The sequence below is a fragment of the Telopea speciosissima genome, chromosome 7, assembly GCF_018873765.1.
Source record: "Telopea speciosissima isolate NSW1024214 ecotype Mountain lineage chromosome 7, Tspe_v1, whole genome shotgun sequence".
Lineage (NCBI taxonomy): Eukaryota > Viridiplantae > Streptophyta > Magnoliopsida > Proteales > Proteaceae > Telopea > Telopea speciosissima.
The window spans coordinates 14,713,325-14,997,063 of NC_057922.1; the positions used below are offsets into that span (position 1 = coordinate 14,713,325).

At 37.3% G+C, this 283,739-nt stretch overlaps 24 protein-coding genes, 1 non-coding gene and 3 pseudogenes across 44 annotated transcripts in view; 16 read left to right on the top strand and 12 right to left on the bottom strand.

The window, feature by feature from the left end:
• The first annotated feature begins 2,304 nt into the window (after positions 1–2,304).
• LOC122668890 (B3 domain-containing protein Os11g0197600-like) lies at positions 2,305–23,143 on the top strand. Its single transcript, XM_043865454.1, has 5 exons — positions 2,305–2,347; positions 4,936–5,275; positions 17,363–18,464; positions 18,558–18,715; positions 22,264–23,143. Exons 2-5 carry the CDS (start codon positions 5,192–5,194, stop codon positions 22,534–22,536), a joined length of 1,617 nt encoding a protein of 538 aa, XP_043721389.1. The 5' UTR covers positions 2,305–2,347; positions 4,936–5,191; the 3' UTR covers positions 22,537–23,143.
• A 2,905-nt stretch (positions 23,144–26,048) lies between these two features.
• On the bottom strand, positions 26,049–30,372 carry LOC122669093 (elongation factor 1-gamma-like). 2 transcript variants are annotated; one of them, XM_043865748.1, is made up of 8 exons: positions 30,268–30,372; positions 29,543–29,692; positions 29,384–29,444; positions 29,253–29,305; positions 29,016–29,117; positions 28,549–28,908; positions 28,401–28,473; positions 26,049–26,472 (listed from the first exon to the last, which is right to left on the bottom strand). In XM_043865748.1, exons 1-8 carry the CDS (start codon positions 30,274–30,276, stop codon positions 26,093–26,095), a joined length of 1,188 nt encoding a protein of 395 aa, XP_043721683.1. In that variant the 5' UTR covers positions 30,277–30,372; the 3' UTR covers positions 26,049–26,092. The 2 variants fall into 2 exon arrangements, with proteins under 2 accessions (XP_043721683.1, XP_043721682.1); XM_043865747.1 differs by having other exon boundaries at positions 28,401–28,908.
• A 922-nt stretch (positions 30,373–31,294) lies between these two features.
• Positions 31,295–46,887, top strand: LOC122669095 (putative 12-oxophytodienoate reductase 11). Of its 2 annotated transcripts, XM_043865765.1 has the most exons (6): positions 31,295–31,553; positions 32,440–32,580; positions 32,677–32,807; positions 33,462–33,638; positions 35,890–36,525; positions 46,846–46,887. In XM_043865765.1, the coding sequence occupies exons 1-5, from the start codon at positions 31,459–31,461 to the stop codon at positions 36,498–36,500; spliced, it is 1,155 nt and encodes a 384-aa protein (XP_043721700.1). In that variant the 5' UTR covers positions 31,295–31,458; the 3' UTR covers positions 36,501–36,525; positions 46,846–46,887. The 2 variants fall into 2 exon arrangements, with proteins under 2 accessions (XP_043721700.1, XP_043721699.1); XM_043865764.1 differs by lacking the exon at positions 46,846–46,887 and having other exon boundaries at positions 35,890–36,558.
• LOC122669094 (putative 12-oxophytodienoate reductase 11) lies at positions 38,822–107,899 on the top strand. Of its 14 annotated transcripts, XM_043865761.1 has the most exons (7): positions 69,455–69,607; positions 71,099–71,239; positions 71,349–71,479; positions 77,955–78,104; positions 78,926–79,540; positions 86,904–86,906; positions 87,821–87,868. In XM_043865761.1, exons 1-5 carry the CDS (start codon positions 69,534–69,536, stop codon positions 79,516–79,518), a joined length of 1,089 nt encoding a protein of 362 aa, XP_043721696.1. In that variant the 5' UTR covers positions 69,455–69,533; the 3' UTR covers positions 79,519–79,540; positions 86,904–86,906; positions 87,821–87,868. The 14 variants fall into 14 exon arrangements, with proteins under 14 accessions (XP_043721686.1, XP_043721685.1, XP_043721698.1 ...); XM_043865751.1 differs by lacking the exons at positions 69,455–69,607; positions 71,099–71,239; positions 71,349–71,479; ... (2 more) ...; positions 86,904–86,906; positions 87,821–87,868 and adding exons at positions 38,822–39,116; positions 40,118–40,258; positions 63,214–63,344; positions 65,298–65,474; positions 66,076–66,729; XM_043865750.1 differs by lacking the exons at positions 69,455–69,607; positions 71,099–71,239; positions 71,349–71,479; ... (2 more) ...; positions 86,904–86,906; positions 87,821–87,868 and adding exons at positions 38,822–39,116; positions 62,980–63,120; positions 63,214–63,344; positions 65,298–65,474; positions 66,076–66,729.
• On the top strand, positions 58,546–59,065 carry LOC122669096 (annotated as a pseudogene).
• Positions 107,900–117,295: 9,396 nt separating the features above from the next.
• Positions 117,296–123,188, top strand: LOC122669675 (agamous-like MADS-box protein AGL12). The gene is made up of 7 exons (XM_043866498.1): positions 117,296–117,490; positions 117,652–117,733; positions 121,113–121,174; positions 121,260–121,359; positions 121,486–121,527; positions 122,734–122,775; positions 123,056–123,188. Exons 1-7 carry the CDS (start codon positions 117,309–117,311, stop codon positions 123,146–123,148), a joined length of 603 nt encoding a protein of 200 aa, XP_043722433.1. The 5' UTR covers positions 117,296–117,308; the 3' UTR covers positions 123,149–123,188.
• Positions 123,189–129,277: 6,089 nt separating this feature from the next.
• LOC122666973 (GDSL esterase/lipase At1g71691-like) lies at positions 129,278–131,175 on the top strand. Its single transcript, XM_043863114.1, has 5 exons — positions 129,278–129,561; positions 129,642–129,763; positions 129,997–130,236; positions 130,477–130,726; positions 130,889–131,175. The coding sequence occupies exons 1-5, from the start codon at positions 129,297–129,299 to the stop codon at positions 131,125–131,127; spliced, it is 1,116 nt and encodes a 371-aa protein (XP_043719049.1). The 5' UTR covers positions 129,278–129,296; the 3' UTR covers positions 131,128–131,175.
• A 544-nt stretch (positions 131,176–131,719) lies between these two features.
• On the bottom strand, positions 131,720–133,601 carry LOC122666972 (GDSL esterase/lipase At1g33811). The gene is made up of 5 exons (XM_043863113.1): positions 133,352–133,601; positions 133,059–133,183; positions 132,704–132,952; positions 132,232–132,505; positions 131,720–132,013 (listed from the first exon to the last, which is right to left on the bottom strand). The coding sequence occupies exons 1-5, from the start codon at positions 133,599–133,601 to the stop codon at positions 131,790–131,792; spliced, it is 1,122 nt and encodes a 373-aa protein (XP_043719048.1). The 3' UTR covers positions 131,720–131,789.
• A 7,111-nt stretch (positions 133,602–140,712) lies between these two features.
• On the top strand, positions 140,713–141,252 carry LOC122668266. Its single transcript, XM_043864854.1, has one exon. The coding sequence runs from the start codon at positions 140,713–140,715 to the stop codon at positions 141,250–141,252; it is 540 nt and encodes a 179-aa protein (XP_043720789.1).
• A 1,790-nt stretch (positions 141,253–143,042) lies between these two features.
• On the top strand, positions 143,043–149,351 carry LOC122667922 (ras-related protein RABA2a). Its single transcript, XM_043864404.1, has 2 exons — positions 143,043–143,301; positions 148,569–149,351. Exons 1-2 carry the CDS (start codon positions 143,137–143,139, stop codon positions 149,052–149,054), a joined length of 651 nt encoding a protein of 216 aa, XP_043720339.1. The 5' UTR covers positions 143,043–143,136; the 3' UTR covers positions 149,055–149,351.
• Positions 149,352–152,763: 3,412 nt separating this feature from the next.
• LOC122667923 (ras-related protein RABD1-like) lies at positions 152,764–163,219 on the bottom strand. Its single transcript, XM_043864405.1, has 8 exons — positions 163,101–163,219; positions 162,931–163,003; positions 162,754–162,801; positions 162,604–162,651; positions 160,531–160,602; positions 159,070–159,225; positions 157,522–157,625; positions 152,764–153,018 (listed from the first exon to the last, which is right to left on the bottom strand). Exons 1-8 carry the CDS (start codon positions 163,112–163,114, stop codon positions 152,925–152,927), a joined length of 609 nt encoding a protein of 202 aa, XP_043720340.1. The 5' UTR covers positions 163,115–163,219; the 3' UTR covers positions 152,764–152,924.
• A 2,752-nt stretch (positions 163,220–165,971) lies between these two features.
• On the top strand, positions 165,972–166,045 carry TRNAI-UAU. The gene has a single exon. It is a non-coding gene; the product is annotated as a tRNA-Ile (tRNA).
• Positions 166,046–166,143: 98 nt separating this feature from the next.
• Positions 166,144–172,853, top strand: LOC122666849. Of its 2 annotated transcripts, none has more exons than XM_043862942.1 (7): positions 166,144–166,263; positions 166,394–166,460; positions 166,609–166,691; positions 166,798–166,945; positions 169,106–169,234; positions 169,392–169,616; positions 172,448–172,853. In XM_043862942.1, the coding sequence occupies exons 1-7, from the start codon at positions 166,172–166,174 to the stop codon at positions 172,586–172,588; spliced, it is 885 nt and encodes a 294-aa protein (XP_043718877.1). In that variant the 5' UTR covers positions 166,144–166,171; the 3' UTR covers positions 172,589–172,853. The 2 variants fall into 2 exon arrangements, with proteins under 2 accessions (XP_043718877.1, XP_043718878.1); XM_043862943.1 differs by having other exon boundaries at positions 166,615–166,691.
• A 1,068-nt stretch (positions 172,854–173,921) lies between these two features.
• On the bottom strand, positions 173,922–181,259 carry LOC122666656. Its single transcript, XM_043862695.1, has 4 exons — positions 181,236–181,259; positions 177,556–177,809; positions 175,423–175,537; positions 173,922–174,317 (listed from the first exon to the last, which is right to left on the bottom strand). The coding sequence occupies exons 2-4, from the start codon at positions 177,775–177,777 to the stop codon at positions 174,244–174,246; spliced, it is 411 nt and encodes a 136-aa protein (XP_043718630.1). The 5' UTR covers positions 177,778–177,809; positions 181,236–181,259; the 3' UTR covers positions 173,922–174,243.
• On the top strand, positions 178,344–179,314 carry LOC122668267 (annotated as a pseudogene).
• A 2,776-nt stretch (positions 181,260–184,035) lies between the features above and the next one.
• Positions 184,036–185,322, bottom strand: LOC122666738 (glucuronoxylan 4-O-methyltransferase 1-like). Its single transcript, XM_043862802.1, has one exon. The coding sequence runs from the start codon at positions 185,266–185,268 to the stop codon at positions 184,423–184,425; it is 846 nt and encodes a 281-aa protein (XP_043718737.1). The 5' UTR covers positions 185,269–185,322; the 3' UTR covers positions 184,036–184,422.
• Positions 185,323–190,957: 5,635 nt separating this feature from the next.
• LOC122666908 (glucuronoxylan 4-O-methyltransferase 1-like) lies at positions 190,958–191,939 on the bottom strand. Its single transcript, XM_043863017.1, has one exon. The coding sequence runs from the start codon at positions 191,878–191,880 to the stop codon at positions 191,008–191,010; it is 873 nt and encodes a 290-aa protein (XP_043718952.1). The 5' UTR covers positions 191,881–191,939; the 3' UTR covers positions 190,958–191,007.
• A 2,410-nt stretch (positions 191,940–194,349) lies between these two features.
• Positions 194,350–209,778, top strand: LOC122666679 (queuine tRNA-ribosyltransferase accessory subunit 2-like). 2 transcript variants are annotated; one of them, XM_043862723.1, is made up of 10 exons: positions 194,351–194,615; positions 195,397–195,571; positions 195,739–195,897; positions 203,202–203,298; positions 203,677–203,747; positions 205,532–205,583; positions 206,693–206,741; positions 206,836–206,973; positions 209,339–209,458; positions 209,546–209,778. In XM_043862723.1, the coding sequence occupies exons 1-10, from the start codon at positions 194,416–194,418 to the stop codon at positions 209,679–209,681; spliced, it is 1,197 nt and encodes a 398-aa protein (XP_043718658.1). In that variant the 5' UTR covers positions 194,351–194,415; the 3' UTR covers positions 209,682–209,778. The 2 variants fall into 2 exon arrangements, with proteins under 2 accessions (XP_043718659.1, XP_043718658.1); XM_043862724.1 differs by lacking the exons at positions 209,339–209,458; positions 209,546–209,778 and adding an exon at positions 208,436–208,516 and having other exon boundaries at positions 194,350–194,615.
• Positions 209,779–215,397: 5,619 nt separating this feature from the next.
• On the bottom strand, positions 215,398–218,811 carry LOC122668268 (lysine histidine transporter-like 5). The gene is made up of 8 exons (XM_043864855.1): positions 218,782–218,811; positions 217,779–217,939; positions 217,246–217,629; positions 216,690–217,089; positions 216,447–216,552; positions 216,133–216,224; positions 215,794–215,862; positions 215,398–215,504 (listed from the first exon to the last, which is right to left on the bottom strand). The coding sequence occupies exons 1-8, from the start codon at positions 218,809–218,811 to the stop codon at positions 215,406–215,408; spliced, it is 1,341 nt and encodes a 446-aa protein (XP_043720790.1). The 3' UTR covers positions 215,398–215,405.
• Positions 218,812–223,838: 5,027 nt separating this feature from the next.
• LOC122669751 (lysine histidine transporter-like 5) lies at positions 223,839–226,381 on the bottom strand. The gene is made up of 7 exons (XM_043866599.1): positions 226,375–226,381; positions 225,841–226,001; positions 224,943–225,726; positions 224,740–224,845; positions 224,345–224,436; positions 224,192–224,260; positions 223,839–223,950 (listed from the first exon to the last, which is right to left on the bottom strand). Exons 2-7 carry the CDS (start codon positions 225,891–225,893, stop codon positions 223,852–223,854), a joined length of 1,203 nt encoding a protein of 400 aa, XP_043722534.1. The 5' UTR covers positions 225,894–226,001; positions 226,375–226,381; the 3' UTR covers positions 223,839–223,851.
• A 5,572-nt stretch (positions 226,382–231,953) lies between these two features.
• LOC122669750 (lysine histidine transporter-like 5) lies at positions 231,954–244,151 on the bottom strand. The gene is made up of 8 exons (XM_043866597.1): positions 244,146–244,151; positions 234,121–234,125; positions 233,825–233,985; positions 232,885–233,668; positions 232,665–232,770; positions 232,452–232,543; positions 232,293–232,361; positions 231,954–232,128 (listed from the first exon to the last, which is right to left on the bottom strand). The coding sequence occupies exons 3-8, from the start codon at positions 233,875–233,877 to the stop codon at positions 232,030–232,032; spliced, it is 1,203 nt and encodes a 400-aa protein (XP_043722532.1). The 5' UTR covers positions 233,878–233,985; positions 234,121–234,125; positions 244,146–244,151; the 3' UTR covers positions 231,954–232,029.
• On the top strand, positions 236,211–237,804 carry LOC122668270 (annotated as a pseudogene).
• LOC122669749 (UPF0301 protein Plut_0637) lies at positions 239,911–245,546 on the top strand. Of its 2 annotated transcripts, none has more exons than XM_043866595.1 (3): positions 239,911–240,285; positions 243,646–243,761; positions 244,718–245,546. In XM_043866595.1, the coding sequence occupies exons 1-3, from the start codon at positions 240,036–240,038 to the stop codon at positions 245,399–245,401; spliced, it is 1,050 nt and encodes a 349-aa protein (XP_043722530.1). In that variant the 5' UTR covers positions 239,911–240,035; the 3' UTR covers positions 245,402–245,546. The 2 variants fall into 2 exon arrangements, with proteins under 2 accessions (XP_043722530.1, XP_043722531.1); XM_043866596.1 differs by lacking the exon at positions 239,911–240,285 and adding an exon at positions 243,437–243,541 and having other exon boundaries at positions 243,623–243,761.
• A 2,167-nt stretch (positions 245,547–247,713) lies between these two features.
• LOC122669747 (probable serine/threonine-protein kinase At1g09600) lies at positions 247,714–259,926 on the bottom strand. Of its 2 annotated transcripts, XM_043866593.1 has the most exons (8): positions 259,333–259,926; positions 257,362–257,646; positions 256,068–256,385; positions 255,116–255,343; positions 252,465–252,565; positions 249,507–249,618; positions 248,934–249,428; positions 247,714–248,547 (listed from the first exon to the last, which is right to left on the bottom strand). In XM_043866593.1, exons 1-8 carry the CDS (start codon positions 259,795–259,797, stop codon positions 248,344–248,346), a joined length of 2,208 nt encoding a protein of 735 aa, XP_043722528.1. In that variant the 5' UTR covers positions 259,798–259,926; the 3' UTR covers positions 247,714–248,343. The 2 variants fall into 2 exon arrangements, with proteins under 2 accessions (XP_043722528.1, XP_043722529.1); XM_043866594.1 differs by lacking the exon at positions 257,362–257,646.
• A 5,938-nt stretch (positions 259,927–265,864) lies between these two features.
• On the top strand, positions 265,865–270,002 carry LOC122668271 (11-beta-hydroxysteroid dehydrogenase B-like). The gene is made up of 6 exons (XM_043864856.1): positions 265,865–266,058; positions 267,675–267,867; positions 268,142–268,227; positions 268,451–268,582; positions 269,131–269,295; positions 269,676–270,002. The coding sequence occupies exons 1-6, from the start codon at positions 265,876–265,878 to the stop codon at positions 270,000–270,002; spliced, it is 1,086 nt and encodes a 361-aa protein (XP_043720791.1). The 5' UTR covers positions 265,865–265,875.
• Positions 270,003–270,291: 289 nt separating this feature from the next.
• Positions 270,292–270,924, bottom strand: LOC122669734 (ethylene-responsive transcription factor ERF020-like). The gene has a single exon (XM_043866575.1). It carries the CDS (start codon positions 270,906–270,908, stop codon positions 270,411–270,413), a length of 498 nt encoding a protein of 165 aa, XP_043722510.1. The 5' UTR covers positions 270,909–270,924; the 3' UTR covers positions 270,292–270,410.
• Positions 270,925–274,935: 4,011 nt separating this feature from the next.
• The window catches only part of LOC122667957 (probable disease resistance protein At5g66900), a 25,387-nt gene continuing 16,583 nt past the window's right edge, over positions 274,936–283,739 (bottom strand). The window contains exon 6 of the mRNA XM_043864453.1: positions 274,936–274,954. The gene's annotated coding sequence lies outside the window, so the exon portion shown is untranslated. The remainder of the gene's footprint in view (positions 274,955–283,739) is intronic.
• Positions 277,903–279,301, top strand: LOC122667963. Its single transcript, XM_043864467.1, has 3 exons — positions 277,903–278,129; positions 278,436–278,658; positions 278,869–279,301. The coding sequence occupies exons 1-3, from the start codon at positions 277,920–277,922 to the stop codon at positions 279,291–279,293; spliced, it is 858 nt and encodes a 285-aa protein (XP_043720402.1). The 5' UTR covers positions 277,903–277,919; the 3' UTR covers positions 279,294–279,301.

A 283,739-nucleotide genomic window follows, 5' to 3' on the forward strand; every position in this document is an offset into this window, starting at 1 on the left:
ATAACACTTCCAAAAAACAAAAAAATATATATATGGGAAAAGAATGTCATCAGATTGTGCAGCACACAATGCCCTGTGCCAAGACACAGGGGTAAGCGGGTGTTGTGGTCATTACACATGCCCCTGTGTAGGTTCGTGTGCATTGCGCATGGTGTTCTCTCCTAAGAGTAGATCATGTGAACTACATTGATGAATGTGAATGCTAAATTTTGTTTTTTTGTTTTTTAACAAATGAATAAAATTTCAACTTAAAAGTTAAGAAAAGCAAGAAACTTTTTTCTTTATAGGTGGCACTCGAACATTACTTCCATCTCACAACTTAAATTTTCAAAATTTTTAATAAATAAATAATTTAAATTATGACAAGCGAAGAGCCAAAGGAAATTTTTGTCGGAAATATGCATGATTTCTTTTACCTGGCACTCGTACATTACTTCCATCTCACAACTTAAATTTTTGATTTTTTTTTAATAAATAAATAAACAATTCAAATTATAATAAGCAAAGAACAAAAAAGGAAATTTTTGTCGGAAATATACATGAGAAATAGATAAAGGGAAAAGTCTTTCTATACATGAGGCGTTTAAAAATAAATGTTCATGTGTGTAGGTGTAGTAAACGCCTCATGTTCTGAGTTTATATTCATCCACACGATTTTGTATTTTTATTACGATTGGATTGGACTCTAAGGGCAATGTCAGAAGGAAAGAATTATGACCGTCTAATCTTTCTCCAATAAATTATGTTTGAAAATTAAAGATAATAAATTATAAGAATACTGTTTCATTCAAGAGGAATACAGTGACATTCATGTAATTCTTTCACTTTGAATGGATTAAGCTTCAATAATAAAATAATTTTGAAATCCACCCATGGCGGCCAAATGGAAGAAAAAGAAATGTGACAACTTTTGGTAGGGAGAGAAATGCTACTTGATCGCATGGCCCCTACGCCAGTGCAGGGACCAATGGGAGTGCATGCCCTAGCATCCAATATAGGGCGCGTAGGGGGCGCTATCAAGCAGCCTCTTTTTCCCATTTTGTTTTTAGGACAAGGATTGGATCAATCCATAGTTCACTCAATCATATCAAATTATAGAAAAAAAAAGCATTTAAGGAATTTTACCTTATAAAGCAAAGTTGAACAACCAACTCTTACATGGTATGTCTGAGGGGCCATGGACACATAGAACCCATTGTCCTTTATTCATATTTTTTGTGGCTTTGTCTTAAGTTGAGTTATTTATCCAAAGCTAAGCTTGAGCCGAGTCAAAATGGAAATTACGGACCTTATCCTCTTCAATTCCAAATTGCTCAAAAGAGGAAGAAAAGGTAAGGGTGTCAATTTAGAATTGAAATTGAAAGCGACAACCCAAACAAAGAAAAAGGTCCAATTCTAAAGGTAAAATTGCTAGTTTGAATTGAACCGAATAAAATCCAACACAAACCAAATATGAACAGTATATACCAAATACAAACAAAAAGAATATAAAACCAAATGCAAACTTTATAAGTTGAACCGGAATGTTAAAACTGTATAAGAACCAAATTAAGCCAAATATATGAAAACCGAATAAAAGTCAAATTGATTCGGTTTTGATTTTACTTTTCCACAAAAAACTAAAAACAGCGTTTACCAAAAAAACAAACAAACCAAAAACAGCTTATAAAAGCAGTGATATATTTGTTACGGGGGCATTTTACAAATTTGACCTCAAAATTGATCCGTTGCAACTTAAATATTAAAGTTCAGCGGAAAAGTAACGAAAAACCATTTTTATGAAAAATCATAAATGATTTTAGATCTGGTTTTTGTTTTTATCTTTTTGTGAATTTTTTAAATAGAAACAGATTCCATAAACGAAACCAAATGCAATTAAAAATGTTTTTTTTAGCAAAAATAAAAAAGAAAAAAATTTTCTGTCTGAAAGTATGATCTACGGTAACACTTCCATGTGAAAAGACATCTCTACCCCCTTGTTTTGAGGAGGAGAGAGATAGACACATGAAAATTACTTTACCCTTTTACCTATTAAGGGTTAGAGATCTTACAAAATTCATTGTAAACACCTCGGTTGCAAAAGCAGATTTACTTTACCCTTTATTATGGAGTAGGCACGTACTAGTAACGTTCAGAGCTTACTGAAGAGCAGCAGCTTAAAGTAAAATCTGTTGATCTTGGGTTCTCAACGTTATCGATCAAGAAGATTGAAGAATTTGAGCTCAGGCCTCTGGAACGAGTTGATTCGATAAGAAATGAAGTGGGCACAGATAGAACAGTAGCAATCTCTTCAATTGCTTCAGAGTTATATTCGTTGGGTGCAGATTGAGGATGACCCAGTGAAAGGGTACGGATTTAAGCTCTTTCTCTCTCTTTCTTTTATTCTTTCTCATTGTCTTGCTTAGTCTTCCATGTGGCAGCAGTCCTCAGCCCTTTCAGGAATGATACCTCTCTCAATGTTGTTTGTCTTGTGTTATTCTCTTTAATTGTATTTCACTTGTTGTATGTTCAAGCTTCTGTGGAAGCATTTGCGTTCAACATGGTTTAATTTTTGATATTTCAAGAAGAAGGGTTTAAGCCTGCATTTTCCATTTTATTTATGTGAACTGTTTTTATTTAATTATTTTAAATAAGAAGTTCACAAGAAGTAGGGTTTTAGAGAATTATTCTAATCTTGTTTTGGATAAATGCTTTTCTTCAATTGTTTGCAATTAAATTTGCCTGGAAGAATGCCTTTAATTCTAATTTTAGTTTCTTTTCCTCGTTGGTGGATAACCCCCACTTTATTGGTCTAGAAAATGAATGAAAATCCTTACTAAAATTTTGTCCATAGTTTTGGAGAGGGAAATTATGGGTTTGTGGGCTTATTTTCTCAGTAATAGTGGAGGCATATGAAGCATTGTTATCATGGATGGGGTTTTGTCTTTTTAAACAGTTACTTGAGCTTGTCAACTTTAAGATACTGATTGTTATGTTTGATGTAGGGATAAAGACTGCACATTATCATACTCTGAATTTCTATAGTTAATGAATCATTTCAACTCTCAGTTTGTTTTTATGAAGGTTAATGTAATTAATGCCATTGCCAAAAGATTCATAGGTTGTCAGTACTCAGTATTTGGTTATGGAATTGGGGTTACAGGAATGGATTGGTTAATGGTTGTTAATGGTGGTTGCTCCTCTCTAAGTTTTGTTCGGATTATATCTTAGTTGATTTTCCTGTCATTTTTTCAGAGTAAAAACATCCGAAAAACCTAGCACATGGTTCATAGTTATAATATTTCCATTTCTTTTTATTTTCTCCTTTTATTTTAGGAATTAGTTTTCTAGATGTGTGTGTGTGTGTCTGTGTTTAGAGTGGTAGAAGGAGAATGATATTGATTTGACTTTGACTATGTGAGGTTGACATTTTTATGTCGGAGCAAAAAGAATTATCTGCCTGATTTTCACTTAGTTCCCCAACAAAAACCATAATTTCTCTAACTTATAGTTCTCTTTAATTTAAATATGAACATCATTTGAACCGAGTGAAATATATTGATTCATGCTCTAAAATCATCAGAAATATGGCTAGTGTCACATACTGCTATTGACTGTTGGAGGTGTTCTTATAGTCCTGATGCAAACTCTGATCAATTCCTGGCAGATTTTGCAGTTAGCCCTCATAGGGGAAATAAACAATTTGAGGCCTGTATTTTCCACAGATTTAAACACGTCCAACTTGGTACAGTATTGGATTGAATTGGGCTTTTCTCCAAATGTCCAGGCCAACTAGAGTCCAAGTTACATGCAAGATATCCAAAAAGAAAAAGCAAGATGTAATGACAACGAGTAATCTTTTTATTAGGATTAAAAAAAAAAACTTAACAATTCACTAAAATGTTTGAGATTTTGCCTGGTGGGCTGATTTCAATCTCTGCAGAAACAGAAATATTTCACCAAATTTTGACGCGTATCGCTCAGAATTTTGGCGATTTTACCAATTTTACCAGATTTCAACTCTCAGAGAAAGAAATATTTCATCAATTTCGATAGTTCTTACTTGAAATTTCAAACATTGAAGTAAGTGGAGTTAGATGTAAAATCCTGCCCACATGACCTTAATTATCTAATGGCTGTAAAATCAGCAAATGAGGTAAAGGTTCCAGGTTTGTTCTTGAACCACAATAAAATTTTTGGCATTCAGAGTCAGTTCCTGAATCATAAGAGAATCTGGTAACGAATAATGATTTATAGCAATACAAAACCCATATGGTTTTGCCTTACCTGTATATAACTTTGAGGCCTTAGAAAAAATTGGTTTGGGCCTCTAGGAACTAAGATCAAGTAGTTCTCTCATGGAAATCTTCCTACGATGTGGGTTTTCCAAGCCAGTATATTTTCCTAGATTAGAAGAAATGTTGGGGTTCACCAATTAATGTATTCCCAGCTAAATGCAGGCAAGTGTTACCACTGTGGAAGAATTCCTGAGATAGGCACTAAGGTCTACTGGATCCTCTGCTGAGGCCCATGATTTCTGGTCCCAACCGTAACTTTGCTATGGTACCTCTTCCATTTACACCCATTGGGGCCACTGGGGGTTTCTATCAGCTAAATCTAAGACTCATTTCCTTACCGATGTAGAGGCAAAGCTGCAAAACATTAAATGGACCAATTTATGCTTTGACCAAACAAAGAAAACATAATCGATTCCTGACTTTCCAGAGAGATGAAAACCAGGTACCTGAGTGTATCAGCTAAATCCTTAGCTTCCTTAGAGATGGGGGAGGCAAAGCACTAATAAACCGCAGAAGATGTCACTATCTTGAGAGATTACAGAGCATTTGGTTGGCTTCCATAATGCTTAAGCTCTTTAAACTTTTCTTATCTTTGCATTAAGTAAAAAGTTTGTATGCTAGGTAGAACTCTGGATGACCCCCAGAAATAATTTTGCAGAGATACTGTGCCGACAAAAAGTTAGAAGCCTAAATTTGCAAGGATTCAAATTTCATTGTCAAAAATCGGAAAGTCAGAAAAGCAGGATTTTCTTCCCAAGGTATCTCATTTGAATTTGACAAACCGAGCCAATTTTTGTTGGAATACGTGCATGTATTTGTGAGAAGCTTTCTTGCCGAAAGTCAGCTCGAAGGCGGAGGGTTTCATGAGAAAAGAGTAGAATATTGAGTTTGTTGTTGTTTGCAGGAAACAAATAATGGTGAGAAGTTGCTGGAGCCGTTTGGAGAAGCGGCCTCACTTCTTTAAGGTTTTCCTTCCTGGTTTCAGCTCAGAATGCCTGGTAAATACTTGGTCCTTCTGATCTTTTCTTATCTCTGTCTTCATTTATGGTGAAAAGAAAATATAATCACAATCCTGGGTTCCGAAACCTTTAAACTTGGATCATTATGGGCCCACAAGTGACAAATAACTCAAATTGAATGAGTAGTGGCAATTTCATAAATATACAGAATAGTTTAGGACCCTTTTGGGAAGCCAACAGGACTTACGAGTTACAACTGAATTGTAAATACATTTAAAGAAGGACCAATCTGACATTTCAAATGGTCTGAGGATAAATTAGAACAGAACTTAAGAATGAGTGACCTTAATTAAATAACAAGAATCATCTGTGTTGAGATTTGTTAGTGTTGGGGCGTAACAGTCTTTAGCTTTATATTTATTTCTGTTCTTTAGTAGGATCGATTATGTAAGGGCATACTTGTCCTTTTGTCCTTTTGTAAGTGTTAGCATTCTAATATATATATAATATTAGGGAGTTGACCTGCGGTAGATTAATTAATCAGATCCGCAGGTTCTCTCCTCTTTTGGTCTTGCGGAAATCCTTTCTTTCTTCTCCTTCTCCTTCTTCTCTTCCTCCTTCTCTCCATGCTCTGATCTGGTTATAAGGTTCTGTTTACTAACATGGTATCAGAGAACTATTAGTCAGATCAGATTCCCCCCCCCCCCCCCCGATTCTCTGCTGGTCTCTTTTGTGTGATTCCCTCTTGTGGTGTGCAGCTTTTCCCCCCCCCCCCCCCCCCGGGGGGGTTCCCCCCCCATTCTCCCCCTCCCCCCCCCCCCCCCCCCCCCCCCCCCCCCCCCCCCCCCCTTTTTTTTTTTTTTTTTTTTTTTTTTTTTTTTTTTTTTTTTTTTTTCTTCTTTTTTTTTTTTTTCCTTTCTTTCTTTTTTTTTTTTTTTTTTTTTAATTTTAAAAAAAAAAAAAAAAAAAAAAAAAAAAAAAAAAAAAAAAAAAAAAAAAAAAAAAAAAAAAAAAAAAAAAAAAAAAAAAAAAAAAAAAAAAAAAAAAAAAAAAAAAAAAAAAAAAAAAAAAAAAAAAAAAAAAAAAAAAACCCCCCCCCCCCCCCCCCCCCCCCCCCCCCCCCCCCCCCCCCCCCCCCCCCCCCAGCCACCCAAAGCTGTATCTCTTATGGCTTAAAACCACTCCTTTCCAAATATTTATGGAGTGATTTCTACTACTTTCTACCTTCGATTCATGGCTTATTGGAGTACTACAGCTCTGGTGTGTGGAGATTATCAAATCGATGCCAGGATGGGAAAACCCTGACAAATCGATTTTTTTTTATTGAAGGTCTTCGATTGAGTTTTGTTTCCCAGTCATGTTTACTTCTTCTGATGGCCATTACAACCTAGAGTGACTGTGTTTAATGCTTCCTCAAGGGCCTTCTATTGTTCTACAAATACCCTGATATCGATTTCTCAAAAAACCCTAAGATCGATTTTTTTTGCTGGCTGCCCTAGTCTTGATATTGCTGCTGTTTGGTTCCTCTACTTGCTACCGAGTACTTTGTTTGGTCAGTTGCTGCTGTCCTCTTGCTTCTTACCTCTTGGTTGCTGCTCTGAGTGGTTGTTCTCCTCACTTATTGAAGTGTCTCCATAATGGCTGATTCGAAATCTCAGGACAATATCAATGTTCAGATTACCTCCATCAAGTTGAAGGGGAATGCTAATTACCTACTGTGGGCACAAGCTGTCCGTGTTTACATCATAGCTAAGGACAAGCTTAGCTACATTACCTCTTCCCCTCTAGAACCTGATTCCAAGGAATACAGTACCTGGAATAAGAAGAATGCTATCATACTTATTTGGTTATGGAACAACATGGAGCCGAATATTGCTGCCAATGTAATGTTCCACACCACGGCTAAGGGAGTGTGGAATGATCTCAAGGAAACATATTCTCAAAAGAAGAATATGACCAGAATTTTTGTGCTCTATGAGAAGTTATTTCAGTTTCAGCAGTTAGACAAATCCCTCCAGGATTATTACAGTGCCTTTAAAGGCATGGTTGAAGAACTCAATGTCTTCCAGCCACTTACCATTGATATTGAAGTTGAAGGCCCAAAAGGAATGAGTTTTTTGTATCTAAATTTCTGGTTGGGTTGAATCCTAGCCTCAAAGCTGTCAAGGGGCATCTTCTTGCTGGTGAATCTGTCCCCACATTGAATGACACCTCTCGACTCCAACGCATCGTATCACCTAGTTCCAAGCCTGAAACTAATTCAAAGGAGAATTCAGCTTTTACTACTAGTCTACTACTACTAGAGGCCTTGGTTCAGGGGGAGGACGTGGTTTTGGTGGTCGAAATTCTGGTGGGCAGCAAGGTGATAAAGCAGCTCGGTTATGCTCTTATTGTGGGAAGACAAATCACACTGTTGATACTTGTTGGTCTAAGCATGGGAAACCTGAATGGGCTCAAAACTTGGCCAATCATGCAGCTCCAGAAGATGGTTCTGATTTTGTTACTCCTAATGATGCTAAGGCTGGTTCGACCGTGGGAGATTCTTCTACCAGCCTCTGTGATGAGATGCAACACCTCATGCGTCGTATCAAGAGTCTAGAGACATCCACTTCCACTACTGGGGCATCCATTACCGATGCCACTCTGGCTCATGCAGTACACCTGCTGCTTTCTTTTCCACTTCCACACCCTGGATCACTGATTCAGGGGCTTCCACTCATGACTGGTAAGTCATCAATTTTTAGTTCTATTTCATCTGATTCCCATACTCCTCTTGTTATTGTGGCCAACGGTACTTCTACACCTGTTACTGGTCATGGTACTGTTTGTCTTAGTTCTACTATTTCCCTTTCCTCTGTGTTACATGTTCCTCAATTTCCTTTAAGTCTTCTTTCTGTGAGTCAACTTACAAAAAATTTGAATTGTTCTGTGACATTTTTCCCTTCTTACTGTGTTTTTTAGGATCTTCACACGAGGAAGACGATTGGTGGAGGGTGTGAACGAGATGGGCTATATTATCTGAGTGGTGCTGACCCTTCTGCTTCGGCTGCGGCTACTACTGTTGGTGGAGAGTCTCCTTTTAGATGGCATTGTAGGCTAGGCCATTTATCCATGTCTAGGTTAAAACTAGTCTTTCCTAAGTTTAAGACCTTGAATACATTAGAGTGTGAGGGCTGCGAGTTGGGTAAGCATCATCGTGCTACTTATCCCTCTCGTTCTTTGCCCCGTAGTACTTCTTTATTTTCTTTAGTATATTTAGATGTTTGGGGTCCTTGTCGGGCAAGTAATAGACATGGTTTTTGATATTTTGTGACTTTTGTGGATGATTATTCCAGAACTACTTGGCTGTACCTTTTAACGGATAGATCAGAATTTTTAACTGTGTTTCCAAATTTTTGCAATGAAATAAAAAATCAGTTTAATACTTCTATCAAGGCTTTTCAGTCTGATAATGCTTTGGAATTTGTTCAATTTGAGATATCCTCTTTTTGTGCTACTAATGGCATAAGTCATCAAACTAGTTGCTCCTATACTCCCCAATAAAATGGGGTAGCAGAGCGAAAAAATAGGCACTTACTTGAAGTTGCCCGGGCCCTCATGTTGCATATGCAGGTGCCCAAATATTTTTGGTGTGATGCAGTTCTTATAGCTTGTTTTCTGATTAACCGAATACCATTGTCTGTTTTTGGAGACAAGTCCCCTTTCTCTATTTTGTTTTCGGATGTTTCGATTTTTACCTTACCACCTCGTGTCTTTGGATGTGTTTGCTTTGTCCATAATTACCATCTTCATGGTGATAAATTGGACCCTCGGTCAACCAAGTGTATATTCTTGGGTTACTCGAGGACCCAGAAGGGATATAGGTGTTATTATGACCCTCTTACTAGGAAACAATTTGTCAGTACTGATGTAACCTTCTTTGAGGGTACATCCTATTTTTCGGATCAGCCTACCGTATCTAGTGACCTATTAGCTATGTCTGACCCTCCTCCTATTCCTACCATTGTTCCTTTGTCTCCTTTTCCACCACAGGTGTACCGGCGCTAGAGGCACTTTGGGCAGCTCCATTCAGATTAGACTGGCCCTTCTGCATTGCTTCCTTTACCTTCTTCAACCTTTGGTGGAGATCCAATCTTACCCACTTCTCCTGCAATTCCAGTTGATCCGGATCCTGATGACTTTCCAATTGCTACTCGGAAAGGTAAACGTTCATGTACCCAGAACTCTTTAGTTGCCTATCCAATTGAGAAATTTGTCTCCTTATCCCATCTTCCAGCATGTCCTCATAGCCTTGCTACTTCCTTATCTTCTTATACTGTGCCTCGCACTCATACTGAGGCCCTTACTATCCCTGCTTGGAAGAATGCCATGGATGTGGAAATGGATGCCTTGCTGACTCGACATATATGGGAGTTGGTAGATTTACCTCCTGGTAAAGATCTGGTTAAGTGTCGGTGGGTGTACACTATAAAGTATCATTCTGATGGGTCTGTTGAGCGGCTTAAAGCCCGTCTAGTTGCTAAGGGGTACACCCAGACCTATAGTGTTGACTACTTTGAGACCTTCTCTCCTGTGGCTAGACTGAACTCTGTTCGTCTTATTGTATCTCTTGTTGTGAATTTTGATTGGCCTTTGTACCAGTTAGACATAAAAAATGCTTTCCTTTATGGTGATCTGCTTGAAGAAGTCTATATGGAGCAACCTCCGGGGTATGTTGCTCAGGGGGAGAATAGTAGACGTGTGTGTAGGTTACACAAGGCTATTTATGGGTTGAAATAGTCCCCCAAAACATGGTTCGAAAAGTTTGGTTCTGTTGTGACTGGTTTTGGTTTTACTCAGTGTTTTTCAGATCATTCTGTCTTTGTTCGCCGCCAAGGAGAGAAGTTGGTGGTTCTGGTGGTTTATGTTGATGATATCATTGTGTCAGGAAATGATGAGAGTGGGCTCAAGGAGGTGAAAAGTTACTTACAACAACACTTTCAAACTAAAGATTTGGGTCAACTTCACTACTTCCTTGGGATTGAGGTTATCCGAAGTAAAAAAGGAATTAGCCTGTCCCAAAGGAAATATGTTTTAGATCTCCTGACCGAAACTGGTATGCTTGCTACAAAGCCAGTAGACATTCCTATGGATCCTAATCACAAGTTTGGCTCTGATGATGGTGAGGGCCTTAAGGACATACATGCTTATAGAAGTCTGATTGGAAAGTTGCTATATTTGATAGTTACTAGGCCAGATATAACCTATGATGTTGGAGTTCTCAGCCAGTTTATGCAATTCCCGTGTAAGTCACATTAGGATGCAGCAGTTCGGGTTCTTCGGTACTTGAAGGGAGCACCTGGAAAGGGTTTGATTTATCATCCAAATAGACATATGGAGCTTGTTGCCTATTCTAATGCAGATTGGGCAGGTTTAGCTAGTGACCGTCGGTCTACTACAGGGTATTGTACCTTTGTTAGAGGAAACTTGGTTACGTGGCGAAGCAAGAAATAGACCACTGTAGCCAGATCTAGTGCTGAAGCGGAGTATAGGGCCATGGCTCACACTACTGCAGAGTTGATGTGGATTAGGTCTCTCCTTCTTGAGATGGGGTTTCCTGTTCCCACCCCTATGAAGATGTTTTGTGACAACCAGGCAGCTATCTATATTGCTAGTAATCCGGTCTTTCATGAAAGGACCAAGCATATAGAGGTGGATTGTCACTTTGTTCGGAGCGCCGTCTTAAAGAAGCTTGTTGAGACTCCTTTTGTCTCTTCGTCTGATCAAGTTGCTGATGTGTTCACCAAGTCCTTGTTTGCTCCTGGTTTTCGGTCATGTTGTGACAAGCTGAGCATGGGTGATATATTTGCTCCAACTTGAGGGGGAGTGTTGAGATTTGTTAGTGTAGGGGCATAACAGTCTTTAGCTTTATATTTATTTCTGTTCTTTAGTAGGATCGACTATGTAAGGGCATACTTGTCCTTTTGTAATTGTTAGCATTCTAATATATATATATATATATTAGGGAGTTGACCTGCGGTAGATTAATTAATCAGATCCGCAGGTTCTCTCCTCTTTTGGTCTTGCGGAAATCCTTTCTTTCTTCTCCATCTCCTTCTTCTCTTCCTTCTCCTCTCCATGCTCTGATCTGGTTATAAGGTTCTGTTTACTAACAATCTGGTCTTGATTGTGAATAAGAGAAATAGAGCTTCTTCAACCTTATGATGGAAGCAAGCTAGCGGTAAAACCAGACTCTGCTTTTGAATGGAAAATCTGTGTCATAAGACCACGGTTTGGCCTGCAATTTCAGGCTAAGAATCCTCACCACCAGCTCTTTTGAATCCAACTAATGGACACCCAAAATAATATTAAATGTCTGAACTTGTTTCAGGTGGAAACCCCAATGCAGATCTGAACTGGACTGAAGATCTCATAGACCATCTAAAGCATTAACTCCATATGTTGCAGGCAGAATCGCCTTTAGGTAAGGAACCCACATGCACAGTTTCAGGAGGAAAGAAGAGTAATTGATAGGGGTAAACCCAATCCTGATGCAGATAAGTTACCTAGAGGGTTTATTTTATTGGAAATATGCCTTGAGTTGGGTTGTGTATATGTTGGGCCTTTGATCCCATGGGTTTTCAATGTAATAGGTCACTTTTATGGACCTAAAGTATAGGTAATTAGGTTGCATACGGGATTAGTCTCTATACTTAGTTTATTTTCATGTTTTAGTGTTTTAAATTGAACCGGTCCGAAACTGATTTGAACCAGTGGTTCAGTTTAAGTGATTTTAGTAGTTTTTTTTAAGTATTTAGTTGGGCTGGATTGAGACTCTGTTTTTAGTCTATTTTAGTTTCCTAGTCAGTTTAAGTTACCTAATAGGTTAAGGATTGGGTAGGCCTTTCCTTTTAATGTTGGAGTCTATTTTTTAGTCTTTTATATAAGGTTGTAAGGGGGCGAAGTTGTAACGCCTCCAAAACCACCCTAGCGGTGTAGGGACATTAACGGTCCACAAGATCGTTTATGTCAAGGAGATATGAACCGGAGTAGAACCAAAACACAAACACATGTCTAAATGTATATATTAAGACTTCAAATAAAGTAGGATAGTTAAACTAAGCTATTATAGCTTCCAAATAAAACTTAAAATTCTTAAATAAAGGTTACAATCTCTAAAATTAAATTAACTTAAATAAATAATAAGTTCTTCTAAAATTTAAAGAAAGTGTAAAATTTCTAATAGTAGTTGTCATCTTTTACTCCAAATGCTTTGTCCTCTTGGACCTCCTCCTCTAGTATATCCTCATATCCAGGTTCGCATTCATAAAGTTGTTCATCTGAAAAGTGGTGAGGGTAAGCTTTGGGAAAAGCTTAGCAAGTAAATCCACAACAACCATACAGGTGTGAAAACGTGCACAAATAATACAAAATGTAAAGACATACAATAATATGTATATATAAATCCAAAAAAAAAAAACAAAATGATCATAACCATATTTGCTTATCACCACTACTGTAATGAAAAGTATATATGACAACAATCAACGAAAGATATATCGAAGGAACATTAAATAGCAAACACATCACTCTCTAATGGACTAGTGTGAGCTAGTAACCATACACTGGTCAAGGCCCTCATGATAGCGGCGTATGAACTCCAGCTATGATCAACTACAACACCACTATCCCCTCTCAGCATAAAGAAACTAATGGAGAAACTAGTGACCAAACTTGCCTCAGCCCTCCTGGAGAGTTTTTTATCATCACTCCTCTTTCTAGTAGCCCATATAGCTCCAATAAGGGTAAGCCCGTAGCTCAAAAACCCGTCGACTTATCCTTACCCCAACACTTTAACCCATGTCGGTAAGGTAACAGAAAAGAACATTCATGCTTATACATAAAGCTATACAACAAGTCCAGAACTTAGGGTTTGTAACTACCTATGTTCCAAACACTAAAACGTTTAATCAAAAATTGTAAAAAAAGAAATTAGAAATAAATCGAGTTTCATCAACATATCATGGCATAGATTGCAATACATAAATCGAGAAGATTTAAAAAATCTTCGCACAAAGTTGCCATCAAGCATCTTCAATTCCAATAGAATATAAATCGATAAATCAAATAAAAATCAGATTTAAATGCATCATCCAAAAAATATCATGCATTAGGTTATAATCATGAAGAATCATTCATAGACCTTCCTCATACTATCAACAATCAAGCATTGGATTCATTAGTCTATAAACATGACCTTATTAAAATTCTGCTCACACATATGTAAATTAAATCATAAGAAAATCACCATTCCTTGCAAGCAATCATGTGTGACACTTTAATTGAGTAGAAAACATGAATGAAATATATTTTTGATATGATAAATCTCAATCTAAAATTAAATTCCAGATTTAAACACTGTTTTAAAACAAATTTTATATGAAGAGAAAATATCAGGTATAATGGTTGAAGATCTGCTCACCTTATGTGAAGCAATTAGGGTTTCTATAAGTGACCTCAAATCAATGCTTCAATAATGTTGATATATATCTTCCTAATTCAGAATCACTTTAATGGAGTCCTATGATTAAGGTAATGATGAAATCAACATCAATATATTGCATAAACTCGGATTTGGAAAACATAGATTTTTGACAGAATGACCTACCTTCAGTAAATCAGTGATATCTCTCTGCTCAGAACTCTGTTTGGGCTGATTCAAGTTGGGTTGTGAAGATAAGAGATGAGGCTACGTTTTATTGTGAAATAAGATTTTTCCAATTCGACTCCAAAAAGGGTCAAAAGTGGACGACAAGTTGTTGGTTTTGCACAGTCCGAATTTCCTTCTTCTCCTTCCTTCTTTTTCTTCTCTCTTCTTCTTCTTCTCTTCCTCTCTATAGTCCACGAATTTTCCTCTCTCCCTCTCTCTATCTCTCTCAAATTTATGATAAAAGGAGTGAGGATTGGGATTTAGTTATGGAGATTTAATCCTAACAAGAAAGAAGGTGGGAAGAATCCAATTTTGTCTCTAACTATTCTATTTACTTGTCCTCCAATGAAAATATTTTAAAAGGAATCTTGACTTAAGATTTTTAATTTAAGACTTTAGATTAGGTAATTTAATTTTAGCTAAAATTCCTTTTTTGTTAGGATTTTATTTTATGAAGACTCTCTTTCTCAAAGTTTGAGTTTCCAACCAATTGGAGATTGCCACCTCACCTTTCCTTATCAACCCATAATTCTTCCCTAGTTAAAATCTAAGACCTCCCAAGTTAGAATCATGGAAGCCCATTCTAAGCCCTATAAATTATAAAAAAATAAAATATTATATTGCTCCTCTAAGGAATAGAACCTTAGAGCTCTCACCAATTGAATTAATTGTCTAAGCACTAGGCTAGGTTACTAACTATGAATTATTTTCCAAATCAAATTATATATGTTATAAATAAAACCCTAATTCTATACTTAGGCAAGGAATAAACTCAAAATGAGGGTGTTATACTAGGGCACACTACTTACCATGAGTGCATGTGTGCACCTCCCGCTAGTCCAAGTTCTTACACCTCAGTTTGCCCTAATCCTGCATTAGGTAAAAGATCAAATTACCCCTAGTCCAAAATCAGGGTATTACACAAGTATTGTACACAAATTTTGATATTAATGAAAAGGTTTTTGCTGCTCTTCTTCTCCATTAAAGATTTTTGTCTTGTGTTTGATCAAGGCTGGTGGGATTGGTGTTTGATCCAATTGGCACCTTGCGGTGTGAAGCCCGGGTGGATTGTTTGAAGGAATCGGTGTTTGATCCGATTGACACCTTGCGGTGGGAAGCCTAGGTGGTTCTTTTGAAGCTCCCCTTCAAGTTCTAGTTAATGATTCAATTTTTATTCAAGTTTCTCAATCAAACAAGCTGCTGCCAAGGGAATTTTGCAACTACAGTGAGTTTGATTCATCCCAACTCTAACCTTTCTTCTTTTAATCCTCTAAACCTCCAAACCCTTCATCCCCTCCATCTCTGAACATCATTCCATAACCCAAATTCTGCCCAGACCAAACCAGCCATCAAAATACCCCCATATTTAGATCGAATTTTCTTCTCACCCCAAGGAGAACTTGATCCAAACCCCTGCCCTAATTTCCCATTCGAAACCCTAGATTCCATCATTATTCCCTTTTCAAAAACCTAAAATACTAACCCTTGGTTGTTGCAATTCCATTCCAGCTCACTTCCAACCATTAAAACTTAACAGGACCTTCACTGATAGACTCCCCTACTTCAACTTGACCTAACTCTACCATCAAACCTTAACCGTAATTTCACAATGTTCACCTGCCAATCTAGAACTACATTAAATCTGTTTGGTCTGTAAGTACCACCCAGATTGGACGGTAGAACCAAAAAAGTGCAAGGAGTTTTAACAGATAGAGAAAAAAAGAACAGGAAGGAAGAAGGAAATAGCATAACAGAAACTTAAGAAGGGAAAGAAGGATGGATGCACCTGTGATTATGTATTGTGAGCAGAGAAGGGGGAAGAAAAGCAATCGGCTAACCTGATTATCATGACAGTAGCTCTCAGCAACATACTAGACCATAAAACTTCATTCAATTAATTCCATCTTCTCCCATCGTGGGTTACATTCTTATATAATGAGGGAAAAAAAAATCCTAAACAAACTCTGAAACTGAACATAGAATTTAAAGCTAGCTGGACTCTATCTCCATGACTCTTGCTAACAAGCATAATAAAAAATAAATTCAAATTGCAAAAGTGTCCCATAAAAATATCCTAAATACCCCTATTGAGGTCGCCCAACCTTGCAACTACAAGTCCAATATTGCTTAAATTTGATTTATATTGAAGGAGTTATGTATCGGTCAAACTTAATTTGGTGTGCGCAAATGCTATCAAATCACTCTGAATGAAAATATTTTTTAGACATCAAAACAAATGAATATTTTACGGCACTTTTGGTTTTTAGTAATGTTTTACCATATTAAGATTTATGGAGTTTTTAGATTTGAGAAATACCCCAGCATTAGAAAGTTGAAAATTGCATCTACCACCGAATATCCAGTTTTTGTTCTTGAACTAGGAGGTCGACTTTTTATCCTTTTGGAATTTGATTTTTAAAATATTTTTATTGGATTCAAATTGGAGGTAGTTGCTTATTTATGAATAATATCTTAAGTGAATGAATAAGTGTCTGGCCTGGTTTCTGGCATAAATAACTGTCTATCCTGGTTTCGAGTCGGGTTTCCTCAAATTTCGATGGGCATGCATGTTGAAACTGGTCGAAACTAGTGACTTTTTAAACTCCACCCACTTCTCGTCTCGGTTTCTTGCGAAACCGAGATATCTCGGTGGTTTTGGTTGGTTTTGACTGACTTCTCTTTCCATGTTAGATATTACAGGTTCCTAGTTACTCATTGTCGAAGCAGCTTGGGTCATCGTGGCCACTTTTTGGTGCGACTGAGCAACTCAGGAATGAAATACCATTTTAACAGTGTTTCTGTAAATTGTAAACCCACAGTTTCATTTGTATTTACGCCTTTACAGTGCTTTCCTAGGCTTGTCAGTGGCAATCTTTTCCACAGATAATCTACTTTCCATATGAGGGACCTTTGTTTTAGGGTTAAGAAATCATAGGGCCATGAATCTTGACAGACAGTTTCTTTGATGAGATCTCACAGCCTAATTCTGAGACACCATGTGCAGGTGGATACAGTCTCCTAACCCGAGACTATCTAAACTAAATTAGAAAGAAGGGAAGAAAAGGTGAAGAGTTGGTTCTCGTTACAAAATAGGAAAAAGGGGCTTTTAATGATTTGACCAAAAATCTAAAAAACTGTGAAGTTGTGAGGTGCTGCATTTTAGGTTCAGAAAAGGATGAAATTTGATCCTCCAATTTGGCCATGAAGCACAAATAAGAAAATTTAGTTGTTTCCTTGATGGTGTTGGCACAAAATAAAGAATCTGGGCTCAGCTCATTTTTGTATGGCATAGAGATGATCATTGGTTGGCCACTTGGCCCAGACCATTATGATCCTAACATCTATCTTGTACACAATGGTGGCTGGTTTATTTTTGTTAGTTTTTCTTTTTCAGTTTACATGGTTATGGTCACTGAAACTAAATCATTCCATTGCAGAAAATTCCAATAGCTTTCTTCAAACATCTAAAGGAAAGAGCCTCTTGTGTAGTCTCCTTAACAGGTCCAAGTGGGAATACTTGGCAAGTAAGATTGGTTTGGAACATTGACGGCTGGTTTTTCCAAGATGGTTGGCCAATGTTCGTGAGAGACCACTCAATACAAGTGGGTGATTTTATTGTCTTCAAATATGATGGTGAGTCACAGTTTAGTGTTAGAATATTTGATAAAAGTGGATGTGAGAAGCAGGCTGCATTTTCTGTTAGTTGTAGTCAAGATACTGGCTTTATTATAAAGAATAATGGAAAGAAGAGGGGGAGAGATGTGATGGAAACATGTCTTCAAGGTGTGGCAAAGAAAAATAGAAGCAAATATCCTCAAGTTTGTTTAGAGAGAACAACCCAGGAAAGGGCAGTGAAAGCAGAAATTTTTTATGAGAACAATTCTGAGAAAAAGGCTGTGGTTTCTGGAAAATGCTGTCAAGACACCAATTCTGTAAGAGATGACTCAAAACATAAACAGAACAATACAGTGGCAACACCTTTCTCATTATTGCCTTGTGCGGTAAAGAAAGAGAGAAGGAACTTCTCACCTGCCACTCATTTAGAGAATGAAACCAATAAAACTGTAGTCATAGTGGAGGATTCTGATGAAAGTGCTGATGACAGAAAAAAGAAACAGAGCAAGACAGTGACAAAATCTTTTTCATTTTTGCCTTACGTCACAAATAACAAGAGAAGGGACTCATCTGTTATTCATTTAGAGAATGAAACCAAGAAAACTGTTGTCAAAGCCGAAGATTCTGATGAAAGTTGTGATGAGAGTGGTTCTAAGAGGCATAATGTATTTGCTTCTAAAAGACATAATGAGTCTGACTTCCTTGGTGACGGAAAGAAACAGGGAAGACCACCAAAGAAGAAAAAAGCTAAGGGAATGCATTCTTCTTCAAATAAAGCCGTTGAAGGTACGCCAAGTTGGAATGGTGGGGTGAATACGAAGCATTATACAAAAAGTGCAGAAAATTTACTAAGGGAGTTTAGAGTTTCTGGCCAATCACCTCATTTAAATTGTTCGGATTTTGTGCCTAGAAAGACTGTACCAGGTGATTTCTTGCTCTTGATGCTGTACTTTGTGTTCCTTTTAGTTGTACAACTATTTATTAATTTTGCTTAAATTTGGATTTATAACCCTGCAGCTAAATATTCTTGTAGACGGTCTTTGATTTCTCAAAGACCCAAAGTCACAATTGAAGAAGTACAGAAAACATTTGATGCAGCTCATGCTTTTCAGTCAAAAAATCCTTCTGCTGTAGTAGTTATGAAGCGTGGCTACGTTTATGTTGGGTTTTACCTTGTAAGTCGTCTGTCTTCAAGTTTTCTTAATGTGCACCTATTTTGTTTGCCTCTTTGTGTTCTCGCTTTGTTGAATCCTGTTGATGATTTTTATTCTCAAAGTTGGGCCACTTGCTATCATGTTATTTTGAAAGAAAAGAAATCGGTAAACGGAAAATACTAGCACCAATTTATAAGATGTTATCTCCTACGTCCTGACACAGTTGCATTAGGGGCATTAATCCCGAATGTAGGCCTATATCCAAGCTTGGAGGCCCATAAAGTGCTGGTGGCACTACAGTGGGATGAAATTGATCTTTGGGTAGTTATATTATAGGTTGGGCCTTTTACTTTCTTGGGTTTCATTGTAATGGGCCTAATTTTAAAGTCCATAAAGTGGGGTAAAGTTAGTACACTGGATTAGTGGTTAAATTAAGTGTTTAAGTTAGATTAGGATACTTAGAGTCATAGTACTCACGGCGTCTAGGCGAGCTGAGGCAGTGGGGAGGGTCCAAAACCAAGGCGACACCAATTAGGCGACCAAGGTGTCCAAGGCGCCCGCCTAGGCGACGCCTTGACAACTATGCTTAGAGTTACAGTTCTGTTGGGAGTTTATTTATTTTATTGAGTGTGAGAGTTGCTGCAGTTGCATGGTTTCCCATAAATACCAAATGGTTTTACTGGTCATGTTTTTGGCCAGCTGGTTGTATGAATCTTCTGTTGGACTCAAGTGTCAGTATATGGCTTTACTGCTTGTTTTTCATCAGTCACTGGGATCTGTTCCTTAAGTTTGACCTGTGATTGAAATATTGTCTGATTCAAGTTAAACTTCAATTCAGAAAAGTGGAAGTAATGGAGACTGCTCTAACCTTATAATAAGCTTCAGAACTAGTCCAAGATAACAGGATCTCAACACCCAAAAGTGATCAGACTTAATAGAAACTTCAGATTTTAATAATAGATGATACTCAACAATGAATATCTTCTACTAACCTTTAAATAAATGATAGAACAACTGAATAACTTCAAAACTTACTTGATATTGCTTGGACAGAATAGAGGAAATAAGATAGAAGAAAGACAGATATGACTTGAAGAGTCTCACCCCAAGCCTAGGCTAGAATCTAACTAACCACCCTGGCATCTTACTAGGAACAACCTCACTGCAGTTTGTCTCTCACTGAAGAACGGTTAAAACCAAATTTCATTCACATTCTTAACTTCAAAATGCTTACATGCAGCCCTTCTATAAGAGAGGTTGGGGGAGGGTTCTAGGCCCTCGTTGGAACTTCCTCCTAGCCTTAATGGTCTGTACATTTCCAAGGACTTACATTGGGATTCTTTTCAAGATATTTGATGAACTTTACATTTTTGAGGTGTCTCACAACTAACAATGAAACTAACCTATTGACATGCCCAAGAACCTATTGATTTCCCCAAGACTTCACGACTTTATACAATTAACTAGTTAAATTCGTATGGGCCACTTATCCCTCATATATGGGTTTTCAAAATAGGCCCATTACAATAGAAAACATAAAATTCCCAGTCCATGACCCATATAACCTATTAAGCTACTTATTTCACCCATTAGACGAGGATGTTGGCTTGTTCTGGCATGAATAATTGTGTTAATGTTCTGAAAAATTCCATTAATGAGGTCATCCCTTTGCTCATAGATAACTCAAGGATCGAACCCCACTCTCAACTTCGTTGTAGAAATAATGAAATATAGAGTAAAACCTTTTTTTTTTTTTGAGTCTCCTCTATCTCAACTAACAGGTCATCTTTTATACTTTTATTTGTCTCTTGTGCTAAATTGTCTGGTACTATAAATACTTTTCACACTCCTTTATCACTCTTTGTAACAGATAATTTTACAAGGGGTTGTTTTCAACAGAGTAGCATCTCTTGACTGTTTAGAGTTCTCTGATTAAGATGAGAATATTGGTTATTATTTTTTACTTGTTGCCGTTTCTTGTCTCTTTAGTTTCAGTCAGCTATTGTTTTATTGAAGGTTAGGGGTCTTTGCCATTTGGCCAATGGGGGTGTAGGTATTGATTTATGACCCTGGCGTTCGTTGTGGGATACTGTGTGTTGTAAACTTTACAGTTGACTAATTCTTGAATCAATGACTGGTGTTGTGAATGATGGAAGCTTCCTGATGGTACTGGGACCATGAGAAGATGGTTATCACTTGGTCTGTTACAATGTTTGTGTGGGTGTTTGTGACCTGTGGTTTTTGAGTGGTCACTGAATCAATGGTAGTGATGTGAATAATGTCCTTGTTTTTTTGGATAAGATAGTAAAATTGCAAAAACTCTATAGAGGAGGGCCTTTTCTCTTTTCTTCAATTTTGTTCCTCCCTGCTGTCTGTCCTGTGATCAAAGCTGTGCGTTCTCCTTTTAAAGTGAGGGAGAGAGATGAATCATTTTTATTGTTTCAAAAGCTACATTGGGTGTGGACTGTTATGGCATGCTGCTTGGCAGTTTTTCAGCCCGACTCTCTGAACTGTCTGAATGGTCTGAATCTAAACGAATTAAGTTACACATTATATTTAAAATTTGGGAAAAGTAATGCTAACCGTTGCTGTGCCTGGTTGTGTACCTGCACCCAGACACAGCCCAGCACGAAAAGACCGGTGCTGCCCTTGGTCCTTTCCACCTTTCCAGGGGGCAGCACGCACTGGGCTGTGTCTGGGCGCAGGTACACGCCCAAGCATAGCACCAGTTAGTGTTCTTTCTCCCTTAAACGGTGAATAAAGCAAATCAGAGCACATGTGATGGTTGAATCATTAGTTTGCACGAGTGTTGTACTGTTGTTAAAAGTGATGATGCACGAAACAGCTGGGTTGACCTGCCGGGCGCTTTTGGCATATCAGATGCCATTTGGCATCTGATATAACATCAAACGTTTGGTGCTGCCAACCAACATACTGGGCGTCCTGGACAGCATCAACAATTCCTTGGGAACATGATTTCGGACTATCAAATTATTCATACCACACAATGCTGCATCTTTCCTTGGATATTATGATTATTTTGTATACATGTAACATACCCCATGGCCTGGTGTCAAACCCATGGGTTTAGGGAGCAGGATCTCAGGCGTATCAGCTGGGTCAACTGAGATCGCCTGTCACATATCTGAGTTTTAAGGATGTACAGGGATGCAACATTACCTTGTTTACACCTGTTTTGACATAACTTGGTCGATCTGGGCCAACACTTGCTTAAGTTGACTGGGAATCGGATCTGGATCAGCAGTGGCCTATCCGATCCCCAAATCCAAGCATCCTTTGTCGGAATCTGGTTTAGAAATTTGGATGATCTCTTTCTTTTTGATCTGGCTCTCTATTGACCAGTCAGCATTCCCGAGAGGATCTCCAGTCCTCAGAGTGTTAGGTGAACACTGATGGTGCAGACTGCAGTTGGACCACTCACTCCAAGAGTCCATTAGAATATTTTGTATGTTTCTTGTGATTTTGTTTCCTGCAACGTCACTTGTTTTTTTCAGTTTGATCGCCTACAGACATGTATTTTTCTGACCATTTCTTTCTTGTGCTTGTAGGCATTACCAAGTACTTTTATCAAGGAATTCCTTCCCAAAAAAAATCAGGAAATGATTTTGTGGGACTTAGATGATAAGGCATGGCCTGTGAAATATGTTTATGCCGATAAACCATACTTGAGAGGTGGATTTAGTGCTGGTTGGGCCAAATTTTCGATGGCTAACAATCTCGAACTGTCCGATGTTTGTGTGTTTGAGCTTATCAAGGCAAAAGAAATGAGAGTTCATATTTTCAGGGTGGTAGAAGAGGTCACTCCACCAATCAAGGCTTAAAATGACAAAGGCTGTCGAACTTCTTGGTTTTATATTTTGATGCAAGAAAATCAGTCAAGTGAATCAGGGGAAGAAAACTGTCTCAATTTACTATCAGGAATTCCAATCTTAGGCAGCCCAGAAGAATCTATCTTCGGCACTGTGCAACAAAATTGGCCTCTACTCTTTTATTTTGTTGTACTGGCATCAACGTTAATCTGAGACTGGAGGGACATCACTGTATCTTCACTCTTAAAGCTCAATTTTGATAATGTTCCTTGGAAACCCAGCTTCTTCAGGCACAGAGGTGCGTTTATATACTGCAATTCGCATGTGGTTACATTTGTCGGTGTTACTTGGTTTTATCAGAACCGTTACCTTTGAGGCAGGGTTATGATTTTTCTCTGACATACTGCGTATAAAATGTGAAAGGTTTTTACTGACTATACCTGGAGATTATCTGACATAGTGAAGGTAGAGCTTTGGCATTTCCAATAACTAGATGCTCCGTAAGATTAACACCTGGTAATCTATAGCCAATGGAGCTTCACTAAGTGTGGTGTGCTAGAGGATTTCTTTGTATACTGTACCCTTGAGATTTTTTCTCTGTTCTCTGTTACTCTTTAATGTTGTTGTGTGTTGTTGTTGATGATAGTGATAATGATCGTACAATTATCTAGTGTTCTTTGTATGATGTTTTTGTTTATTAAATAAAAATGAACTAACAAATTTAACATGAGGTTAGTACCAAATAGATTGGAGCTACTTTATTCCACAAACACAACCCCCCCCCCCCCACCCCACCCCAAAAAAAAAAAAGAAAAAAGAAAAAAGATGATAATTATCATGCTACAGTTATTTGTCAGCACCCGAATTTTGTAGACTTCTCCACATGGATTATCTAATCATGAATTGATTCTCAGCGAAGTGAGTATTTTCTGCTCAGTTCCTAGAATGTGTACAGGAGGAAGCTACATAAATATGCTGCCTAAGTCACCCACTTTTGCTTTTAGCACAAAATCTAGAATTAGGAGTTTATCCAAATGTTCCCAAAAGATACAGACATTTCATGAAGTTAGAAGTAGATGTGTCCATGAAACTACCTTTAAAAAGTTGATTCAACAATGGGGTTTCTCACCTTGGAATTACATGAAAAAACTTTTCAAGGGGATAGTGTCGAGAGGGGCCTGTTTGCAACATGTTTGTTGATATTGTTCTTAATTTTTAAGTGCTCTACCATTATGATGCTGAGAACGATCTTCCTAACTTGATCAAATAACTCTAGCTCTTCTTGGCCTCTTGCCATTCCCCGGAAGAGTTGAAAGAGTAAATCCAACCTTTATTCTAGGGCTACCTCAAATACAAAATCTTTGTTCCTGTGCTGATTATCAAAACCATCTAGAGCCTGAATGCTTGTTGGAGGCGGAACAACACCTTTCTTCCTTGCAATTCTATTTTAAAAAAAAAAACAAAATTTAAACTTCTTTGAGGGATTTTCTTATTGATATTTGCTAAATAATTTGTAATCTAATTTTTTTACTCTTCTAGAGTCACACTTTTTTTTTCTTCTAACGAGGGTAAATATTAGCATTTCACATGTGTATTAAAAAAATATGCAAGACAATGATAACTTTTGATAGTGACAGAATAATAAATCACTTCTCAAATTATTTTTGTACTTATCTTAAAAAACTTTTGGGAATAAGAAAAGTAGAAATTAAAAGGAGACCGACTCATGGCCAGACAGACTAGGTGCCTAACACCTTCCCAATTCCACAACCTTGAACTTACCTAGAGATTTGGGCTGAGGGGACATTTATGGGACATAGACCCTTCTCCCGGTGATGACTCCTTAATCCCTTTTACCCCTCAGGCTGCATAGTTAGAAACCTTCTCACTCATGTGGCACACATTTAACCCTGTGTACCTGCACCAGCATGGAAATCGTTTATCCTTAAAATAAAGAAGGATTTCACATAAAAAAAAAAAGGATTTAATTGTTAGAGAGATTTTCTTATTGACACTCCTTAAGGTGTCAAATAATTTTGTAACCTTATTTTTTTTACCCTTTTAGTATAATATACAAATCTTCAATGAGGACAATATTGTCATTTTAAATGTGCATTCGAAAAGTGTGCATGAAAATGACACCTTTTAATAATAACATATCACTTTCAACTTATTTGTAAAAAATCTTTTATACATCTTAATGAACTTTTAAAAGTAAGATTAGAAACAATTAAAAGAAAGTGTCATGTTCTAAACATACCAATGAAGGTGTCATTTAGACACTCCCACGGTTAAATCATTTGATGTTTTAGCCGTTTCTAATATAAAGATGGGGCACTGTTCTCTGTGCCGCAGCGCAGGCTGTGCCCATGCACATGGGGGTGGGCGCAATGACCACCCTGTCCCCCTGAGTGGCAAGCCCATGTGCCTGGACATAGCCTCCGCTGCGGCACAAAGAACATTCTCCCTATAAAGATAAGAATAATAATTCTATTCTAACTAAGAGGATATGTATAAAGTCAATGCCCGACTATACCCTATGCGTATATTGTCAACGGCCTTAAATGATGACGTTTGCATGACCATACCCACTTGTCTTGTAGATCCACATCCTCCAATGAGAGGATCACCCAATGAGTGTCCAATGAGGCATCCAACAGCTGAGGTGCTGCCATGCACACATTCGGATGCACACAAAGGCAGCATTCATGACAGCCCAACCGTTGAATGCCTCACTGGGCACTCGTTAGATAGGATGCTCATTGGAGAGGATACAAATTACTTGCTATAGCCTTAAATGATGGTTTTAAAACATGGTATCGATATCTGTATCCACCAATATAAATAGTGATAAATGGTTTTAGGTATCAGAAAATTAGTGGGGGAGACAGTAGAGTACCCTGCTCAGAAAACTCCTTTTTAAAATATTACTCTCCAAATGAGTATTTTGGACCTCAAATCTACTATTGAGGATATTTTCTGAAAGCAAATCGAACTTTAAAATTTGATCTTCCGCATCAAATAAACATGAGCAGTCCATCAAAAGTATTCACAATGATGTTGGTGACTTATCAGAGGAAAAGAATGTCCTCGAGAATGCCACATGGATTCCTAGGTCCAGAGATGATCGCAAATGGAATCTTTTTTTCTTCTGTTAGTTCTTCACCACATCTAATAGAGGTCCATAAAAGACTTCAATTGAGGCACATCTTGTCTATCCACCTGGGGCACACACACACCCTTTAATCAAAATTCAAAATTGCCTTCTCAGAAAAAAAAAATTCTCCAAAGTGAAATGCAAACATGAAGATTTCTAAAGGAAATTAGAAAAACAAAAACAGGCAATAGGCATACACTGCCACTCAGCCACAATACTACATAGAAGCTCCGCAGAAGGAAAACTGTCAAAAATGTCTCAAGGCTACACCCAAAATACAAAATCATGTTCTGTCCTAACATCAAGAGCATAGAGGGCAAGCTCAAATCTTTTAAGTCCCAAAAAACTATGAATAAGAAGAAAAAACATGTACCATCAAGCAAAAATGGGTTAATGGAACCAGTTTTCTCATCACTTGAAACACTTTGCATCCAATAGAGCCTCCCCCTCAAAAGGTTCCTGATCTTCAATCATCTGATTAACACGCTCCTTCTGGGCCTTGTCTGAGATGTCAACTTTCACCCACTCATAGAGCTCCATGTCGTAGCACTCGTCAAGAACAAATTGAGGTATGTCTTGTCCACGGAAGAGCCACAACCCCTTCACCTTGAATGGTGACTCTGAGCCAATAACCAGCATCTTGCCGAAAGCATATTTACGAGCCAGATCCATCCGTTGGAGGAAACCACCGACCTTGTTAAGGGTGACAAATGATACAGTGTTTTCATCATTGTATTTGTAATCACAAAACCAGAGAGAGTATCCCTCAGGGTCATACATGTCCCAGAAACCTGCAACAAACAGCAGGCAATATTAAATGAACTATTCAATGTTGAGGAAATATGGGCTCGGTTGGTGGAGAATGTGCATGCAAAGGATGTAAAGACCAAACAATTCTCAAATATCCCCACAGATTCCTTATATACCATCAAAACCAGCATGGGTTGACCAGTTGAACATCACCCTACCATGAATCCTAGCCGACTGACACATCCATCAAGGATCACAAGCCATGTATACATTTCAATCAGACCAAAAAAAAGCACTTAAAAGGAGTGGGCTAGTAGAACACGAGACCTCTTACAAAACATGGCTAAGTTACCACTTCAAAACTGACCCACAAGCTGTTTTAATGTTTACATTCAATTCTACATAGAGGAACCGCTCAGGAATGCATATACATAAGCACACCGACATGCACATGCACACAGAGAAGTAAAAAAATCAGGGTTTGGACCCTGTTCTAATGGGACTGGCACATCTGAGACCCAGACACCAAGACAGGTCAATGCCAGGTCACTTCTGATGACTATGAACACAACCTAGATATTGACTTTCCCAATGCCACAAAGAAACTAGACATCATTCAATACAAATACACCAGTTCTAGTACAAGAAGTGCAATTTTCATCAAAGTATTTGTCTATCTTGACGGAAATTCTTTTTGTGATTTATTTCCTACTAGCCTAGCTTCAATTTCCTAAGATACTACAGGTCATTTTATAGAACACAGGATGAAACTGAGGAAGTAGGAATTCTCAAAACAGAAAGCATTTGGCATGAAGAACTAATTTATAGCTATAATTTCTTTTAGGGAAAAAGAATTTTAGCTGGTCGCATGGTTCCTGCGCCCAGACACAGGAACAGGTGAAATTACTGCCCCACCCCATGTGAAATAAAAAATCCCATCCATGTTTATGCCCCTTCATGCAATCTCATTGGCCCCCGTGCTGGTGCAGGGGCTACACGACCAGGCAGCAATCTCTTGCCCTTTTTTTATATGTCAATTGTAGACTAGAACTGGAATTCAATTTCGACTTGGATGGGTTTTCAGCAATAAAATGATAACATTAATATCTGCTAAATAAATTGAAACACTCTTGGCTATAAAATATTTAATTTTGAGACGGCAACTAAAATGTTTTTGAGCAGGTTTCACCAAACACCAAATCCAACACTCGCTAAATATTACTCAACACTAACCCATTACACCCCATTAAACAAATGCTTAAATTTTTTTTGCAAGGTAGCAAAGGCATGGTGGGGAAGAACAGGACAGGACAGGGTGGAGCAAAGTGAGTACTCGAGGATTTTCAAAATACCACACCAAACCCTACCCTTTAAAAGTTCATACCACCAGTTCAACAATCACATTGCCAAACCCTAAGAACATGTGTGTTTTGGTAATTATTAAAAATTGTACCATGAATCCAATAATCTTTATATAAGCCGGATGTTTTATTATTAGGGTCATGAGTATATAAGACTACCAGTTGTTACAAGTCAGGTTGCATTATGGGATGGTGGAAAAGATAAAATTTGTAATACCTTCTTACTTCCTAATAATGATAAACTCTTTATTGTTCTAATGCAATGCTCATCCCGAACTACTGAAAATCCAGTGAGAGATAAGGTTGCGAAAGGATCGCAGGAAAAGGACAAAACCAGATTTTGAGAAAACTTGCCAATGCAGTTAAACTGATTTCCAGTGGCCTGATATTCATATCAACTAGTCTATTAGGCAAGTAGAATAACTCATCAAAGTTTGACAAAAATCCGACAGTTGGATTTAAAGATATTGAAGTATCCTACTGTTAGTATAAAACTGAAAACCCAGAAAATAGTATATTTGATGGGCAGGATCTAGGCACAATCATCAGGCTTGTCATGCCATTTCATGAAGAGATTAATTAAAGCTAAACACATTCACAGGGACTACCTTTAATGGCAACCTCACGGAAATTGGTCTTGGTGTTCGAGTAGAGCCTTTTCCAATCATCCAATATCATCTTACTGGGCGGCAAGAGATCAAGAGGATTCTTTGGTTTGGGTTTTGGTGCCTCTTCCTCCTTGGCATCATCAGGCTTTGCAGGTTCTTCCTTCACCTCTTTTTTAATTTCATTTTTGAGCTTAGGTTTTGCAGGCTCTTTCGGCTGAGAAGGCTTCTTTGCTGACTGAATTGGTGGAACAGCTTCTGTCTGCTTTACCTCACCCAATATCTTGTGGAAATTTGGCTGGTTAACCATTGTCCAGAAGTACCTCTCAACATGTGGAAACTCTGAGGTAAAGCTTTTAGTCATGGCAAAGAAGAATCCAAACCACAAGTTGCAGACCATGATGATGTCAGCAAGAGTTACAGAATGTCCAACTAAGTATGTGTTCGAAGCAAGGTGCATGTTCAAAGCACCTAGAGCTCTCTTCAAAGCAGAAATGGCAGTTTCCTCAACCTTTTTCAAGGAAACACATATGTCAGCAATTTACGCTTTTGAGAATGTGTACTTAAAGTTACAAGCCAACCAACACCTCTGAAAGAAAACTAAAGAGTAAAACTGACCGGGGGAAGATATGGCATAAGTCCAAATCGTGGGTATAACCAACGCCGAATATTGGAGTCAATTTCAGTTGTTGAAAAATCAATCCACTGCTCAATTTGAGCCTGGCAGAAACAGGTTAATGAGTTAAACATAAAATCTTTTACATTGGCAGGTAAAATGCACAGAAAACTTGAAACCCAATGAAGAAAATGTAAAATCATTAACTAGAACAAAGGCTTCAAAACAAAATTTCTCACATAGTCAATCAGGGAAGAGCCATAAAGTGGGTTGTCACTCTTCAAACGAGTAACTGAATAAAAAAAAAATCAGAATTGAGTTTCTCTAAAAATTAATGATTCAGAAAAAAGATGTGGCGATAGACTCTCACCATAGCGAGCTATGGCATTGCTCTCGAATACAGGACCATCAGGAGTTTCCAACACAGGAATCTGCACAACCACAAACATTTCCATTTAAACCACATCAAACACTACCCAAATAGATAATGACCTGTACATTTCCCAAAACTTGAACAGTGCAACTGTACCTTCCCCAGAGGGTTCATCTTAAGAAATTCAGGAGTTTTGTTGGAGACACCCATCTCAAAATTCTTGACCAGTTCAACCTGGATACCACTGTATTCTGCGGCAATGAGCGTCTTGAAGGCATTACTATTAGTGTTTCCAGAATGCAAGACCTGCAAGGAACATAAAACGTATTAGTTATCAATGGAAGTCCGTGAATGGGTAAAAATTTTTGAATTATGATTCTGAAATATGTTTCAAATTCGATAAGCGGTTCAAATCAATCATTGTAGATGCCCATCAAATATAATCTACTCTGCTCGCAGAGGTACTAAACTACTACACTCCTATTAGAACTTCTGAGACAGATCACATACAAAGTACATGAAATTCAGATGCTTGCAGAAGTACTACACTACTACACTCCTATTAGAACTTCGGAGACAGATCTCATACAAAGTACAAGAAATTCAGATGTTAGCCCGTGAATCCATGGAACTAAATGGGCCAATCAATCTAGCATGAAAGGCTTGAATCAAGGAATCATAAGACTGTAAAGAACAAAAATTCTGTGTCTCGCAAAGCAAAATACTAAATGTAAACCAGAACTAACAACATTAACCTGCAAAATCATTCGAAAATTCAGAGTTTAAGGGAGGAAATGGACAAAATCGGAGTACCCATTCCAGAAGAAGCCAAATAGACATTTCAAGTAAAGGGTATATAAGAAGAAATCTGAAACACTCACCAGAGCCATGGTTACCCTGCCGAAGGTAATCTAGAGCAGATCTGATGAGACAGAGACTCCGAATTAATTCGCAAAGCAGCACAAGTATAACATGAAATGAAGGAGAAGAGAAAACAAGAAGCAGAGAGAGAGAGAGACGGTAAGAGCGAGGAAGGAAAACAACAAAAGAAGCCACTTACCTCGAGAAGAACAATCCCGTTCTTCACAGAACTCTAGTCTTGCAGAGTCGAACCAGAACGAGTAAGAGAGAGAGAGCTAACGTGTGCTTATGGGCGATTTGGGAAAAGAAAAAATTGATTGTGTTTTAGGGTTGACGAGAAAGAGGGTGTGTTTTTGGGTGCTAAGAAAAGGAAAAACATAATGACACAAAATATGATAATGCCATGATTTATTTACGTGCCTTTTATTTATTTAATACAATTTTTTTTGAATTTTTTCTTTTCTTGACTTCGAAACATTGTCTTACCAAAAGAGAGATAGAGAGAAAGAGAGAGTTAGTACGGTGTCAAAAATGAAATTAGAGTACCATCCCTGTGGTTTTAAATTATTACGTCTATCATTCTTGAAATTTCATTATTTCATACCTCTTTTTCGTATTTTGAAAGATTCTTACAAATATAACCTTACCGTTAGATAATAACAGTTAAGTGATGATATCATCATGCAAATATAATCTAAATATCCAAACTACCCCTGGATCCATGGAACATGTTCGTTAAGGCCTCGGTGGATGTTGGACGGTTGGAGTCAGCTACCCTCTTTAATGAAAGATAACAGTCATTGAATAGAATGATAACGTGGCTATCTTTTATTGGACCAGCTTATCTTTTTGATGCATTCGTCATGGGTGACTCCATCCATCAGTCATCCTCCAGCAAACATTCCCTCTTTCTGTTCTTAAATATCAGGAGTTTCTCGGGTGGCTATAAGACTTATGCAGCTCAGAAATTGCAATCCCAATCAGTCGGTATTAAAGACGAATCTGGCCCATTTTCTCAGGAGGATGCATTCGAATTAAAATAAGTGATGATGGGTTTGAGTATGGTTGATCAATTTGTTCCTTTGATCAAATTGAAGTCGAGTGGATTCTGCTCGGCTTAGAAAAGCTTAGCTCTTGGCTATATAAATGCCTATTCTGCTGTCCGTAAGGAGCAGAAGCAAAAATTTCTAGCTTACCAAAAAGAACAGAAAATGGGTGCAAGCAAAACAGAGATGGATGGTAGTGAAGTAGCTCCTATACCTCTTCTCACTCCATACAAGATGGGAAAGTTTCAATTTTCTCACAGGTTTGTCACATTATCCATTCTGTCTTGTTTTACTTGGACTGCTTGAGCTTGGTTTTGCTTGAAATTTGAAGTTAGTGTTGTTTTTGTTTTCTAATTACCCAATTAAAGAAAATGAGGAAATTTCCATTCAAAGTCCTTTAAATCTTCTTTCTCTATAGCTCTCTGCCCTGGCCCCCCTTTTTTTTTTTTTTCTTCCCCTTTCTTTGCTTATGAAGAACTAAGGTTATCCTCTGTTCTTACGTAGAGAAACTTGGGCTTTCCTTTACCAGATTAGAAAATTTAGGATATTTGTGTACTTTATGGCTTCAGACCTGTTAATTGAGTAGGTAGAAGATTCTTCCTTACCCCTCTCTCTCTCCTTACCAACTATTCTAGATGGATCATACATTCTTAACAGAATCCTGCCTGAAGCAGTCAACTTTCAGCTTAATTCTAAACATGAACTGTTTAAATTTCATTCATTTGCTAGAAAATGGCTCAGATCATATATATCAGACTTTTGCTGGAGCAAGGGTTTTCTTAAAAATCTGAGTTCCTGGAATATAAATCTTTGACACTTGATGCTATGTGTTTCAGTTTTTCATTATTGAGTTGAGATATATAGAGATCCTTCCAAGAAAAAAATTCCTGCAGTAAAAAATTCTACTCGAGATATTTTGGAGATATGGTTGCTCATGCTTCCTAGTATCAGTTTAGTAGTGAGCCATGCTCAAATATTTCCAAATGTTGAACTGTATTATTTGATTTATTCTTATTTCGAAAGTGACATTTTCTGTTCATCTATGTTACTTCTTTTTATTCATACTTTGTTGATTCAATCTTGTAAGCTTCAAAATGAAATCCACCATCTTAAATGCCTGCTGATTTATTATTATGAACTTTTCAGAGTGGTTTTGGCACCATTGACAAGACAGAGGTCTTTCAACAATGTCCCTCAACCACATGCTATTCTATATTATTCTCAAAGAACCACCAAAGGGGGGTTGCTCATATGTGAAGCCACAGGTGTTTCTGACACTGCTCAAGGGTAAAACTAAAACTTCCTGTTGTTCAATTTCTCATTCTAAAGGTTTAAAAAGTAATTATTGTATTTATTTATTTACTTTGTTTCTCCTTAATGTAGATACCCGCATACTCCCGGTATTTGGACAAAAGAGCAGGTAGAAGCCTGGAAACCCATAGTCAATGCTGTTCATGCAAAGGGTGGTGTCTTCTTTTGCCAGATTTGGCATGTGGGAAGGGTGTCTAACTCTGGTATGTTCTTGATCATATATATATTTTCTTCTTCTGTCAATATGCCATGATATTAAATTTACTGTCTTTCAGATCATGATATGAGGCCAAAAGTATATATTGCAAGAAATCAACTGTACCTAGTAGTCCTAGACATGGCAGAAAGTTTCTACCATTCACTGCATATTGTCTTGCGCCACATGTGAAATCTCAGCATCAGATTTTCACTCAACAGTAGCAGAAATTGCTGAAATTCGGGACTATGGCAAGCCAAGACTGATGGGAACCTACTCTAACTAAAATTTGCCAAAGAATATGTGGCACCTTATTGGTCTAAAGGTGTGACTTTTTCCACCAGGAAGGCCTGTTCAGAATCTAGGGTTTAGACAGAGGAATAAGCTAAGCCATTTTGGCTTCCAACTGGACAGAGTTGGAGAGTAGTTGTCCTAGTTTAATTGATCAAAGGAAGCCAATATATTTCCTTAACTAGCAATGAGTGTGGTAGCTGAATGCAAATGGTGTTTTCTACTATTAAAGATGCTTGTTCTGTTATTGTTTGAATTAGACCATTACACAGAAATTCATTTGTTGGTTGATCCAGTTGATTATTTTGAAAGTTTATGTCCTTTAATGATTGTCCATTTCCAATTTTTCTGACCCAATCCCTCTATACAGATTTTCAACCAAATGGGCAGGCTCCCATCTCATCCACAGACAAACCACCAGAGTCGCTTGTTCGCCCCAGTGGTGCTGATGTAACAGAGTTCACACCTCCAAGACGGTTAAAGACGCAAGAAATCCCTCAAATCGTTAATGATTTCAGAATTGCTGCTATAAATGCTATAGAAGCTGGTAAGGTTTCAAAACAAATTTAATTTTCAGAAAAATATTAAAATGTTATTAAAGCTTAGTTTAGAAGTTTATACCTTATCGAAAGCTAATTGGTGAAATTTAGATAATCAAACTCTCTTTAAGAGGAAGCATTGTGTGAAAATTATAAGCATTTCTTCCAATATGTTTTGATAAAGGAAATTTTAAACTTCTTCCATTGACATTTGGGGAACCAGAAGAGAAACTGGAGAGGGTTATTGCAAACCACCTAAGAAGAGAAACTACTATTTTGGTGAACCAATTTGGTTTTATGTCAGGTAGATACACGACAGAGGCCCTAGAAAGTTAATCTGGCGGGTACTTGAGAAAAGAAGTGTTACAAGTAAGTATTTGGACATAATTAGATATATGTTAATGGCGTGGTGACTAGTGTGAGAACCGTGAGAGTCCAAGGTAGTGAATTCCCAATTACAATTGCATTACATTAAGGATAAGCTTTAAGCCCTTATTTGTTTGCACTTATCATGGATGATTTAACCAGAGACATTCAAGATGAGGTGCCTTGGTGTATGCTTTTTACTGATGATATTGTTTTGGTGGATAGGACAAAAGCAGGGATTAGATGGATGGAATGGAGAGGTTTGTTCGGAGCGTTGTGTGATCGATGTATTCCTTTAATGCTTAAAGGAAAATTTTATAGGATAGTCATACGACCCGACTATGAAGTACGCTACGGAATATTTGGCAGTTAAGAAGTATCATATAGATAAACTAAGTGTAGCAGAGATGAGGATGTTGAGATGAATGTGTGGGAAAACTAGGAAGGGTAAAGGAAGGACTGACCATATTAAAGCTGATTTGGGAGTTGACCTGATACATGATAAGCTACGGGTAGGGCTGTAAACGGATCAGATTCGGCTCGGATAGTGCTATATCAGCATCTGCATCCGATTAGCTATCGGACGGATTCGGATAGTGCTAAACGAATACGGATACGGATACGGATACGGATCAGATATTTTATCCGTTTACATGTAAATATAGCTTTTCGGATAGCTATAGCCTATTCATATCCACATCCGTTTATCTTTCAGACGGATTCGAATAATGCTAAACAGATACGGACACGGATACGGAAACGAATTTCGGCTATTCATTTACACCCCTAGCTACGGGAAAGTCATTTGAGGTGGTATGACCATGTTCAACAGAAGCCTTGGGATGATCTAGTATGGAGGAGTGATCTGATTCAGATTGAAGGAACTAAAATATCTAGGGGTAGGCCTAAAATGGCCATAGGAGAAGTGAGGAAAGACATGCATAATTTAGGCCTTGTATCAAGTATGATCTCAAATAGAGCTGATTGGAGAGCAAGGATCCATGTAGCCGAGCTCATTTAGTTGGGATAAGGTTGAGTTGTTGTTCCATTAGCATTTGGAAATATTTTCTTTAAGATGAAGGTTAAGATCTACTACCAGTATGGCTAACGATCTTCCATTATGTTTAAATAAAACAAATACCAGAGTGAGTTGGTGCACCTTATAAAAAGTGCCACTTCTTTCATTGGCATTTGGATATAATGTATTTTAGTGGATCTAAGTATCTAACAATATGGCTTAATATTAAGCAAAAGAAGGATTTGGCAAACAGATCTTGTTCTTGGTCCTTTCTCTATGTATTTATTTTTGTTGTATTTTATATCTTTGCAGCCTTTTCATTTGTTTAATGGAATTCTTATACATAAACGAAATTCTACAATGGGAAAGGTTTTCATTGCAGATCTGATTTTCTTTTGATGTCTATTTACTGCCACCCTATTCCTGGCATCTGAGATAGTTAAAATTAATAGTAAGAACTAAATCCACATCAGCTAAGTTATCAGACCATTTACTTGATAATGGGTCCACATATCCATTGCAGATCTGATTTTCTTTGTTGGAGTATCCACTTTAGTTTTAGATATGGGAACAATTTTGTTGTCACCAAAGCGGTGAACTAGCAAGTTGTAACCTTCTTTTAATTGCTCCTTATCTTATTCCCAAAAGTTATTTAATGCAATATTTTATGTAAGGGGAAAAAAAGGTTTTCAAAAAGTTGAAAGTCATTTAATGCAACATATAATGCTCTTTTTATGTGAAATGATAGGCTTTACCCTTGTTGAAAAAAAAAGTGCTGTAAAAAAAGGCAAAAAAATAGGGTTACATACATTCCCTTTAGATATATATATATAAATATATGTTCTTATCTTGCTTAAATTCTTCTTTGACTACAGGCTTTGATGGAGTTGAGATCCATGGGGCTCATGGATACCTACTTGATCAGTTCATGAAAGACCAAGTAAATGACCGAACAGATGAATATGGTGGGAGCTTACAAAATCGTTGTCGCTTAACTCTAGAAGTAGTCGAGGCTATTGTTAACGAGATTGGAGCTGATAAAGTTGGGATTAGGCTCTCACCATTTGCTAATTATATGAATTCTGGAGACTCAAACCCAGAAGCTCTTGGCCTTTACATGGCTGAATCCCTTAACAAATACAAGATTCTCTATTGCCACATGGTAGAGCCAAGGATGATTACTCTCGGGGAAAAGACTGAAACTCCCCCAAGTCTTCTTCTACCCATGAGAAGGGCTTTCAATGGCACTTTTATTGCAGCTGGGGGCTACGATAGGGAAGATGGTAATAGAGCAATTGATACCAACTACTCAGATCTTGTGGCTTATGGTCGCTTGTTTTTGGCCAATCCAGATTTGCCAAGGAGGTTTGAGCTTAATGCTTCTATTAACAAGCCGAACAGAGCAACATTCTACCTACTTGATCCTGTAATCGGTTACACTGACTATCCATTTCTTGATTCTAAGACTCCAAATTCAGAAACGTAAGAGAAGTTTAGCAATCATGTTACAAGCCGAGCATTTGAAGATAATTTCATAGTTTTGTTGTTCCCTTTCTCTTTTTTTTTTATCCCCTCCCCCACCCCTGTAATAGTATCTTTATGTATTGTAGAAGTGATGAAATTTGATCATGCCACAGTAGCTTGCAATTTGGATTCAAAATTCCCAACATATTTCTTCCTTTATAAAACTTTCTTGGCTATATTTTAAGGCTCTGTATGGACATGGTAGTCCAAGCAGTGAATTGGTAAGTTCTTACATTAAATTTGATATTGATTAGTAGTCAATCTTTCAGATTAGATTCCAGTTAAGGCAATTAATTCCCAGTCTCGATAGACATTAAACTCAAGAACTTGTGGAGATCTTGTTCCTGTTGGACCTGGGAATCAAAGCACTTAGGTGGAGTATGCACTTCCCCATAATGCACAGTACAATTCCCTCCTGTTTGGTCTCTCATGTCCAAACTGAGACCTTATTGTTATGTCAAGCAATTAGATCCTTTGCAGTTCATCCGTCTTAAAGGACTCTCTTTGACTGAATAACTTGCTTTATGATCTCTTACATGAATAATAGGATAAAACCCATTCAAGCCCACGAGCAGCAAGCAGCAAACACTTGGGCGGAGTAAAGCGGATCTACAAGCACCGTTGCGCACTGTAGTTTTTCAGCAGGCTTCAAAGTGCTATTTCTATTACTAGTTGTAGCTAGCTAGCGTGTTAGCCTTTTTCCGCAGGCTGCTAGTTGTAGATCTATAATAATTATTTTTTTGGATAAGAGAATGCAACTTGTTCGCATGGCACAGGGGCCAATGGGAGCATGCCCAATCATGGGGGGATTTTCAGCTTTACATGGGGACGGGGTGGTCATTTTATGCCCATCTCTAGACGTAGGGGTCATGCAATGACAACTCTACAATAATTATTTTGAAAACACTTTAGTACTTATGTGGAATTGGAAACCCAATTCCGTAGGGTGACTGAATCAATCTAGGAGTATCCCATTCAAAAATCATGATAGATTTAAACGCCTTTGAAACCTGTTTAAGGTTTGGGTCCAATTTAAGTAAATTCTCAAGCTTTAATCCTGGTCAAAATTATTGATGTTTTGTGGGTCTAGTTCAAGTACAACAATCATGATTATAATTTTAAAAATTTTCCTTTACCCTTAATTGAAAGAATTTTTTGGGAAGAAAACGAAGGGCAATCGAAAGAATATAATATGTTCTAAATACACCTATAGATGATCATTTAATTAAAAAGCACACATATAGAGAATACAGAATGAATCAATTTATGAGTATCTCATTAAAAAATACACCTATAGGAGTATCCTTTCCTATCCGTCGATACTAATCGATACATATCATATCTTTAACGTATTGTTACGATACCTAAAAAAAATTGGTATTAGTACATGTAAGAAACCTCATCCTTTATACATAATCAATTGAATCCATTTATCTCATCGTATTTTGTTCTCCTTTTTATACATTATATATTTTACATATCAATTATTTATAGTATTTTATGTTTCAAAACTGTATTTTGCTTATATCACAAACATTTCCATATGTTTCTTGACTATTTCCATTCGCATCTAGTGCATTTTGTGTTTCTCCAATGGAATACCTGATACCGATACTTTAAAATTTGGTTGAAACTATTAATCAAAATGGAGGGCAAATAATATATTTGTGAAAGTTCAAGAAAAAACCAAGATAAAATTTGGGTTTTGCATGAAGGAATGGATTAATCAGTGTTTAATACATGTGTCACAGGTGAGGTGCAATACAGGGCCGCGAGTGCAATGACCCGGTCATTGCACTCGCGGCCCTGTCACGTCGCCCAGGCTGCTACGGGCAGCTGGGCCGTAGGAGATCTGGCTCCGGTGAGGTGAACCTTTGATGCATTCGTCACGGGTGATTCCATCCATCGGCCATCCTCCTATCACGAAGTTGCTCGTGGAAGTAACATTTTCTTCACTCCAGAAAATGGAAACGATCCCATCAGTCAGAATTTGGCCGATTATGTCAGGAGGATTCATTTGAATTCAAATACGTGATGGGTTTGAGTCTCGGTCTTTGATTAAATTGAAATCGTGTGATCCTGCTAGATCTCAGGAAAGCTCAGCTCTTGGTCATTAATGGGGAAAATTTCTTTCTTAACAATCACGAGTTGCTGAACTACTGGAAATAAGACTTCTTCACCCCAGAAATTGGAAACAATACCAACCTGCTTGTCGGTATTAATATGCGAGACGAATCTGGCCGCTTTTGTCAGGAGAATTCATTTGAATTCAAATACGTGATGTGTTTGAGTGTCGATCAATTTGTTCCTTTGATCAAATTGAAGTGTGGATTATGCTCTGCTCAGCAAAGCTCAGCTCTTGGCTATATAAATGTCCATTCTACTGTCCATAAAGAGCAGAAGCAAAAGTTTTATAGCTTATCAAAAAGAGAGAGAAAATGGGTGCAAGCAAAACAGAGGTGGAATCAACTGTGAGAGAAGGAGAAGCTGAGAAGAATCACCTGATGGCTGGTGGTGAAGTCGATCCTATACCTCTTCTCAGTCCATACAAGATGGGAAAGTTTCTACTTTCTCACAGGTTTGTCACATTACCCATTCTGTCTTGTTTTACTTGGACTGTTTGAGCTTGGTTTTGCTTTAAATCAGTTGAAGTTAGTGTTGTTGTTGTTATTGTGTTTTTTAAAGCAAATGAGCTCCATTAAAAGTCGTTCAATTTATTAATCTCTTTCCATCCAAAAAAATTTATCAATCTCTAAAATTGTTGATCTAAGTTTCAAAATATGTATGTCTATGTCTCTTTGTTTCTTTTTTTCCCCTTCTCTTGGTGTTTTTGTATTGTAGTTAACAAGTAAAAGAATAGTCACACATTACTCACAAACAAGAGTGAGGACTAGTTTATAAGTATTCATGGGACTTACGACTGATGTGAGTTCAGAAGGAAAATATCTCCTGTTTGAAATGTTCGGGTTAGGTCCAAGTACCTTTTCACACAGGCGCACCCTGAGCCGAGCCAAGCCAGGGTTGGGTGTGGGTCAATGACATATATATACATCTGTATTTGTAGACAGTATTGTTTGATATGATTCTGTTATGAATTTGGATCAAGAGATAAATTAGGATTATTAGTTAGCCTTGGTGGTTAGTTAGTTAGTTAGCTTAGTTGTTACAAAGGGTTGCATTGGGTTGTATTGCCCTATAAAAAGGGATCGTAGTGTATGCATTGGATATGGAATATGAAATAAGAAATTGTTAGTTTAGTTTGTCTCTCTCTCAATCCCTTTCTCAGGAGGTCTGCTTCGCCTCGAAGTAGCGTTTCTTCCTTTTGGATCATAACAGACTCAACTTCAGCTTAATTCTAAACATGAACAGTGAGCCAAACTTGAGCTTTCTAAATTGACATTTTCTACTAATCAACATTACATTTTTTATTCCCTGTATATGAAACAATGTAATTTGATGATTCAATTCTTGTAAGCTAAAAAATGAAATCCGCCATTTTAAAAGCTGGTTGATTTATTATTGTATTTTAATTGAGACACCTCTCAAAACAACCTTACTTATATTATTATGAACTTTCAGAGTGGTTTTGGCACCATTGGCAAGAATGAGGTCTTTCAACAACATCCCTCAACCACATGCTATAGTATATTACTCTCAAAGAACCACCAAAGGGGGGTTGCTCATAAGTGAAGCCACAGGTGTTTCTGATACTGCTCAAGGGTAAAACTGCCTGTTGTTCAATTTTTCATTCTAAAGGTTTAAAAAGCAATTATTGTATTTATTTATTTATTTACTTTTTCTTCTACTTGATTGTAGACACCTGCATAGTCCCGGTATTTGGACAAAAGAGCAGGTAGAAGCCTGGAAACCTATAGTGGATTCTGTTCATGCAAAGGGTGGTGTCTTCTTTTGCCAGATTTGGCATGCAGGAAGAGTGTCTACTTCTGGTATGCTCTTGATCAGTTATTTTTCTTCTTCTTTCAATATCCATGATGTTAAATTTACCGTCTTTCAGAGCATGATAAGAGGTCAAAAGAAATAATGATTTAACTCTTTGTCTTGTCTCCTGATGAAATATACTCTCCATATTTCTCCAAATTGTCAATTAATTTGGGTAAAATGGGTTAATATTAAGATTGAGAAGTACTGGTTGTGCACAATTACACTTCTAATATAAAAATCATTGTTGCAAAACTGTAAACTAGCACTCCTAGACATTAACATTGATTGGCAGAAAGTTTCTACCATTCAGTAAAATCTCAGCATCAGTTTTTCACTCAACAGTCGCAGAAATTGCTGAAATTTTGGACTGTGCCAAGCCAAGACTGATGAGAACCTACTCTAACTGAACTTTGTCAAAGAATATGTGGCATCACTTTGTTCTAAAGGTGTGACTTTTTCTACCAGGAATATCTATTCAGAATCTAGGGTTTAGAGCGAGGAATAAGCTAAGCCATTTTAGCCTCCAACTGGACAGGTAGTTGAAGAGTACTTCTGCTTATTTAATTGGTTAAAGGAATCCACTGTATTTCCCTAGGCGAGCAATGAGTGTGCTAGCTGAGTGTAAATGGTGCTTTCTCCGCTAGATTATCTTATAAAGGCCTTATTGAAAAAGTAGGGAAAACTTCTATACTTTGTATTTTGGGGGGAAGCTGATACACCCAATGGTCCAAGCTTTACTGTAATCTTAACTTTGTGTGATGTGTTTACAATAAATGAATAAAACACGGCTGTGAACAAGTGGGAACCAAATGGCATATAGGTGTGCATACTCTTTGGGGGGGGGTGTTAAGAAGAAGATGTCAACCAACAACTACTCTGCCTTATCCCAACTAAAAGGGAGTGATGGAAAATAAAAAATGAAAGTAAAAGGAAAGAGGATAGCCTAGGAAATGATTGATTTACTTTTTCCTTTCTCGGTTAGGGATTACATATGAGCATAGAGTTTGACTTTTGTGCTATTTAATGACCACTACCATGATGTCATGAATATATGCTCATACATTGGTTGTGTGCTTATGTATTGGACTAGAGTTTGTATATAGAATTTTGGATTTTGATGTTTGGGCTTCAATTCGAATGCCAGTCTGTGGGTCAAAATATTTGAATTGTACAAAATTATAGTATACTTCCAAACCTTTTTCATTTTTGTTTTTTTTTTTTTTTTTTGTCTCTGTAAATTCCTTAGGACATACCATACACGTTTTCCTCTTGGACATACTTTATAGAGTGAGTGAAAGAATCGCAAAACACCATCAATTTGTGAAGTCAGGAAGATGGGAAAAATGGTTGGGTAGTTTTGTGACACTGCAACATTTTCAGCTCCCGACAACATGCTAAAGTACCCACGGGAAGTCTTTCAAGTTTCTAACTTGCTAGGTCCATTTAGGAATCACAATTTAATTGTGGCTTAATAAACAAAAAATTATTATTGTTTCTCTATCGAACATTTAATAAACATGGGGACTTAAGGGCTTTCCCATTATGCACCTGGAACTGATTAAATAAACAAAGGAATTGAGAAAAAAGGAGAATGGATATTTGCTTCTGGGTTTTGGGCTGACAGGACAAGACTTTGTCGTGTGTAAATAATGAATCATTTTTCAAGTGAATTACACTATGTCATCTTTATTATTTATTTCTTGGATATTTCTACTATTAAAGATGCTTATTCTATTATTGTTGAATTAGACCATTATACAGACTTTCATTTTGTTGGTTGATCTAGTTGATTAATTGAAAGTTTATATCCTTTAATGATTGTCCATTTCCAATATTCTTGACCCAATTCCTCTCTACAGATCTTCAGCCAAATGGGCAGGCTCCCATCTCATCCACAGACAAACCGCCAAAGCTACTTGTTCTCTCCAGTGATGCTGATGTAACAGAGTTCACACCTCCAAGACGGTTAAAGACACATGAAATCCCTCAAATCGTCAATGATTTCAGATTTGCTGCTAGAAATGCAATAGAAGCTGGTAATGTTTCAAAACAAATTTAGTATCTCAGAGAAATGTGAAAAAGTTATTAAAGTTTAAGAAGTTTAGACTTTATCGATAGCTGATAGGCCAAATTTAGATAATCAAACTCTCTTTTAGAGGAAGCAATATTGTATGATAATTATAAGCAATTCTTCCAATATGTTTGAATAAAGTAATTTTAGACCTCTTCCATTAGGATTTGGAAATGTTATCTTTTAAATGAAAATTAAGATCAGCTAGCAACATGGCTTAATATGTTACAATATGTTTGAATAATACAAATACCAGAGTAAGGTGGTGCATCTTATAAGAAGTGCCAGACTTCTTTCATTGGCATTCAGATATATTGTCTTTTTGTGTATCTAATAGTGTGGCTTAATATTTAGCCAGATAAGGGTTGGGCAGACAGATCTTGTTCTTGTGGCATTGCTCTATGTAGTTTTCAATTGTTTTTGTGCTTGGCTCCCATGTTTTCTATTGTTGTTTTTGTTGTTATTCTAGTAGTAGTAGTTATTGTTGTTATTCTAGTAGTAGTAGCTATTGTTGTTGTTGTTGCTTATTTTTGTTGTATTTTATATCTTTGTTGCCTTTTCGTTTGTTTAATGTTTAATAGAATTCTTATACATAACAAAATTCTAGAGTGGAAAGGTTTTTATTCACCGACTAAATAGATGAAAAGTGAAAAATAGGAAATCATTAAATTGATCAAATACTTTTAAAATTCTTATTGGACATATTTTTCACGTGTGTACAAATCTTCCATTGTAATCTTTCCATATTTGTTTAGATTCATTCTTTGTTGTACATATCTTAGTTACCTTATATTGGAGAAATCTTCTGCATCCCTTCTGTATTTAATCACATATAGACAATGGAATAATTCATTTTGACTTTGGTCACAATCTCTTTTCTTACAATTCTATATAGACTTAATCCATGTTTCTTTTCTTGAATTAATTTTGGAAGTCTTAAAGTTGTTCCTTTGTTGTTTACCTTGGTCTATGCAACTCACATTTCAAAACATGGTTAATCAACAGCATAAGTACACGATAATCTTTGTTCCTCTTATTTTTTAGGAAAATTCACGAAACACCCCCTGAAAATGAGGTGATACTCAGATCACCCCCTCTACACTAACGGTGTTAGTCTGCTGTTGATTATTGTTGTAAAAGGACTATTTTAGCCTTGTACATTGAAAAGACAATTTTAACCCCAAAATCAAGTAAGATGAAGGACTGAAGCATTTCACCTTCTCTAGCACCGGCACCGGAGCCATATCTTCTCCTTCTCCATCTTCGACCAACTTGCATCTTCAATGGTTATGTTCTATCCTCTCCATCTCTCTTCTATCTCTCTCTTGTAACTCCCGGAGGTGGGTTTCTCAGGTGAAGTCATTGCGAGACGACCATTCTTCTATTCTCGTTTCTGAAATCTTTCTGTTTGATCCATCCTTCGATTAATGGATTTTGATTCGGAAATCGAAAATCGTTCACTGGATCTGTAGCCTGAGTTTACTCCAATGGTTGTTTCTGTTGTTATTAGTTAACCCATCAATCCATAATGCCCAGACGTAAAATTTTCAAGATTCGAAACCCTCTAAAAAAGTGAATCTTTAAACTTTATTAAAGAAGGGATTGGATCAATGATTTTCAAATTGCAGGAGAACCCGTCCTTTTCATCTTTATAAAAGTCTACCTTTTTCTGATTCAAAGTTTTCTATAAACCTACCAAATTGCCCATCGATTGATCCTCTTGTGTCAAATTTTTCACGTTGGGATCAACTCGAAGCCATGATTCGGCGGATTGTGTCTGCCACCAACCTCTAATTCAAATTAGAAGTCCTTCAAAAGCTGTTGAACTTTGGGAATCCAGGTACTCCCTCAACAAGCACAATTTCTTGGATTTCCATCTTCTTCAACCCTGCATCTTCCAAGGCCTTTTCGCTGGATCCATTGTCTTCCTCGAATCTTGCCCTCGTTAGTGACTCAGAAATATCAACCCCATCAAAGAGGGACTCAATCTCAACCTGAACCTAGTGTTGGCTACTCAATGCCCTCATCAATGGAGGACTAGGTTGTTAGAGTGGAAAACTTTAAAAGCATCTAATCGCCGTTACTGGAAGGATTTAATTCTACTCTCTTAACTGCATCCAACACCTTGAGGAAGAAGATGGATATTGGGGGTTTTTGATTTAAGGGTAAAATAGTAACTCTACACTAGTCAAAGGTAGTTTAGGGATTTAAATATATTTAATAGTGTAAAACTAACAGTAGGGACTAATGTGAGTATAGGTCTCTAATGCAGGGGATGATCTGAGTATTTTCAAATAAGAGGGGGTGATCCGAGTATCGATCCATTTTCAAGGGGTGTTTCATAAATTTTCCTATTTTTTATGTAGGATCCTAGAAATTCACTATTATGTAAATGGACGACAGCCTTACCAGTGCATTTTTTCCACTACGTATTCTTAAAATTCCTTGAATAAGAAGAACTAACAATGTGCTGACAGAATTTCATATTTTATATCTTGGGCTATTTCCTTTCACCTATTTCTAGAATATAAATTTGACTGCCAATTTTTTCTTCCATGAACTTCTACAGTGCAAAGCAGTTAACCTTGAGGTACGAGTGAATTTTCAATGCATTTTTCTTGTCTCTCAATTAGCAAAGCCTAATAAAACATAATTAAATTGATTTTGTGATTATTTGTCCATTTTCAATGACTATTGATCAAATATTTTGAACGTTAATGTATGACTACCAAAAATAGAAATGTTGCGAGCTCTACTTGTGATGGTTATGTCATACCTCATTAAAGAAAGAGAAAAGATATAGACTTTGTAATATACTGAACATTAATTGTATAAAATTGATGATTTTGGATTTCCTTTTGGAATTGTCCGTTAAGGAGAAGAACACTAGGTTAATAAAGAAAAAAGAGTTGCTAACATTAAGAAATTTGATGCATTCTTAACCGAGTGAAATTTAATAGTCTAAAAGAAATGCCAATTGATTGTTTATCATACTGATTATAACTCCTCAAGGAGAAAAAGCACTTCAAAGTAAAGGTCTTATACAAACCTGAGAACATTCTTGGAAGGTTTTTATTAGAAAAAAATCATTTAGTTGCAAATTAGATCATCTACCATTTCTTGAATCACTAGAGGTTGAATTATCAAATCCATAAACTTAGTCTGTTAGAGGAGCCCCAACTGGTATATGCAGTCATCGAAGGTCCCAGACTTTGTTTATGTGGCTTATTCCATAACATTAACCTTATGGGTGTCTGTACACGTGGCATGTGTGGTCCCACATAATTAGGCCATACAAGCATAAGTATTATTAGTGGTGGCTTTGATACCATGTTGAATTATCCAACCCAAATGCCTAAGCTGTTAGGTAGAGAGTAACGACAGATATATGGAGTCATCCATGGTTCCAAACTTAGTCGATGTTGAATTTTTCTCTTATGGATATATTTGTCTCAGATTTAAGCCAAACTCATTGCAGATCTTATTTTGTTTTGAGGTCCATTTACTGCCACCCTATTCCTGGCATCTGAGATAGTTAAAATTTAATAGTAAGAACTAAATCCACATCAGCTACGTTATCATCCTATTTACTTAATAATGGGTCCACATAGTATCCACTTTAGTTTTGGATATATGTTCTTAACTCGGTTAAATTCTTCTTTGACTACAGGCTTTGATGGAGTTGAGATCCATGGGGCTCATGGATTCCTACTTGATCAGTTCATGAAAGACCAAGTAAATGACCGAACAGATGAATATGGTGGGAGCTTACAAAATCGTTGTCGCTTCCCTCTAGAAGTAGTTGAGGCTATTGTCACTGAGATTGGAGCTGATAAAGTTGGGATTAGGCTCTCACCTTTTGCTGATTATAAGAGTTCTGGAGACTCAAACCCGGAAGCTCTTGGCCTTTACATGGCTGAATCCCTTAACAGATACAGGATTCTCTATTGCCACATGATAGAGCCAAGGATGATTACAGTTGGGGAAAAGTCTGAAACTCCCCATAGTCTTCTACCCATGAGAAGGGCTTTCAATGGCACTTTTATTGCAGCTGGAGGCTATGATAGGGAAGATGGGAACAGAGCAATTGCTATCAACTACTCAGATCTTGTGGCTTATGGTCGCTTGTTCTTGGCCAATCCAGATTTGCCAAGGAGGTTTGAGCTTAATGCTTCTCTTAACAAGCACAATAGAGCAACATTCTACCTACCTGATCCTGTAATAGGTTACACTGACTATCCATTTCTTGATTCCATGACTCTAAATTCAGAAACTTAAGAGAAGTTTGTTATAGGCCGAGCATTTGAAGAGAATTTGATAGTTTTGTTGTTTCCTTTCTTTCTTTTGTCCCCCCCCCTGTAATAGTATCTTTATGTATTGTAGAAGTGATGAAATTTGATCATGCCTCATTAGCATGCAATTTGGATTCAAAATTCCTAACATATTTCTTCCCTTATAATACTCTCTTGTCTATGTTATAAGGTTCTTTCTGGACATGGGAGTCCAAGCAGTCAGGACTTGGTAAGTTTTTACATTAAATTTGATATTGATTAGTAGTCAATCTTTCAGATTAGATTCCAGTTAAGGCAGTTAATTCCCAGTCTCGATAGAAACAAACTCAACAACTTGTGGAGATCTTGTTCCTGTTGGACCTGGGAATCAAAGCACTTAGATGGAGTATGCACTTCCCCTTAATGCACAGTGCAATTCCCTGCTGTTTGGTCTCTCATGTCCAACGTCGGGAAAACCCTACACTCATTGAAACAGTATCTATATGGATGATGGAATTGATATTCCTGATTTTAGGGCCTTTCCTACATTTCTATCTTAGCAGAGCTTGATTAGCACATAAATGCAGTGGACAAAGAAAGAAAAGAACCTCATGCAAATATAATGCATTGAAAATTGTCTGAAAAAATGGGATTGTTTGAATGACTGAAACCAATAAAAAACCATGAGAAAAGCCCCATAAATTATGAGTCATACTGTTCACATGGACTACCAATTCTGACTTTGGGAATTACCATAACTCCCTTTCCATGCAGTGGCCAGAATGGTCTAATCATCTTGTCCACTGGGCAAAAATAGAGAGCATGTGAGAAAGGCTTCTACATTATCAAAGAATTATTTTATGAAAAGGGGAAAGACAACATTTCTTATTTTTAGAATTTGTGCCAACTCTACAAAAAATTACTTTAGTATTGTCAGTTATCTGAAACTATTCAGTTCTTCTAAGTGTTGTTTGGTGCCCCAATGATTGATTTACTTGTTCCATTTTCAGCTAGAGAGTACGTTGGTTATGTGCTTATGTATTGGGCTAGAGGTTGTGTAACGACACAGTCCTTCTCTTGGCATGATATTGTCCGTTTTGGTCCATGAGCCTCACAATTTTAAAACGCATCATACCAAGTAGAGAAGACCACCCTTTGTCAATAACTCAAGATCTCTCTCTCTACGATCAAGGCTTTTCGGTTCAAAAGTCTATATGCCCTCGAATACTGAGAGGAGACACCCCGAATGTGTGTTAGACATAGAACTTACCAAGTTTTTTTCTTTTTAATAAGGAAAACATGCCTTATTGAAAACACAGGTCACACTGAGCTTTCAATCTTCAAGAAAGTGACTCATATCGCACACTTATTTTCAAAATGGGATAAGTTCTCTGCACCAAGCCGCAATGTGCGCCCAAACACATGGGGGTGGGCAAAATGACTTGTCTGCCCCCCTGAATGCCCACAATCCCACCCCTATCCCACCCCATGTATTTAGGCGCAACCTGCGCCCAAATGCGCTCTCGGACAGAGAACCTATGCCTTTTCAAAATTTATGACTTCTAAGGTCTAGTGTTTGGTGGAACATTGTCGTTGTTGCTTATTTATTTATTTATTTTTTGGGTGAGTGATAGTAGGACGTCCGTCTTGCAAACTTATTCTCATTGTATTTTGATGTTAATCGTCCATTTAGCATGAGAGTAGTCTAAATCATCAATTATTTTTCACCTATAGGGCTCCGTTTGTTCGATAAATTTTACACGTGGAAAAGTTTTTCAGTGGTTGTTACTTTTTATATAATTGAAATTTTTTGAAAAGTGAAAATTTTCCAGGTAAAATTTGACTCTGGCTACCCCCGTTCATCTAGGCTTGTAAACAGATCGGATTCGGCTCAGATACGGATCGGATGTAATCGGATTCGGATATTTCCTGGTCGAATACGGATACCTCTAAACGGATTCGGATGCGAATTGAATTCGGATTTTTGACCATCCGTTTACACCTCTACCTTGTGTAACCCGAACCTTCCTCCTCCTAGTGGATACAATTCACTCTCAATCCATAGTTTTAGATCATGATTCTCTTCTCCTCATATTCTAGAACCTGTTGAATCTTCAAAAATCCTAAAGATCGTTATTTACTTAATTTTTTATAATTAAATATTTGGATTCGGATTTTTATCGGAGGATTCGGATTTTTTTTCGGGAAATCTCTAATCGAATACGGATGCGGATTGAATTCGAATTTTCGGTTATCCATTTACAGCCCTCGGTTCATCCTTTGTCTCTCAGACTCTCACACACACCCATCCGCGGAGAAGAAATCTTCAATTTCTGCCCCGTCGAGAATTCGTCTTTGCTGGCCTCGCAAAGCTCACTTGATGGAGTCTTCTCTCTCCTGCAAGAAGCGAAATGTCTGTTCTGATTTAGGGCTCAAGCATCGATCTTCAGTGATAATTTGACTGAGAGTCTCCAAAGTCACAGGGGAAATCAGTTTGTCCAGTCTAATGACGGGAAGATAACAGCTTCGGAATTGAAGATACAATGAAGAGAACTGTAATTCTACAAAACCGACCTTATTTATCTTCGATGCGCCTGCGCTCACCGCTATCGCCATGGCTAGGGTTCGAGTTCTTGTTGTTACACCAATTTGCACAGGTAGAAGGCGGACGTGGGATAGTGAAGATAAAACATGATGGAAATGAAGGGAGGTCGCCGGTGAAAAAGAGGAGGCAGATACAGCGAGAAGCCGCCGTGGAGGGAAGATGATAAAATCGATTATAGGTTAATTGGAATAAAACCATTCAACGGTTGAGATTTTAATATTCCCTAAATCAACAGTTGAGTTCCCACGTCCTGCGATTTTTTAGCCTTATTTTTATTTTTTTTGTAATGCTGCTGTTGTTGCTTATTTATTTATTTGGTTATGTTGTCGTTGTTGCTTATTTATTTATTTATTTTTTGGATAATGTTACCATTGTTGTTTATTTATTTTTGATAATGCTGCTGTTGTTGTTTATTTATTTATTTATTTTTTTTGATAATGGTGCCGTTGTTGCTTATTTATTTATTTATTTTTTTGATAATGGTGCCGTTGTTGCTTATTACTATCCTTTAAATAGGGTTTTGTGGAACATTACCTTTGTTGCTGATTTATTTATTTATTTTTTGGGTAATGTTGCCGTTGATGCTTATTACTTTACTTTAAATAGGATACGTAGTTATTGTACAGCAACTCAAAATTGCACGGTTTCTGCATCTCCGTCCCAAAATATGAATCTGATGGCACTTCAGCTTCTCCTAGTTTTCATTATCCTCCTTGAGAGCTCATTGAAGCTAATAGAATCTGTCACCGATGTTAGAAGGATCTTAGTATGGAACAACGAGACAGATCGACTTGCTTTGCTGGAGATGAAGAAACAAATTGATGATCCTTATGGATCACTAAGTTCTTGGAACGATTCCATCCATTTCTGCAACTGGGTAGGGATCACATGTGGCCATCGTCATCAACAACAGGTGATCAACTTGGATTTACAAGGGAAGAGCTTGGGAGGTAACATATCTCCTTCCATTGGAAATCTCACTTTTTTGCATTACCTCAATTTTGGAAACAATAGCTTCCATGGCAAAATCCCCCAAGAAATTGGTTATTTGATTCGACTACAATTCATTGGTTTTGAAAACAACACTCTCGAAGAAGAAATTCCTACCAGCTTGGCCAACTGCACTCATCTAAGAGTAATTCGTTTCTCCCATAACAATCTTGTCGGGAAGATTCCGTTTGATCTATTTACCCCTTTGTCAAATCTGGAGCTAATTTCTATTAATTATAATGGCTTAACTGGAGAAATACCAGCTTCTTTTGGTAACATTTCCTCACTCCGTTCGATCTCTTTGGGTTATAATGGACTGCAGGGGAGCATTCCAGAATCCTTCAGTCAGCTAACAAACTTATACTTTCTAGGATTTCCTGTGAACAATCTGTCTGGTATGTTCCCTGTCTCACTATACAATCTCTCATCTCTTGAAGTTATCTCTCTTGCACAAAACCAGCTGCATGGGAGCCTTCCACGAGACATGGACCTCACTCTTCCAATTCTCAAAACAATAGCAATTGGAGTGAACCTTTTCTCAGGGAGCATTCCGAATTCCATCTCCAATATTTCGACACTCGAATTTATTGGTTTCCTTAACAACAGTTTTATTGGACCAGTTCCTAACAACTTGGGAAATCTTCAAAACCTTCAAGGATTTAGTATTGGTGGAAATCAGTGTGGAACAGGGGAAGATGATGATTTAGATTTTATCAATTCTTTAGTCAATTGTTCACAGCTAGAGGTTTTGAATCTAGGAAATAATGGCTTTAGGGGTCTCCTTCCCAACTTTAAAGCCAATCTCTCAACACAACTCTCAGAGCTTGATTTAGGAGGAAATCAAATATCTGGAACCATTCCTGCTGGGATTGAGAATCTCGTCAACTTAACCTTTTTGGGCATGAATCAAAACTTTCTTGAAGGTAATATTCCATTTGGTATAGGGAAACTTCCGAAGCTTCAAAGCTTGTTCTTGGATGAAAATAGACTTTCAGGACAGATACCTTCCTTTATAGGTAATCTCACTCTTTTGTATGAACTTCATTTAGATGCCAACAACTTTAATGCAAGCATTCCTTCCAATATTGGAAATTGTCAACATTTACAATACCTAACCCTTTCTAAAAATAGCCTCCAAGGTCCAATACCTAAACAACTCTTTCTCATTCCCTACTTATCAATAATTCTTGACTTGTCTTATAATTCTCTGGTTGGTTCCCTACCAATTGAAATTGGTAACTTCAAGGGTCTTTCTACAATAGATATCTCCAAAAACAGATTGTCTGGAGAAATCCCCTCTTCCATTGGTGACTGTAATAGTTTGCAACATCTTTATATGGGGGGTAATTTGTTTGAAGGAACCATTCCTCAATCTTTGACTCTTTTGAAGGGGCTTCAAGATTTAGATCTCTCACTCAACAACTTATCGGGAAAAATCCCAACAGATCTAGAAAACCTTTCAGCATTGCGGAGTTTGAATTTGTCCTTCAATAATCTTGAGGGGGAAGTTCCAACAAAAGGAATCTTTGGAAATGCAAGTGAAATCTCAGTGAATGGAAATGATAAGCTTTGTGGGGGAATTGTAGAGTTACAACTGCCTCCATGCACAAACCATGGATCTATAAAACGAGAAAAGTCCAATGCTTTAAGAATAGTTTTGGTGATAATCGGTGTGGTTCTTGGTTTTCTTTTGGTATCTTCCTTTTTTACTCTTTATTGGATGAGAAAATCAAAAACTCCAGAAAGTAAACCTCCATCCACACCATTAACCGATGGCTCATTCTTAAAGCTTTCTTACAAAGAGCTCTTCCAAGCTACCGGAGGATTTTCTTCAGCTAATTTCATAGGTTCTGGTAGTTTTGGCTCTGTATACAAAGACATTATTGACCAAGATGAAACAATTGTTGCAGTAAAGGTACTCAACCTTCAAAATCCAAGAGTTTACAAGAGCTTTATGGCTGAAGTCAATGCATTAAGAAACATTCGGCATCGAAATCTTGTCAAGATCTTAACTTCTTGTTCAAGTCTTGATTCAAAAGGCAAAGATTTCAAAGCCCTTGTTTATGAGTTCATGCCCAATGGGAGTCTAGATGATTGGTTGCATTTGCCGATGGAGGCACATAATCATTCAAGGAATTTAAGCCTTCTTCAAAGATTAAACATCGTAATTGATGTGGCTTCTGCATTAGATTACCTTCATTACCACTGTTATGCGGCAATTGTTCATTGTGACTTGAAGCCGAGCAATATTCTACTTGACAGTGATATGACTGCACATGTCAGTGATTTTGGTTTGGCGAGGCTACTTTTAGAACCTGACGACAATTCAACACAGGCTCAAACTAGTACCATTGGGATAAAAGGATCTATTGGCTATACTGCTCCAGGTAACAAATAAACAATACAATTTATTTTGAGTTATTTATCAATATGTTAATTTTTTATTATGTATATCTAAATGCCATTTACTAGGGAAGGGTTCAAATCTAATGATCTTGTTTATTAGGTTAGTCCTTAAATCACTATAGTTGTTTCTGTCTATTCTAATTGGAAATAGGGTCTAAATCTAAAGATCTTGTTTATTAGGTTAGTACTTCAATCCAACTATTATTAAAATATTTAGATCATGTCCTTAATAGTTTATTGAGTATATCAACACACTTTTCTATCTTAATTAGAGTGGATCATAGTTTTATCCATATTCATTTAAATTAGGAATTCATTATACTACAAACATATTGGATCTTGGAATCTAATTGGACTGAATTTAGAATGGATTCTTTTTAACATAATCAAAAGAATCATGGTTTCCTAATTGAAGAAATGATCATGTAACTCGCTACTTTTGAATAATATGTTCACAATTTCCATATTTCAGACCATAATTTCTTGTATTATGTGAAAAAAATGCAAATCTCTTATTGTTATACTAACAGCGAGAGGTTTCTAAATTTCAGAATATGGCATGGGTGGAAGGGCAACTATACAAGGGGACGTGTATAGCTATGGGATCCTTTTGTTGGAGATGTTCACAGGAAAAAGGCCAACAGATCAGATGTTTACTGATGACTTAAATCTCCATAACTTTGCAAAGGCAGCTTTACCTGTACACGTGATGCAAATGTTAGACCCAACACTCTTACCCAAGGAAGAACAAAGTAAAGAAATTGAAGAGGATGATATCAACAAAACTGAAAGTCCTTGTCGTAGGGCAGATGAATTGCAAGATTACATAACGTTAATAATTGAAATTGCACTCCAGTGCTCCATGGAATCGCCAAGAGAACGCATGAACATGAATGATGTTGTGAAGGAACTACATTTAATCAAAAGGGAAATTTTGTCAAAGCAAGAATCTATCAGTATAGATGAAAAGTTGGGGAAAAGAAAAATCTAAATCATGTAGCAGAGGTAAGCTGATCTTGGATTTAAACTTTTAATATAATTTTTTTCGCAGTATTTGTTTCCTGAATATTCACACAATCCCTCCTCCTTCCCATTACTCTCTATCTCTTCTGGGTTTGATGATTTGATGTCATTCTGTTCATGTACGTTTTTGTTTTAGTAACGTTTGGATACATCTTATTTTCTGAAGCTAACTCTGTATATGATCAATATTTAAGTTTGTATTATGGTTTTGGGTGGTCAACATTGGTAGGGATTGCTTGATCACAGGACAGCTTTCCTAGGTCTCGATTTACTGAAAAAAGCAAATCAGTATACATATTAAAAAGGTAGATATTGCACTAACTGATTAAGTATCCAGATCTGAGCAAATTAAAAAAGCAAATCAATATACAGAGGAAATGGTTTTACTTTATAATGCACTAACTGATTTGGATTCTCTTGTATCTTTACATGATTAAAAAAAAACATTGGTTTCACATCTCAATATGCCATGGCTTGGACCTGAAGTTTGGGAATTCTTATAAGTTTAAATGTATATTGTTCAGATATATAATCAGAATCTATAATCAATTGGATCAATTTGAGATGTATATTGTTCATGTCTTTATATGCTGTCCTGCAAGTCAGTGAAGATCTGATTTTTCTTTGGAACTAGAAATATACAGGAATTTATTCTTTATGTTCAAATAATGCTCTTTGGATGACATACAATAAGCCAATAATACAAAGACATGAATCCCGATATACAAATACATGTATATTGTTCAGATATATAATCAGAATCTATAATCAATTGGATCAATTTGAGTTTAAATGTATATTGTTCATGTCTTTATATGCTGTCCTGCAAGTCAGTGAAGATCTGATTTTTCTTTGGAACTAGAAATGTATAGGTATTTATTCTCTGTGTTGAAGTAATGCTCTTTGGATGACATACAATAAGCCAATAATACAAAGACATGAATTCCGATATCCACTGTCTGTATATATTTCTGAATTAATTGGATTTTTTCAATCCCTTAGATATATTCATGGAAGTAAGGGTTGTCCTAATGTAGGACCTACCATCCAAGTTGGGCTTCTTTTAGTACAAAGTGGAGAAGCAGGAGGAAGGACTGAGAAGTCGATCACATTGTGAGAAAAGAGAATCTAAAGTTGGATATAGAAATTGAGGCATTGCTGGACAAATGAGAGTAATGGAATCTTTTTTTTTGTTAAATTCTTTATAGGGGCATCAAATTTCCTTGGGGTGGGGTTCTTTACTGAAAGATTGGTCTAGAGGGATTGTTCTGCGGCATGGGAGGTGGAAGGAGTTGATGTGAAGAGCAGAGAGCTTCTCCCTGGGGAAGCAACATAGAGGACAGGATTAGACTCATTAAACGTAGTAATTCATTGAGAAGATTTCCTTTGGCTTGTTGAGGAACATGTGCATACTGTAACTATGGGTAAGGGTGTATATCGGTGTGAAGACAATTTTAGATTTGAATTCATTGAGAAGATTCCCTTGTTCATGCAAAAAGGTCTCCTCCCTTGCCAATCCCACCCCAGGGCAATTCAAGTCAACTGGATTCAAGTTGAGTTTGCAGTAAAAGTTCAACCCCTTACCTATATACAATTCAACAGTAGTGGGCCAATTATTAATGTTAAATATATTTGATATTTGCTTAGAGTCAAAACCCAGATGGCATATCACATGACAATTAGGGACTATCGACATTATCCTTCCAGTCCCAGTTTCACAACCCAAACTTCATGTCTCTTAAATCAGAAAAATATGGTGAGGAGGAAGTCTTGGAAAGCACCTTTCAGTAAGATGCGTCTAAAGAATTAACCAACAGGAGCAAAAGCTATAACATTGAATGAAAAAGACTGATTCATCATCTACTCATCACGTGATTCCGAATCAACAGATTTGTTGTACAACTCTTGAGTAAAGTAATAATAATAAGAATTGTATCATGTAACTTCATTCACAAACGCTCCTTGAATTACTTTGGAATAAAGAAAATGACTTCTATTTTGATCATTTTCCCTTTTTCAATCGCATCATGCCCATTTTTGAACGACCAACCTCCATAACACCCTTTATTTTAACTCATTAGAGGAGTAATCTCATTAATTGCACATAATATCTCAAAGGAAAGAAAAATAAAACCTTTACTTTAATTTCAGTTTCATTTCAGTGCAACTCAATTCTAAGACTAATAATTTCTATTTCATTTTTCTTTTAGATTATAAACTAAGTCTGTCTGTCCATTTGCCCTTCTGCTGATGATAAATACCATAATGCTTAGGCTTATACCACTTTGGTGCAGGATCAGGCACTAGACTTGGATTTACTTTAGTCTCAACAGACCTTTGGGAGAATTGCAGGATGGGCAGGTCAACCTGGCAAAGCGAAATTCTTCCGTCCAGCGGGAGCACCCTGGTTTCATTTTCAGACCTTGCAGCAGTTTGCTTGTCCATCTTGTAATTACAATTTACAACACCTTCAAGCCATAGAGGTTAACCAAACAAAGATGAATTTTGAGAATAAATTAATTAACTTGTACGTTGTAACCCCATGAAATCTACATTTAGAGACTAATAACATAGGATTGATAGATTTCCAATTTTTTTTTGGTTGACTACAAATTTCTACATCAAGCTTATGTTGGAGAAAGAGGTTGCCAATATAATTTGCGATTACGCACCTCAAGTAGGATTAGATTAAAGTAGTAAGTTACAATTATGGGAATACATGGATGGATTAATGCAAGGTTTGAGTCAAGGAGAAAAGATTGTTATGGGGGTGATCTGAATAGATATGTTGTGAAAGATTGTAGAGGCTATGGAGGTGTGTACATGGAAGATATGGTTTTGAAGAGAGGAATGAGGAGGGGATCTCAGTTTTAGATTTTATTGTGGCTTATGATTTATCCATTGTAAACACTTACTTTGAAAAAGAGAGAGGAGCATTTAGTTACCTTCAAAAGAGGGCATCATACAAGATTTAAAACAAGCTATAAAGTATCGGTATTGGGTATTGTATCGAGAGGGTATTTTAAGATATGTATCGTATTGTATCGGAGAGACACAAGATACGCTAGATACATATGGAAATGGTCAAGAAACATATGGAAATGCTTAGGATATATGCAAAATACAATTAAAGATATTTGTTCTGTTATTGTTGAATTAGACCATTATACAGAAATTCATTTTGTTGGTTGATCCAGTTGATTACTTTGAAATTTCACTGACCCACTCCCTCTATACAGATTTTCAGCCAAATGGGCAGGCTCCCATCTCATCCACAGACAAACCACCAAAGGCACCTGTTCGTCCAGTGGTGCTGATGTAACAGAGTTCACACCTCCAAGACGGTTAAAGACACATGAGATCCTTCTCAATGATTTCAGAATTGCTGCTAGAAATGCTATGGAAGCTGGTAAGGTTTCATAACAAATTTAATTTTCAGCAGAATGTGAAAAGGTTATTTAAAGTTTAGAAGTTTAGACCTCATCAAAAGCTGATTGGCCAAAAATAGATAATCAAGTTCTCTTTAAGAGGAAGTATTGTATGATAATTATAAGCAATTTTTCCAATATGTTTAAATAAAGTAAATTTTAGACTTCTTCCATTAGCCATTTGGAAATATTTTCTTTTAGATGAAGATTAAGATCAGTTAGCAGTATCACTGAATATCTTCCAATATGTTTGAATAAAAAAATACCAGAGTGAGGTAGGTGCATCTTATAAGAAGTGCCAGACTTATTTCATTGGCATTTGGATATAATTTCTTTTAGTGTATCTGACAGTATGGCTTAATATTAAGCAAAAGAAGGATTGGGCAGACAGATCTTGTTCTTGGAGCCTTTCTCTATGTATTTATTTTTGTTGTATTTTATATCTTTGTAGCCTTTTCGTTTGTTTAATAAAATTCTTACACGAAATTCTACAGTGGGAAAGGTTTTCATTCGCCGACTAAATAAGTAAATAGAGGAAAAGTGAAAAATAGGAAATCAATAAGTTGATCAATACTTTTAAAATTTTAAATAGACCAGATTTTAGGCCATACACTGGTATGTATTATTCATGGTGGCTTTGATACCGTATTGAATTATCCAACCCAAAAGCTTAAGCTGTTAGGTAGAGAGTTCGAACTGATATATGGAGTCATCCATGGTTCCAAACTTAATTGATGTTGAATTGTTCTCTTAGAGCTATATTCATCTCAGATTTAAGACAACCTCATTGCAGATCTTATTTTCTTTTGAGGTCCATTTACTGCCACCCAATTGCTGACATCTGAGATAGTTAAAACTTAATAGTAAGAACTAAATCCACATCAGCTAAGTTATCAGCCTATTTACTAATGGGAGAAGGTTCTCTGAGCAAGCAGGGTACTCTCCACCCTCTCACATAAACATTGTTAATTCATTTATTGAAGGAAAGAGAAAAAACAATAAAAAATAGGATGTGAGGAGGCGCAGTGTATGCCTTAGGTCAGAGAGCCTTTTCCCTTACTTAATAATGGGTCCACATATCCATGTTGGAGTTTCCACTTTTAGTTTTAGATATATGTTCTTACCTCGCTTAAATTCTTCTTTGACTACAGGCTTTGATGGAGTTGAGATCCATGGGGCTCATGGCTACCTACTTGATCAGTTCATGAAAGACCAAGTAAATGCCAAATAGATAAATATGGTGGGACCTTACAAAATCGCTGTTGCTTCCCTCTAGAAGGAAGTTGAAGCTTTTGTCAATGAGATTGGAGCTGATAAAGTTGGGATTAGGCTCACGTTTTGCTGATTATATGAGTTATGGAGACTCAAACCCAGAAGCTCTTGGCCTTTATATTGCTGAATCCGTTAACAGATGCAGGATTCTTTATTGCCACATGGTAGAGCCAAGGATGATTACTGTCGAGGAAAAGTCTGAAACTCCTCAGAGTCTTCTATCCATGAGAAGGGCTTTCAACGACGCTTTTATTGTAGCTGTGGCTATGATAGGGAAGATGGGAACAGAGCAATTGCTAGTTGCTACCAACTACTCAGATCATGTGGCTTATGGTCGCTTGTTCTTGGCCAATCAAGATTTGCCAAGGAGGTTTGAGCTTAATGCTCCTCTTAACAAGCACAATAGAGCAAGAATGTACCTACCTGATCCTGTAATCAGTTACAGACTATCCATTTCTTGATTCTACAACTCCAAATTCAGAAATGTGAGAGAAGTTTAATAATAATGTTATAAGCTGAGCATTTGATAGTTTTGCTGATCCCCTCCTCCCCCTCCCCCTTCTCATTTGGATCTTTATGCATTGTAAGAGTGATGAATTCTTCAATTTAATGATCACGCCCCAGTATCATGCAATTTGGATTCAAAGTTCCCAACATATTGCTTCCCTTAAAATATTATCTTGTGTATAGTATCCTCTAAGGCTCAGTTTGGACATGGGAGTCCAAACAGCTAGGAATCGGTAAGTTTTTGCATTTAATTTTATATTTGATTAGTTAATTCCCAGTCTTGATAGAATTCCTGCAGATAAGATTCTGGTTAGGGCAGTTACTTCCCAGTCTTGATAGAAATCTAATTGTGGAGATCTTCTTCCTTTTGGCCTAGGAATCAAAACACTTTAGATGTAGTATGCACTTACCCATAATGCACAGTGCAATTCCCTGCTGCTGGGACTCTCATGTCCAAACTGAGACGTTATTGTTATGTCAAGCAATTAGATCCTTTGCAGTTCATCCGTCTTAAACGACTCTCTTTGACTGAATAACTTGATTTATGATCTCTTATATGAATAATAGGATACAACCTATTCATGATCTTTGTCTTAACAGATGCAACGTAGGAAAAACCCTAAACTCATTGAAACAGTATCCAAGTATATAGATGATGGATTAGAAATTCCTGATTTTAGGGGTTTTCCTACATTTCTATTTTACCTGGCTTGATTACCACATAAATGCAGTGGAGGACAAAGAAAGAAAAAAGTGGGAATTGTTTGAATAATTATGAGTCATACAGTTGAGACTTGAACACTCTCTTTTAGCAGGAGAGGCTGTTCCCAAATTTTGAACAACCATGAATGAAAAATATAGACAGTCAAAGATTCTCAACAAAGTGACTATTGATCAAAATGAATGGCAAATAATATATTTGTGAAAGTTCATGAAAAAGCAAGAAAAAATAATTTTTTTTGGATTCTATAATAGGATCCACATTGACACTCTCTTGTTTGATCATGTGGCCTTGTTATTGATGAAAGTGTTCTCCGAACCATGGTTGGTGTGGCATGGCCACATGGGTGATTTTTTTCCCACATTGGCGCCATGGGAATGCTCTCTATTCTATAATGTATTCATAGCAACATCAATCACAAGTAAGGATGTAAATGAATAGCCGAAATCCGTTTTCGTTTCTGTGTCCGTGTCCATATCTGTTTAGCACTATCCGTATCTGTCCGAAAGCTAAATGGATACGGATAGGCTATAGCTATCCGAAAAGCTATATTTACATGTAAAAGGATAAAATATCCGATCCGTATCCATATTCGTATCCGTTTAGCACTAATCGAATCCATTCGAAAGCTAATCGGATGCGGATGCGGATATAACACTATCCGAGCTGAATCCGATCCATTTACATCCTTATCTGTGTCCCCTACTAAGAGAGAATATAATTACATAATTTCAATCATGTGATCTTTTTTAAATGGGAGAAGAAACGCCATCGGGTTGTGCTAGACACGCCGCCATTACACCCTGACACATGGACGTGTGAAAATGACCACTGCAACCCTAGTCATTTCTGGGTTCCAGGGGATGCAACTAGGGCTGTAAACGGATCGGATTCGGCTCGGATAGTGCTATATCCGCATCTGCATCCGATTAGCTATCGGATGGATTCGGATAGTGCTAAACGAATACGGACTCGGATACGGAAACGGATTTTAGCTATTCATTTACACCCCTGGATGCAACTATCATTTTGTATGCCTTGACAGGGCGGCGTGCGGCCGTGCACTGCGCGATCGGGGGTGGCGTTCTCTTACCCTTGTTAAATTCTAAAAAGATGTCTTAAATTTGGGTTTTGAATGAAGGAAGGAACCATACTTCATTGAATCATTTAACTAGTCAGTGATTAATTCATGGATCTTCTTTGCATTCAAGAGATATACAATTATTCCAGGTGACCCTTTGATGCATGCGTCACTGGTGAGATGACCCTTTGATGAATTCGTCACGGGTGACTCCATCCATCGGCCGTACTCCTGCGAACATTCCATTTATAGAGGGAAATTTTCTTTCTTAATTATCACGAATTGCTCAACTCGTGGAAATAAGACTTCTTCACCCCAATTTGGGTTCAAGTTATGAAAATTTCTGTCTAACAATCAGTCGGTAATAATATGCGACTCGAATCTGGCCAATTTTCTCAGGAGGATTCATTTGATTTTTCTCAGGAGCATTCATTTGAATTCAAATACGTGATGGGTTTCAAATTGAAGTGTGATTCTGCTAGAGCTCAGCAAAGCTCAGCTCTTGGCCTTATAAATGGCCATTCTCCTGTCCATAAAGAGGAGAAGCAAAAGTTTGCTAGCTTACCAAAAAACAGAAGAAAATGGGTGCAAGCAAAACAGAGGTGGAATCAACTGTGAGAGAAGAAGAAGAAGAAGCTGAGAAGAATCATACGATGGCTGGTGGTGAAGTTACTCCTATACCTCTTCTCACTCCATACAAGAAGGGAAAGTTTCTACTTTCTCACAGGTTTGTCACATTATCCATTCTGTCTTGTTTTACATGGACTGCTTCAGCTTGGTTTTGCTTGAAATCAGTTCAGTTTTCTATGGCACATAACTTGAAGTTAGTGTTGTTGTTGTTGCTGCTGCTACTGCTACTGCTTTTGTTGTTGTTGTGTTTTGTTTTCTAATTTTGGTACCCATCTAATGCAAATGAGGAAATTTCCATTAAAAGTCCTTCAATTTATCTCTCTCTTTCCATCCAAAAAAAAATTATCAATCTCTAAAACTCTGCCCTGACCTTTTTTTCTTTTTCTTCCCCATCCTTTGCTTATGAAGAACTGAGGTTAGCCTCTGTTCTTGAGTAGAGAAACTTGGACTTTTCTATACCAGATTATAAAATTTAGGATATTTGTATATTTTATGGCTTCAAATTTGTTAATTGAGTAGATAGAAGGTTATTCCTAGGTCGATGCAAATGATCTCATTCAGTTGAAGTCGCCCCTAGTTTAATGTCCTCCTCTTAAATGGAGGAGAATGACCTGACTATTTTATCCTCCTCTAGTTCTGTAAAATCGGTGTTTGGTCTTCCATGCACATGCAGATTAGATATTTCCCCTAATTCTAGATGGATCAAACATTCTTTGCAGAGTCCTGCCTGAAGCAGTCAACTTTCAGCTTAATTCTAAACATGAACTGTTTAAATCTCATTCATTTGCTAGATAATGGCTCAAATCAGAATATCAGATATATCAGACTTTTGCGGGAGCAAGGTTTTTCAAAAAATTTTGAGTTCCTGGGAATATAATCCTTTGACACTGGATGCAATGTGTTTCAGTTTTTCATTATTGAGTTGAGATATTTTGAGGTCCTTGCAAGAAAAAAGTTCCTACAGAATCTGCGAGAGGACCCAAAAGAACCCAATGCACATTCTTCAAAATGAGGTCTGACCCAATACATATGGCGTAACTAATGGATGAGCATCCATTGTCCCTGACTATTGACAACAATACCCTTGCTCGCATCTTGATTGATGCCAAACAGGAATCTTCTACAGAGAGACTACTGGATTTGGTCTGAACTCTTTTTGTTTTCTTGCCTTTTCCACCTGCTGACCTGCATGTCCTCAAACTGAGGAACTACATAGTCATCTAGATTCCTGTTCTACTTGCAATATGTTTTGGAGAAATATCTGCTTCGTAGCACTCAGTTTAGTAGTGAGCCAAACTCGAGCTTTCTAAATGTTGAACTGTATTATTTGATTTATTCTTATTTCAAAATTAACATTTTCTACTCATCTACATTACTTTTTTTCTAATTCCCTGTATATGAAACAATTTGATGATTCAAAAATGAAATCCACCATCTTAAAAGCCAGCTGATTTATTATTGTATTTTAATCTTTCATCTTGATTGAACTTTCAGAGTGGTTTTGGCACCATTGACAAGAATGAGGTCTTTCAACAACGTCCCTCAACCACAGGCTATTCTATATTACTGTCAAAGAGCCACCAAAGGGGGGTTGCTCATAAGTGAAGCCACAGGTGTTTCTGACACTGCTCAAGGGTAAAACTGCCTGTTGTTCAAATTATCGTTCTAAAGGTTTAAAAAGAAATTATTGTATTGTATTTATTTACTTTTTCTTTTCCTTAATTGTAGATTCCCACATACTCCTGGTATTTGGACAAAAGAGCAGGTAGAAGCCTGGAAACCTTTAGTGGATTCTGTTCATGCAAAGGGTGGTGTCTTCTTTTGCCAGATTTGGCATGTGGGAAGGATGTCTACTTCTGGTATGTTCTTGATCATATATTTTTCTTCTTCTGTCAATATTCCATGATGTTAAATTTACCGTCTTTCAGAGAATGATATGAGGCCAAAAGAAAAATATCGCAATTACTCTTGGTCTCGTCTCCTGATGAAATATATTCACCATATTTCTCTAAAATGTCAATTAATTTGGGTAAAATGGGCTAGTATTAAGATTTAGAACTACTGGTTGTGTACAATTGCACTTCTCATATAAAAATCATTGTTGCAAAACTGTGAACTAGCACTCCTAGACATTAACATTGAATGGCAGAAAGTTTCTACCATTCACTGCATATTGTCTTGTGCCACATGTGAAATCTAAGCATCAGATTTTCACTCTGCAGTTGCAGAAATTGCTATAATTTTGGACTATGGCATGCCAAGACTGATGGGAACCTACTCTAACTAAAATTTGCCAAAGAATATGTGGCACCTCGTTGATCTAAAGGTGTGACTTTTTCCACCAGGAATGTCTGTTCATAATCTAGGCTTTAGACAGAGGAATAAGCTAAGCCATTTTAGCATCCAACTGGACAGGTAGTTGAAGAGTACTTGTTCTTATTTGGTTACAGGAATCCATTATATTTCCCTAGGCGAGCTATGAGTGTGGTAGCTGAGCGCAAATGGTGCTTTTTCCGCTAGATTATCTTATAAAAACCTCATTGCACGAAATCATGAAGAAGCTGGAATAACTCAGAAAGAGAGTGGCACCTAGCCGTTGAGAGCATCTGTTGTCTTTGTAGAGGAACAGTACGATCTTGGACTGGCCCCCTTCGCATGACCTAGAAATTGAAAAATTATGGAAAACCTTTATACTCTGTATTCTTTGGGGAAGTTGATACACCCAATGTTCCATTCTTTACTGTAATCTTGACTTTTTATGGTGTCTTTACAATAAATGAATAAACCACGGCTTTGAACAAGTGGGAACCAAATGGCATATAGGTGTGCATACTCTTTTGGGGAGGGAGGGTTAAGAAGAAGATGTTGCACCTGGTTTAATATTGTAAGTTATCTGATACTATTCAGTTCTTCTAAGTGTTGTTTGGTGTCCAACGATTGATTTACTTGTTCCTTTCTCGGCTAGAGATTGCATATGAGCATAGAGTTTGACTTTTGTGCTATTTAATGACCACTACCGTGATATCATGAACATATGCTCATACATTGATTATATACTTATGTATTGGGCTAGAGTTTGTATTTCGGATGCCACTCTGTGGAACAAAATATTTGAATTGCACAAAATTATACTTCACTTCCAAACCTAGTTCATTTTTCTTTTTTTGTCTCTGTGAATACCTTAGGACATACAGTAAAAGTTTTCCTCTTGGACGTACTTTACAGCTTTTTTTTTTGATAAAATGAGTGAGAGAATCGCAAAACACCATCCATTTGTGAAGTCGGGAAGATGGCAAAAATTGTTGGGTAGTTCTGTGACACTGCAACATTTTCAGTTCCCGACAACATGCTAAAGTATCCATAGGAAGTTTTTCAACCTGATAACTTGCTAGGTCCATTTAGGAATCGTAATTTAATTGTGGCTTAATAAATAAAGAATTATTATTGTTGCTCTATTGAAGCATTTAATAAACATGGGGACCCAGGGGCTTTCCCATTATGCACCTGGAACTGATAAAATAAAGAAATTGGGAAGAAAAGGAGAGTGGATATTTGCTTCTGGGTTTTCGGCTGACGGGGCTTGACTTTATCGTGTGTAAATAATGAATCATTTTTCAAGTGAATTACACTATCTCCTCTTTGTTATTTATTTCTTGGGTATTTCTACTATTAAAGATGCATGTTCTGTTATTCTTGAATTAGACCATTATACAGACATTCATTTTGTTGTTTATCCAGTTGGTTAGTTTGAAAGTTTTTGTCTTTTAATGATTGTCAATTTCCAATTTTCCTGACCCAATCCCTCTATACAGATTTGCAGCCAAATGGGCAGGCTCCCATCTCATCCACAGACAAACCACCAAAGCCACTTGTTCTCGCTGGTAGTGATGAAGTAACAGAGTTAACACCTCCAAGACGGTTAAAGACGCATGAAATCCCTCAAATTGTCAATGATTTCAGAATTGCTGCTAGAAATGCAATAGAAGCTGGTAATGTTTTAAAACAAATAGAATTACTAGATTTTGAATTATCCAACCCCAAAGTTTAGGCTGTTAGAGGAGTCCCAACTGGTAAATGCAGTCATCCAAGGTCCCAGACTTTGTTGATGTGGCTTATTCCCTAACATTAACCCTCCTGTGTTGCCCCTCATGGGTGTCTGTACACGTGGTATGTGTGGTCCCACATAATTAGGTCATACATGTGTTAGTATCATTATTGGTGACTTTGATACCATGTTGAATTATCCAACCCAAATGCTTAAGCTGTTATGTAGAGAGTTCCAACTGATATATGGAGTCATCCATGGTTCCAAACTTAGTCGAAGTTGAATTGTTCTCTTATAGCTATATTTGTCTGAGATTTAAGCCAACCTCATTGCAGATCTTATTTTGTTTTGACTTTTGAGGTCCATTTGCTGCCACCATATTCCTGACATCTGAGATAGTTAAAACTTAATAGTAAGAACTAAATCCACATCAGCTAAGTTATCAACCTATTTACTTAATAATGGGTCTACATAACCATGTTGGAGTATCCACTTTAGTTTTAGATTTATGTTCTTATCTCGCTGTAATTCTTCTTTCACTACAGGCTTTGATGGAGTTGAGATCCATGGGGCTCATGGATACCTACTTGAGCAGTTCATGAAGGACCATATAAATGACCGAACAGATGAATATGGTGGGAGCTTACAAAATCGTTGTCGCTTCCCTCTGGAAGTAGTTGAGGCTATTGTCAATGTGATTGGAGCTGATAAAGTTGGGATTAGGCTCTCACCGTTTGCTGATTATCAGAGTTCTGGGGACTCAAACCCAGAAGCTCTTGGCCTTTACATGGCTGAATCCCTTAACAGATACAAGATTCTCTATTGCCACATGGTAGAGCCAAGGATGATTACAGTTGGGGAAAAGTCTGAAACTCCCCACAGTCTTCTACCCATGAGAAGGGCGTTCAATGGCACTTTTATTGCAGCTGGGGGCTACGATAGGGAAGATGGGAACAGAGCAATTGCTGCCAACTACTCAGATCTTGTGGCTTATGGTCGCTTATTCTTGGGCAATCCAGATTTGCCAAGGAGGTTTGAGCTTAATGCTCCTCTTAACAAGCACAATAGAGCAACAATGTACCTACCTGATCCCGCAATCGGTTACACTGACTATCCGTTTCTTGATTCCACGACTCCAAATTCAGAAACTTAAGAGAAGTTTAGTAATCAAGTTACAAGCCGAGCATGCATTTGAAGATAATTTGATAGTTCTATCGTTTCCTTTTGTTGTCCCCCCTGTATCAGTATCTTTATGTATTATAGAAAATGAAGTTTAGTAATCAAGTTACAAGCCGAGCATGCATTTGAAGATAATTTGATAGTTTTATCGTTTCCTTTTGTTGTCCCCCCTGTATTAGTATCTTTATGTATTATAGAAAATAAATTTTCAATCTAATGATAATGCTCTAGTAGCATGCAATTTGGATTCAAAGTTCCCTTATTTCTTCCCTTAAAATGCTCTCTTATCTACAGTATAAGGCTCAGTGCTAGGAATTTGTAAGTTTTTGAATTTAATTTGGTATTGATTAGCAGTTAATCCTGCATATTAGATTCCGGTTAAGACTCATTGTTTTTATTCTTTCTTTCGCAATGTAGGGGTAGGACCTATTTTTGCACAGATTTGGGTGTCGTAAGTGCACTACCTTTATCTATAATTTTTCTAGGGGGATCGGTGGGATAAAAATTTTTAGCACTAATGTTCTATCTCCTCGTATGTTTTTTTCGATTTAAAAATAGATTTATGTAGGGCTTAAAATTTTAAGAGGAAAAGTTCCCATGACACCAGTATCTAGACGGAAAATTATCACCTATGGTTCCCTAGTGCCTTTAATGAGAGGGGGGTGGATCCCACCCGGGTAAAGTGTTCGGTCAAAGGTGGAATAGTCATTTTGCCCCCCTTGTTAGGGAACTGTAGGAACCATACCGGGTAGAGAACCGTAGGCGATAAAGATCCGTATCTAGGCCAAGTTTGCACGTCTTCACCTATTTTACTGTCTTCCCCCCTTTGACATTTCCATATACCTCATCTATTGTTAGGGTTTTTCACTTTTTCCTTATACCCATCCCTTAATCGATACAAAATCTTGTGTTAAAATATTAATAAGGGACAAATAATGCTACCTGGTCACGTGGTTTCTACACCTAAACATAGAAACACATGCAATGACCATTCAGCCCCCAACGAAACTAAAAATATCATCTAGACAGATGCTCCAACGTGCGCTCCCTAGTCGTGTGGTTCTTTCCCTATCAACTGCTGATTGTATCTTGACAACTACCAACTGTAATTGAAGACAACCAATACTTTCATAGTGGCCCCCCACCCCCCCGGCATTGGTGCATGCGTTACATGACCTGTTTGCGTTTTTCTTGCCCTAAAACAATTCACAAAAACGGTTCAAGATTCGGCTCGTCTCGTCCCTTGCGGTTGCGAGGGCATCGCCCAGTTAGTGCCCGGTGAGCTATGTGAGGGTGACGTGGAAGATTGCGAATCCGACTTCACCCACTTCCTGGTAAGTGGTGAGCCCGGCTCTCTGCCCAAACCCGATCCACCTTGAGTATCTCTAAACACTCGGCTTTCTTTTAACGCTGCAACTTCTCCGATGGCCGTTTTCTTCGTTTCGGGGCGAGGTTTTCGTTACAATTTTTGAGTTCATTAATTGGAAAAGGAATGTGTGGAAGGAAACGTCAGGGAAGAATCCCAATCCCTCCGTGATCGAATCGAAACCAATGGAAAGAAGAAAAAGGGAAGCAGATAGAAGAATCTGATTACATTTCTCACATACCCATACATGCTTTTGTTTTTTCTTCTCATAAGAGGCTTTGGGTCTCTCGTTTTTGAGCAACTGATTCGAAGGTTTCGTCTTCGTAAGGTTCCGTTCACTTCATCGCTACGATTTCTCGAACGATCAGGAAAATCGTTTTCAGGTATTCAAACCTTAGCTTTTGATTTATGTGTTTTTGGTTGTTTTCCGTCGATTGAGAAACGAAAAATAAATTTATGGCAAAGGGCAAGGGTTTATACTCTCGAAGGAAAGCAAAAAGAGATTCTGTGTTTTTATTGAAATGGGTTCTGTTATTATTTTACAAGATTAATGTGTAATGAGTTTTTTGTGTTCGTTAATTGATCACTGTCTTTCGGTTCAATTTTTTTGATCGAATGTGTTTTAGATTGTAGGCATTCTTAATTCTGAAATCGGTAGTTGTTCGCAGAAACTAATAAACCTTTTGTTCATTACATGTTCTTAGTTGCAGGAAGCGGGAATGTTGTAATGAAGTCCAAAGGTGGCCAGAAGAAATCCAGTACTAGTTCCGTGGATTAAGAAGTTCCCCTAGGCTACGGCATTGAATATATTAGCCCTCAAGGTGGTATCGAGAAGTTCCGATCTGCTGCATACTCCAACGCAAATATAAAATATAAAAAACAAACAAACAGATCCTCTGTTCTTGATTTATTTTTATTTTGCTTCCCTGCAATCCAAACTCTAACGTCTTCTATTCTTCTTTGTGAGAAAGGGTTTTAGGTTTTATATTTGCTCCAGAGCACAGAGGGTTTACCGGAGAAGAAGATGAAGGAGGGAAGGAGGGAAATGGGAGGTAATCGGGTTTGGGTAGACCAATTGGGTAAAGTGAGAAGTGGGTTTGAGGTTTTAGAAATCTGGGTAGCTTAATTAGGGCCGTCGGATCGCAGGATTCCACGTGTCGCCCACACAAAGCTCACCAGACACTATCTGGGCGATGCCCTCGCAGGAGACGAGCCGAATCCATTCACAAATCACAACTATGACGCATCTCAAATGTCAAACATGAGACAGCTCAAGTGTCTTTTTTTATTTTTTTTATTTGGTCGAAGCTCAAGTGTCTTTTTAACGTTAGGTAGCTTAAGTGTAATTTAAAAAGAAAAAAAAGAAGAAGAAGAAGAAGAAGAAGACAGTGGAATGGAATCAAAGCAGAGGAGAAACCGTTTCTGTAAGACTGGAAAGCTGAGAAGGGTGATCATTGGATGGCTGGTGGTGAAGTCACTCCCATACCTCTCCTCACTCCATACGAGATGGGAAAGTTCCAACTTTCTCATAGGTTTGTCACATTAACCATCTTATCTGATTTTATCTTGGTTTTCTATATCTGGTTTGAGCTTGGATTTGCTTCAAGTTAGTCTCCTGTCGAGAATTTGTTGAAGTTAGTGCGGTTTTTATTTATTTTTTGGCATCTAATTTGCTACAGAAAAGAAAAGGGTATTGTATTCTGGTACGGAAGATTTCTGGAAATAGTCAGTTGCTTGTTGAAATTTAATGAAACTGAGCTTCAAATGGCCTTGGAGATAGTTGCTTTGGGTTAGGAAGATTAAGGATTTAACTGACCTTAGCATAGTAGAAACATGAGGCGGGTTTTATGACTACATTCTTCTATTATTCAGTAGCAAGAAGCTTTATCCTGTAAAGCCATTGGTAGATAATGGCTATGTCATTCATGAACAGACTTCTGCTATTCTTTAATTTCTGTGAATTTGATCCTTTGATACTGGAAGTTGGGTATGTAATCCGGTTCAGTTTTTCATTCTTGGAGAACAAGGATCCATGTGGTCGACCCCATTTAGTTGGGATAAGACTATGTTGTTGTTGTTTTTTCCTTGATAGATATCCAGCTCTTTATTATCGAATAGAGATATGTAGGTCCTTTTTAGTTTCAGGAAAATTCCAACAAAATTGTATGCAGGAAATTCCCTATAGGATTTCAATCAGAAGTCTGGCCAATATATAGAGATTAACTTGTGGAATTCCCCCATTTTGCCTGTCTGCTGATGACAGTATCTCATACGAGGAATTGTCTCGCATGTCGCATCTTTTTTTTGATTGGTACCTATTTTAGGGAGAGAGGGAGGGAAGATGGGAACCAGGAGGCTTGAAGCCTTGAACCCAAGACCTCCTGCTAGGATGGAATTTTACACTCCACAATTCTACCAGCTGCGGTAGGCAGTTGTTCTCACATGCATGTCGCATCTTAATTGGTACTGAAAGAGATCTTCTACAGATACTTCTGTATTTGATCAAAACTCTTTTTTCCTGATTGCTTAATGCTTTGGAGATATGCCTTCTTTATAGCTGAAGTTCTGACATTAGTAGTGAACCATCATTGGCCATTTCAAAATGTGGAACTGTTATTATAAGCTATATCATTTTTGTTGCCTATTCTGTGCAATATGTGATATGAAATAATTTAATTCGACGACTCAATTTTTATAAACTTATTAGAATCAATGTTTTTAAAACCCGACAAGAGGATAACTGTTCAACCAAAAAGGTCCATGGTTTGACCTGCCCAACTGTCTGCTCTGATAATCCAAACAGAATAAAACTGGTGTATTCTGGTATTTTAAGTGGACCATTCTCATAAAAGGGTCTGCAGTCCAAATGGACTGACCATGGTTGGATCACTTGGTCCAATGGTCCTTAACATTGATTAGAAACCAACCATGATTTTATAATCCTGAGCCGGTTTATTATTTTATTTTAACTGAAATGTTTTACTACTCAAAATAAGAAATTTTACTTTATTTTGAATTTTCAGAGTAGTTTTATCACCAATGACTAGAGTGAGGTCATTCAACAACCTTCCTCAACCACATGCTATCTTATATTACTCTCAAAGAACCACCAAAGGGGGATTGCTCATAAGTGAAGCCACAGGTGTTTCTGACACTTGTCAAGGGTAAAACTGGCTGTTATTCAATATTTTGATGTAAAAGTAAAAGAAAAAGATTATTCTAATTTTTTCTTTTATTTCAAAGTATATTAATGTTTCATCTGCTTACTGGAAGGGTTCCAAATATTCCCGGTATTTGGACAAAAGAGCAGTTAGAAGCCTGGAAACCTATAGTGGATGCTGTTCATGCAAAGGGTGGTGTCTTCTTTTGCCAGATTTGGCATGTGGGAAGGGCGTCTAACTCTGGTATTTTCTTTGATCTTATATACTTTCTTATTTTTCCGATATTTCTTGATGTTAATCTTATTATGATGTTGTTGTCTTTTAGACAATTGAAATTATGCCCAAAAAAAGTTAAGAAAAAAGGAAGCAATCACAATCAGTGTCCCCTTTGAAATATATTGACCATCCTCTAATGTTGACTAGTTCTGGAAAAATTACCGTGTGAAGATTGAGAAGTACTGTCTGTGCACAATTGCACCTCCCTATTTTCGCATCCAACTGGACAGGGTGCACCTCCCTATTTTAGCATCCAACTGGACAGGGAGTTTGAAGATTTGTTTTACTTATTTAGTCAGCTAAATGAAACCAATGCACTGTATGTTGGGAGGAATGAGATTGTAATAGTTGAGTGACACACTAGGATTTTTCTGGAGGAAAACACGTACACCCGAAGTCTAAACCTGAGATAGTTGAGTGATACACTCAGATTTTTTTTGGGGTGGGGAGGGGGAACTAATACACCTAAAAGTTCTAAACCTTTAATTGGCCTTTGACTTTGTGTTGCTTGTTAACAATAAACACCAGTGAACAAGAGTGATGCAGAACTGAAGGTTTATTCTAGGAAGCACAGTAATGTAGTCCTAGATAGGTAGGAGACCTACTAGGAGCCAAACAACAGGATCAAATAACAAAAGGGGCTGCTGGTTCGAATAGACAGCACTAGGATTTAGGTCAATTCCTAGGGTTTGGGTTGGATATTGGGAAAGGGGTTTATAGGGTATTAATGAGCAGGTCTAGGGGGTCAATATGGTATAAAAAGGTTAGGATTTGAATGAGTTTTGAAATTCTGTAATTTTGGGCAGAATTGAATTTTAGGGTTTTGGGTTTGGGTTTTAATGGAGCAAGGAGATGAAGGGGTTAGAGTGGGAGTTTGGGGCTGAAACTTGGATCAAGTGTCAACAATGATGTAAGGGATGTATGCTGAAAGTTTGGTTTGAAACTGATGGACAGATTTGGAGTTATGGAGGTTTCCTAGTAGAAGTAGGAGAGACGGGTAAAACTGTAATTTCAGACAATCGGCTGGGTGGATGGTGCTGAAATTTGAATCGAGTCTCTCTTAGGGTTTGAGGAAGACTTGATCAAATTTTTAGCAGATTCTAATGGTTAGATTTGGCTGGGCAGAATTCTCACGAAAATCACCTTGTATGTGACCTTCTAGAAGGAAGAAGAATAGTTGCAGAATTTCTTACTTGTTACAGGTCTTCAATGGCAACAACTTTGAAGATGAACAATGGGGTCTCCCGATCTTCACAATGCAAGGAGTCGATTGGAGATCCACCAATCCCTTCAACCTTGATATTACTCACAAGGCACACTCACGATGGAGCAAAGGCAGCAACAAATGCAGCAAGCATAAAGCTAATTTTTATTAATCAAATTCGTATTCAATGCTGGCCTCCCTTACAAACTTATATAGAAGACTCAAAAATAGACTTAGACACTAAAAAGGAATGGCCTAACCTTATCCCTAACCTATTAGGCAACTTAAACTGACTAGGAAACTCAAATAGATTCAAAATAGAGTCCTAATGACTTAAAAACAACTTAAACTACTTAAAATAAAGAAGATTCCCTAGTAGCCAATAGGATATAAGAACCTCTTAGCCAATAGGATCACTTCACTTAAATTAGACCAATTGAACCAATTGGATGCAACCAATTTAAACTGGTTCAATTAAAAACACACAATAAAAACTAAGTATTGGGCTAATCCCGTATGCAACCTATGTACCCCTATTTTAGGCCCAGAAAAGTGGCCTATTACATTAGAAACTCATGGGATCAAAGGCCCAACATGTATGTAACCCAACCCTAGACTTATTTCTAATGAAACAAGCCCTATTTGGGGATGAATCTGCATCAACTCTCCCCAACTTGAAAAAATTCGTCCTCGAATTTTGTAGTAATGAGGGGGAATCAACATGTGATCAGCAGCTTTGACCATCCCCAAACAGAATTCCGGTGAAGCAGGAACATTGGGGATAAAATCTCCAAGGCGTGGAGCTTTCTCTTCGAAGAACCATGGTGGCATAACAAACTCTATGTGTTCGTTTTTTGAATCAGCAGCAACTATGAATGTCCTGTCCATAGAGTCTTCAGTGTTAGCAACCTTTGCATCTAATACTTGAGACACAAGCTCCACCTCTTCAAAAACAGCATCTTGAATGCCAATAATTTCTTGTGGAGTGCTCTCAACCACCTCTTCATCTTCTGCTGTTTCATCTTTTTCTACTTTGGTTTCTTCAACATTGACCACTTCAGTAGGGTCTTCTACATGTCGACTTTCCATCTTTGAAGCTATAGGGGCTGTCTCTTTCTTTTCATCACAATTCACTGCCACTTCAACTTTATCTTTAACTTGTGCTCTCTCAAATTCCTTTGGTAATGAAAATTTGTATTCAGCCGCTGTTTTAATACTGGTGAAGTTAGATTTCCCACACTCTTCAACTTGCAAACGGAACCTCATTGATGGAGGCTTCAAGTTGTCTTCAGATTTGAAGGCCTTTTGGTGGTGATGTTGTCGATGGGAATTTAAGTTACCTTGTTGTAGAGCTCTAAACGTTCGTGGGAAATATTTCTTACTCAGATCTTCTTTCATCTCTGCCCATGTAACAGGTTCTCTACCACTGTAGTCAGGATAATCCATCTGGGTTCTCCACCAATTATGTGCTGGTCCCACTAGCTTGGTATGTGCTAGTCTCATTTTCCTATGCTCAGGCAAATTATAACAATTAAAATAATCATCTAAAGCAGCTAACCAATCACAAAATACCTGTGGATCTGGTCTGCCATCATAGTCTCTCAACTCATACGCCTCTGGAGGTCTATGGCGTCTCCTGTAATCTTTGTATCCTCTGTTCCTTTCTTCACTATGATCTCTGTCATGCCTACGTCGATCCCTGTAATCTCTGTCTTCTCTGTATTGATTTGTCCTTGGGGCTCTTTGTGCTACCGAATTGACTTGATATTTGTCCTTTTCTAGGGGAATGTTGTTGTTCCTTACTGGAGTAGTTTGGTGTTGCTCAATTCGTTGCAATGTTTCACTTATAGCCCTTTGACCAGCATGAAATTGCTGAAGCTTCTCCAGAATTTTGTTCAAAGAGTCGATGGAGACAGAGGTAATGGGGTGGCCATGCTCATCCATGGCTTTGATACCACTTAATGTAGTCCTAGATAGGTAGGAGACCTACTAGGAGCCAAACAACAGGATCAAATAACAAAAGGGGCTGCTGGTTCGAATAGACAGCACTAGGATTTAGGTCAATTCCTAGGGTTTGGGTTGGATATTGGGAAAGGGGTTTATAGGGTATTAATGGGCAGGTCTAGGGGGTCAATATGGTATAAAAAGGTTAGGATTTGGATGAGTTTTGAAATTCTGTAATTTTGGGCAGAATTGAATTTTAGGGTTTTGGGTTTGGGTTTTAATGGAGCAAGGAGATGAAGGGGTTAGAGTGGGAGTTTGGGGCTGAAACTTGGATCGAGTGTCAACAATGATGTAAGGGATGTATGCTGAAAGTTTGGTTTGAAACTGATGGACAGATTTGGAGTTATGGAGGTTTCCTAGTAGAAGTAGGAGAGACGGGTAAAACTGTAATTTCAGACAATCGGCTGGGTGGATGGTGCTGAAATTTGAATCGAGTCTCTCTTAGGGTTTGAGGAAGACTTGATCAAATTTTTAGCAGATTCTAATGGTTAGATTTGGCTGGGCAGAATTCTCACGAAAATCACCTTGTATGTGACCTTCTAGAAGGAAGAAGAATAGTTGCAGAATTTCTTACTTGTTACAGGTCTTCAATGGCAACAACTTTGAAGATGAACAATGGGGTCTCCCGATCTTCACAATGCAAGGAGTCGATTGGAGATCCACCAATCCCTTCAACCTTGATATTACTCACAAGGCACACTCACGATGGAGCAAAGACAGCAACAAAGGCAGCAAGCATAAAGCTAATTTTTATTAATCAAATTCGTATTCAATGCTGGCCTCCCTTACAAACTTATATAGAAGACTCAAAAATAGACTTGGACACTAAAAAGGAATGGTCTAACCTTATCCCTAACCTATTAGGCAACTTAAACTGACTAGGAAACTCAAATAGACTCAAAATAGAGTCCTAATGACTTAAAAACAACTTAAACTACTTAAAATAAAGAAGATTCCCTAGTAGCCAATAGGATATAAGAACCTCTTAGCCAATAGGATCACTTCACTTAAATTAGACCAATTGAACCAATTGGATGCAACCAATTTAAACTGGTTCAATTAAAAACACACAATAAAAACTAAGTATTGGGCTAATCCCGTATGCAACCTATGTACCCCTATTTTAGGCCCAGAAAAGTGGCCTATTACATTAGAAACTCATGGGATCAAAGGCCCAACATGTATGTAACCCAACCCTAGATTTATTTCTAATGAAACAAGCCCTATTTGGGGATGAATCTGCATCACACAGGCTTGTTAACAATTGGGTTTTCCTTGTATTACTTTCTATATTTTTTTTGGTTAATATTACTTTCCATTTCATGTAATAGCTTTTGGAATGTTATAGATAAAAGAGGAGGGGGGAGATAGCCCCATGATTTTTGACAAGAAAAAGAATGTGTCTTCTCATGAAGCCTTCCTCCTATGGTGATGCAGCTGCAGCCAAAGGCGTTGAATCCTTTGAAGAGCTTGGTGGTGAAACCTAAGCTAGGTCCTGGTGGTGAAGCCGGATCATACCCCTTCTTTTTACCTTCTTCTTTCTTTACTTTTCTCTTGCATTACATTTTTTTAAAACCATTACAGCAATATGATACCGAGACTGTTCCTTTGAGTTTTTATTTTGTTTTCCTTGGTTTAATGACCTGTGTTATCATATCTATTTGTGTTGAAGTATAGACCGGTCCTCTTACCGTTTTGGTTCTCTTGTTGGAGTGTGTACTGTAAGTAGATACATTATGGCCTCTGTCACCTTGACAAACCAATCTATTCTCCCAATTCTTCTTCTCAACTATTTGTTCTAACCATTACCGCATGTTTCGATTACTGCCTTTTTCATTCTCGGTTCTGATCTGCATAGTTATCAAGGCGTTGCCATGGCGTCCAGGCTCCTTGGTCGGCTTGGACGCCTTGGGCGCCATGGCGGTGTCGCCTTGATTTTTGACTCTCTAAAATGCCATGGTCGCCTTCCCGCCTTGATAACTATGCTGATCTGTTGACTCTGTTATCAGGCCACGCATCTGTGTGTGTCTGATCTTGTGTCCATTATTCCCTAGTGTTCTGTCCATCATATGCTCGCTGTTCTTCATTGTTATTGCAGTGTTTCTGATACTGTTACTTACCCTTGGATTGATTCTCCCTTTTAGTATATTGTTCCTCAAAGTAAATACCTTTGTGCTTTAAATTTGATTTCATCAGACCAGTCAGTCAGGAGTTAATCTTTCACAGGAAATAGCAACTTAAATAAAATTGATTAAGTTTTTATTTCTGTTTCATACCATTACAGCATATCCCACCCTTGGATCTGTTTGATTTTTGGAGGGACATCTCACCCTAGTAGAAGGAACATCTGATTCAAATTTCAGTTCCATCTGAGAGTGATGTTGTTTTATTTGATTTTTACAATTCTGCCATATTGTATCCTTTCATAGGATCATTGTGTTTCTGTCCAGTGGGAGTGTGTTCTATTAACCGTATCTTTCCTACTCTAGAACACATCAAAGAGGGATCCAAATGCTTACACATGTACATTATGTAAGGGATCAGAAGAAGATGTCGTACCTATTTTTATGTTCCAGCCTATCTAAGAAAGTTTGGTGCTTGTACATGTCAGGACCTTGACGATTGACTGAATTGTTCTTCGGCTAGATAGTCCTCATTTTCATTTTTGTCTTTTGTCTCTGTGAGTTGCTTCAAGAAATGATTCTCTTGAACGTACTTGCACGTGCTCTTTGGCTAATGCAATGGCATGTTGATACTTCTAGATAAATTGATAAGCTACTTACAGTTTTGGATTTATGTTTATATGATAGAATCACTGTACACCAGAAAAAGTAGGGAGGGTTATTTGGTCAAGAGACTATGCATAACAATTTTCTTGTAGTTTCTTACATGAAAAAATGCCATTGTTAATCTATAGAAGCATGTAATAAACATAGTAGCCCAAGTGATGCCATTTCATGCCCCTAGAACTGATTTTAATGAAAAAATGGAATAACTAAAATTTTCTTCTGGGATGGGGATTTACTTTATCCTTTCTTCACACAAATGAACCAATTTTCAGATGATCTGCGCTATCTTTTTAATTTTAATTGTCAAGTATACTTGTTCTATTATTAGTGAATTAGATCATCTCACAGAGATCCATTTTGTTTGCTGATCGGTTGATTCCTTTGAAAGTTCAAGTCCTAATCATGACTCATCCTTTCCAAGTGTCCTGACACAGTTACTTTATAGATTTTCTACCGAATGGGCAAACTCCGATCTCATCCACAGACAAAGCACTGACAGGAGCCGAATTCACACCTCCACGACGGTTAAGGACCGATGAAATCCCTCAAATTGTCAATGATTTCAGAGTTGCAGCTAGAAATGCTATAGAAGCTGGTAAGGTTTCAAAATATATATTTTTGTTGTTGTTTTGTCTCAAAATAAATTTAGTTTCACTAAATTGGGAAAATGTTGTTATAGCTTTAGAAAGTTATAGGCTTAATGGGAAAGCTGGTTGGCTAAATCTGGAGAATCGATTTCTTTCTGAAAGGAAGTATTGTATGATTCAGAAAAGGACTACTGGACTTGGAAAATCCTGCCAACATTATTCAGTTTGTAGATTACAGTATGGCTATATGTTATTCTTCGAATGGATTTAAAATAAAAATGAATTCTAGAATGGAAAAGGTTTTCCTTCACTGAGTAACACATGCAAAGAAGGAAAGTAAATACATCAATCCAAAGCCTGTTTTTTTTCACTCACGGGAGTAAGTGAGAAACTGCTTCTCCCGTGCATCATACAGAGCAATTGGCTCGATACCATGTAAATCGGGTATCACCAAGGAACCAAAATACAGAATACTTACCAAAAAGGGGTTATATTTATATGTAAACTTACAGTATACAAGTACAAAGTACCCATATACTGGAGGGTATAAGATATAAGAAGTGTACGCAAAATACATATGAAATGATAAAATTGACCCTCATCCTTACAGTTGAGCATTTGGGAACATAGTCATTCAGTATTTTGTTTTTTTGTTTGTTTTTTCCCCAAATAGAAGTCATTCACTGGGAACATAGTCATGCGTTACACTATTTTTTTCCCAGCAGAAGTCATTCACCATTTGTGGGTTTTATGTCTTTATGGCTTAGTCCGTTAAGAATTATCTTTAATACTGTTTGTTAAGTCAGTTGAAATTTTTCTTGGACTACAGGTTTTGATGGAGTTGAGATCCATGGGGCTAATGGCTACCTACTTGAGCAGTTCATGAAAGACCAAGTTAATGATCGAACAGATGAATATGGTGGGACCTTACAAAATCGTTGCCGCTTCCCTTTAGAAGTTGTTGAGGCTGTTGTCAAAGAGATTGGAGCTGATAAAGTGGGTATTAGGCTCTCACCTTTTTCTGAATATTTGGAATCTGGAGACTCAAACCCAGAAGCACTTGGCCTTTACATGGCTGAATCCCTTAACAAATACAGGATTCTCTACTGCCATATGGTTGAGCCAAGGATGAAGATGGGTTTGGAGAAGTGTGAAACTCCCCATAGTCTTCTACCCATGAGAAAGGCTTTTAATGGCACTTTTATCGCAGCTGGGGGCTATGACAGGGAAGAGGGGAACAAAGCAGTTGCTACTAATTATGCAGATCTTGTGGCTTATGGACGTATGTTCTTGGCTAATCCAGATTTGCCCAAGAGATTTGGGCTTAATGCTCTTCTTAACAAGCACAATAGAGAGACAATGTACATACCTGATCCTGATATCGGTTACACTGACTACCCTTTTCTTGAATCTGCAGCTTAAAATTTGGAAATGTAAGAGCAGGGTAGTAATTTGTTTGTTGTGATTATTTCTTTTCTTGTTTGAGGGATCTTTATGTATAATAAAAGTGAAGAATGATCGATTTGGTAATTATGCAACAATAAGATGCAATCTGATTTTGAATTTTTAAAAATATATTTGTTCCCTCAAATTGCTCTCGGGTTTGCTTCAACAATCTTAGTAGGGGTGGGGGGCAGGGCATAATTGGAAATGGGCTGAGGGGGCCTTCTTAAGAGGAATTTTTCTCCACTCAGGTTCCCTGCCCGGTCAGGTGTGCATGTTCCTCTCATAGGAGGGCGTAAATGACCACCTCACCCCACCAGAGCAGTGTGTTTGGGCAGGGGGTGAGGTTGTCATTTCTGCCCCTCCTATGAGAGGAACCTGTGCAGCTGACTGGCCAGGGAACCTGAGAGGAGAACGATCCTCTTAAGAGGCTATCCCCACCATACATTGATTGGAGATTCTCAAAATTAATTTTACCAAATAGTGATAGGAGTGATAATAGAGCTAATTTCAATGATGTGAAGATTAATTGGGAGAAACCTATACAAGTCAACGGATCGAATTTGGTCGGATGGTGACATTATCATATTCGTATCCGATTATTGGACGGATTCGAATAATATCTTATTAGTTTTTTGGACGGATTCGGATAATATTCTATCTATTGACATCTTTATTGTTTTGTTGATGAGGGTTAGGGTTGAGACTTGAGAGTTCAGTAAGTATCCTTTCTTCTACTCCTTTAGTCTTGATATTCTTACGTTTTTTATTTTTGATTTTATCTTGTATTTATTTTAATAGATATGTGATTCCATGTATCACAATGCATAAAACAATATATATAAACCAATAAAAATCTAAAAAAAAAAATCACATTATCTTAACTTATAAAATTATAAAAATAATAAAACTTAATCATGAACACAAAGATATATTTCAGATATTTTATAATCTGAGAATTCATGACTTTGGGTCCCAATTCCCAAACCCCTAAATCGAACCAACTACTTATACTTTGGTTCGATTCGATTTTTATTGGCCAGTTTTGATTTTGATTTTTTTATTCCAGTTCAGTATTGACACCCTTCCCGTCATTTCCTTACTCATGTGGAAATCCATTTCCATTTTGGTTCATTTCACCATTTTTTTATTTCCCTATAAAAAAAAATTATTAATATAATAAAAAGCCGTTGAGGAATTTTTTTCCTGTCACGTAGGGGTGTAAATGAATAGCCAAAATCCGTTTCCAAATCCGTGTCCGTATCCGTTTAGTATTATCCGAACCCGTCCGAAAACTAAATGGATGCGGATATGGATAGGCAATAAAAAAAAAATATTAATATAATAAAAAGCCGTTGAGGAATTTTTTTCCTGTCACGTAGGGGTGTAAATGAATAGCCGAAATCCGTTTCCAAATCTGTGTCCGTATCCGTTTAGTATTATCCGAACCCGTCCGTAAGCTAAATGGATGCGGATACGGATAGGCTATTGCTATCCGAAAAGTTATATTTACATGTAAACGGATAAAATATCCGATCCGTATCCGTTTAGCATTATCCGAATCCGTCCGAAAGCTAATAGGATGCAGATGCGGATATAGTACTATTCGAGCCGAATCCGATCTGTTTGCATCCCTACTGTCAAGTTCTGCTCCGTCCGATTGTCCGATTCCTCTCATAGGGGCAGAAACGACAATTTAATCACTCCCAGATAGTGTGTTCGGGCAGGGGGTTGGGTCTGTCATTTCCGCCCCTATGGAACCGGACAGAATCACAGGACAGGGAACGTGAGAGTTTTAGCAAAGCAGAGGAGAACCTGTTTCTCTCAGACTGGGAAGTTGAGAAGAGTGATCATATTAGATGGCTGGTGGTGAAGGCACTTCCAGACCTTACCTCATTCCATACAAGATGGGAAAGTTCCAACTTTCTCACAGGTTTGTCATATTAACCATTTTATCTTGGTTTTCTAGATTTAGATTGAGTTTGGATTTGCTTCAAGTTAGTCATCCGTCGAGTATTTGTTGAAGTTAGTGTGATTTTTTCTGCTTTGTCATCTAATTTGCTACAGAAAAGAAAAAGTTATTATTATGATTTCTGGAAATAGTCAGTTACTTGTTGAAATTTAATGAATGGCCTTCGAGATAGTTGCTTTGGGTTGGGAAGATTAAGGATTTACTTGACTGTTTGTTTCTTTAGCATACTAGAAACATTAGGCAGATTTTATGACTTCAGACTCTATTATTCAGTAGGAAGAAGCTTTATCCTGTAAAGCCACGTAACTGTACCCTACTGGTTCAATGCAAACGAGGTCATTCCAATTAAGATTACTTCTATTTGTCAGTCTCCCCAGTGATTGCCTCTGTCCTGACCCTTTCTTTTCCCTCGGTTCCTTTAGATATGAGTAATCTTAATTTTGCTTCCGTTCCCTTTCCCTTTTTTGTGCCCTCTTCTCTGGAAAGGATACACAAATAATTCTTGCTGGGTCAAATGTTCTTAGCAGAATCCTGGTTGAGCTGTCAACTTTCAGTTTTATTCTGAAACTGAACTAATAAAATGTCATTTATTTTGGTAGATAATGGCTCATGTCATTCATTAACAGACTTCTGCAATTCTTTAATTTCTGTGAATTTGGTCCTTTGAAACTGGAAGTTACGTATGTAATCCGGTTCAGTTTTTCATTCTTGGAGAACAAGGATCCATGTGGTCGATCCCATTTAGTTGGGATAAGGCTATTCCCCCCCCCCCCCTCCCCTTGATAGATGTCCAGCTTTTTATTATCAAATAGAGATATGTATATCCTTTTAGTTTCAGTATTTCAACAAAATTGTATGCAGTAAATTCCCTATAGGATTTCAATCAGAAGTCTGACCAATACACAGGGATTAACTAGTGGAACTCCCCCATTTTGCCTATCTGTTGACGACAGTATCTCATACAAGGACTTGTCTTGCCTGTCACATCTTAATTGGTGCTGAAAGAGATCTTCTACAGATACTTTTGTATTTGATCAAAACTCTTTTTTTCCTGATTGCTTAATGCTTTGGAGATATGCCTTCTTTGTTTCTGAAGTTCTGAACATTAGTAGTGAACCATCATTGGCCATTTCAAAATGTGGAACTTAGTACAAAAGTAATCTACAGTATTCATCTATATCACTTTGTTGCCTATTCTGAGGAATATATGATATCAAATAATTTAATTCAATGACTCAATTGTTATGAGCTTAATAGAAGCAATGTTTTTAAAACTGGACAAGAGGGTAACTGTTCAACCGAAAAGGTCTGCAGTTTGACCTGCCCAACTGCCTGCTCTGGTGGTCCAAACAGAATAAAACTGGTGTATTGTATTTTTTTAAGTGGACCATTCTCATAAAAGGGTCTACAGTCCAAATAGACTGACCACAGTTGGATCGCTCGGTCCAATGGCCCTTAACCTTGATTAGAAGCCAACCATGATTTTGTAATCATGAGCTGGTTTATTATTTTGTTTTTATGGAAATGTTTTGCTATTCAAAATAAGTAAATTTTACTTTGTTTTGAATTTTCAGAGTAGTTTTAGCACCAATGACTAGAGTGAGGTCATTCAACAACCTTCCTCAACCACATGCTATCTTATATTATTCTCAGAGAACCACCAAAGGGAGATTGCTCATAACTGAAGCCACAGGTGTTTCTGACACTGCTCAAGGGTAAAACTTGCTGTTATTCAATTTTTTGTTGTTGAAAGTAAAATTAAAAGATTATTCTAATTTTTTCTTTTATTTCAAAATAAATTAATGTTTTATTCTGCATACTGGAAGGTTCCCACATACTCCCGGTATTTGGACAAAAGAGCAGTTAGAAGCCTGGAAACCTATAGTGGATGCTGTTCATACAAAGGGTGGTGTCTTCTTTTGCCAGATTTGGCATGTGGGAAGGGTGTCTAACTCTGGTATTTTCTTGACCTTATACCCTTTTTTATTTTTTTGATATTTTTTGATGTTATCTTATTATGTTGTCTTTGAGAAAATTGAATTATGCCCCCCAAAAAGATGTAATTGCAATCAACTTGCCCTTTGAAAATATATCAACAATCCTCTAATGTTGATTAGTTCTGGTAAAATGAACTCGTGTGAAGATTGGGAAGTACTGTTTGTGCATAATTGCACCTCCCTATTTAGCATCCATCTGGACTGTGAGTCTGAAGATTCATTGTACTTATTTAGTCAGCTAAATGAAACCAATGCACTGCATGATGGGAGGAATTAGATTGTGATAGTTAAGTGATACACTGGGATTTTTTTTAGGGAAATTGAAAATACACCCAAAGTCTAAACCCGAGATAGTTGATTGATACACTTGGATTTTTTTTGGTGGGGGGAGGGGGGACTACTACTACAAAAAATTCTTGACCTCTAATTGGTTTTGACTTTGTGTTGCCTGTTGACCATAAACACCTGTGAACAAGAGGGATCCAAATGCTTACAGATGTGCATTGTGTAAGGGGGCAGAAGAAGGTGTCATACCAATTTTTATGTTCTAGGCTATCTAAGAAGGTTTGGTACTTCTGCATGTCATTCTTGAGAAGGGTTGTGTACCTTGACGATTGATTGAATTGTTCTTCGGTCAGATAGTCCTCATTTTCTTTTTTCGTCTTTTATCTCTGTGAATTGCTTCAACTATACTAGAAATGCTTTCTCTTGAATGTACTTGCACCTGATCTTTGGCTAATACAATGCCATGTTGATACTTGTAGATAAATTGATAAGCTACTTACCATTTTAGTTTCATAGTTATACGATAGAATCACTGTACTCCAGAAAAAGGGGGGAGGGTTATTTGGTCAAGTGACTCTGCAAAACAATTTTCTTGTAGTTTCTTACATGAAAAACTGTCATTGTTAATATATTTAAGCATGTAATAAATACAGAAACCCAAGTCATCCATTTCATGCCCCTAGAACTAATTTAAATAAATAAAAAAGAATAAATAAACATAGGAGAATGGTTATTTTGCTTCTGGTATGGGGATTTACTTTATCCTTTCTTCACACAAATGAACCAATTTTCTGATGATCTGTGTTATCTTTTTAATTTTTAATGTCAGGTATATTTGTTCTATTATTAATGAATTAGATAATCTAACAGAGATCCATTTTGTTGGCTGATCCAGTTGTTTCTTTTGAAAGTTAAAGTCCTAATCATGACTCATCCTCTCCAAGTTTCCTGACACAGTTCCTTTATAGGTTTTCAACCAAATGGTCAAGCTCCAGTCTCATCCACAGACAAACCACTGACAGGAGCAGAGTTCACACCTCCTTGACGGTTTAGGACTGATGAAATCCCTCAAATTGTCAATGATTTCGGGTTTGCAGCTAGAAATGCTATAGAAGCTGGTAAGGTCTCAAAATAAATTTAGTTTCACTAAATTGTGAAAATGTTGTTAAAGCTTTAGAAAGTTATGGCCTTAATGGGAAAGCTGGTTGGCTAAATCTAGAGAACCGATTTCTTTCTGAAAGGAAGTGTCGTATGATTCAGAAAAGGGCTACTGGACTTAGAAAATCCTGTCATCAATTATTCAGTTTGCGGATTACAGTATGGCTATAAGTTATTCTTCCAATGGGTTTAAAATAAAAATGAATTCTAGAATGGAAAGGGTTTTCCTTCACTGAGTAGCACGTGCAAAGTAGGAAAATAAATACATCAACCAAAGCCTCTAAACCTATGTAAATAGAAGAACTAATTAAAGTTGCTTTTTTTGTAATTGCTTTTGCAGTTCAGTATGGTCTATGCAACTTAAAGGTGAAAACCTTATAACAAACAGCATAAGTACTGTTTATTTTCTGATGCAGGAAAGAGAATGAAAAATCCCTTATTATGCCTGAGGGTAATGGGCCCAAGGGAATTCAAAGGAGAAAATCCCAAACTGAACTTAAACAAGATGATTTAATGGAGAAAATAAGAAAAAACAGTAGTAATGGAAGGGAACAGTAGAATAAATAAGTAGAAAGCTAGACAATCAAACGAGTGAAGTCAAGTTGTCAACCAGGCCTTCTACCCTGGGAAAAATGCAATAACAAAGGAAATCTCCCACGATTCTTATTCCTGACCAATACCAATACCTTAAGGCTCAAATACATTAACTTAAGACCACAGATAACTTGTTTACATCCCTAGACATAGATTATCCATCCTAGAAACGAGATTAGACTTAAGACTCTAAAACAAAATTCTAAAACAACTGGAAACTGACTCTCTTTCATAATAAGACTCCTAATATAATTCTAATTACAATATAGCAGCTCCCATGGGTGCTCAACTATTTTCCTAATTAAATTTAGACTCAATAGAAGATACTTTAACTAAACTAGACATGAAATATAAATCTTAATCTAATTAAAATAGGGCGTAACCAGTGCATGTGGCTCCCGCCACTGTGGGGTCTGGGAAGGGTCCTAATGTACGCAGCCTTACTCCTGCTTTCGCAGAGAGGCTGTTTCCAGACTCGAACCCGTGACCACTTGATCACAATGGAGCAACCTTACTGTTGCACCACTTTACTAATGGCTTGTTGATCTGTGACAGGATTTCTTATTTAGGAAGTATAATTGGATTATGATATGAAATCCTGTCACAGATCAACAAGCCATTAGTAAATTGGTCATATCTCTCCCGATACAAGTCAGAATCACAGGGTTTTGTTCATGGGATAATTAACTTAGTAACCTATCAAACAACACTAATATCTTGCAAAAGTAGAGAAGTTTCGACTGTTGAAGAGTACCCTAAAAAGTCAGTGATGGAAGTAATCCACTTTCCTGTGATGCAATATCTCAGACACCAAAGATCAATCTGATGGTAAGTGGAGCATATCCAAACCACTTGACTGGCCACTGGGATGTTCCCGCATCATTTTCTATTTTTTTATTAAATTTTTTGCAATGCTCTTTAAGTTTATATTCCCAAATGCTGTGTCAATGTTTGAGTTGGCCAATGAAGTATTTGGAGCTTCCCTTGGGAGCAATCCTAGATTAACTTTCTGGGAGCCTGTTTTGGGTCCCTAAAAAGGTAGTGAATATCATTGAGAAATAATTAGAGATTTTCTGTGGGAACCAGGGGACAGCAGGAGAGATCATTTGATTGGATTGGAGGTGGTGTAGAAGCCAGTGGAAGAGGTTGGGTTAGAAATTGACGATGTGGAGATAAGAATTTAGCATTGCTTGCAAAGTGGATCTCCTGATGTAACGACAGTACTTGTGGCATGTGGTGATTGTTTCCATCTACAGTCTGTCTGAAAATGAATGGGATTTTAGGGAGGGTGTATCTGCAACCTGAAGACCTACTTAAAAACACCCCCCCCCAAATGACTAGGTGTTTCAAATTCAAAGTGGGTAATGGAAAGAGGATTAGGTTCTGGGAGGATCTGTGATGGGGGAAACTTACCATCAAAGGTTAAATACCCTAGATTCTATGCAATGTAGACTTAGCCAATAGAGTGGTGAGTCTGTGTGGTTCATGAGGAGAATGGGGTGAGTTGGAATCTGCGATTAAGAAGGGCTTCTAGAGAAAGGGATATTCAGAGTATTCAGTGCTTGTTAGGATGTTTACAGGTTGTATTTTTCTCTTTCAAAGAAGGAACATCATTTGGCAGATTCACCTTTAAATCTTTCTTTTCTGTTTAGTTCATATGTTTTGTTTTTTCCTGAGGATCTGGCCCATACCTGGAAACCGTCCCCTTAATAAGGTTACTTTGGGAGCTGCACATCCCTTCTAAATGTAAGGCTTTGGATGGGAGATTGTCCATAAGAAAGTTATGATGGAGTTGACTCAATTAAAATTTTTCTTGGACTACAGGTTTTGATGGAGTTGAGATCCATGGAGCTCATGGCTACATACTAGAGCAGTTCATGAAAGACCAGGTTAATGACCGAACAGATGAATATGGTGGTTCCTTACAAAATCGTTGCCGCTTCCAATGACCGAACAGGTTATAGAGGCCATTGTCAATGAGATTGGAGCTGATAAATTTGGTATTAGGCTCTCACTTTTTGTTGAATATATGGAAGCTGGAGACTCAAACCCAGAAGCTCTTGACCTTTACATGGCTGAATCCCTTAACAAATACAGGATTCTCTATTGCCATATGGTTGAGCCAAGGATGAAGATGGCTTTGGAGAAGTGTGAAACTCCCCACAACCTTCTACCCATGAGAAAGGCTTTTAATGGCACTTTTAGTTATCGGTTATACTGAGTATCCTTTCCTTGAATCTGCAACTTAAAATTTGGAAATGTAAGAGCAGGGTAGTAATTTGTTAGTTGTGATTATTTCTTTTGTTGTTTGAGGGATCTTTATGTAGCGCGAGTCTTATCATCGTTCGGGAGGGATAACAGGAAATGGGCTGAGGGCCTTGTTAACAAGCTATTCCCGCCACACATTGATTGGAGATTATCAAAATTATTTTACCAGTGGTAAAGAAAGCTTATTTCAATCATACATATAATTAACCATTGGGAAAAGGTTGGGCACATTGCAGGTGTACCATAAGTTAGTGTCCGGGGACCCCTCTGCCCTTTTTGTATGATACTCCATCCCACACGCCCGCTAGCTTTCTGTACATGGGCGGTGTGTCTATCCTTCTCCTATAACCATTTTTCCCCCATTGTTGGGAGGAGAGAGATCAAGCAGGATTAACTGTGGAGCCAGTTGTTCAATTAATGGAACGGTCAAGACGGGTGTTCATTTTGCCCAATCCTGTGTCTGAATGCACGAGCCATGCTTCTTTAATAGAGTCATTTTATCCATCAAATTAATCCAAAAATATATACATAATCAAATGATAAATTTTAGGTACCATCGTTTACAACTCTCAAAAAACATATTTTAATGGAGTTCTGTTGCTCCATCGGGCCGTCCTTTCCAACGGTGGTCGCACGTGGCAAAATCTTTTATTAAAGGAATCTTTCAATTGGTCAATCGTTGATAAAAAATGTCACGTCGGAATAAGATATTTTATCCACTAAATTTGGAAATCATTAACCCGAATCTAGCCGAATTCCCATCCAAAAAAATATATATATATTTGCAAACGGTGTAAAAAGGCCAAAAAAATTTTGCTGCCACAGAATGTTCCTGCTACAAGGCTTGCAGCCAAAGAAATAGAATAATTCACATCCCTTTTGGGTTCATAAATATCCTCGTAGGTTTTAGTATTTTTTAAAATATCCTTTAAGATCTCATTTCCTTGGCTGTCAGCCTTGTAGCAGGAATGTTCCTGCTATTAGTGTAGCAGCAAAATTTCGTTCGTGTAAGGCCACGTTGGTTCTGCTTGAACCTTTGTCCATAATCGTCACCCACTAGGTCCTTGAAGAGTGTGGAAGACAAAAATGAAAGAGACGATGACAATGGGGGAACCAGAGAAGCTCAGAAGAATCGAAAGATGGCCGGTGACCGGTGTTGAAGTCACTCCTCTTCCTCTCCTCAGCCCATACAAGATGGGAAACTTCCAACTTTCTCACAGGTCTGTCATCTTAACCATTCTGTCTGATTTTATCTTGTTTAGTAGGGCTGGACGAACTTGGGTTTCCTTTAAATATCTTGAAATTGAATTCTCAAAAGCAGATTTTTGTCCCATAGTACTGAATTGCTGGATGAAATTTATAGAAACCCATGTAGCCTTGATTTTGCAAGATTAAGTCTATTGTGATATTTGATATATGAGGCAAATCATCAAGCAGATTATATTGACCCTTTTTTTTCCCCTGCCCTTTTGGTTATTTTGGCAGAAAACAAGCTTTGTCTTTTGAAGTTATCTAGGTATGCTTAATAGGGATGTAAATGGATAACCAAAAATCTGAATCTGATCCACATCCGTATCCGTTTAAGGACATCCGTATTTAGATATCTGGAAAAAAAAATCTGAATACTTAGCAATAAAAAATTAAGTAAATAATGATCTTGAGGGTTTTTTAAGATTCAACAGGTTCTAAAATGTGAGGAAAATAAAATCATGAACTAAGAAACATGGATTTAGAGTGAATTGAATCCGCTAGGGGGAGGAAGGTCTGGGTTACACAAGGTAGAGATGTAAACGGATGCTCGAAATTCCGAATTTGATCTGCATCCGAATCCATTTAGAGGGTATCCGTATTCACCTAGGGAATATCCGGATCTGATCACATCCGATCCATATCCCAGCTGAATCCAATCCGTTTACATCCCTAATGCTTAGTTCTGGGCAAATGGGTTTTTGTCAACTCAAGTTCCTTCCACTTTTCTATCTCTCAGATGATTGTTATTGTCCTGACCTTATTTAGTCCTCTGCTCTATTTAGGATGAACATAAATTTGATCCTCTGTCCTTTTGTAGATAAGGTTTGACTTTTCTTTCCTAAATTTGAAACTTCAGGATAACTAAGGAAAATCACCTGAGACAGTTTAAAAAGATTCAGCCCTTCTAGAAGGCTTATCAGAAAGGTGTTAGTTTCCGTTGTCTCTCAAACAAGCTCAAGTCATTTGGTCTCTTTTTCTTGTCTATCTCTCGAATTAGATCTCATAGACTCCAGCCCATTTTATCCTCATCTAGCTATGATGAAATGGTGCTTTATTTTATATTCCATGTGGATAAACTTGAATTTGTATTCGCGATGTTGCTTCCCAGTTCTCACCTTTTCTTTTGCTTTTCGTTGTCCCCCCCCCCCCCCCCTTCCCTCTGAGAGGGGATTCACTTTTCTTTGTCTCCCTTTCTGGGAGGAAATTCCTGAGCGATTCTAGATAGGTCAAACGTTCTTCCTGTTTTCAGGTTGTAAGACAAGAATTTTGTAGCTTGGAAGCAGAGGTTCACCTGAAGCAGTCAACTCTTAATTTACTCTGAACATGAATTCTGAAATCTTATTTATTCCATTAGATATTGTATTCAACCATTTATGTTAGATTTTTACTGGAGTTGAATTTGTAGGTGGGGTTTATTTTTTCTTTCTAAATTCTTGGGTTCCTGACAAAATAGTCAAGGTTTAAAGTATCGGTATCGGATATTGTATCAGAAGGGTGATTTTAAGAGACATATCGTATTGTATTGGAGAGACACAAGATACGTTAAAGATATGCATGGAAATGGTCAAGAAACATTTGAAATGCTTAGGATATAGGCAAAATAGAGTTTTGAAACATACAGTAATATCTAAAATATATTCTGTATAAAAGAGAACAAAGTACGAGGAGACAAAGTGCATTCAATTGATTATGTATAAAAGATGAGGTTTCTTGCATATACTAATACCAAAAAAGATGTCATTTTCAGTTTGTGGAAGATTTAGGGTTTATATGCACACATCAATGCTAAAAAAATGCAGTCATTCTGGTTGTTTTTCACTAATATAGTGATCCATTGCAAAGTCAACACTAAAAATCAATATTTGAGCAAAATATTCAAAGTTTTGATAGAGAAATATTCTTGTGCAAATTTAGTTTCGATCTTTGATTATTTAATCCTCAAATGATGATGAAATCAACACTACTAGAGTGGCTTTCGCCAGTAGAAGCAAGGAATCAAGTTGACTTTGCCAAAATAAAAAAATTATTAGAATGCTTTACAGGAGCTCTCAGTAAGTGTTTTGCAGTCATGGATCTTTTTCTGTAGTTTATAAGAGATGTATCAAGCGTATTAATAGGTAACGACCATATATCAACCATATCGGATCATGCATCGACCCAATATAGTCAATAATGTTTTTTAGGTATCGTGTCAGTACCTTAAAGAACAATACATATCGGTTATATTGGCAGATATGGTAGGATACTTAAAACCTTGAATACAATTATTTGATACTGGAAGCTATGGGTCTAATCATTTTTAGTTTTCTACCATTTAGAAGAGGGATATGTAGTTAATTGTTTTTTCATTTTAGACTTTCATCATAAGTTTCTGCATTAATTTCCTATCGGACCAATGCGGATCTGATGAATGTGATTTCTCATTGTGTATTGTGGTCAATTCCAAAAAAGGGCATACCCAGTGTACGAGGCTCCCGCTATTGCAGGGTCTGGGGAAGGGCATATGTACACAACCTTACACCCTCTTTTTATGGAGAGGCTGTTTCCTTGTTCAAACCCGTGACCACCAGGTTGCAATAGACTGTAGAGCAACCTTACCATTGCGTTGAGGCTTGCCCTTGTATTCTGGTCAATACACATGGAGTAAATAATGGTAGACCTTCCATTGTGCCTGTCAGTTGACAACAGTACCCCTTATTAGGACTTTTGTCAACTTCTAGTTAGGCTAGAAGAGATCTTCAAAGATAGTCTTCTTTTTTCATCTGTATAACTTTTTCCCATTGTGAGCAGTAGATAATATGAAACAATGGATTTGATGACTCCCTTATTATGGATTTCTTAAAAAACTTCTATCTTACTGGACTGCTGGATCATTCATTGTCTTAATTGAGAAATTACAGCACTTTTTTTTTTTTTTTTTTTTTTTCTGGTGAAAAGAAATTACAGCACTTGAAATAAGAAACCTTTCTTGTGCTATGAATTTTCAGAGTGGTTTTGGCACCTTTGACTAGGCAGAGGTCTTACAACAACATCCCTCAACCACATGCTATCTTATATTATTCTCAGAGAACCACCAATGGGGGACTTCTCATAAGTGAAGCCGCAGTTGTCTCTGACTCTGCACGAGGGTATAATTCGTTCTGCAGATTTTATCTTTCTAAAACCAGAATGTAAAACTTACTGTATGTTTTCCTTTATTTCAAAGTATATATTTTTTTTAGCTTTTCTTCTTCTCAATGGAAGGTACCCAAATACACCTGGAATTTGGACAGAAGAGCAGGTGGAAGCCTGGAAACCTATAGTGGATGTTGTTCATGCAAAGGGTGGTGTCTTCTTTTGCCAGCTGTGGCACGTGGGCAGGGTATATAGTTCTGGTAATTTCTTGATTCTGATACCTTTTCTTCTTTTTTCAATATTTCATATGATAAAATAACTTTAATTTTTTACATCACTAGGCCATTGAATTAACACCACCCCCCTCCAAAAATAAAGCTGTACATTTTTATGGAGTAGTCCCATTAGACAATATATTGACTATCCTTTCTGGTTTGACAGATTGAGTAGTGCTGAATGTGCAAAATCACACCTCTTATTGAAAATCAGTGGTGCCAAAGTGCAACTACTGATTGTACATGCTATACTTGTTTCAAAACATATTAGTCCTTTCCAAGTGAATGTCTTTCCCCATGACTGCATATTTTAATGTGCCTGTGAAACAACCTATAGGAAGGGGGGGGGGGTTGAATTAGATTGACCAGGCCTGGCTAACCCCCACTGTTATGTCCAAACCCAGCCTATCGAAGCAATGTTGGCTGAGTCAACACTTGGGATCAGATTGGATTGGCAGTTGGCGATTTGTTTGTCAAGCCCAACTCCTAAATCCTTGTGTTAGATTGGAATGGTTTCTTCCTGGATTTTCATGCACCAGTACTTTTTGCTAATTGCAATGTTATCGTGTTGCTCTTAAATTAAATATAGGGTTAGTTACTTGTACACCCCTTGTATTATGGCCCGATTGCTTGATAACCCCAACTTTTCAAACTATTACTTGAACACACACCCTGCATTTTAAGATTTCTTACGAGTAGACCCTGTCTGTTAGTCAGTCAACGTCATGGGTTAGAAAAATCTTAAATGCCCAAACTACCCTTTAAGGGTAGTGAAGTGATTTTTATCCTTTGTCGTCTTCTTCTTCTTCTTCCTCTTCCTGCAACCCCACCGCCCCTACCCCCTACTGCAACCCAATCCACCACCACTCCCTACCCACCCCTACCCCTAGTAAAAATGTTGTTTTTCTCTGGAAATCTCCAAGAGAAGAGCATGGAAACTCCCCTGTGATTCTATAAACTGTTGTACCTCCGTTAACCCCATCCAGATCACAACAGCTCAGACTGCTGAACTGAGGACTTTGCACAAATGAGGTCAGATATTCCACTACTTAGCCTGTACTGTCGAGTGTCGACAGAACACAGAGATAGGCTAAATCCCAGAATTAGAAACTATATCATATTTAGCAACTGAAAACTCCGATGGATCAGATGTTCCAGTCGAAGGTTACCCCTGTTGGTGGGAATAACTCCTAGAAAATTCAGCAACGGCTGGATGTTGAGTTCTGATAGGGACTCAAAATTAGAAAGTTAAAACCATAATGAAACTCACAGGCACATACAAATCCAATCAGTGGAATGGGCCCAAGTTACCATCGAAGGAAGGAGTAATGGTGGGTATTCTTCAGTCCAAAACGTGGGCAGGATTGGTTGGCTTGGTCAGGAGATACAGGCCCACAAAGGTATCTGCTGGAATCTTCAATCCGGGAACCGCAGGCAAGAAACTTGATCTCCAGGTCTTGCTTCTTTTGGAGCTTGATGGTGGTCCTTCAAGGTTGTGAACAGTAGCTGCGACTTCCTCAGCAAAAGGGGCGGAGGCACACAGGGGCTTGGGTGATGGCATGCGGGTGGGTTGGGGCCTGGGGTGGGTTTGGTGGTGGTCGCTGGAAGTGCAGGGCAAGTTGGTGGGGATGGTAGGGGCAGGGGTGGAGAGGAGGACGGCATTGGGGGTGGCGTGAAGTTCAGGGGGTAGGGTGGGTGGGTGGGTTGCAGCAGGAGGTGTGTTTGCAGGAAGAAGAAGAAGAAGAAAGGGTAAGTTGGTCATTTTAATTTCATAAGTTTCAGTTGAGTAACTCATAAGGGTAAAATGGATTTCCATTCAATCACTAACAACAGACTAACACTGTTAGGTTTCAGGGGGCTTCAAGCAATAGCTTGAAAAGTTGGGGTTATCAAGCAATCGAGCCATAGTACAGGGGGTGTACAAGTAATTTTCCCTTAAATATACTCATAATTTTGGTTTTGTAGACAGACTGGAAGAATGGAAACAACCTCTCAGTGAGGCGGGGGTAAGGCTGCGTACATTTGCCCCTTCCAGACCCTATAGTAGCGGGAGCCTCGTGCACTGGTACACCCTTTAGAGAGAGTCGTAGAATCGCAGAACGTCTAAACATTATAGAAGTCCAGAAAATTTTTCTTTGGCCCTGCAACACTTTTAGCTGTCCATGACACGTGAAAGTTCCTTCCCCAATTTTTCCTGATGTCTCTTGGTCTTTTGATTAAGTAGGTTGATATTGGAATATCAACTTGATTGTATCCTCTTACATGACAAATTGTGATTATTAGGCTATTGAAGAATCCAATAGCCATAAAACCCACTTATCTCATTCTACACCCACAGAACTGAGAGATAGTTGTTTGCTTCAAGGCTTTGGGATGAAGTGTCTGTACTTTCTCTGCTCTATATGATGTATGAATTTTACTCTTGTTAATTTTCTGTATCAAGGATGGATACCTGAGCTATTATTGATATAGTAGATTATTTACATAAGTACATGTTTTATTATAGATATTTTAAATATAGGTGCACCTTGTTGTCACCAAGCTGGTGAAATGAGAAGTTGTAACCTTCTTTTGATTGTCCCTTGTCTTATTCCTAAAAGAAGTGAAGGGTAAAAAAAGACTTTCAAAATAGTTTGAAAGTGACTTTTTATTATTTTCATTCTCAAAAATTGTCATTTTCCATATGAAATGATAGGATTTGCCCTCATCGCAAACAGAAGTGTGATATACTAAAAGGACAAAAAAATAAAGTTACATCTTTTTCACCAACTTTAGTTACAAGTTTACAACAAGATTTTCCTTTAAATATATATATGTTGATTGATTGACCGAAAAGACTCCATTGAAAGTTTCTGTCCTATTCATGATGCTCAACTTTCCTGACACAGTCACTTTATGCAGAATTTCAGCCAAATGGACTAGTTCCAGTTTCATCAACAGAAAAACCATTGAAGCCGTCAGTTCATGCCAACGGCATTGATGTAGTGGAGTTCCCACCTCCACGACGGTTAAAGATAGATGAAATCCGTCAAATTGTCAATGATTTTAGAATTGCTGCTAGAAATGCTATAGAAGCTGGTAAGGTTTCAAAAGAAATTTATATTTCATTTTGAAATGAGAAAAGGAATTTAAAGTATAAGAAAATTGTTGGAAAGTTGATTGGCCAAAATTGGAGTATTGAATTCTATGGAAGGAACTACAATGTGATCCTGAAAAAGGGCACATGGTTTTGAAAATCCTACCATCATTATCTTTCAAAAGCAGTATAACTATAAGCAATTCCTCCATTATGTTTGAATATAGTAACATTTTGTTAGGATAAACGTTTTCCTTCAGTGTAAATACATGAAAAAAGAAAATACTAGCATAAAAATGGGAAAAATGGTAGTGAAATACATTGATCCATTGCCTTTAAAACTTTGAATAGACAAACTGCAACATGTTACCTTTTTCAATTCCTTTCAGATCTCCTAAAGCTTTTGCTTGTATAGTGTCTTGTTCCATGCAATTCATGATTCAAAACCTGATAGGCAAACAGCATATTTCCATAGATATTGTAGTGTTTCCAAATTTTATGTGTAAGACCTATAAGCCTATTTTTCCAAATGCATAAATAGGATCCTTGAGACTCATTTTGATATAATTAACGAAGGATAATATTGCATCTCTTTTTCCTTGTTATTCTTTTAAAATTGAAATATTTAAATTAGATGAGCTAGAGAATTGCCTGACCAGAATTCCACTTTCCATAACATGGACCTAAGTTTCATTAGCATTTCTAGCATTCAAATTTGAGTACCAATTAACTCTTCCGTGAACATCTACAGTGGAAAAGGGCTAATGCTCTCTCGAATAAGCCCTTTTCGAACCAATTCCATCACTGGCTGGCTGCCTCAGCTCTTCATGCTCCTCTGGACTTGATTTCTTGAGCATGGCCCGAATTTAATGACTTTACTGACCTTAAAGAGAATTAAAAAATATGTCTGAAACTAATATTGAATATTTTACCATTTAAAATATGACTAGCAAACACAAGAAATGCGTACTTTTTGTTGGTAATCAGAAATTAATTTTTTTTTATTAGATTTCAGCTATGTACCTTTCAGTTTAGAAGAGAAAATAAACGTGGGTGATTTTAAGTGCATCCTTAACTAGCATTTAAGTAGTCTTGAAGAAAATCCAGTGGGATATTTTGGTTGTCTTATTTGTATGACTTTTAGTGTATTATCTCCTGAGTGATTGATTATAGGTAATATTGTATATAATAGAAGCTAAGAACACACGGTGATTATCCATAAGGAGAAAGGGCAGTTAAGGAACTTCAATTCTGAAAGTTTTTTGCCTACGTTGCAAGCATTAACTTACTCTTACTTTCATTGAAGTTAAAACATTTTCTTCTTCTTGAACTTCTTCATAGCTACAATTGCACCAAAACTAAGCCACCAAATTGCTGCTCTTATTTTCCTTTCAGATCCATCAATTTGCCCGCCTACTCCTGAGTCCTGACATCATCTGTGATATTTAAAAAACAATTAATTAGTTCTGTTTCAGCTAAGCCTTCTGCCAATTTACTTTGTAATGGATCATATATCCATGGTAGAGCCTCGATTTTAGGTTTGGGACTTTAGATTTTGTACTTAGTTATTCTTCATTTTAAAATCTTTCTCCAGAATTACCACTCTTGTTATGTTAAATGCCATTTACATAACCTTGTATTGCATATAATACCATATATGTCACATATATTTATCATACATGTATAATAATATATAGTAAATTTACATGGATTGGATCAGATATAGTTTTTCCGATATCTGACTCATTATTAATCGGATATGCTATAAACAGATAGGATCTTAATCGGATACTATATTAGTATATCCGTTCCAGGATAAACAGTTTGGATCTAAATACAGCTCCGCATACTATGTAGTTCATTTACAGCCTCACTTTGTGGCTAAATCCATTGATGATGTTATTATTTAACAATTGATACCTAAAAGTATTTAATAAATCTGCCAAGAGTTACTTTGTAATGGATCAAATATCCATGGCTAGAGCCTTCATTTTAGGTTTAAAAAATTTGACTGTATATCGATGTATTTTCTTGGCCTTCATATTCATCTCAGTGATATTTTGGTTAAGTTGTTGGAACATTGTCATTCACCTTCTGTGGGCAGCATATTTCTTTGTTTCTAAATTCATTTATGCTGTATTTATTATTTAATGATTTTACATAATTGTTTCACTTGACTAATTTTCTTATTGTATAGGATTTGATGGAGTTGAGATCCATGCGGCTCATGGCTACCTACTTGAGCAGTTCATGAAAGACCAAGTTAATGACCGAACAGATGAATATGGTGGGACCATGCAAAATCGTTGTCGATTCACTCTTGAAATAGTTGAGGCCGTTGTCAATGAGATTGATGCTGATAAAGTTGGGATTCGGCTCTCACCTTTTGCCAATTATAATGAGGCTGGAGACTCAAACCCAGAAGCTCTAGGCCTTTACATGGTTCAATCCCTCAACAAATATAGGATTCTCTATTGTCACATGGTTGAGCCAAGGATGGAAAATGCTTGGGAGAAGAGTGAAACTCCCCACAGTCTTCTACCCATGAAAAAAGCTTTCAATGGCACCTTTATGATTGCTGGAGGATATGGTAGGGATGATGGGAACAATGCTGTTTCTAATAATTGTACGGATCTTGTTGCATATGGTCGAGTGTTCTTGGCTAATCCAGATTTGACAAAGAGATTTGAGCTTGATGCTCCCCTTAACGAGTACAATAGAGAGACCTTTTACACATTCGATCCTGTTGTTGGTTACACAGACTATCCATTTCTTGAATCTACAGTTTGAAACTCAGAGAAGTAGAGAGGCTATTATGTGATAGTTGTGTTCTTTCTTTTCCTTGGTTGAGGGATATTTATTTAGTGTAGAAGTGGTGGAGAATAAATGTTCAAACCAATGAATTTGCAATTTGGTTTCGAAGTATATAACTTATTTATATTTTCCTCAAAATCTCACTGGTTTGCATTTGTATTCAATTCTTTATAGGTAAAAAATCGACAAAACAGGTAACTCGATAAATTGAGATGGAAAAAATCATTTACAAGGGAAAAGTGTTTTAATTGAAACATAAGAGTAACTTGTAGTTATGAGTATTACAAAGACAACATAACCTTGCATTGAATCTTTGCATGAACCACTTCTTGATGTTCAGTAACATAGAAGTGGATGCAATGAAGAATAACATGGAAGAATAAAAAAAAGGCATAGATGAAAATTTTTTCTTAGCCACTTAACATTCTGTTCCCCTTTTGTCTAATCATTACCTATATTTTAATTTCTTTCCATAGTTACCATGATCACACATAAGGATGTAAACAGATCGGATTCGGCTCGGATAGTGTTGTATCCGCATCAGTTAGTTTTTGGGCCAGATTCGAGATAATGCTAAGCGGATACGGACATGGATACGGATCGGATATTTTATCCGTTTACATGTAAATATAGCTTTTCGGATAGTCAAAACCTATCTGTATCCGTTTAGTTTTCGGACGGATTCGGATAGTATTAAACGAATATAGACATGGATACGAAAATGGATTTCTGCTATTCATTTACATCCTTAAATTCAAACATAGTGTATTCTATGCCCATTGTTTAATCCCTTCCATATTTTAATTCCTATCCATGGTAACATGAGTATAAAAAACTAACCCTAAGGCTAATCTCTATCATTTCCTATAGGCACACAACAATAAGTCTTTTCTCCTATTTTTCCCACTATCACATAACAAGGACAAGAAAAATTAGAATTACAGGGTACAAAGGTGGAATCAGATGTAAACCGGTGCTACAAATCGCATGCAAATCGATTGTTAGCCGAATAACAAAAACCGAATAGAAACAAGTAAAATCACACCACATATAAAAAAATTTCTACCCAACAAAATGTGGACCAAACCGTAAAAAATAAAAAAATATTTTAAGGGAATTCTCATACAGTATACAGGTATATTGTTCCATCGGGCCGTTCTTTCCGACGGTAGTCGCAGGCGGCAAGGGAAATAAGATATAGTATCCAGTAAATTTGGAAACCATTGACACGAATCTGAATCTGGTCGAATTCCCATCCAAATAAACAAAATTTAATTGCAAACGTGTAAGGCCACTTTGGTTCTGCTTCAATCTCTGTCCATTTGCGTCACCCATTACGTCCATGAAGAGTGTGGAATATATAAATGAAAGAGACGATCGATGACAATGTGGGAGCCAGTGAAGCTCAGAAAAATCGAAAGATGGCCGGTATCGAAGTCACTCCTCTCCCTCTCCTCACTCCGTACAAGACGGGAAACTTCCAACTTTCTCACAGGTCTGTCATCGTAACCATTCTGTCAGATTTTATCTTGTTTTCTAGGGCTGGACGAACTTGGATTTCCTTTAAATATCTTGAAATTGATTTCTAAAATGTAGATTTTCGTCCCATAGTACTGAATTGCTGGTTGAAATTTATAGAAACCCAAGTAGCCTTAATTTTGCAAGATTAAGTCTATAGTGATATTAGACATATGAGGCAAATCATCAAGCACATTATATTAACCTTTTTTATATTTTTTGGCCCTTTTGGTTATTTTGGCAGAAAACAAGCTTTATCTTTTGAAGTTATCTAGGTATGCTTAGTTCAGGGCAAATGGTTTTTTTTTTTTTTCCAATTCAAGTTCCTTCCACTTTTCAAGTTATCTAGGTATGTCCTGACCTTATTTGGTCCTCTGCTCTATTTAGGATGAATCTAAATTTGGTCCTCTGTCCTTTTGTAGATGAAGTTGGACTTTTCTTTCCTATATTTGAAACTTCAGGATAGCCTGGGGAAAATTTTCTGGGACAGTTTAAAAGAATCAGCCCTTCTGTTAAGGGATAGAAGGGTTATCACATGCAATCTATCTAGTGTTAGTTCCCTCCCTTGCCTATCAAACAAGCTCAATTCATTTGGTCTCTTTTTCTTGTCTATCTCTCAAATTAGATCTCTTAGCCTCCAACCCACTTTATCCTTATCTAGCTATGATGAAATGATGCTTTCTTTTCTATTTCCATGCGGATAAACTTGAAGTTGTATTCGCGATGTTGCTTCCCAGTTCTCACCTTTTCTTTTTCTTTTCCTTGTCTTCCCCCCCCCCCCCCCCCCCTCCCCTCTCTGAGAGGGGATTCACTCTTCTTTATCTCCCCTTCTGGGAGGGAATTCCTGAGTGATTCTAGATAGGTCAAACATTCTTCTTGTTTTCAGGTTATAAGACAAGAATTTCGTAGCCTGGAAGCAGAGGTTCACCTGAAGCAGTTAACTCTTAATTTACTCTGAACATGAATTCTGAAATCTTATTTATTCCATTAGATATTGTATTCGACCATTTATGTTAGATTTTTACTGGAATTGAATTTGTAGGAGGGGTTTATTCTTTCTTTCTAAATTCTTGGATTCCTGACAAAATAGTCAAGGTTTAAAGAATCGGTATCGGGTGTTGTATCGGAAGGTTGATTTTAAGAGACATTTCGTATTGTATCAAAGAGACACAAGATATGTTAAAGATATGCATGGAAATGGTCATGATACATTTGAAATGCTTAGGATATAGGAAAATTACAGTTTTGAAACATAAAACACCATAAATAAGTAATGGGAAAATGTTCTTGCACAGGGGGCACAGGTTGAGCCCAGACACATGGGGGGGGGGGCAAAATGACAGGCCCGCCCCCCTGAATGACCGAAATGACGCGCCCATCCCACCCCATGTGTCTGGGCACAGTCTGCACCCCCGTGCGCTCCCGGGCAGAGAACATCATCCCATAAGTAATATGTAAAATATATTGTGTATAAAAACAGAATAAAGTACAATGAGACAAAGAGCATTCAATTGATTATGTGTAAAAGATGAGGTTTCTTATATATAGTAATATACCAAAAAAAATGTCATTTTCAGTTTGGGGAAGATATAGGATTTATATGCACACATCATTGCTAAAAAACTGCAATCATTCTGGTTGTTTTTCACTAATATAGTGATCCATTGCAGAATCAACACTAAAATTCAATATTTGAGCAAAAAATTCAAAGTTTTGATAGATAAATGTTCTTGTGCAAATTTAGTTTTGATCTTTGATTGCAAGTTGTTTAATCCTGGAATGATGATGAAATCATCTCTGCTAGAGTGGCTTTAGCCAGTAGAAGCAAGGAATCAAGTTGACTTTGCCAAAAAATATATTATTAAAATGCTTTACAGGAGCTCTCAATAAGTGTTTTGCATTCATGGATCTTGTTCTGTAGTTTATAAGAGATGTATCGAGCGTATTAATAGGTAACGACCATGTATCAACTCAATACAATCAATAAAAATTTTTAGATTTCTACCTTAAAGAACATGACGTATCGGTTATATTGGCGGATACGGTAGGATACTTAAAACCTTGAATATAATTATTTGATACAGGAAGCTAAGGGTCTAATAATTTTTAGATTTCTACCATTTAGAAGAGAGATATGTAGTTAATTGTTTTTTTGTTTTAGACTTCCAACATAAGTTTCTGCATTAATTTCCTATCGGATCAATGTGGATCTGATGAGTGTGAATTCTCATTATGTATGGTGGTCAATTCCAAAAAAGGGAGTACCCACCCACTATTGCAGGGTCTGGGGAAGGGCATATGTACGCAGACTTACCCCCACTTTGTATGGAGAGGCTGTTTCCTTGTTCGAACCGCGACCACCAGGTTGCAATAGACTGTCAAGCAACCTTACCATTGCATTGAGGCTTGCCCTCGTATTCTGGTCAATACACATGGAGTAAATAATGGAAGACCTTCCATTGTGCCTGTCAGTTGACAACAGTTCCCCTTACAAGGACTTCTGTCAACTTCTAGTTAGGCTAGAAGAGATCTTCTACAGAGATTTCTTAACTTAATCTGAGCTCTTTTTCCCTTTAATTGCCCCCTACCTGCATGTGCTCTTGTGAGAAACTACTGAGTTATCTCGAAACTGTTCAGATTACTCAGTTTTTTGGAGTTATACCTGCTTCATAGCTGTCAGGTTTCACCATCCAAACATCAGGAGGGGACCATTAAGGGTATTCCAAAAATATACAGCTGTGTTGATTCATTCTCATTTCAAAGAGTCTTCTTTATTCATCAGTATTACTTTTTCCCATTGTAAGCAGTAGATAATATGAAACAATGGATTTGATGACTCCCTTATTATGAGTTTCTTAAAAAACTTCTTACTGGTCTTCTGGTTTATTACATTATCTTAATTGAGAAATTACAGCCCTCAAAATAACAAACCTTACTTGTGCTATGAACTTTCAGAGTGGTTTTGGCACCTTTGACTAGGCAGAGGTCTTTCAACAACATTCCTCAACCACATGCTATCTTATATTATTCTCAGAGAACCACCAAAGGGGGACTTCTCATAAGTGAAGCCACAGGTGTTTCTGACACTGCACAAGGGTATAATTTTTTCCACAGATTTTATTTTTCCTAAAACCGGAATGTAAAACTTACTGTATATTTTCCTTTATTTCAAAGTATATTTATTTATCTCTTCTTCATCTCAATGGAAGGTACCCAAATACACCTGGAATTTGGACAAAAGAACAGGTGGAAGCGTGGAAACCTATAGTGGATGCTGTTCATGCAAAGGGTGGTGTCTTCTTTTGCCAGATTTGGCATGTGGGCAGGGTATCTAGTTCTGGTATTTTCTTGATTCTAGTACCTTTTCTTTTTTTTTCAATATTTCATGGTGATAAAATAACTTTAATTTTTTACATCACTAGACCATTGAATTAACAACCCCCGCCTCTCCAAAAATGAAGCTTTAAATTTTTATGGAGTAGTCCCATTAGACAATGTATTGACTATTCTTTCTGGTTTGACAGATTGAGTAGTACTGAATGTGCACAATCACACCTCTTATTGAAAATCAATGTTGTCAAACTGCAACTAGGGATTGTACATGCTATAGTTGATTCAAAACATATTAGTCTTTTCCATCTGAGTGATTGTCTTTTGTTGTGACTGCATATTTTCATGTGCCACGGTTTAACAGCTATTTCTGTGACATCAACTCATGCATTTCAGAATACTTTCTCAGGAGAGTTTGAATACAATCCTACTCTGGTATTATTCTGGTATTTAAATTTTTTCCATGCTTACAAATTCAAAGATGTCTCTTTTTACACATCTCAGCAGAATATTGTCTTTTGTATCTGAAAATTTTGAAGGTTTTAGATAAGTTGTACTAAAGAGTCTCAAAATAGGAAAAAAGAGCTTCCCATGTAGCAGAAATGCTTTTTTAAGAGTTCAGGGTTTAGAACCTGTTTGGCCAAGGCGTAACCTACACAATTCAAGCATCCAACTGGAGAGGGAGTTCGAAGGGGGGGTTACACTTATTTAATCTGGCTAAATGAATAAGATTATGGCAGTAAAGTGCATTTGGCTCTTGATCAAAGAAGTCAGGAAAAACTTTATGGTGAAGGATTTATTGGCTGTCGTTTTGACAACAAATTGACTGTGAATTAGTTGGATCCGAATGGCTTATAAATGCAATTTTAGGTGCGGAAGAAGATGCCCATACCCATGTTTGCAGTTGTGAGTTATCCAATACTATGTATCGCATTTTCATGTCATTTGTTTGAGACAAGTTCAGTCCCTTGATAAGTTGACTGTTTCCTTTTCTGGCCAAAGATATCACATGAGCACTAGGGTTTGCTCCTGTAGGTTCTATGCAAATGTCCTTGGATGGATTTTGTATGAGGTTGACAGTCTGATTCTATGAGTTTCAGGGGGAATCAGATGTCACTCTGTGAGACATTTGAATTGTATCAATATAGTAATCCCAAGGGCTTCTTCATTCTTCTTTTTGTCTCTTTGGATAGCTTAGGCTATACAACGATTTTTGGAGATCAGGATCGTATTGGCCCAGTGAACTTGGGATTGCTGGATCTTGATCCCAAGTTGACTCATCAATCCCCCAAGAATTTGGTTGATCAGGCCTGGCTAACCCCCACTGTTATGTCCAAACTCAGCCTATCCAGGCAATTTTGTCTGATTCGACTTGGGATTGGATTGGATTGGCAGTTGGTGATTTTTTTGTCAAGTTCAAGTATTAAATCCTTGTGCTAGATTGGAATGGTTTCTTCCTGGATTTTCTTGCACCAGTACTGTTTGCTAAATGCAATCTTATTGTGTTGCTCTTAAACTAAATACTCTACTCATAATTTTGGTTTTATAGAGAGAGTGGCAGAATGGGAACGGCCTCTCTGTGAAGCGGGGTTAAGGCTGCGTACATTTGACCCTACCAGACCCTGTAGTAGTGAGAGCCTCGTGCACTGGTACGCTCTTTAGAGAGATTGGCAGAATCACAGAACGTCTAAACATTCTGTTGAGTCCAGAATTTTTTTTTTTTGGCCCTGCAACAGTTTTATCTGTCCATGACATATGAAAGTTCCTTCCCCACTTTTTTTTTTCCGATGTCTCTTGGCCTTTTGATTAACTAAGTTGATATTGAAGTATCAACTTGATTGTAGCCTCATACACGAAAAATTGTGATTATTAGGCTATTGAAGACTCCAATAGCCATAAAACCCAGTTATCTCGTTCTACACCCACGGAAATGTTCAAAAAAAAAAAAAAAAAAAAAAAGAGGAAGAAAAGGAGATAGTGGTTTTCTTCAAGGCTTTGGGATGAAGGGTCTTTATCTTCTGTACATGATGTTTGAATTTTACTCTTGTTAATTTTCTGTATGAAGGATACCTGTGCTATTATTGATATAGTGGATTTTTTGCATAGATACACATTTTTTATAGATATTTTAAGTATAGGTCCAAATGAAAAGTTGTAACCTTCTTTTGATTGTTCCTTGTTTTATTCCTAAAAGTTCTTTAAGGGTAAAAAAGGACTTCCAATTGAAAGTGACTTGTCATTATTGTCATTTTCCATATGAAAGGATAGGATTTACCCTCATTGAAAAAGAAGTGTGATATACTAAAAGGGGAAAAAAAGTAAATTTACATCTTTTTCACCAACTTTAGTTACAACAAGATTTTCCTTTAAATATATACAATTATACATGTTGATTGATTGACCGAAAAAATTCCATTGAAAGTTTCTGTCCTATTCATGGTTCTCAACTTTCCTGATGCAGTCACTTTATGCAGATTTTCAGCCAAATGGACAAGCTCCAGTCTCATCAACAGAAAAACCATTGAAGCCGTCAGTTCGTGCCAATGGCATTGATGTAGTGGAGTTCACACCTCCACGACGCTTAAAGATAGATGAAATCCCTCAAATTGTCAATGATTTCAGAATTGCTGCTAGAAATGCTATAGAAGCTGGTAAGGTTTCAAAAGAAATTTAAATTTCATCGAAATGAGAAAGAGGAATTTAAAGCTTAAGAAAATTGTTGGAAAGTTGATTGACCAAAATTACGGAATTGAACTCTATGGAAGGAACTACATGTGATCCTGAAAAAGGGCACATGGTTTTGAAAATCCTACCATCATTATCTTTGGAAAGCAGTATAACTATTAGAAATTCCTCCAATATGTTTGAATATAGTAAATTTTAGTTAGCATAAAGGTTTTCCTTCAGTGTAATTACATGAAAAATGAAATGGGAACATAAAAATAGGAAAATATGGTAGTGAAATACATTGATCCATTGCCTTTAAAACTTTGAATAGACAAACTTCTATATGTTAGTTTTTTCAATTCCTTTCAAATCTCCTAAAGTTTTTGCTTGTATAGTGTCTTGATCCTTGCAATTCATGATTCATAACCCGATATGCAAACAACATATTTCTATAGATATTTAGGTGTTTCCAAGTTTTATGTGTAAGAACTATAAGCATATTTTTCCAAATGCATAAATAGGATCCTCGAGACTCATTTGGTATAATTAACGAAGGACAATAACTTTATTACTGCATCTCATGTTCCTTGTTATTCTTTTAAAATTTAAATCTTTAAATAAGATTTAAAGATGGACCTAAGTTTCTCTTTCTATAACATGGATCTAAGTTTCATTAGCATTTCTAGCATTCAAATTTGAGTACCAATTTACTCTGCCATGAACATCTACAGTGGAAAAGGGCTACTGCTCTCTTGAATAAGCTCTTTTCGAACCAACTCCATCACTTGCCGCCTCAGCTCTTCATGCTCCTCTTGGCTTGATTTTTTGAACATTGCCCGAATTCAACGACTTTACTGACCGAAAAGGGAATTAAAAATATGGCTGAAACTAATATTAAATATTTTACAATTTAAAATATGACTAGCAAACACAAGAAATGCGTACTTTTTGTTGGTAATCAGAAATTAATTTTTTTTTATTAGATTTCAGCTATGTGCCTTCCAGTTTAGAAGAGAAAATAAACATGGGTGATTTTAAATGCATCCTTAACTAGCATTTAAGTAGTCTTGAAGAAAAGCCAGTGGGATATTTTGGTTGTTTGATTAATATGACTTTGTGGCTAAATCCATTGATGATGTTATTATTTAACAATTGATACCTAAAAGTATTTAGTAAATCTGCCAAAAGTTACTTTGTAATGGATCAAATATCCATGGTCAGAGCCTTCATTTTAGGTATAAAACTTTGACTGTATATCCATGTATTTTCTTCGCCTTCTTCATATTCATCTTGGTGCTATTTTGGTTAAGTTTCTGGAACATTGTCATTCACCTTCTGTGGGAAGTATATTTCTTTGTGTTTAAATTCATTTATGATGTACTTATTAATTTTACATAATTGTTTCATTTGACTACTTTTCTTATTGTGTAGGATTTGATGGAGTTGAGATCCATGGGGCTCATGGCTATCTACTTGAGCAGTTCATGAAAGACCAAGTAAATGACCGAACAGATGAATATGGTGGGACCCTGCAAAATCGTTGTCGCTTCCCTCTTGAAATAGTTGAGGCCATTGTCAATGAGATTGGTGCTGATAAAATTGGGATTCGGCTCTCACCATTTGCCAGTTATATGGAGTCTGGAGACTCAAACCCAGAAGCTCTAGGCCTTTACATGGCTCAATCCCTCAACAAATATGGGATTCTCTATTGTCACATGGTTGAACCAAGGATGAAAACTGTTGGAGAGAAGGGTGAAACTCCCCACAGTCTCCTACCCATGAGAAAAGCTTTCAATGGCACCTTTATTGTTGCTGGAGGATTTGATAGGGATGATGGGAACAAAGCTATTGCTAACAATTGTACAGATCTTGTTGCTTATGGTCGAGTGTTCTTGGCTAATCCAGATTTGCCGAAGAGATTTGAGCTTGATGCTCCCCTTAACAAGTACAATAGAGAGACCTTTTACATATCTGATTCTGTTGTTGGTTACACAGACTATCCATTTCTTGAATCTACAGTTTGAAACTCAGAGAAGTAGAGAGGCTATTATGTGATAGTTGTGTTATTTCTTTTCCTTGTTTGAGTGATCTTTATTTAGTGTAGAGGTGGAGAATAAATGTTCCAACCAATGAATATGCAAGAATAACATGCCATTTGATTCAAAGTATATAATTTATATTTTCCTTAAATTCTCAATTCTTTCCCCAAACTCGATATGTTAAAGATGGAAAAAATCATTTGCCATGAGGGAAAAATGCTTTAATTGAAACATAGAAGTAACTGGTAGTTATGAGTGTTACCAACCATGATGCCCTAAACAGAATACTATAAGACCAAAAAATAAAAAATAAAGGGAAATTTACGTTTGCCTCCCTTGTAGTTCCCTAAAATTTAATCTATTTCAAAAATCTCCCCCGTATTTTGAAATATTCTTATAATCTTACTCCTACTGTTAGATTAGCGCAGCTAAGTGATGATGAAATCGCCCAATTTTTATCTAAATGTCCATAATACTTTTTATGCCAATATTACATTTTTACCCCCATTAGGGATGAAGCATCATCTTCATGACAGGGCTGTCCCCATCTTCTTCCTCCAGCCATCGCAAAACAGCGAGGGTGACTGAACTTCAATCGCTGCCGGCAGCTTTTCCAGGCCTCCATCGACCACCATAATACTAGACAAATGAGCGAATTTTCCAATAGCCCAGAACAAGCCCTGAGATCCCTTCATCGTTCAAATGAAATGAGGAACCCTGAAAAATAAAATTGGTTTCAGAAAGCGCGGGAAACACCATGAGCATCGCAGGGGTAAGAAACGACACGGGAAGAAAGTTAGCAACGACAGGGGTGGGCGTCAGTAATTCTTCTTCATTTGATGTTTGATCTTACTCTGGTGATTTTCAGTTTCGTTTCGAAACCACTTAACCGATTAATTTTACTGTTAAAGATCCATTTTCTTTTTCTTCTAGTGATTACACTTACAGTATGTCAAAGTCTGTGAATCCAAGGCCATTCAATTGTTTAGTCCGATTCTCAGTATTGCCATATAATTTCCTTTTGAAATCGGGTAAGAAAATGGTGACTTTTCAAATTCAAATTGTTCTATAGAATAATATACAGTAGTAGAATTCTGGCAACTTCTTAGTTTTAATCTTGAAATTTCCTTTTTAATTTTGAGGGAATATTGCTCAAGAAATCTGGAGTCTGGAATGACCCTTTAACCTTACCATAAAACTAGCTACTTGTTCATGATGACCCCAAACGTTTTTTTTTTTTAGGAGACCCCAAACGATTTTATTAAGTCCTGCAGTTCAACACCAATTACAACCCTTTCTTAAATTAACCAACGAATTGCGATAAGACCAGTAGGAGGTGGCACAAAAAATAAGGGAGATGGAGCTGGGGATTGGGTCAGCGAGAGAGATGACGCATCACAGTAGCCTTGGAGAATGTCGCCCTCATCGGCGGTGAAACCCAGATTGGTAAGCATTGAGAGCCAGCACTGGCGAGTAATGATACGGATGGCTTGGCAGCATTCGAGGCGAAGATAAGCCTCACCATCCATGAAGAAGAGGATGATCTCGTCGGTGCACAACCGCAGCTCTATAGGGTTATGACAATCGGTGAGGGTTACAACGGTTTGTTAGGGTAAAACAAAAGAGGGAAACGAGTCGCACTAATGAGGCAAGATCATGGTCATCGCCGGAGCAGGAGCTGGTCGCAAGATGCAACGGTACCGGCGCAGTAGGCGCTCCCAAACCCTTCTCGCCCCAGGTACAGGTAGGGCTGTAAACGGATCGGATTCGGCTCGGATAGTGCAATATTCGCATCCGCATCCGCATCCGCATCCGATTAGCTATCGGCCAGTTCGGATAGTCTTAAATGGATACGGATCGGATCTTTTATCCGTTTACATGTAAATATTGTTTTTCGGATTGCTATAGTCTATCCATATTTTAGCTTTTGGAGATTCGGATAGTGCTAAATGGATACGGATTGATTTTGACTATTCATTTACACCCCTAGGTACAGGGTATCATGGTAACATTGTTTGGGTGGGATGAGTTTAACAAATATAAAAAGGACAAAATTGTCTTTTCAAATTAATACTATTAGCGTAAGCACTTAAGAGTACCAATGTAATTTTGAAAATTTCAAGGATGATAGATGTAATAATTTAAAACTACAGGAGTGGTAAACATAAATTTTTCTTTATTTTTATAATATAATATAAGAAACCGAAAATTTTGAAGAAATGCGATGGACTACAACAGTAGTTTTGTGCGTCTTTTTGTTCATGTATACTCTATTCTCATATATCAATTTAGGGCGTTGTCGCGGCACAGGGTGGGCCCCGAGCTGTCCCGTCAGTACAGTGCTTTAAATATGCCATTACAGTAATGGTGGTGTATGGTCTAACTTTTAATAGTTTTGTGTCTTTAGAGGAAATTTTGTGATGACAAAAATTAGGCACAAAAATTAGGCATTAGATCATAATTGTCAAGGTGTTGCTTAGGTATCGCCTCGGCACTGCCTAGGTGTCTAAGCTCTTTCTTGGGCCTAAGGCAATAACATGCATTGTTGACACTTCACGAGTTTATGTTGATTTACGGTTATTATTTTGTTTGTTGATGAATAGATGAATCCCTATTTGAGTCAGATGCGCATAAGAGCAAACAAGTCTTTTTACGTCCTGACTGAGACAATCTTTTCAATTTCAAAATTTCCCTTTTTTATAGTGAATAAGTCATAAGAATGAGAGGTATTAAGCTTTTTATCATCCTAACGTCGAATTATTTTTCCACAGGACCTCCCCTACAATTAGGCCTGTAAACAGATCGGATTCGGCTCGGATATGGATCGGATTCGGATATTTCCTGGTCGAATACGGATACCTCTAAATGGATTCGAATGCGAATCGAACTCGAATTTTCGGCCATCCATTTACACCTCGCCTTGTGTAACTCGAACCTTCCTCCCCGTAGTGGATACAATTCACTCTCAATCCATAGTTTTAGATCATGATTCTCATTTCCTCATATTCTAGAACCCGTTGAATCTTCAAAAACCCCAAAGATCGTTATTTAATTAATTTTTTATAATTAAGTATTCGGATTCGATTTCTATCGGAGTATTCAGATTTTTTCGGATATCTCTAAATAAATACGGATGCAGATCGAATTCGGATTTTCGGTTATCCATTTACAGCCCTACCTACAGTATCATCGCCATAGTGTTGATGCGTTTCCTCTTGTATGATCATAGCAAAAGCCTCATCAACATAGAGAATATCTTAGGTTGGATGGATACATTCCGATTCTATGAATGCTCACTTGCTTTGCACCTAGAAAGAGACTTTTTTGTCTGGCGTCATGGGCGATTCAATTTTAAAAAATTGAGTGTTTGGTGATAGATTATATCCTATGCTTTGTTTATTATATATGTTGGTTTTCTCATATTAGTCCAGATTGGTCCAATTGATATGCCAGGTTACGTCTTTACAAGGTTCTAAGCTTTGCCAAAAATTTATGAAATTTTGGTTTCAATGCTTTATGAGTTTGGCAATAGAGCTTTGGCATTGTTTTGGATTTCTAAACCCTGATCAAGAAATTTGACTTTTTCCCTTTTTCTTAATTTTTCTGTTACTTTACTTTATTCTAATAAAGTTTTATTTGTAATTTTTATTATGTTTGCATGATGTGTTATCTATTAATTTTTATATCTCTATTGTATAATGTGCACTACAAGATTTTAACTTCATTCTATTATTTAATTGAAAGATAAATTTAAAATGTTGTGTGCATGAATGAAAATTTTCTATGAAATTTCCCCGCCTTTTTTTTTTTTTGTTTCAGCCTAGAGAAAAATTTAATCATCCTTTTTCCAAACTACAAAAGCTTCTCTCTCTCTTTAACTTAAATATTTGAAAAAGTTGTTGTGGCACACATGCACATTGGCTACTTGATAAAAAGTGGTGACAAAAGTAATATTTCTAAGCAACCTCTATAATTAAAATAGAGATTAGCTTTCTCACATGTAAAAAGAAAGTGAAGGCATATTTTCTCTAATTATTTGATTAAAGTATGTTTAAAGAATCTTGGAGGATAGATTCGCTCCAGTTATTGGCGGCCACACGATGTTCTGAGTTATTTTAATCAGTTTCATATTAAATAAATAAATAAAATTATTCAAGACAGTTTAGGAATATAGAACATTTGTGTAAACAATACCTGATTTAATGGATATTGGGTGAGTAGTCCCACATTGATTACTTTGAGATCTTTTGTTCCCTCATATACCTGTACGTCAATCCCTCCACTCAAAAGTTTGAGCTTTTGGCTGGATATTTATTTGGTATCAATGCGGGTTTTCTCTAAGCGTCCCCATAACTTGGCTCTATTCATTTGTGCCCGTGTTTGTTGTTCCATCCTGACTATATGTGAGGGGAAGTGTTGGGAAAATAGTTCTACATCGATTACCCCTAAAACCTTTTGTCCCCTCATATACCTATGAGTTCCTCCACCCAAAAGTTCGAACTTTTGGATTAGATATTTACACCGAAAGGCTCTCCTATGTTAAATGCTTCATTTTTTGATTATGAAGATGCCAACAAATTGTTGATTAAGTAATTGAGATATGGTACCAAAGTTTTGGGATCCAGTCCCATCTTTCACAATTTATTAATGTTTGGCTTTAAGCTTGTTGCCTTTTTGTGGTGAAGGATTCTTCAATTCATGCTTTCTATCCATTTTGTGCCCTTTCTTCCTTTTCGCATGGTAGTCATACTGCTTAGATTATGCATCAAAGAAAGAGAAGAATGATCATGTTTGATGTAACATGCATTAGCACCATTATGGATTAACCAATGAAAAAACATAGAACTTAAAGTTGATTCTCTGTTGGCATTCATCTTCTTGTTTGTTTCCAATCTAATAATTTATTGCCATTGGCATGTAAAGTTCCTTCATGATCACTTGTTTAACCTTTAAAGCCATCAGTAGATAGACATAAACAAAATAGCCCATGAAGTAGCTGCTTTTGGTGGGACTCTTGATGATGTTTCTTGGGTTTCCTACTTTCGAGAAGGATTTTATGGACAAGTTTAATTAATAACATGGTCTAATCTTTGTTTTGGTTTTATGTGAAAAAAACAAAACAAAACAAAAAAAGAGAGAAGATCTCTCAATGGCCTTTGTAAACTATTCTTTTGTGTGTGTGTGTGTGGTGGGGGGGGGGGGAGGGGGGTTTTAATTGTCATTTGGAAGATGGATAAATTAGGGTTTAGACACTGGAGTCACACGGTAGTGTTGGGTTTATTTCTTCTCACATATTTTTTTAGAAAGAAGAATGTTGTCTGGTTGTGTGGCCCCTACATCAGTATGGCAGTCAATGATGGGGATAGATAGGCATCGATTAGGAGGAATTTTCATTTTATATAGGGCAAGAAGGTTATTTCAAGGGCTATGCCTGGTCGCAAGGGCTATGAGTCGATGATCAATCCGCCGTTCAATCTTTTTATAGATGATGATCAATTTGGTGTTCCACCTTTCATGCTCCAACCCTTCAAACGTCCAACATGGGAGAGAAACCCCCCCCCCAACTACTAGACCAGGCATTCATAAACAAAAGATAACAGATAACACTTTTGCCAAAAAACATATAATTTCACATCAAGTTGTTCAATTAAAAAAAAACCAAAGAAATACATCATGGTGGACAATGTTTCTTTTAACAACAGTGATGGATCGAATATGGCTTTGGGTTGTGATGGAATGAGCTATGATCTACAATTGATATTTAACTTAGAAAAACGCACTTTGAAAGGCAGTGTGGCCGCAGTGTCTAGACACAGAGAAGAGGAGGTGAAATGGCTGCTCTACTCCTATGAAAGATGGTAATGACCATCCTATTGATGCCATCATGACGCTGCCACACTATCTTTTGGAGAACCCTCTCCCATAAAACTAAGTTCTACACTTGCATGATATGAGCTAAGTAGTGTAGGTAAGAGATTCTAAGGTGACCATCTTTAACATTAAGGTATGCATCATTTGCAAAGGGCACTTAGAGATATTAATTAATTAAAATGGTTCTTGTTGGGTTCTAAAATGACCCTACACCTTTATACTTTAAAGCACAAATATTCATGTTTTTGCATGTAAATCTATGTGTCCAATGTTGAATGCTTTCATGCAGCTGCTAGCTTATAAATATATTGAGAGGATCTAAATTGAGGGTTTCTATTGAATGGACTGTGATTTGACAAGATTCTTCTTGCCTTTTGAAAGAAAGCAAAGGAAAGGGGAGTGGAGAATGTTGACTTTAAATATCTTGAGTTCACAACTAAAATGAAAGAAAGAACTAGAAAAGCTAATTGGTCCAAACTCTGAAACCCTAAAAATGTAAGGTTTTGTTGTTACAAAAGCAAACATCAAAACGTGAAGACCACCCATTTTAACATCTTGGCTTGGCTAAATTTGGGTTGCACATCAAAGAGAAGTTATAAGGTGACTAGTCCAACAAAGACCACGGATACGAGTCCGTACTCCTAAAACTCTAGGTGGATTACAAAATGTCTTTAAATTTTTTTGTACATTTTAAGAATGTTAATTCCACTTTATGCTCTATTTATTTATGCTATATATAGAAAAAATTCTTGTAAAAAAAATAAAAATTTTTATTATTTATTTTAACATAAAATAGAAAAATAAGAAAATTATACATGGAAGAAAATTTGTATGTAGAATTAATACCTTTTGCAGAGATAATTTTATATTAAAATAAGAGGGCCTTACTACAATTTAGGGCAGAGGTTGGGCACGCTGCTAGTTTTCCTAGAATTAGCGATTCAATCAATTGAGGGGGAGGGGTTGGGATGGGAGAGGCAGTATATAGGACTTTTCCAGAGGTGGAGAAGAGAGATGCAGACCTAGTCCTGGTCACAACGAAAAGCCTTTTCCCTAAAATTTAATAGCATCAATGTAATTTTCTTTCATTTTGACTTAAATTTTAAATAATTACTTGTCCTACTTAAATGGGGTCAAAACGAAAATTTTTCTTTCTTGTAAACCAAGCAACAAGAATTTTCCTGTTGCCCCGTAATCTCATTCGCCAAATGGACTAATCCCCTTCCCCTATGGTTTCACAAACAACCCCTTAGGTTTTAGTATTTTTTAAAATACCCCTTTTTAATTGAAGCAGAAAAATTCCTATGGTCTGGTTTGCAAGAAAATTTTGTCTGGTTGAAACTTAGGTTGTGTTTGGTATGCATTCTTGGAATGTATTCTAGGTCTATTTTGCATTTTCGAACGATAAAAACAACAATTTTTATCATCCGAGAATGTAATTAAAATCAATCCAGAATACATACCAAACATAGTCTTACTATATGATATGCTATGATATGGATCAGCCCATGTGTATCACATGGCAAATTGGCAATAGATGGCAAGGCTTTAAATCAACAATAAATAAGTAAGGATTTTATTTATGAGTTTGGATCAGCTCCCCATACATCAAGCTTGAAGAGTAAGAATTTCCTGATAAAATGTGTCTTTCTTTTGTGAAAGGGCATTTATGAAAAACCAAAAAGACAAGTGTTGTCATGAAACAGTACGTAAATGCTTGACCTAGGAGGAGGAACTAATCCGGTCGAGATATATATGTAGAAAGAAAGATCCATGTGAGAATAAAGAAATTCCTAAAAAAATATACAGTGACAGTGACAAGGGGTACTCATGTTTGAAGAAGAAGAAGAAGAAAAAGAAGAACTAATGATGTGTCAAGGGAGTTACCAATATAATTAGGGCAATTTACACATACCATCCCTGAGGTTTAACGAAAATATAATTTTACCTCTTAATTTTGGATAATTCTACATATCCCCCTGAGGTTTACAAATGTTAACAAATACATCCATTCCGTTAGTTCTTGACTAATAATGTTAAGATTATAATGTGATCTAATAGAATTGCCCTTGCAAAGAAAACCAAAAAATAAAAAAACCCTTGCAACTCATCATCTCCAAATCGATTGGAGAAGATAAGTTTTGCAGGTATCCCTTTCTCTCTCCTCCTTTCTCTCTCTCTCTCTCTTAAGATCTGTGAAAGTTCTGATCAGATACTTTGTATGTGATTCTGCAGACCTTGATTATATAACTTTGTTCTGCTTTTTGGGGGTTTTTTCTTCTCTCTAATAACCCTGAAATAAAATAAATCACTCATCTTCATCATAAAAAACCAAAGCTATTACATAAACAAAATAACATGGCAGCTTGAGAAATCAGAAAAGAAGGAATCAAACCCTAGTAGAGATAGGAAGCTTTTACCCATTAATCCATTACTTGCAGCACTTACTCCATATATTCCGTATTCTTGACCAGTTTTCCGAGACCCAACTTGACGAAGCGAGCCCAAAACTATATATAAACATGAGCAATCCCAAATATAAATCCCAAATCTGAGAATGAACAGGGGGAAGTTCAGTCGGTTTGCAAGGTTCAGGCAGTACGGCTAAACCAGGGTACGGTGGAATAGGGTTTCGACCCTGGGATTGCATCAGGGGGATGGAAACTTGGGGTTTGAATTGCCCTAGGGAGATGATGTAACTCTCAAATTAAGTTTCAGTCCTAATCGATTGGGTCTTAGGGAGTTCAAACTTCAATTTCAGGCTGCTTTTACCGCTAGACATAACAGGAATAGAAGAAGGAACAGGGATGGAAACAAAAAAGGAAAGGAGGAATTAGTACCTGAGTTGAGAAGAGATCAATCAAGAGCAGGAAAGAGAGAGAAGCAACAATCAAACCACTTTCGACTTTTCACAAGAACCAGTGTAAGCTCAAAATTTCATGCAATTCTCTAAAAACTGAAACTCTCGATGGACTCGCTTACATACATAACAGAGAAAGAAAAATGGATACCTGCAACTTATCTTTTCCAATCGATTTGGGGAAGATGAGTAGTAGGGTTTTTTTTGTTTTTGTTTTGTTTTCTTTGCAAGGGTAATTCTGTCAGTTCACATCATAATTTTAACACTGTTAATCATGAATTGACGTAATGGATGTATTTATTAACGTTTACATACCTCAGGGATACATAGAATATAATTATCCAAAACTATGGGGTAAAATTATACATTCCTTAAACCTCAGGATGATATGTATAAATTACCCACATAATTATTAGTGATTTTATTCCTTTGTAAGTGAGAGAGAGAGTGGAATAAGGGTGAAGTAGAGAAGGCTATATAAGGCTTTGCCTTGAACAATGGAAGAAAACAAGTGTCAAGAACTTGAATAGAGAGAGAATAGTGAAACAACAACCTCGAAGCTAGTTTAAACTAGTGGGAGGTTGGCTGCAAAGAAAGAAAGAAAGAAAGAAAGCCCCCACAACAACAACAATAACAACAACAACAAAACAGCAAGGGGGCCTGGGGAACGAACATCAATAATGGCACGAGGCAAAGTTCAGTTGAAGCGGATCGAGAATCCGGTCCATAGGCAGGTCACCTTCTGCAAACGCCGAGCTGGGTTTCTCAAGAAAGCTAAGGAGTTATCTATTTTGTGCGATGCTGAGATTGGTATTATGATCTTCTCCACCCATGGAAAGCTATATGAGCTCTCTACCAAAGGGTATCTCTCTCTCTCTCTCTCTCTCTCTCTCTCTCTCTCTCTCTCTCTCTCTCTCTCTCTCTCTTTCTCTAGATCTCTCTCTTGCTTGTTCTTTTGATGGATGGATGTCTTTAATTATCTGTGATTTTCTTACAATGTTTCTCTTGACTTGTTTAATTAAGAAGCATGGAACAGATGATTGAGAGGTACATGAAATCAACTCGAGCTGCTCAAATTGGAGAATCTGAAACAAAGTTTAATCTGGTAAGTTAGCCTTTTTGATTCCTTAATTAAAAACTTCAAATGAAAAAGAGAAAATATATTCATTTTAGAGATATATATTAGAGAGTAGTAGAAAACTTCAATTCTCCCATATTGATATTGATAAGAGCTTAACACATCTCTCTCTCTCTCTCTCTTGCATGAACACTACTAAGATGTTTGAGATATGGGGGAACTGTTTTTGTTAATTTTTTTCCTGTCCACTATTATTGAGAATAAGAGGGAATTAAGAAAGCAATAAACCAACCAGGCCAAAAGGGAACATATATTCATCAATTACAAACAGGAAACATAAATCTCAAATAGTGAACGGGTAAGCTCGAATATACAAACAGGAAACATTTCAAACATAGGCACCCCTACCCTAGGCCTACCCTATCAATTCCTTCTTTTGCCAACTCATCTGCCCAGGAATCACATGACTTTGGCTTCCATTGGAACCAACTAGCTGGTGTTCCACCATGTCCAGCTCCTATGCCTTTTGGCCACTGATGAGAAATGGGATCGTGATCTTCTACGGCGCGTTGCCCGTAGTGGTCTGAGCGGCGCACAAATAAGGCGTGGTGCAATGATGGCCTTATCTCGCTCGGACAAGGCGCTTGAGTAGGGGTAAGGCGGTCATTGCGCTGTACCCTGTATGTGTGCCGCTCAGGCCGCTACGGGCAGCACTCCATAAAAGATCTAGATATATACTGAGAAATGTTATGTTTCTTTCTTTACTTATTTTTCTGGGGAATTGAAAGTTTTCCTACACCAGGGTCAGGCACCATCCTAGGGTCATTAATGCCTGACCACCTTGGAGACGATTTTTTTTTTTTTTTTTTTTTATGAAACAAAATAAATAAAGATCAAAAGAGATTCCATAGTTCAGAAAGAAATACTTAAGTATCAATCATAAATATTTTGAGAAAAAAATAAGATCGAGTTTTCCTTCAACCATATTGGTCAACGGAGACCGAAGACTTGGATCAATGTTGAGAGAGTATCTGTGTAATGATGTATCATATATATATATGTGGGACATCATTGCACCACAAAAGAGTTTATATATACTTGAATTCTTGAGTGTTGAATGACTCAATGGGTATTGTCACTTCCTTTTCTTGAGTGTAGGGCCATGTTGGGTCCAATCCCATGTGAAGTTTGATAGGTGTTGGGCTATGTTGGGTCCAACTCATGTGAAGGCAAGTGCCATAAGAGTTGGTAAGCACTTTTCTTAGTGAGTTGTAGAAAGCGAAGAGACACTTTAGAAGAAGTGTGTAGTGGATTTTCTCCAAAGAGAGAGAGAGTGACAAGGTTAAAGAAGAGAAATAATTTAGCTTGGTTGAGAAGCTAAGATGAAGGGGTTTTTTTTTTGAGAATTAGTGACAAGGTTAGAGAAGAGAAATAGTTTAGTTTGATTGAGAAACTTGGAAGAAGGTTTTTTTGTGAGATTTTGGAGAAAAGAAATAGTTTAGTTAGATTTTCTGGAGGAGGTTTACTCTCATGCATGGTTAGCCATTCTTGAGGCCGGCCATTTCTGCTATATCTCACAGTCTTGTTCAACCGGATAATTGAAATTGCAACATGTACTTGTTGGTTGGGTTCTCCAAGATTTGAGAAAAAAAATTTGGTGGATTTTAGAGGTGATTTAGTAGCAGCATCTTGTTGATGTGCAAGGTAACCTTGTAAAGTCTTCAAGTGCTTGTTTTTTCTCAATTTTCTTATACGTAAATCCCAAGTTTTGGACATAACCATGAGAGGTGTAACATTGTAATCCTTATTATTTGATTTTAGTGGCTTAATCTCGAAATAGCACTGTGATTTTTCCCTTCACGTTGAAGAGTTTTTCATGTTATATTTAGTGTTTGATTGGCTTGTGTTTTTGCTTGTTCTATTTCTGTTTTCGTTTCTGTTTGCTTCCTGTGTGTTGCATACAATTTCATGAGCTGCTTCATTTTTTATTCACACAAGTGGAAAATTTTTGCTGCACCTTTTTCCCAACACCTTATGGTATAGTAAATGAGCACAACAACAACTCTTTTTTTTTTTTTTATCTCAATTGTATTCTTCCTTATATGTGCTGCTTTATTGTTGGGACTATTGGTTTATCCCAACTCTTGACTGTTAGTGGGAAATTAGGGAATAACCACACTTAGGAAGGTACTCTACGAAGATAAATAGAGGAGAAGAAAGGGGACATTGGCACCGGGTGAAGAGGTCCTACAGCAATTTCTGGAGGCAGTTCCATTTGGCTGGCTGAAGAAGAGGAGCGGAGGAAATGCAGTTTTGAGTGAGTGGGTGGTGGGAGGGAAATACTAGCGTCGAATCCCTATGCGGGGAGTTGTAGAAGGGGGCGGGGAGCATCGTAGGTGGGGGAGGGGGGAGTTGTAGAGGGGGATGTAGAAAAACAAGATCATAAAATGATGCAGAAAAGAATAGAAATTGCAAACAACAATCACATAACTTATACAAGGATTTACTTTGTTCCGCAAGATTGCCTAGGTCCATGGTGAGATAAGACCTACTTCACTATCAATGGAGAACAGGTTACAAAGAAAATCATCTCGCTACAAATATATAGGGAAACCCTACATGGGTACATATTAGCATTACTGGCCATCTTCCTTATTTCATTTTACATAAGTGCAGCCATGACTTCATCCGTTTTAAGGTCTCCTTCCTGTTCAAGTGAGTTGTCATTAGGTGATCGATCATATGATTCTAGAAGCGACGCTAGCAACAATAGTGTTTTGTCTTCATCTTCAATCGAAACCTCCAGCCTTGCAAGTCTATCCCCATGTGTCTATCTCTCTCTTCCTTAAAACAAGGGGGTAGAGCTGTTTTTTCATATGGAGAGGAGAGAGATAGAAACATGGGAGAGTGCATGATGGTGTAGGCCACACTCCCAGACAGAGTTCTTTTTCTCTACAAACAATTAAAACATCTACTCTTTCAAATAATAAAATAATTACCTACTCGTTATTCTCATGTTGCTTAAATACACGTAGAATAACTTTACATCTTCTAACCAATTATAACTCCTTACAATTCCTATTAACTAAACCACTAATTCCATGCACATCCTATCTTCTTAGGACTCCCACGTACTTGCATACATGGCCCCCCTTGGCATTGGTCCCTATAAATGTATGGACTTTCACTTGAGTTAATAATCCCACATCGACTGTGGGTGCTCTAACTATCTAGTATAAGAGCCACAAGAGGTCACCCCACTTTGAACCAATTGATTTTAAGATGGAAGCCTCATATTCATAAACCAGTTTCCTTGTCTTTAAAATATAAAAAGAACCACTAGTTCTTAGCATTACAACCTAATATTTAAGACTAGTAATATTTTTTATGATCTATTGTCCATCAGGAGTTACAAGAAGAAATAAACAATTTGAAGCAAGAGATTCAGCAACTCCAGAAGGGCCTTGGGTAAGATTCTTATTATAGTTCTATTAAATCATAAACAAATGTTAATTTACTGAAAAATCTATTACATTATATTATTTTCTTTCAGGTATATATATGGCCGGAGAAATGAAAATATGACAATGGATGAATTACTTGCTTTAGAGAAACATCTAGAGATTTGGATGTGTAATATTCGTACAGCAAAGGTCGGAAAATCAATTTTATTCTTTTTTTATAATTTAGTTCTACATGATAATATATATGATCTTTTTGTGTTTTTTTTTAAATTTATTTGAGATTACTAATAATTATTAAAACTTTTTATTTCACAGATGCAAATAATGTTTCAAGAGATTCAATTGTTGAAGAATAAGGTTTGTCCTAAACTTTATTTTACTTACCTAGTAGCTACCACACAATTAATATAGGCATAGGATGTTGTTTATCTATGCCATGGTTCTTATGATAACAGATTGGAGTGTTTAGTGGTTGACCCTTGGTCTTTTTCATCTTTTATCGAAGCTGAGCTTCCTATGGATGCCCAGTGTAGGCCGAGATATCGGTTTCTTTAGTTAATTTTTTTGGTAGCAGTGATTGTTTTGCTTGTGTCTTTTAGTCCCTCTTGTTGATGGCCATGCCGAAGGTGGGAGGGTCTGTTTTGGTTTCTGTTTTAGTTCTTGCCCATTGTCCTTCTCTTTTTTGTAATTATTTCTTTCTTTAATACAAATCATCCTTTTAACGAAAAAAAAAAAAAAAAAAAAAAAGATTGACCCTTGAAGTTGAATTTCCTTCTCTCTCTCTCTCTCTCTCTCCCCTACTCTACTCTACTCTACTCTACTCTTCTCTACTCTCCTCTTCTATGACTAATCTAGGTTTTGTTAGTAGTAGAAAACAAGCTAAAATGATCCATATAGGACCATACATGTATTTACAGTAAAAACAAAACAAAAGTAGTCTTTGGTATCTTGTTCTTTCTTTTCTTTGTCTCTGCTATACCAATTGTACTGGATAATGCCTATAAAACAATCCCTTGGTTATTATAGAACCTTGGCTGTGTTGCCTCTTGAGACCCACCCACTATTATAATTCAGTTTAACAGCTTTTCATAACTATGTGGATGAAGCTTAATTAGTGGAATATTTCAATTTCCCCATTCTTCTTCTCAATTGATTGAAGCTTGTTAGAAGTGGCAAAGAGGTGTCCATTAGAAGATTGAGACTATAGCTTGCTGTCCTCCAGGTTTGGAAAGTAAAATATCTCTTAAACTTCTTGTGATCTAGTTGACCTAATTCTCTCTCTTATCGTCCTTCTTAATTCTTCTGAAAACCAAGATTTTTCATATGCTCTACCTTTGTTTTGTAGAAGATGATTATGTCATCTACAAATTCCAGTTCAGATTATTTTCACCTTCTATGTGACAATCGATAACAAATTAAACCTTTGATAATTAGGACCAAAGACATGACTTAAGAAGAAGCTAATGGAGATTGTCACAAAAATTTTCTTGTATTAATTAATGTCTAGACTTCTTAATTAAATATTCTTAAAACAAAAAATTTATCTATTGCTTGGTTTTGAAGGAGGGAATACTGACTGCAGCAAATGGATATCTTCAAGGAAAGGTAATGAAAATATAGTTTGATATTTTGTTGATTCCACTAATTTTTTATTGGACACACATTCTCTGTCCGGGAGCACAGGCTGCAGCCAGACAATGGGGCAGGACAGGGAAGGGGTTTACGTCATGGGGGGGGGGGGATTGGACATTTCGTCAACCTTCATGTGTCTGGGCGTACCCTGCACCCCTAGTGCAGAGAACTTTATTCCTTTTTCATTTTCACCTGACTTTATAATATACTGACCTGTATGGTCTTTTCTTGATTCTATTTTTTTTGGTTGCAGATATTTGAGCAAACTGGGATAGTTGAAATGCCACCAGCTTTAACAGGACTTTCATATCCACTAACTATTCAAAATGAGGTATTCCAGACTTAGATGCTTAGGTAACCATTGATGACAACTACACTGGGAGATTGTAGTGTTATGGTGTGTTATGGTGTGTTATGGTTGTATGATTGTGAATGTGATGATGTTTTAGTCAATGTTGCTATTAATGGATATTTATTATGCTCTCTCTCTCTCTCTCTCTCTTAAAGGTTGGATCTGATAGTTTGGCAGATTGACCGTAAGGAAAAATATTACTTTTCCACTCCAGTGCATACATGGTTGGCTTGTGAGAACTCATTTTATCATACCTACCAATAACCAGAGGCAGGGTTTTACTATAATACCCCAGATTTTGGAAACCCTAATGTGAGTATGTATGTTGGGATGTATATAATTTGGGGTATATGTTATGTGTGATGTTGTGTGTGCAAGATGCATGTCAGGTGATGTGCATGCATGATGTGATGTACGTGAGTTTGTGGATTATATTGGATATGAAGTGCATGCATGTGTATGATACACACAGGAGAGGTTGGTTCAACCATGAACCAATCCAATTTTTGGCCGGTTTCTAAAATAGGTCAGCTTGGTTTATTATTTACCAAGTCCTATATAAAAGAAATCTAATTTAAGAATAATTGGACTTAAATCTAAAAATTTTTCTCCATTAGTATATGATCCTCCCCCGACTCCACAGTGGCGGGAGCTTCATGCATTGGGTACACCCTTTTTTTATTTGGGAAAAGGCTCTTTGAGCCTAAGGTGTACATTGTACCTCCTCACATGGATTAATATATATATATTATTTTTAAGAAGTCTATGTGTCTATCTCTCTCCACCCCCTAAGCAAGAGGGCAGGGATGTCTTTTCACATGGTATGATATAGACACATAGGAATCCTGGCATTGGCTATGCTTCTGGACAAAGTTCTTTTTCATATTGGTTTTTTATTTTTTAAGAAAAAAATAGTAATTAAAATAATTAATGTGAGAGTATGTAGAATTCATATTACCAGGAGAGTTAGATCACTTCATCATTAATCAGATTAATCTGGTTTTCCAAACCCAATATAAGTATTGGATGCCTCTTGAATCAGATTAAGTTGGCAATGTTGACATATAGAACACGAACAGGACAAGACATATAAGAGGGGGGGGGGGTTCAAGCCCATGTATCCATCCATCAGTGGCCGATCAAGATTAAGCCCATCGAGGTATCTTTCAAGCCCGAGATTTTTATTCAGCCCATGATGACCAACAAGCAAAGACGCGTAATATATTTTTTGGATAAAGTTCTCTATCCAGGAGTGTGGTCTACGTCAACACTCCAATGAGTCTATCTCTCTCTCCTCCCCATATGAAAAGACATCTTTGCCCCTTGTTTTGAGAATGAGAGAGATAGACACATGGGAGTGCTGGCGTAGGCCACTCTCTTGGACAGAAAACTATTTGCTATTTTTTTTTTCTTTCCTTACACAAAATCCCATCTTAGTAATGGTAATTAGGTTCAGGTATCTTCATGCATCCCTATGTTTGTCCACGCAGACACTACTCCGATCATTTTTGTGCACTCTATTATAGTCTTAAATTTTCAATTCTATGTTTTATCACTTGAAAAACTCTATTTGGGATAACATTTTACATGTGAGTAGAGAAACTTTGGCTCTATCCACCCTTGAAATTCCATCGGATTCGACATAGCAAATTGGTCACCTTGATAATCTTATTAAGACAAGCAATTCTAATGAGCTTTACCCATAAAAATGAAAAAAAAGTTAGCATAAACTAATATATGATTATAGATAAGAAAATGTTATCTTGTTGCATTGCATGGCCCCTGCACGAGTATGAGACCAATAGAAGTATACTTGCAAGCATCATGAGAATGGAATTTTCGTCTTTTCATGATGATGGGGTAGTCATTTCTTAACCCTTATGTCTAAGCACAAGGACCACACAACTAAGGTAAAGCTCATCTCTTAATCCTAAAATATTTGCCACGTGGCATAGACCAAATTTTATGGGCTAACAAGGGGGTCCATGGACATTCATGATGATGACACAAACAAAGTCAAATGCAAATTAAAAACATTTAAAACTTCAAAACCGTTGTTGATACTAATTATTGCAGCCTCGTGGTCGTCCTGGTGGAGGAAAAGCTTTCCCGACTCCCAAGTCACCTGAATTTATCCGTTTTCACAGCTTCTTCCCTTGAAATTTAAGAATCCCCACTCCACCGCCCTTCACTCACTCCTTCACGTAGAAACCGTGTCAATCCCTCCCTGACCCTGACTGTCTAGTTAGTGTTAGGAAAGTTTGTTTTTAACTATTAAAAGGCCCATTGTAATGACACGTGGCATACATGCAGCTCTTGACAACAAGGATGACTGTAAGGGTGTCAACCATTTTGATTCTGGTCGGGTTGAATCGGTTAAAAGAAATTTCGGTTTTAATCGATTTCAAATTCAGTCTGGTTTGAGGAAAAGATCCTCTCCGATGCCTGCATCTGCCAGTGTGGTGTCGGAGCTCAACACCTAACAGATACTAAATCTAATTGTGTGGAGTTTATGAAGAAAAAATAAATAAATAAATTGGAGCAATCAAGTTTGATACGGTTGGATATAGCATTTGCCAAATGTTGAGCTCTGCCAATGCAGGCACCAGATAGGATTTTAATCTCTGATTTGATCATTTTTTTTATTGATTTGTAATCATACTGTTATTTTTTCTTTGTCTACCCCTACGAGGTAAAGCCAGGAACAATAAATTCACCCCCAAAAAAAAGCCCAAAAACAGATGTACACGCTAGTCATTGCTCGTTAAGGGTGAGCAACTCTAGCCTTCCTTCGAGTGTGGTCTTGAAGCTAGAGAGTAGATGTATTGGCAAAAGAATCAATTGAGTCCATTTTCAATTTTACATATTTATACATAAAAAGTCAATGAGAAAATTCTTTTTTGTTTTTCCTTCTATTTTTTCAATTTTTTATTGAGTTAGTACCGGTCCAATCTTGGTTTTTATTAATTACGGTTGATATAGGGATTTGATTCGAGACTGTACCGGTCGGTTTTGATTAATCCGACCGGTTCAGGTGAACTTTTTACACCCTTAGATTATTGGATCCCACAGTCAAAGTTGAAAAAGTCAAACGTAATTTACACTTATTTCCAATTTGCAGCCGTTCGCGCGTCCATCCCCCATAAGGTGTCCTCCACTTTATTTAATCAACGCAATATTACAACATCGACTTAATAAATGTCTAGGTCAACTTCAACCACCTATTAAGTGGTGGTCATACCATTTGGTTGTGTAGAATATGCTAGTGTTTTCTTGTGTCTAACTCTCGTCCTTATGAAATAATATATGCATAAGAGAATGTCAATTGATCGTGCAGTGCCTACACTAGGATGGAGTCAATAAAAATATGAATAAGAGCATTTAAGTGAATAAAATTTTTTAGTTCATTGGGAGCTAAACGATAATTTCACAATCTCTAGATACAAGACCTATGCGATCAATTGGCGATACCCCTTATTGTGGAAAGAAAGATAACGTGAAGAGATGCTACATTTATGCAGCAAAAAATTCTAATCCATTAGAATAAGGAAAATGTTCTCTACATTGGGGATGGAGGATGTACCCAGACACATAAGGGTGAGCAAAATGATCGATCCCTAAATGATCAAAATAATTATCACATCCCATCCCATGTGTCTGAGCACACCCTACACCTCGTGCCCTACCAAACAGAGAACATTGTCCCATTGTAATATTACATAATCAAAATTATATGGCCGGTACTGGGTGACTTACAGAATCATTCACAGTGTTCATACATCACAGTGAATGGATGAATGACAGAAGCACGTGACAGGACAAATAAATACGGTTGATGGGATTCCAATTGATCTTTTTTGAGATAGAGAAACTTCCCTGAGGAAACAGGTATTTGGTGACTGTTACATAATAATGAAACTCTCCTTTTTTACCACTTTGCATACACGCTTTGGTTTTATCCAAAAAAAAAAGGCATACCCGCTTTGGTGAGGCTTTGCCCATTGGCTAGGGCTAGGGGTGTCAATTCGCCGGTTTGATTTGGTTTTGATGAAGTTGAATCTATCCTTGGTGTCAATTGGGACACATTGAAGCCGGACCAATAAGAAAATGATCTATTTTGATTTGGTTTAGTTCGATTTTGAATTTTGTATCAAATTGGATTAATAATGGATTGTTGTCGTTTGGTTCGATTCATTTCATAAAATATATATAAGAGTCGTTAATTCAAATCGGGAAGAACCAGTCCGTGTCTATCGGTCCGACCAATTTAGACTAAAATTTGACACCCTTCACTATGTATCATATAGGTCATTTTAATTAGCAGTAAGTGCGCATGTGGGTAAAGTAAGTGTTCGTTGCTATCCATTACGGTCATTGGTGGTTTAATTATTGCTGATTTATTGTCTTTTAATTCTTGTTGTTAACTCCTACTGTAATCACATCTAACATTCTAACCGGCCTCTTGACCAAGTCAATGTTTAGGTATACTTAGATCAATGGTAGGAGAAGGTTGTCTGTACGAACACTTTTCTGTTTGTGACTATCATTGGTCATGTCAACTTACTTCTTGTGTTTGAACTCTTGGGTTTTTTCGTTATGCATTCAATGGGTAAATGTTGACAATATATAGAGTGTCTGTAGAGACCAACCTTACATGGAAATAAAGTAGTTTTTTTTCCCTATTCAAAGATATTAGAATCAGATCCACACATATGCACAATATTCATAATAAAATCAATAACCCAATTTGAGATCACTTCCTAATATTGGACTTAACAGACTTACTCTATCAATGGTCAAAGCTTCACTAATCTGGTTTTATAAAACAAACCAACACAAAAAAAAAAGGGACAAAGTTCCATATAGATTAAGTGATTAGCAAAACTAGCCTATTAATTGGCATGATTCAATTGACTAAATTTTTATTTTGAAAAAAAGTTTTCCGAACCAGCGGAGAGGGTACACTAACACCTTTTTATCTCCCTCTTCAACAGATGAAATAATCTCTACCCCAGAAAATTATCTCCTCCAGTTCCCTGCCTAGCCCTATTCCCTAGTGCCTCTAATAAGGGGGGGGGTCGACTCCACCCAGACAAACTGTTCGGGCAGGCGTAGGATGGTCATTGCACCCCCCTTGTTAAGGGCACTAGGGAACTGAGCCGATCAAGGAACTGGGGGAGATAAAGATCCTCTCTACCCCTATGCACAAAACTCTTTCGTCGTTCCTTATTGATGTGCTCCCTATGCCGTTTGCTTATAACCCTTTTTCTTTCATTTTATAACAAGTAAAAGGGCAAAAGATCATTGCGAGCAGGCTGGCTGAGATTCTCATATGAGAACCATTTTTGTACGAGCTTGAGCCACACAAATGGAATCCATTTGTGGGACCCACCTATCTTTGATTCCATCTATGTGGCTCAGGCCATATGAGAACCTGAGGAAAATTATCTCCTCCAGTTCCCTGCCCGGCCCAGTTCCCCCAGTGCTCGTAATAAGGGGGTGGACCCCACCCGGGCAAAGTGTTCGAGCAGGAGTAGGGTGGTCATTGCCCCCCCTATTACAGGCACTAGGGGAACTGGGCCGGACAGGGAACTGGCGGTGGGGACAAAGATCCCTCGTTCTGTGGCCTCTGATCAACGTGGGCTAATGAGAGTACACACATAGATGGAATTTTTTATTTCATGCAGGATACACGCCGGACCAGACAGCTTCTTTTTCCAGATGTAAAATCTACCTGTACTTCCGTAATTTAATGTGACCATGGATTCATTATTGATCTTCTCTACTCTAACTGATTGAGTAGAAATGAACCGTTGTCCTTCGCCTGCAAAGAATCTCTCAAAATCAAATGCTCTCTACATGCATTAATCACTGTTATACTGTAAACCCTCTCTAAGGATGGAGAACTGTAACTTTCACAAAACCATGGGAGGCTCCATGGGTAATAATAAAAGCTGAGACAATTACTACTCTGTTAAAAAAACAGATGGGCAGAGAAACATTAACTACACCCTCACCTACCGTCCTTCACACGGCTTATTAAACTCACTTCGCAGTTCGCACCCACTTACTCGATCACACTCTAAGCTCGGTCGCTCCAAACCTTCACTACTCATCCAAGAAACTCTCCCTCATTGCTGCTATGGCTAGCAGAAGCTTCTCCTTCCTGTCCTTTCTTGCCTTTCTGTTACTGAGTAGTAGTGTTTCAGGCCAAGAAAATGGTGGCACTGATGCTAGAAGAGAACTAGTTCCAGCCATGTTCATATTTGGAGACTCCCTCATAGACAATGGCAATAACAACAACCTTCCTTCCTTTGCTAAGGCCAATTACTACCCTTATGGTGTGGACTTTGATGCTGGCCCAACTGGTCGCTTCTCTAACGGTTACACCATGGTTGACGAAATCGGTAAACCCCATTCAAATTAACCCTTCTTCTCCTCTCTGTCGCTCTCTGTCTCTCTCTCTGATATTGTTATTGTGTTACAGCTGAACTGTTGGGTCTTCCACTGATTCCGGCATATTCACAAGCATCTGGTGAGCAAATGCTTCATGGCATTAACTACGCTTCGGCTGCCGCTGGTATACTTGACGTCACAGGGAGAAACTTTGTGAGTTTTTCTTCATTACATCTCTGGGTTACGAGTTAGGTTCATGAAGCATCATCTCATGCATGCTGACCCATATTGTGGGATGATCAGGTCCGTCTGATCAGCATTTTATGTTGACCAAAATGCTGAGACTAGATGATGACAGGATCGGATGATATTCACTCATGCATGTTATGGAATTACAAAATTACCCTCGCTCAAATGTCCTAAATGCTGTTGTGCCTTATGATCAGGTGGGGCGCATACCATTCAACCAGCAGATACAGAACTTTGAGAACACACTCGATCAGATAACGGGCAATCTGGGTGCTGATGAAATGGCCAATGCAATCGGACGGTGCATATTTTTTGTTGGCATGGGTAGTAATGACTACCTCAACAACTACTTGATGCCCAACTATCCAACCAAGAACCAGTACAATCCCCAACAGTTCGCCACTCTATTGACCCAACAATACACTCGCCAACTCACGGTAATTCCTCCCCCATTTGAAGTTTTCTTCTATATATCCTCTGAAAGTTCCTTCCGATTTAGTAATAATAACTCAGTGAGTCTACTCATTTTGGAATCGGAATCTTTCCTGGCCCATCTTGCATGGGCTGTACAATACTAGAATTGGGCCCAGGGAGGACTGGGACCCATTGCATAAAGGGCCTTGGGCTTGGGCTTAACTCATTCAGTATTTGATTTTGAATATTTGCCTGTAATGTAGAGCTTATACAACCTTGGAGCTAGAAAATTTGTGATATCAGGGGTCGGACTCCTGGGCTGTGTACCGAGCATTCTTGCACAAAGTCCCACCGGCCGGTGCTCCGACACAGTCAATCAGCTCGTTATTCCTTTCAATGCCAATGTGAGGTCGACGGTTGATAACCTCAGCGCCAATCTTCCCGGCGCCAAGTTCATATACCTTGATGTCTATCGAATGTTCCAAAACATCCTCAATAAACCTAGTCAATATGGTATGTGTGCTATCGCGGGTTGGATCCGACCCGGTCAACCCGTTTCCATCCCCCCTTAACACACACACACACACACTTTATGTTATCAAATGCTCACAAAACCATGATTGGTAGAAGGGCTAATGAAATGAAAATATGGTATATATTTTTGTTGTGTTTTAGGGTTTAGTGTGATCGATCGCGGGTGTTGCGGCATTGGACGTAACGGTGGGCAGATCACATGTCTTCCATTTCAGACGCCGTGTTCGAACAGAGATCAATATGTGTTTTGGGATGCTTTCCATCCAACATCAGCTGTGAATATCATAATGGGAAGGGAGGCCTTCAATGGAAACACCGATGTCGCGTACCCGATGAACATCCAGCAGCTTGCAAATCTTAATCTTCAGCCAAACAACTAGATTCTTACTTATTACTTCTTAAAGAGATTCTAATGTCTCTCATGAATTGAGCTTTTGTAGAATCATATAGAACATGAAATAGGGTATTGCAGTTGTATCACTTCTTGTGTACTAGAAGTGTAAGAAATGGTTGGTTGTTGACCCTCACACTTTTTTCTCCAAACACCACTTCTACTTGTGTTTAAGTTGGGCTGGGTACTTTCAAAATGCAGAACATGTAAGTAAGGCCCATCAATGGCCCATGTAAAACCTTATCTTTTTAGTTCAGTATTTTGTAGATGTGGGTTCAATTTTCTACATTTGTGATTACTTCCATCTTAGGCCCATTCATTTAGGCCCACGTGAATGTGGCCCAATTGATCAATGTGCTGAATGGGTTTGGAACTTTGGGCCCCCATCCTGATTATAAATGGGCTTGCTTCCACCTGTCCAAACCCTAATGAACATGTATGGGTCCTACTATATATATATATATATATATATATATAGAGAGAGAGAGAGAGAGAGAGAGAGAGTTTGAACTTCAAATGGAAAAACATAAATACCCTAATCATTCACATAGAGGAATATCAAACACACAGCATCAAATCAACAAAGAAGATGTTTGGAGTTTCTCCCATAATAATACCCTACTACTAGTTAAGAAGGCCATTTGAGTACTCTTAGAGCATTGCTAGTTGTTGAATATTAAAGGGGTATACATCAGAACAATACTTTGAAGCATATGAAATCCTGGCAAGAATGATGTTTGCAGCCTCAGTAGGATGGAATGCATCCCAAAACACATACTTTGTTCTATCAACACAGGGTTCTTGCATTGGAAGACAAGTGAGTTGGCCATTATTCTTTCCCACTCCACAGCATCCCTTGTCAAGCACTTCAAACCCTGTTTTACTCAAAATGGTCAGGAAAGAAATTGTAAAATCATACACTATGGCAGTGGTTGGTATGCATTCTAAGTAGATTTCGCATTCTCAAATGATAGAAATAGTTGTTTTTATGCTGAGAATGCAAAATCGACCTAGAATGCATACCAAACACTGCCTATATATCAATTACTATTAAGAAGAGGAGGTTATGAAACTTTGCAGCTATGTAAGTTACCATAAGTTGCTGCATTTTTTATAAGACTTTTAGAACTTTCATATAAGTTCACATATACAAATCTCGCTCCCGGAAAATTCCCCTTTTTGTTGAAATGATCGACCAATTTTTTAAGGCCCGAATTGAAAAGAACGATCGCGTTGTTGATGTTCTCATCGCAACGGCTACTCTTTCCATTGCCGGTGCTGTTATACCGGGCTAACTCATAAGGTATGCAACCAATCTGGCCAACTGCTGATACCACCACCTTGCGTGCCCCCAACTGGTATAGTTCCTGAACAAGAATAAGCAAACATAGATTGTGAAATTGAACAAGAACATACAAATCTCATGGGAGCTACTAATTGTCACTGTGCCTAGTGATGTTTAGTGCTTCACAACCTATCATTGTGACAACATTAGATATGAATAGATACCCATTCTTTAACGGCTAGCTTTTAAGGATGAGTTCTATTAAATGTAATACACTGACCGTTAATTGACGGGAATAGTCTTGAAGAAGCAAAGCCGCATAATTTTGGGGATTGTAATCTCTACTAGTTGAATAGAGATCCGTCATAAAATAATTGTTGAGGTAATCGTTGCTTCCGAGGCCGGAATAGAAGATGCATTTGCTTAGATAACTATACAATCCAGTGTCGTTTCTTCTGAAAAACCTTCTCATCTGTTGAACTGTTGTAGCAAAGTTTGATACTTGTTGGTTCATGGACATGTGATCTCCCTGCATATTAGAACAACCAAGATTTAAGAAAATAGCCAATTATTGGGTTAGACCGGACCGGCTTAATTAAGAAGTTGTCATGCCTAAACAAGACTAACTAATTTACCAGATTGTTGCCAGTTTCATCTAGAATACCAGCCGCTCCTGATGCATAATTTACTCCTCTTAGCAATGCCGGACCTCTTGCTCTTGAATATGGTGGAATAAAATCCGGAAACCCTAGAAGTTGTGCTGAAATGATAAAATCAATTTGTCAAAAAAACAAAAGAGCAGAACTTGTGTGGCCTATCCGGGTCAGGATGAGTTGGATAACCCATCAACATCAATAGGTTCAACCGAACCGGACTGGTCTGACCCAATGCCACACACATGCAATGGGCAATGAATAAAAATACAAACCTAGGACATCTACTGTGGTTCGACCATTGTTGAACCTCCCAGTGACACCCTGAGGGAAGTCAATGCCATAAGGCATGTAGTTAGCCCTAGCAAGGGTAAGTATGTCATTGTTGTTTCCATTGTCGACCAAGGAGTCTCCAAAGATGAAGAAACATGGAACCCCCTGAAGGTTCTGTGAATTAGCCCTACAATTACATAGCCACAGCAGAGCCAAAGTGATCACCACAACCAATTCACTAAACCTCCTCATGATGTCTAAAGTCTCTCAAAACCTAGATGTTCTTGCCAATGGAACCTCCCCTTAGGTCATATTTATATATAACCTATATGGTCCTTAGCTTGCTAGCTAGCTTTCCTTAATGGGTTTCCTGTGATGAAGAAAAAGGTACCATGAGAGCCCTCAAGAGAGTAATTGGGTTGTTTAGGTTGGGGTCATGTGTCACTCAATTCTTTCCATTTAATGGAATTGTGTGAAAGGTATAGAAGTAGGTATGCAGCGGTGAAGAGGGTGATGTCTCGTGAGCTATACAGAGGGGAAAGTCAGATGGACCCTCTTAAAGGCCCACCAACCTCATCTTGTAGTGGACAAGAACATGTTGTATGGAGTTGTCAATTTTTATTTTATTTTTTTTTTCAATTGTAGAGGATGATATAGCACAAAGAATTAGAATAGAGTGGATGAACTAGAGGGGGACGTCTGAAGTGTTGTGATCAATGTATTCCTTTAAGATTTAAAAGGAAAAATTTAACGGACAGTTATACAACCACCAATGTTGTATGGAGCTTAGTGATGGATACTGAAGAATAAAAAATAAACAAACTTAGAATAGCTGAAATGAAGATGTTGAGATGAATGGATAATAAAACAAGAAAAGATCAAAAAATAAATAATAAACAAATTAGAGCTAATTTTGGAGTAGCTCTAACTCTGATACACGATAAGTTGCAAAAAAACCATCTCACAAATACTTGTAGAACGATCATCTCCTATACTCTTACATACTATCTTTTTTTCAAAAGGTAAAACACAAACCATTCAATTCCATGTCCATGAGCCTCTCCTATGACCTACTAAATCATGAAGCAAAGAGTTATTAAGAAAATATTTAGCTTTAAACGAAGAATCCCCCATAAACTATTAGACTAATTAAAAGCCTCTGCCCTAGTTTAATTAATAAAATTGTATTATGAACATAAGCAGACCTCAACCCCAAACCCCTAACAGATTTGGGAGTACAAGCATGGAAGACAAAACTGATAGAATCAACACCAAGTGGCCAGCATGAGTAAGCAAATTAGCTTTCAACAAATAATCTTCTCTCAACTCGACCAACAATAGAATTCAATCCTCCAACTTTTGATCGAGATTGAAACAAATTAATACTCAAATAAATAGCATCATAACCTATTTATTTAATACCCAAGAGAGTAGATAAAATGCCTCTTATCTTCAATAGATACATTTCTACTAAAACACACACCACAGTTAAGTTGTGCTATTGCAACATCAGGTTGCGGGTTCGAAACATGGAAACAGACTCTTCGCAAAGCGCACTACGTACATTTGCCCTTCCTAGACCCTGTAGAAGCGGGAGCGAGATTCGTATATGTTTCTAATACATGTTTCAAATTGCATAAAAAAATAAACATGTTTCAAATGATCAATCAATTATCATGTGTGCATAATATACAAGTGATCGATATACATGTTCCACCAATATGGTTGGTTTATGTTTAAACATAGGACAGAAGATGTGGCCTATGCACAAGCACAAGGGCCAATGAGAGTGCGCATATGGGCATTAATGGGGGGGGGGTTCATTTTAGAGGGATGGGGCATCATTTTACGGGGTCTGTGTTTGGGCACAACCTACTCAAAACCTAGCAGGGATGTTTTTCCCTAACATAATATACCTTTCAATTATAGAAAATTCTTATTGTAACTAAGTCGTGAACTAGTTGTAACCTTGTGTTAAAAAAACAAAAACAAAAACTAGTTGTAACGTAAATTTTTTGTTATTTTAAGACAGGGCAAGAAAACGCTAACCAGTCGTGTAAGGGATGAATTGGAGGACAACGCTTCAGTAGCCTGGAATAATGCTTTGATAGTTTTGGCTTGGCATTCTCAAGGAGAGGTGGAGGTTTCTAAGATGGAGGTATTAGCTGTCATGATTGAATGAGTTGGCGAATCCTCATTCAAACCTTTGCAAATATCTGTAACGTTATTGTAGGATCCATTTTAGGATTGTTTTTTGTATTCTTTCGTAGGATAGTTTCTCCAATTATGGAGTTGATTATTGTTTTTGAGTTCTTTCCTAGGATAGTTTCTTCAATTATGGAATTGATTACTATTTCTTTATGTATATATCTTCCTTGTTTATTCAATGAGAAAATCAATGGGATTTCATGGCGTTCCTTGTGAATTACCATCTCTCAATTTAGAGAGTGTTGTTGCACTGTGGTATGAGATCTCGCAAGCTTGGGCCTCCAATACTACTACAACTCCATCGTTGACCGAACTCCACTATCGACCTCAGCCACCAATGTCGTGAATGTTGGTTGCCAACAGGGTGGTTCAACCATTGGTGTCGTTACAATGATTCTTCATGGTTGTTCCTTTCAACCCTACCTTTGCATTAAATGATTGCAACTCAATTCAAACAGTTACATATTTAAAAGCTCAATGTGCGGTCAATGGTACTTACACCACCATATTCTCTCCTACAATGGTTAATGCTCATCAACCCTCTAAAGTTGACCAATGGTTACATGTCTTCAGTTTCATCACTTTCAACATCTCTTAGCGGGAATAAGTTTGAATTTAGCTCGTCTCTAGGGAGTCCAGCATGCCCAGAGTGCTGCCAGCCGTTGGGTTGTGCCGCACACATCCCTAGGCATGCACCGAGATGTGTGCGGTACAGCTCAGCTGTTGGATGCTCCCTGGCAGCACCCTGGGCACTGGGCTCCCTGGAGACAATCCAGATCCTATAAGTTTCCACAATTTCATTTGTTTCATGCACTTAAGGATCATGGTTATGGGGCTCATCAATCCCTACAAGTAAGAAGTGGTTACACTTCCGTTACAGGTGGCAATCAGTTTCCTAATGACAATGAGTTTCTTCAATCGGTTATGAATTATAGTAAGTAGCCTTCAATTTCTCAATAATCAAGCAACACTAACCTAAACTCCATATGATGACATATTAGTAATTTACTAAAAATTTGAATTAGGGTTTGAGAAGCCTTACTTGTTTACTTTGGATTACAATTAGACCATTGAGATGTATGTAGGGTCCTCTACCACATGGACTAACCCTTGTAATGTGAAATGAAAAATAATAAAACGTTGTGCTTCACTAGGTATACTAATTAATAACGCTTAGAAGGACCCATACAAAATATAGCTTTTAATGAGTATCTCACTAGAGAATTAAGATTACGCAATATCTTTATGGGATCAAATTAGGAAGTCAAGAACCATTAAAGGGAACCATTTATTATTTTGGAGAAGTTTTTAATGGCATTAATACCTTCTAAGTTTACAAAGCGCATATCTCTAGTGGATCGCTTTAATACGTTTTGAAAGTTTTATAGCTCTTATTATAAAGCTCAAAGCAAAGACTAGCTCGATCGTTAGAAGTTCTTGCATTTGGTTTTCTGTAGTGAAGATCGAGAAATGGAATATCGCAAGCTTTTGCTTTTCACTTGTCTTCTTACTTTTGTTCTCTTCTCTGCGGCCTTGGGTAAGTAGTACTTCCTCTTAATTCTGATTCATTTCAGAACTTTTTTTTGTTCCCCTTCCTGTTAACACGGTTTAGTTTCTTTCTAGATTCTTAAATTAAAGATATACATGCATATTTTTTTTAAAGGACATAGAACGCAACCCAGTCGTGTGCCTTGCCTGGCGACCACGTCCAGACACAGAACCACCTTGGGGTGTCTGGAAAATCCACCTTTACATGGTAGTAAGGCGGTTCTATGTCTAGGCGTGGTTGCCACGGATAGCGTTCTTTTTTTTTCTTATCATATGAGTTTTCATATCTTTCATATCTATCACACTGACTAGGATAATTGATTAATTCTTTCCTATCTAACAATATAATCATAGGAGACAATTAGTCACTAATTTGGGGTGATTGACCCTTGTAATTTCTATATGGGGTGCTGTTCTCTGTGCCGCAGCGCAGGTTGTGTCCAGACACATGGGGATGGGTGTAATAACCACCCTACCCCCTGAGTGGCAGGCCCATGTGCCTGAGCACAGCCTGCTTTGCGGCACAGAAAATATTCTCCATTTCTGTATATATATTTCCTTCCTTACATCAATAAAAGATACACATTCACATTCAATCCAAGTTCTCTCGGGTGTTGGTTTTTTTTTTTTTTCTTATAATTGTTGTATGTTTTTGTTCCAGTTGATCCAATAACAGGTGGGAAGACACAAGAAATAAGCAATGTGGTTAAGAAGGATGGTGTTGAACTTGAACAAGTATGTACTGAACGTTGCACCGACAAACGCGCTTGCCACGAGCATTGTGTTCAAATGGGACATGGAAGAGGTCTATGTGAAATCAGTCCCCCACGCTATCTCGTCTGTTGTTGCCTTTGACTTCTGAGTTCAATAGTTCATGGAAGAAAATAAATGGATGTAATATTAATCCTTCATTTGCTTTCCTTAAATAAATATAATCCATGATTGTGCAATCTATTCTTTGAGTACTTCTATTTTTTTTAAAAAAATTTGAATTAATAAGGTAAGTTTTTTTTTGCTTTCTTTCTTTGGCTTGCAAGTTGAGTGCATGCCTTAGGAGTTCACCGGGTCCACTCTTTTATTTCATATGTGGGATTTTCCATGGTTATACATCTACGTCTATGGTTTAACAAATATCCTTACCCCTTTCAAATTATTGATGCTCTCTATATTTTTAGTTGGGGCTCATCTTATGGTTGGTTAGCTTTGGAATACCTAGTAGCTCCCATCTTGTGGCTTCCTTTTTAATTTCATCCTCTACACTAAATATATTTCTCTGGCCTGGTACTGTTGTGGTGCTTTACGTACGTTGTCACCTATGCTAAAAAATACGTCTTTATTTCAGCAAAATTACTAGTTTGGACAATGAAGAGAAGGAAGTGATTTCACTTCGCTCCATCTTCACACTTGGAGAGTTGGCATTTTCTTTGGAAACTCAATTTACATCCTAAATTTAAACTTTTCCTTTGGTTTGTTTTACATACAGGAATTCCAGTTAAAGTGATGCTTTTGAAATAGATCTCGATTGAGCCGTACTGTGTTTTATTGTGGCTCTTTTGCTGAATCAATCTAGTATCTATTCCTCTCATATGAATGGTCTAAGCGTTTATGGGCTGCAAGTCCTCTAGGATTGAGAACCGAGTTTCTCTCCAATGAAAAGCTTTACATTTCTATTATCACTAATAGAACTCTTGATAGGTTTTCTCTTAAATGTTTTTTTTTTTTTTATTTTCATTATCACATGTTACTTTATTTGGGATCTCACAAACCAGGTGTTAAGGGGCCTGGCTAGCTAAACCTGATCCCGATCTAGTGCTTCAGAATCTTCTTCGCTGGCTCTCCGATCATACTATTCATCCTCCCTCCCTCCCTCCCTTGCACCCTTTCTTGCTTTTTCTGATCAAGATTGTTGTAGTTGCTCCCCAATCATGTTTATGGTCCTATCCCCGTTCTAAATTATCTTTTTTTAATTGCACAAGAATTTCGAACCCATTCCTAAACATCTTTGGTTGGGTTTATTATATTTTGTTAGAAGGACAATTTATTTTGGTAGTTGTGGGATTTTTGGCTACAAATCATTTTTTTAGAGGCCGAAGTTCAGGGAATTGTTTTGGATGTTGAGCATTCTAATTTCTTGAGATGCAAAATCAAAGAAGTTTGGAGTAGTAACAAAGGGCTCAGTAACATCAAAGAAGTTTGTAGTGAGAGCTTGGCCTTGGCATCTCCTTCCATAGTTTCTAAAGATTTCTCTCTCTCTCTCTCTCAAAAGTTTGGTTAATTCATCATTTAATGAAGAGATAAAAAGAGGGTTTTTTCAAAAAGTGAAAATCATTTAATGTAACATTAATATAATATTAAATACAAATCTTATTTGAAAACCTTTTTTTACCATGCATTAAATTATTTTTGGGAATAAAGTAAAGGGCAAAAAATAAAATTACAATATTGTTGTAACCAACTTAGTTACAACAAGATTTTCCCCACATATTTAGGTCTCGGTGGCATGGCCCTTGCACCAGCATAGGGGCCACTGAGAATGCACGTATGGGCATCAATATGGATAGAATTTTTTATTTCACCAGAGGCAAGGTGATAATTTCGTGCGCTCTTATGTTTGGGCGTAGAGGCCACGCAATCAGACAATATTCTTTTTCCTAGAGAATGCCACCCGGTCTCGCAACGCACACTGTCCCTACATCCTAACACGCAAAATGATTGTCGCACCCCCTGGAACCACGAAAATGACTAGGGGTGCGATGGTCATTTCAGGTGCCCTTGTGTCAGGGCGTAGAGGCGACGTGTCTGGCACGACCGGGTGGTATTCTTTCTTGCATATATTATATACATAAAATATATGTATTTTTTCTTTTGTTTCTTAAACCTTGTAGGCAATTTTTTTTTGGGTAAACTTGTAGGCAATTAATGTACTGGGATAATAGTGTTAAACTCCAACCCCCCCCCCCCCCCCCCCGCGGCACAAAAAAAAAAGTAGTGGGATGGTGTGTTTAAGGCAATAATTTGTTATTTATTGGATTAAAGAGAAAGTAAGCTTTTGATATATTTTTTTTTTTATATTTTGAAGTCAACAGAGCATATCTAAGGTTGATCTGTAATTTTTTAAACTAGATCAACTTAGTGGTTGAACCAAAAAATGGAAACTGCTTTCTTTAAGGAGAAAGTTTTCCTTAACCTAGTGGTCAAGGAATCATACAATCATCAACCATAAATATCTGCCCTATATTCTCCAATACCCTATGGACACCATCATTTTTCACCATATCAATATTTGATCATTGGTTTCCAAAGCAGCACAAGCACAATAAAGTTTTGACCATCGGACCAACCAAAAATATTGGTATGAAGTATGAACACCATCTGTTTGGTTCGGCTCGTCTCTCTCTCAAAAGATAAAATTTCCGATCCAAGCTCCTATGACCGATTGGTTTAAAGTCTGGGATCCCTTGTTTTATGCTGATAAGAAGATGGCCCAAGATCTTTTTTCTCAAGCTTCATTCATATTATGGTTTATCTGGAGGTTATTCAGATGGTAGAGAAAGCTTTCACTGAATTCCAGTAAGCAAATAACCCATCTTACTCTTCTTCTCATGTTATGGATTCTCCTCGCAATTCGGATTCTAGTCATGCTCACAGCTGGATTCCCCCCTCGCCTTCTTGGGTTAAATTGAATGTCGGCGCAGCTTGGATCAAAGGCTCTAAGAAATGTGGCATTGGAAATATTATAAGGGATCACTCTGGTCTCCCTCTCTCGGCTTATTCAGTTGGTGTTCATTGTGATTCAGCTTTCCTTGCCGAAGCTCTTGCCATTCGCTCGGGCCTTCTTCTCGCAGCTAGAGGTGGCTTCAGGAAGGTTTTGGTGGAATCGGATTGCTACTCATTAATCAAGCAATTATCCTCTTCTGAACCTGAGCTTGCCATTGAGAGTATTCATCACGATATTGTTCTTCTTCAGAAATCTTTTGATGATTACTCTTTTTCTTTTGTTCCAAGGTCTGCCAATACAGTGGCTGATTCCTTGGCCAGGTCGGCCCTTTCGATTGAGTCTCCGATTGTTTGGCCTCTTACCTCTCCTTGGATTCTTCATCTTTGTGAGAATGAAGTCAGTGTTTGTAATGACTCTTTAGTTCAATGAATTTTCTTCTTACCAAAAAAAAGAAATATGAACACCATCTAAATCCATCAACAAAAAGAGAAAGAGAAGGAAACTTCAGTTCCTTCTTTACAGTTTAATAAATAATTTTGAGAAAATTACTTGGACACCTCTTAGACTATGACCATTTTGTTTACAATTCTCCTTTTTATAAACAATTATTTGAACACCCCCTGCATTTTACCATTTCTTTCAAGTAGGTCATGTCCATTAGTTTAGTGATGATGTCATTGGTTAAATTTTTTGTAATGCCTAAACAACCCTTAAAGGGTACTGAAGTGAATATTAAAGGCCAGTGCAGTGGTGGACCAAAGACCAACCACATGTAAACCCATCAGTATTACACGATTTCATGCCCCAAACCACACAGAAAAGCCAGCCTCTAATTTACAAGCTGAAATTGAAACTTAAAAGGAATAAACTTATAGAGCCGGAAACAGGAAAGTGAAAACAACAAAAGAAACCATTAGAAGAAATTGACAAATGACAACCGTTCACTGCAAGGGGCAAATACATTTACAAGCTGAAATAGAAACTTGAAACCCACACCCAATAATGGGGAGCTCCTCCTTTTTACACATTCTCTCCTCCAAAAGCCGCAATGGTAATCTCTCAACAACCTCACCACCAGAGCCTGTGATCCCATCCCGCATTTTCAGAATTCTTCCACGAGCTGAGTCAGGGAGAGCTTCGAGCCCCATGAGCCGAGCAATGACGCTAGGCGAACGAAGCTGCTTCTCGTTATCCTCCGTTGTGGGTTGCAGCATGAAGAAGAAGAAGGGTAAGTTGATCATTTGACTTTCTATTGTTTAGTTCTAATTGCAATTTCAAAATATCTTTTCAATCGATACTTGAAGGGAAAGGTATTCATACACGGGAGATTCTCCCATCAAGTCCATCAAATAAGGGGTCTAAGGGTTTTTATGATATTTCAGATGGGCATAAATGTCAATCCAACTACATTTAATGCAGGTTGTGTATATACACGACCGTGCCGTGCATGAAAACTTTTTCCATACTTGAAATACTATGATTTTCAAGAAGAAGAAGAAGAAGAAGGGCAAGTTGGTCAATTAACTTCATAAGTTTCAGTTGAATAACTCATAAGGGTAAAATGGATATTTTCATTTAAACACTAACAGCTGATTAACATCGACAGGCTTAGGGGGTGTCAAGTAATTGTTTGAAAAGTTGGGTATTATAACCAAAATGGTCATAGTTGAGGTGGTGTCCAAGTAATTTTCTCAATAATTTTTTATTTTTTGTAAAATTGATCAAAATCCAAGCCAAAATCTTTTTGGTTCAACCACCAATCTAATTTTAAAAACTATATGACTACACAAAGACGGGGACATGAACCTGAAATCTGGATCCTCTACTTCCATCTGCTTGGTACTACCGTGTGTGTCACTGTGTCACACAGCAAGACAGTAAAAACCGCCTCCCCTCACTTGGGCATCGAAACATAAACTTAAGGAATTGAAAATCTTCAATTTGTTTACTATTATTTATTTATTTAACTTTATAAAATAAATAAATAAAATCAAGGAAACCAATATCTTGTAAACAAAACTGTTAACATCCATTACATGGCCAGCTCAGTTTCTGCTTTTTGAAGAAATGGAAGGACATGTGTTCTTTGTCAGACTCATCATTTGAAATAGAGGTGGATGGGTTTTTATTTTTTTTTTTCTTTTTCCCTCCCCTCTTTTTTATATTTTTTTTGTTTTCTTAGCTGTTCTTTTTGCTCTTCTCAAAGTTTAAACTCCAAGTTACCGAGTCAATAGGAAGATCTGTTCTTGACTTCCTGTTGGCCTTTGTAAAAGATCTTTCCTTCCCCTAAATTTCTGCACCTAAATCGAATTTATGGCGAGGAGACCGGACGAAGAGTATGATTACCTCTTCAAGGTCGTATTAATCGGAGATTCTGGCGTTGGCAAATCCAATCTTCTGTCCAGATTTACTAGGAACGAGTTCTGTTTGGAGTCCAAATCCACAATTGGAGTCGAATTCGCAACCCGAACTGTCCAGGTATATATTTATAGTATATCACTTGTCTTCTTTAGCTTGGTTCTTTCGTTTCAAATCACTCTCTTGTTCTCTCGATCACCCATTTTTGTTGAAATCGTGACGACGGTTTTTGTTTACTAAGGTGGATTTGAGTTGTCGTTCGATCGATTTGGAGTTGTGGAGCTTTTAAGTACTTCGGTTTGGATTGCTAGTTGGGAAATGTTAGGAATTCCTGTTTGAATTTTGTGTCACTGTGTGTTTTACTAAATCATTGTTGTCTGCGAATTGGTATGGAATGGATGGCGAGTGGATCTAGTAGATTCACTACTTTGAGATATTACTTTACTTTGAGATATTACTACAACATTTTTGCTTTCCTTTTCTTTTAGATTTTAGATCTGAAAGCAATATTTTCTTGTCAAGATCGAGATCCATTTCTATTTTCTTTTAGATAGGCAATTGGGTGTAAGCGGGAAAAAAATATTGAGTTCTATTTAGTTTGGTTTGTCTTGAAGAAATCAATCATTACAAATCGGTCCCATCTATTCACAAGAGAAATTGATCTTTCATCAACTGCCCTCGGATTTCCCTCATTTTCAGTGTTTCAGGATTCAATTATGAATTTTGGAAAGTTACGGCCATTCATTGGTAGGGTGCCCTGCATTGACGAGATTTCTACTTTGCGTATTCCGATCAAGAATTTAATTGTAATTTGATTTTATTTTATTCCTTTGTATCAAGGAATCAAGCGGTTATAAGAGTATATAAAACATGTAATTGGAGTCATATTAGGAGTTTCACTTTGTTTGAGAGTTAAGACTTTAGATAGGAGCAGAAGCTAAGGTGTAGAAAGGGGCTTATCTTGTCAACTGTAGAGACAGATTATTGAATTTTTATTTTTATTTTTAAAAAAAAATTTGACTGAGGTTCCTGCCAGATTTCCAAGTTTTTTTTGTTAGTGTGCTTCACTGCTTCTTGGTTGATTTGCTGTAGGTTTATTTCTTGGTCCCTGTTTATGAGATCTGGGTTTATTCTTGGGCTGTTTTGTTACTTATTCAATTTCTTTTTCAGTTCTTCAAGTATCTATCGAGTGAAAAAAGTTCAGTAGTATATTATCCTGATTAGTCGAAGTTCTTGGAGGATTCTTTACACTGTCAATTTACTGTGTTACAGTCCTATTAGGACTTTGAGTTGCTTTGGTAAAAAATGCCGGGGTCATCTGCTGTAGTATGCTGGTCTTTAATATTTTGAAAATTCTGAAAAGTAACTGAGTCAAATTCCTTCCTGTGGGACATTCTGCATATACTTGTTATCTTTGCTGTTACTACTTCTGTTCTTGTACCATTTGGAATTGTTATTTGTCTTTGAATTTCAATAGACAGGTCAACCGGATTTATTTGCTATGCTGGTTCTAAGATCTGAGGATTGATTCTTTGCTGATTGTGCAGTTTATTTTTGGTTTTTTTTTTTTTTTCTGATGTTATGGATTAGATATAATCTTGATGACCTGTTACAGACCACTGCTTATGTCGTAACCTGACAGCCTATTTCACCCATAATATCATCAATTCATCATCATAATATTAGACTTCACCTTTAATTACCACTCAAACAACTGTCTTTAAACCACAATCTGTATCTAATTGACCTGATAAAGTCAAGAAATTGACCAACCATAGCTACACCACTCCTAATAAAGTGTAATCAAGAAAAAACCAGTCATTCTCCCGCCCGTTAACAACCCAAATTTCCCAAAATCACTCATCTTCAATTTCTTTGAATTTTGGTAATTATTGGGTCATTCTCAATCTGTACTCAGAAATGTATTCAATAAAGCTAGAAAGTGAAATGTTGGAATCAAGTAGCATCTATAGAAGTGTTAGCTGAGATGAAATTCTGGGCATATGAGTATTTTCTTCGGTATGTGAGGATCTTTCTCAGGTTCTCCTAAACCAAAAAATCTGATGTGGCTTTTTAGAGTGTTTTTAAACATCGGTATATTACTCGATTTTTAAAAGGAAAATTGTACAATTTTTATAATTGGCAACAAAAGACATGTAGCTTTGTTGAATACTTTTCCGAGTACACAAAAAAAGGAAAAGCATAGCCTGGTCTTGCCATTCCATCTTGACATCCACCACCACATCGTAGAGATCCAATGCAATTGATGAAACAATACTTTGAAGGTCTCCAACTGCCAAGTGCTGCCACCATCCACTAATACCAAAAACCCAAACTGCTACCGAGTACATCTTCACTGTTACCCTGCTACCTCACATCTCAGGCAATGGAAAATCACTACACACCAATAAAATAGACAATCAGATTTGGCAGGGGCTCCTCCCTTTTGATCTTTTGACAGATTTCAAGCTTAAGTAATTATCCTTTCCCAGTTAATCTGGACTCAGTTATTCTACTTTCCAACGGATGTTTCTCCATCCTAAGTTGTTTTTACTTTTTTTAATTTTAAAGGAATAACAATTTATTGATGAAGAGAAATAATGCTAGGATACTACAACAAAAGATCCGTGTAAGTTTATCACTCTTAGCCTCAGCCCAAGGCAACCAGGGTCAAAGAATAAAATAAAAACAAGAACAAATGCAGTAGAAGAAGAAAAGACAGTAAAATCTTATAGAGGAAGGATTTCTGCAAAACAAATTCTTGGCCAAACCACTCCTTGTTCAACAAGCTCATTAGCGATCTTGTTACCCTCTCTTGGTCTCCATCAGAACTAGAGATTTGCTTGGGTGTCAAGTGAATGATATGCTTGAGCAAATGTGTGACCTACCATCCCAAGTTGCTCCCTCTTTTCGGCATTTAAAAGAACTTTTATGATACCCTGCGAAATATTTAGCCAGTTTTTGTTCACTTGCAGCACCTTCAAGCCTCCCTCTTCTGTGTGGGACTTATTACATGGCTCACTTTTCATGAATTTCCCTTCTCCACCATCTCATGATTGGTGATGTATTTCTCGTCACTGTAAAGAGAGCCATATTACTAGTCATGGAGAGGGATTCGAAATACATTTAGCCTTTTTTTTTTCACGTGCTAAATGAAACAATGAACTTGCATCTAAGTTCCAGTCCATCAAGGCCCAATGAGCAACTAATAATCCAATCTCTAATGGTTACAGAATAAGAGATGTAACAAGCATAGACCTACCTGCCAATGCTATGTGGTTTATGATTCTTTTTATTTTGTAACAAGGAGTGGTTCGGCCACTTTGTAACCAACCCTGTAAACCTAGGAGCAGCCTAACTTGGTCTGCCTCAGGGGAGGGGCAGAGCAGGGATGTTAGGAAAATCTTTTACAGGATGGAGATGGTAGAATTGGCAAGGTTGCAGATTGGAGACAACAGATGAAGCCCCATTTGGCAGAGAGAGATAGATCTATACATCAATGAGAAAAGTCAAGTCTCTGAAGAATTTCATGGCCATAAATCGATTCATCTACACAATATGCAACAGTTGGCAGAGTTAGCGTTTCTGACTTCTTTCTACTGTGCAACTATCAAATATCAAGAGGAATGAGTAGTGTGGATTGGTTAGGAGAAGTGGAAATCTACTCTTCTCTAATGCAAGTTCAACATATTGAGGATCTTTCTGTACTGCATGGGTAAAGCTATTCTTCTCAGAACTCTATGTTGGTGAAAAAGTTGAGTATTTAGTCTCGTCTGCCTGAGAACCAAGAGACTGGAGAGGAGGAAAGGAGGAATAATTAAATATGTGTGGAGGGGGACTTTGTGGTTTGGATTGTACAACATCAGTGAAAATATTAGCCCCAAGTAAGGTTTAATGACCCAACATGTTGGGGATATTATGGAAGATGGATAGATTCCCTGATATAAGGCGTGGATGAAAGTTGGAAAAAATTAGATCCATTACATCTATATCTGCTTTTCTGTCTGACTGCATCCAAAACAAATCACTCCACAAATAGGAGCTAAGGAACAGACCTGCAATCCCAGAGAAAGATAGCAAAAATAACCTACCAGATAACTGGAAGTTCCAAACAATAAGAACCCTAATGAGCCTAAAAACAGATAGCAAAAACAACCTACAAGAGATCAGCTTTATGCATACCGGATCCGACCCCTCTAATGGAAGGGTGACCAAAACATGAACCCACCTAAACATGACATATCTGGTTACACATTGAACTGGCCCTACCATTTCCCCATATTTTTCTGTGGATGCCAACCAACAGTGACCTATCATGGTCCAGGATAAACTATCATCTTAGCAGTCAAATTTTTTCCCCTAAGTTGTATATTCAGATTCATAGGATTTTTTTGGACTCTCGTTATAAAGTCAATTCAGTAGAGGAAAAGAGTCCGCTGTTTGTTGCTTGAATTTCATAACTTTCTGTATTTCAATTTTGGGTATCATCTCTTGTTCTATAAGGATAACTTACATGAACTTATGGCGGAAAAAGGTTAAATCTTGATGACATTTTGATGATTTTCTGAGTTGGGTCTGACAAATGTGTGTCTCCATTCACTGGTAATTTCTTCTATTGCCAAGTTGGGAGAAAAATAAAACCAAAAGAGAAGTAATTTTAATTCAAACAAAATGGAGAAAACTGAGTGAAATGGACATCTTCTTTATTATCGGACCAGATATGGGTAACTGCTGTTAGTGTCTCCAATCTAAGTATCAATATTTCAACAAATTATCCGTTATGGATTTGTTTATTTCAGCGTAAAAACCCGGAAAAGAAATTTTACTGTAAACTCGTTCTTAAATTTAGGATCACACATTTTCTAGATTTTGCCCTGGTAAATTTACACTGTATTTGACTGTAAAATCTTCAGGCACACTTTGTTGCTTTAGATGGATCACATATGGCCTATGTATCCATGAGACCCATCCATTTATGGTTTTCACACCATATGCAAGAGGCTGCATAAGTCAAATTTAGATATAATGGCAGTTCATGTAATTATCTTAAATGATTTTACCACATAAATAAATGGGAAACAAACATTGGAAAATCTTACAGTGACATTTTGCATCATATTTTACCTCTTACAAACAAACTTTGGAAAAAATTTCACCATTTTCCCATTACATGGAAACAAACAGAGCCTAAAGTAATTGGGTAAACAAATTTTCTTAAACAATCAAATATCTTTGCTATCTTCCTTTATTTTTTGTGTTGTTTTGGTGTTATGGTTTCAATTATTGCTTCTTGACCCTTTTGTTGGTTTTGCTTCAAGCTAATCTAATTTCAGTATTTGTTATAAGAATGATAAACTAAGTTTATAGATCACCTGTTTTCTGAGTAGGTTGAGGGGAAGACAATAAAAGCACAGATATGGGACACAGCTGGGCAAGAGCGATACAGAGCAATAACCAGTGCCTATTACAGAGGTGCCCTTGGAGCTCTTCTGGTATATGATGTTACCAAACCAACGACATTTGATAATGTTAGTCGATGGTTGAAGGAGCTGCGGGACCATGCTGACTCAAATATTGTAATCATGCTCATTGGTAATAAGACTGATCTGGAGCATCTACGAGCAGTGGCCACTGAGGATGCTCAAAGTTATGCTGAGAAAGAAGGCCTGTCATTTATTGAGACTTCTGCACTTGAAGCTACAAATGTTGAGAAGGCTTTCCACTCCATCCTTGCAGAAATATACCGGATAATTAGTAAGAAGAATATCTCCTCTTCAGAAAACCCTGCACCCACAAACCTAAAAGAAGGGAAAACAATTTCTGTTTCAGGATCAGAGACAAACACCACAAAGTCATGCTGCTCTTCATCTTAGAGGTGATTTCTATTTTTGTTTTCTTTGGGGGTATTATTCTGGAAAAGTCTAGTTTCAGACTGTCTGTTGTGTCTACTGCATGGATTGTTCTTCTAGGAGTGTTTGCATGAGGTATTTTGCAATTTTTATTTTATTTTTTTGGATTTTAGTGTATTTTTGTTCATGATCTCAGAGAAGATGGAGGAATTCAGATTTTAGTAAATGAGCAAAATAGTAGTTGTAAACTTAGTGGTGAATTGACAAACGAGCTAAGTGTCAACATATTCTTTTAAAGGCATTACTGTACTAATTTTCTACAGAACTACTTCCCTCTATATCAATGACAATGGCTCACTTTATTTGTGTGTACAAATAGGAATGAATCAGCCACCCATGAAGTCCATCAAAAGATGGCATATTGTTTATGCTTCCAAGATGATCTCATCTTTTGGTATTGCTAATAGTTTGGCAACTCATTTCTGATTTCTTTCCTGCAATTGCCAAGCTGTGAAGTAGTCAATGGTAGGTGATCAATGTAGTTGATCTTTCAACAGATTTTGTCTTTTCATTTACACTTCAACAACTCTGAATATTTTAATGGTGGCTAGGTTGTAATACTGAACTTGATGAATTTTTATGCTCCAATTTGTCTGCATGGAACGTTGTGAGAATGCTGAAGAAATTTCACCTATGATTGAAGATTTCAGAACGATCTTCAGTCATACACCCCCACCCTCTTCATGTATTGCCATGTTCCTTTCTATTTCAAATGTCCATTTGTTTTCAACTGTTCTTCTAAAAGACTGGTTTTTTAATTGTTTTTACAGCCTGATTTTTTGCTACATATTCAAACCCAGTAGGCTTGAAATTTTGCATGTGAACAAGGGACTTGGGTGCTACTTGACCTTCTATATTTACAATTATTAGGACCATAAAAGAACGGCTTTCCATGCAGCAAAATAAGCCCTATTATGAATTTTCTGCAAGTCCTTAGTTTGATGAAAATATGAAAGCTCCTGTCAGGGTAACCATCAAAAACTTTAATATCAGAGTTCCATGTGGGTTGGTCATCTGCCTAATCCAAGATCCCCGCTTATTCATTACAGCCTCATGTAACAGGTTACCCAAGGGGAAATAATTAGGTTTTAGCGCAGAGGCCCAGACACTACTAGGGTTAATTAGCAACCTCCAAGCTCACTTGGTCAAAAGCAGTGACATAGTAGACCTTAAACCAAGGCACCAAGCCCCCATTTTTTTTTCATTTTGGGACACAACTTTTCCTAAGTAATCAATTCAGCCATACCAGATTATTGAGTCTAATTTTCATGATACTCAATGGAAACCTGAAACAAGACATCCAAAATGAATGCATTTTTTAGATAAAACAGATTAAATCAAATCAGTTCTGCCAGGCAGATAAAGTTCAAAGGTGAAATGTATGAACTTTTTTCCATCTAACTTTTCCTTTAAGACAGACATGGAGCTTTTCTGAAAAGAATGGATGGCTAAAAATATGAAGGATTATTGCTTGAGAAGGGGTATATGGTTGAATCCGAGCATGAAATTTGCCTTTCTAAAATTAAGTTCGATTGGAACTTAAAGATGAATAGATGATGCTATAGTACTGTATTCAAAACAGCTTTCAGCTTCTTGTCTAGTAGAATCAATCTTATTCCAACCTCTCTTCAGATTTGTTATTTGATTTACCCTGCCGAAATTTTAAAATTGAGATCGGATTAGTTGATACGTATCAAAATCGATTGAGGATGATCCCAATTCTAGCTGATCCCATTTTCAATATCTAGGGTTAGGGAAAATTTGTTCAAACTCTGATCAATTCGACATGGATCCTAATAGAATTGGTTAGGACCATAGTTAGTTAAAACAGGAACAACAAAAAAACGAAATCTTACGGTACAGGTTTTAAACGGTAAAAAAGTACAAATGGATAGTTAAATAAAACGGTCAAAAAAATAGAAAATGGTTAAAAAAAAAGGGGAAACAAAAAAACGGCACTATTCTCATATAAATTAAAGAATTTTTATTTGAAATACATGCTTCTAATTTTGGTGTCCGTGCATTGACCTTGAGCTAAAGGTGATATCATGAAAAATGTAACCCTTTGAGTCATATTTACGTCAATTAAAGAATTAGGTCGATCAGAGAGAGAGAGAGAGAGAGAGAAAAAGATGGTCAATTAAGTAAGTCATTGTTCAACAAATCCAAAATCTTAAAAAGCATCAAAAAAATGGGAAGGTGTTTTAAATGTGTTTAAAACGAGAATACTTGCTGTTAGCCCTTTTCCCCGTATGTTTGGGAAATATACGGTCAAATGTATTTAAAACAGTAAAAAACAGGAACGCATTTAAAACAGATTTTTAAATGCATTTTGGCTATTAGAGGTCAGGACCGATCCGGATCTCGAATACAATTATATGAACCCTGATCTTTACTCTACAACACAGACCCTAGCTCCTCCATTTGTCACAGGAAGATGAAGCTCTTTTGCAATTCTCCTTGCACTACCTTGAAAAAAGTAAACGCTTTCTTTGGAAACCACTACGTTTCAGAGGGGGAAAAAATTGTAAGTGTGGCATCAGAAATCTCTATCGATTCCAATTTGAATCCCCACAGGAATCAAGGTCGGTTGATTTCGATTTTAGTTTCCTGATTCCTCTGATCCCCTAATTCAATTTTAAAAATCTTGTATTAGACTCCCGCTACTAGAATCGAATCAGTTGAGTAGGCCAGATCAGAATTCAGCCGCAACCGATCCCAATTGTCCATCACTCAAAACAGCATCAGGTGAATCGGTTCGGAATCGACGACCCAAATCCAAATCTACCGATCTAGCCAATTTGTTTAAAATTATAGTGGACACATGGTGATTATGTGTCGGGCTCTACCAATTAAATAAAATTGTCTAAAACCATTTGAAAGTGGTTTGTAGAGAGGGAGGGGTAGCTGGAGCAGGAGGCAAAACAGCCCATGGGATATGGCTTTAGATCTCTGGTGGTGTTCGCAGTCAGTAGACAAGGCAGTAAGAATGAGGGTAAAGAAGGGCACATGGGGCCGGGTGACTAACGAATCAGTGGGGTGGGCATATGGGTTGAGATTTGTAGGGGGTGTTCAGCAGGAAGAGGGAGGCCAGGTGGGGCAGGGCGATGTGACTCTCATTGGCCCCACGCCCACGCTGGTGCAGGAGCTACACTACCGGTTAGCACTCTCTTGCCCAAAAATAAATCAAACAAATAAGAAGTACCTGAGAAGCAGCATGCTAATGAGGGCATAAACGAGCCGTGCAGGTTTGAACTTCAATATGCCCATGTAGTGTAAAGGCATAAACTGCTTACACTTTTGAGTGAAGCTGAAACCACAAAAGAGAGAAACGACCATGCTCTTACTGTAGAAGGCATTCGCCTTACAAGCATGTTAGCCAACGTAAAGAATATAACAGAAAGTCAGTCCCAATGAAACATAAAGAATAAAAAATTCCTCTGAAATCATAAAAAATGAAAATTTCCACACGTAAATTCTTACACAGTTCTTCCACATATATGGTTAACATATCCAACTCCAGATTGACAAAATTTTGCCCTAGTGGTGTATGGCAATGTTCCCATTGAGCCAATTTTTACCAGCCGATCTCACAGAGAAGATGACATTTGAAGAAACATCTGTCTACCTGCAGTAGTTTTCACTTAAATGCTTTCTAAACAAGGCCAAGCATGCTTGAAAGATTATCAAACTCCAGTATTTACATAGAAGAGTTAAGGTTGACAATATTCAGTTTTAAGTTGTTTTGGATCCAAACAAGGTACCAAATGTTCAAATATTTACCAAAGATCAGAGTTTAGCTTCACGACGAAATTGTAAATACAACAACAATTGTTAACCACAGCAGTTGCTCTTCTGCTGAATTGGTTGCCCCTTCATTTGAACAGTGTTTGCTGGTTTCTTGTTGGCACTGGGTTGGTTTCCAACTCTACAAGAAAATAAGAACAGAACATAATGAAATTCTAATTTCAAGTTCAACAAAATTTTTAAGGTGACAAAGTAAACTAGAATAATTGAAAGAACACTCATATCTTCCAAAGATTCCAGTGGCACTGGTGGACACTCATCAAATGTAAAGGATTCTTATTTGTTTAAAGTACAGAATCCTGCTGTTTAAGGTTAATATATTTGGATAGAACAATGTCAATTCATCTAATACATAAGATGAATGCTTGTAACCCAGCACTCTATGAACAATTCAGAAAAATATAGCAACACATACAATTTTATAAATACTCTTGCAGCCAAATACAACTCTTAAGGAGTCTCCTAAGTAACAATATAATGGTGGGGATATCACCTTTATGTCACTTTAGTCCTCCAATCACTCACCGAGACCAAATCTTGCATGACACCTGTTCACAGTTGTCAAGGCGTCGCCTAGGCGTCTGTCCAGGCGCCTTGGTCGCCTGCTGGGCGTCACCTTGATTTTGGACCCTCTCTAATGCCTAGGGTCTCCTAAACGCCGTGACAACTATGCACCTGTTTGAGTATGATACTACCAGAGCACAAATACATATGCTGTCTAACCACTGGTTATCACTTTCTTCTCTCATCTATTTAGGCTCCTGGGAACCCAAACATTTTTTCACAGCAAAATTTGTTGAGATGGGTATACCATGATGGGACAAGAACTTTTGAAATTAATATTCAAATTGATCATATGGTACCTCTCTGTTGGCTACTCACAGACGTTCTCATATCATACAGAATCTACTGGGAAGTGTCATGTTGGATTTGCAGATTTAGTTGAATATTCATGGAGAGACATGTCGTCTTAGCTTCATCCCCTTCTGCTATTCGAACTTGGTAATACCCCGAGCATAAGTCCAGCTTCGAGAAATAAATCACTCCCCAATTGATTGAAAAGATCTGCAACAAGGTGAATGGGGTACTTGTTCTTCACAGAATTTCCTGCCTGAATTGTTGACCATCACCTGACCCAACCTCACACGATCCTCTTGAAAGAGGCGTGCCACAGGTAGTGCATGACTGTCGTCAACTCATGCCATGCATTTTGACCTAAATTTATTCACTCTTTGATACTGTTAGCAGCCCTTAGAACTGAATGCTTGAGTGATCAGAATCGATCACCCAGCCCCTTTATTTATAATAATTAGAATTACAACTTACTCCTAATGAAAGTAGGAATGCCCCCCTTGCCTATTCCTACTAGGAATTCCCATTCCAACTAAGAATCCCAAATAGAGATCGGCTAAGGGGGAGAAATACAGAAAAAGAAATAAAAAACTAAAAGATAAAAACAATAAACTAAAGGATTAAATTACCCCTATCGGGTAAAGTAGCCTATCTCAACAAATACTCAATCAAATCCTCTTTTTTGACGATTGAATGCACCTCTATGGTCCCAGATTTCGTAATTCCCGAACTATTTCTTTAATATCGGGGGTCATCAAAATATGCAAGCCTTGGTCATTGCTGGAAAATAAGGCTTGGTGTAACACGTCAATGCTTCTCCTCCTCTCTTATCCTTCCATGGGCTTTCTCCTCACACGAGGTCCCCTTCCTTTCCATCCCAGTCGATTTGGGGTTACATTCCTTAAGGATCCTCATGGAAAGCCAGATCCCTAAAGCAGAATGGCTCAGGATAAGATATGAGTAATTGAACCTTATTGATAAAAAAAAAAAAAAAGAATACGAGCTGTAGACCATACTAATAAATATCAACTCAGGGTAGCTAGCATAGATCGAAATCTCGGCAAAATTTCGAATATTTCGGCAGTTTCGACATGTCCGAGATGAAACAACATGCAAAATGGAATAAGCACTGTTTCGCCAAAATTTCGATCATTTCGTTTCAGTATTTTGCTCATTTCGGTCTTAAAAAATGCACTGTTTCGTCGAAATTTTGGTCATTTCGTTTCAATATCTCAATCATTTTGGCCGTTTGCCCCCCAAAAAGGCAAGTGCAACTGGTAAAAAATGCATGTTTCGGCGAAATATCAGTGTTTCGTTGGTTTAACGAAACAGCAAAACAATACGTGTTTTCGAACCTTGGTACCTATAGCATTTAACAAAAAGGTTCACCCTCGACAGCTGCAAGTTGGAGACCTAGGGCTGAAAGAACAGAGGGCACCCCTGGAGAGTGGGAAACTCCAGACCTCAAGCCAAAGAGGAAGTCTGGCACCCGAAGTGGAAGAATGCTAGGGTGTAGGTTCATCCAATCCATGCAAAAGAGGACTCCAACCAATTAGAATGCCTTCCAGCCTGTAGGTAGGTAGGGGCGAATAACAACAACAATACTGCTACATTTTGGCTTTTCCCTCCATGAGATGAGCCTGGTGCATTGGACTGATGGATAAGAGAACTCAGCTGGCCCAAAAGGTGCCCGGGGAAGCTTGTCAGCCGAAAGGAAAGCTGAATCAAAAGGAACTAGAGGAAAGAAAAGTTCGTAGAAATTCAATCTTTGGCCAAAGAGAAGTCCGCAGAAGTGGCAACAAAGGAAAAAGAGTGGAAGATCCTTCTGAAGATTGCTTGCTGTCAAGCATCTCTATCCTTCGTCTTCTTTCCTAGGGTACCCTGCTTACACGATTTGAAAGCCAGTTCCCAAGAGGAAGCCTTCTTTGTCACCTGTGACGTAAGTCACAAAATCAGAGTAGAAGAGTGGCCCGCTCCTTTGACCTTTGCCTATCAAATTCCCAAAACAAGCAAGAAGATGAAACAACTCACAATTTGATCCATAAGTTGACCAAGCCCAAGCTCGTTCCATCCCTTCCTGCTAGTGCCACTCCCGTTCCACAAGAGTGGACTCAAGGTTACAAAGTCACTTTCTATCATCAATCACCACCTCTGACTTTTTGCCAGGTACCTAGGAGAATAATCTTGGGAATTCTCTCAATCTCTTTATTCAGTCATAACGTAATAAACAAGGAGAGGTGAAACCTAATATTTACCTGCAATTCTTGACTTCTCAAGCTCAACTTCAAAAACAATATAACTTTGAAAACAATTTAAAATGCTCGCTCCTTGGGTTGGAAATATTTTCCTAGTTGATTTTAAAAATAGGATTGTTATCTATAAGTTAACGATATGATTACTCACATTAAAAAAACTAAAAAAGTAGCTTCAGTGACTTACTTTTTCTCCACATCCTACCAAGGGCATATTCAGGAGAGCTTAAAAACTAAAAAAGTAGCTTCAGTGACTTACTTTTTCTCCATATCCTACCAAGGGCATATTCAGGAGAGCTTCTTGGGCTCATAATGTGCGAGATGCATAAGCTGAGAGGAGGCCCTCCTCTGCTTCCGAAGATTTCCAGATTATGAATTAACAACTCCAAATGAAATAACGGAAAGGGTCCCCCTCACACTGTGTGTATGCGGAACCCTACAGAGTGCAGAACCCTTTGCATACCCCAACACAAAACCCTGTAGCAATCCCACTCTCTTTCTCTCTCTCTGTCTCTCTCTCTCCTAACCCCCCTCCCCAATTTGAAGATTCAAAAGCGGGCTTCCTCCTTCGCCGAATTAGTATACAGGCATCAGAGGAAACCCTTGCCCATGAAATAATTATATTTTCACACATGATTTTAGTTGGAGAAGCTGGATTACGGAGAATCCCATAAGCAGAAGCTGGAGAAGTTCCCAAAAACATGCTCTAAAGACATCACTCACACTGCCGAATGGAAAAAGAGAAACAATTTCATGTTGCCTTTTTCTTTCAAGGGCCACAAGACATCATCCCTGGGAATTTCATCGTTAACAAAGTTGCATGCCTTCATCCATTTTCAAGTAAGTCCACCACAGACATTATCATAGCCTTTTCTAATTCCTAATCTTATATGGCTTTTCTCAGTACGACTGTTGTGTCCTCTCATAACTCACCTAGAAAACTCAAAACAGAATCAAGGACTGAGATTTGTTCCACAGACTACCAAAGATATCACTCAAACTACTGAATAAGAAGGGAAAAAAATTCATCACTTTGTCCTAGTTCTTGCTAAAGCCAAAGATATCTCTTGGAAGTTCATTTGTAGTGAAGGAATTACATCCCTAAATCCAGTTTCTGTAAAGTCCCAGAGACATTATCATAGGCTTTACTCAAACACAATTATAAATTGTCTTTTCCAACAAGACTGTTGCGCCCTCTGCACTCATTGGCCACAATGATACCATCATCAAATTGTCTTTTTCCCACAAAGGCATCCTCAAGAACTTGCCTTTTATTTTAACTGAAACTTGTTTGAGGGGCATTTCATCATAAATACTCCCACCCACCAAAAAATATCAAAAATTAATTGCCCGGGCATATTAAGGGTAAGGAATTGTAAAACTAATAACCACTTCTACATGGGAAGAATAACAGAACTCAAACAACAATTATATTCAATGAACAGCAAATTCAGTGAATGTGAAAGACATGGAGCACTCATAATAAGGAGTAAGTAAGAAAAAGTTTGTCTACAATTTACCTTTTCTTAATCTCGGCAGCCATGGTCAAGAAAGCCTGCTCCACATTAATTGCATCTTTGGCACTAGTCTCAAGGAAAGGGATCCCAAGTTCATCTGCAAATGCCTGCAGTTCATTTGGTACAGTCAGAATCAAATCAGTCAAAAAGCATAAAAGTAATATTGAGCAACTGGAAGAAAATAAGACACCATCCAGCATAGAGTCCAGATCTTCTTTAACCACCCAAAGCTAGTAGCTACTTGATTAAATCTCAGTCACCTGATGCAAAATTTTCAATCATAAATGATGAAGGGATCAATAACAAACTTGCTATTCTCAAAAGCAGCCTACCTAACATCAAAAGGTACACATAGATGAAGATATGTTTGTATTTACTTAGAGACATACAGTAAACATCTAACATTCACCTCACTCCTCAGAGACATTATCCTGCGAAATTCTTCATAGGTTTATGCAAATGGGAACTATAATTCATAAAAAAATGTAGAAGAATAAGAACTTGGATTACTGGTATGCATGAAATTCATTTTTTAACTATGTATGCATGTATTACTGGTCTGCATGAAATTCTCGGCAGCCATGGTCAATGTTTTGGCCACCGAGGAACTGCAAATATTTTGTCAAAATATGTAAACATACATGGAGAAATTGTAAAAATACGGAAATAATTGAACCATTCGGAATACTATGGAAAATCTAAAAGAAACTTTTTGAATGATAGAATCATAGAAAAGCCATTAAAAAACATTTAGGAGCCAGTATACTGTGAGCATGAGTAAACAGTCAATTCCAATACCTTAAAGAGACCAGCACTCGGTGAATATCGCCGTGTGCTGCTGCTCAAGTTTGGTAGTAACATCTACTTATCAATAATAGTAATTCTACTGCCATTTTTATGAAGATTTGTAAGAAAGTATAATGGAATTTAGAATGTGCACTTCCTTGTGATTTTCGACAATCTACTGTATTCATTTTGGTGACAGCACCATAGGAATCCAGGCCTAGCATGGATTAAGGTGCTTTCCAGGATCATAATGGATCCTTTATCCTTCCTTGTTCATGGGGAAGGATTCTGCTATAGTTATTGGCTGCTAATTGTCAGCACACCCAGGCCATGGAAATATTCCCTCATTAGGAGGTCAAGGTACACATGCATTGAAGAATAATCATTTCAATGGATGCTTACATCAGGAAGCTCAATAGGACAGGATGGCAAGAGACAATGTGTATGAAGAGTGACTGTTGGTTGGGCCATTTATCAGAAGGTTCTGTTTTGAGAGGGTCTTGATTGCTTGCAGTTTTAAGGTAGGATTGGCTCCTTCATATAACTTCTTGCTTCTGGTGTTGTTTTATATTATGTAATGAAATTTTCTTCTTTGTAACCCTTTCACTATTTCAAATGAAATATTTCATTTGTTTCTTTGAAAAAAAAAAAAAAGGCACCAAGAAATGATGAATGTCGATTTCAGTTGGATTCTTACAAGTATAGATTCTGATGTAAACAGAATAAATTCAGCCTTTCCATAGCTGTAAGTTCATAAGAAATTACCTTTGCAGTTTCTGTATCCACAACCTTTTCGTCAACCAAATCACATTTGTTTCCAACTAGAAGCTTGCATACACTATCATTTGCATATCTGTCTATCTCATTTAACCACTGCTTGACATTGTTGAAACTCTCCATCTCAGTAACATCATAGACAATCTGTTGAAGTGCAAAAACCAGTGAAAATCTATGAACATATTTTGAAGTTGAACACAACCAAAACAATAAGAAAAACCACCCCTGTTCTTCTAACTTTCAAAATACGGAGCTATTACCATCACCAAATGCTTGCAGAGTTCGAAAAGGACCACAAACCAGCTTACTCACAAACCCTTATAAGTGTAACGTTCAACCATCAATCAAATTCAACGGTCTTCTTGAGTCAAAAAACAAATTCTAAGAATTACTGGGAAAGTAAAAAAGGGACCAGTGGTCCAGTATACAATTAAGGGCTAAAGTATTTTGATTTATTTGTAAATTAAGTCTCACCATAATCCTGTAAACATTTTTAAAAGATTTTTGAGAGAAGTAAAAGAAAAAGTTATTAGGTATATAATTATATAGCTATTGAGGAACAAGTACTATCCACTGAAATACAGAAGTCATTTGTGAGGGACCCTCTACTCATACCCTCCCCATCCCCCAGCCCCAATGGAAAAGAAAAGAGGAACAATGAAATATATATATATATATATATATATATATAAGCAATCATAACAGCAAGGTAAAAAAGGTTGTTAAAAGCATAGGCTCCTGTTTTAAAAAAAAGAAAAAAAATTCTGCGCCTAGTAATTTAGAATCTGTAACCACTTTTCATCCCAAACAATATGTTTAAAGACCACATGCATTATACAGATTAATAAAGCAAGATTCCAACTTCAAAAATATATACAGATATACAGGGGATTTTCTTATTCACACCCCCTAGGTGTCAAAAAAAAAATTGTAACTTTTACTTTTTTGCTCTTTTAGAACATACTTTTTTTTCAACGAGGGCAAATATTGTCATTTCGCATAAAATGCATAGCTGCATTAAAATGACTTTCAATTTTTTGAAAACCATTTTTTACCCTTGCATTAAATAACTTTTGGGAATGAGACAAGGGGAAATTAAAAGGTGTCAAGTTCTAAACACACCTATAGAGGCGTCATTCAGACAATAACATAGTGATGTAAATGGCCCCATGTAATGCTATTATTTAATAGTATGGGAGTCGGCCTTGGGGATCTTAATTTGGGATACTCATCAAGGCCCACAGTGTACATGAAACTCCATGCATATGCTCATGCCTTTTCAGTTTACAAACACCAACACATACATAGAGTTAGCACATACATAAAGATGAGGCAGCAGAAAATTATAAATGTAATTAATTTGATGAAAAATCAACAAGATCACCTGAAGTCAATCAATTAACTAAGCAAATAATTTGCAAACAAAACTAACTGGGAAGAATTTCATACAATGATTCCATGTGCGCCTCGGTAATAACTGCTGGTTATAGTCCTGAATCGCTCCTGTCCTGCAGTATCCCACTACAAAAACAACCAAAAGACGAACTTTAAAGGTTACATGGGAACATGATCAAGATGATATAATGTTAATTCCAATCAGACTCAGTTCTCTCTCACCGGAAAAAAAAAACGAAATTAACATGAGAATATAACACAGGTTCGATCTTAGACCAGGAAAATAAACCAGTGGGAGATCAATTGCAACAGGATAGAATATATAAGAATGAACAAAAATCAATAACATAATTTATTTCCTTTTTTTTTGTTACATATGAAAGCAAATAAAAGGATATGACTTAGGCATCCCACCTAAGCCTCAGTCAGCATCCCACCAACCATGCAAGGCATATCGTCTTGCAACTGTCTCTCACAGCAAGCCTGGAATACGAATACTAAAGCCTATCTCTTCATTCTTTCTTCTTCTTGTACATTGTCTTGAAGGGATTCATGTATGTATAGGCTAACCCAACATTAAATACAATCAACCATACTCACCTCACATTCATAACATAAAATAAGTGAATGCTAGCACTCTCCACTAACATAAAATAAATAAATAAATCCACTCACGTAAACCAAACATTCACTTAATAAAATTACACCCACTCACATACACCAAACATCTACCTAACACCCACTCCAATTCTGCATCAGAATATGGAAGTGGTACACCTTTCTTGAAAAATCACTATGGTGACCAATTCTCTCCTCTGAATGAGGAGGTTACCAAGTACTACTAGCAAATTTTTGTTTATCTTTTATTTTCACGCTACTAACAGTAGGCTAGTAAACACCTCCCTTTTGAGTGAATAACTTGAACTACTAAACTAAATTTAGGACAGACGTTGATTGAGTTGACCACACCATAGTACTGCTATGGATCACTGCTAGAAGGAAGCCACATCAGGATTTAAGGTCTAAGGATCAGTATTGGAGGGCAGGTCATTCCTGATCAATGATGATCTGAATAATTCACTATTGGAAAACCCAAACAAGTGAGAAATTCTAAAAGTACAACCTGATCAACCTATCCACTAGATATGACAGATAGATCAGTCCCCTTCGTCACTCACATCAGATGATGCAACGAAAACAATACAAATCTTTATAACCTTGAAGATACATCCTTGTTAATATTAAAAATATGGGAAGTGTTTCCTGTGGGGGAGCATGGCCCTTGCGCACGCACGGGGAGCATCGGAGCACAAACGGATGCATCAAATGAGGGGTGGGGCGGACATTTTGCCTCTCCTGTGTCTGGGTGCAGGCACCATTACTTTTGTTCCTTCAGTTTTTAAGACATTATGCATGTCATAGCATAGTAGCCAAAAAAAAAACACACACACAATGTTACAATCTTCAGGCAATCTACCATAGAAGACGTAAAACTGCACAAAATGACTGGTCCAGAAAGCAGTACTTTACCATTACTGTGAAGTGGTCAGTACACATCAAATTTGCCCGAATCCCCAAGTTTTGAGAAAGAGGCATTTAATAGGAGCTGAAAGTCATTTCTTTCAATCACAAGTTCTGAAAACACGAACCCCAATAGATTCTAAAAAATATTTGAGGAGATAAAAAGCAGCCATGGCAGGCCAGCATTAGGAAAATTTGTTTCTTAGGCTATCATTTGAATCTCAGAATCTCCATTGACATTATGAAAAGTTAGAAGCACTAGACATTGCAGCTACAGTTTATGTGTTAGGTGTTATAATTTACTTTAGGATAATGTCTTTGCGTTTTGAAATGGACTTTTTTTTTTTTTTGGCTTCACAATTCGCTGTGCCAGATCCATATTTCAGTTCAGTAGGGTGATTTTCTGAGCCTTGAAAAATGGAACCTTTGCTAGGATTCTGATAATAAATCGTAGAAGAGAAAAAAAAAATTTAACATATAAAACATCAGATAAAACTTTGTTTCATAATTAACCACACCAACAGACGAAACCGCTAATGCAACTATTGAATAATAAAAAGCCCAGTTTTCTAACGCAAATGATAACTGGAAAGTCAAATCACTCACAATTTGCAGCTTGATAGTCTTTCCATCTTGTTCCACCGTCCTAATTTTCTGCAGCAAGAAGCCAAAAAGAAAATTTCTCCAAACATTAACCTCATTATATAGTCATCGATATTTTAAAAAAAAAAAATGGATAAGAAAAGTAAAACTCACAAAATCAACTCCAATTGTACTGATGTAACTGTCAACATATGAATCATCCTAAAATACAAGAAAATAATCATTTCAAAGGTGGTTAGAAGCCCTCAAAGTCAAACCCAATACTATTTCTATATCTACAAGATCTACAGAGGAAGCTCTTCGTACTGGGAATTCTAGAACACAACTTACTGCGAATCTTAGAAGAAGACATGATTTTCCAACAGAAGAGTCTCCGATTAACAGAAGCTTGAATAGATAATCGCTGCCCACAACGAAATATCAAACAGTGGAGCTCAAAAATTAAACAACAGAAAAAAGAGACAAAAGATGGAAACGGAAGAGAGATCGAAGAATCTTACTATTCAGTGCCCATGGTTAGAAGATTTCGATCAGAAAAAATGCAGAGAGAGGTTCCTTCTTCCTTAGGGTTTGGTTCGGTTTGGTTTAGTTTTGAAGGAAGAAGAAAAGAAGCTTTCCTTCACCTGTTAAGTGTTAACAGCTCTCCCACCTCGCTCTCCCACCTCTTATGTTAATTTTCATTATTTAAATAAGGTAGGATGAGATGACAAGGAAAAAAAAGAAGTCTTTTGCTCTACCCGCGAGATGAAATTACTATTTTGCCATAAATGTTTAGTCAATAAATTTGTAACGGATTCTTAATAAAATTCGGTAAATCGAAGATAAGTTGGTAACTTTATCGGGTCGGGTTGTGTTTGTACCACAACTGGTTGAGGTCAGAACCATCTCTTTTGGTATGATTTTTATTTCAATTTCATGAAATCACAAATTGAAATTATGGTATTTGGTAAGAAATTCAAATCAATTTCATCTAAAGTAATTGACTACCTATTTCAATATTGAAATTGAAATCAATTTCAAGTTTATTCTACGTTTCATTTTAACGAGTCTGAGTTAATAACAGAAGTAAATATATCATTTGACATGTTTAAGAAGAAAATAACGCAAATCACTCTATTTTGATGCGGCCATCGCCATCACCATCACCATTGCCGCCGTCGACCATGAATATCAAACATTTCATAATTTTTTAATTTTTTATATATACTTTTTTTCCATCTTAACACTAAAATATATATAATATTAAAACAACATAATCTAACCCAAAACAACATTTAATAACAAGCATAGTGTCCCTGCGTTTCGCAAATCTAGCTCTATTAATCAATCGATAAGCTACAAAAATCCAAGATCTTTCTCTCTTAATAATAATTACGAAACCAAAAGAGGGAATGAAAGTATTAATATCAAATGGATTAGTAAAACAATTCCTATGGCCATTGAAAGGCCTTGCATTGGTCTAACCAATTAACCCAATTTGTTATAGTTTATTTTTGTCAAATTAAAAATGTGGAATGACGTGGATGATATCGTTCTCTACAGTGCCATTAGTGTGGCGTGCAACTTCCTCTCAATGATAGCATCATGGAGAACTATCTCCTTAAATTTTCATGTGAAAGTAAATCAATACATACAATGTAATTTTCATAGTTTTGCTGATGAGTGAGCCCTCCAAAAAAAATTCAAATCCTGATTTGTTCTTTATTAATTGTAATAATGCAAATCCTGATTTGACATGTGGAAAGGATCTGAGGATTCAACACCTCAATAGTTCATTCCAATAATGCCCATCACATATCCCTCCAGCTACCTCCTTTGAGAACATTTTCTTTTCTACCCAGTAGATCTTGGAATCTCCCTTTGATTCAAATGATTTGGCCTCGTTAATAGTGTAATTTATCATCCAAATCATACCCTTAATTTCATTTTATCTCACATATGGGTGAAGTTGTGCGGTGCCACATTGTATGTCTTTCCAAGCACATTTTTTTTTGGTGGTAACAGTGATTTTATAATTAGAGGTTTTATATTGTCGGATCCTCTCACTCTAAGGAGGGGACCCACATGCTATTCAAAGTTGGTGAGAAGAGTTCATACCCTCTCACGTCTTTGAATATCTCCTATTTTGTTTCTTTTTGGTAGTATGCTCTTGATATCCGTATTCTTTGTGCTAATAAAATATTTATCTATATATGTTATATTATATCATGGGAAAAAGATCTCTACTTGGTGCTATTTCGTATGCCCTCTCAAAACACGTGAGATGATGCCTCTGCCTCTGGGTAGATACCTAGGATTGCTCACCCATTGGCCCAGATGTTTGTATAAATACCATGCGACTAAGTAGAGATCTCTTGCCCATTCATTATGTGTGATACCCAAGCGTGCTCACTCATTGGCCCAGATACTTGTATAAATACCATGCGATTAAGTGAAGATCTCTTGCCCATTATGCAATATGATTCCATTCTTTTTTCGGCCCATAGAAAATGATTGGTCCGAGTTTAATTGCAAGTCAATTAAGGGAACACAGAGTAATTACCGGATTACAAAGTATCCATTTGTAGGTATTCAAATTTGATCTCCTTCCATACCTCAGAGGTAGCAACTAGTTCATAATCAATGGCTTTATAAGGTCTTTGACTCTATTGTAGTGGAGTGTTTTTCATGTGCAGGAGAGCAACTGTCAAGCCTTCATTCTTCTCACTTGTATATAAAGGGAAAGAGAGTTATAGGCTAAGTACGAAGCAACTTTTTTTTCCTTCTCTTTTCCTATGGAGGGAAGAAGAAAAGAGATGTAGGAGAAGATGTTTTCTCTTGTGTTCCTCGTAAATGGGCTGCGGTGTGATGACGTTCTCTTTGTTAATAGAGGAAATTAATGGTTTTCTGCTTTTCCAATACTTGCGTTTAGTTTTGAAGTGAGAGTGTTGTAATCTTATGATTCTACCTTTTTTTGTTGAATTGCTTTATAATACAAGTGGATTTTTCCTCTTAATGTTTGGTAGCTTCTAGCATTGACTAGAGTAGAGAGTAGATATTGTAATCTCATTACTGATAATAGTGGAAGTTTTTACTTAATGTCTCATAGTTTTAACCTTTCACCTTAAAAATGTTTTTCACATTAATATTGATGTGTGCTTTTGTAATTGACTTGATTTGTTTTAGTAGTATTATTTTTTGTACATTTGTTTATCATTGAGTATCTCCATTAATTTGCACATAGGTGAAAAATGATATGTTGTTTTCCAATATATATGTGGAATTGCGCATGCTTTCATGCCCATATATTTTTTTACAATAATTGGGATTGTGAAATTGTATATTTATTTAGTTTTAATAAAATAAGTGTTTCTCATATTACTGATGAATCAGCTCCCGTAGCTCAGTTGGTTAGAGCGTTGGTCTTATGAGCCGAAGGTCGCGAGTTCGAGCCTCGCCGGGAGCACTTTTTATTTTTTAATAAATTATTTTTTTTCTTACTAAATTTTAATCTTATTCTAAATATTTCCATTCACACGAATTAATTATGTGATTATTATCTTTCCTTTCTCTCATCATCATCGTGGAGCTAATGGAAGTGAACATTATTCAAGAGCTGAAGATCCATTGGTTGAAATCTACGGTTTTTCGTGTTCCTGCAAACCCTACCACTTATCCTCGCAGGTCTTCAATCTCATTCTGTGAATTTACTGTTCTATTTGTATAGTCTGTTTCTTCCCCGAGCTCTCAACTTTCTCATTTGAATTCTCAGGCATCAGCTTTAGCTCGAGATTTTGTTTTATTAATTATGCAGATTGTACTTCAAATTGTTGGAACATAAAAGCAAATCTTTTACTGAGCGTTTTCGAGGACTTGCAGAGGTATACCATTTATTCCTTTGTCTTAAAAAGCCTTGTTTATTTTTTTTGTTCAAACCTTCATTTGAACTGAGAACATCCATGTTTGTTCAAATAGTCTGTAGATTCATAGTTTACTTGAGATGCTAACTGAACTTATGCTTATCCATGGCTACAGAGATGGAAACTTCATGTAAGAAAGCTTTCAAAGGGTCAAGATTCTGCCAAGCAGTTCTTAATTCATGTCGTCAAAGAGTAATGCATTATGTTATTTTTTTTAATCTCTATATTGGGTACCCACTACCCTAGCGGTACTTGTACCCTCGTAGTGAAGATTGAAAATTTTGGATGACATTGACAGGGGGGAAACTTTGACATCAATTTCAAGAACATATGGGATACCGATACAGGAAATTGCCGAAGTTAATGCAACAACTCTTGTTGTTGACCTTATTTTCGAAGGACAGTGCCTTAACATTCCTTTCCCTGTATGCAAAGAGAGTCTAATGGTAGGCTTTCTTTCGATGTATGTTTTAATTTGGTTTATCTTCTTCTTTCATATTTATTGTTTAAGTAAGAATTCAAGTGTTTGTTCACAAAAGAGGTCTGCATATTGAATTTCAGATTGTCTTGCAGCTCTTTATTGATTTATGATAGTGAGGAAGTTTTGTGAATCTAGATTTTTTTCACTGGTAAATTAGAAGGATCGATTGGCCCTTTGTTGAAAGAAATTGTGTATATGCTCTACTAAAACTCATTTGATATTTCTAACCAACAAAAAAAAGGAAAAAATCTTTTGCAGTGGAAATCTTTGAATTCCTTACACTCATAGGGCTATAAGGCTATAATTACCATTTTTTCTTCAGTATGATGTATGTAGTATGGCGATTGGACTGGTGTGGGGAGGATGAGCTAGGGTGGCTAGGGCCATATGCTGGCCTGAACCCACTTTATTATTGAAGGGACAGGAAGTAGGCACGCCTTTGTCTAGCCCATTCAAAATTGTGTAGTTTGTTTGGTTCTCATGAAAATTTAAGATTAATAAGTGATAAACATATTAATTTATAAATGATAGGAGGGCAATCAGGTGGAGTTGCGGTAGGTTGGGAGAGGGTTATAACACTACCCGACCAGGTCAGGATCCCATGCCCCATTTGCTTACTGGGCTAGAAGACCAAACCAATAACAGCCCTTCTAGTATTCAGGATGGGTTCAAGCAAGCTAGTCATTGGTCAGGATGGGTTTGGGCAGGCTAGTCGGAATCGTTATCGTCTACGGTTCCCTGACCAGTGCGGTTCCCTAGTGCCTCTCACAAGAGGGGGGTGGGACCCACCCGGGGCACCTGACCGAACACTCTGCCCAGGTGGGGTCCACCGTCCTCTTGTGAGAGGCACTAGGGAACCGCACCGGTCAAGGAACCGCATACGATAAAAATTCAACTAGTCATCGGGTTAAGAATTGATACCTCGGATTTTCTGTACAAATTTCAGTTATATGATTATGCTGCCACTTTTATGTTTGTAGTTCTTAAATGTTGTGAGCTTTACAAATTATTTTTATTGAGGAAATCTATGTACCTCATACTTTAATCCCGAGACCAGCTTACCCACCTGTTCCGACACTTGTCTTCTACCTCTAGCGTTCCCCTTTAGCTAAATATTAACCTGATTGATTGGTTGTATTAATCTAATTTATATTGTCCATTTGAATGATAATTCAGGGGGAAAAAAAAAGAAAACCATCATACAGGAAATCCTCCTGAGTAGAAGCCAATGAATAGTACTGGTAATCTGATTACTTCGAGACTTCCATGGTTAGCCTAAGGCTCTATTGATTGTCTAGAGAATGTGGGAGAGTGTTTGGAAGTGTCAGTAAAGTGCACCTTTTCCCATCTTTCTTGAATAGCCAAGTGTTTAATTGTTCAGATAATTTGTGTCTAGTGATTTGCACCTCAAGTAGGCTTGTTACAAAATCACACTAAAATTGGCTGGAATTTGTGAGAGTATATGAAAGTCAAGAAGTTTGGGCCTATCCCATCCACCCTTTTTTTTCCCACCTTCTTATACTTTCTCAGTTAAAACAAATATTAAAACTGGGATATGTCTCATTTTCTTCCTTTCTTTTTTTTTTTAATAGGATTTTTCTTATTCACTTCATTTCACTTGTCTTTACTATTCCACATTGTCCAACATTGCACTTGCATACACTCTCTTACATTCTTGTGGCATCCAAATACAGCCTAAAAGAATTGAGTGGTGAATCCTCCTTTGGCTTCTGCAAGTCTGTGATTTGTGTGGGTGCTGGGAACTGTACTCACTCTTTAAGCAATAGAATCTTTAGATACCCTCTTTCATCAAGGATCATTTGGTCCCAGAGTCCCATCCATTTGACCTTGAAAAGGGCAGCATGTGAAGGCTGAAAGGTTTTGGTGATGCATATTCTCTTATTTTCCTGCAGTTAGTGAACATTATAATGCACTAGGATCTTTGTTTCTGCCAAAGTTAGATATGCATCACGGAATAAACATTAGTGTTTTTATAAGTCAATATGGAAATGTACTGTTCATCTCCCATTTAATGCTCCCCTTCTCTTCCCTGAAAGAAGCCTGATTTTCTGATGGTTTAGATTGCTTCAGCTTCTAATAAAGCCACCTTTTGTATTCTTCCCAGGGTTGCACTTGGAAAGGTTGGATACCTAGCTGTAAGACTCAGGAGAGATGTCAAAGTGCTCTGAATTTCTTTGGCAGACATGAGGACTACAAGATCTTCACCATGTTATCCTCCAATCAGTTACTCCTTGTAAGCATGATGTTGCAGTGTAGGAGGTTTTTTTTATTTATTATTTTTTTATTTTTTAAGTTTATACTGTAATCATTAGAGGTTGAGTAATATTTTTTTTTTTCTCAGTATAATTAAAATGTGCGTCCTCAACAGGCTTGTTTATTTTATATATCAGGTTAAACGGACTGGTTATTTTGTAGTTCTGCTTCCTCTTATAGCATTTTGCATCAGATGCATTATGGGGGCCTTTCACCTTAGAGTTGACAAAAATTTAAAACATCAAGCTGTTAGTGAATCAGAGGCATATTGCCATGGAACCAGAACCATGCGCTGGAAATCTGCATTAAGTGAAATTACTGAACCAGATCCCTTGCATGCTGATTCAAGACAGGATTCTGTTGTAAGTACTCAATGGTTTTTCCTGCTATCATGTTTTACAACAAAAAATGTGGTATGTCATTATGTATGCTGAAATTCATTAATCTATTAATGTGATTCTTGCTGGTCCGGTCCTAGTATTGATTTTGGTATTTTGCTTCTGGATTACACACTCTATAAGATGTTAAAAACCTCCTAGTAGAATCCTGGTTTCCTAAAAAATGGCCTATCAAGCATAGTTGTCAAGGGATGCCTAGGTGTTGCCTAGGCATCCAGGCGCCCTTTTCTGGAAGGTAGGCTCCTTGTTGGTGTTGCCTTAATTTTTTCCCCTCTTCCAGTGCCTAGACGCCATGACAACTATGATATCAAGTGCTTCGGTTAAATGTATTTGTATTTAGTTTGATCAATAGAGATAACTTGAGAAACTTCAATGCTATAGAATTTTTGTAGAGTTTGGTATATGGGTATTTTGCCTCTCCAGTTGTTGTTTCTAGGATCTTAGCTCTAATTTTTGGCAGAAGCACATGGCATCAAGTAAATCAAAAATTTCAAAATAAAGGGATCTAAATTTGTCCTACCTGTACACCCGTACTAATAACTATGTTAAACCCTGTTTCTTGGAATAGATAAATTATATGGTCATATCATGATAGTAGTAAGAAAACTAAGTGTTTGTTTATTGTATTTGATCACTAATATGACCTTCAACTGTATATAGAAAATGTATCACTAATACATCATGCCACCAAGCATTTTATATTTAAATGGGCAGTTTTGACCTTTATGAGTTTGAGATTGAGATAGCTGATTCAATTGAGAATAAATGTTATTTTTATGTCACATTCGATTTTATTAAGGCAGCTACAGTAACACATATGGAGTCCTTCTCAGGTTCCTGCTTGTGCTGGATGATATATAACTTATTAGTGCTTTTAGCATTCACGGGTAGATTTTATGGAAAATTGTTTATTTGCTATTTGTCGGATGACCTGGAAATGAGGGAGTCTATTTGATGGAAAGTTCTTTTGGTTGGAGAAAGTGGTTGGCAAAATCAAATTAGTACTATTCTTTTGTTTTGATTTTTGATAGAGTTCAAAGGATTAAACATTTTTTACTTCAAGGTGGAGGGCTATAGCTTTTTGATCCAACTTGAATCCCAATACCAATTCTTACATCTTGAGTCTTGACTCTGTATTGGTCTTGTATATGTTTGTACAGGACTCTTTGAGTCATAGTGTGTAATGCCTAGTGGTATAACTTTAATTGTCATGTGGCTGGCAGTAAGTTCTAATTGCCCAGGACCATATTCTTTCAAACTTATTCCTCTTTACAGTATATTGAGGTGCATTTGGAAGGGTGGAACTAAACCAATGAATATTGGAAACTCAAATATCTAGAAATTTGTCCGCTCTTGGCAGTTTTGGCTGCCTATTATATTAGAGTTCAATGGAATTTTGAATGAATGTTTTCAAAGAGACTGGAGATGAATCATATTTTATCACAATTCACAAATGACTTCATTTTGTAGAGACAAAATAAAATCTTCTGCATTGGGGTGTTGGTATGAGTTCCTGAATTGCATGAAATTTTTGGGCTTTTAGTACTAAGAAAACACTCTCAAACCCTTTTTCATGTTGGAGTTGGTTTGATGTGTCTTTTAATCTGTAGATTTTTTTCATCCAGTTCATATTTATCTCATAGAGGTTAGAGGCGGCATTTTAATGCGGCTTGGGCAGCATTTTAGTGCGGCACCCTATGAAGGCACCAGTCGAGTAGTAAGTTAGTAACCACTTTGGGAGCAGGACTTCTCCCCAAATCAGCCTTTTATTTGTCCGCCAGAATGGACTGACCAAACCTGTGTCATCATCAACCAAAAACGGTGAGGGCACAGTTGGCCCAACTCACTTAGCTCTTGAAGCAAGGTTCAGAACTTTTGGCAGGTTTTGACCCTGTCTCCACCACTAATGCGATTGGTTAGTCTGTTTGGTGAACCTAAGTATTGCTAATTGCCAATTTTGGTGCAACTTTTTTCCTGGTTTTGTTACGGATTTCCAGTCCTGGCCTACAAATTTTCTGATCATTTGTAACATGTAGGATCCCATTTGAGTAGTGGACAGTGCTTGCTATTCAGCTGTGGACTTCTTGTTTCTTGCCTGAGTTGCCTCTTTCAGTTGTGAAAGTTGCTTGGAGTTAATGGTGTGCCATTTGGAAGTATTCCAGTTCCATTACCAAGTACCAACAGAGATCATTGGTCTGCATCGGTGGACTTTTCCTGTTTAACTGACGAGTTTGGTCCAGGATTTGAGATAGAATATTCCTTTAACTTTCTTGATCACTTTTTTTTCTTTTTTCTTTTTTTTGTTGTTGTTGTTGTTGTAATATATATATTCTTAAGGTATACAAAAGCTATTATTGAACAAATGTTATGTTTCTCTAGAAATTTAAAATAGGATTGTATACCATTTAGAAGTTAAAATCTTCCTTTTTGATTAGAATGGCCATCATATATAAAAGATTAGAGGACTACCTCCATATTCTGATGTTTTTGGGTTGGTTTATCTTGTCATCTGAGAAATTCTTTTTGCTTGGCTGGTGATTAGTGCAATATGAAAAGATAAGAAAGTGCATAGTACTTGTTGGTTAGTTGGGGCCTGAAAGCAGAATTGGGACTGAGGTCAATGAACATAGTATGTGAAGTAGTTCGAATGTTTGAAATTTTTCTTCTTGTCTTGAGATCATATGTTGCAAATGGGTATTTCTAGAGAGAGCATTGGTGTTTACACTCTGAAACTTGAAAATTCACATTCTTTGTTTTCTGACTGAATAAAATCGCACTTTCCAATATTTGTGTAGAAACATCCAGAAGATCAATCTCAAGTTCCTTTTGAAGATCTCTCTCATGCCTATAGTAAGCTCGAACCCACCTATCAGAAGTTCTTATCAGAATGTGGAATGGACAAATTCGGGTATTGGCGTGGAGGTTCCCCAGAGTAAAAGCATGTTCTGTCTCACAACTGGTTATGCCCAAGGCTATGAAAAAATTTGGAATGTCAGAATCATTTACTACTGGGCAAAGCTGATCTTCGTCCGTGGAATTGACTACCATAGTGTGCTAAGTGTAGTTTACTGATTCTTAAGAAGGAATTTTTGTACGTGAGGCATTTTGTTTAGGTTTTCATTTTTGCATTTATATATGTACATAATTATAAATTATTTTTATGCCAGGGTTTTGATTTAAATTCCAATTCTTGAGCAAATAATGGAAACCGTTCTCCATGATGATTACCTTTTCATACTAAGTGTTCACTGGTTTGCCTTGGATGGTTAGGTTCAATTGCAACTCAAAACACAGACTAACAAAGCCTAGTCCAGGGCTAGGAGATTATTCGTCTCATTTTGGACCTTAGATATCATTGGACTAGACTAGATTTAGGGGTGTAAATGAATAATCAAAATCCATTTTCGTATTTGTTTGGTACTATCCGAATCCGTCCGAAAGTTAAACGGATGCGAATACAAATAAGCTATAGCTATCCGAAAAGCTATATTTACATGTAAACGGATAAAATATCCGATCCATATCTGTGTCCATATCCATTTAGCATTATCCGAATCCGTTCGATAACTAATCGGATGCGGATGCGGATGCAGATATAGCATTATCCGAGCCGAATCCGATCCGTTTACAGCCATAACTAGATTGCCAAGCCGTAGTAATTTACTTCTCACTGATCAAATTTCAAATTTGAAAGGACAGAAGAAACAATTTTAGAAATGAATGGAACAAATACTTGGCACATTATATGCCACACGATATTCACAAAGTTGGGAATTGTTCTCTTGCATGGCACATCCACTATGAAAATCTATGAAATAACCAATAATCTGGAAAGCTTCAGATTAATAAGTTATGGTTGATTTTGAAATTTTCCAAGGAAAAATGCCGAAGATAGAAGTGAGTTAAAATCCTGATCTCCAGTGCATAGGGAGGTCAGATGGCTTGTCAGATTGAATGGATAAAGTGAGATGTGAAGGTTAGGAGAAAGTTGAATGCAGTGCTTGTCTGATACAACCTGCAAAGACAAAGAGGGAACCACAATATCTATAATTGATTCAACACTTTTGACATGGATTGAGCTCCTCTCCAGGAAGCCCAGCATGCCCAGGGGCATCCAGCCATTGGGCTGTGCCACACACATCTCCAGGTGTGCACCGAGATGTGTGCGGCACAGCACAACCCTTGGATGCCCCCTGGGCACTCCCTGGACGCTGAGCTCCCTGGAGAGGAGCCAGATCCGATCGACACCCAAGAGTTTCTTAGCTCAACTGCAGCTTGACCTCTGCTGCTCAGAGGGAAGTGATAATTTCATTCTTGAGTTGACTTCAGTAGAATTCCCTGAGAATGCGGATCTATTATGATCCCAAGTTATTGAAATTTAATTAAATAATTAGACAATAGGTGTGTAATAGCCTAATAGGTAACTGATAAGATAATATGGCAGATAAGTGAGACAAAGTAATTAAAATCTTCCATTGCTTGATAAAACACAAAACACAAAACACAGAATGAGTTTAATAAGCTCAAAACTGAAAATGAATAGAACTTGGGGGTCACATATTTGTTTTGGTTGGGTGGGAAAAAATTTTTCTCAACGAACACGACGCACTTTCTCTTCTTGTCCTAACCCAAGTGATTTCTGGGCATTTGAGATGCCTTCAGGATCTGAAACAAGGAGAAAAGAGGAAATAAGAAAGAAAGTTGCCTACATTAATTATGCTTCAGAGAAAAGGATGACAAATGAAAATAATTTAGTTAACAGTCAAAAGTATTTATGTTATTATAGTAGTTAATCTCTCATTCATTCAAGTTGAAACATGGATACTGAACGGTAAGAATAACAAAAAAGAAAGCTCAATCGTGCAGTCGAATTCCTTGGCATATTGTACAGAAACCATGAGGTCAAGGTCGAATCCCAGCTATACCCCCCCCCCCCCACCCCCCAAAAAAAATGATAAATACATTTTTGAGAGGTGCTCCCAAATGTAGGAAAATATGCAAGCCACCACGATGAGCCATTGGATCTTTCTATTGGAAGCACAACCACCTTTATGGTTGGCTATAACTTTATCTTCAATATGTCATATCAAATAGATATGGGATGTAAAGTTCCTCTTAAGTAAGTAATTTCCATATAAGCATGAGCACAATGGGCATTGTTTAAGGCTAACCACCCACCCCACCCCCCCCAAAAAAAAAAAAAAAACTTCTTAAATAAAGGCCTCTTGTTGCTGGGGAGCTCCCTATGTTGTAAGTGCAAGGGGGATTCACGGCTACAAAGGAGTTCCATCAAGCTACCACCAGTGCTTCAAATACTTTTTTAAGAGTATAGATGATCAAAATTCTTCTTTTCCATTGGACCGAATTCCCTTTCCGATTTTCTTTGAACTAAATTATTATGATCTATGATCTTGTGGACCATTTGCCGTCCATTACGAAAGAGAAGTAAAGTGAATGATCATGGTTATGTATATCAACTCTGCAAATACAATATATTCAAGCATATTGAAGAATCTGACCCCCGACGTGATGGAAACCAAATGTACATTCTATAGACTATTTCAGGCCTGTTTGGCACATCCTGAGGACTTTGCATAACGCTTCTGTGCAGAATACACACACACACACACACACACACACTTAATGACCAAAAAATTGTCACAAGCTCCTAAATGACCACAAAAGAAGAGCACAAAGATATAAGCAATCCCCATGGACTACAAAACTGAAATTCTTAAATTTCACAGAATGCTAAATACAACAAACTCACCAAAAAACTGAGTGAAAATGCGAGTGAAAAAGCTGAGGTTGCGGGAAACATTATATGCCATTGCAGGAGGAAGAGGCTTCACAACAGTGTCGATGCTAAAAACTCGTTGAAGAAACTGTATATTCAAGAAATAATGACATTATATTTCATTAATACCTAATGCAGAATCATCTAAGATATAAGAAATAAGAGGATGGGCAGTTGAATGGGGGTAACATGGTGAATCAAGTAGAAGAACGAAAATAGTATCCTACTTATAATTTCAAGAAGCACCATTGCAAATGGAATCATATTAGATGCTGATAAAATTTGAGTTTATCGGATACAATAACACAAGATTCCTGAAATTATCTGAAAAGGCTACAAAGAAGCAACAGATAGATACTGTTGAAAGACAAGAATACATAACTTTTCAATCAAGATCTTCAAAGGCAACCAAGTTTACATAAGAATGGAGAAAATGAAAACAACAAAGAATAAGAAGACTTCTTTCCAATGCTACAGAGAGAAAGCTAGCAACCTCAATATCTGATACTAATCCCAACAACCGACCAAAAAAAAAAAACTATGAAGATATGGATGATAAGTGAAATTACAAAGACGTGTCAAACAATATGAAATATGTACCAGCAACAGAAAATCTGTCATTTTCATTAAGTACCAGGATGGAATCAGCAAGCCATGAATTTCATGAAACAAAAACCTCGTTGGCTTCTAGTCATGCAGCAAGTTTAATCCCAAACACATAGAGACAAGGAAATAAATAGAGTTTTGCAAAAAATAGATGGATTGTTGAAAATGCAAGTGAAAAGGTTCAATATGTGCTGTGCCATATGGCTAATGGAAAATTCACACATGGCCGATATAGATCATATCCTATCTATCCAACCATCAGAGCAGCCAAATCAGCCACCATGTCACAGAAAATCAAGGCCTATGGACAGAAGCCGTGTACATGAACAGAAAGATAGCTCAGAAACTGTTGTGTGTGTGTGTGTGGGGGGGGGGGGAGGGGATAAAGTTACAGATGGCAGATTCCGTGTGATCAGTCTGTAACCTGAGGTTTACAAAATGCCAAAGCTCATCTTGCAGTGATTTTGTGTCATATCTGCACACAACACCTGGACAACAGATCTAAGAATAATTAAATCTCATGGGGTCAGAAAGGAGATGCTAGATCGGTAGAAAAGGGAGTAGAGGAAATGGTAATCAACCAATCATAAATACCAGCTCAATAAAGCACTGGAAAGCCCTTGAAACCGTGAGGCACAGTGCAGACTCATTGGCCACAACACTGGTTGCTCAACAGCAGTACAATTTGTAGAGATTTCTATAAAGGATGTTAAGATATTTTGGAGACAATCCAGCTTCATGGAACAGTACATTGTATAGGTTCAGAACAGAATCAGTTTTCAATTAAACTTTCTCAATCCTTCCATTATCCCTCCCTCAACTTCTCCTCCTTGAGTATATAAATTTCTCTTGATTCTTGTTATAAATGATCTGAAATCTTGAGAACCATGGATTGATATCCAAAGGACCAAAAAGCTCCCTTATTCTCTTTATTTGAGGTGTATTCCTTTTCTTCCACAACAGCCAGCCTCTTTCTCCCTTCGTCTCGGGGAGTGCCAAAATGACCAAACAGCTATTGTTAGATTAATGATACATTAAGCAAAATTTAGACATGTCTATTGTAAATTTTTTTTTTTTGGAGGGGTTTTGGGGGATGGAAATTTCGCATTCGTCAATGATATTGAAAATTAATAATTTGATACTCCAAATTAGTGGAGAACATGAAATGGGTTGACAAGAAAAACCAAACAGACGTTTTTTCATCTCGAAACCACTGCATTCTGCTTAATTGGGGGGGGGGGGGGGGAGGAATTTGTCCAGGTCAAACAAACAATCCACTCTATCATGAATAGGTTTCAGCTAAATTACTCACTTTCTCTAATCGACCTAACATATTGAGGTTCATCAACTCTTAGTAAAAATACGAATCAGGCTTGGGTTAAAGAGACAACAAAGAAATGTTAATGAATTTAAGTTTAAATCAAAGCACCGTCATATTGGAGAGAGGAGGGGGGGAATCAAGTTTTTGGAAAAATTCAAGTTTTGGGGAACAATGAAGACCTGAAAGTTCCTCTGGAAGCTGTATCTGAGTTCAGGATCGAGTTCGGTGAGTGATTCATCGTCTTCGGTGGTGGAAGAATTTGAAGAGCCTGATTTCTTGCGAGGAACGTACATCGTAGGAGTCGTTCCGGGCTGGTTAGTAGCTTTAAGCTTAGCGTCTCGGAATTTTTCTGGTTTCTCTACGTCCCTCCATGGGGCAGAAGCGAGAAGCTCCTTTTTCATCTTCACCAGCTATAGAGAGAGAGAGAGAGAGATGTGAAGATAACTAGTGGGAGACTCGACTCGAAGGTTTTCTCAATTCTGTTCTTATCTATTTCCTTCTATACTTCACCAGCTCGTGAAGTTTGTATCCTACACCACCCGCCATGTGTTGACACGTAAGAGGGCCTTTGCAATAGCAGGTCCACGGATTCGAATTCAAGGATAAAAAAAAGGGTAATTTCCACGGACCTCCCCTGAAGAATGGCCAAATACTAGGCACCTCCCCTGGTGCTTGAATTTGGACTCCGGCACCCCCTACTATTAACGGTGTCAAATAAAAAAAATTAAAATGATCATATTACCCTTGTACATAAAATAAAAGAGAATACATTCTCTTCTGTTAACGAAAAGAACTTGTTAGCAGAGAAAGCTCGAGTGAAGAAACCTTGGAGTAAAAATCCAAAAATCTAACTGGTAAACTGTTTCAAGCTAATCAAAGCATTTCTTTTCCAAATAAACAAAGACCTTGGTTTGCTTATGTGAAAAACAGGAATCAAAGAATCAAAGCTAATCAAAGCATTTCTTTCCTTCACCTGAGAGTTCTGCAAATCCTTAACGTGGTCGATTCGTTCCCAATTTGAAGATGGAAACCACCACAATTCAACGAAAACCACTCTCTTATTGGCTGTCGGACCACCCATCGATCGTGGGGTTTTGATGGAGTCACTCCCAATCGTGGGGTTCCACATGGTCCTTCCTATTCTCCTCCATAGCCGCCTACATCACCCTCTCCGTCTTCCTTCACCTCTTCTTGGCTCTCTTCCGCCGCAGCCACAGTCCGGTGCCTCTTGGCCCCATCCCTGCAATCCATAGCGTTGCCATGTTCCTTCTCTCCGTCGTCATCTTCGTCGGGATCCTCCTCTCCACCACCTCCGAGATACGTGACACCCGTTGTTTCTGGCGGCGTTCCAAAACCCCTTTCCAGTGGCTCCTCTGCTTCCCCTTGGGACTCGCCCCAGCGGCCGTGTCTTCTTCTGGTCTTACGTCTTCTACCTCTCACGTTTCCTCCACTTGCTTCGCACCTTCTCTGTCGCTGTAAGCTCACATTCTTTCAACTCTTCAACCAATCCATTCTCCTCTGCATGTCCTTCCTGTGGCTTGAGTTCTCGCAATCGTTCCAGGTCTTGGTAAGTCAATGGGAAGAACTTTACCGGTTTGAATTTAAATTATAACTTCTGTTTCCATCAACTAGTCCCAAATTGAAGGACACAATGCTTCACACGTTAAAAAGAATGATTTTCTTCGAACACTGAGACCCAAATAGAAGAATCCAGTCCAATTACAAGTTTAATTTTACTCACCGGCGAATACGGTGGCCTTTGATTTCTGTTCTTTTTTACAAATTCTTTATCCAGTGAATGAGCTCGTCCGTCGTCGGCATGCACAGTTGCAAGTTTCTGTGCGTGCCCAGTTGCAGGTTTCTGCTTCGGTGATGGTGAATGAGCTCGTCCGTCGTCGGCATGTACAGTTGCAGATTTCTGCTTCGATGATCTATTAAAACACTTTGTTTCGTCTATTAAGTTGCTTATGTCATCATTTAATATCATTATAATAACAGCGTGGTGTTAGAGGTTTGACACCGTTAATAGTAGGGGGTGCAGGAGTCCAAATTCAAGCGCCAGGGGAGGTGCCTGGCGTTTGGCCATTCTTCAGGGGAGGTCCGTGGAAATTACCCCCAAAAAAAAGGAAAAGAGGAGGTGACGTGGCTCGCGTGGCCCATGTGGTGAGCGCGGCTCTGCACCTAGACATAGAAGCACATAAAAGTATCACATTGCCCTCATGGAAAGACGAAATCCGACGGGTGATTTTTGCGTGTGTGCTCCCATTGGCCAATGCATAAATGCAGGTTCTAAAGACCTATGCAGCATTCTCTTGCCAAAAAATAAAAAATAAACATAAGTCCACGGATTCCATTTGGAATGTGGAAAGGTGGCATGACCAACATGGCTCTTGCATCTAGACACAGGAGTGCGCAAAAGTACCGCACTACCCCATGGAAAGGCAGAAATCCCACCTAAGATGATGCTTGTATGCATGCTTCATTGGCCAACACACACTTGCATGCCCTAGAGGCCCAAACAGCGATTTTTTCCTTTTTACGGGGGAGGGGGGGGGGTGTAAAGCCAATTAGAAATTTCCAACTTGAAGCAAAACAGAGCACAGAAATGTTAAAATTGGAAAAAGTTAGCTCACATAGGTACATGACATTTCATATGTTACAAAACTAAGAAAATTGGCAAAAACATGTGGATTCATGTGATAAATGATCTCACATTCAGATGTCAAATTTCAACCCAAAGGAAGTTCTGAATTTTCTTTTTAAATTAAATTTATAAAATCATAAAATTACAGAAATGCCACCAGATTCTTTCATGTAAAGAACAAGAGAAGTCCAACCTATCTGATAAAACTGGCATCAGCATCAGTGACAACAATAAGGTGATGACTGATGAGCCATAGGCAAGTCCAGACACTCAGGAAATGATAGGGAAGAAGACGGCAAAGGAGAGCTTGGAAGGGAAAAAGAAGGGTTGTGAGATAAGTAAAGATAAGAAGTCCAACGAGAGATATTTTGCAAAACAGAGATGGGTTTAGGAGTGGACTGAGTGAACATAACTTGATTTCTAAAGAGTCCAGATAAAGCGCACAGTGATAGCTATAATACTAGAAATCCACTTAAGATCAAACATAGACATAGTTTTGTCATGGTTATTAGAATATGCAGACTAGATATATAAACCAGAATGTTAAAAGAGAGGGAGGATGGAAAAGCTAATTTTGCTTGAAGTGAATGAGAATCTGAGTTCAATGAAGCTGTTCTGAGCTGGATATCTAAGAAAATTTCCTTCTACAAATGTTCTTATTATTGAAGTTCTGTATTTGGTTAGCCAATTAGAATTTGCATTCACCCCAATTTCCAGTCTCCTTTGATCCATTTGATCTTTTGAATGCCAGTTTCAAGTTTCAGTAAGGGGTATGACATGATGTATTGGTCAAACTGTTTCGCCGACAATTCAAACCTATCAGATCTGTAAAAAATGATTCATAAAACTTTGAAATGCCCATCTCCTTAAGTAGGATTCTGGGATTGCATACGCCTCTGCATGCTCTGCACTCCACAGAAGTGTTAACATTTCCTAATCCTTAAAATTTTGGATCTCATGAGAGAGACACTTGAAGTCTCACAGATGATAATGTCACTAGTTGCCTGCCTCTATATGCTTATAAGTTGACTGAAACATCATCAAGGTTGAGTTGTGACATTGTCAGTTGATGGCATCAGGTGTAGCGTATTATTCGCTATCTTTAATCTTCAGCTCAAAGATCAATTTTAAAGGCCAAATAGAAGAAGAAAAGTAACTCCCATGACACATTAAAGCAAATATGGGGACATTGGGTCACCCTTATCTATGCTGCAGGAGAGAGAGAGAGAGAGAGAGAGCTGCCTGGACATGGGGATCCATTAAGCAAAATGGACAGAGTACGAGTTGAGATTCAAATCTTATCATTTCCACCCACTTAGGATATATCCATAAGCAGTGAGTACTTGCTGAATAAAACTCCATTCCAATTGATCATATGCACTTGCCATGTCAATCTTAAGAGCCATGAGACCCAATCTTCCTCTTCTTTTCTTGTGAATAGTATGAAAGGTTTCATGAGCAAGGAGAATGTTTCCTTGAATTAACCTATTGACTACATAGGCGAAATGGTTGGGAGATCTGATTTTTTTTCGAGCAGAGGCATCACCATAAACAAGCAACTTAACTATGATCTTGTAAATGAAGTTGGATAGACCAATTGGGCTGAACTTAACAACTGAATCAGCCTGTTCCGATTTAGCAATCAGACAAACAAAGGTGTAATTCATCCACTTAGAAAAACAACCTGTTTGGAAAAATTGCCTCAACTCTCCCCAACAGAGGGCCAGCAAGCTCTACAGAATACCCTGAAAATACATCAGGGCAAGGAGTAGAATTTAGGTTAAGTTGTTACATAATATGAAATATTTCGTGAGCAGAAGGTGATGCCAATAAGCAATCATTATCTTCTTGCGTAACCTTGTAGTGAATTCCTTCAAGAAAACCATCCAAGGATTATACGGATCAATCAACTCATCTACCACTACATGACATGTGTTGAAGCAAAAAATGCTTCACCAGCTTGATAGACTGTACAATCATTCATCTTCAGTATTTGGTATTTTTGGCCGTTAATAAGGGTTTTTTGGTCATTAGAATATGCTAAAGCGTTTTTCATGGATCAATCAGTCTGGGTGGCTGGGCACCTCTTGTGACCGAAAAGAATGAAGACTATGATGGCAAGAGTTAAAGACTACCTAAATATCAACCAAAATGATGAAAGAGAGGAGGATAGGGACTAGGGAGCTTTCATTTGAACAGAATGAGAATCTTTCACTGAGCTATTGTGAGTGAGATACGTTTATCTCTTTCACCAATGTGCCAAGAATTTGCATCCATCACAATGTCAATCTTCTTCAATGATGAATTCTAAATTCCGGTTTCAAGAGTATCGGTATTGGATATGAGGGGCTGGACTACTTATTGGTACCTATCCAGATGGATTTGCAAACAGCTCCAATTCAGACTGATTTCATCCAAAGACTGATATGTAATACCTTGGAATGCCAATCTCCATGAGCAGGAGGACTATGGCATTTGTGCAATTCTTCACTCCACAGAAGTTGTAGAACAGTGCCTCATCCTTCATGCTTGAGGGACGTTTGAAATGTCAAGGATCATAATGCTATTAATTTCCTCTAGCTATTGTAAGTGATCAAGCATTAGTGTTGAGATGGGTACACCCCCCCGCCCCCAAAATGAAAAGCTGGCTATGTATGTTTTTAAGAAACTCTCCGAATCCCCTCTTTGCCATTGCAGTTGTTGTCAGGCATGAAGATACTATTGTCCATGAATGATAAGGGTTTATTAGATTTGTGAATGAGGAAATGACAAGAGATTTTCATGGATCACTGTTTGTGTGGACTTCACCCATGCTTTGTGTTGCATCAGAGGTAGCAGCCCTTGGCCATGGTATATGTAGGGCGCTGTGGGTTAATTCCAGTGTACATTTTCTTGAGACATTGATAGGTGGGCTGCTTTGGGCAAATTTTGTATGGTCAGGAACCCCTTCCCTTCTGTAAACGAGGTGTTTTGTGTCACCTCGTCAGTTCCTAGTGACATATTTCACGCTGTTGAGAAGAATGTTAAGACATGTCGATGGTCGCAGTTGGATTGTCCAGTCTGATGGTTGCTCGCTCATCGACAAAAAAGTCAATGGTTGCAGTTGATTGTCTGGTCTGATGGTCCTTTAAAAAAAATCTTTCTTGCATCCCTCAAGATGTTACAAGGCAGGCAACTTTGAAGCACATCTACAGATTAACTCAAAGGGGTCTTGAAAAAGACTATGTTCTGTCCTTGGGAAATCTGTTTTGACACTATGACTTTTAAAGAGTGACCTTAAATATTGACTAGAGGTTTTGCAAATTAATACGTATCTGGTGAAGAGTTCTGCAGGTATCAAAATCACAGCATTCTTAAGTGGAAGAGATGGAGTAGAAGTTTAGATATACAAACCTGTGAATTTGAAGTGCCCTTGCTGTGCTTGATCTTTAGCCAACAGATCAAGGTAGTCTCCGTACGGTTGCAAGCCCATATTTTAAGGCCAATATATAGGAAAAACTAAATCGCATTCCTCATTTTAGGATCTAACTCTAATATCACAGCAAAGAACTGAAAGGATTCTAAAAAGTACTCCTATGTTGTGATTAGATTACAAGAATCTAAAAACACAATAGCTTATAACAATCCTTCTGAACAACTATTGATGGTCATACCCCAAAGGGGTAGCTCAGTTGGCAAAGACCAACACCTCATAATTAAGAGGTCACGAGTTCAAATCTCCTTAGGGGGCCTATCTATCCAAAAAAAAAAAAAACTATTGATTGTCATTATCTTCAAAATGCACTGAAATTCCTTTGGGGAAAGACCACTGCTTAAAGATTATACAAATTGATTCACCACTCTGTTTTTTAATGAAATGTGAGTCTCATTTTGTTCAATTATAATGGTAAAGAAACAGAGGAAGCACCAGAACTCAAATTCTAAATGCATGCCCATTATCATCCTACCAACCCATACCCCGAAAAGCCTTAAAACACAGAACGTATAAATTATGCTTGAATCCCAAGAAACCATATTTGAAGCAGTTGGCATTTAGTTGAACTCATTTCTTGTTACTACATTTGGGAAAAATAATTCAGTTTTCACATTGAAAGGGGAGATGAAAAACTCACAATATATTCAATTAAAAAAAGATAAGGAAACAAAGGGAAGCAGAAGAATTCAAATTGTAAATAAATACTCATCTCCATCCTATCAAGCCATAGCCCCAAAAGCCTTGGAACCCAGATCACATGAATACAAAAGATGCAAGTTGCATTCTTGGTTCCCCAAGAAACTCAAATTGAATGATGCAGTTCACATAGGTTTCCAGATGGTCTTAACTTGATCGATACAAATCAACATATCAGAGGGACCATGGTAGCAGCATGAGCAAACAAATCAAACCCTTCTGTCAACTTCTCTAGGTGGAACTGGAAGGGCAAAAAGGCCTATCAGGACTGTCTCTGTGACTTGGAATTGTGAAGTGCCTAATAAGACCTTCTTGCTCCTTCATGTACCCTTCACACAAAAAGGTCTTGGAGAACTTATCCTCCACGACCCTGTTCACATCATGCACAAACACATCAGTCTCTCCTTCTTTCCTATTCCTAGCCATCATTCCAGCAGTATAGATAGCTCCCATCCTCCCTGGTGCATCATCGTGATAGCCCGTCGGTGCATCCACCATTATCAAATCCCACTCTACCTCATAAACCACTTGTGGCAATGCCTTCAACATGAGCTGACACTTAGAATTCTCTCTATCACTCACAACCGTACACTCCTTTTCCTTACCAATCCTCAAAAGGTTCTCTGCATCTCTCACTTTGGTCTCATACCCAACATGATAAACCTCTAAATTTGAAAACTTCTGCTTGATTAGCTTGATCCACGATTCATCTTCGTCGAGAAAAACCGTTCGCCCACCATAATTCAAAGAGCTCCAGAGAGGGCTATCATGGCCAAGGCCAAAGACTAGGAAATTGCAGGGGGACTTCTTGTCTAGGACTCTAGCTGAGACTGATATCTCTTTGAATGTTTGTTGTGGGGTGGTATTTGAGGTTGAGTAGTGAATCAGAGCTTGGACTAATGGTGTTGGGATCTTGTTACATGTTTCTGTTGATTTGATTTCTGGAATTGGAGATAATGGGTTGTTCTGGAAAGAAGAAGGTAAGAAGCTTGACCTGAACATCAAGAGGAGGAAAGCAAGGAAGAAACCAAAGATGAGAAGCTTGACTTGAAGAGGCAATTGAGTTGCAGATCCCATTTTTGAACTGTGTTCGAATTGGTTTCCTGAGGGTATTTTCCAGTTTGGGTTGGGATTGGAAGTAAAGAGAAGGGGAGAAATTTCTTGGGACTCAAAGTCAGGGTTTAGGTGCTGGGTGAGACAATTGTTGAGACTTTCCCTTAGCCGTTACAGTGTCTTAACTCCTAATTGAGAGAAGCACGCACAGTCAGGGTTGTGCTCCTTTGGTTAAATTAATTGGATTGGAATCTTTGGAATATTAGAATCTTATCTAACCTTCATTTTTTAAATTTGCCTGCCATTTATGTAACTGCTTCCTTGTTTTAATATGGTTTAGGTGTTAGTTAAATTTAATTATTGTCTTAAACTGGTGCTATGATTGGGTGATTTTCTACAGTATTAGGTAAGAGTGCTTGGCTGTTTTACGAAGGGTTTTTATTAAATAAAGCCAAGATTTAGAAAGAAATCCATATGTCCTAATCAAAGACCGCTGGTATGGAATCTTTGTAGAATACCAAGTGGTTAGGATAATATATTGTTTTTTGTTTTTGTTTGGTAAGATAGGATAATATATTGTCACACATCAATGATGGTCTACCAAATATGCAGTGGACGTCAGATCATTTCTCCATTGCATGGGAACCCCGCGGCCGATTAGTGCTCTTTTACCCCCAATATACGCTACTTAATCACGTGGTCCCTACGCCAGGGGAGGGACCAATGGAAGCAAAGGCCCCAAGCATCTAAGAGTCGGGTTCAATAAATGAGTTTTCTCTTGACAAAAAAAAAACAAGTATTTGGGCGTAGGGAGTGCGATCAAGCAATTTTCTTTTTCCCTAATAAAATATATGATTTTTGTGGGCTATCCTCTAATCTTGATCCTACGATTGAAAGTTTGTTATTTTTTATGGGACAAGACTCGTGCACAGGAGATTCTCCCATCGAACCTATCATTTTGGATGGCCATTTATATCCATACAACTATGTCATGCAGGGCGTGCATGAATACTATTGCCATTTTTTATTCGGAGAAAAGTTCTCTTTAGGAGACTGTACCGCCCACGCCAAGATATAGAAAGGGGAGGAAGGAGACCAAATGACCACCCCAATCTCATGAAAGATAGAAATTCCACCCCTATGATACAAACTCACATACTTTCATTGGCTACCGTGCACGCACAAGGGCCACATTCCTCCTGTGAGATCGTCGACCCTTTTTATTTTATTGGAATCTTTTGTAGTATGATTGAGTTTTCCTTTACATGGAAGAATTCTTCACCATTTGTAATGGGACGGTATGATTGAGCTCTAGTAATAATGCAATATCATATTTTTATATATACATAAAAATAGGGAGAATATTCTCTGTGCCTCAGCGTGCAAGCTGCGCTCAGACACATGGGTAGCCTGTGCAAGGGGGCAGGGTGGTCATTGCATCCACCCCATGTGCCTAGGCACAGCCTGCGCTGCGGCATAGAGCAACAACAAAAATTCCTTGTTTACATTTTTATATAAATGCTCGATGATTATTTATCTAGTCTTTTCTCCTCAAGGGCCTACATGCCAACCACAAGTTAAGGGTGGAATGCTACATGATTTAAAAATAGGAGCAATTACCAGCACTACCCTACACTTAACCTATATTTATTAAAACTATCCTACCTTAAACTTCTCTTCTGAAATTACCCTGCTTTTAAACTTTTACATCCCCTTCTACCCTCATGTTTTTAAATACCCAGAGTGCCCTTCCTTTTCACCTAGTAACCTGCTAATCTATTTAACCTACCATTCATCTTCTACAAAGCACCCACCTGCTTCTTCTCTCTCCCGTTTTTACTCCATTCGGTTATTTTATATATTTTTGTTTTTTCTTCAATCTATCTATTTAATTAATTTTTTATTCAATATTTCATCCTCATCGTTCTTCTTCGAACAAATCATGGTTCTAAGTATCGGTATCGTATCGCCCGTAATGGGCGATACATACCGGCTTTGCTAGTCACCGATATCGATACTGTATCGATAGCATGGTACGAATAAGGGGTAATTTTGCCCGATACAACCGATCCAGGCCAATACTATATCGATTTTGTAAGTTACCGATACCCGTTCTGATACCGTGCACTAAAACCATGAAACAGATCGACTCTGTTCAAAGCACCCCACTTCTTCTCTCTTTTATTCAATTTACTTTTTACAAATTTTGAAGAGAGTTGATCTGTTCCATGGTTTTAGTGCACGGTATGGGAATGGGCATCAGTAGCCTGCAAAACCGATATGATACCGATATAGTATTGGCCTGGATCGGCTGTATCAGGCAATTATCCCTGAATTTCCTTAAAAATGAGTTTTCTAACCATTTTACCCCTTGTCCGTACTGTGCTATCAATACGGTATTGACACAATATTGGTATCAATGACTAGCAAAATCGGTACGTATTGTCTGATACGGGCGATTCGATACCGATACTTAGAACCATGATCTATTTGAAGAAGAATGATGATGACGAAATATTGAATAAAAAATTAATTAAATAGAAAAATTGAAGAATAAATGAAAAAAATAATCTGAATGGAGTAAAAAACGGGAGAGAGAAGAAGCGGGTGGGTGCTTTCAGTTTTTACTATTTTAATGACAAAAATAGTAAAAATTAGAAGATGAATGGTAGATTAAATAGATTAGCAAGTTACTAGGTGAAAAAAAAAGATAATCTGAATATTTAAAAACATGTGGGTAGATGGAGATGTAAAAGTTTAAAAGCAGGATAATATTAGAAAAGAAGTTTTAGTAAATATAGGCCAGTGTTGGGTTGTGATAATAATTGCCCCATTTAATACGCTACTATTATGTGTTCTTTGTTGCCCTTTCACATCCTCAGGTCCTCAATACATAATAGTACGATTAGGTAGACCCCCCTGTTTGTGTGTTTCAACTTTTTTAAACAATATTCTTATGGGATCACTTTTCTCGTACGTCTTTGATCCACGCGTCAATTCCACCAAAGTCGAAGATTTCTTTTTTTTTTTTTAAATTTGAAATTTTATCATGGATGACTGTTGCGGGTAAATTAGAGATGTAAACGAATAGTCGAAAATCCGTATTTGATCCGGGTTCGTATTCGTTTATCAGGATTCGTATTCAAAAATTCACTATCCGGAAATTATCTGAATCCGTCCGAAACTAATCAAATACAAATATGGTAATTCATGTTTTTGATCGATTATTATCCGATTCGTTTAGCTATTCGACGGTATTAAAATATCCGAAATAAAATATTCATATCCGTCTATCCGATTAAGTTGCCTTCTTGGATCTTGTATTTTATTTATATTTATAACTTAGTAGCTAGTAAGTTAGAAAACATGATTGTTTTATATATATTACTATTTGACTATGATAGATGTTATCATATACCTATTAGAAAAACATATAAAAACAAAACAAAAAGTAGAAATGCATAAAAAATGTAAATAAGACCGAAAAAAAAAAGAAGGAATTAAGACAGTCACAAGTAAAAATGTAAATAAGACAAAAAAAGATAGAAAAGCCAAAAGTATCGATGGAAACTTGGAAAGCCAAAAACCTCTTTGAAAATTGAAATCTCGGATTCTCGATCTCTCAACTCTCAACTCTCAAGACTCTCAAGTATAACCTTAAAGCTCAACGTTCTCTTTGCCTTCCATTCGCTGTGATTACAAATCTACAATCCCTCTTTCTCTCTAGTTTCATATACATATCGTTTCATGCCTTCCTGCACACATCTTCGTTGTTACAAGAGACGTCGTTCTGCATGCGCAATCACTAGTAGCAACTGTCAAAGGTAAGTCTCTCTCTCTCTCTCTCTCTCTATTGTTTCATATGCATCGTTTTCTTCTTTATAGCGTTACCCCTTATGCCATTTCTATCATTCTAATTTCTAACGAATCCATCTCTTGGATTGTCATCTGAAGTCCCAGAATTCATTGTTCAGGTTGTCGATCTCAAGCCTGTCGGCAACAGATTTACGTGAGTTTCTATCTTTCAGATTCTTTTTTTTTTTTTTTTTTTTTAATTGTATGAATCTGGTTGTTGTATGTTGGATTTGTTATTAGTCTTATCTACAGTATCACCTATTGCTTTATATTTGTTGGGTTGTTCCATATTCGGATACTGCAGGTTTGGTTGGGTTTTAGATCAGGCTTTTCTGTTTTATTATATTCATGAGTGAAATCTTTAAATTGGACTTTGGAGGAACTTGCAAACAGGATTTAAGAAGAAATAAAGCTCAATAAATAGAAAACAGTAAGCAGACAATCGAACGGTAATCGGATAGAAACATTCGGATATTTGGTATCTGTTGCTAAACGAATCGAACCGGATAAATATCCGGAATCCGTTTAACAAGTCGAATTCGAATTTGATATTGTGTTATTATATTCGGCGGATATTCGGATCGAATTCGGATAGTGGAATTATAAACGAATTTGAATTCGAATAGAACCCAATCCAATTCGAATTCGATCCGTTTACATCTCTAGGGTAAATCTCGGACTAAAGGATTAGAATAGGTAATGAAAGGGGAGGGGGAGAAAGCCACCGGAAAACCGGAATCCCTTCCCCTCTTTCTCTCTTTTCTCTTTCACTACTCGCTCCCTCTCTTCCTTTCTTGTGAGTTATCAATTCTTTTTCATTTTTTTGTATCATTTCATTTCTTATTAAATTTTTCATATTTTTATTGGTTAAAGATTTCGTACATGATTGTGTATGGTGCACGATCATGCCTTCAATTGTTGGATGGCGATGAGAAATTGTGTACTATACATAGTCATGTCCATCCAATGGTTGAGAATACAATCGTGTATCATGCACGGTCATGTACAAAAACCTTTCCCTTTTTTTTTTTAATCTTTTATTCCTTTTTTAATTTATATTCAAATTCAACATAATGTTTTTATATATCGGTCTATTGAGATCGATATCGTTAAAGATTTAAAAAAAAAAAAAAAATAGTAAAATTCGTATCGAATCGAGGATGATCTGATATCAATACATATCAATCAACATAGTGAAATATGACGATTTGGCAATTTGATGCTATGGTGCAATTGATAGTGATTTTTTAAACTCAATAATAAAAAAAAAGGGGAAAAAGAATGCCACACCCCATGGAAAGACAGAAATTTCTGAAGGCGTGATAGTCATTTAGCACGGCCTTGTGTCTAGGTGCAGGAGCCACATATGATCAAGTAGCGTTCTCTTTCCTTGATAAAAAATGTTATCACTTTAAAACCATGGTAAATAATGTGAGATAACCCATGAAATACCACTTGAAGGTTTAACCCAAAAGTTAATTAAACTATTAGGTATAAATAGTCCAATGGGGGATAAGGGATGTGAACTATAAATCTAGAATTCCCAACATTTCAACATAATATAATTGAGATTAGCATAAGTGAATTAGAAGTAATTGATTCCCTCAATTTTGATCCAATTTTTTTCAAACTATCTGACCTAGTTAATACTACATCCAAGCCCTTGAAGGCTATAGGTTATTTTCTTTTTCTCCCTCGAAAATGGAAAAAGTAACCCAAAAAAAGAAAGGAAAAAAGGAAACTGTTACTGTGAGGGATAAACATATTTTTTCTGAAAATCTTATCAAGAATAAAATTCTTCAAATTCAAATTCAAATTAAAAAAAAAAAAAAAAAAAAAAACAAAGAATAGTCACAAATGGCAGAAGAGAGATGGAGTACTCTCATGCATCAAAAGATAGTAATTCTCTTAACTTTCAGGACAAAAGGGCTTATCCACATTATCTCTATGACTTGGAATTGTGAAGTGCCTTAGCCTACCTTCTTGTTCCTTCATGTACCCTTCACACAAAAAGGCCTTAGAGAACTGGTCCTCTACAACCCTATTCACATCATGCACAAACACATCAGTTTCTCCATCTTTCCTATTCCTTCCCATCAATCCAGCAGTATAAATGGCACTCATCCTCCCTGGTGCATCTTCAAAATAACCAGTTGGTGCATCCACCATTATCAAATCCCATTCTATATCATACACCTTAGCAGGTAATCCCTTCAATGCAAGTTGACACTTAGAATTCCTTACATCCCCTACCACTTTGCATTCCTCTCCCTTCCCAATCTCCATCAGATCATCTGCATCTCGAACCCGGCTATCGTAGAAGACATGGTATGATTCTAACATTGTGAATCTCTGTTTGATTTGTTGAATCCATGATCTATCTTCCTCAAGAAAAACTGTTCTTCCACCATGATTGAGTGAACTCCACATGAGGCTGTCATGGCCTAAACCAAAGACTAGGAAGTTGCAAGGGGATTTCTTCTCTAGTATTCTGGATGTAACAGAGATCTCTTTCAGTGTTTGCTGTGGAGTAATGTTTGATGTTGAGTAATGGAGGAGTGCTTGAACTAGGGAAGATGGGATTTTGGTGCAAGTTGATGTGGAGAGATCTTGAGGTGGGCAAGAATTTGTGGAATATTGGGCTTCTTCCTTGTTGATTGTTGATGGTTTGGATGATGATGAGAAGTTTGTTCTTAGTATGAAGAGGATGAGAAGGAAGGCAAGCAAGAAACCAAAGATGAGGAGCTTAAGGTTGAGTGGATATTGGGTTTTGGGTTTCATGTTTCTTCTTGTGTTGGCTGATCACTCTCATCGTTCTGCATTCCTGCAGCTCTATTTAAGAAATGGGTTTGTTGTGTTTATGAAGTTTTGTATGTAAAGAAGTGATGTTGATGGGTTTGGATTATAATTAACAATGAAGATATGGGCCTTGTGGGGTTTACAATTTTTGCTTCTAAATTGAAGGAAACAAATACTAAATAAGGATTACTTAAGATGGAGTGAAGATAGTGATTGCTTGGCTGTTTTTTTTTTTTTTTCCATGGATTCTTGGGATTGAAGGGAAGAAGAGTGGATGATTGATGAGGACATGAGAGCAACAGGTAGGTAAGTTGGTAGATCTACAAGTTTGGTCGTCTCTGTATGTGTGTGTGTTAGTGTTTTTCTTCTTTATTTATTTTTTAAGTTGGAGGGGTTAAGGAATGCTATTTTGTATTGAAATGGGGAGCCAGTAGGAAAAGGATTCTGTCCAGCCGTGGTGGGTGCTGGAGCGTCCAGGCCCGCTAAACGACAACAAAAACAAGGGATGGTCATTTCATAGGTGGGTCCCACCTAGGCCCCACATGTGAAATGACTACCCACCCCTGTTTTTGCTGTCGTTTAGTGGGGTTGGATCGTTCAGCTTCCACCACGGCTGGCAAGAACCAGGTTCGAGGCTCCGAGCCAATACTGTTTCCCATAAAGTGGTAGTGGTTCAGAAAAATGTTGGAATATTGCTAGGGTTGGGTTCAACGGGTTTGGATTCCCTCCCCACATGAGGGGACCACACCCCATGGAGGATGTAGATATGGGACCTAGCTCCTGTCCAGCCCGTGGCGGGAGCTGGACCTTCCAGCTCCGCTAAACGACAGAGAAAACAGGGTTAGAGTGATCATTTCACATGTGGGGCCCAGGTGGGACTCACCTGTGAAATGACCACCTTACCCCTGTTTTCTCTATCGTTTAGTGGAGTTGGATGGTCCAACTCCCACCACGGCTAGATAGAATCCTTTTCCATAGATCTGTCCCATGGGGTAGTTGCTCTTGAACTGATAAGACTGATTGAGGGGGGGGGGGGAACCAGACTAACGCCCTTATCGGTTTCATATCGGTTTTACTTTTATAAACCAGTTAAAAACTGAAACCAAATTAGGCCAACCAAAACGTGGAAAAATCGTTTAGTTTTTAATACAATTTTTATTTTTTTGTATATAAAAAAACAAAGATTGAACAAAAAATAAACCGATAAGGGACCAATAAGAGGTCATCAAGAGAAACCAATAGATACGTCATCCGATTTTGGTCAATTTTTTGTGGTGCATATATCAGGTTAGATCAAAATCAAACTAATAAGGATTTGAACCTTAAAAACCAATTTGTGGTCAATAGTTACCAGTCTGATCGTTTTAGTTCCAAAAACCAAATCACAACCGAAACTTATCAGTCTGGTCGTTTCAGCTCCTTATCGATTTCTTTTATTGGTATGGCTTCGTTTGGGGTTTCAAAGCTAACTTTTTGAATACCTATTTTTCGAATAAGAATTCCTTAAATGGATACGAACTTGAATTAAATATGGATTTTCGCATCCTTAGTTGTATATGTTGATTGGATTGGATAACATAGCTTCTAAACGGATTCATATAGTTTCAAGATATCAATTTATGGAATATGGATTCTCCTAAATGGATAGGGACACAAATCGAACACTAATTTTCAACTTCACCTAATAAAATAGAATTAAAGTTTAGAGGTTCAGATACTGTCACACGACCATGGCCCTAGTGATCCTGATAACAAACTCGATACCTCCATTGTCATCATTCTTCAATGCCGCATTTGTGTTCAGCTTGTGCCCAGAGGGGCATCTAGCCGTGAATTTTTATCCTATGCAGTTACTGCACGGTGCAGTGCTACATCGTGAGGTGGCTGCAGAGGCCATGTGCACCATGTGGGGCCCGCTGGCCCACTGTGCCACATGGTCTCTGCTGCGCCGCATGATGCATTACTGCATCGTGCAGTAACAGGAGAGGATAACGACCGTTGGGCTATGCCGCACACATCCCGATAGCTGACTTAGTGCGCAAGGATATGTGCTGCACAACCCAACCCTTAAATGCACCCCTGGGCGCTGAGGTTCTTGGAGAGGAATCAGATCCTTTAACCTATCACATACTAGGCTAATCCAATTTGACGCCCATACACTATTAGGGTGATTCAGGCTGATTCAATCTAACACCCATACATTAGAATGGCCGTACTATTTTTTTATTTTTTTTGGTAAAAAAGGGACGTGCTAGTCAGGATAGTTTCGGATGTTCCGAATTTGGTCAAAATAAATTATGATTTTTAGTCCAGTTACGGAATACCCTTTAGATACCGTTTTCAAGCACACAATTGGTTTTGGGAACCTATCAGCGCTACAGAGTTGGAAACACGGGAATCTGTCATCGTCACTTTCCCAATAGTTTCCAATAAAAGGATGCGTACGGAGAAGCTGTTACTCTTCTCTGTCAGAAAGGAACCGCTAGGGTTTCCATAAACTGAAAAGAATACTGAAATATGAAGTTCGCAGTGAAAGCATGGAGCAACGGAAGAGCACGGGCAGGGGTCCTCCAACTGAGCAGCTGCCCGAACCCAATAGAGACACCTGCCCTTCTTCTCACCACAAGAAAGGGTCTGCCCGTATTCATTGCTCCTAATCTCCTTCAGTTCCTCTCTTCTCCTGATTCTCATCTCCTCCAAACAAGCCCTCTCCATTTGTAAGTACATTGTACAGCCTTTGATGCTTCTACTCTTTAATTAACAACGGTGACGCTGAGTGGGACCCACTAATGGTGGGTTCTGTCCTCTTGCTTGCTCACGTGGAAGCCAGGTGCCACTGTGTAAAAGTGGTGGGTTTGCACATATGGTGTTTGTGATTTGGACTTTGTAGGGTCAACAACACCACCAATCTTAGTTCATGTCATGGGAGTTCTGGTCCTTACGACCAATTGGGTGGGGCATACCACTTGCCCGACTGCCACGTGGAAATTGGACCACTGGTGGGTTGCTCATAAGGTGTTTGTGATTTGGGCTTTGGTGCTGCAACACCACTGTGAAGTTGTGAACATCCATGATCCAAACTGAGCCTAAATTATTATGCATAGATGACAGTTCAGATGTTGCCTACGATGGTGATGGAAAGAAAATTTTTATTTTTGATAAGAGGTGATAGAAAGAAACACCCTATGTGGTAATCTATACTTGGTGAGTTGGTGACATACAAGGAGTTTTTGGAAGATGTTGTCTCTTAGACTCGTAGTTGTAGGATGACATCAAGGAGTTTTAGAAAAATCTAAGTTGAAGATGTGTGCTCTGTTCTTTATGCGTGGGCAGTTTCAGAAACTTCTTGCGGCTCCTGGTTCACCTTGTCACCCATTTGTGTTTGTTCTAAAATTTTCTGATTGCAGAAATTTTTGGCATTGCCTATCAAGGTTTAAAAATAAAAAAATTGCATATATATTGGCTGATGACTTGTTTTTAACACTGTGTTTCCTTCAGCTTAGAGTGCCCTTCATCAAAAACAATTTCAAATATTGGGGGATTGCACCAGATGGTAAGATTGACTGAGTATGGCTTTGTAGCTGCCCCTAGGGATTCTATTTTATGCCTACCAGACTGTGATGGAACTAACAAAATTGGAGCTTCTTTTGAGACACCTTGTGGTCGCCGATTGGTAATGCTTTCATGTTGTTGTTTCTAAATATCATTAACTTAACCTTTACTTATTTTTTTTTTTTTTTTTGATAAGCATTAACTTGACCTTTACTTGGGTAGTATACTTCCTTGTATTTCTGGTAGAAATGTCTTGAGCATGTTCGCATCTGGACTTTTATTGTGCAGATAAAGCCAAAAGAATACATGGAACTGATTTCTTCGCTGGAACCAAATATATGGGCTAGTTTGGCAGATGAGGTGCCTGCATGGGTTTCTGAAAAGAGGAACAAGACTTCGGTGGATAGAACTGTACGTTGGCTTGATGACTGTATTGCCTTAAACCTGGTATGTACAATATATCAGTTCAATACCTAGGCATTTATTCTTTTTTCCTTACCTGTAAGCTTTTGTTTCTAGTATGAGATCCAATCACTCTTAACCAAACAACCTCAAGTTTTTGCCTAAATTTGCATTGAATGTTATTTAGGCAAAGCAATTTCTAAATGGAGACCGTATTTTTGCCACATGGAGGCTGATCCCATTGTCAGAAAGCTGGAACATCCTTGGATCCAAATGTCAAATTTTGTGTTCCATCTGAATCATATCGCACACCATCTATTGAATCTCTTCCCCTTGTACTCAGCCATTAAACTGATGTAAAGCTGATCTTGTCATCCTGACCATTAAATAGATAGGGGTCCAAGTATTGACTATTGACTAGTTTTGTGAAGATTGTTTTTTATATTCTATGATTCTTTAGAGATGAAATTTACATTGACAGGGGTCAACGTTGGCAATATGCTTACAATAATTGAAGACTAATTGATAAGCTATGTGGCAGATAAGGTAGTCCCAATGAGTAGGTGTGGAGATTGTTAAGATTATCGTGTTTAGGTGTTTGGGGTTGTTTATGTCTCTTATTGTGCTTTCTAGTTAGTTCTAAATTAGCTTTATGTCTTAAGGGTATTTTGGGTACTTCATATTGTAATTCACTTAAGTTATGTTATAAATAAATCTGTCTCTCACGATTTAGTTAATTCAACTAAATCGTGAGAAGCCTTCTTTTCTCTCGGTTTTTCCTTCTTCTCCTTCTCTCGGTTCTTCTTCTTTCTTCTTTGCTTTCTTCTTCTAGTTCTCTTGCTGCAGATTATTTTTAGCTTCAGTTTTGTTTCATGGTATCAGAGCAATAAATTCTGATCCACGAGATTCATCTTGCTGCTGCTGTTTTGAAGGTTCTTTTTCACCCCTTTGTTTATCGTGGTTTACAGCAACCTATGCTGCCTATGTTGATCTGAACTCTAGTCATATATTCATGAAGGACTAGAGTCTCCTGCTATGCTGCAACTGATTGTGTATGTTCCTGCTGCTGTTCGAAGTCCTTGAAGATTGGTTATTTGCTTGCCCCTAAAACCCTGACAATCAATATTCCAAATCCCTGTGGAAATCGATTTGTTTTTCTTCTGGGGTCTGTTCTTCATTCTTGTGGCTGGACTTCTAGTGATTATACATCACTATTGCTGGTTATATTTATCAAAGACTATACTTCTGTATTGGGCTGTTCTGCCCTATTCTTCAAGGCTATCGGATTTACCCTGATCAAAGATTTCTTTCTTTTGGGCTGTTATCGACATTGGAGTTTGCACCTTTTTATTTCCCTAAGGGCTGATGCTAAGTCTTCTACCGACAACTTTAATATTCAGATTACCAGTGTGAAGCTGAATGGTGCTTCTAATTATCTACTTTGGTCTCAAGCCTTTGAGGTCTATGTCACTGCTCGCCGGAAGATGAAATATCTTACGATGGAACCCGTGGATTCCACTGATGACAAATATGATGATTGGAAGGCTGAGAATGCAACCCTTCTTTGCTGGCTTTGGAATAGCATGGAACCCTCCATTGCTTCCAATGTTATGTTTCATAAAACTACCAAGGGTGTTTGGAACGAACTTAAAGAGAGCTACTCTCAAGATACAAATCTGTCCCGAATTTATGATGTCTATGAGAAATTCTTTTCTTTTAAACAACATGGAAAATCCCTTGGTGAGTATTACAGTTCATTGAAGGGGATGTGGGAAGAACTCAATGTATACCAGCCTAACTCTACTGATGCTGCTGTAATTAAGTCCCAACGATCTGAATTTTTGGTTGCTCAATTTCTCTCTGGGCTAGATTTTGATCTTCAATCCGTCAAAAATCAATTGTTGACTAGAGAGAAGATCCCCTCTATGAATGAAGCATATTGTCGGATCCAGAGAGTTTTATCCCCTTCTGTGGTGAAGTCTGATTCAGCTCCTACCAACAAAGATAATTCTACCCTTTTCACTTCTACTGGAGGGCGTGGCCGTGGTGGTGGTGGTACTTCTTCTCGCAGTCGTGGTTCTACTTTTGGGCGCGGTAGTGCCGCTGGTTCTGGAGGTCGTGGGGTTACATCTAACACTGCTGGTTCTGGTTCTGTTGATACTAGTTCTCGATGGTGCACTCATTGTAATCGGTCTAATCATACTGTTGATAAGTGTTGGCTCAAACATGGCAAACCACAGTGGGCCCATGAGCAATTTGCAAACTCTGCCATATCTGATGGAGGGACTGATTCTGTGCACTCTTCCGACCCTGCCCCGAGATCCTTTACTAATGGTGGTACCTCTTCTAATGATTTAGTCTCTCAACTCTTACAATGAGTCCAAAAACTTGAGGCTTCTTCTTCTACATCTACAGCTGTCCTTACCCACTCAGGTACTACTGCTTGTTTCGCATCCTCATCCTCTCCGTGGGTCATTGACTCAGGAGCATCCTCTCACATGACTGGTAAGCTTACTTTGTTTTCATCTTCCACACAGACTTCTATGTCATCTCGGATTTCTATTGCAGATGGATCCTCTATGCTAGTCACTGGTCATGGGAAAGTTGCTCTGTCTTCTAACATATCTTTAGCTGATGTTCTTCATGTTCCCAAGCTTCCTCTTAACCTCTTGTTTGTTAGTCATTTAACTAAAAATTTGAATTGTTCCATAAGCTTTCACCCTTCTTATTGTGTCTTTCAGGATCTTGCAACAAAGACGAAGATTGGTGGCGGGTATGAGAAGGGAGGCCTCTATTACTTTGATCGAGAACTACATCCTTGCAGCGGTTGCTCGCTTCTCTGGCGTATCTCCTTTACATTGGCACTATCGGCTAGGACATCATTTTCTATCTAAGCTGCAGCACCTTGTTCCCAGTTGCAAGTTTGTCTCCCGTATCGAGTGTGAAGCTTGTGAGCTTGGCAAGCATCATCGTACTATTTTTCCTTTGAGTCCAGAGTCTAGGAGTACTTCTTTATTTTAGGTAGTTCATTCGGATATTTGGGGTCCTTGTAGGGTCAAAAGTCGGTTAGGGTTTTCATATTTTGTTGGTTTTATTGATGATCATTCTCATATGACATGGCTGTACCTCTTGAAGGATCGATCTGAATTTGTCTCTGTCTTCAAACAGTTTTATAATGAAATTCGAGTTCATTTTGGTGTTTCTTTAAAGACTTTGCGTACTGATAATGCACTTGAATTAATTCAGCGTGAGGTCTCTCGTTTTTGTTCTGACAATGGTATTCTTCACCAAACTAGTTGCTTTTACACACCCCAACAAAATGGTATGGCAGAGCGCAAAAATCGCCATTTGTTAAATGTTACTCATTCTTTGATGTTTCATATGCATGTTCCCAAACTCTATTGGGCAGATGCGGTGCTGACAGCATGTTTCCTTATTAATCGTATGCCTTCGTTTGTCCTCAATAATCAAATTCCTTTCAAACTAGTTTTTCCTGATCGGGCTGTTTTCTCTCTTCCTTGTGTTTTTGGTTGTCAGTGTTTTGTTCATGTGCTTCGCCTAGGGCTTGATAAGTTATCTCCTCGGGCTGTTAAGTGTTTATTTCTTGGATATTCTCGTACCCAGAAGGGGTATCGTTGCTTTGACCCTGTTATTCGCCAACAGTTTATTTCTGCTGATGTTACCTTTTTCGAGAGTTCCCCGTATTTTGTTGGTTCCTCCGTTGATGTTCCTTTTGATGCCGTTGATTGGGTTGCTGCCCCTGCCCCTCTTCCCTTGCCGATAGCTGCCCCGCCTGTACAGGTTTATGTGCGTCCTCACCAACAGCAGCCGCTGCCCCCAGTTCAATCTATTACGGCCACAACTCTACCGCCACCAGCTGATTCTTTGCCTGCAGATCCCACTGTTAACGTTGATGATCTCCCTATTGCTCAGAGAAAAGGTACTCGTGCTTGCACTAACCGTCCTCTTTATCCTGTGGCCAACTATGTGTCTGTTTCTCATCTTCCTCTTCATTATCGTGCTTTTGCTACTGCATTACATTCTACTTTTATTCCTACTTCTTATACCATTGCTATGTCTCACCTTGAGTGGAAAAATGCTATGGATGTGGAGATGGAGGCTCTCATCTCTCGTAAGACTTGGTCTTTGGTTGATCTCCCACCTGGTAAGGATCTTGTTAAGTGTCGTTAGGTGTACACGATGAAATACAATCACGATGGTACTGTGGAGCGGCACAAGGCCAGTTTGGTTGCCAAGGGGTTTACCCAGACCTATGGGGTCGATTATTTTGAAACCTTCTCTCCTGTTGTGAGGCTGAATTCCGTTCGTATCTTGCTTTCTTTGGCTGTTAACCTTGACTGGCCTCTTTTCCAGATGGATGTGAAGAATGCTTTCTTATATGGTGACCTGTAGGAGGAGGTGTATATGGAGCAACCTCCTGGTTATGTTGCTCAGGGGGAGGATAGTGTCCGAGTTTGTCGCCTTCACAAGGCAATTTATGGACTGAAACAGTCCCCCCGTGCCTGGTTTGATAAATTTAGTAGTGTTGTTGTTGGTTGTGGATTTTCTCAGTGCTACTCTGATCACTCTATCTTTGTTAGACGACAGGGGTCTAATGTGGTCATCTTAGCCATATATGTTGATGATATTATTATTACTGGTAATGATGCTTCTGGGTTTGCACAGGTGAAGACATATCTACTTGACAATTTTCAGATTAAGGATTTAGGTAACCTCAGGTACTTTCTTGGCATCGAGGTTGTTTGCAGTTCTCGTGGTCTAAGCTTGTCCCAACGGAAGTATGTTTTTAATTTACTTGATGAGATAGGTATGATGGGTTGTAAACCTATTGATACTCCTATGGATCCTCATGTCAAGTTTGGTGCTTCTGATAACACAGACTTTGGTGATCCACACCAGTATCGACGCCTGGTCGGTAGACTTATCTATCTTACAGTTACTCGTCCTGATATTTCTTTTGCTGTGGGTGTTATCAGTCAGTTCATGCAGACGCCTAAGGAAGTTCATTGGGAGGCTGCTTGTCGTATTTTACGTTATCTTAAGGGTGCTCCTGGCAAGGGGCTTATCTATCGCCGTCATGGACACACTAGCATTGTTGGATTTTCTGATGCCGATTGGGCTGGTTCTGATGGTGATCGTAAGTCTACTTTATTGTACTTTCTTTGGTGGTAACTTGGTTACTTGGAAGAGCAAGAACCAAACTACTATTGCTCGTTCCAGTGCAGAGGCTGAGTACAGAGCTATGGCTCACACAGCTGCTGAATTGATGTAGGTTCGTTCCTTTGCTCATGAGCTTGGTTATTCCAGTAATCAGCCCATGGAGATGTACTGTGATAACCAGGCTGCTATCTACATTGCCAACAACTCTGTGTTTCATGAACGAACTAAGCACATTGAAGTTGACTGTCATTTTGTTCGTGATGCTGTTCTGAAGAAGTTGATTACTACCCCTTTTGTTCGATCCCAGTTTCAGCTCGGCGATATGTTTACCAAAGTTTTGTTTCGACCACAGTTTGCAAATGACTGTTCCAAAGGTGATGTCTATGCTCCAGCTTGAGGGGGAGTGTTAAGATTATCGTGTTTTGGTGTTTGGGGTTGTTTATGTCTCTTATTGTGCTTTCTAGTTAGTTCTAAATTAGCTTTATGTCTTAAGGGTATTTTGGGTACTTCATATTGTAATTCAATTAAGTTATGTTATAAATAAATCTGTCTCTCACGATTTAGCTAATTCAACTAAATCGTGAGAAGCCTTCTTTCTCTCAGTTTTTCCTTCTTCTCCTTCTCTCGGTTCTTCTTCTAGTTCTCTGGCTGCAGATTATTTTTAGCTTCAGTTTTGTTTCGGAGATCCTACCTATGTTTGGCCCATGTAGACAACTGCTTCCATTTATATTCAGTTGTTTTCTTCTTTCTCACTAGTTGCCTTTGGGACCTTAAACCTCAATCTTGAAACTGTAAACTCTAAATCAGTTTTTTAATAAGAAAATGTAATTCATTATTTTCTTGAAAAGGATTATTTCTTCTGACATCCTAAAGTAGCCAATACTTTAAAGATTTGTGGTCAAATTGTAAGGGGTTGATAATAAGTTGTTTAACCTTGGTCCAATATTTTGTTATAATCAAATGGCAATCTCAAGGGTTTCCTCTGTGCCTCAGAGAGGGCCTTAGACAAGCTGGTCTATTTTTCATGGTTATGATGAACATATTTAGTTGATTATTTAAGAATTTTTTTTTTTTTGGGGGGGGGGGGGGGGGTGTGTGTTGTGATTTGATCTATGACAAAAACTATCTAACTCTGGGCCCCAATATGCCTCATGTTCGATATTTTGATGATAACTATGGAGTTTGCAAGGCCAATGAGGATTTATGCAACACTTGAGTTAAAAAAAAATGTTGTTTATTTATTTAATTTTTGGTTCTTCTTCTTCATTAGTTCACTAGAAGCTTGTTGTCATATGGGTGAAGTGATAAAAAGAAGACTGTCTGGAACTGATGTGAATTGAGATTTACAAGGAATATTTTCACTCATTTTGGAAGTGACATAAACCTTGGACTATGAAACAACTAGCTTTACCCTTTCAAGGAACTCTTAGATCTTTGGAGTTTTGGGATGTAATGCTGAGAGATTTGCCACGGTTTCATGCATTAAGGAGGAACTACTCACCTCATGTCTCCACGCGGGGAGTGGGAGTTTAAGGTGAAACTATGATCAAATCCACCATTTCTAACCTTCTGTCCTCCATAGCATGATATAAAAACTTAAGTTCTTTCATAAATCTTTTTGTTTGGAAACCTGTTGAGCTTGAGCCCACCTGATGCAAATCAGGCATTTGTCTACTCTTGCTAAGTTGATTTTGAGATATCTAATGGATGGAGTCTTGCCAGTGCTATTGGGGCTGTTTATTTGATCTCCGTATTTTGAAATTCTGTAAAATCTCTTTTGTTCCATGATACCCATTATTAAGTGACCAGCCCTGAAATACCTGCAGTATTGGTAAGGATATTCATATTTTCTTCTTTCTCATTTCTAAGCCCTGGGAACACTGGGATCAGCAACACTTAGTTTTGAAAGCTTAAAGTTGTAAGTCAGGACTTCATGATTTAAAGGATTTCATTGTTTACTTTTTCTAACGCAAATTTCTTCTAGCACTAGGGCCTATTATTTTCAATCTTAGATGTCACTAGTACTTCATTTGTGAATTTTTTCCTAGTGTTAAATCCTGCTTTAGGGCTATCTTTTCTTGACCTACAGATTTTTCTCTTTTAGGAACACACTTCATTTGTCTTCTGGAACTTTGATTTTTGACATCAGTTTATTTCATGACCTATAGACAAATCGAGGAGCAATTTTTGGGGCTATTGTTGGAGGTTCCAGTGTAGAAGAACGTCGTTGTTGTGCTCAAGAAGTAGTGAGGCGAAATGTATCAGGTTACTTAGCTCTTCATAGTTTTTGAATATGCCATCTTCTTATTGAAATTGTGTTTGAAATTAATATCATGGCTATATTATTTGTACTATTTTTTCATGGTAATGGGGACGAATAAGTCTCTGTAGGTCATTTACCATCTTGATTGTTTGATTTGGGTACATTCTCAAGGAAAAAAGTTAAAAAGAAAATGAGCTGCTCAGATTCTTCTGTTCTTGTCCTCTCTATGTTTGTTCTGGGCCCATGAAGTATGAAATTCCATCCTCCCTTAGGTTTTTGATAATATGAAAACCAGTTAGGTTTTAATTATGGTGTATCGATCTAGATTGCATTTTCTCTACCTAGCTTTGCTAAAAGTTCTGAGAAATAGCTTGCTACAGGTTTCTGGATTGGTGGTTTTGGGCTTGGAGAGAGTATGGATGAACGCTCTGCTCTCCTTAATGCTGTTACTGTAAGATACGAGCCCTTAATGCTATGTATACCTAAATATTTAGCATTTGTTTGGAATCTTATGCCTATCCCAAAAACGTTTTTGTATTTTGATATGTAGCATCCAAAAAGAAGCCACATTTGTGAGAATATCAGGACTGGAGGTTACTAGTTTTTTGTGTATTATTAATTGGAGAGTGTACCATGTAGGATTAACTTTTAGCATATTACTTTTTTACTTACATTATAACCGTCAACGTTACTGGACTGCTGATAAAAGGATTTGTCAAGTTGGTAACTGGCACAAAAAATTTTAACTGTGAATTCTGAAAGTTCCTTCTCAAGCTCACATCAGGTTTCTTTTCATTGTATAGCTGGTCATCCCCTAGGATTGAAACTGAAATCATATGATCCCATTGTAGGTATTGAGCAGGGGTTCTTATGCCATTTCGGAAAATTGGGCAACACAACTCGTTGGAGAGAAGGTTGATCATCATAAAAAATCTAATCAAACCCTTTAGTCATGGGAAATGAATATTCATTATTTCAAGCTCATGATGGGAGTTCCCTACAAGTATCTAATACAAACAAGAAGTTTCCAGAAAGCTGAAATTGTTGCTTTCGTCCAGCACTCTTCCAGCTGCCGGCCTAGATTTGTAACTTTTTGGGTTTTCAAATGAAATTTGGAATGGCCAGAAGTTTGACCTAAATTTGACCTTTAAACTGTGGGTCTTAAGCAGATCGGCATGTGGGTTTTATGAGGCCCATACTGGCCAGCTCATGAACTTGTTAATAAGTTGTACTGCAGCTCCTAAGATCATTTAAAATAAGATATTTATTATACATTTTATGGAACGTAGAGTAGCATTAAGTTTGGAAACTAACTTTGGTAATTCCTTGGATTTTGAGAAATTAAATAGGAAATAGATAGTGCAGTTTCTACTTGGATTAAATGTTTCCTTTTATTTCATTGTTCCCAAGTCTTTAAATAATATGAGATAGGAGACATTCTTGATGTGGTGTTCTATGATACAAGTTGAATTTTATAATGGAAAATAGTGAGCCGAAAAGGAGGTGGCTTATGTTATTGGAAAAGGGTTTCATGACATATGGAGGATAAGCCTCATGATAATGTGAGATGACAGCAAAAGGATTCATGTAGCTGACCCTGATATGGATGTAAAATAATTCTACTTGAGGATATGGATTCAGACAACCAAAATGAGAAAAGAGCCAGAAACCCTTGTTTTAACTATTTGCATTGGTGATTCTCTTGACAAAAAAATCAGGAACTGAGAAACCTAAGAACCTTATGGATGAGTAGGTGGTAATTTTTATGTCCAGTGTATTTAGACCTGCAGCAACATTTCTACTCCACTCTGTGTTCTCTTGAAGCCAAATGCTCAAATTGGTGTGCTTTTGTATTTTAAAACATAGCATGCATGTATTGTTGCACACGCTAATGCAGTATGCTAGAAAATTTATATATTGTTTCTCAAATTGGTGTGCTCTCTTGTATTCACGATATGCACTTCAGCCTCCCACTCCATGTTGTGGCACTTAGTACATTAGGTCAATTATGATGGGAGAAAAAGAAAAAAAGAGGAGCCAAATATAGAAGTAATTATCTGGTCGTAAGTTTTGATCCATGAAACAAATAAATGTAACCGGTAGTCCATTTGAATATTCAAGTGTTTCACCATGTATGTTGTTACCAACTCACCATGTTATAGAGGTAATTTTTTAGATTGAAAATTTGTCTTTTATATCATGATTTTAGAGAGCTAATACTTCCATCTAAACCAGGATGTCTTACCTGATGAAAGGCCACGCCAAGTTTGTGGGCTTGGACTTCCAGGTAATGCCACTGTTTCTTGCACCTTTTTCACTGTTAATTTTAATGCTTTCCGGAGCACTGACACACTTGTGCATATAAAATTTCAAAAGGTTTCCTTTTTCCATTCTCATTCTACTTTTGCACCCTCCATGTTAAGTTCCTCTGTTTGTAGCCTTATGTATGCATAAATAAAAAATTGTGTCTGATGATTAAACAACAATACAATGTATCTCAGGTTATTTAATGAAGTGAGGTTACAGTTTAGAGACTTCACCCAGTCATGAATCATATTTACTCACCTTTGCATCAGTTCTTAGTACCATTTTGGTCAATTAAGTGAACTGAGAATTATGATGGCATTTTTGTGCTTCTATAGTTCTATTACTACAGGGATAGTAGTAGAATTGTTATTTATGTAGTTTCTAGAAGGGTCATAAGTATCATATTGTCTGATATGTATTGGTATCGGTGGGTATTGTTATGATACTTATTTTTCAAAAAAACATTGTATTGACCAATATGGGTGGATACACTCATATACAGGACTGTTTGTTTTTCTCTTCAATATGAGTTAGTGGAAATCATCTAACATAAAAAACAATCCTAATTTTCACCATTTCAACAAGTTTTAGGGATTTATAGTGCTCTAATCGCGGATCAAAACAGATTTACGGGAAGAAGTGGTAAAGTTGCAGATATCTTTTATCTTTTTTAGTGCTCAAATCTCTTTTTTTCTTACTTTTTTTGGGGGGGGTGGGGGGTTGGGTATGCATCACTAGATTAGGTAGAAACAACTCAAATCCTTGCACCAAGTTGATGCACATTTATGCATATCTTGATCATTTCCATTCTTATCTTTAGCATATCTTACGTCTCTCCGATACGGTATGATACATCTCTTAAAATCACCCTCGATGCGATACCCGATACCAATACTTAAATCTTTGTGTTCTAGACTTCTAGTGCATGTAAAAGTTATAATCTACAGCCGTCGTACACAAATATGATTTTTATTCATTTCTACTGCTTTGGCCAAATATTTGTACTTGGAAGTATTGCATTTGTATAATTTTGTCAATATATTCCCTTCAGTGGACAAATTTTTTTTTTATTTTTTATTTTCATTTCAGAGGAGATCTTGCAGGGAGTTGCTGCGGGGATTGATCTCTTTGACTCGACGTATGTACCTTGGTCCAGTTTGTAATCTCTTTACTTTATTTCTATATTGCTTTCATCTACCACTGGTCTGAGGAACTCAACAACAATTTGACAGGTACATTTACCATCTTACACTTGGAGGATTTGCACTCACCTTTCATCTGGATGGAACTGACAGTCATGTTTCTGGTTCACAGTTCAGTGATATAGGCAGTGACCACACAAAGATAAATCTACGAGCAACAATTTACAGGTGACTAATAATATCTGATAAATTTACAATATACTTCTTTAGCTTCTCTGAGATATTGTCTGTTTGATTTCCCTGTGCTCTACTTATTTACTGATTACTCGATTGATCTCTCCTGGATGGTATCTAGGCACTGACCGACTATACCATAAGCTACATGTGGTTCCTTCAATCTTAGGAATGTTTCTGTTTGCTTATGCTTGCTGCAAATGGTGTGGAATTCTAGATGTGATTTTTATGCTAATATGCACTTTTGACAGAAAGAATCAGTTTCTCTATCTTGTATGCACTTTACTCCTTATTCAATGACGGTGAATGTTACTTCTGGTTTGTTGGCAAATGATTCAACTTTTGATTGCCTGATTTTGTTGGCCAAATCTGGCCTGGTAGATATGATACAGTCTAGTTGCTTTTGTGAGGAAATGTACAAATCCAATTGGGTGTGGCTTTTCAATCACCAACAAAACCATAAGGTAAAAACTCCTTAAAATTTCATGAGTGAGATCTGAGATGACTTTGGATTTGGAGGGCTGTTACCAAGAAAATAATTCTAGCACTAGTGGGACTGAAGGCTTGCACTTCTGGAAATTAGTTTGTTTCATGATCAGGGAGAATGAAAATTGGTTTTTCCTCTTTTTTTTTTTTTTTTTTTTCCTCCTTCGTGCCAAGTGACCGCAAAATTTTCAATTTTCTAAGGTTTGAGAATTAAGATTAATTAATAAGCATAGTGGGACGAGTTTTTGGCCATTCTTAGCAAGCAGACTCCAGAATGGTGTATAAATTCTTTTATAATTGGTATTTCAAGCTTAACAGTTTGCTGGTTCCTTCTATGTGTAATTGCCACCAATCTGATTCTGGTTTCTTGACATTGGTTAATCTATTTTTTATTTCTTGTTCTATGAAACAAAACTCGCACACGCACAAACAAAAATAATAACAGTAAATCCTGACGATTCACCCATAAATCCTGATTCCTAAATTTCCCAGTGACTTGTTTGTTTTATTTGTCCTTGTACTTATCCACACTGACACAATCTTGTGAACAAGGTTTAAGTACCAGAATCATGGATTTCAATCCGGATCGGTTGGTATTGGCCGATTCTACCCCTAACGATCAACTTTATTGGATCGGCATAAAAATCAGAGAGAGAAAATAAAAAAAAAAAAGTTAGAATCTCTCTCTCACCTGCACCCTTCTCTGCAACCCCCTTCTCTCTCTCTCTTCAATTCTCTCTTCTGCCCTTCCCCCTTTTTCTGCAACTCTCGCCTGCTCCCTTCTATGCAGCTCTCTCTCCCCCCCCTCTCTTATCTGCAACACTCTCGCTCTTCTTCCTTCCCCGCAACTCTCCCCCCCTCCGCCCCTTCTCTGCAATTCTCTCTGTCCCCTCTGATAACATGCTTGGGAAATTGATCTAGATAATGGAGCCAGAGTCCAAAAGTTTTCAAGTCAATTATTTTGTAGCAGGTGGTTGACTGATGCAAAAGGCGAATGGGACGTTCGAATGCCTCATGATGGATGATGGAATTGCTGGACTTCTGAAATGTGAAGCCACTGCTTAGGATTGAGAAATTCTGTGTCTTGCTAACAAAATGAAGTTAGGTTTGACTATATGAATAAAATATAGTTTTGGCTCGAAACTTCATTGTATTGTGAGCCTTGGATAGTGCAATGCCAGATTTAGAATTGAGGATCTTTCATAAATTTGAAAACATGATATCTACCTCAACAAGCGCATCTTCAAAGCAAATAAAGGTCTCGAGATACGTCATGGTTTCAACATCTTGTAGTATCTATTTCAGGGAGAAAATTTCTCTTGAATACTGATGATTGTTCTGGTGTGACTTCTTGTGCTTAGAAAGGTTTCCAGAGGTTTCACAAGTTGCTCTGAAAGTGACCGTCATATCTTAGGTTTGATATCTGTATACTAGAAGTTCTACCAAGTCTACTTGGTGGATACTGAGTGTTCTAAGAATCACTTCACATATTGATAGTCTTCATTAACACCCTTGATTGTCTTTTATATGATCAATATTGGAAGAAACTAAGGTGCAATTGAAGCCAATATTTCTCTAAAAGGTTTATTGGAATATTAAAACTTTCTTATAACATGAAATGATTAAAAAATACAAAGGAGAAGGGAATGGGAGAGAGGAAAAAGTTGGGGGGGGGGGGGGGAAGAGAATAAATCATATAAACTTGTTGCATTGGGGATCTGAAAACATCATTTGTATTATTATCAGTTTTACTGTCTCATTTTGGTATATATGCTTTGTTGTTTCAAGTTTGCAGTGATGACATAGTATGGAAATACGACAAGCATTTTTAACCATTAAATTAACTCTGGTTGTAATGTTGGTTACCGTTCAGGAAAGATACATCTCCAATTGTTGAAGGTTGTAGCTGCTACACATGTCAGAATCACACCAAAGCCTATGTCAACCACCTGCTGAATGTTCATGAAATGCTGGCTCAGATTCTTCTAGAAATGTAATAGTTCTCTGTATCTTTTTGTTATTTTTGCTACTTATATTCTTTGTGTTTACATCTGAGATCAATTTTTCTTACACTTTGCAGACATAACACTCATCATTATCTGGGATTCTTCCGGTTGATAAGGGACGCAATCAAGGAGGGTGAGTTTGATCTATTCCGGCAAAGGTTTATAGAGAGTAGGCGAGACCATCTAGTGGTAGCTTCTGTATTCTCGTGATCAAAGCTGTTCTTCACATAAGCGTTCGAGATGGCGTCTTGTGTTTGCAAAATGCAGAGGAGCATGGATGTGGTGCAATCAAACTGTCTGCAGTTAAATTTTTTTTTTTTTAACTTTAAAAAATGTTGATTAAGAAAGCTATTAAATTAATATATAGTGCACAATTTGTTGAAGAAAAATTCCTAAATGTTTTGAAGAGGTTGCTAGTACGAACAAGCTCAAGGTATATGATAAATGTGGCATGCCAGCTGATTAAAAAAAGAAAAAGAAAAAGGAAAAAGAAAGACATATAATCACACAGTAATCATGGTTGAAGGTTCATAGCTCATGGAATAAAAATGTGATTCTTACTCACAGTGAGGTGGGTTGTTTGCTTTCCTAAGATTTCGATAATAAGAGAGAGAAAAGAATAATGTTGGCCACATCAATATTCACACATGCGTATTTGCACTTCATGTGTTTGTGGGGCAAAAGCCAAGCTGTCTTTTAGGTTCTTTTCCTTTTATTTTTTTAATAAAATAAAAAATCCATCAATTGATTAATGGGTACTAATTAACTCTAGGACGAGAGAACACTCCCTTGGCCTCCAGAGCCTGCACATGTATGTTGGCCAATGGGAACACATGCACAAGTATCTATTTGGGTGGGATTTTTGCTTTTCCTTGGAGGTAGGGCGGTACTTGATTTAAACATGGAGAGAGGATGATACTGTGTCTTGTCACATGAACCACGCTGGCCATGCGAGCAAGTACCGTTCTTTTCCCCTTAAACTTTATTATATGGTATTAATTATATGGACAAGAGAACGCCAACCAGTTGTGTAGCCCCTGCAGCATGATAGTTAATGAAAGTGCGCACAAAGGCATTGGTTTGGATGTGATTTTCAATTTCATTGGGTGTTGAATGGTTTTTTGCACATAAATACATTGTTTTATGTCAAGGTGCAGGAACCATGCTAACCACTCAACCAGTTAGCATTCTTTTTCTCTTTCTTATGTCCTTACTGGTACCAATAAGATACAAATCGAATCGTATCAAAAGCAAACCGCTTTTTGGGTGATTTTCTCGATCCATATCGGGATTGCATCGGTATCAGGTACTGGCGGTATGGACACATGTCGGCCAATGTGGCCAATGCAATATCAATACCTTGATTTACTTAGGTGGAAAAGCACCAGCCAATTCGTCAGTCTCTCTGACCGTTTTCAATCATTGATCGTTTTTTACTGTTTTCGATCTTAAACTTTTTTTTTTTCACCATTTTCAATCACTTAAACGTTTTTTGCAGTTTTCAGTCATTGACTGTTTTCTGACCGTTTTAGTCACTGGCCGTTTTCAATCATTGACTGACAGGTCTAATCTTGACTGAAATAAATTTTGGTCTATTCCTCTATTGACTGAAATATACCAAAAATATGATATAAACAGTGTCTCTCACAATCTTGTTTGACCAGGGTCACATGATTTTAAATGGGATTGTGGATATTGTTTTCTTTCATCGCTAATGACATAGTAGTAATCTTGATTGAAGGTTTCACACTTACTCTCACAGTAGTATATAAGTATGACCATCCATGCCTCCTTGGAGTTACTAAGAAAGAAAGATGGAAAAGCTAGTGATATTCTTCTTCTTTGCACTAATCTTGGTTCCAGGAGGAGATGGTAGTAGAGTTATCCCCTCCAGTGCACCTGGTCAAGGTTGCTGCCATGATAATATGAAATGCTGTGCTTCTGAAAAGCTTGCACTGGCAACTAAAATTATCCCTCCACGTCACTATTGTTGCCCAGGTGGACAGTATTGCTGCTAAGAGTATGAACTGATCGAACAGAGATAATATGAATGAAAGCTATATCCCCCCCACCCCCCAAGTGTTCTTACTAAGTATAAATAAATGAAATTATGTTGATTTTACTAATGACTTTACCTGTGTTTTCTTTTTCATATATCGATTGATGAAACTGTTGCTCAAATCTCAGGCATAGATCGATCTCTAGGTGAGCATCCTTACAGAGGAATCTATGCCTGTGTTTGGTATGCATTCTAGGTTGAATTTACATTCTTGACTGATAAAAATAGTTGTTTTTTATTGTCCAAGAATACGAAATCACTCTAGAATATGCATATCAAACACAGCCTATATGTGTTCACACAGTTGAATGATTTTATTTTTTATGTGGTAACCTTGTTTCATGGTTAAAGAACCCGAATCGTAGATTCCAATCCATTTTGTGGACTAGGAAAAAAAAATTGGGAGAATCCATTTAGGATGCAAGCGGATAGTTGATAATTAGTATTCGATTTGTGTCCCTATCCATTTAGGAGAATCTATATTCGACAAAACTATATGAATCCGTTTAGAAGCTATGTTATCCAATCTAATTATATTAAATAATAGTTTTAACTTTTAACGACATTATGGATGTAAATAGATAGTCGTAAATCCATATTCAATTCAAGTTCATATCCATTTAAGGAATTCTTATTCAAAAAAGCAGTATTAAAAAAGATAGCTTTGAAAATCCAAACGAAACCTATAATTATGGAAGTGATCATACCATACTCTAGGTGTTTGTTTAAAGCCCAAAAAAGCATGATTCAACTTACAAACAAAGTTGAGGATGTTGAGAATCTATATAGCCAGGAGGTTGGTTGTTCCATGAAGACTTCCTTCTTCCTTGAGAAAACTATGGATGAAGCATTCTTCACGTTTAATTGACAAAGTTCCCACTTAAAAATAGTTGCTAAGTTGATTATATACAGTAGGAGGCACTCACCCTTCATCATGCATTTAGTTTTTGTCTATTTGGTTTTGGTTCCTTATCGGCATGGACGGAAAAATCGACCAAACCAAGCCAGACCAAATCAAATCAAACCATACATATCATTTTGGCTTCAATTTTGAATTTAAAAAACCGATAAAATCAAAATCGAATAGAACGAAATTTGATAAGCCTAATAAAACTAATGTTTTTATTAGGGATTTAAATAGATAAATGAAAATCCGAATCCGATCCGCATCTGCATCTGTTTAGGGACATCCTTATTCGTATAAAGATATTCGGAAAAAATCCATCTAAAAAAAATTTGTATACTTAATGATAAAAAAATTAAGTAAATAATGATCTTGAGGGTTTTTAAAGATTCAATAAGTTTTAGAATAAGAAAAAAAGATAATCATGATCTAAGAGATATGGATTGAGAGTAAATTGTATCCGCTAAGGATAGAAATAAGGTCCAGGTTACACAAGGTAGAATTATAAACGGATGATCGAAAATCTGAATTCGATCAGCATCTGAATCTGTTTAGAGGTATCCGAACCGAATCCTATCCATTTACATTCCAGTTTTTATACCCTTTTTCATATGAAAACCAAGACCAAGATGATGAGACCGTTAAAGAAATCGATAACCAACTGAAACGACTAGACTGATAAGTATCGGTTGTGGTTTGGTTTTTGGAGTCCGAATCTTTATTTGTTTGATTTTGGAACTAAAACGACCAGACTGGTAACTATTGATCGTAATTTGGTTTTTGAGGTCCAAATCCTTATTAGTTTGATTTTGATCTAACCTGATATATGCACCACAAAATTAAAATTGCCCAAAATCGAACGGCTTATCTATTAGTTTCTCTTAGTGACCTCTTATTGTACTTTATCGGTTTATTATTGGTTCAATCTTTGATTTTTATGTATAAAAAATAAAAATAGTATTAAAAACTAAACGATTCCCCCCTTCCCTAGGTTTTGGTTGGCCTAATTTGGTTTCGGTTTTAAACTGGTTTATAAAATTAAAACTGATAAGGAACCGTTTTTTTTTTTTTTTTCTTTCCCCAATCAGTCTTATAAGTTTGATCTCTATTTTGACTTCCTATAGGATCCGACTCCTCTACTTCCGCCTGTCCGGTACTACCGTGCACCCCCACACACAAGCACGGTGGATAGTACCGCCTTACCCCCGCTCGGGCAAGGTGCTCGGGTAGGGATAAAGCGGTACATTTCGCATTGCTTGAGTGTGGGGCACACACGACAGTGAGGGTAGGCGGAGGTGGAGGAGTCGAATTGCATCCTACACTAGGGCAAGATAGAGTAGGCATTTTTTTACATGTCATTATTAGGTGCCAAAAGGAAAACAATGGTAGTTTCTCCTCACTCATGGTGAAAAGAGAATCTCTTCAACGGGATCTGATTCTTTGTTTATGGCAAAGAGTTCTGTTCAACATGGACCGAAAGAAAACCTAATCGAAAAACAAAAAAAAAATCCTAGGGAATTCTAGAAGGCACATTGTGTGCTCTTGCCCTTTGTCCCTCTCATTTTGGTTTGAGAATTAGCAACATAAGGACTTAATGTTAATTGTGCAAATTATTCGCTCTAGAAAGACAACTTAATAAGACTGACAGGAAGTATGTGATTTTGTGAGATGCTATTCTTTGGAAAATACAATTTTCATTTAAATTATATGACCTCTCAAATGCCTGATTCTACTAGAGCTTGTTGTGTTCTTTCTCATTTTGGTTCCTTCCAACTTCGTCTTAACTTAATCAATATTAGATGTAGAATCCAAAAGAATGAGAAATGATTTCAAACTGAAAAGTCATATTGGATTTAAGTGTTAACGAAAACATGAGAGATTAGAATTTAGTTGCAAATAATTGGTTTTAGTTTATTCTTAAAACCATATTAACTCCATATTTTTGCTTCCGGATTTTTACGGAGCAATTGTATTAAATACGTCCCGTATCATTGTCATGTGCATTTTATTGTGTCGGATTTTTGAAAAGTATTATTACCGTATTATCCGTTTAATTGTCGTACATATCTGTTCCTATATTGTTGCCGCTCCCACACTTACTAACTATGGGTTTGAACTTCTTGATCTTGATTATGCTAGTTCAAGTGGATTTCTTAAGTTTAAAATTGCTGGAAGTTGTTGCATTGTGATATTAGTGGAACTTCATTGTATTGGGCAAATACATACATGCTACTTTTCAAGTCGATGCTTTAGTGGTCATTGCACTGTAGACGTAGTCTTCAGGTGAATCACATAACTCTCTGCATGGTTTGTGGTTTGTGATTGTACTTTTAGGTAATTGTTGACTTGAGTACTCAAGAGGCAACGATTTTTTATCATTGATTCACCCCCTCTTAGTGATCTGTTAAGTTTTTTGACTTTTTTTGGGGGGAGAGGGATGGGTATGCTAGTCGTATACTGTAAGCTTGCACCCTATGTGTTTATCTCTCTCTCTTTCAATCCCTCTATTAGTATTTGGAGAAAAATAGAACAAGTGCATAAACAAACTTCGAAGTATAAACTTGATTTTAAATTTAAATTTTATTCCAACAATGATCTAAAAAACATTTGAAGCCCATCTTGATACATTCAAGCCACAGAAAAAAAAAAAAAAAAAAAGGCTTTTCAAGCCCTTAACTATTTTTAGAACTTTGATAGAATCAAAGGTGCAAGACTAGCTTTGCATTGAAAAATAACTAGCTAACATTTCAATATCTAAATTAAATTTGTGACATCTCCAGATCAACTCACTGAATTTAATCTAATTGACACAATCCTTACCAAAAAAAAAACTAACACAATCGAGAAAAATTTCGATTGTCAGAGTAACATATTTTCATGGTCTTTTGATTAGTATCTTAACCAAAATCCAAAAATAAATTGATATTTCACAAAATTTTTGGCAACCTTTAGACCATTTTTCTGTAACAACCTAAGAGAAAAACGTGTAATCTTTAGCACTAATAATAATTGTCCGCGCTCCTCCAATTGGTGCAAGAACCATTATCAAACTTCCAAATATTATCGCAAACTGAAACCAAAAGACGAAATGATTAATTGATAGCGCAATTGAATTTTGATGATAACAAATATAAGTGTTTGGTAGTAACCAAACATGTAGACATCAATGGAATATAAATGTCTTAGTGGGACTAAACATGTTACGAATTGACTATTGGTAAAATTTAAGAGATATATTGTGGCAAATGACTAGTAAAGTTCCTGAAGCTCCTAAATAATAGGGGGTTTGATAAATATGGTCTACAATAAAGGATATGAAGTTTAAAGATTGATGAATATAAGTTGTCTATTTTACATACCCAACTTGCAGTCCAGTGGAAGCTCCATCTTTTTGGTTTTTTTAGGATAAGCCACATTATACAAGGGAGCTGCATCAAGAACCAATGGATCAATAAAAACTATAAGATATATAAGAAACATTAAAAAAAAATAAGGAGAAAGTTCTTTGTCCAGGAGTGTGGCCTATGCCAACACTCCCATGAGTCTATCTCTCTCTTCCCCATTTGAAAAGACACATTTGTTCCCTTGTTTTGAGGAGAAGAGAGATAGACACATGACACTACTGGTATAGGCCACACTCCCGGACAAAAAACTACTTCCCAGATAATTATTAGATGTGACAATATTTGATCACTCACAAAAAATGATGTGGATGCAAACACAAGTCCCCCAAAGAACCCTAATAAACCTCCGAAGAAAGGGATGCAAACTGCTACAAGAGCTGTCAAAACTGAAAAGACAAAAAAACCAGATTAAGATAGAAAAAACGAGACCAAGGGAATGAGTTCTCAAAACCAGATTGATTTATTGTGTAATTGGTTAAGTTTGGTATCCATTGAAACCCAAAGGGCTTAGCTTGGTTAGGCTGGCTAAGCCATATATTTCACCAATGCATGCCCTTGTATACCATTTATTAATATAATTCATAATTAATGAGAAGAAGTATACTTACTGACATAAATACTACGTCCAAATAAGCGGAGAGTGTACCCCGGTTTGCATTTTAGATCTTTTACCAAGTAGGTTTCAATTTGGTCGAACACTGGCATTGCAAAAACCTAGAATTGAAAAACAGTTAACCCAATTAGATATTCAATTCAATTCAGATTATTTGGATCATCATCTGAAATTGATCATTCTGTTTAGAGTTTAATTAAAATAAGTGTATACACATATATATATATATAAAAGTCACCTGATAGCTTCCGACAACATGGAGAAATACCATGAGATTAGCAATTGCAATAAGCCATTTGGGTCTGCTTAGTGTCACAAGGACATCATCATCTACATGAACACCGAAAGCCCAGTAGCCAGAGATAGAAACTGAGAAGTAGCAAAATGCCAAAACAACATATGCTACAATTACTCCTTTCCACATAGGTTTACTTGATGGCTTCTCAGGAGTGGAAGGGATTGTGGCTTGAATCTCTAGAGCAACACTATGACCTGCAAAGGCAAAAGCCATCGTCCCCATGCCATTGAATACGCCGAATATGGTTCCTGCTGTGGTGGTTGCACGAAGGCCATATCGTGCTTCTCTATGATGCTCTGAACCTCTTATTGTAGATGCAATGAAAGCTATAGCAGAGTAACTATATATATATATATATATACACAATCATACAAAGAAAGAATTATAACATTTAGATCGGATTGTGTTATCCAAAACAAAGAAAATTAAATGCAAAATCCAATGAAACACAAAACATCTAGCTAGTACTGATCAAAGAAGCTAGCTAAATACGTACCAAACAGACATTACAGCTGCAAGTAATGAAATTCCCCTTAGTGAGTTAAAATTGGGAGTTTGAGCAAGCAACACCTCCACGCCGCCAAAGATTATTATGAAATAGGTTTTTCTAATTGACCCTACTGTTGGAACAAGCAGCTCAAAGAACTTCTTTATCGAGTTTCCACCTGTGACCATGTACACAATATTTGTAGCTACTTGAACAACTAATTGTTGAGGCATTACAATCCAATACCCCCTCTTTTTCCCAAAAACATATTCCCCTAGCTCTGGGTAACGATCAAAACGTACTCCCGGCACACATTCGTGCATTTCAACCAGTTGCCACAATGAGTATAAAGTTACGAGCCATGAAACAACCAAGATAGCAATACCAGGAATCCTGAGTCACATGACATGAAAAAAATCCAAAATTGTTGTGAAGAAGAAGAAGAGGCCGGCCACAAAAAAAGAGATTAAACTAACAATTCTAAGCAGTTGAAAAATTAATTATCACGGTGTTTTTTCGATGACAAGGAGAAGTATAAATACCATCCAAGCTGGGTCATTGCATAAGGCAATCCAAGTACACCTGCACCTACCACAGCTGTTATATTGTGGAACGCGGAGTACCACCATTTTGCTTTCCGAGACGCTGTTATTGGCAACCAATTCTCCAAGTTCCTCTGTTGCTCGCTTGTATTTGAATCTTGCTGTTTAATTATATTTACATCCAATTAGAGATGCTAATTTAGAAACAATTCATGGATACATTTCATAGAAACGTGAAATCAATCAAGATAGGTGATAATTAAAGTCGTCGTTAGAAGACTGACATTGAAATAATTAAGGAGGGGTATCATTTCAAACTTTTGCCTAAACAATTATATGCATGGTCTTCAACCCATTTTAATGGAGTCCATGAATGAATGTAGGACAAATATTTTAAGGGAAAAATATCTCTGTCCGGGAGTGTGGCCCACTCCCATGAGTCTATCTCTCTCTTTCTCATGTGAAAAGATATCTCTGCCCCCTTATTTTAAGGAGGAGAGAGATAGACACATGAGAGTGTTAGTGTAGGCCACACTCCCGGACAGAAAACTGCTTCCCATAATTTCATTATCGATAGCACCTTTCGGTGAGAGATATGAACAAGACAGGAGAGAGAGAGAGAGCAAGAGAGAGAAAAGCGTAAACTTTAATTTGTCAAAACGTTAAGTATCTTAGGTGTCATTTACCCTTTTTATGGGCTTTAAACAAAAAAAAAAAAAAAACAATTAAAAGAGCTATCGCTACTGATACTGATACTGATACTGATACAGATTGGCTTGTATCAAGTTATGCTCTTGATCCATCACCAATTCCGAGCCAAGATCGGCCAGGAATTGATATTGAGTAGTTGTTCGGGAGAAGAGTCATACAAATAACTCAAACATCAAGCCTTCACTTTCTTCCAATTTCTGAAGATACAAACCCCCACAAGGAACTATTTACACTAAAAAAACCAGAAGAAGAAATTAAAACATGGGAAATCAAACGGGAGAAGAATACTTACATTATCTCCGGTGTCTGTTGAGCTGCACATTTTTGCCGTGTCTGTAATCCTTCGCCCAGTGAAGTGAGAAGTGGAAAGAGACAGTGACAGAGTGCTCTCTGTGGCCTAAATAAAGCTAGCAATTGAACGATTAAGGATCGAAGCATCTAGAGATCCTAATAATTTGGGGGTTGGGTTCTTGAATTAGTCATAGAGAGTTGCTTAATTAGAGTGTTAGAGTGACAGTTAAACTGGGTCCTTGAGTAAATTAAGGAACTCTATCCGAATAATTTGGATTACCAGTAACGTGTTACTGGTCCGTGATGTGTTTGTGTTTATGTTTAACACAGAGAGAGAGAGAGAGACACAAAGACACACATAAAGGAATGGTGCAGCGGTCAAAGCAAACGTTGTGTCTGTTACATGTCTGTAGATAGGCTTTCATTCTGGTAATATATCATTTATTATGGATTGGATTAGTTTATCTAGTTGGGATTTTAATTAATTCTCTTATCTCTTGGACATATGCTGTATTTCCGAGATAAAAGATGACCAATGACTATCTCTCAGGGTAAGGCGGTTATTGCGTGTCTAGTCGTGTCTTGGCAGCATGATCCTGTCGGGCAGCTCGGTAGTAGAGGATCTAAATTGTTTTCTCTCTCTCCATCTTGAATTTGTTGAGTAGGTTGACTTCCTCTAATAGATCCCAATTCCTCCTATCCTCTCCTATTTTTTCTCTTTATCTGATAAATAAGAAGAGGGACGTTGTTCGCTGTGCCGCAGCGCAAGCTATGCCCAGACACATGGGGGTGGATGCAATGACCATCCTACCCCCTGCACAGGCTGCTCATGTGCTTGGGTGCAACCTGCGCTGCAGCACAATATTGAGAACCTAATATAAAGAACAACATATTTGTGTTTTTAATATCCCTATTTCTTGGGTATTAATACTTAAGTTAAAACTAATCGTATTAGTCATATTATAATTGTATTATCCATCCTTAATTTGGCCCCTTTGTCCCCCACAGAGAACTAGATGAGATGCTATTTCACCTTCTTAGAACTGTGTCTTGTACTTTGAAGTTTAAATAGCAGAGCTAGTTGCATTAACAAAGGATGGTCAAACACTCCAGTCAATGATTTTTGGCAAAAACAAAAACAAAAAGTTGTACCCAAATGCACGAGGCTCCTTCGGGGTCTGGGGAAGGTCATAATGTACACAATCTTACACCTACTTTTGCAGAGAGATTGTTTCCAGATTCGAATCCATGATTACTTGGTCACAATGGAATGACCTTACCATTGCACAGAAACCCCACACAATGAAATTACAGTATTGCCATGATTCACTATTTGAAATGAATTTCATGAGAGTTTGGGAGCATGGTTCTTAATCTTGGGATCACTTAAGGCCTATAGATTGGTCAAAAGTGGTCCAAAATTAGGGTTTGTTGAATTTGTCTTGGAATCAGTCAAAAAAAAAAACCTTTTAAAAATCAAGTTAAAATTAATAATAAGTGTTACATTTAGTCTAAAGTTAGAATAGACGCATATTGTAAACCACAGCATGAATATAAAAAGAAAAAAAAAATTCAAAAAGAAAAAGGTCAAAAACCTTAAAAATTCAACCCTTGCATATGTATCAGATCGGGTGATCCTTCTGATCCAGTGAGCGCTCCAGTGATTCGTTCAAGGATCGTTTGTATCTCGGGTTCAATCATGGCCAATACTGGTCAACCAATCCAATCTCAAGATTACAAACCATGGGCAGGAGAGCTAAAGAATTGAATTCTAATATAAATTCTAAAGGAAAAAAAATCGGATTTTGATGAAACCAAACTCGAGTATGTTTGCCCGAAGGTTCAATTGGGTTGAATAATTACAAGAAATTATCATATGGTGATAGGGTGAATTTAATTGAAGGAATTACACATTAGAAACCCCTTCTATGGGCTAACCATAGAACCTTATAAATTAAGTAGATTTAATTGAATCTATATGGTTAATTTAATAAAGGTTTTGACCCATCTAATTCAATTTAATTAAGTAGGGAAGGTTGGTTCAAATGGAAATCAATAGGTTCAATTGGGTTGATGTGTCTAATGGTTTTTTTTTTCCGGTTCAAGTAGTTCATAGGTTTGCATCATGCATGGGTAACAGAAGGATAAGGCAAAGGATTAAATGGTCAATTCAAGGAACAAAGGGTACCCTAGCTATTTTTTTTTTTTTTTTTTTTTTTTTGTGGGTAGAACGGTAGCTAAGTTTTTGCATGAAAGAGAGGCAAGAAATTGCAAGGTAAGGACAAAGTGGGGTTTTCACCTCTCTTTTTGCATTCTAAGAACAAAGAAGAAGAATACGTTTCCTTCTCTCTTGTTCATTCAAAGGTTTGAGAAAAGAGAGGAGAGAGAGAGAGAGAGAGAGGAAGAAGAGGAGAAGAAGAGCTTAGAAGGGAGGGAAATCGATGGGCTGTGAGAGGGTTCTTGAAGGGTTGGGGGGGGGGGGGATTCATCCTTGTGGAGTGGAGAAGAAGAGAAAAAAGGGCGGATTTGAGAAGAGAGCAAACCTGGATTTCAAAGCCTGGAGCAAGGATTGAAGCTGGAACTTGAGGATTCAAGCTAAAGAGGAGTGGATTTCTTCAAAAACATAGGTCTTCTTCCCAATCTCTTCTCTACATTAACACAAAAAAAAAAAAAAAAACTCTGTTTTGGAGGCCTTCTTTGGGTTTTAAATCTGAAAAATTGAAAAGGGAAGAAGATGGAAAAGAAATAGAAATTGAAAGAGAAATAGGAGGGAAAATATTGCACAAGGAAGAGAAGACGAGAGGGAGTTAGGGATAATCTAGGAGAAAAAAACAAGGAGAAGGAGAGAGGACGAGAGAGAGAATTAAAATAGAAAGTATTAGTGAAGGAGAGGAAGAGTGGGTACTGGCCGGCTGGGTATAACGAAACTAGGCCTGTCAATTTTGCTGCTATACTTGTAGTAGTCAAGGAAATGGAATAATTCACTTTCATTTTGGGTTTATAAATACCCTCTAAGGTTTTTGTATTTTCTAAAATACCCTTTAAAATTCCATTTCCTTGGCTGCCAGCTTTGTAACAGCAAAATTTCATCTCGAAACTAGGGCTGTAAATGGATTAGATTTGGCTCGGATACGGATCGGATGTGATTGGATCCGAATATTCCCTGACTGAATATGGATACCTCTAAACAAATTCAGATGGATTCGAATACGGATCGAATTTGGATTTTCGACCATCCGTTTAAATCTTTGCCTTGTATAACTGGGACCTTCTTCCCCCTAGCAGATATAATTCATTCTCAATCCATATCTGTTAGATCATGATTCTCTTTTTCCTCATATTCTAGAACCTGTTGAATCTTAAAAAACCTTCAAGGTCATTATTTATTTAATTTTTTATTATTAAGTATTTGGGTTTTTTTCTAGACTGATTTTTATCGGAGCATTCGGATTTTTTCTTGGATTTCTCTAAACGAATACAGATGTCCCTAAACGGATGTGGATGCGGATCGAATTCAGATTTTTGGTTATCAATTTATAACCCTAAACAAAACCCCCCTCTCTCTCTCTCTCGTCTTGTGTGATGTGCGTGGCCAATGTGGTTTTGCTCTGTTTTTTTTTTTTTTCCAAAAGAGAAAAAGATCTTTATTTGGTGGTGTTTCCTACGCCACCAAGTTTGGGCCAATGGGTGAGCACGCCTGGGTATCTATCCAAAGGGTAGATGCATCATCTCACGGTGCCTTATGAGAGAGTGTAGGAAACACCAACAAGTAGAGATCTTTTCCCCTTTTCAAAAATAGAAAAAATGAATTAGAGAATTAAGGAAAAAATTTTGCTGCTACACTTGTTCCTGCTACAAAGCTAGCAACCAATGAAATGGAATAATTCACTTCCCCTTTGGATTCATAAATATCCTCCTAGGTTTTAGTATTTTCTAAAATACCCTTTAAGATCCTGTTTCCATGGCTGCCAGCCTTGTAGCAGGAACATTCCTACTACAAGTATAACAGAAAAATTTCATCGGAGAATGTAGGAGGAAGAAGATAGACAATAGATGTGATCTATAAAAAAAATCTATGGGTTTGGTACTTTGGTTCCCTTTAATTCCATGGGCTTCTATATGGGCCCCGGTTTAATACCAGATGGACCTAAATTAGTGAATCAAAGAGTACCTTTTGGGCCTAAAAACTGAAAGTTTTAAATGGATTAATTGGGAGCTTAATCTTATGTATGATTTTAATTCTGTTTTAGGTAAAAATATATGTGGCATACTCCTACTTAATAGGTTCGAATTTATTGTGATGTTTCTATCTTAAGTATGTGAGCTTAAATGGCATGTTAGTATAAGTTGAATTTAATTTAAGGAATTGTTACCCAAAAAATAAAAAATTTTTAAGGAATACTACAATTCTTGAGTGTCGCATGTATACATTATTTGAAAGGAGAATATAACTTCAATTACCTTTTTAGAGCATAATATAACTACAAGTGACTTAATTGAAAGGTTTCATGTCCCATAAAAGATGTTGTACCAACAAATAACAACCCATGATCCGTATCTATAAGAGTTAACACCAAATGGATTGTAAAGACCAAAATCTAATGTATTGTTGTGTAGAACTACACCGCTATAGGTGTTCCTCCATATCGTCAAGAAAAATGAAATAAAAGGATAAACAAAGACTTGATCTTAAAGTTAGAAAGATTATTCAAACAATGATCTCAAAAAAGAAAAAAGAAAAAAAACATTGGAAACCCATCTTGATACATTTGGGCAAAATAAAAATGCTTCCAAGCCTTTTTTATTTCAAGAATTTTGATAGAACCAAAGGTACAAGACTAGCTTTGCATTGAAAAATAAGTACCTAACTTTTCGATATCTAAATTAAATTAGTGACACCTCTAAACTCATTGACTTTAATCTAACTGATACAATCGACAAAAATTTTGATTGTCAGAGTAACTCATTAATTTCATGGTCTTTTGATCAGTATCTTAACCAAAATCCAGAGATAAATCGATATTTAACAAAAATAAAATAAAAAATTGTCAACATATACTGTAATTACAACCTAAGAGAAAAACTTGTAATCTTTAGCAGTAATAATAATTTGTCGCAATCCTCCAATCGGCGCAAGAACCATTATCAAACTTCCAAATATTATCGAGATCTGAAACCAAAAGATGAAATGATTAACTGATAGCACAATTGAATTTTGTCTTGAGTTGTGATGATTCCAATTGAATTAATTAACCATATATATGTTTCTTTTTGGCTCAAGAAGCGATCATGCCCACATAACATATCTGATTGTTTTGCATGGATTATTCATCAGACAAATATAGGGCTTGATATATGGCGCGCAATGGAGTGTTTTAAGGTTAATGAATATAAGTTATCTATTTTCATACCCAACTTGCTGTCCAGTGGAAGCTCCATGATTTTGGATTTTCCACGATAAGCCACATTATACTAGGGAACTGCATCAAGAAACCATGGATTAAGAAACTATAAGAAATATAAGGAATATTTAAAAAATATTAAAAGTGGCAATGATCACTCACAACATATGATATGGGTGCGTACACAAGTCCCCCAAAAAACCCTAATAACCCTCCAAAGAAAGGGATGCAAATCCCAACAAAACCTGTTAAAACTGAAAAATGCAAGACAAAACAACTTATTATATGTAGTGTGGTTTAAGGAAACATCAATATATTCTGGCTAGCTTCACCAAAACTATTGAAATTTATGATAGGGATATGCTATAATTTGTTCAAGAAAACATGTTTTGCTTGATCATGATCATGTAATTGGATAGCTTTGGTAGCAGTTGAAACCCCAAAGGCTAAGTTAGGCTGGCTCATTAATTTTACCTATGCCCTTGTAAACCATTTATTAAATTACTTGCAAAGCATATATATATATATATAATTCATGATGAGAATTGTACACTTACTAACATAAACACTACGTCCAATTAGGCGGAGAGTGTGCCCTGGAGTGCATTCTAAATTGTTTACCAAGTAGGATTCAATCAGGTCGAACACCGGCATTGCGAAAACCTGGAAAAACAGTTAACCCAAGAACATTCAATTCAGATTTCATCATCTGAAATTCATTCTGATTTAGAGTTTAAAATAGTGTCTATATATATGTCACCTGATAGCTTCCAACAACATGTAAAAACACCATGAGATTAGCAATTGCAATAAGCCATTTGGGGCTGTTGAGTGTCACTAGGACATCATCATCTACACTAACACCAAAAGCCCAGTAGCCAGTGATAGAAACTGTGAAGTAACAAAATGCGACAACAATATATGCTACATATACTCCTTTCCACATAGGTTTACTTGATGGCCTCTCAGGAGTGGAAGGGATTGTGGCTTGAATCTCTAGAACAACACTATGACCTGCAAAGGCAAAAGCCATCGTCCCCATGCCATTGAATACATCAAAAATGGTTCCTGCCATGGTGGTCGCACGAAAGCCATAGTGTACATCTCTCTGATGTTGTGAACCTCTTATTGCAGATGCAATGAAAGATATAGAACAGTAACTAACGGACATTATAGCTGCAAGTAACGACACTCCTCTTAGTGAGTTAAAATTGGGAGTCTGAGAAAGCAGCAATTGTAGAGTGCCAAACATTGTTATGAAATAGGTCTTTCTAATTGAGGCCACAGTTGGGGCAATGAGCTGAAAGAACTTTTGTAGCGAGTTTCCACCGGTGACCATGTACACAATGTTTGAAGCTACTTGAACAAGTAATTGTTGAGGCATTATAATCCAATACCCCCTCTTTTTGCCAAAAGCATGATCCCCCAGCTCAGGGTAACGATCGAAACGGTGTCCCGGCACACATTCGTGCAATTCAACCAGTTGCCACAATGTGTATAAAGTGACGACCCATGAAAGTCCCAAAATAGCAATTCCAGGAGTCCTGTAAGACATCATGAGATAAACCTGAAAATTTTATTGAGAAGAAGAAGAAGAGGCTGAAACAGATTATTATGGTATTTTTTCGGGTGATAAGGAGTAGTATAAACATACATACCATCCAAGTTGGGACATTGCGAAAGGCAATCCAAGTGCACCTGCACCCACCATAGCTGTTACATTGTGGAACGTGGAGTACCACCATTTTGCTTTCCTAGATGCTGTTACTGGCAGCCAATTCTCCAAGTTCCTCTCTCGCTTGCTTCTATTTGAAGCTTGCTGTGTTATAATAAGAGAGAGAGAGAGAGAGAGAGAGAGAGAGAGAGAGTGTCCAACTCAGTAAGCCATATTCCAATTAATTGAAACACTGAACTTTCAGAATCCAATCTAAAGGGGGTTCGATTAAATGTTTTGAATACCATGTGGAACCCCCTCTTTTTTTCTTCTTCTTCTTCTTTTGATGGGTAATCAATAAAACAACTAAAAGAACAGTTGGTGCCTTTGATGGGCATTCAAAAATCAAGCCTTTTAACTTTCTCTCAAAATGTCAGGCAGAGAGAGAGGAAGAGAACTACAAGAATAGTTACGAGATCATGGAGGAGAAGATCACACTTGTGATTCTACCCATCATGCACAAAGGAAGAATACTCACAGTAGCTTCTGCTGCTGCTGCTTGGTTCTCTGATGAGCTGCTCATGTTTGCAATTGTCATGTCTCTCTCTAATTCTCCTTTCCCTGTGAAGTGAGAGTAGAAGTGAAAGTGAAAGAGAGTATTTTAGTTACACTAAAAGTCAAACTGGATCCTAATTCTCCGCCCTTTGAAGTGAGAGTGAAAAGAGTATTTTAGTTACTAGAGTAATAGTTAAACTGTTTCCGGCCTAGAGAAAATTAAGGAAAAATTATGGTAACCTAATTCACACATCAGTGAGACAGAGAGAGAAAAGCGTCGATTTCTTCCTTTCAACTACTCCTCCTATATTTTCTTACCCAAAAAAAAACTAATCCTCCTATATTTCGTGTTATTATCTTTGCTTAATTGACACATCAGTGATAATCTGATTAATCTGAGGCGTCAACTCTTGCCCGATTCAATCCTGACTTTGGGTTTGAAATCTGGAACCTTAACCTACCTTTAGGGTTGAAAAAGCCCAAGCCTTGTTTGGCCTTTGGGTCAAGGTTCACAGGGCCAAACTTGCACCCCTAATCTTATATTTGTCTTCTTACTTTGTATCATGTAATTTTCTATCTATTTCAGGGGAGATTAACAATTTTGCCGACTCCTTGACTTGGAGGGCACGGTCAGTGACATGAATGACAGCTTGACTCAATTCCGATCCATGGTTGCAAGAGTTTTGTTATGCTCCTTCCATGAGATTTCCATGTTAATCATGGGAGTTTTATCTTCTAAGGTTCCCTCACCCATACGGTTGTGAGATTCTCTTTGCGGATGTTCGACACGTGTTAGAGAGAAATCCAACGGTTGTGAAGTGAAATACACTTCACGATGGTGGTTCCCAAACAACGAGTGACTCTCTCTCTCTCTCTCTCCTCTCTCGACTCTTTCCTCAAAACCACTCTCTTCTCTCTCCTCTCTCCACTCTATCCTCAAAACCACTCTCTTCTCTCTCCTCTCTCTCCACGTTTGCAGTTCTCAATGAAACTGCAACTCTCACGTCTCCTCTATGAAGAATCTGTGAACCACGACCCTAGCTGCCGTTGTTATACACATCAATCTGCCGCAACACTCTTGAATCCTGGTATTTTGGTCCTCGCACACACCAAGAACAGAATAGGATAGGCGAATGGATTTGGCTTGGTCAGGGTCGAGGGAGGCGGCGAAACCATGGTAGGCGGTGGCGTAGGTGTAGAGAAGGGAATAATTCAAATGTAAGTGGGATGGGATTGTAAATATTGCAACTGTGCATTCAACTCTGCGTTCTGAGCATTTTCTTTTTTTTGCTTTGAGACCGACTTGAAAAAGAAGATCAAAAAGATCTTCAAAATTATCTCCATCTTTTCTTTTGATTGGCTTAAAATGATTTAATCTTTGTTTTCAGATCAGAAAGGTTGAATCTCCAGGCCCAAAGATCCTGGATAACATACATCATCATGTATTTACTATTCTGCTCCTTATCTCTAAAACGTTAGATGTATGGAATCTCAAGATTCTAGCTTGTTGCACTCTTCATCATCCCTGATTCTGAGTTCCTCTCTCTCTCTCTCTCTCTCATTATCTTAATACATAGAGAGAAAGCACTACAAAGTAGGAAGTAGAAACTTGTATGATACATTCAATGAACTATCCCATCCCACTTACACTTTGGCCTCTGCCATCGCCGCTGCCGTGTCCCTTCCACATACTGTGGCCATATCCATCCCCAACCTTCCCCTTCTGCAGACGGTGGCTTCTTAGGCAGGGAATGAGTTCGCCGGCCCTCTGGTTTGGCTGTCGCAAGATGCGGCAGTGGAGTTGTTGAAACCCTAAAATGAGTTTTCCATTTTTCGTTTCTGGTTTTGCGATTTGGAGAAGAAGGAAAGGGAATATTCTCTCTCTAATTTCTTATTTATTTTTGACTACTTTATTATAAAGATGTATAAAAATGGTTGAGGATAGAGTGGAAAGAGGAGAGAGGAGACAGTGATTTTGACGAAAGAGTGGAGAGAGGAGAGAGAGAGAATCACTCGTTGTTTGGGAACCACCATGTGAAGTATATTTCACCTCACAACTGTTGGATTTTTTTTCTAACACGTGTCGAACCTCCATAAGGAGAACCTCACAACCGTATGATTGAGGGAACCTTAAAAGGAAAAAAATCCATTAATCATGGCACTTAGTACAAAGATATCCTATCTCTGAAAAACAGGGGAAGGCCCGCCTTCTGGGTGGGATACATGTCACGCCTTGAGGAGAGCGATGTGGAGAGTAACGCACTTTCCACGTACGCATGCATATCCTCCGCATGCACGCTTCTTGAATTGAGTTCCCAAGTCAAATCTAAAACCTCCTTCCAGTTAATACGCTCTAACTCTTAACGTTTTTTAGATGTCTATTTGAATCGACTACTTCGAGGGTGGTATAGAGAGTGAATAATTTTTATATTTATATTCAATTCTGACTTCTTCTCAGCTCACTGGAGTCGAACTCCCAAGATTTCTTAATTAGCTTCTTCTTGAAGATATATCACAGCCCATTTCTTTCCTGATTTGTCTTTGATTTTTGTTAATTATTATTTTTAATTTATGTGATTTTAATTCTGAAATACAAACTTTCAATTCTGTTGGCAGGTATATATAGCTAGGGAGGGAGATCTGGACCATGGCCAAAGAAGACCTACATGTTTTGAGTGCTTTAGACACAGCTAATTAATTAAGACACGTACAATGGTAATCAAATCACAGCAATATATAGTTGTTGCAGGGATATGACGGGCTTCTTCTTCTTCACTGATATATGCTTATCATCTCTTCTTCATTTCCTTAGTTACAAATTAAGCTTCTTGGTCGTATATACCCAATGCATGAGACTCTTGTCACCTCGGGTTTGGGAGGGTCATAATGTACACAGCCTTACCCTTACTTCTGCAGAGAAGTTGTTAATTTCCACACTCAAAATCATGACCACTTGGTCACAATTGAACAACCTTATCGAGTTCGAGTCTCCTGGCTCATACCTTCCCCCCCTCCCTCCCCCCCCTCCAAAAAAGAGAGTAAGATATATATAAAAAGCTCCCAATTCCCAAAAAAAAATAAAAAAATAAAAAAAATTGAACAACCTTATCATTGCACCAAAGCCCACAACAGTGAAATTACAGTATTACCATAGATTCACTATTTGAAATGAATTCCAAGAAGGTGGGAGCATGGTTCGTAATCTTGGGATCAATTAAGCCCTATACCTATCCAATATTGATCCAGATTGGTCAAAAGTGGTCAAAAATTAAGGTTCATTGAATTTGTCTTGGAATCAGTCAGAAAAATAATAAAAACTTAAAAAACTTTTAAAAAAATTAGGTTAAAATTAATATTAAGTGTTATACATTTAGTCTAAACTCTAAAGTTAAAATAGACGCATATTGTACAGAAAAAAATTCAAAAAGAAAGAGGTAAAATATCCAGCCGGTACTGGTCAACCAATCCAATCTCCATATTACAAACCATGTGTAGGAGAGCTAAAGATTTGAATTCTAATATAAATTCAAAAGAAGAAAAATTCGGATTTTGATGGAACCAGAGTCGAGTATATCAGTTGGGTTGAATAATTATAAGAAATTATCATATGGTCATAAGGTGAATTTAATTGAAGGAATTACACATTATGAATATACTTTGAAACCCCTTCTATGGGCTAACCATAGAACCTTATGAATTGAGTTGATTTAATTGAATTTATATGGTTAATTTAATTATGGTTTTGACTTTTGACCCATCTAATTTAATTTAATTGAGTTGGGTAGGTTGGTTCAAATGAAAATCAATAGGTTCAATTGGGTTTATGTGTCTAATTTTTATTTATTTTTTGTTAAGTTTAGTTCAAGTAGTTCAAACTTCATAGGGTTGCATGGGTAAAAGGGGGATAAGGCAAAGGATTAAATGGTCAATTCAAGGAAGAAAGGATACCCTAGTTAAGTTTTTGTATGAGAGCTTATTGGCTTAAAAGAGAGGCAAAAAATTGCAAGGTAAGGGCAAAGTTGGATTTTCACCTCTCTTTTTGCATTCTAAGAACAAACTAGGAAGAATATGTATCCTTCTCTCTTGTTCATTCAAAGGAAATGGGATCTTAAAAGGTGTTTTAGAAAATACAAAAACCTAGGAGGATATTTATGAATCCAAAAGGGAAGTGAACATTCCTGCTACAAGTAAAGCAGCAAAATTTCGTCCATGAATGAAAGAGGAAGAAGATAGACAATAGATGTGGTCTATAAAAATAAATCTATGGGTTTGGGTTCACTTTAATTTCATGGGTGTCTATATGGGCCCTGGTTTAATACCAGATGGATCTAAATTAGTGAATCAAGACTCAAGAGTACCTTTTGGCACATGGAGTCTCAAGCTATAGTATGCAGAAATCTATTGTTATCGCTACTCTTCCAAAGTAAAGGACTCATTAAGGACTCAATCTGATGGGCAATATTAGAAGGAATCCTAAAGACCCCTAACCAGTAGATATATGAAGCTTACATGATTGAGTGAACTAGCTCCACCTACCCCCATAAGATAGGAGTTTAATTAATGTTTTAATGTACAACCAATATAACTAGAAGTAGGAATTTTAGATGGAGGACCTTTTGGTCTCGAAATTATGAGGGGTTGGGAATTTGTGACCCAACATTGACAGAGGGATTGAAAGGTCACAAGGGTTTTTAAGAACTTTCTTTATTGGTGTTTTTGCTTTATTTCTTCATGAGTCATGAAAATAATTTCAAATTCTTTTTTTTTTTTTCTTCTAAATAAATCTCTAATATTCTAAAGTAATTTTTAGAAAGAAAATTCATACAAGTGATTTTTTTTTTTTATATTAAATGAATATTTAACATAAACTATAACAACAATAAATGATTCTTACGATAAGGAGTGAAAATTTTTATCTTCGAAAAAGGAAAAAAAAAAAAACTCTGATCAAAATTGCTCCATGGGCTCTTAAAAATCTCTATAGAAGTAATATATATCAAACATTCGCAAAGTGACAGTATTCTAATAGTTAGCTAATGCACTATGACTATTCGGACCTGGCTCTCCTTTTGCCGTGGAGAGAGCTGGAGGATCCAGCCCAGCAAAAACGAGGGGGGGGGGGGGGTTGGTCATTTCATATGGGGGGCCCAAATGGATTGTAAAGACCAAAATCTAATGTATTGTTGTGTAGAACTACACCGCCATAGGTGTTTCTCCATATCGTCAAGAAAAATGAAATAAAAGGATAAACAAACACTTGATCTTCAAGTTAGAAAGATTATTCAAACAATGATCTGAAAAAAGAAAAAAAAAAAATTGAAAACCCATCTTGATACATTTGGACAAAATAAAAAATGCTTCCAAGCCCTTTTTATTTCTAGAATTTTGATAGAATCAAAGGTACAAGACTAGCTTTGCATTGAAAAATAAGTACCTAACATTTCGATATCTAAATTAAATTAGTGACACCTCTAGACTCATTGACTTTAATCTAACTGATACAATCGACAAAATTTTTGATTGTCAGAGTAACATCATTTCATGGTCTTTTGATCAGTATCTTAACCAAAATCCAGAGATAAATTGATATTTAACAAAAAATTTGCAACATATAAAACCATTTTTCTGTAATTACAACCTAAGAGAAAAACGTGTAATCTTTAGCAGTAATAATAATTTGTCGCATTCCTCCAATCGGCGCAAGAACCATTACCAAACTTCCGAATATTATCGCGAACTGAAAGCAAAAGATGAAATGATTAGCTGATAGCTCAAGTAGCGATCATGACCACATAACATATCTGATTCTTTTGCATGGATTATTCATCGGGCAGATATAGGGGTTGATATATGACAATGAAGTTTTAAGGTTAATGAATATAAGTTATGTATTCTACATACCCAACTTGCTATCCAGTGGAAGCTCCATATTTTTGGCTTTTTCAAGATAAGCCATATTAGACTAGGGAACTGCATCAAGAACCCATGGATCAAGAAACTATAATACATGGTAAGTAACATTTTAAAAATATTAAATGTGGCAATGATATGATCACTCACAACAAATGACATGGATGCGAACACAAGTCCCCCAAAGAACCCTAATAACCCTCCAAAGAAAGGGATGCAAATCCCAACAAAACCTGTTAAAACTGAAAAGGCTATATATGTTATAAGGCTGGCTTATTTTACCTATGCCCTTGTAAACCATTTATTAAATTACTTACTTACAAATTAAGCAGATATAATTCATGATGAGAGAAGTATACTTACTAACATAAACACTGCGTCCAATTAGGCGGAGAGTGAACCCTGGATTGCAATTTAAATTGTTTACCAAGTAGGATTCAATCAGGTCGAACACTGGCATTGCAAAAACCTGGAAAAACAGTTAACCCAAGAACATTCAATTCAGAATTCAGATTTCATCATCTGAAATTCATTCTGATTTAGAGTTTAAAATAGTGTCTATATATATATATATGCCATGCACCTGATAGCTTCCAACAACATGTAAAAACACCATGAGATTAGCAGCTGCAATAAGCCATTTGGGGTTGCTGAGTGTCACAAGGATATCATCATCTACACCAATACCAAAAGCCCAGTAGCCAGTGATAGCAACTGTGAAGTAACAAAATGCGACAATCATATATGCTACATATACTCCTTTCCACATAGGTTTACTTGATGGTCTCTCAGGAGTGGAAGGGATGGTGGCCTGGATCTCTAGAAGAACACTATGACCTGCAAAGGAAAAAGCTATTGCCCCCATGCCATTGAATACTTCGAATATGGTTCCTGGCAAGGTGGACGCACGAACTCCATACTCTACATTTCTATTAGGTTGTGAACCTTTAATTGCAGATGCAATGAAAGATATAGAAGAGTAACTAATGGACATTATAGCTGCAAGGGATGACATTCCAGCAAGTGAATTAAAATTGGGAGTCTGAGAAAGCAGCAATTGCAGGGTGCCAAACATTGTTATGAAATAGGTCTTTCTAATTGAGGCCACAGTTGGGGCAATGAGCTGAAAGAACTTTTGTAGCGAGTTTCCACCGGTGACCATGTACACAATGTCTGAAGCTACTTGAACAAGTAATTGTTGAGGCATTACAATCCAATACCCCCTCTTTTTCCCAAAAGCATAATCCCCTAGCTCATAGTAACGATCGAAACGTTGTCCCGGCACACATTCGTGCAATTGAACCAGTTGATATAATGTGTATAAAGTGACGAGCCATGAAAGTCCCAAGATAGCAATTCCAGGAGTCCTGTAAGACATCATGAGATGAACCTAGATAGCTAGCTAGCTCTCAAAATTGTTGACAACAAGAAGAAGAAGAAGAAGAAGAGGGTGAAAGAGATTTTAATAAAAACAACAATTCAGTTGGGTGATAAGGAGTAGTAGTATAAACAAAGATACATACCATCCAAGTTGGGACATTGCGAAAGGCAATCCAAGTACACCTGCACCCACCATAGCTGTTACATTGTGGAACGTGGAGTACCACCATTTTGCTTTCCTAGATGCTGTTACTGGCAGCCAATTCTCCAAGTTCCTCTCTCGCTTGCTTCTATTTGAAGCTTGCTGTGTTATAATAGAAGAGAGAGAGAGAGAGAGCAACTCAGTAAGCCACATTCCAATTAATTAATTGAAATCACAACAACTATTTGTATTTGTGAAGATATTAAAACACTGGAAATCAAACGGGAGAATACTCACAGTAGCTGCTGCTGCTTGGTTCTCTGATGAGATGCTCATGTTTGCCATAGTCATGTCTCTCTCTAATTCTCTTCTCGCTGTGGAGTGCATTGAAGCGAAGTGAGAGTGGAAGTGAAAGAGAGTAGTTTAGTAGTTACACCAAAACATTCAAACTGGATCCTAATTCTCCGCCCTTTGAAGTCAGAGTGAAAAGAGTATTTTAGTTACTCACAGAGTAACAGTCAAACTGGTTCCTACAGAAAATTAAGGAAAAATTATGATAACCTTAATATTCAGTGACACATCACTGAGAGAGTGAGAGAGAATCGTCGATTTTCAGTTCACTATTCACGGCACCGATAACGGTTATCACGAGTTGAAGATATTATTTTCCATTTTCCATTTTTATTTTTATAATCTCTAATAGTAATAATTAATTACTATTAGTAAAAGCAACTTCTATGAATATGACGAAATTTTGCTGTTACAAGGCTGGCAGCCAAGGAAAGAATCCCATGGCATAGGACGGGGCAGTTCTGGGATGGGATTCTGAATGGTACCAGTTCTAAAATACCGGCAGATTAACAGGTTAGCTAGTACCCGTTCGAAAGATATATTTAATGATTTTTGTTCAAGTTTTACAAGTGTATGTATTTGAATGGTATTTTTATCCAAAAGAGGTTTCAGCTGATGAACCTCTAGTTATATTTTATAAACTTGTTTAGTGATGACATTAAAACTATGTTCGGACTTTGTTTATTTGGTCATCATTAATTTTTAGTTGTCATTTTTTTTTTTTTTTTTTGGTCAATAAAATTCATATATTCTTTTTTTATATATGAAAAGATAAACCCTATACTAAGCGAAAAGAAAATCACCAACACTGTACGAAACGCATAAGCGAATTCTATCAATTCAGGCTCTACGTGCTAAGTTGTGTGCTATGAAGATTGAAGACCCTATTATAAGATTGTTTAAGGACAAAATTTTTCTCCACCCATAAAGGACAATTCACTCACCATTCTTTTGCTCAGATATCGAGCTGCAATTTTAGTCGTCAACAGACCATTTTTTGCATAAGGGCAAAATAGGAATTAAATATGTTCAATAATCGCAAGAGGCATCTGAGAAATAATACTAACAATGTGAGTTGGGAAAACATAATTGATGAGAGGGAGATTCGAAGATCTCCTAGTCCAAACTCAGAAAAAGGAGTAAGACAGGTAGAGAGTCCCTCGGTCTGTTAGAGATAGATCTCACTCCACTTTGGAAGCCAAGGATCATTTCAGATATTGATCAAAGTCCCAAACCCAACCTTGCAACAAACAAGTCTCCTAAGGTAAGGAATCATTGGAGAAAAACCATTGCAAAACCAAGAACATTTTTTTCTTTTCATGATTAATATAGCTCGTCAGTTTATAGCCCAAGCGTGCCTGAGCGCTTTGCCCGAGTAAGGGTAAGGCAGTCATTATGCATCCCACCGTATTTGGGCAACACGGTCCTATCGGACAGTTCGGCAGTAGAGGATCTAGATCGGAATAAACGTGAATAGCCTGGGAGGATCTTGGATGGTACTTGTATAAGAACATGATCCTATCTCTGAAAAGTAGGGGGACAGCTCGCTTTCTAAGGGGGGCACATGTCACACCTTGAGGACAGCAATGTGGAGAGTAATTCACTTTCCACGTACGGATAGAGAGAGACTTTCTCCTTCCTTAAAACCAGTATACAATTTCCATGCATCTCTCCTCCTCATGCACGTTTCTTTTAATTATCAGTCAAACCTTAAACCTCCTTCCACTTAATACTCTCTGACTTTCCTTATATGTCTATTTCAATCTACTACTTCGGTGATGGTATAAAGACTGAATATTCCATGAATTTCCATTTTTATATATACATATTCTGACTTTTTCTTCATTTGACTCCCATTGATACTCACTGTCACTCACCAGTCACCACTCACCACCACTTTGAAGATCACAGTCCATTTCTTTCCTGGTTTGTGTTTGATTTTTTGTTTTTTGTTTTTTTTTGTGATTTCAATTCTTAATTACAAAACTTTCAATTTTCTGTTCATGGTATACTGGAAGGAAGGAAGGAAGGAAGGAAGGAAGATCTGGAGCATGGCCAAAGAAGACCTACATGTTTTAAGTGCTTTAGATACAGCTAAAACACAATGGTATCAAATCACAGAAATAGTTGTTGCAGGAATGGGTTTCTTCACAGATGCTTATGATCTCTTCCTGCATTTCTTTAGTTACAAAACTTCTTGGTCGTATTTACTATCATGTAGAAGGTTCTTCAAAACCAGGAACACTTCCTCCAAATGTTTCAGCAGCAGTTAATGGTGTTGCTTTATGTGGTACTTTAGCTGGACAACTTTTCTTTGGTTGGCTTGGTGACAAATTAGGTCGAAAAAGTGTTTATGGTGTAACACTTTTACTCATGATTTTATGTTCAATTGCTTCTGGTCTTTCTTTTGGTAGTAAACCTTCAACTGTGATGGCAACTTTATGTTTCTTTAGATTTTGGCTTGGAGTTGGTATTGGTGGTGATTATCCACTTTCTGCAACTATAATGTCTGAGTATTCAAATAAGAAAACTCGTGGAGCTTTTATTGCTGCTGTGTTTGCAATGCAAGGTTTTGGTATTATATATAGCTGGTGGAACAATGGCTCTTCTTGTTTCATCTATTTTTAATCATTATTATCCTTCACCACCTTATTCTAAAGATCCAATTGCTTCTACTGTTCCTCAAGCTGATTATGTTTGGAGCTGTTCCTGCTGCTTTAACATTTTATTCTCGAGTGAAGATGCCTGAGACATCTAGGTATACTGCCCTAGTTGCCCAAAGATGCTGCAAAGGTTGCTAAAGATATGTCAAAGGTACTTGAAGTTGAAGTTGAAGTTTATCAAAATGAGATAGAAGTTGAGAAAGCAGAGACAATTATGATGGAGAAAGAAAGTAACAATTTTGGGTTGTTCTCAAAGGAATTCTTAAAAAGGCATGGATTGCATTTGTTAGGAACTACAACTACATGGTTCTTATTGGATATTGCTTATTATAGTCAAAATTTGTTTCAAAAAGACATTTTTAGTTCAGTTGGTTGGATTCCTCCTGCAATAACTATGAATGGTATTCAAGAGCTTTTTAAGATTGCAAGAGCACAAACCCTAATTGCACTTTGTGGTACTGTGCCTGGTTATTGGTTTACCGTCTTTTTTATCGATAAAATCGGAAGATTTTACATTCAATTGATGGGTTTCTTTTTCATGACAGTATTCATGTTTGCAATTGCAATTCCTTATCATTATTGGACTTTGAAAGGACATCAAGTTGGGTTTGTTATATTATATGCTCTTACCTTCTTTTTCGCGAATTTCGGACCAAATAGTACTACATTTGTTGTTCCAGCTGAGATTTTTCCAGCAAGACTTAGATCAACATGTCATGGTCTCTCATCAGCTTCAGGGAAAGCTGGTGCAATTGTGGGAGCTTTTGGGTTCTTGTATGCTGCACAAAATCAAGATAAGTCAAAGACTGATGCTGGTTACCCTCCTGGGATTGGTGTGAGGAATTCCCTACTTGTGCTTGCAGTGGTAAGTGTACTAGGATTTGGGTTCACTTTCTTGGTGCCAGAATCTAAGGGGAAGTCATTGGAAGAAATGTCTAAAGAAACAGAGTCTACAGAATCTGTTTAAGCTCTTATACCTGTTGGGGATCCTTTAGATACATTATTTTTTCATTAATTAGTTCTCTTAATCTTGGCCTAATCTACTTCTAAATTCTTTTCTTTTTTTTTTTTTTTTTTTTTTTTTGGACTAGCTTGTCTGTCATGTACTTGTGAATAATAGAGTGCAATAAATTTCCATCTTTTTGTTGTGACTTCATTTTAATTATGCTTTTAGTTATGTCGTCGTGATTAATTTAATGAGCAAGAGAACGCTAACCGGTTGTGTAACACCTACACTAGATGTAATCTGTACCCATCAAATGTAAAATGGCACTTCTCAAATACTGCACTACCTAAGGATCGCACACTCTTCTCCTTAAAATGTCAATAGCTAAATTGTGTTTAATTTATTTAATTTTGACCAAGTAAATAGGAAAAGTAATATAACCGATCGAGTGGATTGAAGTGCCTAACAACTTCCTTAATCTGCAATCTGACTCATACCTTGACCTTTGATTTGACCGGTCTCCAATTGAACCCATTTTTGGAATTATTTATATTTTTATTTGTGAGTCATAAACTCTAATCTCAATAACAACTCTCTTTATTTTATCTTTCTGAAGAAGATGATAGATTCTCCTCAAGATGACAAGATGAATATTCATCGTTCTCACACAAGGCAAAAAATAAAAAAGAGAATTGTAAGAAGATTAAAGAATGCCTTGAAGGTCAATTAATTTGGTGGGCAAAGTCAATCAAATGGACCACTTGTATCATATTATCCTTTTGAATTCGAAATATTCAATTTTTTGAGTTCTTATCTTTGTTAACCATTTTCTTTAATCTTATTTTTCTCTTAGCTTAAATCTTTTTGGGTGATGAAATTTTATAGGAAGATGGAGGATGGTAGTGCTTACCTAAATTACTAAATTTGGGTGCTAGGTGAACTGTCACATAATAAATAAATGGGAAGCAGTTTTCTGTCTGCCATGTGTCTATCTCTCTCCTCCTCAAAATAAGGGGGCAAAAGTGTCTTTTCATATGAGGAAGAGAGAGATAGACTCATGGGAGTGTTGGTGTAGGCTACACTCCCGGACCGAGATCTTTTTTCCTAAATATAAATCAAATAAGCTTGTCCACAACATGTGTTGTGCTACTACTTTTATTTTTAGAGAAAGTTTTCTTCCCCCATGGATAAAGGAGAAGTACATAAGTACATCCATCTAGAATTGTTATTACTTTGCTTCTTACTAGACGAAATTGAAACTCTCTCTACCCTCATAATGATCATTATCAAGGCCGAGGGAAACTGGACCTTCTATTTTATTTCCAATAGTCTCAAAGCCAAAGGTTGCTTGTTAAGCCCAACCAAACCAGTAACCACTTCCTAGTTTTGGACTCAGGTTGGGCTTGGGCCAACTTTGCCCGGCTACACCGCAACTTAGACCAGGGCCTGTCCCAATTTCCCTTAATTGGTTTATGTGGGTCATTACTACCTGATGCTGATCCTGTCTGTAGTTGGAGAGATGAGTTTGGAGCCGATCTTAATTTGTATTTGTGCTATCCATATCCAAAGCGAGAGAGCCCATTAATGCCACAGTATGCACTGTCAATATCATGGTTTGAGACATTGGCATCGGTTTAGCCGGATTTGTCGATTCATATCGGTATCGGTACAGACCAATACTATGATTTCTGGCCGATTCTTTATCAATGTATCATTACGGACCAAAGGTAAAAATGTAAAATAATTCAAACTTTGAAGAAAACAGGGGTTGATGTGGATCCATTCAATCCGGACTGATTCGGATCAGATATCATACCGGTATCGGCTTAGACCGATACTGAATCCTAAATCCTTGGCTCAACATTGATCAATTTTTAACTCGGACCCGGGGGTTTTCCTTAGAACCGATTCTTTTTCATGCCCATGATTCTCCATCATGGCCATGGCCATCACCATCACCATCACCATCACATCCCTTGCTAAATGTGTGTTAACGGTTTCTCTTCTTTTCTGCTGATGCACTCGATGGTTCTTTTAAGCTGAGCATAATAGCATATTCTTCTCTCTCTCTCTGTGCATTGATCTCTTCATTTTGATCATCTCCTCTTAGTTCTTAGTTCCTATACACTTCGTCATCTACTCATCTCTGAAGCTGGAGAAAAAAATTAAGATAGAAGGAAAAGGAAAAGAAAAAGAAAAAAAATTCATCCTCAGAGTCAAAGAAAATTTGAGCAATCTTTCGAAGGGGGGCCATGGATCTTTGGTCCCTTCAAGCGAAAAACAGCAACGGAGGCCCTTTCTGTGCTAAATTTTGTTCTTTTTCACAGAGAAATTCATGGGCCGAAAGACCCTTTTCCTGCAATTTGGGAAAGATTGCATCTTTCAAGGTCGAAGATGGGAGGTTGTTGGAGATTAGGATTTCGAAATTTAAGGCTTCTCCATGTCGATCTTTGATCGTTAGAGCCATGGCAAAGAAGAATCGTCAGAACCCATCTTCCTCTGGTAAGAGTTAGTTTAGTTTAGTTTTTTGCATGTAAAAGTTTCATCTTTTTCTTATGTTTTCACTAATTTCACCATCTGGGGGCGTTCAGTGGTGTCGGTTTGTAAGGATTTGTTGAATTTATATTTCTGAAGACTAAGGCTAAACCCTTCTCCAGTGATTATGTTTGACTTCATGGATTTTTCCGTTGCCATCAAAACTTTCAAGTAGCGAAAATATATTTTTCCACTTTTTGAATGATACCTGTGATCCCAACGTTGTTTGTATCGGTTTTTCTTTCTATGGTTATAGCTTTACACTTGATTTGGTTCCAATTTGAAGAGATGATTTTCATTATCTTACGCACTTGGTACTTGCCCCATATGTATTCACACAATTGAACTCTTAACTGTAGAGACCAATGTTCTGGGCATTAGCTTTTCAATCGATGTTGTACTTCAGTACAGTACTTAAGAAATTTTTTGCTTCTGGTACTTGCATTCTACTCTAAAAGCTGATTGCAAACATGTGAAAGCCTTAAACAATTTCTATGGGTTTCTAGTAGTTTAAAATTTCAACTTACCTAGTTGTTTAAAATTTCAACTTGCCTGTTAATTTCAATTAAGATTTTTATTCAGTTGGAGCTGGTGTAAGGGATTTTGGAGACAGTTAAAATTCAATGGACTCTTAAGCCTTTTAGGACAAGTGACAACTGGTATGCTAGTCAAATATCAAGTTTAAAACTTGAAACGCTGGTGCCTCTTCCTATCTATTAGTCAATTTTCCTCCCCAAGTTTTCTGCTTTTTGATGAATGTATTACTTGTTATGATATATGTGACCCTCCTTCCCCACTCTAGGACATGTTCTTGTCTTTTGGGTGAAATTAAATTAATTGTTCTTTTTTTTTTTTTTCAAATATAAAAAGATAAGAAGGGAAAAATAGAGATTGGTCAAAGATGACATGATGGAAAAGTGCTAATGAATTAAATGGCACTCCAAAACTTTTAATTTTTAAGTGGATTCATATGAACAAGGAGGTAACCATGTTTGCATGTTGACATTTCAGTCGTTGCACTATCTTTTACATAGTGTGTTTTTTTTTTTATAACTATACGTAGTGTCAGTGTTGGATTTTGCTTTTATGTGTTTAAAGTACCTTCAAACTACTTAATGGATTTGTGATCAGCGTACCTAGTGAAACCTGTATTTTATGAATTACAAACGGGGAAAATATCTAAAAAAGCTATATTATAAAGAACTCAATCGAAAAAATCCATCCTTGGAATCTCTATATCATCAAGAAAATTTTTGTCATTTACCCACTTCTTGCCCATTCCTAGTTGACAGTGCAAGGAAAAGGACGCAAGTACCACGGTCAATTTCTATTGTCAGGTAAAAACCTTTTAAATCAGGAAGCTGCTGTAGCAAAGCTCCACCTTTTAGCTCGACAAAATTTTGTCCAACTCTTTCATGTTTTCTCCTCATTCTTGCATCATTTGCCCAATGCACTATTGGTAGGAAAGTATGCTGGCATATGCATTATCGTCTTCTGAAGCTCTGTAACAGCAAGTATCAGGTAGGACTGTCTCATTTCCTGAATCAGTGCAGTTATTTTATTGTTTACAGAACACAGCTTGTTTTCTGTGTTTGATGAAATCCCTATATTGTTTTACCAGGGCTTTCACGTTCAAGTCTGCATGCTTAGAAGAACTATTGGACGATAAGATTGTTTGGTACATGTGTTGAGAAGCAACACATTGTACAAAATCCACACATACAGTGGTTTAGAGATAGATTCAACTTATTCATGTTTAAATATGTTTTTATAGTGATGTAAACATATATTAAGAGACATAGATTCAGTTTCAACTTATAATCCCACAACTATACATCTATTCCCTGCTTTAATTAATTGAGGAAAGTGACAGATGACTCAAAAATTATAAAGAAAATTGCACATGCTTATATTTTCACTCTATGCTTAATCATATACTGGAAGAAACATATATGCTTATCCATATACTAAAAGAAACATATATGCTTATCTCTGAACTTGATTTCTAAGATAATAGAAGAAGAATATAGAAATTTGAGAATTAAGAAAGGAAGAAGAATTACCGTACAATCTCTCCAAGCCCTATAGAGATCTTCCTTGCAGAAACATATGGGCAGGACAACCTCTAGTAACTAACCTTACAAGCATGGTTTTCGATAAAAGATAAAGGGCCAGTGATTCTGAATTAGCTATTTAAACGCAGGCATTGGTGAAGACAGTAGAATTCTGAATTAACTATTTCCTACTCTAAGTACATTTGTAGTTAATGCTTTAAAAATGTTTAATGGATGTAATAACCCTAATCACTTGAATATGGATTAAATGAAACTAAGTGAGAAATGACATTAACTGCCATGAAAAAAATAACAGCTGAAATTACCAAAGTACCTGTAACTGTGGGAGAAATAGAAATTCCAAATTAAAGTGCTATTTATGGTTCTCCTAGGAGGCAGTGCCCTACAGTTGGCAGCATCTTTTTTGTCCACATAATTTACACACTACTCTTGTTTTGGAACCTGGTTTCCCATGTTTTGGCTATAGTAAGTCCTGATGGTTTTGATTCCCATCACAAATGAGAAAATGATGGAAGAAAATGGATTGCATTTTTCTTTGATTTGGGATCATCATCAGCTAATAAGCCAGTCAACCTTGCAACAAAAAAAGCCAAATCAGTATTCATGGAATGTACCTGGAAGGTGGGGAGGAGGTGGAATTGGAAATAATGGACCTGTTTTTTGGGCTTCTTTTGGATTGCATATGGGTTTATTCTCTTATATTTTACCCCTTTTCAAATTCTTCTTTCTAGCACCTTCTCTTCTCTGAAATACTTGGGCCTCCAGCTTTTGCTATCTTCTGACCCCACTGGATAGCCCATTGATCCCATTCTAGCTGTCTTTCTACAATTACTGGTTAAATTGGATCTTTAAAGCTGAGATTCTGTCTTTAAAGAGTCATTCAGGAAGAGAAAGGCGTAATTTTGGTAGTACCACCTGATTTATGGCTCATTCTTGCTTGCATGCTTTTTACTGGGTTCTTCTTCATCCTCATTATTGCTTTATATGTTAAAAAATTTATTCTCCTTCAGATCATTAATTTTGTAAAAATCTCGTGGCAAGCCAATTTTCTTTTTTGTTTCCTGCAAATATAACAATCTGAACAGGCTTAAGTTATTTTCCCATGTTATGAATGGTACTCCTTTTTTCCTTACTCCTATTTGCTGCCCCTGTTTTAGTTTTAATGTGAACATTCATATGTGTGTGTGTGATCTATATGGTAAGGTCCATAACATACACTATTTGTATATGCTGGGGGTGATTTTTATAACAGGAAATGGTGATCAATCCATTCCAGAGAAAGATGGTTCCAAAGGGAAGAATCATGCTTCTGACAAAGTAATTTCGGATTGGAGAACATTCAGAGCAAATCTTGTTGCACAAGAGCAGGTAAACTATAGCTTTTTGCCCGAGTCAAATTGAAATTACTTTCTTCCTTCTTAGAACAACACTAGGCTCAAAAATGATAAGTTGTGGGGAAGTTCTTATCTTTGGTGGTTACTTATTAGAGTTTCATGACGAGACATGCAATCTGCTGGTAAGATCCCGATCTTCCTGGTGATATGTGGGACAAACATCGTTATAAGTTGTCCATGTTGCCAAAAGAGGTTTTCCTTCTCATTCTTGTCTTGCTACTGCGACTGCGGCAGCTATTGCTTGCTGCCGAACACCTATCTCCTTCGTCTTCTTTTCTAGGGTAAACAAAATTTGAAAGCGAGAACCCTTTTCTTTATCTTTATTTGGTGTAACTACTTGAGCCGTATGAGAGGAAACCTTCACCTCCGATTTTGAAGGGGGGAGATCCTATAGGAACCGATTCCAATTTTTCTTTTGCGTCTCCTAGTTTTACTGCCATTTCAGAACGTGGCTTCTCCTGGTCTCATCATAGATGATGTGGCAGATCCAGACCATGCATCATTGTTAGGATTGCCCTTTTGGTTTGCCCCTACTCATTCCCTGGCTGTATCAACTGTGTATAGAATTCCATGTGCTGGACTTTCCATTTTGCTATTGAAGTTTTCAGTTGTTCAGTACAAAATTTCTGGAAAAGAGGGAGAGAAATTTTTTTAGATGGGGAAGAGCACCTTGTTACCTGGTCTTGTTGGTTCTAACACTTGGGATTCCACAAACCTGTGGTGTAGGGACCAGGAAGTGTGTTACTATTTATCCTGCCATAGAATCCAGGTTTGCACTATTGATGGCATTTGAAATATTCTGGATCAAATAATGGAATGCCCCTTTTGTAAGAAATGTACAACTATTTCACTGGATCATGCTGATTAGTTGATGGCTGAAATTATTACCTACAAGGCGAAATGAAATTTACGCTTGAAATTCTTCTCTAGGTGCAAAATGTTGATACTGAAGCTTCTGGCCAAGACGCAGGTTCCCATGACTCCTCCAAACCGCTTGGCTTGAAATGGGCCCACCCAATTCTTGTTCCAGAGACAGGCTGTGTGCTTGTTGCCACTGAGAAGCTTGATGGTGTTCGCACTTTCGAAAGAACTGTGGTCCTTCTCCTCAGATCTGGAACTAGATCCCCATATGAGGGGCCCTTTGGAGTTGTCATAAACCGTCCACTTAACAAGAGAATCAAACAGATGAAGCCCGCAAATCTGGATCTAGCAACCACTTTTGCAAATTGTTCTTTGCATTTTGGTGGGCCACTTGAGGCAAGCATGTTCTTGTTAAGGAATGAAGAGAATTCCCAACTTCCAGGGGTTGAGCAGGTGATTCCTGGCCTATGTTTTGGTGCTAGAAACAGTTTGGATGAAGCTGCAGGGCTTGTGAAGAAAGGGATGCTTAATCCAGAGGACTTCAGATTTTTCGTTGGGTATGCAGGGTGGCAGTTTGATCAATTGAGAGAGGAGATTGAATCAGATTATTGGTACGTTGCTGCTTGTAGTGCAAATTTGATTCTTGGTGGTTCGTCCGATTCATCATCTGAAGGTTTGTGGGAGGAAATTTTGCAGCTAATGGGTGGTCACTACTCGGAGCTGAGTCGGAAACCCAAGCGAGATAGTCAATGATGATATCTTTGAACACAAATGTACATAATGTTCGGTAAAAAGTAATTTGCTCTCGCTATTCATCCATCATAGTATGCAATTTTATTTGAGGAAGTGACAGTTCAACAGAAGGGTCATGGAATTGTATTTGGTACTCCTCTTGATCAATCAAGATGACTCTCTCACCTTTCTTTTTCTTTCTTTCTTATTTGGTCATGTTGGTGAGAGGGTTGTGGTTGAAATTAAAACAATTAATTTCAAGTACTAATCAAGAGGATAATGATATTTATGTGACTGAAGCAGTATTTTAAAGCCAGGAAACTGGACTAACTTGTAGCCAACTGAAATAATTTGCTTTTAATTTTGATGTTTCAGTGAGCCAAATTTTGATGAAACTTTCACAAAGTTTCAATGAAATGTAAAGCATTGTTAGTTAGCTAGGGTTCATAACATCATGGATACCAGTCTGATTTATTTTTTATGAAAACAAAAGCCATAAATTAATTACTAAAAAGAACAGAATTAAGGTCTGAAGACAAAGTCTCCCTAAAAGTTTCATATCTGGCCTTATTAGCCAGTCTAAAAGTTCCACTGGAATCCGCTGTGGGACCTACATTGGACCTACAGTAAGAGTGGATTCCATGTGAGTGGCCCTTGAAGGCGGATTCCATGTGAGTGGCCCTCGAGGGCCTTGGACGATATTTATACAAGGACACGATCTGGGTTCCATTCGAGTTCTACCAAATGCACAGTGTGCACTAAACACTAGTTCATTTTTAATGTTCGAGTCACATAGGACTCCTTTATAGATTATGGTTAAAGGGAGAGTATTAATTGATTAGTCTTATTTCTTTATTGGGAAAAAGAATACTACGCATCCCGACACTTGCCAATTCTTGGGATGCGTGCTCAAGTCTTCCTCGTTGAAGAAGAGTTAGTGTTGGAGAGGATTTTCTTTTTACCTGGTTGCATGCGACACACAGCCCTTGCATTCAAACACAAGGCCGTTGAAGAAGAGCTAGAGTTGGAGAGGATTTTCTTTTTCCCTGGTTGCATGTGACACACGGCCCTTGCATTCAAACACAAGGCCATACAAAATGATCGATGCAACCCCATGAAAAGGTGGAAGTTTAGTGCTACTCCTATTAAGTAAAAAAGCTATCGCTTTCAGGGTTGGGTGCTTTGCTTAGAGAGGGCCATTAGGCCCGGGTCAGTCAGAGTGGAGTGTATCCAACGAGACGAGCTCTTTTCATCGAGAATCGGTTCTTTTATGGTACAAAAAATTATACATTTGATACCTCTTCTGACTTTCCGTTTTCCAACAGCAATTACACATTCCCTCGGCCTCTTATTACAGTCGAAGTGCCATTGCCCATATATGAAGAACCTAGTTCTTCAATCATATCTGCACCTTTTCATGGGATTGCGGCGGTCATTTCATGCAGTCCTGTGTCTAGGCCCAGGAGCAGCACCCGACGAGATAGCTTTCTTTCTCCCTTACTTCATTATTTATTAATGAGTTAGCAAAAGACTCCAACAGCCCACGCATGAAGTGTTGTTATTAGTTTCTATTTTGTTTGCAGTCTCCCTTTCTGAATTATGTTACTCAGTTATAAATAATTTGTAAGAAACAGAACCTTCCTCCCATGATTGAATTAATGTAATAGAGTTGATTTAGTTTTAAAATTGAGGTTGTTGCCTCCCTCTTTCTCCCCAAGATTAGGGACTTTCTTTCTTCTCACCCCTCTTTTTCTCCTCTTATTCCATCGACTTGCCCTGCATCATTTACAGTCGAATAATTGGCTACTCAAAAGGGAAAAAAAGGGTTAGTACTTGGGAGCAAGGATTTCCATTGATTTTCTACCAAGAGAGGGGGGAAAAATACCTCCAGGCACGTATCCAATAGCTAATTAGTGCCATTTGGATGGAGAAGAACCTTAGGAGATGGATCTCCACATCTCGCTCTTTTGACTTGATTTGAAAAACCATCTTCTAGGATATCTCCACTAAGCTTACTTTTCTTCCTACCAAAGCTGTTTTGGACTCCCCAAGGAACAGACATATTGTTGTGTTCTGGGGTTTAGATAGTACTCTCTTAAGATCCCTATCCCCCACTTACTTGGGACTGGGATCTGCTCTCCACACCCCCCCTTTCGGTTCTCTTCTCCTTTTCGCCCCCCTTGGGCTTTGGTAATATATTTTTTTATTCACCAAAAAAAAATAAAAAATTAGTGCCATTAACCGTATTAGTTACAGCTTATTTATACCACAAAAACCAATTAATCAGGTCACAAAGATGATACCATGACGCCCTACTCCAAAAGAAAGTCCAGTAAGAAAAGCCTAAATATATAACTTTCAATATATACCATATTCGAGAGTGCAAGTAAAGCTAGAGAAAGACACAGTACTCTCCTGAAGGTGCTGCTAGGATCAAATATGTAATGGTTTGGACTACAAATAAATTCATTCAAATTTGGGAAGATGGCTTTGCCTTACATGGAGGTGGTGATTCTGATCGAGCAAAACCCCTTTGAGCTGTACAAAACATATCCCCTGCCCCCAAAATATACATTAACCGACCAGAAAGTGGCATAAAGCCCTTCTCTCACTTTCAAGCAAACAATTGTTATACAATCGGCTGGATTAACCAGCAAAAAGGCTCCCCACAACAAATCATCAATCAAAGATCATGAATTTCATTTACTTTTCAATTACCCACCTTGCTGAACCACCATGAGCTTCTCTGAGATTATAATTTGATGCATAATGCTCCTTAGATAACATACGTATAACCCAGTAAAGCCCAGATGTTCCGTGTCATAAAGGCTTCGAATTGTGTAAGCTCCTCTGCTATTGACAGCGACAAGAATAGTCAAATCCCAAAACGAATATTGCTTCCAAAGATAAGAACTGCGCTTTTCTCCAACAGTATCAAGGCAGCAGATATTGCTTCACAACCATCACCTGCCGTTCGTCCCACGTAGTAGTGCCTCAGACTGGCCATTATCACCATAGTTTTTCTTGGTCTTAGCCTTGTCAAGACGGGCTTTGCGGACAGCCTGTTGAATTTGCCGCTCATGCTCTTTGAGCATTTCCTCCATGTTTCCCCCCGGAGGCAGCAATGGTCCAGAGTAGTGGATCCTGTTTTTCTTGGGGGCGTAACCCTAGAACCAAACAAAGGCAGATTAAGGACAGAACTTGTGGTAGGAAGATTCAAAAACTAAACTTCAAATCAATACATAGATAATGTCGCACGAGGCATGAATTCATGGATCATGAATGCCAGCATAAGAGATTTATTAATCTCTGGCTCCAACATAAAGACCGAGCAATCTTCTTCTTTTTTTTTTTTTTTCTTTTTTTTTTTTTTCTCTTTTCTCAATGGGAACCTTGTGATCCATGTTTAAACCATGCAATATATGACAAAACACATTTAGGCTGTGCTCATCTAGCATGGTTTAAATTTAAAGGATACTGCATACGCAGAAGATTGTGACCATGGATGTTAACCTGCAAATAAAGTCAAGTGATCATGAAAGTAATCACTTACCGTTGTAGATTCCCTGCCAGACACCTTTTCTCCTTTCCTGTGAGACAAGGTAGGCTTATCCAACAAATGATGGCCCCACTCTGACTTTTCGGAGGGCTCAGCATCATCCAGTTGATTGTATCTGCAATTTAATTTCTGTTCTGGCCAGGCGGCTTGTGTGCTCCTCTCTCTTTGAGAATCGATATGTGAACCTCTTACAGCAACTGAACCAGAAAACTTGGACAACTCAGCTGCCTGATGCATATAAGATCTCTGTCCCCTCAACTCTGCACCCTTCCCTGAAGATCCATATGCTCGGCCGGGAGCACCGATGGTCTCACCCTCCACCCTACTCCATGAAGATCCATACCCATTGGCAAGATTCAATTGGCCGGAATCTGAGAAACCATTCTGCGCAACTCTTCTAGGAGGCTCAATTGGGAAGCCAGAACCACCATCCTCCTGAGGATTGTATTTCTCGCTGCTGCTTTTAGGGTTCGACTGTCCTTGCCGTTTCTGAATAAGCCGCAAAGTAAGAATGAAGTGTAAAATAGGATACAACTAGTTTGACAAGCCCTGGAGTTCTAGAAATACCTGCAATGATGCTTGTAGCTCAGCATTGGCATCTGGTGCTGGTGCTGCCTTGGATTCTCTTGAACCTCTCCTTGTAGATTCATGTCCACGTCCTTTTGCTGCTGCTTTTTGCCTGAATAATAAAATGAACAATGTGTGGAGGATTAGGTCCATGTTCATCTGGCTGTAAATATCTTATACTTGTGCCATAGAGTTTAATTGAGTCAACATGCTGTTATATAGACCCCAGAGACCAATTGAATCTCAACCCCAGAATATCTTTTTCCACCCTTCTGGGCCCGTGTGTGTAAGAGAGATCATTTTCCAAATACTTGCGGTATATTTGTTATCATTAAACTACATTGTTTCCTGATTTTCAGGGATAATGGTTTTCCTAGTAAATTGTGATATTTTTGCTCTTCCCTACTCATGTTAAAGTCACGAGAAATAGATGCTTAAGCAAAGTACATTTCTTTTGGTCAAAGTAACATCTCCAAAATCAAACACATCCAAGTTTTTTTACCAGTCAAAACTAAAACCTTTTGAGGATAAAAAGTATGCCTACATTGGAGCAAATGATAAAATGGTTAGGTGGACTGTTGTATTATGTATGGGCAGAGGGCATAACAATCATTAATGCCACAAAAAGGTCACTAGGTTGCCATGACACCAGGATGGCAAGTTGGTGACCTGGACACAACACATTACGAACACTAGTTTGGTGATGGTGTGCACGATACTAGGGAAAGAATCACAAGCTCCTTCCAATATATCAAGTATAATGATCTTAGGTACCACTACCAAAGGGAACAGCAGAATAAGTTACATTTTATATTAAAAGCATTGAACTAGTCCCATACAGGAGAAATCTCCAAACAATGAGTTGATCTGGTAGACCATACAAGGTCTGATGGAGATATATGCACCTGATAGAAAGAGCCAGAACTCTCGGTTTTTAGAAGAAAAAAGAATGTCTTTTGTTTGGAGGATGGGGTCTGCCAATGGTATGGGTGAATAGTTGGCCAAGTAATGTAGTTCTAGATTGATAGGAGACCAACTAGAAGCCAATAACCAGCATGAACACTCAATCGGCCAGGCAAAACTAGGTATTTTTGGTGAAATTAGGGTTAGGGTTGATGTGTTGGTTATGTCAAGTTGATGTAGGGGAGTCCAATAGTAAAGGTCCTGAGATGTTATGATGGAGGGAAGTATGTAAACTTGACTGGGCAGCAGGTTAGGGTTGGGATTTCTGGGTTTTTTGAAAATAGGAATATGGGGTATTCTAGGGTTTAGGATGGTCAGTTTGGGCTAGGGTTTGGATCGAACTCTCCTTAGGGTGTGAGAGTGATTCGGTCCAAGTATGGGCAAAATCTGATGGTTGGTATGGTCTGTGGAAGTTTTAGGGTTTTGGAAAACTCAAAATCAAAAGGGGGAAAGTTAGGGTTTGGGCTGTAGAGGATTAGGAGAAGAATAATGGGGGTTGGGAATAGTTTAAACTCACTGTAATTGCAGGTTCAAACTGGCAGCAGCTAGTTTGCAGGTAAAGAAGAGCCCCACGATTGTCCTTTATTTATATTGGCCAAAGGCCTTTTTCCTATTCGGACTAGGAGACTAAGAAGCCCCTAGCCGACTTTATTATAATTCACAGCCTCTCACAAATTCATGGAGAGGTGTGGACCCAAACTTCTAATTTAAACAATTAAAAGAAAGGTGACTCAAGTCACTTAAATTGAACCATTGGGTCAAACCAGTTTTGGACCAGTTCAATTTAAAACATTAAAACATGAAAATAAACTAAGTATAGAAGCTAATCCCGTTTGCAATCTATTTACCCCTACTTTAGGTCCATAAAAGTGACCTATTACATTGAAAACCCATGGGACCAAAGGCCCAACATGTATATAACCTAACACTAGACTTACTCCCATCAAAATAAGCCTCTTTTGGTGATGTATCTGCAACACCAAGGCTTAGGTGACCAGATCCCGTTATGTAGTTCATCCTTGGGTCTACTGGTTCTCTGAACAATTTGTCCTTGTTTTACCATATGTTTAACAGAATCTGTAATTTACCACACTAATTTAGCTCTACATGTTAAAATCGAGCGGATCTGAAATAAAAAGCATGCATGTGGATGTTAAGAACATAGTTGTCACGGTATATAGGCAACCCAAGGCCTTGGAGAGGGTCCAAAATCAAGGTGACACCAACAAGGCAACCAAGGCGTCCAAGGATGAACTGTAAAATGTTGAGTTCCCAATTGTTTTGACCAATGTGGGGTTTGGGCCTGCAGGTCCTTCATTGTTGTACCTTATGTTTTGTTTTCTTTGCTGGTTTGATTAAATTTTGTTATTCATCAAGGAAAAAATAAGTATTTCAAGTTAAGGACATTAATTCACATAGTGAAACATTAAGTAAACAATCAAATTGCAAAAACTCAAACATAGTTTAGACTAATATGAGGAGTCACTCACAAACATGTGCAATTAATGCTTCTAGCATCATAAGGCAAATTTCATGTAAACCAGCTCCTTAGCCTACTATTCTAGAAGCTATCTTGAAATCAACAAACCCAACAAATTAGATTATTATAGCCATAATCTTAACCATGCAATATGCAGAACCTCCCATTGTACTTGCTACTCGTCATCTAAGACATGCATTGATTGACTTTAGAATATATATGTACACCTACATGTATGTTTCTCTGTGTCTGTGATTGCCAAGGATGGATTGATATACAATGGGGAGGGTATTACTTGGTGAAAGTTTCAGGCACAAGCATAAGAACATAAAAAATTCTACCTTTTATAAGTTTTCATGCATAATTTTCTATGCAGAACTGGTAGTTTCATATGTATTCCATTGGCTTTTCAGCCTTTAGTGAGTTTGCAGAGATAAGAGTGTCAAGAAGAGAAGGAAGGGAAAAAGACAAAGTTTAAATAAAAGAGAATGAAAATAGAAATGTTTGCCACATACTTTCGAGCTTCCTCATCTCGAAGCTTAGCATCAAACTCCTTGCTCGGTGGATATTTAGGCAAACTTGATGGATCACAAGGAAGAGGCTTCGTAGTAAAGAACTGAAAACAAAAGCTCTACGTTAGGAAATATGATTTAAACAAAAGTATCTTATTAATTGCAACAAGGACATCGAAACAATGTTAATCTGAGTATCCCAAGAACTAGGTACATTTAACTGTACAGCCAGTAGGTTAGAAGACATTTGTGTGTAATTGAACTCCATTATATTGTATCATATGCAAATAACAAGAAATAGATAGAGAAAGTTTCCTTCTTAAGGAACACGATATCCAGAGTTTGGAAACCTTTTTCTGTAACAATTCAAGTTTGGAACATAAGCATGCACATTAATATAAATCAAGAATGCTCATCATATCAGAAAAGCATAGTTGTCAAGGTGCCGCTTAGGCGTCCAGGTGGTTCTATAGGGACCTAGGCGACTGCCGCCTTATTGCAGGGCGTTTTGCACTGGTTTAAGGGTAATTTACACATACCACCACTGAGGTTTAACAAAAGTATAATTTTACCCTCCAGTTTTGGATAATTCTACGTACCCCCCTGAAGTTTACAAACGTTAACAAATACACCCATTCCGTCAGTTCATGACGAACAACGTTAAAAATATACTGTGACCTGACAGAATTGCCCTTACAAGAAGAAGAAAAAAACCTGCAACTCATCTTCCCCAAAATCGATTGGGGAAGATGAGTTGCAGGTATGGGAACACCATGGAAACCGAGACTGTGGCACGGCGAGCAAAGGATCCAGGATCAAATTGAGGAGCAGGATTGACGAATGTATGTTTTTCCTTTATGGATGTCTCCCAGCTGTTTCTAGAAGTTCCAAGGGCCTTTCACAAAGCAGCCCTATTTCTCCCTTTGTCTTTACACTTTTGAAATGGAGCGATGATTTAAGCTCAAATCCTGGTCGAAGGATCCGATCTTAGGGAAGATTAATCCTATAAAGCTTGGTCTGATTTTGACTGACATATCCACAGATATTGAGTAATCCTACTGGGAGTAGGATAGTTCAATTTCTGCAGAATCGCAAGACTGATTAGGGTTCTAATCAGAGGTAAGAACTTGAAAAGTTGAACAAACCAGTACAGATAGCAGGAACAAAATAGTAATTCAGATTCCAGAATCAGATACTGAAGTTTTTACAAATCAGACTTGAAATAGGATTGCTGAAATCGATGGCGGAAACTTAATGATACAGAACAGGATTAGCAAACTATTCATTGATGAAACCAGAACAGTATTATGAACTCAGATTTAAGAAATCGTAATGAAAGACAGGATTTAAAGCGAGGAATCGAATTTGGACCACTGTCTCGGTTTCCATGGTGTTCCCATATCTGCAAGTCATCTTCCCCAATTGATTTTGGGGAAGATGAGTTGCAGGTTTTTTTTTTTTTTTCTTGTAAGGGCAATTCTGTCAGTTCACAGCATATTTTTAACGTTGTTAGTCATGAACTGACGGAATGGGTGTATTTGTTAACGTTTGTAAACCTCAGGGAGGTCCTCAGAATTATCCAAAACCGGGGGGTAAAATTATACTTTCGTTAAACCTCAGGGGTGGCATGTGTAAAATAGTTAAAAATCAAATTCCAAAATGATAAAAAGTCAATCCCCAGTTCAAGAACAAAAATTGGATTTTTTGCGGTAGGTGAAATTTTCAATTTTCTAATGCTCGGTTTTTTGTCAAATCTAAAAATTCCATAAATCTTAACATGGTAAAACATTATTAAAAAACCAAAGTGTGGTAAAATATTCATTTGTTTTGATATTTTTAAAAAAAAATCATTCAGGGCAATTTTGACAACATTCACGCACATCAAATAAGGTTTGACCGTAATATAACTCCTTCAATATAGACCAAATTTAAGCAATCTTGGATTTGTTGGAAAGCTGGTTTTGTGTTCTACCTAATACAAAAAGTCTCATGTAAAAACAAAATCATTTGATCAGTTAAAATTCTTAGAGAACAAGAATATTTCTCTAAATCGAGAGCAGTTTAATTACTACATATTGATAAGATCATATTTTCTAAGAACAATATAAACCAAATGTATGTTTTGATTGTTTCAAACTTCCAATAGCTTGCTTCTTTAATTCTGATGTCTTCTAGTTCTATGTTGATTTTTTATGACTTTATGTGGCTTAATATTGATTTTTTATTAGTTGATGTGACTTAATGTTGATTTTTGATGACTTGATCTTGCTTAATATTCATTTTTTATGATATAAGGTACATATTGTAGCATATTGAATAATGTTAGAAAAGAGGGGAAATAAAAAAACAACACTTGGTCGCTCCCTCCACCGCCTTAGGTCGCCTTGCCGCCTTGACAACTATGCAGAAAAGTGGTTTCGTGTCTTGGGACATATCAGAGAAACACAAGGTACGCATGGAATACGTAAACACAATAACTGTACAAACAAGGTAATATTGTTTTACTGTAGAAGCTATTGTTAGCTGTTAAGAGTGCAAGATTGTTGGTCTTACTAAACAAACTAGACTGCACTGAAAAAACCAAAACAGAACATTACCAACTTGGAGATTTCAAAAACCATTGCCACACAATTGGCAAAAGAAGCACAAATTACCTCACTGTTAAGTGCCGAAGCAGCTGAACCTCGGCCTTCAGGTTCAATTGCGAGTAGAACATCCAGGAGGGCCAAAGCAGACGGGGGGAAGTCCTTAAATGTCTCAAGAATACAGCGCTTGTAAGGTTGTTGAGGCTTGAAAACAGTTGCATGCGGCAATTTTGACTTCCTCCAGAATTCATCAGATGGGGAACCACAAAGCTTAAAGATCTTATGCAGTTGCTCTACCTAGTAACAGTGAATATGGAGATTGCCATCACCAATCAAGACCATGCTACATTAGAAAACAGAAATCTAATTCCTTTCTAGCATCTATACATCGGTCTCTTATTTTGAAAAATAGGGAATCGGTTTGAAGAACTCTAGGTAAGATATTAATAATCTTGATGACAATATGTTGCTCAGGAATAAATTTTATAAACTGAAAATGAATCGTAAGAGCACTTAGAATGGTGCTCCTCATACCACATATATTAGAACACATAGCCCATGCACTAACAACCAAGAGATTAAAACCAGTGGACTCCCATCTTCAGATGGGATACAGTAAAATTAAGACAATGGACCAAGATAAGCATTTGCCATGGATTTTTTCTGTCTGTTTTAAAACTTAACTTGTACAGTTATACTACCCATCAAAATTGCAGCTCTAAACGTACAATATTATATATATATAGAGAGAGAGAGAGATGGTTAAAATAAATTGATTCATCTGATGATCTTTCAGATCAATCAAAGTTTTGGACTGGCCCACACAAAATGGGGTGCTAATGAACAGTATAGGTTAGAGGGTAGCTAATGGATAGGGAATAAAATTCACCCACATCATAATTAAAGAGACCTTCATCAAGTACTACAGAAGTGACAGCAGGCCATAAGTATCTAAAGTGAAAACAAAATAAAATAAAATATGTAAGCATCCAAGGCTCCAAGCAGAAGGCATGAGAAGTACCTCAGTTCTTCCTGGCATTATAGGCTTCCCTGCAAGCAATTCTGCAAGGATGCAACCAGCACTCCAGAGGTCCACAGCAACACCATAATCCGTAGCACCAAGCAAGAGCTCAGGAGGTCGATACCAAAGAGTAACAACACGGCTCGTCAGTGGCTGTTTGTTATCAGGATTGAAGAAGGTTGCCAACCCATAGTCACCAATTTTGAGATTACCATTATTGTCAATCAAAAGATTTGAACCCTTGATGTCTCGATGCAGGACCCCACGATTATGACAGTGTTCAAGCCCACGAAGTAGCTGTTGCATATAACATTTAATCTGCAATCAAAACATGTGTGCCGCATTAATAGCTAGTGCAGAAAAAAGATAATATTAACTGAATTCATTAAAATTACGGACCCTAAGACCCCGTTTGTTTAGAGGGGACTTAGGTGGGGAGGGAGAATCGGGGTGGGAAAATGCTGATGTGGCACTTCAAATCCCACCCCAAACTTGTTTGGTTATCTTGGGGTGGTGAACTTCCAAAAGCTCAGGGAACATCATTAAATGCTTTGTCTGCTAATATGGCACTTCAAAATCCCATCCTATCCTATCCAAAGTCCCACCAATTTGGTTACTATTCATGGGAAAAGTAACTTTACCTCAACATTTCCACCCCAACAAAACCCCACCAACATGTGGGTCCCATCTTCCCAACAATCCCACCGCACCTTCCCCTCTAAACAAATGGGGCCTAAGGAATCCATTAGGAACATCACAGGGATGCCTGTTAACAGCATTCCAGGACAAGTACCAAACATTTATACAGGCAAACCATACTTAGCAAGTCACCACCATTTTAGACTAAATGTTACAGTGACAAGGCCTACCACTTCAGTAACATGCTGAGTGGCTCATAAAGAGAGTATTCAGAGGTCCAACAAAGGAATTCTCTAGTAAAAAATGTCGCATATTTCTCAGATTTGTCATTTTCTCATCTTTGAGGATGTTTATCCTTTTAATTCTGGTCATTATGTTCATATTCTTCTTTGTAATAGATTCATCAGATCATCTTGAAGTTTCAGAAAAAGAAGAATGCAAAATTGCAAATGTCCAGGAATATGTTTAGACACTTGATGATAAGGATCATTCATTTGATGACCTAGCTGTAACTCTTGCATGGTTGGTCCAAACATAAAGCACCATGTGTATGTCAACCCATTGTATATGGTGAACCTAGTGGTAACCCTCAATTTCCTCAAAAGTGCAAAAAAAAAAAAAAAAAAAAAGAAGAAGAAGAAGAAAGAGCAGACACCTGTGCTTCAGTAAACTTGATACCAGGTGTTGCAGCAAGCCCAGCAAGATCATGCTCCATATATTCGAATACAAGGTACAAGCTGCAGGACATACGTGAAGTGACCAGACCCTCAAGCTTCATAACATTTGGATGATCAAGCTTACGCAAAATATAGATTTCCCTGGCCATAAAACGGACGCTTTCTGGATCCATATTAACAAACCGAACTTTCTTCATTGCAACAATTTTGCCAGTTTCAAGGTCGCGGGCTCTGTATACATTGCTATAAGTTCCTTGCCCAATCTGCATAAAAAGCATTTCATTTGTGTGGGGAAAAAGTTCTGTATGAGAAGGATGAACAAATCCTATATACTCCCTTTTCTTTAACCCAACATAATAACAGCATCAAAGACAAACAAAATACCAGATTTGTGATATCTCAAACAGATTGGAGAATGTTTGCAGAGCAGAAGGTTCACAGAGATCGGAGGCCCCAGACAAGGAATGGATTATACATATATGTTCCACTCCAATATTAGTTGGGGTACATTAATTTGTGCTTTTCTTTTCTTTTTTAATTTTTTGTGTGGATGGTCAGCCATCCATGCCAATACGCAGGGAAGTATATAATTGAAGTTGAGTCTGAAATTTGACAAGTGGCCCATCCAGACCATATACTCTCTATCCAACGGTTGAAATCGCCACATCATTTTGCCATTTGGCTAGTTGGGTGGGCCACTAAAATAAACTTATTAACACTAGATTGTGAAGTGGAAAGTTACCCTTCTTCGATTCCCAGTTTGTCTGGAATTTTGTTATACCCTACTCAATGTGTTTGAAGCCTTTCTTATCAGTGAAAGAGTTAATACCAGCATAATGTGCAAGCCAATCAACATAAGTGGGATTGGGAGATTAGATTATTCAGAATTTGCCAGATAATCTTTCAAATGATACACCTCTACTACCAAATTAACCTTTTGAGTTAATGTATTAAAACTTAAAACCAAATACATCAAGTATTTGATGATGAAGTTTTAAGAACAACTAAATTATTACAGTTCATCTCAGACCGTACCAAGTTCGCTGTTTTTTCAGGAACATGACAGTACATAGCTGCCGACCTTTTACAAATAGTTCAACATATTGGAGCTCCAAATTCTACCATTTATTCAATTAAAAATTTGGCATACTATAACAAAGAATATGATTGCAAAGTCTGCTCTCTAATTTGCTTCTAATAGAAAATGATGCATTGCATAGAACCAATACAAAGTTCCAAGCAATGTATGAGAAGAAAAATATGTGCACATCAAAGGTTGTTCACTATAGTAATAAGATGAAGTCAAGCAGGCTTTAAAGATTTCAACATGAAAACCATGTAAGAATAAGAATGGTTGTTCCGAATAGTTAATGAAAAAGGCAGAATGCAGATCATAGTTTGAAGTTCTTTAGATGATATTCCAATTGAATATGCACCAATTAAGTGGTTTCTTCTTCTGATAGTGAACCTAATATTGAAAACCTGAAATAGTTCCAATCCATTGCTCTTCATAAAAAACGCATCAGCAAATTGTCTCTGTTTATCCCCAAATTCTGCACATTTTTTATGACCTGCGACTAATTATAAACATCTGGTTCTCCAGACAAATCAATCTATCAGGCTGATCATCAAGCCATCATTTCCCCCTACATTACACACCCCTTAGCAGGAAATAAAATACCATCAGTAGACGAGCTTAGAAATTAATACAAATTATTCTTAGGGATAGAAAAGGTCTACTTAAAGAAAAAATTAAAACTGATGTAGTGAAATATTCAAATTTCGCTGGTTATCACTACATCAAGTAATAGAATTTATAATGAACAATTAAAAGTTGCATATTAGACGGAAACCTCTGAATCAAAGGACTAAAATTACCAATCTATGCAGTGTGTAGGAAAAATAAGCATGAAGTTAAAAATCGCCTATGAAAAATAAATAGAACTTACTTTGTCCAACTTTTCGAATGTGTCTGCCCTTCGAGGAGCCCAACCTTTGATCGCCTCTCCTGCCACTGCTGTAAGCCAAGATGGCCAACCTGTAGCAGCATGTTCCCCTGCTCCACCATTGGACATACTAATTATCCTTGACATTGGCGGCTGGCCCCGGCCAGTGCTGATATCTAATGTGGCCCGTCTCTGATGATGGCCTTTTGGGGGTGGTTGGACAACCAATGGATTCTTTTCTCCTTTATCAGTTGGAATCGGCGGAGTGGAATTGGAATTTTCTCGTTGCGGTGCCCTAAGCAATGCCGTTCCATCAGACCCTCCATTACCAACACCCGCAGTCTCCACAACAACTTCCTCTCTCTTAGAGGGAGCAACTAGCCTTTTGGTGGACTTGTTAGAATCTTTCTCTCTCTGGACCTCAGCAGGGTGATCGCTAGAAGCCCCTTTTGAGCAAATGCAACCCATAGTCCCACCTGACCTCTTCCTTTAGTCACACAGTAACTTCTGGGCTCCTGCAATTCCCTGCAAAAATATCTCGCTATTGCCTGTAACTTCTGACGCATAAAGTGCAGAGGTTAACAAGCATTCAGACAATCCGAATCAGCTGACCGTTGCCCTTACAATATCCAGAATCGAAAACCCTTGATCCTAGCCAACCACTGAACAGTCTTAGTGACCATCTGAACCCCTGAATTTCTCTTCCAGATTCCAAACCTTGCAAATCCAAATTCTAGATAATCCAAGACAGCTGCTTTCTTCCCTCTATCAAACCCCTAATCCAACCTCAAGAGCAGTTGTTGAAAATCCAAACCCTGTTAGTGCAATAACACCAAGAAGACTCGCATTCACTCTCCAAATCCAGAAATTGGATTGAAAAAAAAAAAAAAAAAAAAAAGATAAATCAATGGGAAAGAAGGGACGGGAACAGAGAAAGAAAGAGATACCAAATTCAAGAATCTCAGAATCCGAGTACCCAATATGGAATCTCCAAAAGCCCAGATCCCCAAATCAGACGAAATCGATTAAAGGGGAAAACCCACTTAAAAGAAATCAAAATTTCCGAACAAGAAACTCCTCCAAGTAAAAGAGGGAAAAAGAGAGGAAGCAGAGGTGGGAAAGAAAAATACCCCAACCGAAGAGCGTCGCGTATCAGGCCAGAATCCAGTAGTAAGCAAAGGAAACGAATCAAAATCAAACCCTCGAAGCAGGAATTCTGGCCGAGACGGACTTCCAACGGCGTGTCGAGATCAAGAACCTTTGATTCTTTTGTGTTCTCAATTGGCTAAAGCCATTAGAGAAGCTATATTCAATTTTCTGGAAAATCGAGATGGAAAGGAGAGAGAAAGAGAGGAGAAATACCAGAAATAACAAAGAAAAAAATTCGATAATTAAAAAAAAATTATCGAAAAATAATTCCTTCTGTTTTCTGGTTCTTTTTTTTTTTTTTTGAAAAAATCCTTGATTTGAAAATGTGAGTTGTCGCAAGAAGAGAGAGAAAGAGAGGAGCAAAGCGAGAGGTTTTCGGATCTCGGAAACCCTAGAAATGCGAGTGGCCGAGGGATTTTGGGATTGGACAGTTTGGATGGTTAGAAGAGATTATTTAGACTGTAAAGATGATCTGGCTTTGGCTGACTGACCCAACTCTCTCTCTCTTTCTCTCTCTTTCTCTCTCTTTGAATTCAAGAGAAGGAGAGAGAGAGAGAGGGAGAGAGAGGGGAGTGGGAGACACAGTCATACAGAGAAGCACGGCCTTCCCGTGAAGGGAACGTCTCTCAACCGAAGCCTGTAAGGATCCGACACAAGATTTGTTGTCCACTGCACGAGTGGACTCAGCCCCACCCCGTTCGTTACGACGTGCCAGCTCGTTTCTGGAAGTGGGACCCACTTCTTTTATTTTAGTGCCACATGGCTAACAAGTGGGTCCTACCTGACCTTATATTATATGTCCCATACACCACGATGGAATGAAACCGAAAATTTATATTATAGTATTTTAATTGAAATTATTTGTAATTTTTTTTTTCGGTAAGAGAAATTATGTAATATTAAATGACCGGCCTTTGGAAATCTATATTAAATTTCAGTCCTTCCCGTTGATGATCGGGCAAGAGAATGCTACCCGATCGTGTAGTGTCTGCACCAACATGGTGGGCCGTAAGTGAATGGAATTTTTTAGATCACTCGGGATTAAGCATTAATATCTTGTGATCCAGTGTGGCACTGAAATCATGCAATCGGGTAGCGTTCTTTTTCCCTTGATAATCAATGTGATTTGGTAAATTAGGATTATTTTAAGAATAATTTTACCGAATAGTTAACCGGCCGGATTATATAATCTGAATGGTGATTGGATAATCCATGAGTGACAAAGCTAGCTCACTACTCATCTAGACTTACCAAGTAGGATAAAAATGTATTTAAGAGGAGTATTTATGTCATCACAGATTTTGTTTTTAAAGATAATTACAAAATGTCATTAGACATCTTTTTCTTGATAAACATTAATATTTAATCAATTATGATAAAAAAATATATATTGATTTTACAGATGTTTTTAATATAATATTTGAGTCAATATATTATTTTAAGGAAACGTGTTCTCTGTCCAAGAGCGTGGGGGCCAATAGCAACGTGCACGAAAGCATCAATCCGAATCAGGTTTCTTTTTCCCCTATTATAAATATCAAATTATCAAAACGGTTTACTAATGTAGTTTAAAAAGGGGGTTTTTTAATAAATTTTTTAAACAAAAAATACAATACAGAATAATTAGGATTAGTATTTTTTGAAAACTCACTCATCCACGTATTGAAATCTTTTACTACTAGAGGACGCCAACATAAAATGAAAAACACATGGCACACCCAAAAATACAAGCACACAAAAACACCAAGCCGACTTCTTCGAACCAAAAGATACATATATAGAAAAGGGGAAAAACCGTTGGAATACAACTGTTGAAGTGGGAGAAAAAAGTGGAGTCATCATTCATCAACCACATATAGGTACATTTATATACGATTCCATTAATATTTTATCTATTTTTTTATTTTATTATGATAAACATATATGATATAGGGAGAATGTTCTCTGTGCCACAGCGCAACCTACGCCTTGGCACATGAGTAGCCGGTGATGGGGGACAGAGTGATCATTGCGCCCACCCCCATGTGCCTAGGCGCAGGCTGTGTTGCGGCACAAAGAACAGCGCCCCTTTTTATAGATGATGCTTTAATTAAAGTTCTTAAGTGTTAAACTGATAATACACTGAGAATAGATACTACACTTGATCTTGGGCACGATGTACAGATATGAAACGTATCACAAGAACTACAATGGATCATCAAAGACCCTTGCACTACTAAGTATTACTAGAACACTCTTTATATTTTTGAACAATTGCACACCTTCACTCAACCTATCTCTTCTTGTAATATTGGAGATAATGGGCTAGTTACTCTCTTTAACATGTTTATTGTAAAAAAAAAGTACTCTTCAATAGGAAAAATCTATTTTTGAAACTGTAGAGGAAACTTCTGTATCAATTTCTATGGTTTTGATCCCATGGTGATAAATCTGTACTGTTGTTAATAATCACTATTTGTATGCAACTGAGAAAACATTAATTTAGTTACTAGTTTAATTCTTTACATAAAGATACATGATCTATCCTTTTTAGAGACAGGAAAACAGATTTTTTTTTGGAGGGGGGGAGGTGGAGGGGGCGCTAAAGGTCAACAAATGGATTATATAAAACTACATAAGAAAAAATAGATTCATTTAACCTAAAAAAGATTTACTCGCATATATTTTTTTGATTTGTTTAATTTGAATTGTGTAGTCAAATTCCGTCTCCGCTATAGAAATGGCGTAAAGCACAGCCAGAGACCCCGCAGCTCCTGCACACAACCTGCTCCGTCCCTACCAAGGAGTAGGAGAAATTGAAAGGAATATGATGAAGGGGGCATCTCTTCATCCACTACTTAAATTTTATATGAGCTTTATTGATTTGGTCCATTTTTTTCAAAAAATAACTATTCTTAACATGCAACCTTATTTCTTATTCTTGTGTTTTTTGTTTTTTGGTGTGTAAGAGAAAGTATAAATAATGAGAAATAGTTTTCTGTCCAAGAGTGTGGCCTACGCCAACACTCTCATGTGTTTATCTCTCTCCTCCTCAAAACAAGGAGGCGGAGGTGTCTTTTCATATGGGGAGGAGAGAGATAGACTCATGGGAGTGCTAGTGTATGGCAACACTCCCGTATGTCTATCTCTTTCCTCTTCAAAACAAGGGATTTGCGTAAAATTTTGCATCTTGAAAATGTTCACTTCAAAAAAAGTTTTTTTTTGGTTTGGTATAGACTTGAAAAAATTGACGTGTAAAATTTTATATGTTGAAAAGTATTCCAATATTTGTTTTTTTTATGGGAAAAAGCATTGAAAAAATTTTCAACATATAAAATTTAACATTTATGAAGTAAAATTTACTAAGGAAATTTTCCAAGTAAAATTTTACGTGGAAACCCGAGAGAGAAAAACAGATACAAACTACTAATTAAAATGGTTTATGATATTTACATCATTAGATATTACTCGAAACAACGTTTAAAATAACTTTTGAATTATGGACTTAGGATTTAGAAGTTATAAATTTTTAAAGTGAATTGATTTGATTCTTTAAAAAAAAAAACGTGACCATATTCGCCCTTACAACACATATTATTATAATAACTCTAAAATTATTTGAAAATGTCAATTATGTGCAGACTAATTTGAACAACTAGGAAGAATGAAAAAACAAATGATGTAGTTTAGGGCTGCAATACGGTCGGGTTGGGCCAAACTTTTTAAAACTCCAGCCCAACCCTGAGTCCCCATAGCTGGGCCTAGGCCCGACCCGACCCTAAGTCAGGGCCTGAAAAATCCAAACTTGACCCGCCCTTAGGGTCGGGCCGGGCTGACCCTATTTGGCCCTGATTATGGGGTGGGAAAGAGTTAGATGCATGGGTTTGGCTGGGCCAGGGAGAAAATTGTCAATTTTACATAAAATAATATTATAATAAAATATATAATATCACTTATTACCTTCATATATAATATATTAAATAATAAAATATGTGTGATATTTAAAGTTTATGATATATATTATAATATCAATCTACATTTTATAGTATAACTTAAAAAGGGTCGGGCTGGGCCGGGTCGGGCTTAGCCCGAGGCTCAACCCTAACTCGACCCGACTCTGACTCAGGGTCAGACATTTCCAGCCTTGAGCCGCCCTCAAGGTCAGGGTATCTCAGCCCAAGCCCTGTTCGGGCTCAGGGCGGGCCAGGGTGAGTTCGGGCCAACAGGACCAAACTTGCACCCCTATAATGTAGCTGCATATTAGTGGGCTATTTAGTTGAAATAGGCTACAGCACAGACTATCCAGGGAGTTCCCCACCTCTCCAATAGTTAGGATTCTAGATGTCATCTTGTCCATCTAACCGGAACTAGTTAGAATTCCTACAACTAGCGTGTAGGAACAGGAACTGGATCCAGCTCCTGTCCAATAAGTGTACTAGAGCAATGAGCATCCGACGGCTGGGCTGGCTGGTACATATTTTTGAACGAACGCTGAGATGTGTGCCAAGCAACCCAACCATCGGATGCTTCATTTGGGCACTTATTGGGTGGATGTCTCCAAGGAGAGGAGCTCGACGCATAGAAACTCTTTTCCAATGCTTAAAAGAATGCTACTCGATTGTGCCGGACAAGCGCTCCTATGCCCAAGGGGTGGGAAAAATGACCGCTACACCCCTGGTTATTTTGCGCGCTCCGGTGTAGGGGTGTAAATGAATAGTCAAAATCCATTTTCCGTATCCGTGTCTGTATCCATTATGCACTATCCGAATCCGTCCGAAAGTTAAACGGATGCGAATACGGATAGACTATAGCTATCCAAAAAGCTATATTTACATGTAAACGGATAAAATATCCGATCCGTATCCGTGTCCGTATCCGTTTAGCATTATCCGAATCCGTCCGATAGCTAATCGAATGCGGATATGGATATAGCACTATCCGAACCGAATCCGATCCGTTTACAGCCCTACTTGTCATTCTCTTCCCTATATTCATATAAGACAATATGATTGCAGCTCAAAATAGTTGTTTAGAAGGTAATTAGTAATTACATAGATTAAGTTAGTGTTGGCCTATGTGACGACCAAATGAATTGGAACAGGACAGGAAAATGTTTGTTTTTAGATGATGTCATGGTCTCACTTGGCCCCAACACCTGACCTTAATGGTGGCAAATATGGATGGCACTTGTGATAGAACTTCATCACTTCTATCTCCACGTGCCCTCACTCTCCATGCATTGAGGCTTCGGTGTTGAACGTTGAGCAATAAACGCCATATATAGCCTCTCTGATCACTCCTCTCTCTCTTGTATTCTTATCTCTTTTTCTTCCTCACCAAACAACATTTATAAGAAAACTCACACCCAAAACACTTCCTTCCACCTCTATCATCTCACAGTTTCTCACTTATCTACCAATGGATCTTCTAAATTCTTTGTTAAATCTAGTGGTGCCTCCAGCAAGCTTGTTCATGCTAGCATTTTCATGGCCAACCTTGTGTTTCATTGATGCTTGTGAAAGGCTTTATCATACCTTCTATACTGAAAACATGCTAGACAAAGTGGTCATCATAACTGGAGCTTCTTCTGGGATTGGAGAGGTAATTTCAAAGTAGCTAGTAGAGATTTTTCTTCTTCTTCTCCCCAAGGCATGTCTTCTCTTTGATATTAAAAAAGTTTAGGAATTCATAAATTTGGTTTAGTTTTTCTTTTCCCCTTAGAAATTTGAATGAACAGTGAGCTATAAATTTAATAGATCTTATGATCCTCTGCTTATTTTCATTCAGAATAAAAACCTGCAGGTTATGATGCAATATGTCAAATTCAGATCACTTCCTCCTTTTCTGTAGAAGCTAGAAGAGGTAGAGAAGGAAACTGATTTCTTCTTCCAGTTCACTTCATGTTGAGACCAAAAACACTAGAGATTCTCTGTTCTTTTTAGGTTTTATATTCTCTTATAGAGTATGATACTTGAATCCTTGGATTTAAAGTACTGTTTGGCTCAACCAGCTGTGGTCCAATTGTAGACCGTTTGGTGTTGAGAGTTTGGGTGGTAATACAACCCAAAAAAAAAAAAAAAAAAAAAAAAAGAATTTGAAAAAATATACATAAATGAAGGGCTAGGGTTTGCTCGGGATTTTGGGGCTCAGATCAATTTCTGTTCCATCTGAAATTAGGGATGTGAACGGATCGGATGTGATCAGAGTCGGATGTTCCCTGGTCAAATACGGATACCTATAAACGGATTTGGATTTTCGACCATCCGTTTACATTTACATTTTTGTCTTGTGTAACCCGGATCTTCCTCCCCCTAGCAAATACAATTCCCTCTCAATCCATATCTCTTAGATCATGATTCTCTTTTCATCATATTCTAGAACCTGTTGAATTTTCAAAAACCTTCATAATCATTATTTATTTAATTTTTTATTATTAAGTACTTGGATATTTTTTCAGACGGATTTTAGTCGAAGTATTCGGGTAATTTTTTGGATATACAGATATCCCTAAACAAATACGGATGCGGATGCAGATTCGAATTCGGATTTCGGTTATCCATTTACATCCCTATCCGAAATGAAACACTAAAAAATAGTTCATTTTTCATATTAAACCAATCAAACCTGATATAGACATGGCCCTTACTTTAATTGTTTTTTAATTATTTAACAAAAAAAAAAAAATTTTAATTCTCATGTCATTTTGTATAATATTTCAAGTCATTACTTATTATTGTTGACCAAAAACATAGCCCATTCATTAAACATGTCTTATTATGTGTCAATTTTGGGTTTAGTTGGTTACTTTCGTTTACTTGTAATGTCTATGCTAAGTGCTAACCCATTACAAAAAAGGGCATCCCCATTTTGTGGAAAGATTATCATGGTCTATGCTAACCCATTAGACTAGGGAAAAAAAATATGTGGCGTTATTCACTGCCATTAAAACTTGTAACCTTTAGAGTCGATCTTTAGGTACACATGGCACATATGGCCGCTTATACCATGTTACATTTACAAAACCAAAAGCTTAAGATGTTAGGTGGAGATGCGCAAATGGCATATGAAGTCAACCAACATCCTAAACTTAATCATTGTGGGATTATTCCTAAATATTACCATTTTTAGAAATATTGCTTACAAGAAAATGCTATGTAAGCATTTATATTATCTTGAAGATTATGCATGTTTTACATTAATATTGCTTATAATTGCAGCAAATTGCCTATGAATATGCAAAGAAGGGGGCTAATCTTGTGTTGGTAGCTAGAAGAGAAAATCGACTTTGGGGGATTAATGAGAAGGCAAGGCGCCTGGGTGCAAGGCATGTTATGGTTATAGCAGCAGATGTTGTCAAGGAAGAGGACTGTAGAAGATTCATTGATGAAACAATCAACTTTTTTGGTCGTGGTAAGACTCACCATTTATCTTACTCTTTAAGTAGAACAATAAATGATTAAATGAAGGGTTTTCTGTTTTTTGTGTTTTTTTGGGTGTTGTTGGTGAATCAGAATCCCAAATAGAAGTTTGTTTTCACTGGATTTTATTTTTAGGGGTAAAGTTTATTTTCATTTTTCTCCCCCTCAATTAAGAAACTTGTTAATGAGCACACTCAACTAATCCTTTTTTCTTTTTTCATTTTTGTTCAAATGTGTCTTCTCCATTGTTGTTTCCAAATGAACAGTTGATCATCTAGTAAATGCAGCTACCTTGGGACACACATTCTACTTCGAGGAAGCCACCGACACTTCCGTGTTTCCTGTTATCATGGTGAGAATCCAAAACATGATGGTAACATTGTAGCCAGTTATAGCTATGGTTTCCATAGATAGTTTTACCATTTACTGTATTTCCCCTGACTATGTACATATTTTCAGAATTTAACCAAAATATTAAGAAGCTTTGCAATCATATCATGGAAGCTGTCTTTTCTTCTGATCCCCAGAGCATTGATACATCAATGTTATTGACATTTCTTTTTTTCAAATTTCAGGACATTAATTTCTGGGGAAATTTATATCCAACATATGTGGCTCTTCCATTCCTAAGACGAACCCATGGTCGAGTAATTGTTAATGCATCAATTGAGACCTGGTTACCTATGCCAAGAATGAGCTTGTATGTTGTAAGTACTGATAAGTGGAATCTTAGCATATTGTAAATTTCATGTTTTGTTTGCTTTTATTCTGAGTTGATAAAGTTTTTCTGTTATGATTGCCTAAATCTAGGTTTCAAAATCATCTTAATGATAATTAGGGTGCTTAATTTTGTATCTGTTTTGCATTGTAAATGAGGGAAAGGATTACAAGTTTGATTTTGAAATTGATTTGGCAGGAAAAAGGTTTACAATGATCAGCAATTTAATAAAACCTATAATAGGGGAGAAATTGAAGAGCTGACCAGTCCATGAGCTGGCCTAACATTAATAATCAACAGAAATATTGCTTTTCAATTAATTGAAAACTTGTTTAGATGAACAAGGAGATTAACCCCTGAAGGGGGCATGTTTCACAGAGTATAAAAGTCTCCTTGACAGTAAGATAACCTAAGAAAGAATACATGATAAGAATGGTTGTCTCTTTTTTTTCTTCTAATTTGTCTGTATCTTTATGATCGACTTTGTATAGAATAGCAATAATCAGTGTTATCTTTCACTTCATTTTCCATTATTAGGCAGCAAAAGCCGCTGTAATCAACTTCTATGAGACATTGAGGTTTGAAGTGGAAGATGATGTTGGAATAACAATCGCAACACATGGTTGGATAGGGAGTGAGATGACTACAGGGACGATCACTCTAGAGGAAGGTGCAGAGATGCAATGGAAGGAAGAAAGAGAAGTAAGTTATTGTTTGATGGTCTATATTGTTCTTCAAAAAATGCCAAAAACCCTACCACATAATAAGACTTGCAATGCCTTGTTCTCAGGGACATGGCACCCTAAGAACAACATCAAAACATTTAGTCTGATTCTGAAGTGGTTAGTATAACCCGGTCCAGAACAGTTATCACAGAATTACTCTGCTCCATTAGATGACCAGAGCCACTTTGAATCAGATCAATAAATTGTCTGGAATCAACATGCTTATAGTTAGGTTGCATAATTCCCTGGACTAATTTTGCCTTACAGGATTGACTTCATTTAGATGGGTGTAGTTACTGTACATTATTACTGGACTCAAAGCCTTAGATTGAGTTCTAATATATTCTTTGGATATAGGTGCCGGTCACCGGAGGGCATGTGGAAGAGTATGCAAGGATGATTGTAGCCGGTGCGTGCCGAGGAGATCCATACGTAAAGTTCCCCAGTTGGCATGATGTTTTTATGGTTTTCAAAGTGTTTGCACCTAATGTCTTAGTGTGGACATTTCATTTGCTCTTCACAACAATTAGTCCAAGAAGAACCTCCTTTATTGGCACTGGAAGGTCTCTTCTGGAGAGCTCCCCACCAAGATCTGGAAGACTTCTCTTAGAGTCTTCTCCTCCAAGGAAGCTTATTACTGGGCCTCCTACCTCCTCATTTGCTCTTCAGCAGCAGCAGCGGTAGTTCGAGTAATAGCCCTTTAGCCAAAAACATGATCAGTATCCTCAAATTCTCATAATGCTTAGTCTGAATTCAAATGATGTTGTGTTTGTATCGGATTTGTATGTTTCTCCAGACAAGTTCTAATAAATTCTGGCTGAGCTCAGGAGGTATATATGTGAGACTCTGTTTTTGCTACTTTGATAATAAATTTCTCAGTACATTTGAATCTAAAGTATCCAAAGGCAATCAGATTGTAAGACAGATACCATCTAATCTCTAATTTGATTTTCATGTCAATAACTATATAAGATTGGATTGGTTGAGATGGATCTTAATTTGATAAAAACAGAGCATCTAGCTAGATAGAACCCAAACCATAGTGTTCTAAGAAGCTGTGCTGGAACAAAATCTATATACTCTCCAAGTTAACTACCCAAGATATATTTCCATGTCGTCCACAGAAATATTCAAGCTCTCCTCCTCTCTCAGGCAGCTTCCTTCATTCATGACAGGAACAATGTCATCTGTATCTTCAGAGATTTCAGTTTGAAAAACTTGCACTTCACCTTCTTTTACAGTGTTATCAGCACCCTCAGGAGCCCTTTTGGCAAGCTCGAAATCGACAGCCATGGCAGCATTCGACGCTGCTCTCTGTATCGACTTCGGAGACATGTCGGTCTGGAGGAAGGTAGGGAGACACATAGGGAAGTTGAGATGATTTACTGATGAAGGACCTCTTAGACAGAACATTGCAGTATCATAGGCAATGGCAGCAGCTTCTGGGTTAGAATATGAGCCCAACCAAAGCCGGTCTCTAGTGCCCGGAACTCGAATTTCCGATACCCACTTCCCCCATTTCCGGCGACGAACACCCTTGTACCTCTTTTCATCTCCATGAGAACTACCTTCTTCTTTTGAGCAATTCATCTCTAGAAATCTGATAATGTGAGAATGGAGTGAAGAAGAGAATGAATATATATAAGTTGAGAATATAAAAAGTCAGAGTTTGACTGATTTTAATTTTGAAATGCAGGGTTGACCACAATGAAGGTCAAATGGAAATGGCCACGTAAGCGTCCTTTCAACTGCACATTTTGAAGGGAAACGTTCCAAGTGGAAAGAGAACTTTTTTTTTTTTTTCTACGGAAGCGCGTTGGACTCATGATGTGGAAATGACATATTTTAATATACCATTTTTTTTCCAAACATGTTTATGTAGTCGGCATCCATAGGTGGGTCGGTTTCAATCCGAGATCCGACCTGGTTTATTATCGCCTTTCACAAGTTTAAACTTTAAAGTAGTCAGATCTCATCCGATAAACCGACCTAACTTTAATAACCCGATCTACTGACCTAATTTTTAATAATAAAAGTCGGTCATTTAAAGTTGGATTATTTTGGTTTGGCATAATGTAGGGACCACGTTGGTAATTACAGTTATTATTAAACTCTTATCCGTTCAATCCTGGAAGTTGGATTTTGAAACACTATATCTTTATTAATTCTGTATTAACGCCGAACCAAAAATCTTAACCAATAGGGTCAGGTCAAGGTGGGGCTAGGTTTTGACCAGTTCCCAACTTGCCTACAGGGCTTATAGTGGCGGGCTAATAAGGTTCCATTGCCTTCCCTAGGGATTAGGGCAGGTGGAGTATGACTTTTTTTTTTTTTTTTTTTTTTAAGATAAAAAGGTAGAGTATGACCAAAGATCAGGGTTTAGAGCTAGAAATTCATTGGGAAAGCAATTAAAGTGTATTGACTAAGTCATGTTATCCAAATTGGCAACGGCACGAAATCTAGCTGGGCAATTGGGCCTAATTTAGTCATCGAATTCTGGTTAGGTCATCGTAATACAACATACACCTTGGGGGTGTAGGGGAGTAGGGAACCAGACTGCTGCTCTCAAGACTCACGATTCCACTATTCAATTTCCTCTAAGGATGTAAATGGCTAGTTAAAAATCCATTTCAATTCGTGTTCGTATATGTTTAGGAGAAAAAAAAAGTTAAATCGGTTTCCGGAAACTATCCAAATTAGTTTGAAAACTAATTGGTAAATGAATAGTGCTATAATGGTTTGAGTGCATGATATTAGGTAAGGAATTGGTTACCTTTGAAATCGATACGATACCAATATGAATTGGCACAGATTGGCTCGTATTGGATATTTTACCCTTGATTCGTATTGTTCCATTGATATAGGATTGGCACATCATTGGGATTGATGACTAACGATGTAGATACAAACGATCTGATACCGATACCTCAAACCATGAATGCAATATTTGATTTGAATCCAATCCGTTTATATCTCTATTTGAGTGGCACATTTGAACCAATAAATTAAAGGGTAAAAGAATTAAATCTTGCTTAGCTCCACAAAAGAAAAGATAGATCACTACTTTAGTCTTCCCAAGTTGCCAATCCCGTGTCTACTCCAATAAACGATTACTAATATTTGATAATCAACATTTACATGTTACTTTCTTGATGTCACGCTCATTCCAAACCCCTATCACAAGTATAAAAAAAAAAAAAAAAAAAAAAACTTCATATCTCAGATAAAAGGGCAAGGAATCCCTTAGAATCCTTCGAGATAAGCTTCTCTACATGGTTCTGACTTGTCAAGCTGTTATTTAAAAGAAGGGAGAAAGAATGTTAACGGGTGCTGTGTTTGAGTGTGTATCTACATTCAGACACAATTCAACACGAAAAGACCAATACTATTTCTTTAAAAAGCAAAAAGGACTAGGGATAGTGTCAGTATTTTTGCATTGGGCTATGTCTAGAGTAAGTACAATAGCGATTAGGGTTATTTTTTTCTTAAAAAAATAATAACATGTACATTATGACCGTTCTCAGACTTCACAGTGGCAAGAACCTTGTGCACTGGGTACAAGAGTGTAATAAATTATGTAAATGTGTATAGCCCACGCTTAGACATAGTGGGGGCGAAATGATCACCTTGCTCCTAATAAAAAGCAGAAATCATATGCCGCATGATGCTTTTATGTGTGCTCTCATTGACCCCATGCATACAGGAGCCACACTCCTCTACAAAGAATGTTCACCCTAAAATTATTTAATAAAAATATTAAAAAATTAATAAACTTATCTACGAGCAATCAATTTGTTATTTAAAAGAAAATATCATCTTCCACCGTCAGTTTTATAACCATACATTTTTTAATTTTTACCCCCTTATGAGTTTGTGTCTGATATTTAAACAGTTAAACGGGCTAAGAATGTAAATTTATTACCTTCTTCATTATCTGTCCTCAAATCATGTCATGCTTGATTGCTTCCTCCAACTGGCTCTGATAGTCTGATGTGTCATTCTCTTTCTCCTACAATCTCTTCGCACTGCCACTCTAAGCCACGTTGACCGCACTTTGATCCCCTCCCTTCCTCGGAACTCTCCGTCCCCTTCAACTTTTGAAGAATCGGTAATTAGATTTTTTTATTTATTTATTTTTTTTTTATATTTTTTTTTTGGGGGTGGAAGAATCGGTAATTAGATTGGTGAATCGGCAAATTCGAATCAAAATCGGCTGATATCGATCCCAATTTTCATTACTCCTACTCATTGCCTCTTGAATCGGAACCGAATCAGCCGATTCTTAGTAAATTTTTATGTAATCCATCTTGAATCGTCGGATTCATGGGTCGATTCCTAATTCCTAATACGATTAGATTTCACCATAAAATAGTTTAGATTTTTTATTCGGATTAGAATCCTCTCTGATCGATTCCTTTTCTGATTCCAAGTTTTAAAACCTTGGTCCCCTTCCTGTCCCCCTTTTCACACTTAGCTAAATTTCTGATGGAATGGAATTACTCTATTTGGGTATGAACTTAACAAGGTCTATCGTCATGAGATATAATCCTGAATTGTATTGGTCGATTTGGTATGGTTTCAGTTGGCCAACATGAAACCAAACCATTAAGGAAATTTCAATTTCAGTCTGATCTGGTTTCTTATAAGTTTTCTGTTATCGATTTGTAATCAAGCTGCTATCGAGTTCAATCGAGCCCATTTAAATCAAAAGGATAAAAAAAAAATTTATCGGATTTGATCCGTAATTTTTGGTTTTCGATCAACACATTAGTTGGTCCAATTTTGATTTCAATTTTTACCAATTCCATAAAACCCAACCCCAAAATCGAACCAGCAAAGTTAGTTCAATTCGATCGAAGCTGAATCAAATGGTTTCGATCAATCTAACTGGTTCGGCCTAAATTTTGACACTTACATCAGGTAATTGAGTAAATGGACAACTATCAACAATGAGTCCCTTAACCGTAGGCCCACCTAGTGTGGGTGGGGCCAACACTACCCGATATGACCAAAGTCACTTTCTTTCAATGAGAAAAACTAAATAATTGCTTACAATACTAGCACAACTGAGTTTCTCCTTATCCTCTGGTAAAGTGATAATCCATTCAAAATCTATCAACTTCTTTTATGATGAAAAAAAAATCATTAAGTTGTTGAATACAAAAAGATGGTGAGAAAGAAAATGCAATTGATAATTAAGAACTTGATGGCATAGTTTGAGGTATCGATTGTGTATTGAGCAATCCGTATTGGTATCATTAGTCATCGATTCTGATAATGTGTCGAAACCATACCGGTGAAATAGGACGAATAAACGATAACAAAAATCGATTTTTTTTTTAAAATTCAAAGGTAAACTTATCCAGACAAGCCGATCAGTATTGATATCATATCGATTTTAAAGGTGACTAATGGAAAAAAAATCCTCTCAAATTCCCTAAAAGTGCGGTTCGAGGTTGGGATGTGACCACCTGACAAATGCGACATCCAATGGTTTGAACTCAAGAAGAAGAAATAACAAAACTGACTGAATTGAGCTCAGACCGTCGTTGGATATTGCGCTTGCTAAGTGACGACATCCCACCCTTGAACTACACTGTACTACATATGTCAAGAATTGGAGAGGATTTTAATCCGGTGACTAATACCTAAACCATGCTTAATAGTAACAAAAAAGTATATGTGGATCTTTATGGAAAAAGATCTCTATTTGGTGGTGTTTCCTACGTCCTCTCACAGGGTACTATGAGAGGACGACACCTCTGCCCCCTTGGTAGATACCCAGGTGTGTTTACCCATTGGCCTAGATGCTTGTGTAAAGACTATGCGACCAAGTAGAGATCTCTTGCCCTATCTTTATTTTCTATAGTAATATGACAAGATAAAAATTTAAAAAGAAAAAAGACATAAGAAAATTTGCCCATTTTTAATTCAACAATTTTTATTTTTTTGGGTTTAATCCTCTGGCTTCCAAGTTACAGTTGTCATCGTATCATATATGAGAAGACCAAAACAATTTCCATTATGCATGGCATGTGAGCATAGTTTTAAGTATCGGTATCGTATCATCCGATACGGATGATATGTACCTATTTTACTAGTCATTGATATCGATACAGTGTCGATATTGTATCGATAGCACGATACGAACAAGAGATACAATGGTCTGAAAACTCATTTTTTAAGAAAATTAAGAGGTAATTTTGTTCGATACAGTTGATCTAGACTGATATCGTATCGATTTTCTATGTTGCCGATAACCGTTCCGATACCATGCACTAAAACCATGCATGTGAGCATGAAATCATACAAGTTAAACTTATCATCATATATATAATTTTTTTTTTTATTGTATTTTTAATTAGTACATGTTTTCCACATGGCGAAACAAGGTACCCTTCTTGTATGTTGATCCGACCTGATCTGATGTGACATTTAAACGTTGGTAGGAACTAAAAACCGCTTTCTCAACATCACAGGGTAGGGGTATATATATTTGGACTCAGGGTCACTCTTGGGTGTTCACTCGGTGGATTAGACAATTATAGGTATTAGGATTTTCTCATTGACAGTCCCTCAAGATAATACATAATTTGTAGTTTTATTTTATCTTTTAATATGACCAATTTTTTTTTCTAATGAGGGTAAATATTGTCATTTCATATATATATTTGAAAAATATGCATAACAATGACATATTTTGTTAATACTACAATGATATGTCACTTTCAAGTTATGTTTGAAAATTTTTTTATACCCTTAATTTATAAAGCTTCTGGAATAAACAATGGGCAATTGAAAGAAATGTGTCATTTAGAGAGGTACTCTAAATAGTACATTTAAACATATTAAAATTTAATATTTTTTATTCAAAATTTATTGATTTGACTTCAATTCTGTTTTACTAACTTTTTTATTTTACTTCTAACCAAATAGATCTTATAGTTTAACAGGCCGGCAAAACATTTAATATAGAATGTACCAATATAATTCATGATTAAGTTGATATTTACCAATTATGATATCCAAAACTAAATTTAGACGTCGACTTATTATAACTCTAGATTATATATGCTTACCAGATTTACCATACATAATCTGATGAATCATGAATAATTGATTCACCTTGACCAATAGGAATATATCTTGTCTCAAGGTCACTCTTTATGTGTTACTCAGTAAACTAGAAAATATTTGCATTACATCCAATCACGTAGAAATTAAATTTTGATATAAAATTTATTGATTTGACTTCATTTATTTTTACATATTTTATCACTTCACTTCAAACCAAATAAATCTTAGAGTTTAAGAGGCCGACAAAAATTTTAACACAAAATACACCATTTATGATTCATACTTAAGTTGATTTTTACAAATTATGATATCCAACATTAGATTCACAAGTCGATTTATTATAACCCTAAACTGTGCTTACCAAACTTACCATACATAATCTGATGAAGCATGAATGATTGATTCACCTGGACCGATAGGAATATAACTTATCTAAAGGTCATTTTTTGTGTGTTATTTAATAGACTAGAAAATATATGCATTACATCTGAACAAGTAGAAACTAATATTTTTACCTATTTTCTCACTTCACTTCTAACCAAATAAAGCTTAGAGTTTAAGAGGCCGACAAAAATTTAACACAGAACATTCCCATTATAATTCATAATTATGTTAATTTTTTTTTACATAAATTAGATCAATTGAGCCAAAACTAAAATCACGTACATGTGGAGTTATTACATCCCTAGACTATACTTTCCAAATTTTTCGTATATAATCTGATCAACCATAAATAATTGATTCACTTGGATGGATCAAAATCTATCGAATTAATTCACAATTGCATTGATAAAAAATAGACTTTGTCATACACATGTAAAATAAAAACTAGATCAGATAGAACTGACAATAGTCTGATCACTAAAAGATAACAAAAAATGAAGATGTTAACTAAATCAAATATTTTTTAATGGTTTGGTTTCGTGTTGGCTAAATAACTAGTCGAAAGTGATTCAATCCAACTGAAACCAAATCAAACCGACCGATTGACACCCTATTGGTGGTCTGTTGTTACAAAAGGATTACATTAACTAGTCTTCTAATCCATATGTATATTTTTACCCAAAAACAAACACCCATATGTATATCTAGTTGAATAGGAAGACAGTAACTGCCACGTTTTATAATTACTTATTCCAAAAATAGATCATAAATTTGAATTATAAGAGGAAATAATTCCATGAGATCAGCATCTATCACTTACAATTTTGAACATTTATTGTGTTGTCTCTACCAGATTCTAATCCAACGGTTTCAATAATCCAATAGCATATTTTTAGGTTAAGCTTTGACCAAAAAATTTGACTTAGAAAATTTCAGTTTCAGAGATTGAACCCAAACAGGTTTTCTTACCATTTAAATTTTTTTTTTTGGGTAGAAAACCATTTTAATTTACAAGTAATAATAACACACAACACTGTTCTTATCATGCTGACGTGGATCATATATATCTATCTATATATAATCCCTCATCCTTCTATTCTTCCTCGCAAGAGCCTGTTCTTCTTCTTCTGGGAAAAAAAAATGGGTAAGTTTCAAGAAGAGAAGGCTCTTGCAGGTGATCGTTGCCTCAGTAGCCTTGAAGAGCAGATTTCGGTGTTTTACGGTGAAGATTCCGGTGACTTTGATCGGCCTGTCGTAGACGATTTCGGTGATTATGAATCCAATGGCAGTGGAGATCATGATTCCACCGAGCGGACCCTGTTCTGGGAATCCAAACAGGACCTGCTTCTGGTAATTAATTTATTTTTCTTAAAAAAAGATCTTTTTTTTAAAGAATCAATACTCCTCTACTGTAATCTACAAGAAATGAATTAGTTTTCAGGAAATCTGATAAGTTTTTATAATCTTCTTAGCTTAGTTGGATTTCCATTGATTCTGGCTCTCATCTCTGTTTCTTTGTGGAAGATTTTCATCATCTCTGTTTTATTTTCAAAACTTCTTTCCCAAATTTTTGGTTTAAGTTTCTTTTCAAGGAGGTATTGTCTATTAAAATCTCAATTGAAGCTAAAGGTTGTGTTTTTATTTGGGTATGTGCAGGAAATTCTAGAGTATAGTAGCTCAACAGGATCAAAACTACGTGAAGAAGTTAAAAAAGCATTGCAAAGGGCAAGAGAGAGAGAATTGTGTAAATGCAGCAACCCTAGCTTTAATGGCTGTCCTAAATGCTTCCGGCAAGCGGTCGTCGATCATCTTTCCGATAAGGGACTCAATGCAGCACTCTGCAAATCCAAATGGAAGTCTAATTCAAAGATCCATGGAGGTAGAAATTCATTACTATTACAATTAGTTACTAAATTATTCACATTTGATGTGGGATTATTTCTTTGGCTCTCGAATATGATCTTAATAAGGTCAATTTATTAGCTTCTTAATATGTTTGTCACAAGCAAGAGGGGAATTAATTTCCAATAAGAAAGAGATGGTCCTCATTCATGATTTTGTTAATAGTTATATCTAATTGATTTTGCAGGAACACATGAGTACATAGATGTAATTTTTAGCAGCAGCAGCAGCTTAGGACATAAGAAGGAATCCAGGTACTTAATTGAATTGGATTTCCGGGCTGAATTCGAGATGGGAAAAGCTTGTGATGAATACAGGAATTTGGTAAATCAATTGCCCGAATTTTTCGTTGGTAAACTGGAAAAATTAAATGCGATTTTACGTGTTGTATGCGATGCGGCGAAGAGATCTGTGAGCGAAATGAAAATTCATATGGGACCATGGAGAAAGAAAAGATTTATGCAGATGAAATGGTCAGCTCCTTATCAAAGATGTTCTTCTTCCAAGAAACAATCCTCTATTGATTCTTCTGTATTGTCAAGGCAGGTTCATATGTCCATTCCCAAATATTGCCTACAGTTTGCTGCACCTACAGCATTAGAAGTCACCTGAAATCTTACATTTTCTGATAAAAATCTTGGGCTTCTTCCTTGTGTATTTATTTTTACAACTAGTAGTACTATTTAGAAGCCTGTAAAAAGGAAGAAAGAGACGAACTACTAGTAGGGCTTGAAAGTTTTGAAGAAGTTAGAATACAACAAATAGATGAGATAAAAAATGAGCCCAAGATGCCCAAGTTTTCTTACAAGGCTATTGAAGGCATCATGTAAGGTTATGTATTTAACTTGAAAAGTTACAAAGAAGAGTTTTGTAATGAAATATGCTCTTTTTTGTTTTCATGTCTCTTCTATTTATATTGTTGGGTATTTCTCCTCATTGTCTTTGTAGGAATTACCCATAATAACGAACTTGCAAAATGGATCTCTTTATTATAAAGAGATTCGTTGCTCCGTACATGAGTGAGGTGTGTATGCAATTACGTTTAAAACACAGAGTCGGATCAGCCGAATCGGCCAATTTAGATCAGAATTGGTCAAGACTTAACTGGAAATCACATGACCTGATGATTTATTCAATATTTTCTTAATTGTTCAAATTATCACCCAAATTGATCTATTAATTGTGCCATATTGTACACAAGTTTTATAAAATTATAAAAATGTCATTTCATATTTAATGGAAGGGTAATAAAGCTGTTTGTAACCAACCCGATTACAACATAATCGGACTTTTTTGCCCACCCCGCACAGCTTACCAACATTTAAAGATAGGGTGTATTTTGTAATTTTTCCCTCCTCTCTCTAAAATGTACTATTTCCTTTTGATATGGGCATTTTTTTAATGTTTTCTCTTAATTACGTTAATTGTGTGATTCTCATATGAATGATATCTTCTTTGCACAACCATTGATGTGACATGAGAGATTCTCCACATTGGCGTCGTGGCAAACCTGTCAGTTGGCAAAAGTGGCTGAGGGTTTCTCTATCCATGAAAGTTGCTACTCTGAGTCATGTAGCATCAATGGGAATCTCCCATGTGAGAGTCTTGTAAATGCCAAAAGATTTGTGAAGTGTTGTGGGGGGAAAAATAAAGAGAAAGATTTGCGTATATCTAACCCTCCTCAGACCCTGTTAAACGTGGGAGCCTTGTGCACTGGGTACGATATTTTTTTGTTTTTTGTTTTTTGGTTTTTGTGGGGGTAGAACATCTCTTATATTATTTGGATGTTTGAGATATTTGTGTTTCTTTTGTATCTAATGACTCTATTGTCACGTCGAGGAATGGGACTAGTTTCCCACACTCATTATTGTTGCCGAGGCCTTTAACAAGGGGAACTCTTTTTGGTAGTACGAGGCTTTTCCATCTTGGATGTGGATATAGTTCATAAATATGTGGTTCAGAAGTCACAACTTTCTCTTTATTTTTTTCCCAATTATTCCATTATCTCTATAAAAAGAAAGGGAGAGAGGGTTGGGCATAAGAGGGCAATCATTATTTTGATAAACTAGCAGTATGCACTAATCACAGGACTGGACGTAAGAGGATAAGAAAGTCTTTTCCAAAAGGGGAGGAGAGAGGATGACATAGGCTAGAAACCTTGGGGCGTACCTAGTTTTTTTTTGAAAAAAAAAAAATGAGGGAGGGTTCCCAAAGATGCCAATGTGGGCTAAGAGAATCTCCCACACCATACCAATGTTGGTGCGAAGAACAGTATCATCATACAAAACCCACATGACCATGGTATGAAAGAGAAACGATTAAAAAAACCTTATATAAGAATATAACAATACATTGGCCTCATAGATATTTTTTTCCCCAAATAATATAAGATTCCCCCAACCTACATTGGCATCTGGTTACAAATTCTTTGACACCTTAAAAGATGTCAATGAGAAAATCTTACATATAAAAGAGGGGAGAAAGACGGTTGTCAGACTGTGTGCACTATGTTAGGGCTTCTCTGCGTCTATCTCTATCCTCCGTCCTATGAAATAATTTACCTCCTTATTGTGGCAGGAGCGAGATATGGGAAAGCGTTATCATTGCATACGTAGCCTAACAATGTTCTTTCTTCTATAAAAGAATGATGATTCTTGTCTTCAAAAAAAAAGAATGATGATTTTACGAACAAAAAAAAAAAAAAAAAGAATGATGATTTTATTTTTAAATTTTAACATTCTAATCATAATATCTTAGGTGATAAACATTGTCTAGGCACCGAAGGGTGGGTTTTATGTCTCTCTCGCTCTCATGAAATGATCTTCTTGCCTTTTACGTACGAAATTTTTTTAATGAAACAAATAAACTTTAAAAGAAAGAATTAACAAAGTTTGTACAATCCTCAAAAATAACCTTCTTACCTCTGTAGTTTGAGCTTTCTTTGCTAACCAAGCAACTACTGACATAAATGTATCATTATCCAAAATCTCGGACCACCGAATCTACAAAAAATCTTTCAAAAAAGTTTTTATGTCCATTAGCATATAGAAGTAGGGTCATGACCATCGGTTGCCTTCAAAATCCGTTACCATCTGAATCATCTACTTGGAATTGGATCTGATCTCAAGAGACGTTAATCCTAGCTAAATGCCTTGCTCATTGAAGACCCTAATGGAGACTTGCTACTAATATCGCTTATGTACAAAATTGTTTTGTTGCACTTCCTAGACACTTGCTCAAAGAAGTGAAGAATCGTCTCCCTATCTTAGGGGGAGAGAGAGAGAGAGAGAGAGATGGTTTGGGCAAGAGAATGCTAACCAGTGCAGTAGACAACGAAAGTGCACACAAAGGCATTGGTTTGAATGTGATTTTCAATTTCACTGAGGCTAAACAATCATTTCACGCACATAGACATTGGTTTGTGTCTAGACACAGAAACTACGATAACCATGCGACCGATTAACATTCTTTCTCCCAATTTCTTATTGATGTTAGGTAGATATGGAATTATGTATCCCCACACTTGGGATGTGGCCGTGTGGGGCACCCATCTTCACTTGCAACTAATAATTTTTTTCTTCTCTTGTCAGCCTTGAAAAGGAGAAGTTAAAGAAAATAAGAAGTTGCAACTCATCAGCGCTAGCCCACATTGACCTCTATTACGTACATTGTAAAATATGCTTCTGTTTTTTCTGTCAAACGATTTATGATCAAATATTGTATACCTCATTACCCACGTTTTTCTTTTAATAGAAAACCACTCATTACTTGTCGTACTAGCACGACTAATTAAGTATCATCTTATCCTCATCAGAATAAATTTTAAATGTTTAATTGATTGGAGAAGCTGATCAGAAAAAAAGGTTCCCAAGAAACGGATTAGTCATATTAGCCAATTTATATCCGTATTAGCTGACACAGATACCAATACCTGGTCGATACCAAATCACTGAAATAATGGATAGAGAGTAATTAAAATGGTCAACATCCATGTTAATATTATTATCTTTGAGGGCAAAAACATCTAATACGATTGATTCAAACACGTACATAATGGTAGCAGTATCGATTTTAGAACTGGCCAATTTAGAAACGAAAATTTAAAATGATGTAAATGAAAAACGTAAACAAATAATCATACAATCGTACACAAAGATTTATCTGATTTGGTGAGATTATCTAAATCCACGGTGAGATAAAATCTATTTCACTATCAATGATGAATGGGTTACAACCGCTCGTCCTCACATCTCTCTTTAAGTTACAAAGAAGTTACAAAGAATAAGTGCATCTCGCTACAAAAAATGTAGCAAAACCCTAAATAGGTATTCTTGACGGAAATTCCAATTGAGATTGAGATTGATGCGAGTTATACCACTGAACTAGAGAATCGTTTGTATCATCTTTCAAATATTTAATCATTTAAATTTGTTTATCAGGAAAAGTAGATACAAAGTTGTGCTAGTTGGACAAGTAATAAACATCTATCATCATATTAGAAGACTTTTTGTGATTCTAACTTTTAGAGGAAAGTTTTCGAAAAAGAAAAAAGAAAAAAAAAAAAAAAAAACCTTTTAGGGGAAAGGTTTCCTCCAGGCTCCGACACTCATGTGCAGATTTAGGCGAAGGAGGGAAATATTATGGAAAAATTCATCAAATAGAGAGGGTATGTAGAGGAATTTCATGCGAAGGAAAAACAGTAACATGAATGAGGGCCTGCAATTTTAATTTGGTGCTAGCGTCGTGGGGATCTTTTTCTCTAACCTTTAAATCATAGAAGGCTGTGATCTTCCAATTTTTTAATGTATTAAAGGGTATTGAACTTTGCAATTTTACTGGTCATCATATCTTCAGATCCTAAGGCTTCTTAACGATTTTTCAGAATTACGTTAACCCATAAATTCAAGTGACAGAATACAATACATCATATCCCTAACAGTCGATACCATGAACTAAAACTATGGCACGACCCATTCCGGTGCTCAAATTTCATCCCAGGGGCAAATATGATTGTGGGTGAAAAGTGAGATCATTCTTACCAAAATTACTTTTGTTAGA

Excerpts from the sequence above, each read along its gene's own strand:
- LOC122668890 (XM_043865454.1), top strand. The coding sequence starts at position 5,192 with ATGGTGAGAAGTTGCTGGAGCCGTTTGGAGAAGCGGCCTCACTTCTTT. Across the intron at positions 5,276-17,362 it reads GTTTCAGCTCAGAATGCCTG|AAAATTCCAATAGCTTTCTT; the intron begins GTAAATACTTGG and ends ATTCCATTGCAG. Across the intron at positions 18,716-22,263 it reads TTTATGTTGGGTTTTACCTT|GCATTACCAAGTACTTTTAT; the intron begins GTAAGTCGTCTG and ends TTGTGCTTGTAG.
- LOC122669093 (XM_043865747.1), bottom strand. Across the intron at positions 29,445-29,542 it reads AGATGAACCCTCTGGGGAAG|ATTCCTGTGTTGGAAACTCC; the intron begins GTACAGTTGCAC and ends GTGGTTGTGCAG. Across the intron at positions 29,306-29,383 it reads CAATGCCATAGCTCGCTATG|TTACTCGTTTGAAGAGTGAC; the intron begins GTGAGAGTCTAT and ends TTTTTTATTCAG.
- LOC122669095 (XM_043865765.1), top strand. The coding sequence starts at position 31,459 with ATGGGTGCAAGCAAAACAGAGATGGATGGTAGTGAAGTAGCTCCTATA. Across the intron at positions 31,554-32,439 it reads AAGTTTCAATTTTCTCACAG|AGTGGTTTTGGCACCATTGA; the intron begins GTTTGTCACATT and ends TGAACTTTTCAG. Across the intron at positions 33,639-35,889 it reads TATAAATGCTATAGAAGCTG|GCTTTGATGGAGTTGAGATC; the intron begins GTAAGGTTTCAA and ends CTTTGACTACAG.
- LOC122669094 (XM_043865749.1), top strand. The coding sequence starts at position 61,437 with ATGGGTGCAAGCAAAACAGAGGTGGAATCAACTGTGAGAGAAGAAGAA. Across the intron at positions 63,121-63,213 it reads GTTTCTGACACTGCTCAAGG|ATTCCCACATACTCCTGGTA; the intron begins GTAAAACTGCCT and ends CCTTAATTGTAG. Across the intron at positions 63,345-65,297 it reads GGGAAGGATGTCTACTTCTG|ATTTGCAGCCAAATGGGCAG; the intron begins GTATGTTCTTGA and ends CCCTCTATACAG.
- LOC122669675 (XM_043866498.1), top strand. The coding sequence starts at position 117,309 with ATGGCACGAGGCAAAGTTCAGTTGAAGCGGATCGAGAATCCGGTCCAT. Across the intron at positions 117,491-117,651 it reads TATGAGCTCTCTACCAAAGG|AAGCATGGAACAGATGATTG; the intron begins GTATCTCTCTCT and ends TGTTTAATTAAG. Across the intron at positions 121,175-121,259 it reads CAACTCCAGAAGGGCCTTGG|GTATATATATGGCCGGAGAA; the intron begins GTAAGATTCTTA and ends ATTTTCTTTCAG.
- LOC122666973 (XM_043863114.1), top strand. The coding sequence starts at position 129,297 with ATGGCTAGCAGAAGCTTCTCCTTCCTGTCCTTTCTTGCCTTTCTGTTA. Across the intron at positions 129,562-129,641 it reads CACCATGGTTGACGAAATCG|CTGAACTGTTGGGTCTTCCA; the intron begins GTAAACCCCATT and ends ATTGTGTTACAG. Across the intron at positions 130,727-130,888 it reads CAATAAACCTAGTCAATATG|GGTTTAGTGTGATCGATCGC; the intron begins GTATGTGTGCTA and ends GTTGTGTTTTAG.
- LOC122666972 (XM_043863113.1), bottom strand. The coding sequence starts at position 133,601 with ATGAGGAGGTTTAGTGAATTGGTTGTGGTGATCACTTTGGCTCTGCTG. Across the intron at positions 132,506-132,703 it reads ACTATTCCCGTCAATTAACG|GAACTATACCAGTTGGGGGC; the intron begins GTCAGTGTATTA and ends ATTCTTGTTCAG. Across the intron at positions 132,014-132,231 it reads AAAAAATGCAGCAACTTATG|GGTTTGAAGTGCTTGACAAG; the intron begins GTAACTTACATA and ends TGAGTAAAACAG.
- LOC122668266 (XM_043864854.1), top strand. The coding sequence starts at position 140,713 with ATGGATTCTCCTCGCAATTCGGATTCTAGTCATGCTCACAGCTGGATT.
- LOC122667922 (XM_043864404.1), top strand. The coding sequence starts at position 143,137 with ATGGCGAGGAGACCGGACGAAGAGTATGATTACCTCTTCAAGGTCGTA. Across the intron at positions 143,302-148,568 it reads TCGCAACCCGAACTGTCCAG|GTTGAGGGGAAGACAATAAA; the intron begins GTATATATTTAT and ends TTTTCTGAGTAG.
- LOC122667923 (XM_043864405.1), bottom strand. Across the intron at positions 162,802-162,930 it reads GTCTTCTTCTAAGATTCGCA|GATGATTCATATGTTGACAG; the intron begins GTAAGTTGTGTT and ends CTTGTATTTTAG. Across the intron at positions 157,626-159,069 it reads TGGATACAGAAACTGCAAAG|GCATTTGCAGATGAACTTGG; the intron begins GTAATTTCTTAT and ends AATGAACTGCAG.
- LOC122666849 (XM_043862942.1), top strand. The coding sequence starts at position 166,172 with ATGGAAGTGAACATTATTCAAGAGCTGAAGATCCATTGGTTGAAATCT. Across the intron at positions 166,692-166,797 it reads TTAATTCATGTCGTCAAAGA|GGGGGAAACTTTGACATCAA; the intron begins GTAATGCATTAT and ends TGACATTGACAG. Across the intron at positions 169,235-169,391 it reads CCTCCAATCAGTTACTCCTT|GTTAAACGGACTGGTTATTT; the intron begins GTAAGCATGATG and ends TTTATATATCAG.
- LOC122666656 (XM_043862695.1), bottom strand. The coding sequence starts at position 177,777 with ATGAAAAAGGAGCTTCTCGCTTCTGCCCCATGGAGGGACGTAGAGAAA. Across the intron at positions 175,538-177,555 it reads GCTTCCAGAGGAACTTTCAG|TTTCTTCAACGAGTTTTTAG; the intron begins GTCTTCATTGTT and ends TTGAATATACAG. Across the intron at positions 174,318-175,422 it reads CATTTTCACTCAGTTTTTTG|ATCCTGAAGGCATCTCAAAT; the intron begins GTGAGTTTGTTG and ends TCCTTGTTTCAG.
- LOC122666738 (XM_043862802.1), bottom strand. The coding sequence starts at position 185,268 with ATGGGATCTGCAACTCAATTGCCTCTTCAAGTCAAGCTTCTCATCTTT.
- LOC122666908 (XM_043863017.1), bottom strand. The coding sequence starts at position 191,880 with ATGAAACCCAAAACCCAATATCCACTCAACCTTAAGCTCCTCATCTTT.
- LOC122666679 (XM_043862723.1), top strand. The coding sequence starts at position 194,416 with ATGAAGTTCGCAGTGAAAGCATGGAGCAACGGAAGAGCACGGGCAGGG. Across the intron at positions 195,572-195,738 it reads CACCTTGTGGTCGCCGATTG|ATAAAGCCAAAAGAATACAT; the intron begins GTAATGCTTTCA and ends TTTATTGTGCAG. Across the intron at positions 203,748-205,531 it reads CTCTCCTTAATGCTGTTACT|GATGTCTTACCTGATGAAAG; the intron begins GTAAGATACGAG and ends CATCTAAACCAG.
- LOC122668268 (XM_043864855.1), bottom strand. The coding sequence starts at position 218,811 with ATGTGCAGCTCAACAGACACCGGAGATAAT. Across the intron at positions 217,090-217,245 it reads GCAGCTGTAATGTCTGTTTG|TTACTCTGCTATAGCTTTCA; the intron begins GTACGTATTTAG and ends ATATATATATAG. Across the intron at positions 215,505-215,793 it reads TCCACTGGACTGCAAGTTGG|TTTGCGATAATATTTGGAAG; the intron begins GTATGTAAAATA and ends TTTTGGTTTCAG.
- LOC122669751 (XM_043866599.1), bottom strand. The coding sequence starts at position 225,893 with ATGGTGGGTGCAGGTGCACTTGGATTGCCTTTCGCAATGTCCCAACTT. Across the intron at positions 225,727-225,840 it reads GCAATGTCCCAACTTGGATG|GACTCCTGGAATTGCTATTT; the intron begins GTATGTATGTTT and ends GATGTCTTACAG. Across the intron at positions 223,951-224,191 it reads TCCACTGGACAGCAAGTTGG|ATCTCGATAATATTTGGAAG; the intron begins GTATGAAAATAG and ends TTTTGGTTTCAG.
- LOC122669750 (XM_043866597.1), bottom strand. The coding sequence starts at position 233,877 with ATGGTGGGTGCAGGTGTACTTGGATTGCCTTTCGCAATGTCCCAACTT. Across the intron at positions 233,669-233,824 it reads GCAATGTCCCAACTTGGATG|GACTCCTGGAATTGCTATCT; the intron begins GTATGTATCTTT and ends GATGTCTTACAG. Across the intron at positions 232,771-232,884 it reads ATGTTGTTGGAAGCTATCAG|GTTTTTGCAATGCCAGTGTT; the intron begins GTGCATGGCATA and ends CTGTTTTTCCAG.
- LOC122669749 (XM_043866595.1), top strand. The coding sequence starts at position 240,036 with ATGGATCTTTGGTCCCTTCAAGCGAAAAACAGCAACGGAGGCCCTTTC. Across the intron at positions 240,286-243,645 it reads TCAGAACCCATCTTCCTCTG|GAAATGGTGATCAATCCATT; the intron begins GTAAGAGTTAGT and ends TTTTTATAACAG. Across the intron at positions 243,762-244,717 it reads ATCTTGTTGCACAAGAGCAG|GTGCAAAATGTTGATACTGA; the intron begins GTAAACTATAGC and ends ATTCTTCTCTAG.
- LOC122669747 (XM_043866593.1), bottom strand. The coding sequence starts at position 259,797 with ATGGGTTGCATTTGCTCAAAAGGGGCTTCTAGCGATCACCCTGCTGAG. Across the intron at positions 249,619-252,464 it reads CGAGATGAGGAAGCTCGAAA|GCAAAAAGCAGCAGCAAAAG; the intron begins GTATGTGGCAAA and ends TTTATTATTCAG. Across the intron at positions 248,548-248,933 it reads CTGGCAGGGAATCTACAACG|GGTTACGCCCCCAAGAAAAA; the intron begins GTAAGTGATTAC and ends GTTTGGTTCTAG.
- LOC122668271 (XM_043864856.1), top strand. The coding sequence starts at position 265,876 with ATGGATCTTCTAAATTCTTTGTTAAATCTAGTGGTGCCTCCAGCAAGC. Across the intron at positions 267,868-268,141 it reads AATCAACTTTTTTGGTCGTG|TTGATCATCTAGTAAATGCA; the intron begins GTAAGACTCACC and ends CCAAATGAACAG. Across the intron at positions 269,296-269,675 it reads AATGGAAGGAAGAAAGAGAA|GTGCCGGTCACCGGAGGGCA; the intron begins GTAAGTTATTGT and ends CTTTGGATATAG.
- LOC122669734 (XM_043866575.1), bottom strand. The coding sequence starts at position 270,908 with ATGAATTGCTCAAAAGAAGAAGGTAGTTCTCATGGAGATGAAAAGAGG.
- LOC122667963 (XM_043864467.1), top strand. The coding sequence starts at position 277,920 with ATGGGTAAGTTTCAAGAAGAGAAGGCTCTTGCAGGTGATCGTTGCCTC. Across the intron at positions 278,130-278,435 it reads CCAAACAGGACCTGCTTCTG|GAAATTCTAGAGTATAGTAG; the intron begins GTAATTAATTTA and ends GGGTATGTGCAG. Across the intron at positions 278,659-278,868 it reads TAATTCAAAGATCCATGGAG|GAACACATGAGTACATAGAT; the intron begins GTAGAAATTCAT and ends TTGATTTTGCAG.